This window comes from Sphaerodactylus townsendi, linkage group LG03 (genome assembly GCF_021028975.2).
Source record: "Sphaerodactylus townsendi isolate TG3544 linkage group LG03, MPM_Stown_v2.3, whole genome shotgun sequence".
NCBI classification, from domain to species: Eukaryota; Metazoa; Chordata; class Lepidosauria; order Squamata; family Sphaerodactylidae; genus Sphaerodactylus; species Sphaerodactylus townsendi.
The window spans coordinates 113973817-114262174 of NC_059427.1; the positions used below are offsets into that span (position 1 = coordinate 113973817).

At 41.8% G+C, this 288358-nt stretch overlaps 2 protein-coding genes across 2 annotated transcripts; both read right to left on the minus strand.

Annotated features, from left to right (window-relative positions):
• Window positions 1-1436: 1436 nt before the first annotated feature.
• Window positions 1437-38726, minus strand: LOC125429854 (heparan sulfate glucosamine 3-O-sulfotransferase 3B1-like). Its single transcript, XM_048491384.1, has 2 exons — window positions 37920-38726; window positions 1437-4649 (listed from the first exon to the last, which is right to left on the minus strand). Exons 1-2 carry the CDS (start codon window positions 38456-38458, stop codon window positions 4031-4033), a joined length of 1158 nt encoding a protein of 385 aa, XP_048347341.1. The 5' UTR covers window positions 38459-38726; the 3' UTR covers window positions 1437-4030.
• A 26636-nt stretch (window positions 38727-65362) lies between these two features.
• LOC125429178 (protoheme IX farnesyltransferase, mitochondrial) lies at window positions 65363-206720 on the minus strand. Its single transcript, XM_048490046.1, has 7 exons — window positions 206576-206720; window positions 198829-198955; window positions 196826-197144; window positions 186344-186468; window positions 110604-110674; window positions 81758-81990; window positions 65363-65953 (listed from the first exon to the last, which is right to left on the minus strand). The coding sequence occupies exons 2-7, from the start codon at window positions 198919-198921 to the stop codon at window positions 65547-65549; spliced, it is 1248 nt and encodes a 415-aa protein (XP_048346003.1). The 5' UTR covers window positions 198922-198955; window positions 206576-206720; the 3' UTR covers window positions 65363-65546.
• Window positions 206721-288358: the final 81638 nt, after the last annotated feature.

The window sequence follows — 288358 nt, forward strand, 5'->3', positions numbered from 1 at the left end:
AATCTCTTAAAAAATCTGCAGCATCCTGAATAGTCACCGAGGACTTCACTTCAACTTCCTGTAATGGACATTCAGCCATAGTATTCCAGTTCTACCTGAGGCTAGAAGGAAGATTCAGGTCCAGATATTTATTTATTGCCATCAGGGCTGTATCTTTGTCCTCTAGAAGGGAGAGAAAAGTAAGAAAGAGGAGAAAATAGGAAACTCTTTATGTAGAAACCTAACAATCCCTTGTCTTTGGAGGGCTGTTAAATAGGTGCTTGTGATAACCCTTTTTTTTTACTGAAGAGATGCACACAGCTTCCTAAGATCTTTGGGATCTAGGTTCATTTTGAACTATAAACCTTTCCCTCAGTTTCCAGATGTTCTACAGGTAGGAAGCGTATAGGCTTTGGGTTTGCTGCTGTGAGGTAAACTTTGTGGTGCACAAGATTATTGAGATCACTGAGGCTGAATTAACATATAAACAACTAAGAAGTTGTTTATTTACAGGTTGGTTTTAAAGGAACAAACCAGCAGCAAAGGTCTCCAGAGAGGCAAAGTAGAAATTTGACTGAGGTATAAAAAAATTAATCTTTAGACTTTCAAGAATAGACTTTTCTGCCATTCTTTCAGGCACAAGCAAACTTTTTAAAACTAGTCACTAGGTTGGATCCTGTCTAACACACAGGATTCTACCCATACCAGCCTGCCCTTTCCACCAGAGTCAGATTACATTGTACAAGGTGCACTCATGAACAGAGATATGCCCTCATAGTGTAGTTGTTAAGAGTAGATTCTAATATGGTGAACCAGGTTTGTTTCCTTGTTCCTTCACATGAAGCTATTGGGTGACCTTGGGCCAGTCACAGTTCCAGTTCTCTCAGCACCCTCTCAACCCCACCTACCTCAAGGTGTCTGCAGTAGGCAGGGGGAGGTGATTTTAAGCCACGTTGAGACTCCTTAAAGATTGAAAGAAGTGGGCTCGAACAACTCTTCTTCTTATAACAATTGAGCTAAATAGCTCTACCCTTCCTTCTGTCTGCTCTTTTTCCTGAGCCAGACTTGGGCTGTCACTGTTCTTTCCCTGAGGCAGAACTCAACTCCCCTTCTGTGTTCCTTCAAACAACTCATCCCCCTTCTCAAAGGTGACTGGATGCTGCTGTGGTGCTCTGATGGGTTCATCAGGCCAGATAGCCTCCTCCTGCCCATCAGTGCTCTTTCAGTTCATCCTTCCCACACCTTCTGTGGCATATCTTTTGAAAACACACAAGCATACAAATGTTCCCCTGCCAGCAAAACAGTCCAGTTCCACTGAGCCAGGTTCCATCTGTGGCTTTCTGGATCACTAATGGGACTGCTGGCACCTCTTGACATCCATAGCTCCATCAGCGTACAAAAAGATCTCATATATTTCCACACTCACCCTTGACTCAAGAGAAAAGTGGTAGCCATGATCTGGTAAAATATATTTTATTTCTTTATAAAAAGAAATAGTATGAATTATCTGAATTTTCGTTTTCCTAGAAACCTTTCTCTGTGTAAAATTAATTTGTGTTGTACATACCACAAAATACTCCATTTACAAGTTTTTGTTTGCCTTTTTTTCTTTACAAGTGTACTAGTCTAAGATGTACCATGTCACAGAGAACACAAAATATTGCTAATATCTGGACATACTGAACAGCTGAATACAGGACTGAATGAAACTCAACCATAAATTAATGTTACAATGTAAAAAAAAGTCTAACCACACCTCTGAGTTTGACTGAGTCCCCCTTGTGAACCAAACAAAGAAGCAACACCACCGAGGCCGCTGATGGCAGTTCAAAACCCATATAGTACACTGTCCCTTTGTGGTTGCCATATTGTATAGGTAAAACCATATCAATTAATTGATTTCTTAATCTCTCCTGGTATGGGCTGCTCAACCAGGATTAGCATTTCACTTAAAGCACTTAACAAAGAATTACCAGGATATTCATCACTGACATTCTTATTTTGCAAAACTGTTCAAAACATGTTCTGTTGACACAGTGACATTGTACAATTGAAGGTTTAGAATACAAAACAGATTCAAATATGTATTTGTGACCCAAGTTCTGTAGTTTCAAACTCCCAAGAACAGTTTTATAATTGAAGACAAAGAGCAGCAATAAATGGGAAGGTTTCACAAATCTTTCAGCATAGTATCAAATGGTTTTGAGAGGTCAGGAGACCAAAATTTACATGATGAACCCCTTTTGTCTTTGCCCAAAACTGAGATGCAAGATTTTCTTGTCTGCAAGTGTTGCTTTATTAGAAGATGTATGCATTTGTGAAGCTTACCACCACCATAACAGTAGTAGACTAACAGTGCAACTCCAAATTAAAGTCAAGACATTATAAACACTGCTGAAATTTGCACTGCAAATAATGATAGGCATTATTGATAATCTATATCCTTATGATGAAAGGGAATGGGATGTTCACATGCAACACACACACACACACTGTATTGTGTGGATGTTCCACAGACAGCCCCCTAAGTCACTCAATTATTGTAATGTGTCTCCAAATTTTTTAAAAAGTTAATCTGTTTGTGGTGCTCAATCTAATCCATACAAGCACCCAGGTTCAGGACACTTCAAAGACCTGTGGTTAATCTGTTGCACAAAGTGAAGAGAAGTGAAAAACAAGAGGTATACACAGGCCTACTGCAGAACGCCCAGTCTAATGTTAACCAGACACATAAGCCCTCAAGTTTGCCATTGTTACACCTTGACAGCTCAATTACTAGTACCATACTCGGCGAAGTGGCCACATGCTGTCCACCCCATGACTTTGCCATTGACAAATATGCTTTGCTAGGCACATGCACAACTTGTGGAATTCTTTGGTGAGGTTAAGGCAGAATATGTTACCTGCACCTCTCCATTGCTTCTGACAGTAGGCTTTATGCAATACATCCTCTTTCTATCATACAGGTCCCCCACCCCCCTCAATTCTGTACTATTATTTTTGCCTAAAGTTTATGTTCAAAAATCGTTGACAGAGTGGGAGAGAAAGAGAGTGCACTCACATGAGCCTGAATGATTGAACACAGGGATGAACTCTGCTTGCTATCCAGCTGTATACAGCCCCAATACATGCTGCACTCACACTTAGCTACACAGATGAATGGCTCACCAGAAGCAAGTTCAAATGGCCTTCCTCCATGAAACTGATTTAGAAACAAACCTTAAAAAAACTGCACCATGACTTGCCCTAAGCAAGCATTTCACATTTAACTTGTTCCTTCTGGAAAAAGTTCAACAAATATGCATAGTTGTCAGCTCAGGAAATCTGCTTAAATGAAAAGAAAGTCTGTTTGCACTACACAGTCTGCCAGAAAGAAATGGCGAAGGTTCAGGCAACAAGCTTACACCTTGTTGCAAAGCTTGTGTGAAAAAGCAGGACCAAGGGAAACACAGCTGGGGGGCAGGCAGCAGCTATATGGCTGGAGAGTGTATCTTTTTGCACATATGTGTCACACTCACCTGTAAGGGCAGCTGCTTAAGCTAGTCCTAATGCACAAGTTCCATGAGATAATTTGCAAAGGCTCTTATTTCAATGTCAACTAAAACCTCTGTTGCATATAAAGTGATTGGTGAAGAGGGAAGACAGAAGATGCTACCTGAAGGACTTTGCACAAAAAGTGTTTCAAAATGCCTAGTACCCGTATTGGAAAAAAATTGTGCTTTAAAAAAAATCAATTTCCCTTACCCACCTGCATTTTTAAGAAAATATTAAATTTCTGCTAGGAAAATACATGGAAGCACTTTCCCATTACAAACTGAACCAGGCAACCAAAAAGCAAGAGCACAGTAAAGATTCAACACTGTGGAATGTTAAAACATAGCTATGGGCTACAGTGTGGTTAGGCAGCTTAGTGAATTAATTGCTTAGGAATTAAAAATAAATTATTATAAAATAGATTTCTGTACATTTTACATATCGACCTATCTACATATATAGGGAGAAGCAAGCTGAATGAGTGGATTAACTCTGGCAAGTGCTTCCATATTAATCATTAATCCCAGCCAAAGTCCTGTCCAGTCATCTGGTAGAACTTCATGTTGAAAGGCCTGTAGAACTCCCGTAGCCTCTGGACCACCTTCTGGTCGATGTTTGGATGGGTCCGCCCTTTCGTTTTGCCCAGGCAATGCGGCTTGCTACTGCCTTCTGCCTTTTTCAGGCACGGAAAGCCCTTGGTCTTGTTGAAGTAGAAGTGTTTATCTGTGATGATCCTTTTGAGACCCAAGAAGTCCTGGACTCGGCCTAACTCGCCAGCAGGGTCACTGATTAGCCTTTCCCCACTGACAAAGAGAATCTGCCCAATAGGGAAATAGAGGAGCCAATTTTCCAGATGCTTGGCATAAATGCCAATCTGAATGGCACTCCAGGAGGTATCAATGAGGCCCGTAGTCCTGTTTTTGAAGGTCAGGCTCTCGAAGGTGGGGATGTCGGGCTTCTTGGACAAAGTTTGTGTGTAGTCAGAAATGGCTCGGGTAACCGGGTCTCTCACCACCACAATGAGCTTGGTGCCTTTCGACATGGCAGAGATGCGAGCAGGTGCTTCCTTGGTGACAAAGTAGCTGGGAGTTTTCTCCATGGTGATCTGCCCATCGAGGGTTCTTGGCATCAAATCTCTGCCAAAGAGAGGAGGGAGAGATGAATAGATTGGTTAGAAAACAGAGTGTCATTTATTTAAACAGTCTTAAATTCCTAACAAGATGACTTGATTTGCCTGGGAGGAACAGTGCATTATTTTGGTAGAGTGCTCTCTGAGTCTAAATGGCCACACACATCAATATACAACCAAACATTAACAGACCTGTACTTAAACTTAGCATTGTTCAATTAACAGTTTTGCACAAGCTGAAGTACTAAATAGTTTCTGAAAGCAGATCCTGTGATTCCTGAGCTTTCCATGATACAAAAAGTGTAGAAATTAGACAAACAAATCTGCACTTTCTCTACAGGAAATCACTACATGTGCATAATGCACTATGAAACCAACAAACAAGTGGATCTATACCCAACCAAGGAACCTAGAATATTTATCAAGTACAATAGTACTTTGAAAGAGTTAAAAACTTAAGCCTCAAAAGGTAAATACATATATAGATAAGGAATTACATAAGATAGCTCAATCGGTTGCACTATAAAAACCACCAAAACCATTCAGCCCATAGGGTCTTCTTTAGCGGTCATAATACATTGTGCACACACATCTACAATCAACCAATAAAATAATTTTTTTAAAGTCAGTACAGGGTTGCATGTGAAACTGTTCTTTATTGGGACTCCAAATACAGACAAGAGTAAAACCAGGCCTCAACTTATCCTGGAGTTCTGATCGATCGATCACATAAATAAATTGATGCAACCATGCTGTACTGGCTGAGCAACTTCCAGTGTGTGTTCATGTGTCAACCAGTTATGATCCATAAAACATGCCATAAACTGCTACAGTGGTGCTTGTGCCATGACTCTTGCAAGCAAAATAGAAGATTTCATTTATACAAGAAAACTTCCGCAGGCCAGTATGTTTAAAATATGGCTCAATTTAGAAACATTGGACAATCACTGTCTAACATTCAGATTTATAGGCACATTAGGGCTCCCACAAATACAGCCAATCCCCCGAGGTCAGCCCCCCTGGAAGAAAAGCAGCCTTGGAGGGCACACTATGACATCACATTTCTGGCAGATGAAGACACTCAGTAGGAATGTGATGCCATAGAACCCACCCTCTGAAGCTGGTATTTCCTCCAGAGGAACTGAGCTTCAGTGTCTTGGGATCAGTTATAATTCTGGGAGCTCTCCAGTCCCCACCTGGAAGTTTGTAAGCTTAGCATTTACAAGAATAAAAAGCCGCATCTCTGGTTTGGAAAGGAGTTACCACTGCTCAGTTGAAATGACAACTATGAGAAACCAAGAAGATGTAAGATTTTTGCTTTAAAACATTGATGATTTCTCTTGCACCCCACCCAGCATGTATGAAGGTTCATCCTGTCTGAGGCTGCTTGGCAACCCAACCCAAAGACAGAAAGTATAGTGTGCAGATAAGCAATGAGGAGGGCTACGGTTAAAAGTCCAAGAGCCCTGCTTGAAAACAAGATGGAAGCTAGGCATATATTTTAATTAGCTCATCTGAACATGGAAATGCAAGTTATCTTAGTTGACATTACAAGCACAGCCCATGCCCCTCAAGCAACAAAAGAGTGCAACTTGTCAAGTAATTCTCTGAAGAATATTTTCTCCACAAGATGTGCATAAGTAAAGTAATATACTTAGACTGCATATGGGATTGGCCTGCTTTGCTCATTAACCACTTACACTAATGTAATAAAGTCTTCTTACTCCAATAGCTCTAATCCCCCCCCCAAGTGTTTTCAGACCCTAAAACCTTAAAACCAGTTCACCTTCCTTTATTTACCACCATACATTCCTCAAGAAAGGACCCTCCAGACAGGACTCTCAAGACTAATGTAAAAAACAGTCCAAAGACAGATACTCTTACAAAGTCAATTGACAGGCATCCACGTGGTAATCCAATAGCTGAAGCCTAATGCCTTTTGTGGCAGCTTTTGTCTGCACAGAGGGACTCTAGACTAATCTGTTGACACTTTTCAATAAAGAAAATTGAGGGAAGGTCTGAGGTGGAGAAGGGAGATAAAGATGACAAGGGTTTTACATGCTGCTCCTATGTTTGATTTACAAACAAGCCAGCAGGCACAACAAACAAGTTCTCAAAGTAAGGCAACAGAAATGCTGCATTTTGGTACCACTGAGATGAACCAAGAAATGCTAGAAAGTTAGCAGTTTGGTAGCAGAGACATTTATGGTCTTTATAGAAGTTAAGGGAAAGATTTGCTTTAGTTTAAAAATGGAATTGTTCAGAGAATTTAGTCATTTCCTGATCAAATATTTCTCACTAAGGAATATCAGTGGTCTGAGGTGGAAAATGTGGAATGGTGCTTTTCTAATACCACCTTAAGACTAGTCTTTCTTGTTAGGCAGGCCTAATTTTATAGTTCACAAATAAAGTTTTGGCCGTTTCCGCACGGCCTCCTTCCGCCCCCACGCCACCAAGAGTGCGGGCGGGCGCATGTGGGGCGGCAAGTCTGCTAACGAGCGGCCGGAGGCCGGGCAGATCGGGCAGGCTGCTCCGCACGGAGCCGCCTCTGCGCCCTCCCCCGCCCCACTCACGGTGTCCTCCTCGTCGCCTGGAGGTCGGAGGACAGTGTGGCGGGGCTGTGACGCCGTGAGTGGGGCGGAGACGGGAGACAGCGTCTTCCCGGCGGCGCGGTTCGCACCGCGCCGCAGGGAAGACGCTCCCTCCCCAACAACAACCCTTTAAAGGGTTGTTGTTTAGGGCGGCTTGACGCCGCCCTGGGGGGAGGGAAGAAGAGTCAGGTCGCCGCTGCTGCAACGCCTGGGGGCGCCTTTTTTGGCGCCCCCAGGCCGTCATAAATGGGCCGTGCGGAAACGGCCTTTGCCTTTTCTACTGCATGCCATTCAATTTCAAGAGACTAGTAGGATCATTAAAGCCAAAAAGCACACGACTGTTTAATGTTTAATGCTTCAAAGCTAAAGATATGGACATAGGTTGTCATAACTGGGCTGAAAGAACAAATGATATGAATAGAATAGGTCATTTCTTTCCACTATTAGCTCCCAGGAACTTCACTTTTCTGTGCATCTGTTGGGGAGAAGGGAGTGATAACTCACTATATCCAAGACATGGGATGCAGAGTTGCTACTTATTGTCAGAAGCATGGCAGATTATGGACATGTCATGATACTTTTACAAATTGCACAAGGGAGTGAACAGAATAGAGCCAGTGCTGGAGTGTAAACCTGACCTCCTCCTCAAAAATAATGGGATACAATTTTGAGAAGGACAGTTATAAATTGGGCACAATTAAGTAGCCAACTCAAGAAGCCAGTAAAATTATTGTCTTTCCCTGTAAGATGGGACTGGGCAGTTTTCTCCACAGAAATTGTACTGAATTCCTCCAGATCCTGTCACAGAAGAGAAGCTACTTGTAACTAGCCAAGGAAGCATTCTGTGCTCCCCAACATTGTCATTATCTACACAGCACTGCCAGTTACAAACAGCTTTACAATTGTTCTGCTTGCCTTGGTGACCCCTTTGTGAGACACATCACTTTTATACCCATTTAAGGGGTGGCAAAACCAAGTCCTCATGACTGAGGGCAAAATTAGATGTGACAGAGTCCTTATGGCTGCCATGAGGATGCCGCTGCCATTTTAAAGTTACTTGGAAATGCAGCACAAAGCTCCTCCTGCACATACACATTTCCGAAAGAGCTGCAGAGGAAGCAGACATTTTGGTACATAATGCGTGAGGGGAAAGTAAGAGTGCCTCAATCTGCCATACTGCAGGCTTTATCAGGATTCAACCTTCATGGCATTTTTAAATTATTTTAAATATAGTATTATAAATATGGCATATTAAATTTATTTATGTGGCAGCTATGAGGATGTATTCATGTCTAGACTGGGCCACAGCTAAGGTTTAACAGAGTGGTCTCTCAACCAAGTTCTTCAGCCCTGGGTTGCAGTATCCTGTATTTTTCAGGACAATGTCAGTTCATCATTGTACATGCAACAAACTGAAAGACACACTGAAACAAAGTCTGCAATGAAAACGAAGGGCACAATCTGAAAATATGCCCTACTTTACAAGATTCTGCTCACCTAGGTTTTAAAATTAGGTTTTCTGGGTACAGTGTTCACAAATGCTTGGCTGTTCTCTGTTTCCTCTAATAAGAATTCTAGGGAAATCTCACTGGACTAGAAAGGCAAGATCCAATGTAATTCTAGTAAAGCCCGTCTTTCACAAAGAAAGGTAGTTCCAACTAGTAAGAATCTCAGGGGTCAAATGAAAGAAAGTGGAAAGAGAAGTGGCTGATAGGATGGTAAAACTTTGGGTAAGGGGGCAGAGATTTGTAGGGTGGAATTATTTCAACTACAATAAACATGTGAAATTGTATTCATTTTACCACAATGCTCAAGGGTATCAAAGTGATTTCCAGGATTTTATATCTACACAACTCTATCAGATGCAGAATCTTTTTTGCTGTTTCATATACCAATCAAATTCCTACATAAGCAAGACCAATCCATCTCATTTGTATTCCTGAAGTGTCAGCACCACCACCATTAAAGTCAACTGGCTTCAAATCAAAAGAGACAGAATAAGAATACCTTTGGAAGTTTACAGTCCTGTGCCTAAATCTAACCCTAACCCCAATCTGAGAACCCCAGTGATGGACGTGAGCCTTCCAAATATCTTTCTACCAAACGCACATCAGAAGTTGTTCACCTATAAAATAAGGATCAGCTGTTCAACTTGACAAAGCAATATACCCTAACAAGAACACAGGACCAGAGTCAAATTGTGCCTTTTTAAGGAATAGCTGGCTTCTTGCTATCACTACAAGACAGGGATACCCGGGAGAACAAGGCAGCCAACTTTCAGATTCATACTCCATACCAGCTATGCAGTGTAGAATCACCAGAATGCAAGAGGCTATCAGAGCAAATTGTTTGCTAGCTCTGTGTGAAACTTTCCCAGCCTTTAAAAAGACTAGTTTACTTTAGTATTTAAAATTTGAGGATGTATCATATGCCCACTAATGATTCAAGTCCTCCTTTCCACAGATTTTTCACTGGCTCATTCTCTTACTGCACTGAGAACCCCAAGACAACAAACCCTTTTTATGATCTCCCACTAAAAACAATTCTGAAGTAGCTGTTCTCATTACATTTTACTGCCCTGCAATTTAGCAGATGACTTCCTCGTGAAAAAGTATCACTCAACTATATTGACGGCTGGGTTTTTTTTAAAAGTCAAGCAAAACCTGAGGGAGTTGTAGTATCCCAAGACAGGCAGGGAACATGTCTTGCTATTAAGAAATAACTCAGCTTAAGAGTTCCATAATACTTTTCCAGACAGTAAAAGCCTAGTACCTTTTGCCATCCTAGGTTCCTAGTTTGCCCCCAACTTTAACTTTTCTCCATCATATATACTTAAACCTTACGTAGTAGAGCGAATAGAAAGATTTGCAGGCTGCCTTCACTGGACAGACTTGCCCTGCTGTGGGAAGCATGTAGTTTGGCACATTTTATTTGCAGGATGGGATGAATAACAAATTAAGCAGTACTATAAACACACTAGTGATGGCCATGCAATCAGGAGCAGTAGTGGGTAGTGGTTAAGAGCAGGGGTACTCTAATCTGGAGGAACCAGGTTTGATTCCCCACTCTACCTGAGCTGTGGAGGCTAATTGGGGAATTCAGATTAGCCTGTACACTCCAACATACGCCAGGTGGGTGACCTTGGGCTAGTCACAGTTCTTCGGAGCTCTCTCAGCCCCACCTACCTCACAGGGTGTTTGTTGTGAGGGGGGAATGGAAAGGAGTTTGTAAGCCCCTTTGAGTCTCCTTACAGGAGAGAAAGGGAGGATATAAATCCAACTCCTCCTTCTTCTTCAGATGGGAGCCTACCACTAGGTCTGGTCAGTTTGGCACTGAATTATTTGATAAACAGGTTTGCACCTTTTAACTCTGCTAACTGAAACAGACTGGCTGCCCTGAATAGTGTTAAGGATGGGACTGCCAACTCTATGGCCCCTTCCGCACACGCAAAATAATGCGTTTTCAAACCACTTTCACAACTGTTTGCAGGTGGATTTTGCCATTCCGCACAGCTTCAAAGAGCACTGAAAGCAGTTTGAAAGTGCATTATTCTGCATGTGCGGAATGAGTATGTGATTTGGGAAACTCCTAGAGATTTTGGCATGCATTCGCAGGAAGGAGCTGAGTAGGGATGTGTGTCTATAGAATCCCTCCTCCAAAGCTTTTGTTTCTTCCAGGGGTGTGTGGAGATCACTTGTACGTCAAGAACTCCAAGCTCCATCCAGTAGATGGCAACCCTAAGTAAGAAGAAATATTTACAGGAACTTCAATTGGTAGGGTTTTTTTAAAAAAAGAAAGGAAAAGCATTTCTTTATGACTGACTTAACTGAAAGTTCATATTGAAATCAATGTTGCTAGTCTTTAAGGTATCTCTGAGTAAAGCAGCAGCAGAACAAGGACAGGGAAAATGAACTCATCTGGGTTGTAACATACCATATACAATAAAAGCCAGTTGCTTTTAAGTGCACTGTTTGGAGGGAATATAGTGAAGCAACCCGCCACAAAGTCATGCATGGGTCAACAAATAGATGACCAGCCGTCAAAAAACTGTCCTGGCATACAGGATGGAAACAAGGCTCAAGCATCTCTAGTAGTCACAAGGCCTTAAGCCCCTTCAGACGTATGAACACAGTCCTTCTATATTCATATTTATTATCTATTTAATTATTAACCACTGTTTTATATGAAGTTTTAGGATGTTTTATTGATTATTAATTGGATGGAGCCTATGTGTTTGTTTATTATGTTATGATTTGCTCCTTGTTCAATACTGTTTGAATTTTATGTTGTTCACCACCCGGAGCCCTTCGGGGATCGGGTGGTATAGAAATATAAGAAATAAATAAAATAAATAAATAAATATATTTCTATTCTGCCTTTCTTCTATGGAATTTCAGATAGTCCAAAGTCCCCAAGATAATCTCTTACATCCAGGCTCTGACCAGGCCAAGGCTGCTTAGCTATAGCAAGACTGCAGCATCATGAGCCCTCAGATTATACCCAGGGACCAGAAAAGGAAGATTCATGATAGGCTAGCACTGTTACATGCATCCCTTTCATGTTTACAGATGAGCCTCTCCACTTTTACAGTTGCAGCGGCCGCAAGCATAAGATGTAATCACTATGGAATACAATTGGTTAGACAAATCTAACTTTGAGAATAAACATGAAATAGCTAGAAGGAAATTATGCCTGCCGTCTGCAGGTGCAACCTTCAGTAAAACTGGCTTGTAATTCCTCCACAAGGCAGTAAAGGATTTCTGTCTCAGTCTGGAGAAAGGACAGGTTTAGCAAAACTGCAGCACTGAAGGCATTTCAAGAAAAGCGGACAAACATTCTTATTGAATGGAATGGTAGCAATAGGCAATGTCAAGACAGTATTTCCTTTTTGGTACTTCTGAAAAAGAAGCCAGGAAGTGAAACTGCCACCTGCCTCACCCATCACTCCCACCGATAGATAGATTTGGTTCCTTAGAGTCTTCAATAAATGGCTTGACTCTACAAAGATCTCTTTTACATATAAGCAAGTCTATCTGGTTCTTCTTGCTCATTCTGGGTTCATCTCATCCTCTGCAGGACTCTTCCCCACTTAAAGATCACTACGTTTTGCCCCTGCAAGGAGAGGAAAGGGAAAATAAGCAGCAATGCCTAGATAGTGGTTAGATTCACTGATGTTTGTGCCACAGTTCTTTAGACAGTCATCACAATCAGGGATTCATTTTACACTCCTTGGTCAGTGGGGTAGCCAAGTAATCTAGAATTATTTCCTGTATATGTGAAAGGGAGAAAAGATCCGGCTGGCCTCAACAAGGGCCAGGGCTTTTACTGCCCTGGCCCCTACCTGGTGGAACAGGCTCCCTAAGGAGACCAGGGCCCTGCAGGACCTTCCACAGGGCCTGCAAAACGGACCTGTTCCGCCAGGCTTTTGGCTAGCCGGGATGACCATCTGAACCTCATACCACCCAGGTCTCCCGTGGGCGGGAATGGGGTTGGGATAAGTCACCATCTGCAAATTTTAAATTGTTTAAATTCTGTGAATTTAATATTGTTAGTAGATTGTTTTTATATTTGTATTTATATTTGATATTGATATACACTGCCCTGAGCCCTCCGGGGGAGGGCGGTTTAAAAACGTACGTAAATAAGTGAGTGAGTGAGTGAGTGAGTGAGTGAGTGAGTGAGTGAGTGAGTGAGTGAGTGAGTGAGTGAGTGAGTGAGTGAGTGAGTGAGTGAGTGAGTGAGGAGTGAGGAGGAGGAGGAGTGGAGTGAGTGAGTGGAGCAGGTGGAGGAGGAGTGAGGAGGAGGGAGGAGGAGTGAGGTGGTGGTGGAGTGAGTGAGTGAGTGAGTGAGTGGGAACAGGTTTCTTGGAAACACAGTGAGTCCAACACAAATGGAGTCAATGAGAGAAGGCAAAAATAAAGCAGCCAAGTCACATTAATCTTCTGATCTTCATTACTTAATTGTAATCCTATTAATATTCTATCACCTCCCAGAACTATTTTTTTAATATGGATGTACTAGTCAGTTTGTAAGGAGTGTCTATTTGGAAACAGCTGCCACCATTGTAGAAGGATGCTTGGAATCTCCTGACATTTTATGAAATTTATCATTATTTTGTGTTTGAACCTATCCCCAGGGCAGCTATTTCACGAACATACACAGCATACCTCAAACAGGGCCGGGAGTGTAGTTATGGGCAGAACACATGGAGTCCTCAAGAACTCCCCTACCTTTTCTCCCATTTGAGCAATGGGTTTTTTGTTGTTGTTGTTTAACTTGGCACAATGACAGGCACCAAAACAAGACCATGATGCTATCAGCCCAAATGGGTTCTGCATTGATCTCCTAACTTCCTGCAGTTGTATTATTCATAAGGGTTTCCCTACTCGTGGATTTAAGATCTAAAGAGAGTGCAAGGGGAGAGGTAGAGAGATGAGAAATATTTTCATTTAGTTTCCTGTCTGTTAATGGGCATTGCATCAGTCCACATAAAAGCAAGACTTCATTCATTTATTCTGTATTGATGTATTCTTTATCTCATACTATATTTTCACCATTTGAGTCCCTACTTGTTCTTCTTGGTAATGTATACCCACCTGTGGTTACCCCCCTGGCTCTGCACTGGAATAACATTTTAATTGTTTTTACTAAAAGTTGTCAGCAACCTGGTATTTACTTTACAAAGAAAATGCAGGGAATGTTTTCAATAAAATAAGCAAGTGTGACTTTTGACCCACCTGTGATTGAACCGATGTACCCAGAGCGGAGAGGGGGAGAGAGCATGAACATTACTAACACTATAGATTGTCAGCACAAGCACACCATTTGGCTATACTAATAGGTATCTGCATACGTTTAAATTCAATAAGAACCAATCCAGAGAAATTAAGAGCAACACAGAAGCTTTTCAAGTGGCAAGAAGGAATGTAGAATTAGGAAAAAGTTACAAAAAGCAGGCAAAGTTTGGACATTGTGATTAATTTCCATGTAGCTGTTGCTTGTGTTCAGGCCTGCTACAAATTTGACTCATGTTATTCAGGAATAAAAGGCTAAACAGGAAGGAAAATGTCCATGATCCAAATGCCTGCAACACCATAAAATGGTGAATGTGAGAGCTTTAAACTTAGGCGGGAAGAAGTGACAGGCAGGGGGAAAAGCTTCTTTCTCCTCTGACATATTTTTTTTATCTGGGCTGTCCAAACAAAAGGTGAGGCAGCTTTTTAAAAAAATGACATCTTCAGGACATCGTATTTGTGCTGTGCATAATGGACCAATGACAGTATAGAGTACACTGCTCTCAAATTGATCCTGTTGTCACTACTGAAATGGTGCTTCTATTTCCATGCAAGGAGTAGCGAAGTGATAATAGTGATAATAGCCAAACATAGGCCATTTCCGCACGGGCATTAAATGGCGGCCTGGAGACGGTAAAAACGCCATCTCCAGGCCGCCATTCGCATGGGGGGCGCAGCTGCAACGCAGCCGCGCCGCCCTCGCACCACCCGCCTGGCCTGAAGCCGGCGTTTCCCCAGAGCGCTTCCCAGCGCTCTTTTTGGGGAAATGCCACCGTGAAGCCGCTGCCGAGCGAACGGCAGCAGCTTCCCGGCGCCTCCCCCACCCGGCACTTACCTTGTCCCCTGGCCTCCGGCGCGTCGCCGAGGCCTGGGGACACGCCCCCCTGCCCTGCGCCGCTGGAGCAGGCGTGCAGGGCCAGGGGGCGTGTCCCCAGGCCTCGGCGATGCGGCGGAGGCCCGGGGACATGCCGGGTCGGCCGGGCACCGGCGCTCCGTGGTGCCGGCTGCCCAGCTGTTCCCAGGACCATCCGTGCGGACGGTCACAGCGTCGTCGGGTCGGCGTCAGAAACGGCCATAGATCCTTACAGATACCATTCATTTCATCAGACTTCCAAAACTTCCATTTCAGTGCTAATAGATCTGCCTGACTTTAATTTATTCATTCATTCATTCATTCATTCATTCATTCATTCATTCATTCATTATATTTATATACCGCCCTCCCGGAAGGCTCAGGGCGGTGTCCATCAATAAGAACAATTTAAAACATCATAAAACATCATAAAAATCAAATGCATAAAATACTAATTGGCAGAAGGTTTCTGAAATAACTGGTCATCATTTGATGCCACTGTTCATAGTTGTGGCTTTCAAATGAAATTCCCAGGAACTCTGGGTTTCCTCAGAAATGTGTAGAACAGGCAAATTGCTCAGAAAGAAGGTTTGTTCATGTGAAGGGCAGGGAGAGACTACTGAGAAAGAGATCATACTCTAGCCATGAATGGAAATCACTTCTATACAGAGAATTCCCAGTCCAGATTCTTGGAACTGAGCTAGTTTATTTTCTGGACAGAATGGGTAAAACTGAGGACACTGACTTAGAAAGAGTGTGTCAGAAAGGAACTATTCTCTTGTCAGAAGGGGAAATTATACTGCATGTGTGAGAAGATTTCCCATTCCTAGTTCTTTAGTAGGATTTACTTCAAATGCTGTGAGGTAATCCTAAGGCTTGAGAAGTCTGAAGGGAGGAGTAAGCTGTGTAATATACCTTTTCATATAGTTTATGGACTCCAGTGTTACCACATGAACCACTGGGTACTAGTGTGGATATAATCCATGAACATCTTCAAAGTCTATCATATTTTAAAAACATTAATAACTGTGATAAACTGAAATCTTCTCAAAAAGCCAACTACCATCTGTGATGAATTTTGAAAATATCTTAATATCTGTAAACAAAAACGGCTTCTATCCTTGTTGACTATATTCCCTTCTAACCTAATCCCCTGAAGTGTTAATAAAATTCTACTATTTATTTGTTAAACCTTCAAAAATGTCTTGTGTGGTATTATGAGGTAAACCAAAGAACATGAATAAAGATTACCCCAGTTCCCTAAACTGGCTCAGTTAAACCTTATTTTAGAGATAAACAGAGTAGAACAATTGAAGAACCAAGCCCCCCCCCCAAAAAAAAGATTATATATACACACTGAAAAGCTGACCAGCAGCAAAGAAAAGAAAATCTAAGGAGGTGGGAGATTTTACCACTCATGATCACAGTTCACAGCCACTAATTTTCCTCTTTACATGCATCTGCAAGAGGAAGCATTGGGCTGTTGAAATCAGCATGAACTGCGGGACCCAAGTTTCCCCAGAAAACTACACAAATTTAGAATAATCAGGAACATTTTCATTTCTACATTTTCCAAAATTCACTGGGTTCCCATGTCTAAAGGCCATGTCTAGAGGCCAAAGAGTAGAGTTAACCAATGTGGAATTAGTTTCCTAAAAGGCAAGAACTTGAAATCTACTGCTCCTCTTTTTGGTGCTTACACTAAATTAAGCACTATTTAAAGCAGACATGAATTGAATAATATTTCCATGGCAAACAGGCAAACGGAGTCTATGTCACAGCTAACATAGAGCAATATAGGAGATCCTGTATTTACAAGCCAGATATTCAAAGCCAGTTCATCCCAACATGCATATGCCAAGGCTGTTTGCTAAAGTTTGATCCAGTTTGTATCAATGGAAACAAAAAGGAGACACGGTAAAATACATGACTCTGTTGCTGTGCCATGAAATAGTTCTGTATATAGATCCTAACATTAGAAGTCATTTTGAGACTATGGTTTTAAACTGAAGAACACTTGCTGCAAAATGTGCTACAGATGTATTAGAATAAATGCAGATTCTGAGAAACACTGAAGAAACCAGCACATCCTCAGTTTTTGATGCACTTTATTTCTTTCAATAGCTGGTCTTCTAACTACTGGCAACCCAAAGTACACACTAAAGGAAGAGCTCAGCATTTGTAAGCCAGATAAACCCATGACCTGAATATGTTTGTACAGCACCAATTATACTTTCATCTGCAGCAGCAAAAGGACTTCAAGCCAGTCAATTGCCTTGGACTAAGTATAGTTCCTTTCAAAAATATGGGCAAAGTGTCTGTTATCATAATCAAAGAAAATGAGAACACATCTCCACATTTTTATTCAATCTTGCTTGTTTGAGGATGGCTTTCTTCACAGCACAAGAAGGACAAGTCCTCCATGAGAAGTCAGAATTAATTCTCAATCTATGAGAACTTCAGCACATGAGTTCTTGTTAAGACCTCCTTCTGTTCCCAGATTCAGCCTCTCCCCGGAAATATTTCACATAATATAAAGATGTTAGTAGATCATACATCACAGAACAAAGCATGCTGGACCTTCTTCGTGTCAGAATGCTCTGCCTGGGTACTAGTGTCTACCTAGCCCTGTTTCTCCCATCATACAGCTTCAACTCCTGTGGGCTGCATTCAGATTTGACTCTACAAAAGCCAGGCCGCCCCTTACCTCCCGTGACTACTCTACCCCTTAACAATCAGTCTGCGTCAGCACCTATTGACAATCACCCCACTACTTTCTCAGCTTCAGCATAAAAAGAGATGGTGCCTTAACTGCACAAAAAGCACCCTGTTGTGGGAAGTTCAAATTACAACATTGTGTGAGGTTAAAAGCCCTGAACATGACTGACTTGGGGGTGGCAGCCATGTGACCAGCCTGCTACCCATGTCTCTTTACACAGACCTGCATGGGAGGCACTAGCACCATCCGAAAGTACAACACACAAAAGAAAAGGGAGCGTTCAAGGCACAATATGAGGCTGTTCTATTTATCAAACACTGCTTTGGTCCATTGGACCAAGCAGTCAAGGAGCGGCAGTTGAAAAGCCTTTTCGATGATTTCTCCCTACACAAGCAGCTTCCTGCATGGGGGTCAAACTAGATAATTTTTAAAAAGAAAGAAAAGGGGGCTGTATTTTTTATGGTTTAAATTGTTATTATTCTACACAAGATGACCTTGTTTGAAGTCTGCATTCAGATCAAAATAGAACCAAAATTCTCATTCCTCAGTTTCCTGTATATTTATAAATAATAGCCTATCCAACCCAGCACACTGCCCTTAAATAGCACTCAGGTCCAACACAATGGCCAGTACCAAGCATCTATTTATTTTCAAGCATGGCTTCCAGCAGCTGATTCTCTTAGACCCACATATAAAATAATTCTCTTCTGACTTAGATAAATGAATGGTTTCAAGGAAAAGTCATATGAGACTCTGCAATAACTGCCTGAAATGCCTAAATTGCTTCACTGCATAGTCTTCTGTTCAGCTGCAGCACGTACAGGAATAGTGAGAGAGCAGACTTCCCAGAAATCTATGGTGTTTCACCTCACAGAGAACGAAGTTAGTGACTAAGACCAGCTCTGCTATGCTGATATATTTATGTAGGGAGTTAAAGGCCCCAGTTCTTCCAAGTGGCCTCCAGGCAACATCAAGCTCTGCTCCTTCCTGAGGAAGTTCAGTTCTTTGGCTTCTGCCTACTACCATTCATCTCCTGGTCCAAGGTGCCCATCCATTCCCTACTGTCTTTCACTTGGATATACAGATCTGTGGATGTAGGAAGAGCTGGAGAGTGATCCAATATTATTTGTCAATAGTTACAATGCAAAGAGGGGCAACAAGTAAAAGTAATTATTTAATTTTATAATCTATATTGTTTATTGTACCTTGTTAACCATGCCACAAAAACTACGTTTATACCATGACATTTTTAAGTGAGGAGAATTTTAAATTCAGGGTCATTTAGCTGTTATTTGGGGGGGGGGGGTTCTTCCTTCCTAATAAATATGTTACTTCATTGGCTTGTGCAACCAGCCATTGTGCAGCCAGTTACTTCATTGGCTTGTGCAACCAGCAACTCTCCTTCTGCCACATCTTTTATTTTGAAAGCCTGATTTAGTACCTTTCTGAAGATCTCATGTCTTAGTTTCCTTTGTGCTCATCTCTTTTTCTCCCCCACTCCCCTAGGTGAAATTCAAGGATTTAACACCTCAAATCCATCTGAAAAAGCTCTGGGGAGAAACTTTAGAAATTAACCAAAGAATGTTACTGAAATCCTGCTTTAGAGGTAAGAACTCTTGCTGGTTTATCAAGAACGTCTGAGGGGCTTATATTTACTAATTTCAACTGAGATCACAATATAAGCAAAAAAAAATTACCCACGTATCTGACAAAGGTGCAGCATCTGGAAATGTCACTAAAAGAGCCAGAAGGTGGCCCAGACATTTTACTGCTGTACTCCATTTTCCTCCCATTTAGCTTTTTTTAAAAAAAAAAAGTTTCCAACATACACACACAACGGTGTTTCTCGCTTGCACAGTGATCTTTAAATGCATTTTAATACAAATGAGATTGCCTTCTCCAATCTCCGGTTATTGGATTGCTGATTAGTCAAAGACGACAGCCATTGCATCTGAAATTAAATTAGCCTGGTCAAGAGTAGTCAGCATCAGCCACGAAGCATCCTGGACAAGAAAGCGGTTGCGCTACTTAAGGCTCGCGGACATAACTAGAGCTGCCAGGTTCGAAAACCAACTTGGAGGACCAACCATCCCTGGCACCATCAAGAAGAAGCCTAATCTGCTGCTGTTTCAGCTCAGCATAAGCAGCATGGAAGTGCTACTGATGCTGAAGGAGGAGAGTTCTGCAGAGAAGCGCAGCAGCCTATGAATGAGTCAAGGCAATCAAACAAAGAAGGGGGGTTACTAAAATCCTTCATGTAGACAGTCAGTCACAGAATAGCTACCATGAGATAACAACCTCTGGTTCCTGGCTGAGTAAACAAACCTGTATCAAGTATAGTTCCTTTCATTAAGAGGCAATTTATTTGGAAACAATTCAGGACATGTATATATGCTAGAACTTCAGGCTTGACAAAAGATGCATGGAGGAAGGAAGAAAAGATGATATTTTGGAAGCTTGGAAAGTGAAATTAGAATAGGAAGCAACACACTAGTTTCTCCTTTGGAAAACAACAGCTGCAACAGCTGTTAGAGTAGCAAGGTTCAAGCAGTATTTTTGGCTTAAGGAGTCAAATCAAGGTATCTTTAAAGGGGAACAACTGAGGCATGAAGGTCCCCTCTGCTGTAGGTATGTATGATTTCTAATTACACAGATACATTTTAATGAAAGACTATGCATTTCCAGCTCAGTAATTTGACAGGGACAGAGCAAGGTTGTAATTAAGAAAAGCTCCCTGCTCTCCACCATTAAGAAACTAGCTGCTCCCTCAGCCCAGACCAGTGGCGTTCCTGCCTAGGGACAGGGGGTACCCTATGTCCCCGGGCGCCCCCCATTTGGTCACATGGGGGGGCGCCAACATTTCAGGGTCGTTTGGGTGTTTTTTAATGTTTTAAGTGTTTTTTCACGTTCAGGCCTGCAGGGGGCGCATTTTTAAGGCTGGCGGCACCAAAATTTCAGGGTACCATTCAGAGACTGCCCTGATAATACCACCCAAATTTGGTGAAATTTGGTTCAGGGGTAGCAAAGTTATGGACCCCCAAAGGGGGTGCCCCCATCCCCATTGTTTTCAATGGGAGCTAACCTGAGATGGGAGCTACCCATTTGAGGGACCATAACTTTGGTCCCCCTGAACATAACGTCACCAAACTTGGCTGGCATCATAAGAATAATTAACAGATGATACCCTGAAAATTTGGTGTCACTAGCTTTAAAAATACACCCCTTCCAGGCACCCCAAGAAATTTGCCCAAGATTCGTTGTTTTGCAGTGACTTTGCTCCATTGTAGCCAATGGGGAATTTCTGAGTGTGTAGGCAGGCTGCACATTTTTGAAGATAGAGGCACCAGACTTTCAGGGTGGTTCCAGGAGGGCCTCCTGGTAATAGCATCCAGGTTTGGAAACCTTTGCTTCTGGGGGTTCAATTTTATGGGCCCCCAAAAGGCTTATTTTGTTTCCCCGCTCCTGCATATGAAAGCCTGTGGGCTGAGTTCTCTCAGAACTCTCTCAACTCCCCCCCCCCCCACTCCAGAAGAAAAGCTCACCAAGCTTGGATGCTATTACTGAAGGCCTCTTGGAGCCACCTTGAAAGTCTGGCTCCTCTATCTTCAAAACTGTGCAGCCTCAGAAATTCCTCAATAGCTACAATGGAGCAAAGTCACTGCAAAACAAAGAATCTTGGGCAAATTTCTTGAGGTGCCTGGAAGGGATGCATTTTTAAAGCTAGTGACTTTCAATTTTGTTTTAACCAGGGACCCCAGATTCTCCCTTTAAGGTAGATTTAAAAGAAGAATCTGAGCTCCCTAGTTTAAACACCATTGAAAGTGATGCTGTCTGGAGGTGGATTCCACTGGAGGTGTTTTGTGAGAGATGATGCTGACATTTGTTTGGTAAATGTTTTGCTGGGGGTGATTTGTGAGAGATTTACATGCTTAATACCCACTTGCACTGGCTTGGAGTTGTTTCTCAGGCTAACAACCTACCTCATAGGGTTGTTGTGATTAGGAAATTAGGAAAAGAGTTGGTGGGGAGAGAGCCATGTATGTTTTGATGGGAGGTGTTTTGTGAGCTGGTACAAAAAATCATTGTTTGGTCATGGTGGGGGAGGGTGGCCGTCCATACGCCGGGCAGGGGGGGGGCACCAAACTCAGGTTTTGTCCCCGGGCGCCAGTTTGCCTAGGTACGCCCCTGGCCCAGACACAGGCAATTCTGTCTCGGGGCTTACCAGAAGCTAGAGTAACAATTGCTCTTTGGAGCTTGAGAAGAGAATTCAAACCAAGTGAACCCTCTATCTAAATCAGTCAACTTCACGCTGCACCTCCAATGAAGAAACATTTTAAATCAACTTAGTGAGTCAGAACTCTTCATCGAAGGTAGATGCCTGGTGGCAAACATGAGCCTAAGATCATGGAGCACTTTCCATCTGAGGCCAAACCCAAGGCTTCCTGACTGCAACAAACAGCACTTTACCTGACATAGCACTACTTCAGCAACTGACTTCTTCAGGAAGGAAGGTTTCACTGACCCCTGCAACTTTAGAGGGCAGGCCTGCCTCTCTGAGAACTTCAGCCAACTACCTCTTTCTTCACGAAGGTACTACTGTATATGCTACTGGTCCATGGAAGGAGAAAGCAAAATGACATGCAACTGGCAAGGAAGTGTTTGTTTCTTTTTCTGTGTGCCGTCAGCTTTGGCAGAACGTGTTGTTTCATCTGGCAGTAGAGGGAGGACTTTTTTGAAATAAATATACTGGTGGACAGGCCGGGTGACAGAGAGGTGGGGTTACACATCAAGATACACCTCTGAACCAAGGGACACAATTGCACTACATCACATTATACAAAACTATTGTGCTATAGAAGCTCTGTAAGTCACACACGCCAGCATTTTAAAAAGAGGTGGAAGAAAAGCAGGAACAAACATTTGGGAAACATATCTAAATTTTTTGGATTAGAAGGCCAAGAAGATTACGTCAAGACTATATTTTGAAACAACACAAGTATTCTACAATAAGCCAATATCTGTGACCAAAAGGCCAAAGCAGATAAGAATGCAGAAAGATCCATTTTCAGATCTTCTTGAAAGAAAAACAGCCTAGCAGTGAAGCAAATTGGATCATAGTTTTATTTTGTCTCCCTTCCCTCATGTACACCCACCCATTGCAATTCCCCTTCACTAACCTGCCCTCTGCCCCACAAGAAGAGTTTTGGATGTATACTCCACCTTTCTCTCCTGTAAGGAGACAAGGTGACTTACAAGCTCCTTTCCCTTTCTCTCCCCACAACAGACACCTTGTGAGGTAGGTGGGGCTGAGAGAGTTCCGAAGAACTGTGACTAGACCAAGGTCACCCAGCAGGAATGTAGGAGTGAGGAAATACATCTGGTTCACCAGATAAGCCTCTGCCACTCAGGTGGAGGAGTAGGGAATCAAACCCAGTTCTCCAGATTAGAATCCGCCTGCTCTTAACCATTACACCATGCGGACTGCAGATTCCTCACCCAAAAGAGACAGAACTCCCTGCCTCCATCCGCTTGCACCACTTTTATCAAAGGCCAATCCTCCTCCTTGCTACAACACCCCCCACCCAGAGCAAAGAGATCAGCCATTCAGATGCCAGTTAAGCTTATTAGGTCATAAAGCAGCTATAAATGGATATATAATTACTTGGGAGACACCTGCGCTAAATTTAACAAGCCCGCTTCAGCACAGAGGATGACTGTCAGTTACTCTTCCCCTGCCCCAACCCTTTGCACCGTGTTCTTCAAAATTATCAGCTGCCCAACATTTCTAGTCCTCATGACTGAAGCAGAATCTTAAAACAGTGGCAGGTGCTTATGGCTGAATTCTAGCCTCTAGCCAGAAATGGCCATGCATATGTGGGCAAAACAGTTTCTACATTCCTTTGCTCATTACCCCCTGACTCCTTTCTAGGTGGCTCCATGGAGCATTCACTTCTGCTGTAAATGCCTTGGCACATGACAACTTTCCCCACACTTTTGCCTGGTTCCCCCCCCCCCCAAATCCTCCCCAAGAGAACTTTTAAAAATAATATATGGTTGACATACCACCATAAGGATATATGAAGTTACCATTTTTAAAAGCATTCCCATGACATTGGGAGGAGGGTTTGGAACCACAGTAGGGCTGGGGAAAAGGAAAATCGTGTGGGCATGACTTGCAACAAAATGTACCTTTTTGGCCACATAGCATCCAGGTTTTTACAGTCAGAAGAGCTGTTCAAATGTGTGTGCATTCATTTACCAACCCTGTGGAAATGTTTGAGTGATCACACCCTTGCCTTTTATTTAGGTATGAATTCTTATGTTCTGAAGACTATTTTAATGAATTTCTATGGGTCCTCTGGGAAGGATGGAGATCACCAAGAAAAATGGATGTTTTCCCTTCTCTCAAAAAGATAACTGGAGACTCTTAAGCTAGGCGAACTAGAAGAGAGAGGATTCAATAGAGGATTTTAGCAGAATTCAAAACAGCTTAGCAACTGATATAAGAAGCTCAAAATGGCAGCCCCACCCCCAACGGTAGGGATTATAAGCTAAAGGTTCGCATCCTGTCAATTATTTAATAATGGTGCTTTTTAAAAAAGAGAACAAGAACATAGCAGACCGCCCTCCCCCAAAATATCCTGGTATTCAGTACTAGTGAGTACCATCACAAAGAGGAACCTGTTTAATACCTCACAAAATGTGTCACCAAAGTAAAATGCCAGCCCTGCATTCTAGATGTATACATCTTTCCCAGTACTCACCAATTCATGAAATTTGGGCCGTCAGTAAAAACATCCCTTCTGGAGATATTTGGCCTGTTCCAAGCACATTTAGGAAAGGCGCTCAGGAGTCAATTCTCAGTTTACAAGGCCAGTGTTTAGGAGAGAAGAAAAACCTATAGCTCTTGCAAGCTATAGGATATCCCAATTCCGCTGTTGTCTGTGACAGTATTCCAACATCAGGATGAAGTTCTGATTTCATTAGTTACAACCTCTACTGACCAGGGGAATTCGGCAGTTTTCATTCATCACACATGGACCACAGGTTAGCTGAACTGTCAAGTCAACCCTTACTTTTAAAGGACCCAAATCTTTTTTATTTATCCTAATTTCTATGTATATTTTAGACTGCCACTTTTTCAAGGAACCAAGGTTATAGGTAGCTGCACTCCCCCACAGAAAAAGCTCAAATACATTAAAGTAATATATTTAATTAGCACCCAAAGGTCACATAATTAAAAGCAAAATTTCAAGTTCTCCAGAACTCTTCATCAGGGTAGATATTCAGTACAAAAAAATGGAAAAGATTTTAGGGCACAGTGAACAGCACCAGGGTCTGCAACATCATTCAATGGAATACAGAGGCATATAGCAGACCTTAAGTGAGCCCTTCTAAGTCTTACCTTCACTACCTTAGAAGAGTGTAACTCTGTTCAGAATTGCATCATTTACTGTATTAGATGGTGCTGAAAAACAGTTTTAACTTACAAAGACACCAAGGTCCCTTCTGCACATGCAGAATAATTCACTTTCAATACACTTTCACAATTGTTTGCAAGTGGATTTTACTATTCCACACAGTAAAATCCAACTGCAAAGTGCATTGAAAGTGGATTGAAAGCACATTATTCTGCATGCGTGGAAGGGGCCCAAGAGTAGTGCTCCCTCTGTGAGTGAAGTTAAAAGTTTGCTCACTGCTTTAATACTTCCGTTTGTCCTAATGAGAGCAATGACCTTACTTTTCAAAATGCCACCTCAAAACAATGGCTAGGGGTTATGACCAGAGCTTAAATACAGCAGCCCTATCCCACTATAAAGTTTGCATCTTTGAGAACAAGTAGATCTTCAGCTAACTTTTCACTTAGATGTCTTAAAAGAAGCAGAGTTGCATCATCTGGCAGTTCTGACCCATACCTTTGTACCGCTCTACAAATACAAAACAATGTATACTTGAATTTTAGGTAGAGAAACTTGCTAGGTCCCAATTTTGAAAGGATTAAAAACACAACAGGAAAAGCAAATGGGTGTTATCCTCCTGATCAGAAAAAGGAAACTTGAGGCTTTCCGTTCCAAGGAAGAATGGGGCATGGGGGGGGGGGATTAAACCGGACCATGGCCCAGAGCTCCAAGTGCACAGACATGCATGATTTGTTTCCTGCTCCCATTATCTCATTTTTTATTTTCACTTGGAAACTTATTGCTCCAAAAGAAATAGTGCATTAGGAGTCTTCACAGAGTAGGAAACAGCAACCATCCTTTGCCATTTTATCGAAAAGACACTGAACCTGTGGAGGGCTACAGGCCTGTTGCATCTAGCTACACTGTTCCACATAATATAAAGATGTTAGTAGATCATACACCACAGAACAAAGCATGCTGGACCTTCTTTGTTGTAGAATGCTCTGCCTGGGTACTAGTGCCTACCTAGCCCTGTTCCCCCCCATCTATTTGAAAGTAAAAATACATTTTTGCATAAATGCTCTTGTATCAAAGTAACGTGTTCACTAATGTACAAAATAATGGTTTTGACAAAAGCAATGTGAAAAAATGAATGATAATTCTCATATTCGTTCAGGACTATATTCTAATGAGGAAGCATACAATTTTCTCAAGTGCTGCACCTCAACTGACCAAACTAATATCTTTACGTGAAACGGGATTATAATAGAGGAGCCAATCTCTAGCCAATGTTTTTATTTGGTAAAGGAATCATATAACTATATGATGGTTTATATCACTTGCCACAAGTTACATGAGCTGCAGTATGGGGAAAGAAAGGATCCCTTAAACACCGAAGTCTAGAGAAAAAAGTCTGGTTTGCACATACAACATAATGACGTGGTAGGCTGTTGAAGTTGCCACCACAGCAGTCAGCAAAAGTCTGCTTCGAGCTTCAGCTGCTGAGATAGTCAGTTTCAGTCCCCTGTATGTGTAATTCAGGTCTGATAATACCAGTGGCAGGGGGTATGGGGAGAAGAAGTCATAGCAAAAGTCAACAAGCCCTCATGTTGTACCAATTTCAGGTAATATGAGAAAGTTAAACAGATTGGGGGCTGGCAGTACTGAAATTCCAATTTTCCCCTAAAGGATAGTAGCAGCCAGATTCCTCATCATTTTAAAGCACTCAGCAAGAAGAAATCTTTTGGATCTTTGGCATCTAGCTATATAGCAGTAAATTTGATTTTAACTGATGCACAGTAACTGGATTTAGATTTGAACTGCTTTTTTGTCCTAAAGCAAACTGGTGGCACTACAAGAGACATTACTCTAACAGCAAAATTTGCTTTCATAAATTGTTCTTACATATGTGCCAAATGGATGGCAATGACTGATTATTCAATCTAAGGAACCCAAATGTTTAGATCATGGCGCTACTGGTAAGAGGTAAGCCAACTGAACTTCTCCTGGAAGTCCTCCCAATTAGATAAATTCTGCACAAAACTCATCAGCTTTGAGGATGACGCACAGCTTCAATTTCTTAATGACATAGTAGAGGGCATAAAAACCCATGTCCCTTGGCACAAAACCAAGGGTAAGATATTGAACTTTAGGTCTAGCATTACATATATTAAGTCTTTGAGAACAATGGGACCAGGTCCGAACTTAGCAATTTAACACAGAAGCACTAATGCTGTCTTCAGACACCATGCACTGACAACAGGTGCTATCAACAGAACCTGTAATTAAGCTACAGGGATAAGTGGGACCTGGTATTGGTTGCCCTTTGGAAGCCAGATGGCAAACAATCCAGCAGAGCTCGGGTCTAGTTATTATCCTCTTAACTCATTGATTACCAGTCCCCTTGTCAAAAAAGGAAAGGACTTGGAAAGAAGGATGGATGTTTGTCTTCCAGCACTAACCAGGAACAGGAGTTCTATACTGAAGTCAGAACATTGAAATCTTCCATGTATCTCCACAGCTAAAAGGTTGCTCAGCAAGGAAACTTTCTCATGTATGTGCAGCGATACCATCAAACTATGTTCACAAGTCAAAGTAATGCCTATGTAAGGAACAGATCAGTGATGATGCAGAAATCATTGTGAGAATGTGCTAGAAACATTAGCAGCAAGCAATTCTAGACGATCTAGACCAGTGACGGCGAACCTATGGCACGGGTGCCAGAGGTGGCACTCTGATCCCTCTCTGTGGGCACGCGCAAACAGAGTCTACCCCCACACACACACACACACATCTAGGCTGGCCTGGGCTTGATTATTAGCATTAAACCTAAAACCTAGTTTTGGGGAAGCGGTGTAGGTAACCCTGTTAAGCACTGTTAAACCCCACTGAATTGCATGCGAAGAACTAAAGCGCAATCTTTTACCTGGGAGTAAGCTCGGTTGCTGGTAATGAGGCTTGCTTCTGAGTAAACCCTCCTAGGGTTGTTATTCACCTGTTGGAAGAGTTCGACGGTTGCTTTAAAGCAAACCCAACCGCCTTGGAGCCAACCATTTTTTCTAAACTAAAACCTCAGTATTCAGGTTAAATTGCCGTGTTGGCACTTTGCGATAAATAAGTGGGTTTGGGGTTGCAATTTGGGCACTCGGGTCTCGAAAAGGTTTGCCATCACTGATCTAGACTATCACATAATCTGACAACACAATGCATCCGATATTATGAATGGCGCACAAGCCTCTTCAGATGCCTTCTTAAGTCACCACTCCTTCCAGGACCTGTGGATGAAAAGCGTAGTGACTTGAGAAAATATCCACGTCCATTCAAATGTTGTTCAAACATAAGGAGTCCCCCAAAGAAATAATATTATTTTGCTTCATCAGGCATGTGTAATATGAACTAAGAATGACTAATTCATATTTTTAAGTATTGGCCTCCTAAGCCAAGCTCCAAAAGCCTTCCATTTCAGTACTAGAAGTGTTAAATGGCTTCCTGCCTCCACTAAAATAAATGCAGAAAGTTTTCACAACCACTTTTGTGCTACTCAGCAACGTTCCATTCCATTGACTACCATAAAATCCTACCACAACTCTGAACCAATGGGCGGATTCACCAGCCAAATATGTCCATTCCAATGCACGCTTGAGTCCAGAAAAAAATTCAAACAACTTAACAGGTGAGGCTGTGAAACTTGATCGGGGAAGACAAAGCAGTTCCCGTCAGCACGGTGCGGGGGGAGAACGCATCACTTGCGCCGTATCGGGAGAGACGCTTGATATCTCAGCAACACGAATAATCTTTGCCATCTGTTTGAACAACTCAATGCTCATGCAATCTGAAGTAACGCTCCCACAGAAACACAAGGGCCTTGCTGATGGATCACAAGAGCTCGGCCTTCCTTTGGGGGCCATTTCCTTCATAACTTCATGCTGTGATTAAGACATTGTGATTTCGGGACTGCTGGAATCGAACTGGAAGCCATTACATGCCTTGCTGGGTGGATGAAAAAGGAAAATGAGTGATCCCCATCTTGAATTGCGTTGGGCTCTTGTTTCCAAAGAGAGTTTTATTTGTTTAAGAGGCTGCAAATATATTCTGAAGTAGAAGTGAAGAGCTCTTGAAGATATAGCGTGACTTCAGATACAATCCCCCATCAGCTACAGTCAGTTGGACAAATTTTGGAAAATTAATCCAGTTAACTATTTTACATTTTAAAACCAATTCAGAAATTACTTGAAGAGAACCATTCACTTTCATAAAAAAGGAAGTCTCTCATTACTTGTTTCAGCTCCCTCACAATTTATTCTCCAAACAAAACTCAAGGGTTTGTCAAATCTCTGTTGCATATCAATTGAGCATGGCCTCTATTATAACCACACATTAATTGAATAGTAAGCTCAATTATTCATCCTGCCAGACTTAAAATACCTTTTCAAAAGGAAAATGAAATCTATAGTTTGCCTGGTTAGCACTCTACTAAATCCACCTCTGATTAATTCTAACCGATTACACTAAATTAGGGATTCAAGGTCACCAATGCCAGCTTCCCCAAGTCAGGAAACAGATACAGAGTACGATGTCAACTGTAATTGAGAACAAAGATCAGTCCACTGCCTGAGCTAACTAGCCCAACAAGAGTTTTAGTAGAGAAAACACACATGGCATTTAGCATTTTCGAGGAAACAAGCTTTTAATGGAGGAAGAAGAGGAAGAAGTTGATGAATGTGCCTTGACAGAGCTTCCTCCATATGGGGGGACTATTACTCCTCACTTACCCCAGAAAAACACTTGCCTTACCATGGAGCTCCTTGTTATCTGAGAGAGTGGGACTAGGAAATCAAGAGTTTACATGAATTCCAGTGGGGCAACCATGTAATTCTGAAAAATAAATACACAGAGCCTTGTGTCATTTTGAAGGCTAGTAAATGTATTGTATTGGGAGCCTCTTAACAGATGCATGAAGTAAATTCTCAATCAGAAAGATTTTTATATATGGATTTTTTAATACTTTGGGTATTTAAAAAAGTTGCTAACTGTGCATCTGATCAAGTGAGCTCAAGCTCACTAATGTTCATGCTACATAAACTCAGTAACATAAGTTTTATCCAAGTCACGATTTCAGTCACTTGAAACTAAAAACAATTAGCCCTTGCCACTATCCTGCATGGTTACTGTGCAACTTCGGAACACTTTTACTCTAAGTAATACCGGTAGCAGTAATGCCAGTGAGATTATTCCCAGTCAGTGCAAAACAGGATCCAGAATTCTGCCGACATTACAACTTTTGTCATGATTTTGATCATGAACATCAGCTTCTGAAAGTGTCATTTTTACATGCACAAATTTAGCATTCTGGACAATATTTCCACAATGACTGAAGTCACCTACTTCTATGAGAACAGAAGTACTCATTTGTGTGCGATAAAAGAAAGATGTGGGCCAAATACCCCATGAGTTATCCCTATTACTTAGGGACTGACACAGTTAACTTTAAGCAAATTGCCATTTTTGAACATTATAGCCATTACCACCATTCCCAGAAGATTACAATGGGAAAAGTCAGACTGAAAGTTCTATAATGTCCCAAGAAGATTTTTTTAAAACAATTTAAGCAGAAAGTTAGATAGTACAGCTACTGCACCTTTTAAGCCGGGTTTTCAAACAGGCTCGTCTCCTCTGCTTTGTTTAGTAAATTGCAATTCTGGAGGAGACTCCCAAACAGAAAAGATACCATGAATGCTACCGAATGCTTATAAGTACTTAGCATTAGTCCTTGCTTCTTTTCGTCTGGTGAAATGTTTCCATTTGACACTGCTCAAATGGAAAAAGTGTACTTTAGACTTGTTTTTCATTTATTTTTCAGCTTTAAAGGCTGCTGCTTTGGTGTAAACCTGTACTAATTTAGTTTGATGTCCCTTCCAACTGAGCATAGTTAAGCAGAAAAAGTTTCCACATGAATGAATAAGGTATCTTCAGACCAAAAGCAGGGAAACAGACAGGAAAAACTCCTGTATATATACTTCTGGCTTTTCTTTTTTTGGTCAAAATTCAAATCAGGAAACTTTGCTACACGGTGTAGACAGTGTAGAAACATTCGCCTCAATAGAATTCATTGAGACTTCAATATAGCCAATGAAATTATTATTTAATGAACTATATCAAAATCCCAGTTAGGTACACGTTTATCAATGTGTTCATTTGTATCCATTTTGTAGTATATATGTAAAAACTAAGATGCCGTCCTGCAGAAGGGTTGCTGTGTACAAATGTATACTTTAATAGTACAATTCTAAGCAGAATTGAACCTTCTAAATTGACTCAATTTAAAAAGGTACAATTCTGCCTGGGATTGAACTGCTAATCACAGGCACCCAGTTCTGAACTTTAATATATGGGAGAGGTGTCTAGGATGTTCATGGATTCCTGAATTTCTTATCCACTCTCCAGCCAGCATGGCCAATTAGCCATGCTGGCAGGGGTGGATGGGGATTACAGTCCATAAACATCTGGAGCACCATAGGTTGCCCACCCCTGCTTTAATACAACTGCTAGAATGCCATACTAGCAGGCTTTACATAGCAATAGACTACATTATTGTCTGCAGCTCTAATTCTAATATTTAAGGTTGCTGAAGAACCAGAACACCTTCCAATGTCACACCTGCATTAAGAGGGATACTCCGAAGACAGATTGCAGGAATACTTAGCCCCCTATATATGCCCATCAACTTTGACAGCATCAGCCTCACTAAACTTATTCTAGCTTCATTGAGCTGCTGAACAGGTCACTTGACTCAGCATATTAAGAGGTCTGTGGCAAGATTTCTTAATATTCTATGACCGCTTGTCTAACACTTAGCAGTCTGATACTCATGGAAAATATGGATGTGTGTGTCAGCAGGAATTTTTTAAATGTAGACTTTGTTTGGAGCCTAAAATCTGTAACTGTACAGCATTACACATTAGTAGTTTTGCAGACGTAATTCCTTCCAGGAGAAAAAACTGCTTGTATGTTTGCTGAAGAGGCCTCAGACTAGTAGATCCATTAATTAGAAAAGGGTATTTTATTCTAGTGAATCATCATTTAAGAACAGTAAGTGTGGCTGAGTTAGAAAAGACAATCCTGGCCCTCAAGCAAAATGTTCCCTTTAGTATCAACTTTTTCTGCTTACCAGATCTGAATCCCATTTGCAATTATTTTCCCCCTCCTTTTGCATGTAAAGGATTAATCAACCATTTTACAGTCTAATTTAGGCAGCTAATTTAATATAAAACTCGAGATGCTTTAACATCGTTTCAGTAATAAAAGCATGACAGCTCTTTAGGCTCACGACATACAGGCTTTCCTTTGCAAAAGGCCACATTTCAAGTGATGATTAGAAATCAGAACACACTTTTCAGTCAGGGCCCGGAGGCAATCTTTTTTAAAAAAACCGAGAAGGTAAGCAATTCAGCTTTTATCCTATACTCATCTAGAACTGCTTGTTTAAGTTAAAACGAAAGTACAGCTAACAAGAGACAGAAGGGAGGTGTACTTTAACGGAGTCTATCTTCAAGAAGACCACATTTTAGCTGAAAGAGTCAGCAGCAGGAAAGATCTTTTTTTAAAGATCAGTTTGGATCCTGTAGCACCAGAAGCACATGCTTCCTTAACACTGGACAGCTTGCCTTCTAAGAGGTTCTAGAGGTATTTAATAAACTGAGTGGCTGCTGTTTTTTTTGGGGGGGGGAGGTGCTAATTGAAGAAAAAAACGAGAAAGTAAATTCCCCTTGTTAACTTTCCCTAGAAGCCTGAGCTCTCAAATTATACTCTGAAAGCTTTTTCCATGGGATTTTTTAGGAGTTGTCTGAACAGATCAAATGCAATAAAATGAATTAAGAGTTTTAGAACCAATTACTCTTAGTCAACATTTGTTATTTTCAGCCAGACCTTCAGAACTTCTGCTGAAACAAGATGTTGCCTTAAAGCAATAAAAGGAATGAGAGTAATTATACATCACAGCGTTGTGTTCAGCTAGAGGGGAAAGAAAAAGAACACCAACGTCTGATCCTATATAAAATTCTAATTTCTTAAGCTACCTCATTATTCCTGTACATTTCTGTTCAGGATATATTATTGCTTGGTTAGGTGTAACAGTTCAGCAAATGCTTTCTGCGAGTTGGCAGGTTTTGAAGAAAATTTTACTTTTCCACTGCAACATCCACAAGAAATACAAAGCTTATCAGCTGCATTTCTGTTCACCTCAAATAATATGATAGCAATTGAACTTTTAAAAAAATCATCGCTGCTTTCCAGTCACAGAACACAGGCACATTAAGTCCAAAACATTGTTCTGAGTTCATTTGACAAAGTGTCCTAATGTCACAGACAATAAGTAACTATTTAAAAATCAAATCCAAAGTACACATAGCATAAGACAAACAGGGTGATTCCTTTGATCCTAACATCCTTCCCCATTAGATACAGCCATAGTTGATATTGCTCTGGCCATGGAGATAGCATTCAAATAACTATAAGGACTTGGTCTAATCACTCAGCAATGGAATCGATTTAGGAAGTTACAATTGATTTGAAGCTCTCTTATCTACTCCAGTGGGGAAAATGGGGGGTTAAAATGTGTTTGTATGAAATCATTACTCAGTGCTAATTAAGCAAGCAATCTTAACATATTTTCAGAGGGGGAGGTTGATTATAATTTAAATCAACATTTAATTCATTGTAGCATTCAAACGCTAATCTGCCAGTCAACCCTATGTCTGTTTTCCAAGCCTACTCTCCTCCTCCTCTGCCTACTTATACATCATGGCTGCCACCCACAAGTCCTTGTCCCCAGCTAAGCTAGTTCAAAACACTTATTTCTTATTCTGTTTCCTAGGCAGTCAAGTACTTGGGCTTCAAATGGTATGCAGCAGTTTATTTTTTAAGAGACACATTGCAGGCCCTTAAATGTTTAGAAGTCGCAGCCTGTTTTCAATTTTACCCATAATTTCTCTATAAAAGAGAGACTGCTACTGATTACACAAGTGCTTTGTGTAGCTAAATTAGGAGTTTTAAACTGCAATCCAGAGTAACTTTTTTACAGTGACCATTCCCTGAAAAACCGATCTCAAGAGGGTTTATTTTTAAAGTTTCATTTTTAAAGTTTCAAGTACCTACAGATAGAAAAAATAATAAATGATTAGCTGTAGTGCTAGATAAATCCAAAACAAGGCATTTTATCTAGAAAAGAAGTCTACCCTGAAAAAAGTGTTAAGTAGGTAGCTGTATCATTATCTTGTTAAACAAAAGTTTATCTTAAAAACCAGCACCTATAATAAAACACTGCTGTACTATGCCCACAATCTAGAGCAACGACATTGCAGCTGACATTAAACACCATCAAATAAATTTGGGAAGTAAGTATGATTTCCTTACTATGGCCATGGTTTATCTCCGCAGAGGGGTGTGGGTGGAGACATAATATTGTTTACTTTGAGAAAACAGATTTTTCAAGAGGGTTATCATCATAGCTGATATACCGTAGTCGGTAAACAGAAAGAACATGCTACACAGCCAGGATGGGGATGCCTTCACATCCCAATGCAACATTATTATGCCTGCCTGCTTCAATTCATCCTCCTTGCCATGTGACCACACCATTCTCCATTTTGAAAAAAGCCTCCCATTCCAGCCAGAAAGACACAAGACAAGCACATTAAAGATTAACAAGATTTATTCCAAGAGAAGCTTTTATGAGTCAGAGCTCAGATCTTCAATGCTTTAACTAGCCTCTTCCGCTTTGCTTCCTCGGATCTTTTCAGGGTCTATGGTAACTTACACAAACTTCCATCTGATCTACATAAATTTTATTTGCATAATCTGTCTCTTTTTTTTTTCCAGTTTGCGATTAAGCAAGTTACAACTTTAAAAAAATTCTTGAAAGTTGGGCTGGTACTATGGAAGTGTGACCGACCTCGTGCTGGAGTTTTTATATGGGAGCAAAATCCTGTGTTAGGTTATATGTTAAATCCCCAATTTATCACAGCTTGGCAAAGTACAACAGCCCAAGTTTAGAAAAATCCTGTGAAGCTGGATGGAAAGGGATGTAGCCCCATAGGGTTGACTCCTGTGTTGCTGGCCACAACAGGAACGGAATTAGACCACCACCTCCATCTTCCTCCGCGCACATTTTAATGCCTTTTGTTTCAAAAGGTGCCTAAAGAGTTCATGCCAAATGGAAGCCTCTCCTAACTGACCCCCATGTTTGCGTACTCAGTTGTCATCTCCTAAACTCTTTCACACTCCCAGAGTTCAGCCTTCAGCAACACTTAATGGCTCTTGTCAGCCTGACAGTCTTGCTCATTAACTCCAAGAGGCAGGTTGGGAGGATCTTTTAAAAACTGTCTCAGCTGCCTTAAATACACAGCCCACAAGGAGACTAACAGCAACCTCAGTTTCTCTCAGCATCACAAAATGAAATAAATTAGCACCAGCATTCATATATGGGTTATACAGAACAGATAAGAAATCCCAAGGGTGTGGGGGGGAGGGGGCAGAAAGGCCAGCACCTGAACATGTCCACAATAAATAGTAGGCCTAGTACTCCCTTTTGTTTCTCAGTTTCATTAGCTGTTTGGAATTCTACATATGAGTGATCAACAGTTATCAAGATGGAGCTCTATCTACACAAGATAGTGTCGCATACAAGTTAATATCACTTGGCGTCCCTTACAAAGCCCACTTTGCCCCTGGCACCTGTCAATCCAACCTTTCTTCTCTTTAAAGAAGTTTATCCTAGTCAAAACAAAGATCTGGAGCAGGCCATTATTTGTTAATGTAATGTGAAAAATGTTGAGCCAATTTCACTCTGCTGAAAAGTGAGCAGAAGGGGGCAGCGGGGGTCAGGGAAAGTGTAGCCACCTTATTTGAGAAACAGAGAGGCAACACCCGGTTTCTTTGGCAGCAGGTCTCCCGTGCAATGTAGTTGCTGTCTGCTGGCACATGTTGCGCCTATGTCTGCATCCCATTATAAATGCACGATCACTGCGTTTTCCAAAGGGCCTCTTCACAAATGTGGAGAAGGCCCCAACTCTTTGTTGGATTGGAGGCAAGCAGATTTTCACCAGCCTGGCTTTGAGAAGGTCCACTTTTTCCCAGGTACTGAAAAGCCTTTTAAAAAGTTTTAAAAACAAACCAACCACATTCTCCCTGGTATACCCCAGAGAGAGGAGAGTGTTCACCTGCCTATAGATAACAGTGACTTTTATCCTCCTTTTCATCCTTCTCTAAAGCAAAAGAAATTTGGGATCACACCGGCAGTTTGGTCTGGTGTGTATTTACTCAAAGGCGAATCCTATGGAGTTCAATGGGACTTGATCAAGAATTTCTGAATCTGCCATTTTTACACGTTTAAAGGCAAAAGGATGTGGTCGAGATGGGGGGGAGGGGTGAGAAAGAAAGCTCAGACGTGCCCGATTTCGTGTCTCAGCCTATTTCCCTGAATAGGTTGAGAGCGAAAACTCTGAACGGCGGCATGTTCTCTTCCCGCCGTCCACCAAATTTGTACAAAAGTTTCAGCCGGGGTTCCTGGAAAAGAAGCCACTTGAGAGGGGAGAGTCGTCGAGGGAAGCGATGGGAATCGACAAAGGCGCTCCGGCCCAAACGGACGAGGCCGGCGGCGAAAGCGGCGCTGCCCCAGATGTCGAGGGAGGGGATGGGGCTCGTTTTCCCCTCGGCCGTTCAGGAAACCGATCCGCCACAGACACGCTCTGGTCGGATGGAGCGGATTTGGTCGGAGCCGCTGAGCCAGCGCCAGCACCGGCGGGGACCCGCAGGAAGAGGAGAAAGCGAAAAGGGGGCCCTGTTAGGCATGCAGTTCTCGCTCTAGATCGAGGGGTCGGTGGGAAGAGGAGCTCCCACCTCCCCGGAAACATTGGCGTTCACCAGAACCGGGGGTGGGGGTGGGGGTCGTCTCTCCGTGACGGTCCGGAGAGAGACTTGCCGCCGAGTTTGCTCTCCGAAAGCCGGCCCGGGAGAGCTGCAATGCTGCCTTCCCCCCGACAGAGCTCACTGGCTCTCCGCGCACGACACAGGCGCCTCCTGGCGCTGCCTTCCAACCAGCCCACACTGAAACCCTCGACATCCACCGACCTACTCTTCGGGGCCAGGTGTACTACGACGCCTCCTCAGTGGCCTGTGGGGGTTTTTTGGGGGCGGGGGCGGGGGAGGGGGTTTGAATAAACTTGGCTAGTCCTAACGCCCTCCCGAGTCAATCTGAGCCTCACCGGTCGGCACAAGAACCGAAGAGCAACTCGGAGCCACCGGGTAGGAGAGAGACGCTCGGCCGTTCAGCCGCAGGACGCCCGGAGAAGCGCTCTCGGCACAAGACTGAACCTGCCGGTTGGGGAGACGGGCTGGGGGAGGGGGCCGCTCAACACGAGCAAAATGCAAAAGGGGAGACGTTTCCTTTGCGGTCGGGCGCCCCCCCCCCTTTCGCTTTCCCCTCTGACCAGACAAACCCGGGCCAGTCTCGAGTTTAGGGTAGTTTCGAAGCGCTTCCCAAAGCGGGGATCTTGAGATCAGCGGGGTTTGAGAGACATTCGCGCAACAAAAGCCCCCGGCCCTTTTGCAGGCATCTCCTCTACTAGACCCCCGACTACTCGCACTCGGCGACCCGCTAACATTCAACGGGGCTGGGAAAAGAAGCGACTTCGGGGACCGGAGGGACGGTTCTCTTACGAACTCGACCCCGGCAGCGGCGCTCAGACGGGGCTCCAGGCAGCCGGTTGCTCGAGCTGGGCTGGAAGCACCGCCAAGGGGGTCGCGGCTGGTCTCCCGGACGGGGCTCTGCTCGCGGGGAAGAGCAATCGCCCCCCGGGGGGAGGACCTCGGGGTTTGGGCAGGCGGGCAAAAGACGAAAGCCGGAGGGGCCCTTCCGTGCATACCTGTACCAGGTGAGCCCTCGCTGGTAGTTGCGGTCGAAGAAGTGCGGCTCGGCGCCCACCGCCCGCACGTCCGGGTGGACCCGCAGGAACTCGAGCAGGGCCCGGGTGCCGCCCTTCTTCACGCCGATGATGAGCGCCTGGGGCAGGCGCTTGGTGCCGGAGCCGTTGAAGAAGCTGGAGATGGCTCCGGGCGAGTCCGGCCCCGGCCCGTCGTCCTCCGCCTCGTCGTCGTCGTCGCTCCCCTCCTGCTCCGGGCTCAGCTGGCCCTTGGAGCCGGGCGCCCGCCACAGCAGCAGCGACGACAGCGCCGGGCCGTGCGCCCGCCGGCCGGGGGTCGAGGAGCCCGGACCCGGCAGCCCCGGCGAGGCGGCGGCAGCGGCGGCGCACGAGTAGACCATGCAGAGCCACACGGCCAGCATGATCAGCAGCAGCAGCAAGAGGAGCCTCCTTCGCCCCGGCGGGAGCAGCGGCGGCGGCGGCGCGGCAGGGGCGCCGGGGGCATCGGGGAGGCGGCAGCCGATCAGGCGCAGCTGGCCCATAGGCGGCGGCCCGCGGGTGGCAACCCCGGCACCATGGCGCACAGAGCCCGGCCGGCACAACAACCAGGCGGCGGCGGCGGCGGGGCGAGCTCAGCAGCAGCAGCAGCAGCACCAACGCGCCATGGCCCTTGCAGCGCCGGCGAGGGAGCGAATGAGCGAGTGGCCACCGCACGCGCGCGCCTTTCCCTGCTAGGCTGGAGCCCTCGAGGGCGGAGGACGGGCGCGCCTGACTGGCACCCCTCGGAGCCTATAAGAGCCGCCCGCCGCATGCTAATGAGCCCCCCTGGGTGGATCAAAGGCAGCCAATGGCCGGCCAGGCCGCCCCCGTTGGGCGGGGAGCCGAGAGCTACAGGAAGCGATTAGCCATTCTTATTGGCTAATGAGCCGTTAAAGAGCCAGGGGCGGCGGCGGCAAGGTTTGGGACCGAGAGAGGCTGCAGAGAGCCGCGGTGGGCGCCTTCGCTCTGTCTTGGCCCGGCGGGAGGTGCCAGCTGCAGCTGGTCCCCGGGGTGAAAAAGAGCGAGCGATGCAACTTTGGACCAAAGCTGCTCGCCGTTGTCCCCTCCTGGGAGGATCGAGGGCGGAGGGGCGCAGCCACGTGGAAGGAAGCGCCTGTCCGGCAAGCGCGACTTCCGACCTGCCCTTTTGAGTCGGAGGTCGAGCTCCGAATCATGAGGGCGCCGAGCTGCAGCAGCAGCAGCACTTCTAGGTCTGAAACAGGTGCAGGTTTTGGACGTTAAGAACTTTCCAGGCTGTCAGTCCTCCGAAGGCTAAAATGGGGTGCGGGGGAGGCCCGTTGTCCTCTCTGGACTCATTCCCGGACGGACGTGTAAAGGATATAGTACTGAGCATCAGTCCTACTAAGCAAAGTGTCCCCGGCGAGGTGGAGGCTCTGCTCATCCATAGTGATGGGAACTGGAGTTAGCCAAGGCTGGAATCCAAAGCACAGTAATTTGGGAGTGAGCATACTGCGATTTAGTCATCATAAGCAATCCGGGACGGGATTGTGTTGTAACGCAAGTCGCTAGGCTTTCTCAACACGGTGTAAATGATATGTCCGCGATATCACCTACTAGAGAGCTACCTGCTCCTGCTTCCGATTAGTAGAAAATTCTGCCACCCACCCTTCTAAGCATTGCCAGACCTCCGTATCCATATGTAGCTGTTTCAACAGGACACACAAACATAAGGCCCCGCTAAAACTTCGGCCCATCTCAGCAGCCTTTTCTGGTTGAGATCTTGGATCCTCTAATTACTTACAAATTTATATTTCAAGGGGTCTGTTCCATTGCGGCTAATAAAGAAAAAAAACATCGTTGAGGCTAATGAAAAGATATGATTGTTAATATTGAGATAAAAGTAATCATTAATCTGGGAGCAAGCCTTAGAAAGTACCGTAATGCGATTTTCCTAGGGTTTGTGGGTTCCAGTCTTGCAGTATCTTAGATACTAACAAGATTTTCGGGGTAAAGACATGCTTTGTCAGACAGGAAGGGAGGTTTGACTCTGGAAATCTCTTGTTGATCTTCTAGGTGCTACTGGATTCGGATCTAGCTGTTGTCTTGCAGGCTACTGCAATGTAGTCAGGGGTTTGTCGCCTTGGAAGACAGCTCTATGGATCTCAATGGGATATCCTTCCTTGCAAATGCCTTTCGGATCGAGTCATTGTGTCCCTCTTCGCCAAGACCCAAGTAGCCCCTTTGGTTCTCCATATAAAGCTTGGTCCCTTCTCGCGCAGACTGAATCCTTTCCACCCAGGGGTATTAGGCAATACTCAGCGCCTTTCCCCTCCTTCCTTCAATGCATGACCCCCCTTCCCTCTCCACCCAGTCCCGGTAAGAGCCGCGCGCTGGTCATGGCTCCTGTCCAGTTTTAGCCAAAGAGAGACCAGATCTGGTCCTTCCGTTTGCCCTCCGTATAGCTTCGCAGATCCTCTTGTGATCCGCAGGCTTTTGTTCCACCGGATAGAGCGGAGCCCCTCCAAGCTGGTCTACTCAAAATTAAAGCCCATTTTATTCAAAGGGGTTCACTCCAAGCAAAGCGTTCTTCAGACTGCTGCCTAAATCACTTGGAAAGTTGGGGGCGCTTTGACTTTTCAGGAGTTCTTTGGGGAGGGGAGGGGAGGGGAGGGGGCGGCATCTGGGAAAAACCGCTTCCACTTCCGGACACTTCCACCCACACCCCCAAGAAATGCAAGATCTCATTGTTGAGGAGCCTCCACGGGGGCGGTCCTCTCGCAGATGTTCCGAACAGAAGATGTCCCAAAGTTATTTTTTTTGGGGGGGGGAAGAGTTCGTGGGTGAAAGTTTGTGCAGTTCTATAGCAGCCCAAATCTATTGAGGGGGAGGGACCCTGATTTTATAATTCGCACTGCCCAAAGGACTTGCCAAAAAACCCACGCTGAGGCTGCCAGCCCGGCGGGCGAGATCCATCCTGACTCTCCTTGGGCCGCTTTATGCCATGTGTGGATGCTGCCCGCGAGAAAAGGGGGCAAAGTGCAGAGTCTCGGTTATGGAAAGATGATTTCATCTTTGAATAGGCAGAAGACGCTCTCAAAGTGTTTTCCCTTCCCTTCCCTCCCATTCTTTTCTGCCAATTGTAGACATGTGAGTGATAATATGGGACAGGCAGGCTGCTATCCCCACGACAACTAATGCACACCACCAGAAAATGCCAGGTAACTTGGGGGTCATGTGAAAGTACAAAACTGATTCGGTCGAAGATAATTTCCCCGTCTAGAGCCCTTGGAGCAGAAATCAGGGAGGCTTATCCTAGGGAAACTTTGTGTACTTCCACGTTAATCCAGATTCTTCAGTTTAGCGCGGAGTTGGTCCGGATGCGCTAAAGTTTCATCCGGAGTAATCAGACGACAGGCTGGCCCTGACTCCGAACTCGGATTCTACATGATTCTGAGCCTTTGGATTCGAGATCCCACCAGCCCGCCAGGAACCAGTGAACCGAAGAGTCTGGAAGGGCAAACGAGAATGGGATTTGCTCTGAAAAGCCTTTAAGAACCGAGCATCAAAATAACAGACGGTGGAGGGGGCAGGATTGTAGATGGAGATCAGCTCTCCTGGTGGTGGTGGTGGTGGTGGTGGTGGTAGTAGTAGTAGTAAATGACCGAAAGGGGAAGAATAGCAACTGTTTAAAAGTTTTATGGAGAGGGTACCAAAGTTTTGAGCTTAGCTCCTTCGCTGAACAGATAACTGTGCAGAGTTGTTCAGAGTCCACTGCTCCAGAAGTTTAAAAACCAGAAAAGAGACTGTTCCCCGCTGTGCAGAGGCCGCTCAAGAGAGGAAGGTGGTGGCAGAGATCATGTGCAAAGCCCAGTTCCGCTGAACAATCGGGAGCGGGTTTATATTTTCACCGGTACTTTCCAAGAGCGCGCTTTTACTTCTCATCCGGACGACGGCTACAGTTCGGAGCATACACGTTTAGGACAGAAATCTTAATTGCAGTAAACGTGGTTAAGGATGCTGTCGCCCGTGCACACGGGTCCCAAGCCACCCGAAGTGAAGCACGCTTACTCGGAAGTAAGCTGCGGTATGTTCCATAAGGCTACGTTACATTTCTCGGCAGTCTTAAGCAAGATCTGCTGGAATCGACGGGACGTTCACGGAAGAACCTGGCAAGCCGCCGGTCCGGTTCCTTCGTCTGGAGCGAAGAAAACTTGGAGGAGCCGGTCGGAAACTTCGGCGCGCGTCCCGGCGGGGCAGGGCGCAGTGCAGGCGCGGAAGAAGAAAGTTACGCAACGCCGGGTGTCAAAGCACGGGATCTTGGCATCTTGTGCGGATCCAAATCAAATCAGTGGCAGTTTCGCCAGTGGTGGTCAAAAGGAGCCGCGTCTTGGAAAATGGGATCTCCAAAGAGACAGGCTTAAAAATAAATCGGGGAAACACCTGAGCGTTGGTGAAAGGTATTCTACTCGGTCGCGTTACTTCCTCCGGAGTGGGAACGAAGTGGATGGAAACCGGATTCTTTTGACTAACCTTCTCAGCCAAAAAATTAGGCGGAAACAATAGAGCGGGGTATGCCTGTCCGATAGCGCAGAGAGCATCGAAGGAGTCGGGCGACTACATTTGGATCCGTCTGAGCCACATTTTTCTGTTTTTAAATAAGGTTTCGGAAAAGAACGCAGAGAAAAGAACCTCATTTTTCCCCCCTCGAAGTCACAGGCTTCCGTTCTAAGACGGTTTTCCTGGGTGCAAGCCCCACGGGGGGAGGGGGGATGAGACTTACTTCCAAGTAGACCTGTTTAGGATTGCTCCCACAATCAGTTTCCAAGAGGGAGGTGGGTTTTGAAGAGTCTCCAACTGGGGGGGGGGGAGGACCCTTCCCGAATGAATCGACCGAGTGGATAATTGTGACCAGATTATCTCGACTGAACTATCGGTGATTCCTGCCCAGACGTCTTTCGAATAAAGCGGCGATTTCAGTCCCGGGAAGACTTTGCGCTCCTTGAAGTTCAGGAAATCGCTCGCAGTTCCTCTCTCTCCTTCCCCCCCCCCCCCAATCTTTTGCTCAGTTCAACTCTGTTTTCGAGAATGCCCCAAAGGTGTGCCTCATTTTCACATTAGCCGTAACCCTAAACACATTTATCCGTCCCTAAATCCCACCGGTCGCAATGGGATTGACTCCCAAGCAATGGAGCTCAGCGTTGCAGCGATCTCTTTGGCAACCATCCCCCGCTCCCCGAATCAAAAGCCGGGTTTCTAATATATCCGTTGCTTCAATTCCCTTGCAAAGAGCGCGGGGTGGGGGGGGGGGAGGAGGGAGAGAGAGAAGCCAGCATTTTTCTTCTTTCTTTGACAGGAAGGAAGTCGACGCTTCTCTTTCCTCGTTTTGCCCTCAGGTTTTCCCTTTTGCAAAAAAGACCAAGAGGGGGAGAGATCCACCCGGGGGGTGGGGGGGTGGGGATTAGGATCCTCTCAAAGCGCCACGATCGAGCAGCGCCACGAAGGAATGCAAATCTGATCGTTCAGACCCGATGGACGCTCCTTTCGCCTTTGGGGTGAAACATCTGAGTTTAATTCCTGGGCGTTTTATGATTCGCGGGTCCCAACCCCCAGGCAAACCTAATTTTTTTAAAAAACTCTGACCTCTGTCTCGGTGCGCCTATGAGGAAAAGGACGAGAGAAAGGAATGCCTTTGGAAGTACCCCCAACAGTTGCTGTCCCTACACGCGCCCCAGCACTGTGTGATGCTGCTAAAGCCGGCGAAACCAGGGGCCCGGAGCGACGGTGTCCCGAGAACTGGAGCTTGCCATGGGGGTCCACGCGTGCTTGACAGACGTGTGTGGAGATGAGCAAGGGGCTGGCACGCCTCGTTCAATGGTACAGAGGACGACCAGGTTTTTTGGGGCGGGGGGAGATTCCACTGGCAGGCCATTCCAGAGAAAACTGTGCCGCTAAGGGGGTGACGCTTCAGGGCCACTCACTGGTACAAGCACTACTACAGATATATCGATTTCACTCCTCCTCCTCCTCCTCCTCCTCCTTCTTCGTCGTCTTCTTCGTCTTCTTCGCTGCTGCTGCTGCTGCTGCTGCTGTTGGAAGTGGCCTCCATTCAATTGCTTAAAGCACACGCAGAAAGAGTTTCCCCAGAAATGTGTGGGATGCCCTGGCAGTTCAGATGTGGAGGACTGACGAGTGAATCAAATTTATATGGGGCCCTGCGGACCCTTTTTGCAACTTGCCTTGACCCACCAAATTTGAACAGCAACATGTTATTGGAAAAAGGTAAATGAGGAGTCTCTATGGATCCCCCACTTTTTAAAGGATCTGCTGCTTCATAGTGCCAGATTCTTGTGGATGCTGGGGATTTTTGCTTCAGGTCACCCCAAATTCACCATCAAATCATATCACATGTCTGTAGCCCCAGATATGACCATGAAAATCACAGATCTACTATATCATGATTCCACAGTGGTGCAAAAACTTTGTTGGTCTTCAAGTTGCCTCTCTACATGGAGATTGGGAGCAGGGCAAGCTCTGCTGTTGAGCTGGAAGGGTGCAGTGCTCAGTTTATTTATTTATTTATTTATTTATTTATTTATTTATTTATTTATTTATTTATTTATTTATTTATTTATTTATTTATAAGCCCAGATAGAGCACAATAAAATCAATAGTATCAAACTATAAAATCATTAGGAACAGCTCTATATATTAAAACCCAACCCCATTAAAGTTAAGTCCTGCATGCTGTTTTATAAAGGTACACCCTTGGATTTCATGGTGCATTTTGAGTGACCAGATGCAAAAATCCTGAGCATCCATGAGGAACCATGATATGGAACCATGTTTTTGCAACATGGTGTCACCACAAAGTCATGGACCCATGGTTTTTGTAATGCAAGCTGTGGTCATGGCCATGATATGTGATTTGATGGCGATCTAGGGGTTCACCAGCAGAGGTAATCAACATTCTCCCACCATTCAGATCTGGGTGTACACCCCCCCCCTTGACCTGGCTCAACCAAGTCACATTTGTGTCAAATCCTGCCCTTATAGCAAAAGAGTTCAGCAACAGACACCTCTGGCCTACAGAATAGTGGTGGTCTTATTTCATTTCAATACAAAAATCATATGAATGAATGAGGATCCATTTGAAATCATCTGGATCTAACTTTTACCCAGATCCCATGTTACTTGCTTCTTTCAGTGAATGCATGTGCAATCTGGGTATCACCTACACATGATTGTTATTCTGTTATTCCTATGCTGTATTCAGCAATTGTGACTCAAACATGTAATTTGAACTCCACATTAACCCAAGTGCTGAGTACTGGTTTTTATTTTTTTAGTGTGATTGTGCTGTGCATTGACCCATTCCCCCCCCCATGTGTGATGACTAATGTGTTGTTGTTGCTGATGCTGTTATTAATTATTATGTGCCCAGACTCATGATGTCAGGTGGGACTCTGCTTTGAGGATGACACTTGATTCATCCATAGTCGCATCTGACCCAGAAGACAGGCTATGGAATTGTTAGGCAGAAACCATCTAAGAATAAATAATTTATTTCCCCCCACTTTAATTCAACATTGGCTGACTGGGGTGTGGGGGTAGTCCTACCCACTCATCCAGGTTTGCCGTTGAGATATGGGAAGAAAGGGAGGGAGCTTCATTCGGTGATGAGACTTTGTCAAGGGTGGAGGGGGAGATCCATTTCAACTTTTCAGGCCAGCAGCTGGTTGGTTGCACATTTTTTCCCTGCAGGGAGGTCGAATCAAGTCCAGTTCAGCATTTTGTAACCTTGCCTGGAACGGTGTGGGTTTTTTTTTACAGTTTGAACTAAAGTTACTTTTGCAGATGCGGTTTCTTCGTAAACATTGCAAGGGAGTATTTTTGTGCCTTTTTTATGTGTACTCAATAAAGGAGCCTGTGTACTACAAAGCTGCTTCCAAATCTCTGAACAGAGATATTTTCTATGGGATTTGCCTTGGGCTATGATGAGGATCCATTAAGTATTTTCGAGGACTGGGGCTGGAACAGAGTGATGGTAGGAAAGAGTCCCACTGGTATCCAAGAATGACCTGTGGCAAGACATCCTGACTATCTTTTGAGAGACATGGGGACGATATGAAAGATCTCTTGTTCCCTGAGATTGCCATTAAATCCCTCCCCCTCTTATTCCTGATTAGGCTCATTTTCCTGGCACTAAACTCTCATGCAAGCTCTCTCATGAGAAACTGCCCATTTACAGGTGCTTTAACAACAAGGGATTATAATTGTTTTTCCGCTGTTCTGTGGAGGAACTGGATTTTACTCACTGCTTTCATCATTGTCTTGGGTTTTAGAGGGAAAAAAATCATGTCTTTTCCCAAAGTTATCCTGTGTCACAGCCAGAGACTATAGAGTGCTTTCCTTGGATATTCCCCCTTCTACTTTTCTTTGATCTACTGCATCTCCATCATTTACTCTGAGGGAAAGTTTGAACAGTCACCAGACTCAAGTGATACAACCTGTCCCTGTCTATACCACATCAGGGTTCAGGTAGATGGGCTGTGTGCTGGCATGTCCATCTCCCCTTGCCCCACCATCACATTTTCTATGTGCATAAAAAAGTAGCATGTCCAGGAAATGGGCTCAGAGAAACACATACATTTTCTATAAGGAAGAGTATATAATATGAAGGATTATTTAAGCATGTTGCCACATTAACCCCAGGCAGTATAATCCAGAAAAAAAATGTGACCTCTTGATTTTGCTATTTGTACAAAACCAGCTTCTGTGAAATCCAGATAAGACTTACATTGGCTATTGAATGTCTGTACAACAGGAATGACTTCTTGGTAAGTCCATCTAGAGTACGATGAGCAGCCAGAGATTTCCATGACTTTGTATATGTTGCCAGCTTTTGCATCAGATAATCAAAGACTGCAAGAAAAGATCACATCACTTTTTATTTCTAGTCTTGCAGCAATGGGATGTCTGTGATTTAATCAGGGGTTTTCAAATTTAGTACCATCTAATCTCCAGTTATGCAACAAGAAAAATATGTGAGTGGGAAAGTCTCACACTGTGGTTGGATTGTGTTGCATTTGATCTGTGTATGGAGACCAAGGTCAGGTCTGATGCCAAAAGGCATCTTGAAATAGTTTAAGGCTACAGTCCTAGACACATTCACTAGGATCCCCAACCTTTTTGAGCCTGCAGGCACCTCGGGAGTTTGAATACAGTGTGGTAGACACAGTCACAAAATGGCTGCCACACAATGACTGTCACCGGAGGTGGAGCCAGCCACCAAAATGTTGTCATGGCTTACTTCCAGTCACACAGCGATCCTGGTGCTGTGGTGGCAGCTGGTGACAAAGCAACATTTTTCAAAATCTGCACAGCCGATCAAATCTTCAGAAACCCTGCTGGGCAAAAACCCCACCCAGCCCTGCCCACTTTCTAAGAGCATTTTGTGGGCACCAGAAAAGGGGCCGGCAGGTGCCATGGTGCCCATAGGCATCATATTGGGGATTCCTAGATCTCACTGGCTTTGGTGGTATTTACTGCTGAGTAAAAATACCTAAGGATGCTGCTGCAAAATGAAAGGTGGCAAAGGGAAGAGTGCAATGATGGGACAATGTATAGGACTGTTGTGCTTGCTGGAGCTTTGCTGATTGGACCAGGGTTCCTAGGTGCAATTTTACATATTGGTTGCAGGAATGTTAACATACCTTTGGTAAATACAACTGATGCTTAAGGATGGAGTTAACCTAACAGACATGCTCTGTTTTTCACATGCCTTAAACACAGACTTGCCTTCTATGGAGTCAGATGCCCCAAGGTGAGTATTGTCTACTCTAATTGACACCAGCTGTACAGGTCTCATGCGCAGGTCTTCAACCTCACCCACTATCTGATTCTCTTAAACTGCAGATGCTGTGGGACTTTCTGCAGGCAAACAGGTGCTCTACTGCTGAGCCACAGCTCCTCCAGAGAAGTGCTGCTTAGTAGTAGTAGAAGAAGAAGAGTTTGGATTTATATCCCCGCTTTCTCTCCTGTAGGAGACTCAAAGGGGCTTACAATCTCCTTGCCTTTTCCCTCTCACAACAAACACCCGGTAAGGTGGGCGGGGCTGAACTACATCATGTGGCTTCAGACTATTTTCTGAACCGATAAACATAAAAAATAGGGTTGACTGGTAAACCTGGTCTTTTTTTAAAAAAAAGTCCTCCCTGTAGGGTTTGACCCAACCTGGCTTCCTATTATGTTGTCAGGTGTATTTACTGTTCTTTTGCTCATCTGGCATTGGTTGCTTCTGGCCCCTAGAGCTCTGACTCAGTGCATTTCAGTGATCACAGGCTATAAGTCTGTGAATTACTCCCTAATGGCATTTAACCTTGACTTCTGATGTCATTTACATTTTACCTTTCATTGCTTCCTTTCACAATGTCATGTTCTCCAGTTTCTAAATTACAATCTTACTGAAGCATCTGTTTTGCTTAAGGTGAAACCCCAAACTCACTAAGACACTGTGCTTGTGAGGAAACACACACAGGCTCAAGAGGCATGGGTGACATATTTCAAAGCGACGATGCTCAGTAAACAACAACAGAAACAGACCTCTAACTAGAATGCAGAGGGGATGTTTTCTATTGAACGGAACGGGAATTTCGTCATCAGTGCTACAGATATGTCCAACCCAATTTTTTGTAATGTAATAGAGGGTAGAGTTGTGGTTTTAAAATGAATTTTAGATTCCATTAAAAGTGGTGTCTATCCTGATAGTTTTACAGATTTAATAATTCATATGTTGAGTGTAGAGAGCTTCACCTTTAAGAACAAATTGGGGCTCCCCAAGGAAATAGGAGTGGGAGGAGAAAGACTGGAACATTTTCCTATGACTTGGATCCCCCTGTTTAGGATGTTGTAAGTTAAGGGCTTGGATCTTTCCCTATCTCCCTTTTTTAAAAACAGACTCCCAACTGCTGTCAACCATTCCAAGAATGTTCCTCGATCATGCTCAGTCTTCATTATGTCATTTTTCTTTTCTAAAAATGTGCAAATTCACATTTTTGCATGTGGATGGAGCCCACCCCCACCCCCACAGATACAGAACTCTTACCTTGTCTGCAGGTGGCCCTGTGCACTGGCCCATCGCTTTTCGACCTATCGGCTAAGATCAAGTGTAGTACCTGTGCACTGGCCCATGATAAAGAGTAGATTTCATTCAGATATTTTTGGACATCTCCTGTGGAGAGCAGGACTTCAATGGTAACTTCTTGTGCTGGGCAAGAATATTGTCAATCTCCTTTAAAAGGGTACCAAATGAACCCAATGTATGTTTATCTGGGCTCAAGTTCTATGAAACACAGCAGCCTATATTCAATCACACAGCTAACAAAAAGTAAGTCTGCTTGAGTTTTTTCAAGAAAGGGAGGCAATTTCTGTAGATCCCTTCCTGCTGCAGCCCACTAAATGTTGATCTTGAAGGTCTGCAGGCTATCTGGGAATCTGTCCTGAGAGGGTGGAAATCAGCAGATATATCCCTCTTTTTAAAAAGTGTCTAAATGCACTTTTGCACATGCAAAATAATGCACTTCCAGTCCACTTTCACAATTGTTTGCAAGAGGATTTTGCTATTCCGCACAGTAAAATCCAACTGCAAAGTGCATTGAAAGTGGATTGAAAGCGCATTATTCTTCATGTGCGAAAGTGCCCTAAGTGAATACATTTGGATGCAGTGGGACTTGTACATGAGTAAATGAACTGGACAGAGAAGGCTCTTGAACATGAAAATGTATGCTGCAATAAATGTTGCTTTAATTTTGCTGCAGCAGACCAGCATCATTACCCCTCTGAATGGGACTGAACAATGATTCAGGCCTCGGCCACACACAGCACACAGCACAGTCCAAAAGCGGAGCAGCTTTTCTTGACACTTGCGACATCAAATTGAATGCAGCTGTTTTGGGTGGTTTATCAAAACCAGGCATAGTGGGTGAACATCTGACCTAGACATTCTAGGGATAGAGTCGAAGCCCCCCTCCCTCCATAGCTTTTCTGCACACAGAGTTTTCCCGCTTCACAGAGATTGAGGCAATGTTTCTCTTCATGGTTGTAACAGTCACCTTTTAGAACAATTTACAGCACCCTCCACCTGCTGGCTACACAAATCAACCCTCGCATTATTCTGAAATATTGTCACATTTACAAATGGGTGTCACAGGCTGTGGGTGTGTTCTCATTCTCTGTCATAACTCTCCCCCCCCCCCACCTCATCAGGATCAGTTTCCTGTCTTTCCTAAAGAAACCGGAAGCCGTTAGAATTCTTTCCCCTTGACCTCCCCTCCAATTTTAATACCTCTTTCTGCAAACACCATTCTTTGCTGGCTCCAAGCCATTTGGGGTGAATAGGGAGGAGTGTTTGGAGCCCTCAGAGGAGAGATGGGGAGGAGTGATGTGATAGAGCAGAGCAAAGGAAAAATGTGCCCTGGATGTCAGAGAGTTTTTTAGTGAGATGGATGGAGTGTGGCCGTTGCCCCAGGGAAAGGGGAGAAATGGTTGCAATATTTAAAACAGCTCTGGAGAACAGAAGGACAGAGAGAACAGTTGTGATTTGGGTCAAACAAAGAAGGCTTAACTTGACAGCAGCATATAAGATTGTCTGTTTCTTTTTTTTCTCGAGTCCAAAAGCACAGTTTTAAATCGGGAGAGATCAGTCCCTTTTAAATGAATTTTATGGCCATTCTCTTTAATCTGCCTGCTCCTCCAAGCTTTTTGGAAGCCTTTGATGAGATGCATCAATAAAGTTAACAGGACTTTTTCAAAGGGAATATTTGGCTAATAGCGCCCTTTGATTACTCGTGGTAAGCTGGAGAACAAAATTCCATTAACTAAGGGAGACCGTCCAGTGGGACATTTGCTTCCACATAAATGTAGGACCAGACTACTCCACTTTGCAGTGCATATTTCAGAGTAAATCAAATTCAATTGTCTGGAACTTACTTCTAAGTAAACGTGGCTAGGGCTATAAATGGGTTTGCAGGGGAAAAAAGTCCTTTCCCTTTAATAGAGGATTAGTATGCGGAAGTGGCAGCTGAAGCTTTTTATGGCATGGAGATAAATAATCCCATCTGATAAATAACATCCCATATAGCAGTGATGGTGAACCTTTTCGAGACCGAGTGCCCAAATTGCAACCCAAAACCCACTTATTTATCACAAAGTGCCTACATGGCAATTTAACCTGAGTACTGAGGTTTTAGTTTAGAAAAACCGGTTGGCTCCAAGGCATGCATTACTCAGGAGTAAGCTTGTGAAGCAATGCTTTGAATGGGTGAATCACGACACTAGGAGGTAAAGGATCACGCTTTATTTATTTATTTATTTATTCATTCATTCATTCATTCATTCATTCATTCATTCATTTATTTATCATATATATATACCGCCCTCCCCCAAAGGTTCTTCCCATGAAAATCAGTGGGGTTTAACAGCGCTTAACAGGGTTACCTATACTGCTTCCCCAAAACTAGGTCTTAGGTTTAATGCTAATAATATCCCTGAAATAAGTACACTATTATTACACTGGAGGCCTGGCGGGGGAAGGGGTGGGGGTGGGGGGAGAGGGAAGTAAAACTTTCACTTTCCAAAACCCAATACCCCCCCCGCCCCACAAAATAGAAGTAAAAAGGCAGTCAAGGAAGGCAATTCTAAGCAAGAATGCTGTGCATGGGGTGGGATAACTTCAGGAAAGCTAAATTGGCAGAGCAGCCATCTGATCTGCAGTTTTTCCTTCATATGTCATCACAGCACTTGACTTCCCACAAAAATGCAACAGGAACAGAAAAATAAAAGCAGTTCTAGCAAAGACCTTGGTGTGCTTTAAAAAAAATCCTAAATGCATCTCAGTTCCTCCACCCTAGGCTTGATCGGCCCAGGCGATCGGCAAAAAACTTGGGTCTGAGTGTTTCCCCGGTGTTTGGAAAGGTACACGTTTTGTTTGTTCAACCCCTTGAGCAGCAGCAGCTAGCCTGCTCCAGCCTCCAGCAGGTCCCGTGTGCACCCGCCACTCTGCTCTGCGCTGCTCCAGTGCCTCCACCCCACCCCTCTGCCAGCCTGCTTTGTGCACTGCTTTGTGCCTCACTGGCATCTCCGCCGCCTCTGCCCCCCTTCCCCCCGGGCAGCAGCCACCCTGAGCACAGGCACCAGGCCCGCCAGCCAAGTCCTCTCTGCTCACCGCAGTGCACGCACATCGTGCCCAGCAGCCCAGGCCAGCCTAGGGGTGTGTGTGGGGGTGTGTGTGTGTGATTTCTCTCCCACATAACAAACTCTGTGCACGTGTGCCCATGGAGAGGGCTCTGAGTGCCACCTCTGGCACGCATGCCATAGGTTCGCCACCACTGCCATATAGTCTCATTTAAAAGAACAGGCCTTTTTTTTTTTTTTGGCCAGGCCTTGGCAATCCTATTCAAGCATCAATTCAGTAGTGGTTGTTCTATAGACATCATCTGTGGGTATTTTCAAACAGGAGGTCTAAATCAGCATTTGCTTAAAACTTTGTGGAATAGAAATAAATACTGGCCCTTATGCACATCTGATGCTTTTCTTTGACTTTCTATACTACCTGAACAGCATCCAGATGTAGCACAAGAACAAGGCTTGCAGTTTATTCACATTAGCACAAAAGAATTAGATGTCAATGGATTTTCTTCTCAGGGAAATGGTAACACGATTGCAGCCTGAATATTATCTGAAGTTTTGAGCAACTGGACCTGATCTACAGAGACCCTGCTTTGGATCCTTCATTGTCAAAGGTGAGATGGGTGATCATTTGAGAGAATTCCTTTCCAGTTGTGGCACCCCATCTGTGGATTGCTTGTTCCACAGCTGTTTGCTTGATGTCCAATATTTTTAGGGTCAGGTGCCAGGCAAAGCATTTTCTGTTTACCCACGCCTTTAATTAATTGACTTCTGCAAGCCATAGCTGAATTCTGTATAGCGTGTTAATAGAAAAAAGTATTAGTAGGTATGTATGTTCCTCTGCCACAGACCTCAACATGCCAGACCTTCTTTGTTCTAGAATGCTCCACCTGGGTCCTAGTGCCTTCCTAGCATTGCTCCCCCCCACCCAACATCCATTTGAAAGTAAAAAAATATTTTGGCATTCAGTTATATGGTTTCAATGTAATAAAAATAATAGTTTTGACAAAGGCAATGCATTAAAAAAAAGATATTTCTCACATTCATTTGGGACTATATTCCTATATTCCATTTTCTTGACCACTGCATCTCAACGGACTGTACTAACATCTTTTTCTGAGACAGAGTTTTTATACCTGTTGATCTGGTCCTTCTTTCCCTCTTCTCCTGCCAGAAACAACTTTCCCCATTTCCCCTCTTGCTGTGCCTCCTTTTAAGGCCCCATCCTCTCTCCTTTCCCACCATTCCTGCTTCCCTCCTAACGGTGGCAGTCATTGTTGCTACTGAAACACTGGGCATTATTTTCAGTTATCACAGCAACTCCAATGGCTCCTGAATTCTGTTTTCCTTTCCCAGATACTTCATTTACTATTTTTGGGGGGCAGTAGTAGGGCATAACCCTTTTTGTTTTTCAAAACAGAAAGCAGAAGCCTATATTGTGTCCCTGTATAACCCGTTTTAATTTTTTTTTTAAAAAAAATCTCTATTGGTCACCCATAGCATAAGGGTGATTATATCGAATTATTTACTGAATTGTGATTTAATGCATTTCATCTGGAAGCTACCCAGTAAGCCTGCGGAGAGGGTATAAGTCTTTTAATAATAGCACAGTATTAATATTTCTGTACTCTAGCAGTACATTATGAACTCATTCACAACAGTCCAAGACCCAACTGCGCTCTGAATAGCAACATTTGCCAGTTACCGTCCTTTGTGGGTTTGGAAACAGGCACTGGCAGACAAATGAACAGTTTTGATCCTGTTGGTGTTACCAGGTTTCAGCAGCCAGCAGCCTCCTGCCTTGCACATTTCTCAGATAATTACAGATTAGAAGAGGCTAATTTTTATTTTTTCAAAGCTGCTGGAGATCTATGTTTGTTATTATTGTCTCCTAGGTTGCCACTTGCATAAATACATATGCAAAGCCCTTTGATCTGCAGACATAATGACATAGATTTATCAAATGTTTGCCTTTTTCTGTCTCTCTAAAACGCTTGATTTATGGAGTGCAATCCCTGCCGCCCTTCCTCTCTTGAAATATGAAGTGTTCATGAATAGCTAAGGTAATATTTAATATCCTCCCCAAGAAGCCTTTGCACTCCCTAACAAATGAACTACAACCTAACCAAATGGCTCACATCTGTTTAGCCTCCTCTCTTTTTAACTAAACAAATTACCATTAGAATACCTGGGAGACAACAGACAAAGTCCCCTTTCTAGATGACAGAACACAGACAATTATTAGCAAGGGGAAAATGGTACTGAAAGGCTCCCGCCTGACGTGAGCAGATGTTTTCACATCTCCTGTAGTGCCCCTGAATGATTCGGACCCCAACGGACACACGACCACACTCTTTTGAAGTAGACCACGGAATCCATTTGCATCTCTCCTCTGAATAAAACCTCCCTTTCTTCAGTGCTTCATTTAAAATCCCTTCCCACAGAGCTAGTACTTTCCCATTACAGTGCCTTTAAAAAAAATTGCCCAACTACCCTCAGCCTTGCCCTTCCCAATCTATTTCCTTCTGTCTATTTCAAATCAAAGTTACTTTGAGCCATATCTAGGTGGCATAATAAAACAGGGAACTGTTATGAGCACTTGACTGAAAAGACTACAAGTGTACCTTTTCTCCAGTGGGACCTGCATAGAACTTCAGAGGCCTTCCTCCAGCTTTTCTTGAAAGCTACCAGAAGAGGAGATTCCAAAACTTTCATGGGCACCTTTTCTCCAAAGATTTTCCAGATTGAATGTGCTGCAATTGAAATCCTTAACTTTTCGTTTTCTTGGTCCTCCATGGGCTTGTTTCTTTACCTATTTTATTGTGCTAACATCATTCTCCTCAGCCCCATTTTATCCTCACAGCAACTCTGTGAGGTAGGTTAGGTTGAGAATGTTGGACTGCCCAAGGTCATCCACAAACCTCTGTGGAAAAGTGTGGATCCAAACTTGAGGTCCACATCCTAGTTCAGCACTTTAATCATTATGCCACACTGGCACTTTTGAAAAGGTAGTGAATTGTGGCTATATCAAGTGGGGGCTCAGGGCAAGAAGTAGTTTTTAAACCCCATCCCCCCAAAATCCTTCCAATTAAAAAACAGCTTGTTAGTCTGGAAATGTATATCCCCCAAACCTCACTTTTTTTTAATATAGAGGGATTGTTGAGTGTAGAGAAACTAAATCGTGTGCATCCCACTTTGAGAGAATGTAGCTAACAGGTGCTTCCCAGGCATCTTTTGTAAAGTGGAAAATGGTTGTGATTTCTCTGCCAGTGGATGTAGTGATGGCCACTAGCTCAGATGGCTTTAAAAGGAGATTTGACATTTATAGAGGAGAGGTTTATTGATGGCTTCTAGCCATCATGAACCTGCCAGAAGGAGATATGGGCGCAGACAATTTAATCATGTGGGGGGCAGAAAATTGCCCCTACACCCCTCCTCCTTCCCCCTGCTCTGGGTCCATACTGACTGTGAATGTGAAAGGCAGCGTGGGAGAAGACACACAACTTGGAGGGCACAACTGGTAGAGGCAAGCTGGAAGGGCTGAGCCAAACGCCCCGCTCCCTAAACGGCCCCAAGTGAGCCAGCAGGCCTGAGGATGGCCCCCACAGCTAACAGGGAGGCCCTAAGTGGGGCTGGTTGAGGGGTGGGGCAGAAAAATCTGGTCTAGCTCTGGGTGTCATTTTCTGCCTGCACACCACTGCTCTATAGTCAGAGGCAGCAAATTTCTGAAATTCAGTAGCAAAAGGCAACACCAGTGCTTCTTCACTGAAAGCCTACATAGCATAGTGGTTAAGATCAGCAACTCTAATCCGGTGAACTGAATTTGGTTTCCCCCCTCAGCAGGCTTCCTGGGCCAATTGACAGTTCTCTCAGAACTCTCTCAGCCCCACCTACCTCACAACGTGTCTGTTGTGGGGTGGGGAAAGGAAAGTGATTGTAAGCCACTTCGAGGCTCCTAAAAGGTAGATAAAAGTGGGGTATAAAAAACCAAATCTTCTTTTTCTGTGACCCATTTGTTGGCCATCCTGGACAACTGGTTGTCTGCTGTGTGAAACAGGTTGCTGGACCAGATGGACCATTCGGGGGACACAGCAGGGCTCTTCTTATGTTCTTTCCATCCCCTCCTCTTTTCCTGCAGGAGAACCCTGCCTAGTTCCTTGATTTATTGTTTCTGTGTCATGTATTCCAAACCTTCAAGCTTTGTTGCTCTTCTCAGATTCCTTCTTTTTTTAAAAAAAGTGGTGACCACAAGTGAACACAGTACTGTACCCGAGTTCTAATCAATGCCAAATAAAACTGGACAATTACTCCCTCCTGCCTAGCAGTCAAATATCCTGTAGCCTCGACTTCCAGCATGTCATTGACTACTAATTCCTTCTAAGTAAGATTAGAGTCCAGAGAATGGTCTCATCCCGTAATTATGAATTTAGTATTTCTTTCTAGTGAGCTACTCTTACTATTTCTTTGTTGAATTGTGCTTATTATTTTCCACAAATTAATCCTTAACACTTCGCTTAGTTAGCATACAGTCTGCAGGGCAATTCAATGCAGAATTAACTGCAGTCTAAGTCCATTGGTATTACTAGGCTTAGACTGGGATAACTCTCCATCAGGTTGCTCTACTGGATGTGTAGTTGCACTGCCTTCTTCATAGCCCAATATTATATCCTTTCTATCTCTGCTGAAGGACAGATAAGCTCTCCAATCAAAAGCTCGACCAGATTTTCCATACCTCCCCCAAAACACAATATTTAAGCACTGAGCAGCTCTTGTTAAGTGCCCTTATCATGACCCCTTGAAACATTTTGAAAACAAAACACGCAACAGGCATCTCTTGAGCAAACTGACATGTCTGCTTGATTTGGCCTTCTAATCAGCTATGGGACTTAGTTCTTAACAATTGAATCCACACAGGTGTGTGTATAATGGTGCACACAAGGATTTAATGGCAGTCCATTTGTCATGCCCATTCACATTTTGGAATCTGCTGACCACTGGACAAGACAGATGTTAATTTGATACTAATTCTTAACTTATCCTTATTTAGAACGCCCTGCCCCCCAAAAAGACAGGTAAAAAACATTCAGCCTTCAGAATTATAGCTAGAAAATTAACCTTATGTTGTTGTCTGTTGGCTGGTCAGGATAATTTTCATGCTGCAGGTGGAAACAGTGTTAAAGTAGGAGCTTCCCTCTACTACACATGTTGAAAGGAGATGCCTCTCCCCTTATTGCTCAACTTATGTCCTTATAGGATTTAAAAAAATTACACATGCTTTTCTCTCCAGTGGAGGAACCCAAATTGGCTTGCAATTTTTTAAAAATACAGTAGAAGCAAATAAAGAAAAGAACTGGGGGTTCTAGAGAAAGAAACAGAAATGCTTCTGAATATAGAAAAGGTTCTTCCTCTTGCTCGCAGATATTCCCAGATCTAGGCTATAACCCTTAACCAGAGGTCTGCAACCTGCGGCTCTCCAGATGTTCAATTGGCCATGCTGGCAGGGGCTGATGGGAATTGTAGTCCATGAACATCTGGAGAGCCGCAGGTTGCAGACCCCTTAAGCTAACAGCAGAAGGTCAAGAACCCTTTGGTTCTTGCCCAAGGGCTCCTGTCTCTGTGCACAGACACACAGGGGCTTTAAGGATATGTGAGCAGAGGCAGAACAAAAACTGAGCCATATACTACTCAGCTGCCGCTAGCCAGACAGCAGATGCAACCCCCCCCCCCCTTACTAGAACTCAGAGCCTTCCCCTTCTGCCCTGGATTGCTGGGTATAAATATGTGCTCCCGTCTCATGTTGTGCTGCTGTTTAAAATATTTTTAGAATGTTGCCTATGCTATGATATATATTTTATTATTTTAGATTTTATTGTGTGCCATAAGTCAGACATTCATTGAAAACGATAACATTGTAGAACTTGTTTTTTTTTTAAAAAAAGCTTAAACATGGCAAGGAGGAGAGGAGTCACTTGGAGCACTAGAAGCTGATTTCCCCTCACATCATGGTGCATTGAATCAATGTTCTTTTGTTTTTTTAAATTGTGTGATCACAGGCCTTCCCTTATCCCCAAAGGAAAACATAACAATGGCCCCTGGTGCATTGCGGCACTTAATTCATATAGATTTATGCAAATCTAAAAGCAGCTCATTGACTGACATTGATTCAGAGTTAGAAAGAAACTGATCATGAGGCAGGAATATTGGCCAGGTGGCAAGCCTAAGTGGTTTGCTTAACTAAGGTTAAAATGGATAAAGTGGATAAAATGACCTTTCAGTCCACCTGCTCTTTCAAGGGCCAGAGGATTACCAGGGAAAATAGAGAAAGCCCACAAACAACATAGTTGATTACACTTAAAAGGATAAACAATGTTGTACTTACCAATAACTCCTGTCCATTGAGTGGTTTTCTGTGCAGGCACAGATTGGACTGCACAAGTGCAAACCAGCCACAGAGATCAGAACTTCCAAGTTTAATCTAGAATTTTACTACAGTGTTCCTCCCCCTCCCTTGGTATGACTCCTTCCCACCGAAATGATCATGTGGTGGGGAGGAGAACTCCATCCCTCAGTTCTCCTTCTGCTGTCAGTGTCACCTAGAAGACATACAAGTAGAAAAACCAGGCAGTCAGCAGTGGGGAAGGAGGAAGGGATGTGTGCCTGTACAGAAGACCACTAAATGAACTACAGTTACTGATAAGTGCAACATTGCTTTTTTATTTTCATGGTTTCAGGGCAGTCCCACTTGGGAGAAGAGCAAGTTCATTCACTATAAATGGCAGGCGCAGACTGCCTTCTTGAACAATGATAGAAGCATTGCTCTCATGACTGTTGTTTGATTTCTCATATCCATGTTGACTGCATAGTGCTTACTGAACATCACAGGCATGAACCAGTGGCTGCTCAAGAGATATCGCGATGATCCACCAACGAACTAAAGGCATCGGAAGCAGCAAGGGCTCTAATGGAGTGTGCCATGACCCTCAATGGACACTGCACTTGCACTTGGGAATATACTATACGAATAGCTTTTGTAATCCAGTGACAGTGTCTGAGTAGTTTATCGCTCTCTCTGTCCTCTGAAACAAATAAAGAAATTTGTATCTTGTTTAAACCCAACTGTACTACGTAAATAAATAAAAGCGCCCTTCTAAGATCTAGTGTGTGAAGAGCAGTTTCCCCATCGGATTGTTGATTGAGGAAGAATACAGGAAGGGTTATGTCTTGGGACATATGAAAGGCTGACACCACCGTGGGGGTATAATTCAAACTAGGCCTCATGACTACTTTATCATGATGGAGTTTCAAGAAGGGTGGATCATATCCTAGTGCTCTAGGTCTTCCACCCTGTGAGCTGAGGTAATCGTTACCAGGAAGGCTATCTTGTAAGACAGTAAATCCATCTTATCAGTGGCCATCAGCTCAAAAGGCCTTTTTATCAGTTGGGCAAGCACCAGTGACAAACTTCATTGTGGTAATGGTGGTTTGATTGGGGGGGGGGGCACATATTATTGAGACCCTTAAGGAATTCTTTGGAATGTGGATTCAAAAACAATGACCTGGATTCCACCCCGTTTGAAAAGCAGCCGCCAAATGCATCTTTGAAACAGCCACCAAATGCATCTTAGCTAAAGAGTGGGCCAAGTCATCAGTCTAGGCTCAGGAGACGTTTAAAGATCTCTGGTAATGGACCTGTTTCCACAGCTAGGTCCCTAGCTGTAGTCCAAGTAACAAATTGTTGCCATTTAGCTTCACACAGTTTCTGTGTGGTCAGCTTTTGTGATGCTAACGGTACTGAAGCCACGTTATCCAACCACTTATCAACTACCAAGAAGCCAGGTGGTGAGGTGCAGGGAATGGATGTTGGGATTCCATTGGACCCTGAAGATCAGCAGGTTCATGTTGGCAGGGAGGTGTATGAACCTGTGACAACATCAGGAGGGAGGGGAACCACATTCTCCTTCTCAAAAAATGTGCTATCAGGATACATCTGGCATTGTCCTGTTTTCACCTTTGCTATCACTTTGCCCAGCAGTGAGATTGGGGGAAACATGCAGAGGAACTACCTGCCCCAGTTCATCTGGAAAGCATCTCCAAGCGAGCCTATCCCTATGACTGGTCAGGAACAATAATGTGGGCATTTAGTGTTGCATTGAGAAGTGAACATGTCTATTCTGGGCCACCCACATTGACAAAAGATGGGGATCAGATATGACCGAGTCAGGGGCCTTTTTTTGTTCAGACCATACTCCCTGTGCAGTCATGCACAGTGAGCCCCCAGTGAGGCATCAGTAAAAATCTCCAACTGGTGTTGCCTCACTCCCAATGCAAATACTCTAGTTTGATTTTGGGGACAAAACCATCAGTTAAGAGAGGCCAGAATCTGACAGACTGTCGGTCTACCAGACCATTATAATGCCAGATAAACCAATTCTGCAAAGGTCTCATAGGGAGCCTGACACTTTCTACCAAAACAATAGACAAAGGCATTAGCCCTAGCAATTTTTTGAATGTTTCTTTGCTTGCTGAAACCTCTTCTTCCAGAATCTCACCACCCATGCTTGAATAGCCATCGCTATCACCAACGGCAGGCAGGCTCAGGTGGTGATAGAATCCAGTTTTGCACCAATAAACTCAACAGTCTGAGACAGCTGGAATTTGGATTTTCATAACTGATTGTGAAGCCTAGGTCCTCTAACATGTTGACCATGAACTTCACTTGGGACTCAAGACTGGTGGGTGACGAGGCTGCCAAGAGCCGTTTGTCTAGGTAAGAAAATACTGTACATCTGTGGAGATTCAAATGGGACACTACAGCAGACACTTAGTGAAGGCCCTTTGAGCTATGGCCAGACCAAAGGGTAGCACTGTATATTCATAAATGGAGTCACCACAGGAAAACCTAAAAAAATGCCTGGGCCTCTCATATATGACTATGTGAAAATACACATCCTTGAGATGACCACAAACCACATATCCTGCTGCAGCAGTGGGATAACTTCATTCAGGGTCATCATCCTGAATTTCTGAACCGTGAAGTGTTTGTTCTAGTTCCTAAGGTCCAAGATTGGTCAATCAAGAAGTATTTAGATTAGAAACCCAGTGAAGCCTCATGAAAGGGAACTTCTCTCATAGCACCCTTAGCTTTCAGCATATTGATTTCACCCAAGAGCAGTGGGAGACACCAGGGGTGTGTGTGAATGAATGCAAACAGGCTTAGTTTTGAATTCTAAAATATAATCAAACTTTATTATCTGTAATGATTACACATCAGAAGTAATCAAACACCAACTGGAAAAAAATTGAACTAGTTTGTGGCCAACCGGAAAACCCACAACAACCAAAAGCAAGAACTGATCGGTGCCACGGTCTCCCAGACTCCCCTGGGTGTCCATGGCAAGACCAGTGGGGAGGCCTTTTTATCAGTTGGGCAAGTACCAGTGACAAAAGCATTATCGTGCTTTTAGGAACAGTCTATGGAAACAATGGAAGTCTGTAGAGATACACCATAATACCAGAGAATTTAGTTTGGCATGCAATTTTCACATGGGAGTAATTTGGCCGGCGTAATCTAGTGGCTAATTATTGATTGATCCTGTAAACCTAGTGGATTCAGCGGAATGAATCACACTGATCCTGTAGTGGAATGGCACTATTCTTTACAGAAGAGGTGGTGATTTCCATCAGTTTCAACTCCACTATTCACGCATAGACTGTGCAAGAGGCTGCTAAATTCATGAACAGGATGGAGGCATGGCAACTGGGAAATCTATGGCTGGCTGGATTGTTTGGATTCGATGGGTTGGAGTCAACCTAAATGGATAGTTTCCACTGATTCCCTCTTCTCAATGCAGATCCTCATTACGTATTTCCTCAAGGTCCCCAGTCATTCATGAGCTGCATTTTGGGGAGATCAGTTAACTACAGTGGGAGTGTGGGAGGCAGGACTTTGCTGCTGGTGGAAAATTTGGTCTGGATCCAACCCCATGACTCCAACTGCTATAGTGGAATCCTGGAGTCTTTCAAAGATTTCTTCCTCCAGGACAAGACCACCTCTTCTAGCAGATAGGAGTCATAGGCTGCAATGAACTATCATCTTAGGCCCACCTGAAAATGAGACAATTTCCAAAGAAAAAGGCAAGATGATAAGGGTGCTTCCAAGCATGCACAGAAATGAAATTAATGAATGTACATTTGTCTGTTCCTAATGGGAATCATTAAGATGCCATCAGGTGATGCGGGAGACATTCACCATTGTGTCAGGAGGGATAATGACTGAACAGTTTGCAGAAGGGACAAAACTTATGGGCGCTTTTCCCACATTAAACAATTTTACAAAGTACGATGTTCACAGAAAAGTCATGTGTTGCAGTCTGAATATTTCTTTTTATATGTGAATAGTTGTGGAAAGTTGAAATTTGATCAGATAATGTTAACTGAGCATCTTGAAGCCATCAACAAAACTGGCATCTGAAACAAGCTAGCTTCTGTTTCTGTGGTTGCTCATTTGTAGCAGTTGAACTCTGAAGTTATTGCCTGATTTTAGATTAGTTCAAAATGTTTTCCCCACTGCTGTGCAGCTGATTCTCTGTGGTGTTTCATCACAACCCCTGAGGATGTGCAGAGGAAGAGAAGTAGAGACGTTCTATGGACAAGGATGCACTGAAAGCAGTCGCGGAGCTACAAGGGGGTGGTGTGTGTGCGCGCACCATGCACCGGGCGCACACCTGGGGGCATACGGAAAATCCCCCCAGGCCCCTCCCCCTTTCCCTGCCCCCCGTGGTGCCCCCACCCCCTTCCCACACTTACCTTAGTTCCTTTCCTTTTCCAGAACTTTTTCAGGCTGCAAAAGGCCTGTTTGCAGTAAAAACGGCCTGAGGAACTACAGTTCCCAGGAGACCTTGGGGCTCACAAGGTCTCCTGGGAAGTATAGTTCCCAGGAGACCTTGAAAATTAGAATGCGCACCAGGCGCAGTTTGGCCCAGCTACGCCTCTGACTGAGAGACAAGACCTCCCCCACACTATCGAAGGGGGACTCCCATCACAATTCAGAAGCAAAATGGCCATCGTAAAGCCAGGACTGCCTAACAACTAGGAAAAAATGGTTTAGTTGTGCTGCCCGTTTTGGGCTAGTTGCTTGAAAAACAAGAGTGCCATTGCCCCCATCTGTTTTCATTTTTAAAACTAATTTTATGGCAGGTTCTGTGGTTGAGCCTGAGGAGGGCAGCGTTTGTGGAAGGAAGAGGCTCACCTGGATTTGATGCTATAAACTCCTCCCTCCAGAAATGTTTTCCCCAGAGGAACAAATCTCTGTCATCTGGAGTGCAGTTTCTGGGAGATCGTCAGGTCTCACCTGGAGGTTGGCAAACTTAGGCCAAGTTACAAACTGGTACCATTATTGTTACTAAGATGTCCTCAGAAAAACAGTTCTCAAATAGGGTGTGCAACTGTTTCTCAGTGTGTAGAAAAGGATGATAGATTATACAGTGCCACTGGTGTACACCAAATTTAGTTGTCATTCTTTTGGCATTAAACTACTCTACACATTGTGGAGCTACACTTGGCTTGTAGATTGGGTCCAACAAAACATATGAATGCAAAAGGTCCTTTCAGGTATTCAGGAAATGAGACCACAGTTATCTTCTTATTGCAAATAATGGTAAGAGGTATACAAATCCTGGGTGTTCTGCTGATACATTCTACAGTAGAGCTAGTAAATTTTTAAAGTCTAGGATACAAGAACCATCAATGCTCAGCTGCCAGTTCATTCAGACTTCATCACGGAGACCTATGACAAAGTCAGGACGATTGGGGCCCCCTCTGAGAATGGTAGGCTCAGGGACATGACTCCTGTCCCAGGAAGCAAGTAGCTTCCCGATTTAGGGTCGGCATGGTGCTGCTTAGAACTGTAACAGAGAAGGACTGGCAAATAAGACAAGCTAAAGGGAAGATTCCTGTCCCGTGTGCCACAATTCTGGCAAATCTTGTTCTAAGGGACAGACCTGACTGACAAAACCCTATGTTGGGGACAGCCCTCTAACTCTACCAACCCAAGCCCTTGCCCTAGATTATTTTCACAGCATCCTCTCTTCCGAGGAAAGGATCGTATCCTGCAGCAGTCATTCCTTCGGTCTGTGCTCACATGACAGGCTTATTTTAGAACTAATGTATGAATGATTTTAATGCAACACAAATGAACTATGAGATGGTAACAAACCATTTTAGAGGCTAGTGTCTCATTTTGAGTTAGAGAAAGAGATGTACCCTTTTGTTACATTCCTAAGAAGCATAGCTGCTGCTGCTGCTGCTGCTGCTGCTGCTAATTAAAGGCTTGCTTTTATTTTGGTCCATTTTTGCTTCTCATTTGCACGAGAGATGATTAAGGCAGTCGGCTAACCTCTACGTGCACCATCACCTGGATAAACAGAATTCTACTAATTCATTGCACAATTATGCCCAAAGTATACTTGCTCGGGGAGAAAAAGTTGAGGGTTTTGTTTGCAATCAAAAAGAGCACAGTGTTATCGAAGACTAAAGGTGTAGTTCAGAAGTGCACAACCCTCTGAGCCCTTTGGAATTCTGACAAAGTGGAGCGGGCAAAGTCACAAAATGGCTCCTGAAGAGCACAGCCAGCCACAAAATAGCTGCCACATCTTATCTTCAGTAACACAGTGAAGATTCTTGTGCTGTGGCAGCAGTTGTAAAAAAGTTTTTTGTAAAAATTTGCACAACCAGTCCAGTCTCCAATGGGCAATCAGAAGCCTTCCTGGGCAAAACCCCTTCCCACTTTATAAAAGTATCTGGCCGGTGCTCACGGGCACCACATTGGGGAGCCCTGGTGTAGCTGAATGGCCTCATCTTTAATGTGAATGTCCTTTCATGACAGAAAAAGATCACTATTTTTTAGCTGCTGCCCTAACTTAAAATATGGCACATGAGACAAAGCATTTTAATGCACTCCTAAAATCATGAGTCAACCAACTCTGGCTATATTCTACCAGTGAAAGTTACTAGTTAACCAAATGCTCCTATGCTTGTCTGCATAGGGCAATTGGCCATGCTGGTAGGGGCTGATGGGAATTGTAGTTCCTGAACATCTGGAGAGCCGCAGGTTCCCTACCCCTGGCATAGGGGAAGGAAGTTATGATGAGGATATAAGACTACTTGCTTAGTGAAACAACCCACCCAGACGCAATGTGGCCCATTCAGTGTGCCGCAACTGACATGGCTCTCACACCACACTAATCAAGTCCAAGAGCCATATGTGTATCCCAAACAACACCCTTTAATTTGAAATCAATCACTGGGCACCAAAAGATTTTCTGTACAGTGGCAGCATAAACCTCCCCACCCTGCATGACCGCTGACATAACACCCGTTTGAATAATGGCTTCTGAAGCCAGTTATCACAAGAGGCCATGTTAGTTTTCCCAACAGAACATGGCGATCTCAGTTCACAGTCTCCTTTTTGTTGTCTTTCTCATAAAAAGATTTCTTGCACGTTAGCATCAGCAGGAGGAGCAACGGTAAGTGCCAGAGGCTGCAAAAAAATAACTTCCGGGAGCTGCTGCGGTCAGCATCCTTGTAGAAACGAAAGCCAAGGTAGGAAATGTACAGGTTTATGGGAAGAGAAATTATGGGGAAAGTCCACGTGGTGACATCAAGGACAGGAGCCAGTGATGAAAGTCCAATTAAGGCAAAGCAATGCCGCAGAGCTACCCGCCTGCACATTGCTGGATGAGTGACAGACATCATGCAGTAGCCACCTCGGGAGTAATCTTCACGAAGGCCCCAACTCAGTGCATTGAAGTGAGGGAACTGCCACGAGTAGAGGATCCCTCCCAGTAGCAATGCTCCTGTAGGAAAAGAAATGGACATTACAAAGCTGACCAGAACCACCAAATGAGACATAGCAGCTAAGGGTCCTTCTTGTTCTCTTTACATACACAGTACATCACTTACATGCATGGAAGTCTCATTTATACATTCAGTTTGCCACAAGGCCGCCATGAAGCTGGAATTAAGCTGATTTGATTCTTTGTACAAACTTCACACAGCTCCTTTAGACATAAGGCTTGTTAATTGTTGTCAGGCTGTTTGTACTACACAGGTTGAAATCTAAAAACACAAAGTCTGACAAAGGTTTGATTTCTCAAGCATGCTTGTGGGGTAAGAAAATCTGTAGGTAGAAGCTGCACTCAGCTTCCAGGTAGAAGCTGCACTCAGAAACCAGAAGGTACACATGGAGTTTCAAGTGGTTGAAGGAACTTTTCTGAACTGTTAGTTAACAATTTTCGCCTCTAGCCCTTTTCTATGCCACCCTTCATCTACAAATTTCCTTTGCATCTGGAGTTGTCATAATTCTGACTGCACGACCTTCAAGCTTCAGAAAGCCACTCCCCCTGGTCTCATAGCTGCCTGGGACCTAACCTACATACAACAGAAGTACCAAAATGACCACTTTGGGACAGCATCCAAAAAGGAGCTACCAACCTGAACTTCCTAAAGAATCATCCTCTCTCCTGCATCAGGTTTAGGACATAAATACAGCTATTAACTATTCACTGTGTTAAATAATAGAAGTACAGTGATCCGCTTAAATACTTTCTCCTTAAGAAATTATTACCTCCCTCACTGAAGGGCCTCCTTTATTCCACCCCTCCCGCAATGGAATTTACCTTATTAATTTATTATGCTGAACTCAAGGTCGCAGAACAGCAGCAGAGACCTCTCCAGGTGCCTGGGATGTAACCCCCCGATCCTCTGAAGACCCCCTCCTTGACGCTGATTGCCTTCAAACTTGGGGTGAAGAGCACTGGGCAGAGCACTTATCCAGCATCTGGGAAGGTCTGGGGAAGAGCGGCAGAAGCAGGGAAAGCAGCAGCGGTGGCAGCGAATCACCCCAAGCCTTGCAGCGTAGCAGGCTGCAGAGCCGGGGGGGGGGGGGCTCTGGCATCTGGCTGCACTGCCAGAGGGCCATTTGGGGGAGGGGGCAGGAAAAGGGCACAGGCACTTCCTATGGAGCACACAGGGCAGAGGAGCAACTTCACCTCACCAATCATCCCTCCCTAGGACCAGATGGCATGCAGGACTGGGCGTCTGAGAGGGGAGGGGCCAAAAGCAGGTCTATGGTCAGAAGGGGCTGGGACCGAATGGGCAGGTCATGCAGCCTCTCAGGGAATAAGAGGCAGGGCCGAGGGTTGGTTGACAGAGTGGCAGGGATGGAGCAACTGCTTTAACAAAGGAGGCAGCAACAGGGCTGATGAGGAGGCCGGTGGCTAGATTCCCATACCATTGGGGAATCAAACTGCCAGGAGTGACAAGAGAACACCCCCCCCCCCAAGACAAACCTGGGGGAGGCGCTCACACTCATCAACACACAAGGTGTCTCCTCATGGCCCTAACTGACTGTTGATCATGTCAATATAGCATCTGATCAACTCTGTACAAGACTTTCTTTAGGGTGTGTGTGGATGAATTTGTATTTTAATATGCTCTGTAAAATGTCTAATTAAAAATATTTTACTATTTTTTAAATTTTTATTTTGGTGGAGTTTTTACCTTATTCTGTATCATTGCTATGGCTTTTTTTTTTACTATTGCAATAAAGACAGACAAATTGATTGATAATACCAGTCCAGAAACCCAGGCAGCTAAGATAATTATGGAATGTTTCCTCACCACTATAGCTGATAAGGTGCTCTTTCAAAGATTTATGGGGAACTTTATTCTCTTTCACTAAATTTCCTGCAAGAATTCCACATTCATTCATAAATTCCACAAACCTAGAAAATGTTATAGGCAGAAAGAGTGTGCTACGCCCTGATGCTAGTTCATAAAAATCTCCCTGTGCAAAACAACCCATGCTGAAGGTGAGACAGTAATTCCCAATCACAGACCCTCTTAACTATTGACTTGATGTGCCATCAAGAGGCAAAGGATGTCGGCTCACCATGAGAATGTGACCTTTCCTACACATGACTGAACTGAAATCAAAACTTTTTCTAAAAGTCCCTGCAGTAGCTGGGATCTAATTGTTAGGACTCCATAAAATGCACAGCTCCGTTGCTTTTCCGTCAATACAGAAACTGGCTGTTTAGTGCAATGGGACACTAAGAACTCCAGCCTTCTGGTGTTCAAGACTTAAACTCAAGTGTTCAGCACGCTTGGAAGTGCAATCCTGCAGTGATGCTGAGCTACAATCTTAGTACTAGAAAGCTAGAGTCATAATATTCCTCTCTCAAGGGCTTCTTTTAGCCACTGGTGCCACGCAATCAGTTGACTCAGTACAGACAATTGGCAGTCCACCTTACAACCCTGCATAGGTATGTAGCTGTTATTTTTAAAAGGGCATTAAGGGAGATCCACTTCTCATGCTCTGGATACTGCTTTCCCAGCACTGGCATGAGTTCCTATTTGTCCTTTGGTGAGTGAAGTACTGTATATAGTCAACTGTAAGTCGACTCAAATATAAGTCGAGGCACCTAATTTTACCACAAAAAACTGGGAAAACTTATTGACTTGAGTATAAGTCTAGGGTGGAAAATGTAGCAGCTACTGGTAAATTTCAAAAATAAAATAGATACCAATAAAATTCATGAAGGTATCTCACTGGTTGTAAGAAAAGTTGACTAAATGCAATCTTCATGATCAGAGGATGAACAGGATGAAGGCAAGAAGGGAGACTGCATTTATCAAAGCTGGAGGATTTACAAGCCTGGCTTTACATGAAAACACAAAAGGGAATGGTGAATTTAATACTCAAAGTTGGATGCAGGCAAAATGCTTCTGCCACAGCTGGTGTGATCCATTACTAACCCTGCTTTGGTGAGTTATATTCACGTTTGCTTCATTTGCTGACTGTGATCTCCTTTCTCTGTGTGCCACAGCTCCGGCAGCCATCTTGGAATTACCATATATACTCGAGTATAAGCCGAGGAGGGCTTTTTCAGCATTAAAACTGTGCTGAAAAAGTCAACATACTTGAGTATATATGGTAATTCTTCAACTTGAGGATTTTAGGAAGGCAAAGGAAGAATACATTTAGAGGAAACTAGAGATTATATTTTGATGTGTGCCCTAAGAGTACCATGAGTACATTTTCCATTCACAATAGTCCAGGATATACACAAAATATTTTGGAATAGTAGCATCATTTGCCCAACTGCATTATCATTTCACAAACTCAGATTAAAGCCAAAGGCACTTTACATTAAAAACTAGGAACAGAAAGCAGGGCTTGAATTTGGCGCTCCAAACAGACTTACTACTTCTTTCATTGTCTTGGTTTTTGGCTTTATACATGTATGACTAAGAGATAGCCAAGCAGGCATGTAAAATAAACACAGAATATATCAGCTCTAAAACAGATGTTAAAATATCTTACTGCATTTCCTAAAGCCATTGTTTACTGCCTTGGCAACCCAAGAATGCCGTTTTGCTTAAAGCACAATTTTGGTAATTCTTCTGCTTTGAATAATATGAAGGAATTTTAAAATTATTTCCAGATTTTGGTCATTGACTGACACACTGGGGGGGGGGGGGCAGGAAGGAGAAACATCAGCTTCTTGTATCTCTAGGAAGCAAACTACAAATTTAGTTTACAAAAGAAGTTATAGGGATTTTGAAGTCTAAGTTTAGCCATTAATGGCCTGTACTTAGAACTGTTTGTGGTTGTTTTCTTCTATCTTTGTACAGTAAAGCTGTCTCCTCTTAGCTAAAAGATGCTAAAACAAATTACTCCTCTTTAGTCCAGATGAATGAGATTAGACCTGGAAAACGAGAGTAACTCCAGCTGTACCCATTTGCCTCTACATAAACACTACTAGAAGCTATATAACTGTAGTTCTAACTGGCCCATGTCCAACACAGAAAATAAAACAAAATAGAATTGAACCTAACGCTGTCTGAATAGCTCCGCAAATCTCTAAAATCTAAACGTATTTACCAACAGAAACTCGTCCCCCTAACAAGCAAATTAGCATCCTTCTCCTACCTGTCCAGTGTGAATTAAAGAAAATATATAAGCCATAGGTGTAGATCTCTATTAAAACTTTCAAATAAATGTTGCAGTGCTTTTGATATTGTACAGACCAATATCAGAATGTGCTCTGCATACCACAACATAATTACAAATACTGTGACAGAAGAAATGAAGGGATCCAAGAAATGTTGGGATTTAATTAAGATGCATGGAAACTTATTTTTAAATAAGCCCTATGGGGGAAAGGGCGGGATATAAATTTAACAAAATAAATAAATAAATTCAAACCACAGATTGTTAAAATTGGAACTGGGTTACAAAATCAGTTGTATCCTTTTAAGTAACCTGATTTAAAACATTAACTGACTGTAAAACAAACATATTCAAGTCTCTACTCATAAAATATAATTCACGACACTCTATAAAGCATGGTGGACACATATCTCAGTCAAATTTAAATACTTCTAAGTCCTATTAACTCAAATGGGAGAGATTTGGGGTCTCTGAAATCACTGGCACTTAAAAGCTTTCAAGTTTGGCTGTCCAGATGTTTGACAGAACATTATAGATTCAGTTTTAAGAGATTATTACATCGATTTTTTTCCATGTAAACCATGAATCTGGGGAAAAGTCTGATTTTTAAAATCAAGGACTACAACCAATTTGGCATATACTCAGTGGTGGGATGCAGCAGGTTCGCACCACTTTGACAGAACTGGCTGTTAAAATGGTGCTTGTAAGCAACTGGTTGTTAAATTATTTGAATCCCACCAGTGAATATACCATATTTTATTATCATTCAAATCATGACTATGAGAACAGAATGAGTTTTTCATGGAATTAAAATTACTACAGCCTTTGCTCCTGCTAACTTAGCTTTTCAAACAGAAGTTATCTTGCTTAGCTTCTTTTCATGCATCCAGGGAACCAAACAGAAATCCTTAAGTAACAGTGTTCCACTAACCAATCAGAATTTCTGCAGTGCAAAAAGCATGCCATTTGCATGGCTGAAAGTATAAGATCATGATCTTGAGTAGTGGAGATATATTTTATGTATCAGAGCAACCAATCTGTATACATGCTTGTTTCGGAAACATAAACATTAGAAAGTTGGACACTATTTAAATCACTCAATTCTAGCTGCAATAGGTATGAAATAGGGACTAGAAGCAGGAATCATAGTGAAGTGTAGAATACTGCTGCTTTGCTGTGCCCTTCATAGGTCCCCATAGCATTTTAAGGAAAGAGTCTCAGGTATCCTGACAGGAATTTCAGGCATGAGCAAGGAAGAAGGATGGAGTAATCTATGGATAAGTTTTTAAGTTGCTCCTCTTCCAAGGTGCTCAAGGTGGATTACATATTTCTCTTAGCTGCAACCTTGTGAGGTAGGTTCAGTGGCGTACCTAGGCAAACTGGAGCCCTGGGCAAAACCTGAGTTTGATGCCCCTCCTCCTCATGGGTGGCCACCTTTCCCCACCGTGACCAAACAATGATTTTTTCCACTAGGTGGTTTCAAAGTCACCATCACATTATAGAACATGCCCCAACTCACAAGTCTGAACACAGCAATTGGCCATGCCACACAGAAGAAATAAAATTTTTGAAAATATTTTCAAAATGCTTTCAAAATGTTTTATTACTGCTATGAAAACATTTTATGGTGTTGTATCCAGTCCCCCCAATTGGGGGAAAGAGCATCACTTTCAATGTTATTTAAACTGGGTACCGCAGATTCTCCCTTTAAGGTGGATTTAAAAGAAGAATCTGGGCTCCCTAGTTTAAACAAGTGATGCTGGAATCCACCCCCAAACAGCATCATTTTCAATGGTGTTTAAACCAGGGAGCCCAGATTCTCCTTTTAAATCCACCTTAAAGGTGGATCCCCAGTTTAAACAACACTGAAAGTGATGCTGTTTGGGGGTGGATTGTCCCCCACCAGAAACAGCATCACTTTCAATGTTTAAATGGGGGACCTCAGATTATCCCTTTAAATCCATGCCAAAGGGGGTGGATTTAACAACCACCACCACCACCACCACCACCACCACCACCACCACCACCACCACCGAATAAAAGAAAGAAAACAAGCATTGGCAGGAAGGGGGTGGGTTAAAAGGAGAATCCCTGGAAATTTAGGGGTTGCCTGCTGTCAGGGATGCAATTATTAAGATAGCAGCACCAAAATTTCAGAGTACCTTCGTGAGACCCTACTGATGATACCACCCAGGTTTGGTGAAGTTTGGTTCAGGGCGTCCAAAGTTATGGACCCTCAAAAGTGTAGCCCCAACTCCTATTAGATCCCATTGGAAACAATGGGGGATGGAGGCACTCCCTTTAGGAGTCCATAACTTTGGACTCCCTAAACCAAACCTCACCAAACCTGGGTGATATCATCAAGAGAGTCTCCCGAAAAATCCCTGAAATGTTGATGCTGCTAGCCTAAAAACTGCGCCCCCTGCAGGCCAAAAATGAAAAAAACCACTGAAAATACAACACCCCCACAAATGAACCTGCATTTTTGGCGCCTGCCACAAGGGGGCACCCTGGGCAACTGCCCACCTTGTCCATAGGCAGAAACGCCACTGGGTAGGTTAAGCTAAGATAGGGAGAGAGTGACTGTATGAAGGCCACCCACTGTATCTTATCAGTGGCAGAGCTGGAATTCAACAGACCTTTGGACAGTGAAGGTGGTACAAGCTGCAGTATTGGCTGTCACTGGCAGGGTGATGTCGGGGACAAAAAAACCCAGAGAGAACTGGGGAAGGGAGAACGCCTATAAAGATCTTTCATTTTATGCTACATCTGAAAAAGGCCAGGTATTTTTTAGAGAGGGCAAGGAGAAAAGTGAATGATTTTGGTGGTATAACTCTGAATTGAAATGGGGTGGGGAGGTGCTGAGATAATAGCCAAGGAAGGAGATGACTAAATTGTAAACCAGAGTTTTCACTGCAAAGGGGTGAAAAAGAATAACTGTAATTTTGTAAAGAATGCTAACAACTTGTTTGCACTACTGTCCTTTCAGGTTGCAGTACTTAGCAGGCTGTAGTTTTCAGTTTCTTTCACCTAACATGCTGACCTTTCTCAAGTCAGCTCACCTTTCCTGCAACTACTCTGGCGACCCCTACTGGCTAGATGGACACATAGATTCAGAAGGTGAGATGAACTGAACAGCTGTTCTGCAGGGGTAGTTGAATGTACTTTATTTGGAAGATTAAAGCAGCAGAAGCTTACCACAGCTGTGTACAGTGTGTAGATGCCAATGAATTTATTGACTAGGCTTTGATTTTGATTGCATCAGTCCCGCAGGTGTCCCAATGGCAAAATGACTGTTGCTTTTGTGAATGCAAGAGAAAGCAGGGGTGGGGATGAATAATCGATTGACTTTTGTCTTATTCTATCGAAGTCAGCTGCCTGCTAGCATGGCCCATCTGCCTCTATATATATTGCATGGGGAAAGGTGGTCCTCTGCCTTTGGTTAACTCAGACTAGCATGTCAGTGAGGATCTTTCTGTCTTCCCGTCAAACCACATGAACGGCTTCTTGGGTCAGCATTGTTTCTGAAGGAGAGAGAAATTTTCAGGGCTTTGTCAAAGTTCCTCCCAGGTCCCACCTCTCCATGGCCAGACCCTGTTCCAAACAAACAGAACCTACAGTTGGGGATCTTGCCAGTAACCTGTTAAAAACACAAACTTGTTAATTAAAAAATCATTTGAAGGAAATAGGAACAAAGATCAGTGCCGTTTATTCTGAATAAAGTGAGCTTTTCTCCTGGCTATGCTCCTTCTGGCAGACAAGGGCCATACACAACTGTCTTTTCCCCTTCCTCTTGCTGTTTTGTTACTAAAACCATCCATCTGCCAAATGTCACTTGCTGATAAGGACTGCCCAGTTTTAAATCCCCGTTTGTAAATAGATGTTGGCTGACATAATTAATGTCTACCCCACAGCCCAATTTGAATTACAAAGTCGAGGCAATTTGAAAATCAGCCTCTGCATGATTACCGTTGGTACACACAGAGGTAGTCTACAAATTCCATAGCCTCAGGAATTATTTAAATTTTCAGAGAATGAATGAAAATCAGGACAAGATGTTTTTCAGGAAAACAGAAGGCAGAAGTGGGGCATCTGAGATAAACTAAATAGTCTCTTGAGATAAACATTCTTGGGAGAGGTAATAGGGATGGCTCCAGGCCACTGTAGGTCTCTAATGTCTGCTAAATTTGTGGGGCTGTTATCTACTCTGCCACCACCATCTAGCCAGAGTAAATCCCTTTAACTGATAAAGCACATTATGGCAAATATGTCACTTCTAGCAAACTGGGTGGTTTGAATTGGATGTATTCTTAAGTCATGGCGTTGTCATGTTCTGTGGTCCCCAGAGTGTACTTTAGATGTTTGAAGCTAGCCACCATTTTGCAAGGATATCAGAATCTACTACCTTCATGTAGAAATGCAGAAACAGAACAATAGAGTCTTGGGTCTCTCTCTCTCTCTCTCTCTCTCTCTCTCACACACACACACACACACACATGCAGCATTCAAAGCATGTGATTTTTTTCTCCTTTACAATATGAACCCCAATATTTTGAATTGTTTACAGGAGGTAGCTGCTGGCTTTAAATACCGTATATACTCATGTATGAGTCGAATTTTTCAGCACATTTTCAATGCTGAAAAAGCTCCCCTCGACTTATATGCGGGTCATTAAAATTTTTTTGTGTTTTTACTTTGCCGGCCAGCAGGGGGCGCAATTTTTATGCTAGCGGCACCAAAATTTCAGGGTACCCTCAGAAGACTCTCCTGATGATACCAGCTAAGTTTGGTAAAGTTTGGTTCAGGGGGTCCAAAGTTATGGACCCCCAAATGAGGTGCCCCCATTCCCCATTGTTTTCAATGGGAGCTATTAGTAGATGGGGCTACCCTTTTGAGGGTCCATAACTTTGGACCCTCTGAACCAAACTTCACCAAACCTGGCTGGTCTCATCAGGAGAGTCTCTTTATGATGCCAGCCAGGTTTAGTGAAGTTTGGGTCAGGGGATCCAAAGTTATTGACCCCCAAAGGGGATGCCCCATCCCCCATTGTTTACAATGGAAGCTAATAGTAAATTTTCCATTTCTGATAATATCCCTCTTAAAATCTAAGTTGGGTTACATTTGGACATACAGATGATGATGAGGAATCCAGTTTTGGAGGATTTTAACTCTTGTGTTTTAGCTTGGTTGCTGGTTGAGCTAAGGTTTTTGTACTTTTAAAGTTATTGTTGATACCATATTGTTCTTGCTGACCCTCTTTTCCACTTACAGAGCCAGTTTACTGTTTTTCTTTGAAATAACTATTCAAAAACATTTAACCTACTGATGCCTCAATTGATGTAATTTTATTGGCATCTATTTTTATTTTTGAAATTTACCAGCAGCTGCTGCATTTCCCACCATCGACTTATACGCGAGTCAATAAGTTTTCCCAGTTTTTTGTGGTAAAATTAGGTGCCTCGACTTATATGCGGGTTGACTTATACGTGAGTATATACGGTAATTGAGAGTGCTGGCAGCAGAAAGTTATCAAAAAGATAAAATAAGCAGTCTGTGTGAATGAGTGAGAGAGATGGTATAGGTACTTTTAACCCCCACCCTATGTGAGTTCATGCAAATCACCACCATTTCCCCATCATCAAAACCCTGATCTTTCAAATTAGAGGGAGTTCAGCACTCAAGAAGCCTCCAAGCAAACACCAGTAATCCCAAGCTGGAAACTGTGGGCACCATGGTTTTTCAGGAAAACAGGGTGCCCACTTTCTTCCCTTCCTTCACAGCCTCTCTTCCACAAAGCAAAGAGCCCGTCTTTACTTTCTTCTACCTCACTGGAGCAGGGGTGCTTCAGAAGCAGGGGTGCTTCAGAAGAGAAGAATGAATCACATTGAGATCTTCATTTGGAAACAGCAGCTTCCATCTCAGACGACACGACTTGCAACTTCCAAACATTTTTGGATCTGGCCCCAGAATGGTAGCTACTCTGTAATGGCACTGACTGTCTGTTAGAATCCAAAAAGGTGCCAAAAAGATCAACAAAGTTGGGGAACTCAGCATCATATGACTTTAGGCAAGCCACTTTATTTTCTCCTTCTCCCATCCCCTGTGTTCAACAACAAGAAGAAGAGTTTGGATTTATATCCCCCCTTTCTCTCCTGTAGGAGACTCAAAGGGGCTTACAATCTCCTTGCCCTTCCCCCCTCACAACAAACACCCTGTGGGGCTGAAAGAGCTCCGATAAGCTGTGACTAGCTCAAGGTCACCCAGCTGGCGTGTGTGGGAGTGTACAGGCTAATCTGACTTCCCCAGATAAGCCTCCACAGCTCAGACGGCAGACCCGGTTCCTCCAGATTAGATACACGAGCTCTTAACCTCCTTAACAATAGCACTGACCTTTCCTTCCAAGGCTGTTGCAAAACTTACTGATGAACTTTTGAAACATTTAAATTACATGTCACAAATGGCCAATATTATCATTATTATTCTCCTTGTGGGTGAACGTTGTTTATGCAAATGCACACAAGGCATTTATGTTACCAGACGACCATATAATGCCAGCAAAAGAGGAGATTCTGACCAAGGTCTAAGAGTACCTGTAAAAGGAGAATCTGTACTTTTTTTTTTGGCCTTTTCAGCTGCTTCCCTTCCATCCTATTACGTACAACATGGTACTGGAAATGGGCTATAGATATACAACGATATATATTCTACAGACAGTTTCACATGGGTTGGTCTTCAGCCAAACAGCAACATTTAGGTCCAACAGCAGGTTGAAGGGCAACAAGATTTCAAGGGTACAAGGTTTCTGAGAGTCAAAGTTCCTTTTGTCAGATACAAGTGAAGCCTTGACGCTCAAAAGCTTGTACCCTGAAAATCTTATTGGCCTTTAAAGTGCGACTGGGCTTAAATCTCACTACCTCATAGAAAAACTGTTCTGGATGTTTCAACAGCAACGAGCCCTGAACAATATCCAAAAAGATGTTTTTATGGCAGGAATTTCTGAATTTGAATGTAATTTGCACCTGTGGACTCCACAGCTGCACTCCTTTCCAGCAATCACAATTCACTATGGCCTTCAAATCTCTCAAAAGCCTGGAACGGCTTTCATGTTGAAGTTACGTTTCTAGAGAACGGCTGTGATTTTTTGACAAGGAAAACTTATCCAGTTATGCTGCTCCTCATTTTGAACAGAAGGTATGTGCTAAAACACTGGCAAATTTAAAGAGGAGGAAACAGCCAAAGCCACAATCACATGAATGGTCAGGATTTATATAAACAAACTACAAACTCTTGGAAAGAGAAGCTCTCTGTGCTTCCACTGGAACACGCACGTCTTTTTAGGCCTGGAAGCTGCAGAGACAGCTGACTTCTGGACTCAGGTCACACAAACTTGATGCTATGCTTTGAATGAGTGCCTAAAATAAAACAGCAATGAACTAAAACATGCAGGAATATTGCGGCTGTGCCTCTTACGATCGCCACGGGAAATAAAAGGGATGCCTGTTGGGGAAACCTAACCAAGTTTCACCAACAAGAGCTTCACAAGTCAGAACTTCTTCCAGAACCGTTGATGCAGGAAAAAAAAAAGTAAGTGCTCAGGACGAATCAAGGGAACATATTCCAATTACACTGGTGACACTGGCAATATTCCACTTGCCCTCAGAAATCAAGCAGCAGTTTTAATGGTAAAACAATGAGAGAATAAAAAGATGATCAACCCTGAGTTACTAGCATTAATATAATAAACAGGGCAGTGGCAGGGGGGCTGATTGCTTATTTTAGAAGAAATTGCAAGAAATGTAAACATCGCAGACCAGTGAAATCTTGTACAGCCTTCTTAAGATTTCTGTCTCCCCTACTTCACATTCCTTGTTGCTGTTCTGTTGAGTAGTCTTGTTCTTTTTAACAAGGTGCAAATGCATTTCCACACTATATACCTAAAGCCAGGTTACATCTGTTCACTAATTAAGGAAGTGTGACATATTCCAGAAACATGGCTCATAGGACAAGAGAGTCAACTCTTGTTGCAGATGGCATGCTTCATTTCTGTACATTGAAAGTGTTCTTGTTATGTCTAAAAACTAATCAGCGTGTTGCAGAAAAGAAGGAATCTGTGCTATCAGCTGGGAGAGCAGAAAAGGGAGAAGATAAAACATTTACAGTTCTAAAAGCAGTCAGTGAAACGGTCTTGTAGTTAGCAACCATTTTGTACTAGTTTCTGGCACATGCAGAGATCCTGACTGGGCTTTTACGCCAAAACCAACATAAAATTCAAATTCTGCACTTAGGAAACCCAAACTCCATGGACCAGGGGTCTGCAACCTACGGCTCTCCAAATGTTCATGAACTACAATTCCCATCAGCCCCTGCTACCAGGGCCAATTCCCATCAGCCTCTGCCACCAGAGCCACAGATTGCAGACCCCTGCTGTGGACAGAATGATCTGTATGTATTTCAAAATTTCCATATTCTCACTTCAAAATGGTATCTATTTTATCCAACAAGGCACTTTCAAGGAACGTGGGCTGTGCCTTGCAGAAGTGCTCAGGTGGGGTTTGTTGACAGTGGAGGACAAAGGTAAAGAGAGAAGGCCAGGTACCACGAAGCAAGAAATAATGGCATGGGACAGCAAATTCAATTCTATACCTAGGCCTCCTCCCGGTTTTTGAATTCTCCCTAGAAATGCACAGAAAAAGCTAATAAAATGTGCAGAGAACATGAATCCTTTGAATGGAGCCAAACTACTTTGCATCAGTTCTTTCTGCCTCTTTCAACCGCATCCCAGCTTGTCATGACATCCTTGAAATTTTCCCTTAATCCACACACACAGACACAATGGCCATGTTTAAAGTCTATGGAACTTTCACTTCAGAACCAATTATCAATTCACAAAGCACATCCATCTGGATAACGCAGCCTTTTTTCCAGAACTCTGTTTTAGGAACTGAATATTTTAGTGGCATGCTACAAACAGGAAACCAAATTTCTGTTTGTCTTAGCACTAAATATTCACAAAAGCTCCGTTGACTCAATAATGCACCACTCCTCTAGGAAGCAACGAACAAGTATGAACCAGGATAAGACAGGTTCCAAGGTTTCAATTTAGCATTATATGGGAACTAGGTCATCATGGGTTAGTTAAAACTGCACATGGAAGCTCTTGGAAAAGTAATGTTCATAGCCACCGTGGAAGCAGGGCAGTGGTTCCCAACCTTTTTTCACTCAACATACCCCCAGCAACTTATTTCCCTTAAATTGTACCCCCATATTAGCCAAATGTTTGTAATTAATACAGTTGCTGTTATTTCAAATTTATATGTTGTAACTGCAAATACATGGCCCTGTAATGGGAGTAAAAGCAACAGAATAATAAGATGGACAGTGCATATTTACTTACATTCAAAACTCAAAAGATAAAATGAGATCAAGTTAATACTTAGTAAACATAAGAAAAATGGGGGGGGAGAGAAGGGAAGAGAGAGAAACGGGGGAAAGAGGGAGAAGGGGAAAAAGAGAGAAATGGGGAAAGAAAAGGGGGGAAAGACAGCAGAAGGAAGAAAGAGAGCGGAAGGAGGAAAGAGAGAGAATGGGGAGAGAGAATCAGGGAAGAGAAAGGGAAAAAGGGGGAAGGGCGAGAAAGGGGGAAAGAGAGAGAAAGGAGGAAAGAGAATGAGGAGAATCAGGGGAGGGAAAGGGAGAAAAGAGGGAAAGGTGGGAAAGAGAGAAAGGCAGATTTCATGATTCTCACAAGCACCACCAGCTCCCTGTGGGGCAAACCACAAACAAAGGAGACAGAGGGGGGTGGGACCAAGTCCAGCCTCCCACTACTGAAGGAAAGAGGCTTGACTGTGGGATGGCTCTTCCTCATCTCATCCCCCCCCCCCACTCACCGCAGGCAAAAGGTGCTAGGGAGAGAGGGGTGAACTTCTCAGGGTGATGGAGAACAGCTGACTGATTTCCAACCCTGCTGAATGAAAGGGTCATTCTGAGGACCGGTGCCTCCTAGTAAAGGCACACACCTCTGTCACTTTAGCAGCCAGCTCACTTAAACCCTAACATAAAAGCACAAGCCTCCTCAGTGTCTACAAAGGAAAGTATGCTGCACAACACCCCACCCCCTGCCCCACATCCCACAGCATGCTCCACGCGGTCGTTTCCTTTACAAGTTTCAAGCCAAGTCCAGAGGATGCCTTTTTGATTTCACAGAGAAGAAAAAGTTCACTTCCAACCTTGAGTGCTCTGCTCAGATTGCAAAAGGGGAGTTGAGAATGAATGAGCGCCAAAGAGAACTCGAGAGCATAAGATGTGGGCAAGAAGATCCAGGGAGAGGGAAAGGGCGACTAGGGGATCTCTCTTCTCACCTCTGCCCAGTTCCTATTTCCACTACTCTGAACGTGAAACACACAGACTTACACAAAAACCTCTTTTTATCACCACAGCCCAGCCAGATTGGAGCAGAAGCCACACTAGAGGCATAGGGATGACACTGAAGAACACTGTGCATGAAAATGCATGGAGAAAACTCACTCCAAATGCCATCTCCAGAGCAACTATGTAGAGAGAGAGAAAACTGGGGCTACTTTGCTCCCCAGGACAAGGCAACAAGAATGGAGCTCTACTTACTTCTGGGGGGAGGGTTGGCTGCTGCCGGACTGAGCAGGAGGGCACCTTGGAGAGGGGAAGAGGTGGCATCAGCGAGAGAGATCACCTGAACAGCCAAGCAGGCCACAGCCGGGGGCATAGCTGCTGTCCCATATTTTTGGGCACGCTGGCTGAAGCGCCCCACTGAGGCAGAAACAGCCAGATCTTGTCAAAGGGCTCAGGCAGATTTTTGTTTTGGTTGTTCCAGACTTCACAAGGTAGCCTGTCCAGAATCAGTAGGTCAGGTGGCTTGTTGTTTAGTTAGATACCAACCTTCCTTCCTGGCCTGTGTGTGTGTGTGGGGGCAGCCGTCCAAATGCACCACCCATGTGACACGTGTGAGTGGCACCCCACGACCCCTAGATTCCCATCTGGATGGCAGCCATTACAGAATTCTCCCTGCATATCCACAAGTGCACTGCTGTATACCCCCAAGGGTACGTGTATCCCAGGTTGGGAACCAATGATGTAGGAGGGGAAAAAACCTACAAGAAGACGTCAAGCAATATTTTCAGAATGCAACTACTGTAGTGGGTAGAGCTACCAGGGAACAAAAAAGAACTTTGTTCCAAGATCATGAAACATGAGGGGGGGAAAGCCTGAAGGCATACAAAGTAGGGCTGCTTGGAGTTGATGAAATGAGCACAATAATTAGGAACAGGGAAGAAAGAGCAGGTGGAAGTGGGAAGAATCAGAGAGCTGTGAGAGGCAGCAGAAAGTAGGAGTTAGAGGAGAAAGGAAAATAGACTGTGGATTCAGAAAATGAGTTACTGCAGCTGCCAAGATGATGACATTAGTCAATCCAGGAGAGCAGCATACAATACAATCTGGAAAGTGCACCCCCTAGATCATTTGAGCACTGATCTTTAAAAATATGTTTGCAAGGGGGGGGGGGGAAAGGTCTCCCTTTCCACCACACAGTAACTTTCAGCTGAACAAAAGGCAAAAAAGGACTCTTGTCCCTCTTCTCCCCTGCAGTACAATAGTCTTAGGCTGTTTTCCTCACCTGCATCCAGACTGCCCGTTGCTGCTGTCCAGCCCATGACGGGGGGAATGGCACCAACCACGGCTCCCACCCATGTGTTGACAATGCTGATTCTTTTCAGTGGTGTGTAACAGCACGTGTACAGGACAATGTTGAAGGCTCCCAGGGCCCCAGTCAGAGGATTCACTCCGAAAGTCAGCAGGGCAAGCCCAGGAACCGCACAGGAGACTGCAAAGGAGACCGCGAGCAGAGGGCTGTGGGAAGGAAGAGGAAATAAGAGGTTACCAAAAGCCCTCAAGAGAACTTCTTCTACAGTCACCACATTTATCTCCAAGCTTTTCTAAGAATGAAAGGGGAAAAGTTAATGAATGACAATGCAGTTACATTTCTTTTAGCCAGCATTTATAGAATCTCCAGCTGTGAGTAGAGAATAACCAGCTGACTGGGCCAGCAGATGAAAAAGTATCTATTAAAATGATTTTTATCCCGCTCTAAAAAAAGTTCCTGAGGCGGTGACCAAAGGCAAAAAAGAAACAGAATACAGACTAAAACTGCTGCAACGGTTCAAACATTCTAATAAAAGCAACACCACTCTGAACAGAGCAGTAAAACCACCATGGTTTCAGACAGAAGCATAAAGTCACTGTGACTGGTCTCCGTTTACCTCCTGCCTCCTTGCAAGCAAGGGAAGGAAGTGTTTGAATAGACAGAAAACTGGGGAAGGCAGGTGGAAGAATGTGCAACTTGCCATGAAAAGAAAGGGTTGGAGCCAATAGAGTTTTTCCATTCAAGGAAGAGTCCTCCATTCATGGATGAATTTCTCCTGTTCACAGAAGGAGTTATTTCATGAATGGAAGATTCCTCTGGGAACAGAAGACACTGCTGGGGTCTGAACTACTGGAACTGAAATTCACCCCAGAATGAGACACACAACAGAATGCATTACAAACAACACGGTTATTACTGGTGTAGGAAGCATGTGCCTTATATTTATTGGCTCTCCATTGTGTGAATTTTAATTATTCAATGTAATCCTTTCAAAGGAAATCTATTCAAAATGCATTGTTCTGATTTAACAGAATTAATTTACCCAACCTCTATAAGCTTAAGCGAGGGATTTCACTAACGTTCCAGGCTCTGCTACGTCAACCTTTGACAGTGGGGAAGAACTATTTTTAATAATGCATCTAAACCTTTGGTGTGGGTTTTTATAGCCCCACACAGACCAGTCACCTCATAGCATTTTATATGGAATGGCAAAATAAGCCTAACCGAGGACGTGTCCAGATCCCAAGTCAGAAAGCTGCGAAGGAATAACTGGTCTGCCTTCAATTTCTCTTTTAATTAAATGAACCAAGCCAACAATTTGATAAGCTGGAACATGATTTTACCAGCTCTGAAAAACCAGTTGTGGATTTAACTTATTTAATTTACTGAAATGCAATGTTTATCACATTTTTTTCCTCAAAAGCTCCTGAGCCAAGAAAGGTTGTCCTTGTGACTGTGTGGAGCTTGCAATGTTCGAAGCACTTATCTTACAACCCTGAAAGCTACAGTTCTCACTAAAACGGTCACTATCAAACGACAGAGATTTTTTTTATTAGGCAATTTAGCCTCCTCGTGTGTATCCAGGGTTTGGAAGAGAGGCAAGCTTATCACTTGATCACTTCCATCGCAACTGGGTGCAAAGATCTGCCCCGAGATCTGTGAAAATGGTGACATTTTTCTTTCAACTGAGAGGTCTGGGAGGGAATGGGGTGAAGGCAGCAGGGGAGAAGAAAAGCTGCAAGACGTGGTTATTAGTTCAGGTGATTTTATAGTTTTCTGTTAAGCAAGATAAAGACCAGAAACTAATGGGTAATTTCTACTAATACTCTGAACAGCCAGAAGCAGCAAAACAAAAATCTAGGAGGAGAGAGGTTTTTTTAAGCAATGTGTCTCAGCTGCTCAATCACTCGGCTGATAAATGACCATTTTTGAAGGGGAATAGCTACCATTTAACTCCGCCCTGTGTTAAGATCACTACTTGTTTTGCCTTGAAATCACTGAAAATGGAGGCATCTACTACCTTTGCTGGTTTATGCCATCATATCATATCAAAGATACAGCAGTCCACAAACAAGCAATAAATTAATGAAGTCACCATCCATGGCATGCAAATTTAAAAATACCTTTATTGTACAAAGTGGGAGACCACAAACAGTACTTGTCACATAGCCAACAGGAAAGATACCGTAATGCTCTTTCTGATGACCATTTGCCCTGGTTGCCCTTCACAAAGTCAAAGACTCCTCTCCTATGTCCTTCATATAATTGCAGTGGATCTGGAGAAGAGGAAGTCTTCTCACTTCATGTCCGGTGAGAAACTGAACCATTCTACCATTAATACACACAGAGGTCTCATGGAAGCTTCACTTCACATTAGGCTTCAGAAAGAGTAGAAAGAGATCCGTCACAGCTTCAAGCCCCCCAAAGCCTCATGTCAACACTAGCCCAGCCTCTGTTTTGAACATTTTATGTACGTTGTTGGAGGACTCTGGCCAGGATCATTGGCAATCCCAAACAATAATCATCAAAGGACTGGATCCCACAGAGCGTTTCTGCAGATGAAACTGGGGAGGGATGTTTTCTTCTGATTCTATCTTCTTCTCCTTCATGCTGTGCCCGAGGTCCCCTTCTCCCCAGGAGCAGCAACACTTCAAGAGGCATTTTGAGTTGCACTGAGATGAGTGAGGTGAGGACATGACACTCGGTGGAATCCCTTCTTGATGTGGGAATTACTGCTGGAGCCAAGTCAGTATTTGCAGTCCCCTTCTACAAGGTATGGAAAGTCGCCCGAACTCTGAACTCACCAACCACAACATACACAGGAACCGTACTCCAATGCTGCTTCCCACCTATTCCTAACAGATGATCTTCTTTTGTGACTGCTTCGCTGTAACTCACCTCTTGTGACTGCTTCGCTGTAACTCACACTCTCAGAAAGTGTGGTGCACTGATGTTAAGTCTTGCACATACTCATTCTTTGGTGCACTCCCCCCCCCTTTCAAACATTTTGAGAATACTGCCAGAACACAGATCCCAAAAAAGTAGTAGTGCCGGGGTGCCAGGACAAAGCGCTGACCATCCACTTTATCTTAAACAGCAGCTTGTGAACAGCTTTTCACCTGAACTACCAAGCCATCTTTAGCTGCAGTTTCCTGTTAAGCTTGCAGTTTCAGATAGCAGGGTGCCAAAAATGAAAAAATAAACAGTCTTAATTAAAACTGGACCGTTAAGATGTATGTATTACAGAATCTTCCCAGTATCACAAAATTTATTTCTGCCAGCGTGGTACTGTGGATTGTTTTGCGCAAACTACTGAAATATGAACTCAGATTTTGCTCAGCCATGAGGATGGCAATAGGCATCTCCCTGGTCAATCTATATTAAAAAGGGTTGAGAAGATAAAATGGCATAGTCGCATATATACTGTCCTGCACACCTAAAAGGAAGGATGTATATCTACCTATCATCTACCTGTCACATTTTATCCTGTCCTTCCTCCAAACATCTCAGGATCATATATATCATTTTATCCCCACAACAAATCTATAGCGCCTGTAAGGCTGGTTCAAAGTTGCTCAGCAAATTTCACAGCAGAATGGGGATTTGAACCCAGGACCCTCGGAACATAGTTGAACACTCAGAATTTTACACTAGTTCTCAAATGCCATTTAAATGTCATAAAATAAATTGTGAATCGATCTCAGCAGACTCAACATCTCTTCAGCTACATGCTTTTGACCTACAGTACATGATGCAGACCTTGTAAATAAAATGTTTAAGTCAATATCAGAAGGAAAAATGACCATATTAGTTATGCTTGGAGTTTTTTGCTATTATTTTTAAAAGGGAAAAACAATCTACAAAAGCACCAGAAGTAAACAGCAGACATCAACTTTTACCACTGTTTACATGGCGATCAGCCCCAAACAACCAACTTTATACAAAGCTTCCCTTTTTGTCTGTCTTCTGCTATTTGCACACGTTTGGCTCTTTTACGTGCAATTATGTCAAACTTCTAACATCCATTTTTAATAGGAGGAAAGTCTGCTTAGCCACTTGATTGATACCAAGATCTTTGCAGCAAATGTATGAAATTACTGGTTGACAGAGAAGGTGCAAGGCACCATTGTCCCAAAATCTTGAAATTGAGGACAAGACTACCAAATACGACTAAAATTACCTGGAGTTTAACATCATTCTTAAAACTTCTAGAACATGTCCTCTGTATTCTATTTACTTTAAATGGACTGAGGTACCATCAACACAGTCTCTAATATTTTCTTCAATATTAAGACAGTGACCTTAAGAACTGATGCATTGAAAATGGCCACATTATGAAACAAAACGTACTAAAAAGGATGGAACCTTTTCTTTTCAGTTGGTCAAACAATATGAACACCGTGCTGGCCAATATCAACATCACATGTAAAAGCAAATCTCTTTCCTGCAGAGTGGCATGAAGCTTAAGTCTTTAGCGTGTGTGTAATACGCCTAAATGTTGACACCCTCAGCTAAGAGGTGATTATCAATATTTCTCCAAGGATGCTGTAATGTATGGCTTCCAGAGACTACCTCCAGCTCTTGGTAACAATTGGCTAATGAACCATGCGGATTAGATTAGATACTCACACAGCTGGAAACTTAATGAGGCTCTAGAAGTCTGCTTGTCTAATGTGTTTTTTTTTAAGAAACACAAGCAATTAGTGTGTGGTTAAAAATCTGAGAGCCTTAATTCAAACTGAGAGCAATTTCCTTCAGGCTACTTGTAACACGACTAAGATATTGCTATCTGCTCAACCCTGTTGATGAAAACAAATAAGAACGTCCAATATGACTATGAAGGAAAGTCTACGTGTGCGTACAAGGCACTTCATGTGAACAGATTACCACATTCATTTAGCAGGACAGTTGTAAAAATTAAATACCCTCGAAGCATACATGGAACAATATTGTCAACAGATGCATGCAGAATTTTACCTCCTAAATTCAGGACTTCTTGCACAACAGCAAGAATGTCATTGTTTATATATGTTCTGAAGATTTTTAAAAACATGTCCATGGGCATTTTTGCCTATGATGGGGGGCGGGAGTTATGCTGGTATTAGTGGGCAAATGGAGTTGCTTGTATTGGTCATCTCTGTGCAGCTGATAATATATAGGACCAAACAGGTTTGCATCTCTGCATCTGGTATCAAAAGAAGTTAATTGTATTTTCACACCTCACCAGGTCAGCTCAACAAGGGGCTGATTGCATAAAATGTAAAAGCCAGATTATGAGGCCAAAGTTCAACTGAGATATCTTCTCAAATCACATGACTACTGTTGTGCTGCTGGCTGATATTTTCCAATTTTCCTTATTACTAATATGCCTGCAGAACCCACCAAGTGAAAATATATTAGTGCAGTGGGTGATTCATGGATGAAAGCCTATTATTAATATTAAAAGCAGTTTCCTTTGGGAAGCTGTAAAACTCTAACGGAAACAGACCTCTGTTTCTTGAATGAGGAGAGGCTACTTTCTTCAGGAAAATATTGCTATCATAGTATTTTTTTTCCTTTTAAAAAGTGTATCACTAGCCATTAAAACAGCAGGGACATAGAGTTTTTCTTTTAATGTAGTATCTATTAGTTTTTATTCCAATAAAACAAAAGATATTATAGTAATTCCAGAAGAATATACTCAAATGAGTTCAAAGTCCACTGCGCAAAACGGAATGATTCTTTTTCTTGGAAAATCCACGCAGTCATATTCTATGTGACAGTGCAAGATCCCACAGGGAACAATATGCTACATTTTCTTCAGTATAACATCTGCTTTGCTGACAACTCATGAGCAGCTTTCTCTGTCTGCAGACATAGCCTGGGACCTGATGATCCAGCTGGTGCATGTTGTCTGTTTCTAAAATCAACAGCTATAGCAAAGGTGCAACCTGGAATTAGGTGAGAAAGTTGACAAGGCATGAACAGGATATATCCAATCTATTTAGTATACTACCTTGTTAGCACAATAAAGCCAAAGCTTGCTCATATTCAAAAACAAAAAAATCTAACGGCTGCCTGTTCTTGGCACTCTTTTGAACTACCTCCACTCACCCAACAGGTTCCCAAGGGCACACAAATGGTTCCTGTCAAAAACAGAGAAATGTCTTTATTTTACAGAGCTTGCTATTTTAATGTGTTTTGTGGTAATGAAGTCAGGAAACCTCCCAATATGCAGATTAGCTGAAGTACAGCAAATGAAACCTTACGTTTTTCTGTATCTATCCTCGAAGAAAGTACACTGAGAAATAGCTGTACAACATTTTTTTAAAAAAAATTCAGGTATCCAATGGAGTCATATCAATTCTCAAAGTCTGTCTTTAGAACTGTTGCCCTGTAATGCCTGTACAATGGAAAGCAAAGAGACACTGTACCAAAAACCATCTCATGAATGTTCTCTCTCTCTGAATGTGAACTGTCAGATAATTTAGCATGGTACTGGCTAGACTGAGTAGCTGCCATAGCTCTCTAACACTCCAGGCCTCCTACCTGTCAGCCTTTTGATGTGGATTTATACGTATAACGTATGCCTTGGTTCATCAGCACCATCACACTACAGCAAAAAATTTAACCTTTGTCAGGGCAGACAAAGGCTGTCAGAGATTTGGCCCGTTGTCTAATCAGAAGCTAGGTTACGCTTCTTTTGGCTCTTCAAGGAATATCTCCCTCATGCATTGGAAGTCACTAAAAGCTTACCGGAGAAAAGACATGCTTGAATGGAGTGAATAATCAAAGAGCTTTTGCAGTCCAAAGCTCACTGACATTTGTCTCTCGTAGCATTTGACTAGGGCACAGACCCTCTAACCTCCTGCCATCAACAGGGTCCACAAGAAAGAGGGATAAAAGCACTGGTTTCCTGCTCATTTAGCTCAAGCTGCCACTGACACAGGAGGGTTTCCGAAAAATTGTCTGTCAGACTGGTAAATAACCATTCAATGATAGCTTTGGTGGGCAGGCAGTCTCCTGTGAGTAAAATCAAGCATACATGCCCTACGCACAATTGCAATGCGTTCATATGGAACTCCCCTCAGCACACAGTGCAGAGCAGTCCACTGCAGTTATGTGGTGCTTTTGAGCCATTCTACTGAAGGCTTTTGTTTGGACAAACTTGTTAAGCCATGTGTTTATATTTTGTTCTATTCTATAGAAAGGCTAGGACATTTTCCCATTATTAAATAGCAGCCCGATCTTGGATATCTTGGATATCTATCTGAATCTCTACATGTTCTATGGTAGGGGTCTGCAACCTGAGGATCTCCAGATGTTCATGGACTACAAATCCCATCAGCCCCTGCCAGCATGGCCAATTGGCCATGTTGGTAGGGGCTGATGGGATTTGTAGTCCATGAACATCTGGAGAGCCGCAGGTTGCAGACTCCTGTTCTATGCAGTATATTGTTAGATGGCTCTCTCATCGTGAGGACAAAATGTTTGCAAAGATCTACAGGAGACAGTGTACAACACACAGTACGTGATGCAGGGAGGCTTCCACTGTATTTACAAGCTTAATTAACAAATGAACAGGGGCGTGGGGGGAGCTATGCTTGGACATCAATAAATTAAAATGTAGAACCAGGCACTGAGTCACTTCTCAGCCCCATTATAATTTTTCTTCCTCTCAGACTGAGATGTAGGCATGAAAGCACACTCCCTATATGACCTCTGAGTGTATTCATATGAGCTGTTGTGTACAACCAAACCTGCAAATATTATGTGTGCATGCATGACTACATAGCTAACCATCCAATTAGAAATCTTCCTAATGGAAAAAAAAAACACGTGTACCCTAAACACCCACCTGCATGAGAAGAATAACAGTTAAAAGACCCCAACTGTGCAGGACAAAACACTAAAGCATTTTCCTGGAAAACAGTTTACTGTGTCCCACGTATAGCTTTGAGCCGACAACCAAACATATTCTGCAGCAAGCACCATACATTTATGCAGCACTTGTCTGCACCACCACTTGCCCCACAATGATAATCTCATCTCAGAATCAGTCTGTTTGCATGATCAAGGGGCATTATATAAATGAGACTAGGGGCCTGGGGAACTTAGCACAGATCCTCAGGGTCTGCAAGAGGGAAATGTTCCTCCAGGCTTAAGGCTGATGACAGTGATGGTTCCTTTAGCTGGCCTCCCCTCCCTGTGTTCTTCTCATCCCCTCTCCCTCCCTTTCCCGTTCCCCTCTTTCTGCCTCCTCTTTCCCTTCCTTCTATCCCCTTTTCCTATCCATTAACAACTGGTGGCTCCCCATGCTGGCAATGAGTCAGAAATTATTCTATCATCTGGGACCCATGATCAGGGCACCGTTGCTGTTTATTAATAATTTAATGTTTTAATTATTTGTATGTTTTAACTGCAATAATTTTATACTGATCGCCGCTCTGAGCCCAGCTCTAGTTGGAAGGGTGGGAAAACAATATAACAAACAAGTGAAACAGCATACCAAAGTAAGAACAAGCCCCTTCAGATAATCAGGGCTTCTCTCATATTAGGATAGCTGATAGGAAAAGCATTCCAGGTAGCACAACTGCTCATGGCTCACAATTGGTACAAGTATATTGTGGCACTACACAGAGGTCGTAAAAAAGCACCCAGGTTCTAAAATGTGACTGATTAGGAATAGCCATCTTGAATTAAGATCCTTGCAAATTCACCTGGTATCCTAGATGATATATCTTTTTTTTTTTAAAAAAAAAAATTAAAACACTGTGCTTGTTTCTCCCGGTCTGAAAGCAGCTTCCATAAAATATTTATTAAACTAATACAAGTATACCATAAGGATAAACAAGAGCAATAAAACTACCCTTACAGCACACATTTGAGAATTCACGCCCGCAAAAGAGCCATAAGGTATGAGAGAGATTCTCAGTTCGTGTTCATATCGCACAATAATCAAGCTAAAATGTTTCACAGAACAATTTTAAAGTGAATGAAGGCAAAGAACCTCGACTTCAGCAGCCTTGACAATGTATTCAAATGATCCTTGCCCACTGACCACATTCGTCTACGAAATAACTTTTAATCAGCCTCCTCTGCTTTATTCCTGTGATGTAGGTGCACAAGCCGTGTCACGCATTTCCACGAGCCATAATTTCTTCGCTGTTGTGGCCCACAAGAGTAATGTAAAATTATCATTGCCTTTATAATGTGAGGGGTAAATGATATCAAGACCATAAAGATGAGATTGATGTCCCAGATTAATCCCAATATTGCTCCTCTAGACAGAAACTTCGTCTGAATACAATACTGTCAAAAAAATCATTTCTTGAAATAAAAAGAGCCATGATTTTTAAAAGAATTTCCATCCCACACTGATCCAGAGTAGCAGAACCCTGGAGCAAACTGGTGGGAGGTGAAAGATGGGGCCCTTAATGACACTGGAAAGGTCCACAGTTTCCTACTGCATTTGAAAAAAAACATCCATACATTACTTCTGAAATTGAAAGGGTGACGACATAACCTTTCCTTAGTTTTACAATCAAACAAACATGCCATAAGCCCCTTTTCTTCTGCCACATTGAGTCAGAGAATGACATTTAACCTTGAAAGGCCGTCCTCCCACAGTTCTGGCCACATTCCTGTAAAGAAAACCAAACTATCTTAAGCACTTCCATAGGGGTTCTTTGGAACTAATTATTGCACAACTGTGCTGTTCACACTTATATATAAAATTACTCTGTGGCTGATTACCCACAGGGCAGCTGCCACATGCTGGCGGCTGGAGCATGTCAGAGCAAGAAATTTTGTCCTGATGTGCTTCCTCCCTGGTGCATACTGGGAGAGGAAGCACGTTGGGGCAAAAAGTCTTGTCCTGATGTGCTTCCTCCCTGTGGCGCGCCGCCAAGAGAGGAAGCGCATTGGGGCAAGATTTCTTGTTCCAATGCACTTTCTCTTGCTCCGCCTGTGCTTCTCGCTTTCCCTGCAGAAAATGAGAGCACTTCTGGCATAACTTTAGGGACAGAGTGGGGCCAGGGCAAGGTAGAACCGGCCATGGGTAATTGGCCTGTGAGTTCTTAAAGTCCTATATTTTTTAAACATCACCTCCTTCCCAAGCTCCCATGATGACCTTTACAGCAAAATCTGCATCGATATAATGCTTTCTATTATATGAACACTGAAGATACACTGAAAACTATGAACACTGAAGACACACAATTGGTTGAAACAGCCACCCATTAGCTCCAGCAATGCCTTCCGGTAGAAGTTCTTGGAAAGTGGAGCATAAGTACTGCTACAGATATTTAGTTGTAGGGCAATTTTACGTGTACGATTTGTATTTTGAAAATGGTATTCATTTTATAAATATTGGAACATGCCCATAATCTCTTCTGGATCAGATAAATGATCCCATCATGAGCAATACATGGCATGCAGATGCTATGAAGTCAAAGAAGTGTCCATTAAAGTGTCTTTTCTCTTCCAATTTTTCTTTTTGTTTAAAGCCTTGCTCTACTTTTCACAGCTGCAGAAAACTATACAGCGATCTGAAAGAAAAGATGTATGGTCAGAAAAAAACTAGAGTTTTAAATCTCATGATTTTTTCTCAGTTTGCATATTTAGGATTAGCAGTACAGGGAACTGTTGCTGGAAATAGTGGGACTTCTCAGCTATTGAGATACGTAGCATTTTCCAAAGTTCCAGAAACAGCTCAAAGAGCCCAGCAAAGTATTCTTCACTTGGAGAAGCAGAGAGAAAAATTTCTTCCTGAAGGGAAACGGAAAGCAAAGACCTGACCGCAGGGTTCAGGTAAAGTATTCCTACTCCAGAAATAATTCATCTCAAGCAAGGAATAATCTGGACACTAATAATTCTCGTACGATAGCTTTGTAACATTTTAAACCATCCAAGATTATTAGAAAGCATTGGCTTCTAGAAAAGCTCTACAGGGAAAAACAGGGCGTCCAGACTACACTTCCTGTTGACAAACAGGGTGCGGTCATTGCCACCAACTCCCTCTTCCTGGTGCAGATCCCAATTGCCTATCATGCTGAGGATTCTCTGTGTCTCCAAAGCAGCGTTCCAGGGAGCTCAGCGTGCTGCACCAGTAGTGGGGAGGCAGGAATGTTCTGTTCTACTAGCAGAAGTGCCTTGTGCGAGTGGAACATTCAGTCTGGATTCAACCCACTGCATTAACTGTGCGTGGAAATAGCAAGAATGTTATTGATCTCCTATGTGTGAAGTGGTAGGAAGAATTGTGCCACCCTGTTAAAAAAGAGATGAATGTTTCAAGAACACACTTGAAGGAGGGGTGAGCACCGCTTTAAGCTCAAGCTTTAGAATGTGGCTCAACGTGGGCAAAGATTGCAGTATTGTGATGTCACAGAAAGCAAATAAAAGAATCAGGAGCACCCACGGCCACCAAACCTCAGCAATCTGAAGAAGAACTTCCTAAGTAGCAGCAATTCTCACCCTTATGTAGTCATGGTTGATGGTTTCCATAGTGAGAAAAGAACGCAACGAGAAAGAAGAAGAGTTGGATTTATATCCCCCCTTTCTCTCCTGCAAGAGACTCAAAGGAGCTTACAAACTCCTTGTCCTTTCCCCCTCACAACAAACACCCTGTGAGGTAGGTGGGGCTGAGAGAGCTCAGAAGAACCGTGACTAGCCCAAGGTCACCCAGCTGGCATGTGTTGGAGTGCACAGGCTAATCTGAATTCCCCAGATAAGCCCCCACAGCTCAAGCGGCAGAGCGGGGAATCAAACCCGGTTCCTCCAGATTAGAATGCACCTGCTCTTAACCACTACACCACTGCTGCTCCTGAAAGGGGCAGGCATAGGAGCCAGTTCCGACTAACACTTTTGCCCCTGTTGTTGCTAGCCAGTTCTGACTAGCTCTGTGGCATTTCCTCATCTTGCAAGGACTTATTCGCCCTAACATTTCTTGGCCCCAACAATTGTCTCACTTGATGCTGCAGAGGTCAATCATTTAAAGTGATAAATCTTCATTCCTTTGACCTGAAGCTCTCAGCATTTCTAACAGAACGTGTCCAAATGTCAATTTGAGATCCAAAGTGAGCATCTCTCTGGAAAGTACAAACCAGGATATCTGATGATATGCCATGCCACAACAGGAACAGCAGCCACAGACACTAGAAAGCACCCCCCCCTTCAATTAACTAGGGACAAAGGAGCCTCCCAAACAGCACTTCACATAAGCTTTGACAGCCTTCTTGCAGGTGTTTTAGGAGACCTAAAATAAAAGTTCCACAAACTCTGCAATGGCGGTTTTACGCAAAATTGGAATGTAAGCAGCACTTGCTACAATTTGAACGCAGAGAGATTCCATGGTAGATGGGAAATAATCATCACAAGATGATTATTCCAATATTTCCAGAGGACATTTTGAGTGTTCATATATATACACTTTCACAATTGTCCTATAAGATAGGTGACCTGCAGTTGGGGTGGGGGGTGGGGCCCGAGGCAGGCTGCTTTATCTAAGGCCACCAAGGAAGCCCTTGGCAAAGGTGAAACTTGCGTCTCAGCCCACCTTGTTTTAAATTCACAAGCCTTTCTATTGCACTGTGGGTTAGAAGTTTGGGCAAGACATGGCTGCTGCCTAACAAAAGAAGATGTGGGTGCCGGATAGCCTCCTGCCGACTGTTCTCAAAGTAACCTGGTCAGCGACTGTGCAAGCACTCTTGTGGGAGGTGTTTGAAGGCTCGTTGGTGCCTGGCTTTCCTCTCCCCATTCAAAAGGCACTTCTCATGCGCTTCTAGTGTTGAGCTCATCTAGAAATTCAGGGGGGTCTTGAGTAACCTATGCACCACACAGACTCCTGTTTGTGTCCCAAATGAAGAGCTTTGGCAGTAGCTACAAGGCTGAGTGTCAACTACTAGCAGGGCCTTCAAGTCAGATGAGAAATGCCTTGCTTGAGGTGATAGCCCAGGACTTTCATGTCTGTCTCTTTTGGAGGGAGGCTGCTCTGATCAGAACAACCCCCCACCAGGGTTTGTGTGACAGGCTCTGCTTTTGCACCAGTTTAACTGTTCAGTGGGGGAAGTTAGGCTTCACTGGACTCAGAGAGCTCTCATGAAGCAGGGACTTTCACAGAAAGGGAGGGATGAAGGAGCCCCACTTGCCTGCTTGCTTTTGGGTGCTCTTTCAGAAGATTTTCACCCCAGAAAGAGGTTTGTGGCTCAGAGACGCAGGCAGCCCTATCTGTGAGGATGCCCAGCTGGGAGGAGCAAGCTTTTCTCTGTAATGCAAGGCTACCCACTCACAGCAACCCTCCAGGGAAAAAGCACCCATGGTTCTGCAACTGGGTCATCAACTGTACATATCACACTGCCAAGTCCACATTTAGCAAATAGATTTCTACCTGCAGAATATCACTTTTCTCCCTCTGCTTCAACCTACAATGTCCCCTGAAATGCAGCTCTTGCAGTTCTTCTGCTAGATTCAAGCCTCTGTCTGCAAATCCTGTATTAGTGCAAGATATGCATATTCATTGCTGCTGAACTGTTACACAGTTAGAACAATTTATTAAGGAATACCTGCACACAGCTTACTCATAACAGAAAATGTCAAGGCCTCAAATAAAAGAATCTCCTTTTAGGTAAGCCCGAATAAGCAAGGCTTGAGCTAATATAGTACTTCATGAAATGAAGGCTACCATTCATTAAAAAATGGGGTGGGGGGGATCCACACATTGAATTCTGGCACTTCCCCAGCTTTGAAAACACATACTAACTTTCTCTACGAGTCTGTTTAGGCAGTCATATTTATGCTTGAAATAATGCAAACCACATTTAGCAGAATTTTCAAATGAAAGGAATATTGCATTGACAATAATAAATGAGAAAATGGAATCTGGAACAAACATTTCCTACTCCAGTAGCTGTTCCATGGAACATTTTCTTTTTCTCAAAACAAAACCCCAAAACCATAAACTAATTCTCATTATAGGTTCATAATGTCAGCGTTGTAACAGATCCACGGTTTATCTGTGTGTGACAGCCATTTTAAAAGAATCCCGAGGCTTTAAATCAAAGCAGTTATAAAATTACACATTATGCCCTTTGTTTAATGAAGTTATATGTGGCATTTGTGACCTACAAAATGCTTAAACACAGAAAGGGGCAAATATGTTTTTACATTCAATTACCAGTTTTAATCAGAAATTTCCTTCATGTCTAATGAGATATATCTTCCAATTAAAAGGAAAACACGGCTTTAAGCAGGAGCATTACAGATTTATTACTGCAGCCACCTTTTCTTCCTTGATGGTGACACGCTGAGGCAATATCAATTACAGCCCTTAAAAGCGACAGTGCTGGTGTCGCACTTTTTGCTTCCCATCTTTTCATGGCTTTCATGCGCTTATGAATGATCAGGAAAGCCAATGATGGGATCTTGCTCTTGCAAAGATGCAGCATTACATTAACCAGAAGTGTAATGAAGTAAAAGGGCACTCATTTAAGCAAACAGAGTGGGCATTACTGGAGGAGAAAAATAAAACAGTAATATGCATATTCACTTATTCCCTCACTCGCTCATGCAAAAAGGTTCATGACTCATGAAAAGGACTAGAGGCTGTTTAGTTTTAAAATTGAAATGCAAAACTAAATTACAGTTTTAATTGAGAACTCTGCCTTCTTCCATCAATTCCTGGCATCAGGAGATGGGGTTTCTCACCACTACTCAAGCCTGAAGCCTGAAAGATAGTGCTGTCCTTTGAGGGAGGGGAAAAATGGGAAGCCCTGTCAAGCGCGTCCTGTGGATTATTTAACTTTCCTATCACATTAAAAAACAAACAAACAGTGGCATGTACACTTAGTTATGTCTATACAGGAGTTGGTGCTAGACAAGAGAGGGAAATATATTCAACAAGGTTCTTTGAGCATTTACTGGTAGAATTCTGAACTAGAATATATAACACCAGTTGACTTAAAACCACAGAAGCTTTATGTCAAACGATTAAACCCAATATATTATCAAGTGCCTAGATTTTGTCTGGCCCTTTAAAATGCAATGATACTAGGCTCCTTGGTGAGCCAACTTGTGTGTGTCATGGGACCTTCCACATATACTGCAGACCTGGTTTCCTAATTATGGTTACCAACTCCAGCCTTGGAAATTCCTAGATACCTGTGGTACATGGGAAGGGTGGAATTTGGGGAGGGATTTCACTAAAATATATGGTATAACATAGAGTTTGCTCTTGGAAGTTGCCATTTTGTCCAGAAGAACTCATATCGATAGTCTGGATGTCTAGATTTCAGAAAAAGTCCCTTCCAGAACCCCATTCCTCTGTAATAGCATGCTCCATCTGGAGGATGATAACCCTATTTCTAATGGAGGAACAAGTGCAATCTCTCACTAAGACATTATTGTATTTCTATCTCTAAAATTCTGAAGTTGGGAAAATAGTGGCCCAGGGAGCAAAAGATCATGAAGCATAAACAATTAACTAAAGTGGCTCCTGTATTACCAACTGCAAGGGCACATCTTCACCAAGTCAGGCAACTCACCCCAACCTTGCTACAGCAATTCATGCAATGGTCACCTCCAGATTGAATTACTGTTAACTTGCTTTGCACAGGGATGCCCTTGGGTCTAATCTGGAAACTCCAGCTGGTACAAAATGCAGGTGCATAGATCCTTACAGGAACATCATGGAGGGCCCATATTTGACCAGTGTTCTATCAACTGCATTGGTTCCAGGTGGAGTATCAGATCTGGTTGGAGGTTCTTGTTCTAAAATTTAAAGCCCTTAATGGTCTAGGACCAGCATAACCATGAGATTGCCTCTTCTAATATGTCCCCCAGGGAGAGTTGTGCTCTGCTAATAACAACTCACTAGTGAACCCTGGCCCAAACATTTGTCTGACTGCCCTCTACCAAGGTCACAGTTTTTTCAATCCTGCCCCCAGCCTTGTGGAACACTGTCAAATGAGATCAGGGTCTTGTGGGACCTATCTCAGTTCTTCGGGTCCAGCAAGATGGAGCTGTTCCACCAGGCCTATAGTTGAAGGTAGCAATGGAGTTGTGTCCATCCCTTCCCCTTCCCCCTATTCATCTCTCCCCAGATCTCTTCCTCATTGGTTAATGAGACTGGCCAATGCAGCGTATAGATTTTTGAGGTAAGTTGCTGCATGTTACTATTTATACAAACAGCTAATGGGTATTAAGAATAAACATGCTGGTATGCTAAAATGAACCACTGCTTTGCATTAAAAAAATAGGGTTCCCTGGTACTGATTAGTGAAATTATTCTTCAGTTCAGAATATAGCAAGATCCAATACTGCTACCCAATTCAGCCTTGGGGAAAAGTGGAACTAAAGCAGTGGAACTTCACTTAGTTTAATCAATTTAATGAATGAAAATTCAATTCAGATTTGTAGGGAATCTAGCTACATTTAATCACTAAACTGGAATTCTGTGGTCTTTACTATATACATACTTCGTGCTTTAAAAAAAATTATTTGTAAACACCCCAGATAGAACACAAATGTAATACTGATAATTACATGCATCCCTTACAGTTGAATAGAGACTGGATTTTAAATAGTAGGTACAATGTAGAGTTCCCAGAATCCAGTGGGGTGGCAATAAATGGCTGCATGCTTAAAAGCACTCAGGTAAGGAATTTTGATGGTCATTATAATATTTTATCTCCTGATAAAGGAGTTTAACAACTGTGATTGTCTAAAAAGCAGGGGTACCTTTGATGTGCAACAAAGACAGGCGAGACAGCTCTTGAGCTGCTAATTCCCCCTCTGTCTACATGCTAACCCCAACTCACTGTCATTAATTTGGAGGTGGTCCTGATTTATATATACTGATAGAGAGTGAACAGGGTGCCAAATATCCCAACGTATTGGTGTATTCTCTTGTTAACTTCATGACTCTTGTAGGGTAACTACTTTGAGCTTCTGCAGATGTTCAACACTAATGTGCAGCTTTTGGTGGCATAACACATGTGGCAAGTTAAATCCTGTTCATTGTATATACTGACCTTGAGATAGAGAAGGAAAAAAACAGAACGAATGTATGTTGGGATCTATTTGTCTAAACACCAGTTCAGCAAGAAGGTCATAAAAATGCTTTGCAAGGCCTCAATACATAGTACAATGTCACAAACAGCAGTCTGGGAAGACACAGAGTATCAAAGCAGATGTAACACAGAAGGCACATGGCCTGTCTTCAGTTTTTTGTTCCACATGTATGTATATTTAGGGCAGGTGGTGATTCATTGTTTCTAATCAACATCTTCCCTACCTAAGCTTCTCCAACATGTGAGGGGAAAAGACTCTGGGTTCACATATTATTTCCTCTTCAGGGAAAAAAAAGCAGCTTTCCTTAAAGAGAAGGGGATTAAACACATCCCCTGTCTACCAGTCCTATCAAATTCAGAGCCCCAAACAGCTGCACTGAATCAAAACCAAAGACCATCCTGCAGCACTCTGTGCATCTCCATCTTCAATGTCCCCTCAAACTCTTGCACCAGAGTATAATCACAGAAACCTTCACTTCAGTCTCTCTCTCTCTCTCTCTCTCTCTCTCTCTCTCTCTCTCTCTCTCTCTCTCATTCTACTACGTGGGATGGAAAAGATTTCTTTTCCACAGTATTATTGCTGAAGCCGATACTCACAATGCCATCTTAAGTGCTCTAAATCCATTAATGTCCCTGGGCTTAGAAGGGTTGTAACTCTATTTAGGATTGAACTGCCAATATCTTAAAACTAATCTATGATCTAGAGATGACATTCAGTTCAACAATGTTTATATGTGTGTGTGTGTGTGTTGGTGTGTGTGTGCATGTGTGTATAAAACAACAAATTATTCATTTAAGACAGTCAACCAAGCAACAATGGAATTTACTTTTCATGTTATAGAAAAATACTTTTAATTACTAATGTTTCCTGCCTGACAAGTAAGTGATCTTGCATAGCGTCCTTGGACAAGCATAGATCATCAAGAAGAAATCCCTAATGTCATAATCCTCATGTTCTCATAAGTAAAGTTTGTGACACAAATGAAGATTGGTTTTATAACCAATGACTCTGGATTATGCTCCTAGATATACAAAGGTACAGTTAGGCTGATCTTCCCCTAGTAACATTGAGAACAGACTACTCTGCATTGATCTCCCCTCAACATCAGTTTGGAGACTCCAGTTGGTACAAAAACTGTAGCTCAGCTATTCTCAGGAGCTAGGAGGACCATGCTTTTCAATTTTCCAGTCTCTTCACTGGCTGCCCATCAGTTACTGGAAAGTTTGCTAGAAAGTAGTGGCTATGATAAAATATCACAAAGTTGGGCAAATTCATTTATTTCTGAAGAAGAAAATAGCTTAGTCCATGACATCCCAGTTTTGCTTCTAGTAGAGTATAAGAATGTTGTCTGGAAATGTAATTGACATTGCACTCTATTCCAATTGAAGGTGATTAACTTTCCCAGATCCTAACCAATCTCGCCACAGATGTTCCATTTCGTCTGGCCAGAATATGTGACTTTAGCAACACTATAAACAAATCGGCAGGGTTAAAAGCAAGCACTTCATTCTCTGTAAACAGATAGTACTCTCTTTTTCACCAATAGATGTTCAGCACTAAAAGGACCCATTTTCATTAATACGTTAACACAAAGATCAGTACTGACAACAAGCAACATAGAGCAAAACAAGAGAGAGAGATAGTGTGGTTTAGTGGTTAAGGTCTGGACTAGGATCTGGGAAATCCAAGTTTGAATCCCCATGCCATAGAAACTTGCTGGGTGACTTTGGGCCAGTCACACGCTCATCCTTGACCCTGGCTAGTATTTGGATGGGAGACCTCCAAGGAATACCAGGGCATGACATGGAAGCAGGCAATGGCAAACCATTTCTGAATGCTTCTTGCCTTGAAAGCCCATCAGGATCACCAAAAGGTAGTTGTGACTTAACGGCAAGACACACTAAAAAGAACTTTAAAAGTAGTAACTTGTTCCTTTACTAACTTCACTGTTCGTTCTTGTTTATTAGAATAAAAAAGAACATACAGCTTTTGATGATTTTGTATTGTTTACACTGAAAAATATCCAAGATACCAAACCAGCTCCTCAAAACAGGGGGGAGTGGGAGGAGAATCACATGGACCCCACCTAAGTGGTTCATGAGGAGAGCTGGGCTCATGTTGCAGGCTAGCTGTGTGGTAGACGTGTTGTTTTAATCATTCCCCAATTACATTAAGTTAGTCCTATTCCCAACAATGTATGAACCAAGGTTAACAATGACAGCTAGGATAACACAGAACTGGCATTCTCACCCTCCACTTAGGCACTCAGGGCATTCACAGACAGCACATGCTCGCTGCAAACAAAGTGAGTGATGATGGTACAACATTATTTTTATATTCACTGAAAGAGTGTAGGTGATGCTGCACATCCTCAAACACTTGTGCAAAACACCTTGAGATAATCAGGTCTTTAGGTATACAAAATACAGGCCTTTAGGTATTCAAAATACAGTCAATTGGATAAATAAATATCTAAATCCCACAGCAAGGACAGGAAAAAGCCTGTCCATTTCCTGCAAGATTTACAGCACAATATTCACTGTGACTTTATCAAGCAGGTTCCAATAAAATGTGTGAGAGGGCTCTTTGTGTATCTTAGTCCCTGGAATGCAAACTGTGCCGCAATGACTATGCTAGCAAGGCCTAATTAAAGTGTAAGCCCCAGTATCTGACTTGCCAAGCTGATAATGTGTAAGCTGTCCCTTGTTTAAAGACCTCATAAACTCAGCCATTTATAGAAGAAATGTACTTTTTACATGACTTACAGTAAACAGAACTTAAGGTGCAAACCATTTACTATCCCAGGCAGTTCAGTAATGGACTTGCTGAGTGGTGTCATTTCTGAAACTACTTGGCACATGTTGAATAACGGGGGCTGCTGTGGTTAAGTAAGATAAGGTTCCAAGCTGTTAAAAACAGAACAGAGTGCTGGGGAGCTGATTGTCTTAAACAAAATTTACAAATGCAGATATGAATAATTTGACAGACTCCATAAGAAAAGCACACAAGAAAATGACAGGCTTATCTCAGAGAGAAAATGCACTGCTACTTCCGCATAAACAGCACAATTTTTTTTAAACAGCAAGTCTAGTAGTTATATCTGCTGGATACCTTCCTACTCTGAACTGCCACTGTTGCTTCGTCCTTTAATTAGACGATACACTCAATTTATGGCTGTGGTGTTGCTCTTATGTTAAAAGCTACATTCTCCTTTGAACCCCTCAAGTTCTATTTGTGCTCCTATTCTTTGGAACTGAGGTACAGTTGCCTGCACAACTGCTCTATGCTGCTGTTTCTTGTCTCTAGTCACCAATCTTTCCTGGAACTCCCAACAAGTCACTTCCAGCGTCTGCCCAGGCTACTTCCCCCCACCCACCCCCCATCAAGTCATGGCAGATTTTGGCGACCCCTGGAGGGGTTTTCAAGGCAAGAGACATTCAGAGGTGATTTGCCATTGCCTTCCTCCATGTCACACCCTGGTATCCCTTGGAGATCTCTCATCCAAATACTAGCCAGGGCCAATCCTGCTATAGGCATCTGTTTTTCTTGCAATTCAAAATTTTCATGAGCCTGAAATGTGGATTGTTCAATATACATATTATGTCACTGCACAAGGGAATACCTCCTCATAAGAACTCATGACTCACTACGTTGAGGGGAAAAATGGGTGCCTAAAGTTTTGTACTAGGATCTGGGAGAACCAGGTTCATGACCCCGGTGGGCCACTGGAGCTTCCTGGGAGACCCTGGCCCAGTCACCCTCCCAGCTCAACCTATTTCATAGGATTGATTTGAAGATAAAATGGAAGAGGTAAGATGAGGTAAACTTCTTTTGATCCCCATTGTGAAAAACATTAAGATTTGAATATAAGCAAAAATAATTATTCATGACATGCCGCATAGTCATGTTGTAGGGATTCTCTTTGCAATTAGGAATTTTAAAAAGTCATTTTAGTGAATGAGTAAAGGGAACTATGTGTTTTGATCAATCCTCCATAAACAAAACACATGAGAAACTTTTTTATTGTGATCAACCAAAACAACTCTACACAGTGTCTGAGCTTCTGAGTTCTCCAAAATTCTTCATCCGGCTGACATTTAAAAAGGTGAGGGGGAAAAAATTATTTTAAGATCATGTCCTAAGAAACCCTTCCCCCCCCCTTTTAAACATCCAGCCTGATGAAGAGTTCTGAAGAATTTAACAGCTCACAAACTGTTTTGAGGTATTCTTGTCCCAGTTCATAGAAGATATCAGATGACTTCTGTTTTTAGATTTTGTTATTGACCAACAAGGCTACCTATTTCTTTTGAATCACCATTCCATGCTATGGTACTGTAATCTTAGCAAAGCATGTGCATGAAATGGTCTACTAGTATTCTGTGTATTTTTCTGCCTGCAAACATTTGCCACTGGTTTTCATCCCCCGCCCAGATAAAACTTTCAATCAAAGCAGAATAGTTGCATGTCTGCCATGCTGGCTAATTATTTTAGTCTGTGCCATAATAGATGGGAATCCAGAAATCTACTTCCCCATGGCTAGTTCTGAAGAAAAGGGAGTTGTCTGCCATTATGTCTCCTAAAAAAATGGAATTGGCATAAACGGTGCATCCCCAAAGACCCGTTCATATTGGGGGTCATAATCACAAGGATTATAGGATACAATCGCTGTGTTCCTTCAAACAAACTAGGCCCTACCCCCTACTGTGCAGCTGACATGGGAGGCTAAGACAACTCCATTAGGAGTGCATATCACTACTCAGCAGTGGTCCGCAGAAGCAGATGGAGGGCTATTTACACAAATGCACCATGACTCCTGGCTTATACATGAGCATCTGGGATGTTTCCTAACGTGATGTGATGCACAATGCACTCAAATTTATCAACTGTCCCACACGCAATTAAAGACCCTGATAAATAATTCCATGGCAAAGGCCTCACAGCTGAATTGAAAAGCAGCAAGGCGTGAGGGGTCAAATGTTTCTGCAGGATTTCTATTTAACAAACAGGACTGTTTATAAAGGAATGTCTCTACCAAGTTGCTGCAGAGTTCTTTTTAGATAGCGCAGCCGCCTGAAACAGACAGCTGAATAGCCAGCGCCTTCCGCAGTCTTCATTTAAAGTGAGACAACTTGAAATGCACTACACAATTGGTAAATAAAAATTATGTGCGGAATTAATTTGAAAAACATAAAAACACCTTTTGACTATAAATCATACAGCCTACATTGTCTGCTGATATGTAACCACAGACATTCCTATTTCCTTTGCGAAAGCAAAATACAAAGTATTATATCATTCCATTTGCCCACCCTTTGATGTGGTTTCCCCTCCCCCCCATAAAGTGCCTTAAGGATTTTTTTTCATTGTCTAGAACTATCTGACAAAAGGGAGAGAGGGAGCAGCAGACTGCTTAAAAGGCAAGTGTAATATTTTCATGAGTAATTGGACATGTCAAAATATAAAGCTGCCTTATTAAAATTTCTTGTTTAGAATATACAAGCAATGCCAGCTTCCTTTTCCTGAGAGGGAAACTTGGAAGAAAGAGGAAATAACACACATACTTGCTGTTATACAATTATATTAAAAATCTATACCACTAGATTGAATGGCATTTTAAAAATAACACTGCTGTTCTCTCTTTCTCTTGAATTACACTGTTCTAAGGATACAATTAAAAAAAACCCTTCCGCAACATTTGTAGTTTTCAGCATTAAATCAGTTATCCAATAACACCTATTTGGAAGGCTGAATAGAGCCAGCAGTACTTCAGAACTCAAATGTCTTCAACTACACAACAAGATGAAGTACGATGGTTGTGTCTGCTCTCTCCGCTAAGATGCCGCTAAGATGATAGGAGAAGCAGTAACCAAGCAGGCACTGCACGGCAAGACATATGGCAACTGGTACAGAAAACAACTATTGCAAAAAGAGAGAGAAGACCATTCACATGTGGCAGAAAAATACAAGAATACAAGAACTTTTTCTTTTTCTTTTTGGCTTCAAAAGCTAGAAAGGAAACTTACAGCATTTGGGCTTTGGTGGCATCTACCTTCCTGCTTCCAGTCTTAAATACCTAACAAAAAATCAACCTGTACCAATCAGCGTTTTATCTCTGAGGCCCAAAGAACAGTATGACTAGTTTTACAAGGGGGAGGTGGCTTTATGCCAATCATAACAAATCACGTTTCAACTAGCTGATGCTTTCAAAAGCAGACAGTGCCATGGCATGGAACCCCATTATTTGAAAACCATATAAAAGTTCACTTAAGCCTTTATTCAGATCATGCCTTAAGAAGCTCTTTCGAGTTTAGCTCTTATTCTGATTGCTTAATGCCTGTTTTCCTAGCAGGAAAAAAGGAGGTTCTCTCATGTACAGTACAGCGAATCCCAGATGATTTTGGAGCTAATGGGTTAGGCATGAAGGGCCCCCATGAAGGAGATACTGTCCTGGACTTACAAAACTGGGACTGGGTTTAAGATAAGCCATTTGATTGAAAACTGTGTGCACCGTTTCACTGCACAAAATTCAAATGCCAACATATTGCAAAGTATGTATAACTTAAAGCATACAAAACAGTCAAAAGCCTGGAATTTCTCACCATTTTTTTAATCTGCAGGAACCTTTGGGATTTTTAAAGTGGACGGTGAGCACCATCCCAAAATGGCTGCATTCAGGAATATCTCCCTCGGCACTTTTTAAAATCTCCCTCGGCATTTTTCAAAAAGAATAATAGAAAGGGGACAAAAATAAATGGGATCCCCTAGGGAAGGGCAGGGGGGAAAGAGAAGGAAAGTTTGAAGAGGAAATGATATCACAAGACCAGTTGCAGCTGCTTTTGTAACCACGGGGAAGCCTTTGACAGCAAGCCCTGCCTTAAATGGCTCCACAGTTTTTGAAAAGCTTGATGAGTGCTGGGAAAGTCCTGACAGGGAACATGGTGCCCACAGGTGTCATGTTATAGAACATTGGCATAGCCTATTCCAACAACTCTTGAACAGAGCCATAGAGGCAATGGCTCAAAATTCAGATGTTAATCACTGGTGACTGAAGCCTATAAAACACTGACCTGAAATGGAGGGAGGACCTTTCCCCTTGGCCTCTCCATAGTTGTCAGTTTATTGGGGGGGCGGGGAGGAAGTGAACACAGTTGATACCTGAAGCCATAAATGTCAAACTGTAGACATGTCCTGGTTTTCAGGAATGCCATCAATTGTTAATAACAACTATGAGAAACAAAGATAGCACAGTGGGGAAAAATAACTCCAGGAATTTTGCAAAGCCCACAAAATACAAGTATAAGCTTTGTAGTAAAATATCCGATGCCGTTAAACAACTCAACATGTCCATCAACACAATCGATGTAGGAACAAATACTTTACTTTTAACAATTGTTTTGTATGTAATCATCAGAGGCTTTAGCATACTGGGTTGACTCCAGCAGAGAAATCAGTGGAAGGAGAATAGGTATTTGTGATGTTCCTCTCCTCCCAGAAATACTTTCTAGTGCCCAGAAAACTGACTCTCAGGGAAAAGGAATCCATGTGGAATAACAGCCACAAGGACTGATGGGAGGAGAAGGAAGGAATGCAGTCATGCCAGGAGTAATTTGGTCCCGTTCCCTTTCCTTGCCGGATCTTCTCTGGAATAGTTCCACACAGAGGAAAAATGTGCAGTAGCAGATGCCCATAAAACATCATACAAATCTAACCAAAACAGGTTTTGAAAGAGAAGAAGGGAAGTGAGTCAAGAGGTCCCTTTAAAATATCTACAGTATTTAAAAAAGAGACTTGACCCCTTTAAAATGGAATGAGGAAAGAACAAAAATGAGTATCTGGAGGAATGGAATTCCACTCTGAAGGTTTGCCACAGCAAGGGGCTGATTGCCCACTTGTTTCGCTGGAAGTAAACAACAAAAGATACATGAGAAGGCAGCCTCCGAAGATTCATTGGGTATCAAATGTGTTTCAGGTACCAGTTTTGCTAGCAATGGTTTTCCCAGCTCAGCACTCTGGGCAAAATTAGTAGATTGTCACAGAGCGTTTCCTTACTGAGTAGGTGTCCTTGGATTTACTGCACCAAGGGGTTAAACTGAAAGGATCAGAGCAGACTAGACCAAGATTAAATACAATGTGAGTCAAATGTAGCACAAAAAAGCAACAATGCTTTGAAGACACACAGAACTCTTTGTACACACCCCAAACTTTTTTGGAAGGATTCCCAGAATTTAAGACACCAGCCCTTTAAACACAATTTGCCCATCTCTGTGCTGTTTTGACAGGAATTCAGAATAACCAAAGACAAGATTTATTTAACCAGAAAAGAGAAAGGTTCAAACAGCATTGGGAAAATACACAGCACAAGGTTGACTCTCTTGCAGTGCGTCATTTTGGCAGCTGAAGAAATAACGTCCATTGATGTCTAGCTTGAAGTCTATAAGGACTTAGGCCAACATCATTCAAAGTTAAGTGACACTTAAAGAACATTAAATTAGCTGTTGACAGTCAGATAGACAGATGATTGATTGCCTGGGGGTCCACACAATGACCATTAGGTGGCAGAGCAGGGGCATATGTGTACAGAAATAATAGAGTTTTAAATTTGGTTAATACAAGTTTAACCAAATAAAATTCTTTAGAGAAGAATTTTTTTTAAAAAAAAATCAAGATTGGAAGCTTGTACAACTACTTATTTGCCCTAAATGAAGTTGTTTTTCTACTCAAAGCTAATTGCAAGTTACCAAAGGTGAAACTAAATGGCTAATGAGAACAGCCCCACATTTACGTGAGAAATCCAACGCTGCGTGCATACAGATACGCGAGTCTTAGTATATATGTACAGACTGAAAACAAGTTCGATCAGGATTCCCACGTGTGCACGTAAGAACCCTGTATCTTTTATGTAGGTCATGGGTTTGGGGTGTGTGTGTATGTGTGGGGTGAATGTTAATGTACACAGAAATCAGGTATCATTATAAACTGCAGAGTGACCTCAGGATGGCTCAGATAGGGGAAAAAAACCAATTTGTTTGGGTGATGAGAAAGAGGAGGAGTTTAAATTCTTGAATGGTATTTAGGAAGCACCTCCATTTCATTCAATTTTGGCTGTGCCTAGGTTTTGGCTCACTGTGCACTCAACAGATGTTCTGATTAGAATATTTCACATGGTGTTTTAAAAATAAAATTAACTGAACTTAGAAATCTGTAATTAGCACCATCTTACTGAACAAATCGGAACAAGTTTATCCAAGTACTCTATTTACAACGAGAGTGAGTTCACCCCCAGGGCTTGATTTACTATTTTGTTTCAATTTTCATGTAATTTCATCCATCACTTTTTTCCAATCCTCCAAAGATGATGGATAAAACACAGAAATAAATAGGACCAACTGTTCACAGATGCCTAAGGGAAAACATAATTTTGTTATAAATAATCCTTGGCACAAATCATGGAAATGCTATCTGAAAATTGTTTGTTGAATAGTTTATGAATAAGGGCTTTAGTTTAAAGTTTGCAAATAAGGTGTAGTGTGTGCCCCCCCCCCCCAAAAAAAACCTGGAATTCAATACTTGAAGAAACTGAACAGACATACAAATAAAAATCAAGGTTGTTTTAAGTTTATGTTCAAACAGGAGCCCCCTGGGACGCTGGCTTTTTATTTGTACGTATACATTGGGCAATGAGAGCACACAAACTATGACATGTGTTTTAGAATTCTGTTCTTCAAATCTTACCAGCAGAGGTTTGATAACTATTTTATGATTTATCGGGGGGGGGGGGGGACTTCCAGTGTTTTGCACAAATCAAAAGAATGTGTAGTCTTTAAGCAGTATCCACTCAAGATCCTTTAATAAAAATTAGCAGTCCAAATCCAATTACCCAATTATTTTCAGAAAACACAATTGTCAGAAATTGAATTCGCACTAAAAAATAAAAGCAAAACAGAGACACAAGTCCATTCCACAGTGCAGTGGCAATGGTTTGGATCCAAAGGTGTGTTTCCATGGATGTAAATGTTACCAAGGACCTCATTCCTAGGTGTACACTGGCTGGTCCATCTCCACCGTTTATAAATTTACCTTGGCGGCCATTTTAGGAGTCAGCAGTGCCTTGCTTTGGAGAAGGCGAGGTCAAGGCTCTTCCTTAGGTTATGTTAATGTGTGGCCAAAATGTGCGGCTGGAGACTAATTCACTGATGGGACATCCTCCTGCCTACCAGCTGTCATAAGGGCTTGCAAAGCCAGGCACTCTACTTTTGTCTATCAATCAGCAAATGTAGGTGGGCTTTAACTGACCTTGCCTGAAAGTCTCCTATCAGTCTGTCTCAAGCATTGGTAAGGCTTCCACTCACCAGCCCTTATGTACATACTGTCTGGATGCAATCACCTTTTGTTACCTTTTTGGGAAGCTTCCCTCAATTCTGTCAGTCAGTTAAGATGGGGCCCAGAGCAGACCGGTAGTTCAGAGGTCCGGCGATTAGCATTTTTTAGGACCTAGGAGGGGTTAGGAGTCTGCGTTTTTTCACTACTTTTAGATTTTTTTACTAGTATTTTGTTACTAGCACATTTTTTTCAACTAGACAGAATTTAAAAAATGGATCAGCTTACTCTGTGTCTGAGTTCTTTTGCAGTCGGCGTGTGCTTTTGTTCCAGCAAGCAGTGTCTTGGTAAACAACGTGGTTCATCTGAGCCGAGAGGTGCTGTTGAGATCCTTGGGCAAACTGGATGCAGGGAGTCGGTGGCAGAGGCCCCCAAGCAACACCCAACTGAAATCCCTGGACAACAACTGGGTGGGTGGGCCTGAGTAGTGATGTTGGTTTGCCCAACAAGACGGGACCTCCTGGGAGGCTCGGCAGGCATAGCGGATGCCCTGGCGGCTCTGGGGATATGGGGATGCCCAGCTGCCTGGAGCCGCCAGAGGAGCTCCAGTCACCGGCCGCAGCCTTGCCGGGGAAACAGTCAGTGGCACAGCCAGTCCAGCTGCGGTTGGAGGATCGCCTGAGTCTGGCACCAACACCTGGTACCAACACCTGGACAACCCCGACCCTAGCTGTGTTGTAGCAAAGGGAGAAGATGGAGGAGGGAGAAAGGAGAAAAGAGGGAGAAAGTTGGGAGGAAATAAAAAGGAGAGCTGGCAGGGAGGGAGAGGAAGGACAGAAGTGGTTGGAAACAAGGCCAGAGGGCAGTGCCATAGTCTACTCCCCAGTCCTGTCAGGAGGACCTACTCCTGGAGGAAGGCTCTTGCTAAGAGGGGAAGGAAGCATCCAACACCACCAGCACATCAAGCTCACAGGTTCCATCTTCTCCCTTTGCTACAAAAGATCTAGAAGACCAACAATAAACCTTTACAAATCTTAGATTTTTTGAAAAAATCTTTAGACTGTGGGTGATCCGTAATTACTTTCTTGGCAGTCAATACTACACAGCTAGGGTCAGCTGCTTGCTTGTAAAACTGCAGTACATAGCTTACTTTGTCTGAGAGATTACACAGGAACACCTGGAAAAATGTAACTCTTAATGTGTACAACTACAAAGGCCCTGGTACAATATCTGCTAAACAAGATGAGAGGGCAAGCCAATAGGTTTCCCATGCGGCATTATAAGCTTTCAGAGTCATCAAAGCACAAAAAATTGGTATCTTTTTCCAGGTCTTTTGTTCTTTAAGTTGACATATTTGCTTATCTAAACACAAGGAAAGTCAGAAGTCTGGGGAAATATATAAAAGGAACAATGAAATTCATTACTCATTCTGGGGAGCAGGTGTGCAAAGCCTTACCTGATCTGTCCTCGCACCAGGGGTCTGTTTTTTGTCCTGTTCATATTCGAGTCAAATGGAACCTCAAAGAACTACAGAAAAGAAAAGAAGATTACTTTAAGGGATGCCAGAGACCATCCGAACCGTAGAACAGATTGACTGTTTTTGCAGGTGCTTTCGTCTTCATTTCAGAAGATTCCAAAGGGCAACTGAAACAGCAAACTGTTTTACATTCACTTTGAAAGTCAACATTAAAACATTTGGCATTTCCTTAAAGGGGGGGGGACCCTACCCATAGTACAAAAAATATTCTGAACAAGTTCTCTAGTCAATCACTTGAAATAACTCCCTCCACGTTCTATCCTTAACATATTTGGCATGGCTTTAGAGATTCATGCATTATAAATCAGCAGTCTTCCTCCTTCTGCCCCTCATTCAAAGATTCCCTTCCAAATGTTTTCAGGAACACCCAGCTTTGGAAATCCAACACCCAACAAGAATCAAACAAATCAGTAGGGACAGCATTTACTAATGAAGAATTCATATGGAATTATGTAGCACATGCTGGGGGAACACAGGAGGAAAGGAGAGAAACAATCTGGAAATTCCCTTACCCATGAAATTCAGGTCAATTACCATCCTCCTTTTGGTTTTAACTATCACTCATCTGCTCTCAACACTCCATCTCTTATGGAGCATTTTCAGTCCCTACCAGGCTGCTTCCCACCTTTCTCTCTTAGTTCTTAATCTTATCTTAATCAATGGGATGGCTTCATTGGCTATACCTTTGGCCTAGCCCCTCTTTTAGTTAATTTACTATACTTTTCTTCATATTTAGAAAGCCCGCTGAGTAAGCAAAGGGCCCTGTCTTGCCTATGAGTGTGCAGTTTCCAGTATTAACAGAGAAGCCAGACTGTTTTGTACTGGCGATAGTGGTGGAAAATCATTGTAAACCATTGCCTATGTGTGAAGAGATATGCCATAATCTGAGCTGGCCCTTGTTACAGCCAGCTGGATATCCCTCAAGCCCAGGACCACCAGTAGTTTCCCCTCCGCCGAGCTGAAAGGTCTCTGAGGGCGATATTGGGAGATGCAGTCCTGTAAGTATGTGGGTCCAAGGCTGCTTATGGCCTTATAGGTTAACACCAGAACTTTAAAAATGATCTGGTACTCTATAGGCAGCCAGTGTAGATACTCCAGGATTGGTGTTATATGGTCTCAGCTGGCTGCTCCTGTAAGCAGTCTCTTGGCTGCATTTTGGACAAGTTGTGATTTCTAGATCAAGACAAAGATAGGCCAGTGAAGAGAGAGTTGAAGTAATCTAGCCTGGAGGTGACCGTTGAATGAATAACTGTGGTGAGGTCGGACTGGGAGAGGTAGGGGGCCAACTGCCTAGCCTGGTGAAAGTGGAAAACCGCAATCTGGGCTATTCTCGAGATTGGGTCCTCCAACGTAAGGCATCAAAGGTCACAGCTAACCTTCCATTGTAAGGATGAGTTGGGTGTCATCAGCGTACTGATGGCACTGTAAACCATAGCTCTGTACCAACTGGGTCAGGGGGTCGTATGAAGATGTTAAATAACACTGGGGACGTATGAAGATGGCTCCCTGTGGCACCCCATACTTGATGGGGTGTCACTTGGATACACCCCCCCCCCCCAGATATCACCTGGAATCCCCAGCCCTGGAGGAAAGAGGTCATCCAGAGCAAGGGTGTTCCTCTAACTCTGGTGTTGATGAGGCAGTGGACCAGAGGTTCATGGTCTACTACGTCAAATGCTGCAGTAAGATCCAATAATACCAGCAGTGCAGTCCAACTGGAGCTGGAGCTCATTCACAATGGCGAGTAGCATGGTCTCTATTCCATGACCAGCACGGAAACCAGACTGGTAGGGATCCAACATTTTTGCATCATCCAGGAAAATCTGTAGCTGTTCTGCAACTGCTCTCTCAATTACCTTACCCAGGAACAATAAATTTGGAACTGGGAAGTAACTGGCCAGATCCAAAGGATCTAAAGATGGTCTTTTTAAGAGCAGGCAGACTACTGCCTCTTTTAACTGCCCTGGAAATATTCCTTGTTCAAGGGAGAAGTTGATAATTTTCAACATGGGGTCCCAAAGCTCCTCCTCACTGGCCTTCGCCAGCCAGGATGGGCACAGGTCAAGGGAACAAGCAGTGGATCAAGTAGCAGCCAGAATCCTGTTGATATTAGTATGATCAAGCAGTCTGAATTGGTCTAGACAAGGACCAGAAGAGAGGCAAGGGGTCTCAAGTTCATTTTCTGTATTAAATGTGGCAGGAAGGTCGTGGTGGAGAAACAAGATTTTATCTGCAAAAAAACTTGCAAAAGCCTTACCGCTAGCCAATTCCTGAGATTTGGGACTAGTATTCAAGGTCATAAGTGTCTGAATTACCCTAAACAATTGTGCCAGGCGTGAGCTCAAAGCAGCAATGGTAGTAGCAAAAAATATTATTTTTGTCGCCTTCACTGCACTCTTGTAGGCTTTCATAAAAATCCTCAATGAGTGTCTCGATTCCTTGTTGCGAGTATGCCACCACACTCGCTCCAGTCATCTCAGTTCCTGTTTAGTCCTCCTCAGCTCCTCAGTATACCAAGGGGCCAATTTGGACCAGGGCTGGAGAGGACACCGCAATGCAACAATCTCCATCACTTCAGAAAGTTTAGTTTCCCAGCTCCCTATCAGCTCTTCGAGAGAGTCGCTGGCAGGTGGTGACTCCCGCAGCATGTTTTGGAACCCAATGGGACCCATAAGTCTCTGCGGGAAGACCCAAATATGCCCATCACCTAAGCTGGAACCCAATGGGGTCCATAAGTGTATGTGGGCTGGCCCAAATATGCCTGTTGCCTAAGTGGAGGAGGGGCATAGCGATCAATCTGGGCCTTAAGAGTGAAGTGGTCGGAACATGTGGTCTTGGCCATTATCAAATGTGACTCATCACCCTCCTCCCCCTTTTTTGGGGAGAATTTTAAAAAACGGGGTTAGTCGGACGCCTCTATTATTACTTTTACTGCTATTGTTATCGCTGTTTTAAAGATTTTATAATTTGTCTATTTATATTTTTTGTTGTACACCTTAGAGCCCATCCGGGGATGAAATTATAAATAACAATAAAATAAATAAATAAATAAATAACATGTGGTCTTGGCCATTATCAAATGTGACTCATCACCCTCCTCCCCTTTGGGAGAATTTTAAGCGAGGGGTTGGTCGGGCCTCTATTATTACTTTTACTGCTATTGTTATCGCTGTTTTAAAGATTTTATAATTTGTCTATTTATATTTTTTGTTGTACACCGCCCAGAGCCCTCCGGGGATGGGGCGGTATAGAAGCTGTAACAATAAATAAATAAATAAATAAATAAACATGGCACTCTTATTTAGAGAGGATACGACCATATCCACACCTGCCCCAAAGATCTAACACCAAAGATCTAACATCAAGGTCTCCTTGATGAGTGGGGCCCTCAATGTTCATAGGGGAGAGACCTAGCATAGCTGTGGATGACATATCTGTGGCCACTGAAGATGAGGTCGAGTTGACATGGACATTGAAGTCCCCCAACACAATAAGTTTGGGAAACCTCAATGCCTACTCTGACACGACTTTCATGAGTCGCAGCAGGCTGTCAGTCGGTGTGCTAGGTGACTGGTACACCAACAAGATAGCCAGTCTCTCCTTCGAGTTCCAAAGGAGGCCTAAACACTCTATACCCGTGATCGGCTGATGGGTAGCTCAAAAGGGGATGGAATCCTGGATGAGTATCGCCATGCCACCCCCCACCCCTGTACCCGGGGCTGGTGGATTGACACGAAGCCGGGTGTGTGTGTGAGTTCATTGAGGGCAACAGTTTCCCTTTCCCTCACCCATGTCTCCATGACACATGCTAGGTCCATCTGCTGTTCCGTGAGAAAATCCCAGAGGACAGAGGTTTTATTATTGATGGACCTGGCATTTATCAACACCGGCGATGGAGCAGGGTTATTATTTTAATATACAAATGACATAATAAATGTAAACAGAATAGAATACATTAATTGGCAACTTGCCAACAGCTAGCAAACTCCAACAAGTATCATCCTCTTTCCAGCAAATTAAATCTTCTCATGAGCTTCTAGTGTGACCATGTGGCCAACAAGAGTAACGAAGGACAGAAAAAAGGAACATTTTTTAAAGCAAAAGAAGGCGACACCAGCTTTCACAGTATGCAGCTGTCAACAGCTGCTGACAGCAGCAAATAGCCCAGCCATATCAGCATCTTCCTGCCTCGCTGCTAGGCAGTGCCACCAAGTTAAAACAAAACAAGCAAACAAAACTGTATAATGCACAGGATCCATTAAAATGCCGCACAGACAGTAGGGCTTGTGGGAGCAGCAGCTGCAGCAGGAACTTGCAGCAAGTAGATGTGGGACAGGTGTTCAATACAGTAGTATCCAAAGTACTGTGGAAGCAGGGTAGGGAACTGACATTTTATGGTGTTGCAGAAAAAAGGAACTCAACATGTGTGAATCTGTTCTTGGTTGAAGGTAGGAATTTTACAACAGGCAGAATAGTGTCTAGTGCTACTTAGGAACAAGACATAAATGCGCACTAAAGTTCAACAGTATCTTAGAAGAAGTTATCTGTATAATTGGACAATGCTGTAAAAAGCACAAGTAATATGTCTCCAGATTTTTTTAAAAAAATCTAATTCTGAAACTCTGTGCTGGAGATTCACTGGCAATTTACACTAATATATTACTACTGAACAAAAGTCAATGAAGTTTCATCAAATTACCTTCTTAATTAATGACACTTATCCTACCCCCCAGCCCCATCTTTTCATCACACTTATTCAAATACCAATGCATAATTTAGTATAGCGTAATTCAGTTGGTTGATATACATCTGATGAAAAAATATACCCACATAACTTGATTTTTCCTCTGAAACTCAGCTACTTTTTAAAAACAAGAAGCATATTTTACTTCTAGGAAAGAATGCTGTCATAAACTTGAAAGCTGGAGTAAACAGGATGATTTCCTGCTTGGCAAGCAAGGTGATTGATACAGATTTGTATACCAAAATCCACACCTATGGGTGACTCAAACAGATGGGTCTAACTTTTGTCAAATATCAAGAGCTTATATCAGATCAATGGTTACAGCTTGCATTCTTCAAACACAGCGAGGCATGTGTTCTCGGCTGCAAAAAGGAAATCCCTATCCACCAATCTGAACATTTGTTTGCATTTTATTGTTCAAGATTATTAACAGGTGTGTATGGGGGAGGACTACCACATCCCACCATTCTATTATGTGCGCAACCTGTCCAGTTTTCAGAAGTATGTCCTTGGTCACATATCCTTGCATGAACTTACGCCGAACCCAGACTGGTTCAAATGTTCAACAGGAAAACTCGAGCACACTTTGGTTTGCCATTTTACTGGAGAGAGGACTGATATTACGCTGCAGCCTTTGTGTGTGGCTACTGGGACAAAAAGTTCCTATGAAAGCCAATAATCTTTTCATGCACAATATTTTACTGAACTATAACTTGCAACCAGACTTGAGAAGAAAGGTGAACAAAATAATAATTTTAAAAATCTTGACTGTCCTCCTAGCTCAGGGATGGCTAACCTATGGCACCCCAGATGTTCATGAGCTACAATACCCATCAGCCCCTGCCAGCAAGGCCAACTGGCCATGCTGGCAGAGGCTGATGGGAATTGTAGTCCATGAACATCTGGAGTGCCATAGGTTGGCCACCCCTGTACCTAGCTAGACCCTGACAGATGGAACCACACCAACCAGAATCCAGCTGAACATCCAGAAAAGGTTGGTAGGAGAAGAAAGCAAGTGGTTGTGCTAAGCTCTTAGGGTACATGGAACAGTGGGGATATCTTAAGGGAGAACAATTTGCTAATACCAAGAGGAAACATGCCTTGTAATTTAGGCAATACATATGAAATTTGCCCTTTCACAATGCTGCAGCTGTGAGCAGAGAACAGAGACTGAAACGTATCCTTTGGGAATATCTGTTAATTTTACAGTTCTTAAATAGAATCCTTGTTAATTTAACATTTACTATACTTTAAATGTGTGGGCTTGTATAGATGTATAAATACACACAAACAAATAGATCAGTCTCAGAAAGGTAGTTAAACACAGCCACTTTAGATGCAAATGCTAGTCAGCAATAACCAATAAGCTTTCCAGCCGGCCTGATGTATCTCAAATATAATTCATCTGCAGATCCAAGCAGGGGGTAAGACTCAATTTTAGATTATCTCATTATAGCCTGCAGAGTTTTGCTTGTTTTAGCAAACAACAAATTCAGGAAGATGAATCCTGTATAAATAAATATTTTAGCAGCTCACAAGAGGCAGTTTCCTCAGGAAGTCTGAATGCATCACTTCATTTGGCTGAGACTGAATTCTGTCTTCCCCACAATTTTGGCAATCTAGATGTCAGGAGGACAGACACAGGGTTAAATCTACAGCAACAGAACACCATCGAGTGACACAACTTGGCAGCGACTTTGAGACCATACACAACTTTTTAAATCAGCAGAGATAAATATTTAAAACACGATGCTGAGAAAAACCACATAAAATAGGACTCTGTGGTTGACTGCTGTTACAGATCATTCCCCTTGTACAGCTTTCATCAAACAGACGAAGTAATTACATTCTGTGGTCCTAAGTGTGAGTTCAACCGTCCTATTACTGTTTAGTGTTACATTCAATCATATGTTTCTCATCAGTTTTCTTTGCACTGGCCTTCACTTGTTATGTTTACTAAAGTATTAAAGACTGTTTCAAAATGTCAACATTTCACAATGAAAACAGAAAAGTTATGTTTATGTATCAATCACATTTAGATCATAGGCTAAAAAATCCTCAAATGTTCAACTGGCAGGTCATGACCCACAATGGAGTTGTGGCATGACCCCCGTTTGGTCACATCAGCTTCACCACAATTTCCATCCTTCATTCTTTACGGCTCTTTAAAAGGCAGAAAAACAGAAGGAGAGAATGAAAGTAAAAATACAAATGGAAAGAGAGAGAAAGGAACAAGCATTATAAACGGGCAAAAAATTGGTTGCATATTGCCAGTTGGAGAAAAAGGCAGATCCCTTGTTTGATGAGGCTGAAACATCCTGCTCTAATAGAGAACTTTGCTGCTTTCTGCAGGTACATTGTTTTCACAACCAACCAACAACAGACTCACATGCATTGTCAACGTCTCCATTATAAAACTCTATGATTTTACATATCTAGGTCTAAAAATCCTCAAATCCACTGATTTGAAATTGTGGGGGTTTGGGCAAAACTGGTTTTAGTGGGAAAGATTCAGCATTCCCCCTCCCCACTCTCTTATCGGTCTCGAGCAGATACTCCATGACTGCAATAAGAGGCTAAAAACAGGAAATCTGTTGTAGTTCTTTGTCATAATGGGGCAAGGGGTGGGGGTGGGGATCACAAAGCAGCCAGACTTGGTTCACTGCTGTTGCCACCTTGGGCCCACTTTCCAGAAGGAAAAGGAAAAGTCATTTGTTGTAATTAAAAGCTTAGTATTAGCGTTGGAACTTTATTTTATTCTACTGTGCTCTGACTGTAGGAGTTGTCCATTGATATCTCCCAAGCAGAACTGTATGCTTAGCTGTAAAGATCCTTTTACTTTTATTGACTGGCTGTGGGACTCTCACCTACACACGGGCTGGATTTGCTCACACAACCTCAGTTCTGTGGGGTGGGGGTGGGGGGGAGAACCAAGTCACAAGCCAGGACCCTCCCCTATTTCTCTCTTTCTCTTGGTGTCTCTCTCTCACACACATCATCTGGTCATGGTTCGTCATCTGGTTGAGGCCCATATACCCTGGGAAGAGGGGGAGGAAGGGTTCTAGTCTCAACAAAGTTTTTCCCCTGCCTCCAGGGTGGGTGGGCCTCAACCAAATGACGGGTCTTTCTCCCCCTCCCCAGGTGGACCACAACCAAATAACGGGTCCGCCCCCCTCAGGGTGGGTGAGCCCTGAACAGATGGTGCCCCCTTCCCCTCTCCCTACACTTCTTAACACAGGGATGAGGTGAGCTATTGATCTGCCACAACATCTATGTTTAATTGGATCTGGCCCGTGGATTTACACAGCGTGTCCTAGGCCATGATTTTAGCAGCTGAGGACTGTTTGTGTTCCTCTTTAGACATGCCTGAAATTATAGGAAGGGAAGCTTTGTCCTGCTACTACTACTGAAGAACTACTGTGCTAGCAGCCTTCCTTCCAGTTTTTGCCAATAAATGATGCTACCATGAAATTAAAAAGTTGCCACTTACATCTGTGGTGGAATATATAACCAGGTTCAAAGGCAGTCAATTGACAAATGAAGACAAAGGTCTTCAGTTGAGGCATAAGGTTAAGTTTTGGGGCAATTAAGAGAAAGTTTTAAGTAGTTTCAAACAAATAGAATATGCATATTCAGTGTTGTATTTCACCATAATAGACATATAGTTTAATGGAAACATGCTAGGAATTTGCAGTCAGTCTTTGCTCCTCTTGAAAGTATAAATTAATGATAATGCAAATTCATGGGGAAGTTGATAACTTTACATAGACGGGCTCAAGGTCACTAAAGTTCTCCATTGTTCACACTCTTGCACATCACTGATTATTAGTATTTAGCTACAAATATCCAAAGAGCTAAAGATCTTTAATACTTAACACTGATTTTGGGTGAAGTTTAAAGAAGATGCTTGTTATTAAGAAGTGCAGCAATCATATGAATTGCAGACGTCATAAAGTGCAGCACTTTCTGTAAGTGAAAACGCACTCTCAAAAATCATAAGGGGAAAAGAATATCTGCCTAAGTAGTACCATTTCTAGTAATTAAAATCTTAGAAATGGACTTATGGTGATACACTTCCCTAACATGCCTCTTCAAAGCAGCCACTGAAGGCTATTCCTAAAATAAAACACAACATTGTCACTGTATATTTACACTTATGTACTCCCTTTTTATTTTCCAATGGAAACAACGTTATTTTCCAATGGAAACACGTTGAGGATTCAAAAATGTGACACCCTAATATATTGATCAGTTAAAACCTACCAAAAGAATCATTGAACAGGAATGGAGAAAAATTGCCCTACAGAGGCCACATTTTTAAATTAGGGCTGGCAATTCAGTTAGAACACAGGTAGAATGCAAAACAGATTTTATTCATGGCAAATCTGGTTCACTCCACAATTCACAATTGTATAAGAGTATGGAAAAATTTCTTCCAGTTTTGAGAGGCAAGATGGGAATTATTGCCTGAGGCTTCTGAAGCAGTTGATGATGAGAACATCAGTCTTGGTGGAATCTCATTTTTCAGGGGAACATTGGCTTGGAACCATTGGAAGATTTCATGAATGGAGGGGATATTTTTTCAATTTCCAATTCTGATGCAGATCCAGCCTCCCCCACACTGTTTCATAGGGATGGTCACCTGTTCTCCAGAATCAGTCTTTCAGGGGACATTTTGAGCTGCAGTAGGAAGGGAAGGCAAGGAAGTTGCCCTATAACAATGGAAATTTTCAAATACGGCAAATTATAATTCTTTTAGGGAATTATTTAATACTTCTGGGAAGGTTCACTTTCAATATTCTGTTTCAAAGCTACACAGGGTTATCAACGGCCATATTGATTTTTATTCTTAAGATGGCAAAATAATATTTCATATTTTGTAAACGAAAGAATTAATTTATTCATTACGCATAGCCACAGGAATAAATTGTCTTCAATGACACTAGGATTTGTTTCTTTTAATTACAACATAAAGGATTACTAAAATAATTTTAGTTCAATTTTTTAAAAAACCCCAATCAAACAAAAACCCAACAACTGTGAAACTGGAATGTTTTGCTTAACCTGAATTAGCATCAAATAAATCTATCTTTGCTATTTGGGTAGAAATTGGTATGATACAAACAGTAGAACACACCAATGGAGCTATATGGGGATAATCTACCATCATCAGTCAATCTTTTCACTATTACAGACAGCAGCGGAAGGTGCAGTTATTCAAGCATCAGAAAGAGGGTACATAACACCCGCCTGTCTTGAAGATGTGAACATAAAGCAGACGGAATAGGATTAGAAACTATTCTTTTGGAATACTGCAGGCAGATGAAAAATACTTTGCCTGAGGCTCTTTGCTAGCTGCAGTTCTCTTAATAATTTTCCACTCCAAATTAGTGTCAAATTAAAAACAAGATTAACTCAAGTCTAAAGCCATGCTAACTGTAACAAAATGGCACATTGGTAGCTTGAAGGCAATTATGGCCCCTTCTCTTGAACTAAATATTCCAAAGCACATCTTCAAGATAGTGTTAGCTACAAAAAGGATTTATATTGTCGGTTCAGAATGAAATATCCCCATGTAAGGAGCACTTCAATTGACACTTACATTAATTAACACTTTCTCTTTCCTGGTAATATAATAGTATTCACTGTGGTCTCAGCTTTCATAAAGTTCAAGGAATTGCACCTTGCTATTTTGTCAACAGTATTGAATAAAAAAAACAATGCAAGTCAAAAATTCCCAACACTTGAAATACTGTATACCGTGGCTTTGCTATTGGTCCATCTGTCCAAATATGAGATAATCCTGAAAAATATCTGACATCTGGCAGTTAAGGAGGATGATGGATGCTAACTATAGGGTGTGGAAAAAACTTGGTGTGCTCTACTCTGATGTGCTAAGTATTCTTCTCCTTGCCAGGTTCCAATAACAGAAGTCAGGGAGGCTGGAAGAAAAATTCTATAAACAGACAGCAAAATAAGGCAAGTTGGGGGTGGGTGGGTACTACTGAAGTGTTTGGCTTCCCTTGTTGAGGTACTTCATTTTTTAAAAAGCATGAAAGCCCCCACCCCCCGCTAGCTTGATGATCCAAGGAAAGGACTCACTCATATGACAATTCATGCATGAAAACATCAGTTGCCTCTAAAAACAATGATTCTTACTCATATGTGTTAAACTTTGGCGGGGGACAAATTCTCTTGGTGAGAAGGGTAGGCACAGCCCCTGAGAATTTTCCCTTAATAGGGTTGAGAAAAGTTAAAAATGGTAGTGTTGCCCCCACTGATAAGAGCATACAGTTCAAAATACAGTTTCAAACAAGGGAGATGGAATACAGCAAACAATGATAAACTGAAATGGGAAGTCACGTTAAAGTAAGGAGCCATACCTATTAGCACTGTGGAACTGTACTGTAAATTATTATCCTAGACAAGCATCTTCCTCAATGTCCTACTCTTTCCTTACCATAAGGAGTTGCTTCAGAGAATGAACCTGGTGGTTGCAAAGTTCTCCCTTTGCTCACATGCTCACAGTTTAGCACAAACTATTTTTACTGTTACATATGAACTCAAAAGGTACTGTTTGCATCCCCCCCCCCCCCGCCCCCAGTCCCAACAGGGATTTCATATTGTAGCTGGAACCTGGTTTGCTATCCTGATGCATAAGAAAAGTGAAACTCACAGCTTGCAGTTATGGATGCAAGAACAAACAATAGCTTCTGCTAACTAAACCCCACTGCATGCAATAGGAGAGTGAAGGGAAATCACAAACACACAGAGGTTCCTCACAATGCCAGTTTATGGTTTAGAAGTACACTGGATCCAACAAAATATGTCCATGTTTCACTGCCTCTTTTCCCCACGAAACACATAAAATGCAGAGGCATAGCAGGGAGGAAAAGCGCCTGGTGCACCGGTGCATCCTGCGCCCCACCACGCCCCCACAGGGCACACCCGGTGCGTCACACCCCCCCACCCCCTTGGAGCTACGCCTCTGATAAAATGTGAATGCCCCTCATAGAATTTCAACAAGATGCAAAACTAAGGAATCATAATCATGACACATTTGAATATATTTACAGCATTTACATAAACTGTAATGAAATAAGACATGGGCAGGAGTGTGTGTACTCAGATGGAACAGGATGCTAGAAACAAAACATCTTAGATTTTTCTAACTAAAAGGCTTTTGGGGGGTGGGAAATTAATAGAGAATAGTTAGTTGTCTCTTCCCACTACTGTTAAACCTTTGCCTGCCCTTGTGTATCTGGAGTAAGGAGAAGGGCTTGCAAATTGAGAGTTATGACACAAAACAGTATGCAGTCTTAGAACTCTTATTATGCTGGATCCCTACAGTTCTGTATGTTAGAAGTTCTCTTCAAGTTTTACTTTAGTTCTTCAAGGGGACGAGTCGTTAAAATCTCTCTGTGCCCAGTTTCCCACTTGCAAGGAGTTTTGTTTTGTGGGTTAGCATTCAATTGTAGCATGCCCCATTCAAACACCTCATTCACCTGCCCACGTTGACACAACCTCAAGTACAGAGCCCTTACACCTTTGCAACCTTCCCAATGATCATGGAGAAGCTGTGCTGAGTTTTAAAAATGACTCTGTTAGTTTCTCTTCTGCCTTAAAGAAATTGCCCACTTTCCTGGAACTCGGAATGGGATCCATGGGGAACAGTGCTCACATGCCATGTCAAAGAGCATGAGGCTCTCAAGCCGCAAAATGCCACCGTTCCAGGCAGAGGAGACAATGTTCGTGCCTGTCTGAAGAAGGCAGTTTTCCACTGCATAGTCTGAGCTCTGCAGAACACACAAAAGAAGATTATACACTACAACTATTTATAGTTATTAAAATTATATACAGTACATTGAATTTTTTAAACTTTTAAAAATGAAAAACAAAAGAAGTAAGCAGCTCTAAAAGAAACTATCTCATGCAAAAAAGTTCTCAAATGAAGCTATAGTTGCAATGGAAAAAAAAGAGAACTGAGAAAGAACCACTCTTCTCCCTTGGGCATGGGCTGTCTGAGCTGCAGTACTGAAGGAAGCAAAATGTTGTGCCTGCACGGTAGCTTTTGCAAGTTCCCAGATTGAGGCTCTGCACAGGCTTAACAACCACCACTGTGATACAGAGTCCAAGAATAGCTAAACATTAATTCATCAGGTTTTGGTGGGTTTTCCGGGCTGCGTGGCCATGGTCTGGTGGATCTTGTTCCTAATGTTTCGCCTGCATGTGTGGCTGGCATCTTCAGAGGTGTATCACGGAGGGAAGTCTGTTACACACTGTGTCCAGAGAGAAGGAAATACACCTGCAGTACAATACTATCAACCACATCTTTGCATAACAAGTTCCACCCAAACACTTACTGATTAGTTTCCCACCCTGGGGCATGGACAATAGATTTCCTTCTCTCTAGACACAGTGTGTAGCAGACTTCCCTCTGTGATACACCTCTGAAGATGCCAGCCACAGATGCAGGCGAAATGTTAGGAACAAGATCCACCAGACCACGGCCACACAGCCCGGAAAACCCACCATAACCAGTTGAATCCGGCCGTGAAAGCCTTCGACAATACATTAATTCATCAGTTTTGCTTCTGTCACTATCTTCAATACCAATAAACACACAGCAGTTAAATGTGCTATGGAAATGTATTGGTGGAAAAAAATAGTCACTGGATAAAACTGAGTATTATGCAAATGCATTCCCATTATATTTGCTCAGTACTGATACTTTACGTTAATATAATATTTGGAGTGATTTGTTTATTACTATGAAAACAAACTTGGATTTCAGACAGAATAGCCAAAAGGACACTAACCTGCTATTTAAAAAATATGTTAAATTCACATTCCTCAACATCTAGTAGTCAATTAATTTATTATATTTTGAAAAGATTTTGAAACTTTCTTTGAACTGCAATTAAAGGTCGTATGAAAATGGCTTGTCTCTATTAATTACTTTAGACAACAAATATTTTTGCTTATATAATTTTCTTAAATGGACTGATGTAACCAATTTATCAGCTGAGCAACATGTTAACTGCTGAAAAGCAGGTAATAAAAAACAACGTACTCCCTTAGAGATTATTGTAATTCAACCAATAAAAAGACTGAAATATAAACCAAGGTGTAAAGTGACACTGGCTTTTATTAATATTTAGTACACCTCAAAGAAAGCACAGGGCGGAAATGTGGTCCAACAGTTCCAAGGATGAACATAGTAGGGAAAATAAAGCTGATTTACAGCACTCCCTACCCGTTAAAAATAATAATAAAACCAGACTGCAAGGCCTCTCCATTTAAAATATTTAATAGCTGAAATCATTAGAAGAGTCTCAGATCACATTTTTAACATATGGGAACTTAACGGAAACTATCATTCGCAATACAAAGCTTAATGGGCATTTTGACAGTTTTTCTCCATTCTTCAGAGGCGTTTGGGACAATGTGATATGGCCTTTCGAATGAGGTATCCTAGTGTCTACCACAAAGCAACACTAAATGTTTTTACATTCACATACTCCAGTATTTTTAGAATCAAGATGTTTTGTTTCTTTTAATCCAAGAAGCTATAATGTTTGAAAAATTATCTCCAATGCCCCCTCAATTAGTGCATGTGTATTTTTTTTTATTTATTTTGTTGTCAAAGCACAGCAGACTTAGGGAGACCCAGTTGCATTTTCAAGGCAAGGGCTGACAGTCAAGGTTAGGGCTGAGAGTTTGTGACCAACCCAAGGTCATTTAGCAAGCTTCTGGATTCCCAGGTCCTAGACTGACACCGTAACCACTACACCACACTTAATTTCATGGGGGGGAAAAGTCCACAGATGAAATGCCCACAGGAAAAAAAGCCCACATGGAAAAATGCCCACACAGAAAAAAGCCCACAAGGAAAAATATAATTAAAATAATAGAAATTATTAAAAAGTATGATATAATTAAAAATAATAGAAATAACATAATATAAGCAAAAGGCTCAGTGACCATGACAAAGGACCACCTCACCCTAAAACAATAATTATCTAACCCTATTAATTAAAACAGCAGGTATTTACTACTGAAAAAATTACACATAATAAGAGAGGACAGAAGACAAATCCCCGCTGGTGTGAAATCCCTCATAACAGTTTGTAGTTTTTGGCAACTGTTTCAGGGCTACGTCACAATGATTCCATATTCTTATAGTAAACTGAGGATCTCTACCAGCTGCATCCTCAAAATGTGCAGAAAAGAACATTATAGCTGTCTTCATATGGAAATGTGGTGGCAAGTTTATCAGAAATAATTCTCACATCTTCCATTGAGACGAAAGCTAATGCAGCAAGAGAGTTCAGGATAATATGTTGATGTTAGTCTCATATTTAGTCTTCAAACCAACATTGAGACTGACACAGATGAAAATAACACCCTTTGACCACAGTGTGTAGAAAGGCAATCCCCATTGCAGTCAGACAAGCCTTCTCAAAATTGTGTGGGCAATTTTCCTGGGGGCTTTTTTTCTGGTCACCACCACACTTGTACTCTACAAAGGGATAATTTAAGAGCAATGTCTCGAAACAGAAAATTCGAATTCATTTTAAAGCATTGCAGACAATATATAATATTTTTCGATTGGAAACACATATTAAAAAGATAAGGAACACAAATTTGCAGATGATACCAAATTATTTAGGGTGGTTAAAACAAAAGGACCTCTCCCAACTGGAGGAATGGACATTGAAATGGAAAATGTACAAGTGGGAAAGTGATGAATATTGCGGCAAAAAATCCCAACTTTACATATACCCTGATGGGATCTGTGCTGGCAGTGGCAGACGACGAAAAGGATCTTAGGTGATAGTGGGTAGCTCGATGAAAATATCAACCTAGTGTACAGCTGCTGCGAAAAGGTAAATTCTATGTTGGCAATAATTAGACAAGGACTAGAGAATAAAACTGTTGCTATAATCCTGCTCTTATACAAATCTATTGAGAGACCACAGGCGGAACAGTTCTGGTCAGCACACCTAAAAAGAGATATTGCAGAGCTTTAGAAGGTGCAGAAATGAGAAACCAAAATGATCAGGGGCTATGAGGAGTGGTTAAAATACTATGGCTGTTTAGCTTAGAACAAAGGTGGGTAAGGGGAGACATGACAGAGATCTATAAAATTATGCCCGATGTGAAGGTAGAAGAAAGGGGAACGGTTTTCTCCCCCTGTCATCATATTAGAATGTGGGGTCATCTGCTGAAGCTGAAGGGTGAGAGATTCAAAACAGACAAAAGGAAGTACCGGTACTTCTTCATACAACACATAGTTTGCCCCAGGATGTGCTGATGGGTGCCGACGTGGAAGGCTTTAAGAGGGGAGTGGGCATGTTCATGGAGGATAGGGCTATCCATGGCTACTAGTCAAAATGGATACTAATCACAATGCCTAGTCTCTCCTATTATATTAGGTGCTATGGTACACAGGCAGGATAATGCTGCAGAGGTTGTCTTGTTTGCGGGCTTCCTAGAAAAATCTGGTTGGCCACTGTGGGAACGGACTGCTGGACTTGAAAAGCCTGGGTCTGATCCAGCATGGCTTTTCTTATGTTCTTAGTTTCACAAGCTATTGTATGTGTGCTACTATAGCAGCAATACTTATATACATACTTTTCCATGCTGTCACTTATTAAATTCTCTTTATAAATTACCTTCTACTTATTTATATTTTTAGGCAGATAAATGTGAAACGTACTAAAGCTATTTTAATAAAGAAATGTACAAAATTACAGCAAATGCATCAATATATGAAAATAAGTTGAGCAGCTTATTTTAAATTTGCCCTCAATCTAGCACTTAACGCCATATATTTAATCAAATCAGTACAGTTATTCCCTCTACTTTTTTGGGTTAACTAGAAGGTAAGTAAGTTGTAGGGTCAATAAGATGACACTTGATTCAAACAAAACAAGTTTCACCTTTCCATCTCCTTCATCAAGAGAAAAAAGCAAATTGGCAGCTCCATTGTGACTCATTAGATAACACAAGCACGCAAACCTGTTGTCAGGGCACTGTGTCATCAGTCTTCAGAAAACTGCCAAGATCTGTTTGTAATTCCAAGTCTATTCACATCTCTCAAACCCCAAGATAAGATGCTCGTCAGTCTCAGAGAAGAGTTAAAAGAGAAGTTGACAAATAAATACCATTGTCTACATCCCCCAACACAAGATTCCACAGACTATTCCTTTCAGCTTAGAAACCACTTAGGGAAATTAACGTAATGGAATTAATTCCTTTTATACAAATATATTGCAAGACGAATTCTTTCAGAAACTTCAAGATAATTCAATATTAGTTGCTGGAAGGCAGAAAAGCATTTACAGTCTTTTCATCAAACGTGAACTGAAATGCAAAAGAAATCTGAGACAGAAGTACCCGCACGAAACTGTATTTTTGCGGCTATCCTACAATCAAAAAAGTATGAAGAACTAATAATAATAAAAGTATGAAGGACTAATAAGTCATTCCTCTGAACTGTTAGGCCATGCTTTACTTTCAAGAACTACCAAGCCTCCTAAACCATCCCCTTCTTCATTTGGGGTTTATGAGTTGAATGTCTCTCTTCAGCTGGTGCTTATGCCACCAAGATCAGTCTGTATACATTGCTTCGAACAGCAAGCAACTTGTGAAAAGACACTTAAGAATGCTCAGCTAATTCACTGATTGATCTGACCTCAGTAGAAATTCTTAATCAGTCCAATCAAACTCAAAATGTTCTACTTTCATTAAATGGACCAAAAAATCCCTTCCCTCTTATTGCAAAATAAAAACAATTTAGCTTTAAGAGGGATTTTTCCTGCTCAGGTCTTTAAGAACAACCTTTTTCTTCCTCTAATTTCAAAAAAATGCAAAGCAACCTCTGGAAGTTGTTGATGGGGAGGTTGCTCATGACGAACTCTCGGAGGGCAGAATCCAGATGGATCTGACACGATGGACTGACCCTAACATCGATCTTGCTCCTTCATTGGATCCAAGCACAGGGAATGTAATGAACTTCATCAAAGGACCACCCATATCTTTGCAGTAGAGAATCAGCAAAAGTCTCAGACTATGACCAGTTCTATAACTGTCCAGACTGTGTTTCCATCAAAGAAAGCAGATCCCTCAGTTCCTTCTACCTTTGCTTAGTCTCAGTGTTCAACCCACAAGGATCAAAATCCCACCTCTTACATTTTTTGTAATTAGCAAACTTTTGAAATGCTGTGTGTGGTTAGGGTTCCTTCTCTTCCTGCACCAAATCTTCCATAATCAAATGGTTGCATATTCAAAGATCCTCATAAGACCAGTGATCAAATTACTGAGTCTGATTGACTACTATTTATGCCACCTACCCAGAAACTCTGCCTCACGCCCTGGAATGGTGTCAAATGGGAAAATAAGTCCAATGATCTCAATTATTTTAAAGTCATTTAACTGTGTTTTACTGCAAGAAACTTGGTCTCCAATGGATGTAAAGATGGAACGATATATTGTTTTGGGTTTACCTGCCTATAAGTTATCTCTGAAAGGCTGCTATAGTGCTGGGCTTGCAATTCTCAGTGATCTTGATTGATTCTTTGCCACCTCTAGTTCAGGCATTTTCTAACCAAATGTTAGCTGCTAACCTGATTTTAATTAATGTTTACTTCCTCCTATAACGGATTCAGCCTTGATGACACAATGGGATAAATTCTCTGAATTTTTGCTTTCTTTATTCCAAAACAGTTCAATCCCTAAGGGTGTGAGATGAGACTGCATCCTGGCCCATCATCTCTTCAATATATTTTTGAATGATTTAGATCAGTTTCTTAAGCCAATAAATGGTCATCCCCCTAAATTAGCCTACCATGATACTCCTATATTTCTTTACACCAACGATACTATCATCCTAACATACTCAAAAGGAGGTTTATTAAGATGTTGGTATGTCTTCCATAACTACTGTCTGAAAAAGTTGCTTTCCATTTATTCAAAATCTAAAATACTAGTGCAGGGGTAGGGAACCTGCGGCTCTCCAGATGTTCAGGAACTACAATTCCCATCAGCCCCTGCCAGCATGGCCAATTGGCCATGCTGACAGAGGCTGATGGGAATTGTAGTTCCTGAACATCTGGAGAGCCGCAGGTTCCCTACCCCTGTACTAGTGTTTGCCAAAAGTTGGAAGCCACAGAAATGGACTGTGGGAAATAAGGAATTTGCTCGTTAAACGTTTCAAATATTTGGTATAATCTCAATTGGTCCACACATAGATATAAAATTGTAAATTTGGTCAAATTCTCTTCTGCATCAATTAAACAATCCTTTTTTTTCTTAAAGGGAATCAATTCATCACAGCTGATATTAAAATCTTTGAGGCTAGAATTCTATCACAGTTGCTAAATGATGTTCCCGTTTGGATAAATAATGTAACAACAACACTGAGGGTATTCAGGCAAACTATTTTTGCCAACTTCTGGGAGTTCCTAAATGTGTGCCCTCATATGCTATTTCTGCAGACTTTTTCCAACATCTCATAGAAACTAAGGCTTGGCTAATTTCCTTTAAATACTGACTTAAAATCCACTTTATAGTAAATCTGAACTCCCTAATGTTTCATCAGAAAAATGATCCTCACAGAATTCTTCTGTTTTCCAATAATGAAAGCAAAATCCAAACCAAAATCCAATGCTTTGCACTTTCAAATGAGCCATGCATATTTAGAGTTTTATAACAGAGATTACTGAACCTAGAATATCAAAAATTGTTCCCTGCTCAATCACCTACTTGCTCTCCTGCTACATTAAAACTATCAACCTCTTATGGAAGAATGGCTCATTACTTCCACAATTTAGACAATCCCTCATATTGTAGCACCTTTATGTTGGCTTGATTTAATGTTCTGCCTTCAAAGGTACTGACTGGAAGATACCAGAGGATTCCACTGTAGGAGAGAACGTGTATATATTCCCCAAGCTCTCTGGACACAATCCATCATATCATTCTGGATTGCCACTTGCATGAAATATCACTTTCTCCTCTTATTTCGTTATAAAGATCTCATGAACAAGGATAGCATTATCCAATTTTTGTTAAATGAACATACTCCAGAGATTACTGTTATGGCTCCTAAGTTATTTGCAGAAGCTGTTAAAAACTAGAAAGTAGATTACTACTTTTGTTTTGATCTTGTTTACTGTACATTATTTAAATTCCAATCAAGGATGCTGAATGAATGGACTACCGCAATTTTAATGTGCACAGGGACTTTGTATACTTTAAATAGCTAAAAACAGGGAGTCAAAAGGACAAGGGCTATGGCTCAGTAGTAGAGCACCTACCTGGCATGCAGATGGTCCCAGGTTCAATAATGAGCACTATTGGTTAAGACAGTAGGTAATGCAAAAGACCTCAACCTGAGACTCTGAAAAGCAGTTACTAATCTGAATAGACAATATTGACCTTGATGGACTGATGGTCTGATTCAGTATAAGGCAGTTTCATGCATTGTCATAGGAGATACACTGTTCAAATCAGAGCTTAAACCAACAAAACAAAAGGAGCTATACCCAACCCATAAAACAGGCTAGGAACTTTGAAGGTTGAGCCACAATAATATTACTTTTACAAATATGTGTTTGCTATTAAGTAAAGTTGCAGTTTAAAAGAGTTAAAAACATGACTCTCAAATGGTGAACTTCATACACATGAGGAATCACAAGAAACAGCTAAATTGGTTGTGCAATAAAAAACACAGAGCCCATATGCATTTTGGCCCACTGGGCCTTCTTCAGTGCTCACAATACAGTGTATACACACGTCTGCAAACAATACATAACATAATCTTTGTAACAGTTAGTGCAGGTTGCATATGAAACAGTTCATTATTGGGCCTCCAGATATAGATAAAAGTAAAATCAAGCGTGAGCTTGTCCTGGAACTCGTATGGATCACATAAATAAACGTGATACAATTATGATGCTATTGGCTGCATAACTTCCAGTGTGTTTACTACGCACACCGGCTATTCAACAGAGATCAACAGTGGCAGTCCAGTTGCCCAAAAGTCAGTTCATCAACTTTCTCTGCTGCATGCAGAAGTAGAAGAATGCAAGATATACTCTATAGCAAATTCTCAGCTTGTGTTAGGTAACTGCAAAGTCCCCAACTTTGCCAGGGAGGAATTACCAGGGAGGAGAATATGCCAGGGAGGAATTACTCAGCATACAAGCAAATCTGGAAAATCTCCCTTAAGGCAGACTGTTCAAGAATCACTACCGCAGATGATTTTGCCTCGGTCACAGATGGCTAATACCAGTTGCGGGGGGAGGGGGGGCACTGTTACATGCCAGTCTTACTCTCCCTCTTCTGCTTGCTGCTGGAACTAGAGTTCTGGCTGCTATTAACAGTGAGATAAAAGTGACGGAGTTTTGAGACAACAACCTTCCTCTCGCAGAACCTTAAACATTTATTTTACCCAAAAGTAAGATGTGTGTGTTGCCAAATTTGCATTAAGATTGAAGGCGTGGGGTGACGCGACACGGGGCGTGATGTGGGGTATAATGAAGGCCGCATTGCTGGTTATGCTTAATTCTGGCAATAGAAGTTTAAATGCTAATTCCTGATGCTGTTTCACAACAAAGGAATCGACTGAATACAAAGCCTTGTTTAGTTCAGGGCATGACAATTAGAAATGTTCTACTGCTATTTTCTCTACACTGTCTTTTTACTTAGCACTGCTTGACCTTGTCCCTTTTAGTTGTGTTGCTCAATATATCTGCAATGATTTGATGAAGTTTTAAATTACTTTCTTCCTTCTAACAAGAGAATATAATTTGCATAGGAAAGTATATACACAGCAAATATGTTATGGGAAAAATACAGAGAAAGTCACAAGATAAAACTGAGTAATATTCTCACTCATAAAACATCAAACTATCTTCACGACAACAAGCACCAAAACCATTTTATTACTTAACGCAACTTTGCAACTTTCAAATATAACTTGTTCCTGATTTCGAATAACCCTGTAACACAGATTTTTACAAATATGTATACACGGAAACACACACTATAAAAAATGAATGGTAGAAGTACATTGCGCTTCAATTGGTAAAGTACCTTTTTTGCTGGGAAGCTGCCCAGATTTTTTATCATATGAATAAATTCAACTGCTTTAATTTTTTTTAAATTAGATTAATGTAAACTGGGAAGAAATCAATCTACTTAAAAAGCACAGTAAAGAACATAAATAGCTATTGCAAAAATCATTTGTATAGAGGCTTTTGGGGAAAAAATTACAAATGCAACTAGACCATCTGAAGTAAATACAAGGTGGGGTGCTGCATAGTCAGTCTCTAAAATCTTACCTCATTTTAAAGTATAGAACCCCTTCAGATGAAATAGAATATTTGTCATACTATATGCTCACTGTATAATGAGACTGTTCTACGATGTGGGAAGTCTTTTGTGCAAATCATCCGCTTGTTTGCAGCACTATCATTACTGTCCTCTCCTTTCCTTGAAGTCACATAGTGAAATTGCTAGAACTACAGGGGGAGCTACTTTACAGAATGAATTCATATCTACAAGTGTTCTAGGGCCAGCGTTCCACTCTAGGATTTTGGAAGGAGGGAGCTGTTTGAAAATTTCCTCTCAGAAGAATAAAGTATTTATACATGAAATGCATTAGTTTTTCAGGCTGGGGCCCTTTTGAATAAGCAACTTCCTTCTCACACAAAAACTAAGCCAGAACACTCATAAGAACATAAGAACTAGGCTTCCCGTCGATCCACCGAAGTCCGCTAGTCCGCACATTCTGCTACTCAAGCAGTGGGTTCACCAGGTGCTCTTTTGGGAGCTCACGTGCAGGATGTGAAAGCACGGCCTGTTGCCAAGCTGTTGTTGCTGCTCCTGAGCACCTGGTCTGCCCGCGAATTTGCAATCTGGAGATCAAGGAGGATCAAGATTAGTAGCCATAGATCGACTTCTCCTCCATAAATCTTTCCAAGCCCTTTTTTAAGCCTACCAGGTTAATGGCCATCACCACCTCCTGTGGCAGCATATTCCAAACACCAATCACACGTTGCGTGAATAAGTGTTTCCTTTTATTAGTCCTAATTCTTCCCCCCAGCATTTTCAATGAATGCCCCCTGGTTCTAGTATTGTGAGAAAGAGAGAAAAATTTCTCTCTATCAACATTTTCTACCCCATGCATAATTTTATAGACTTCAATCATATCCCCCCTCAACCGTCTCCTGTCCAAACTAAAGAGTCCCAAACGCTGCAGCCTCTTCCTCATAAGGAAGGTGCTCCAATCCTTCAATCATCCCGCGTTGCCCTTCTCTGCATCTCTTTTCTATCTCTTCGATATCCTTTTTTATACGTGGCGACCAGTAACCAAACGTCAGTACTCCGCGTGCGGTCGCATCTCACTGCTTTATATAAGGACATGACAATCCTTGTAGTTTTATTATCAACTCTTTTCCCACTTATCCCCAGCATAGAGTTTGCCTTTTTTCACAGCTGCCATGCATTGAGTTGACATTCCCATGGAACTATCAACCAAGACGCCCAAATCCCTTTCCTGGTCTGTGACTGATAGCACTGACCCCTGTAGCGTGTATGTGAAGTTTGGATTTTTTGCCCCTATGTGCATCACTTTACATTTTGCTACATAGAACTGCATTTGCCATTTCTTAGCCCACTCACCTAATTTATCAAGGTCCGCTTGGAGCTTCTTCGCAATCCTTTGTGGTTCTTACCACCCTACATAATTTGGTATCATCTGCAAACTTGGCCACCATACTACCCACCCCTACTTCCAGGTCATTTATGAATAAGTTAAAGAGCACTGGTCCCAAAACGGATCCTTGGGGGACACCACTCCCGACATCTCTCCATTGTGAGAACTTCCCATTTATACAGACCCTTTGTTTCCTGTTCCTCAACCAGTTTTTAATCCATAGGAGGACTTCCCCTCTTATTCCTTCATTGCTGAGTTTTCTCAACAGTCTCTGGTGAGGAACTTTGTCAAAAGCCTTTTGGAAATCCACTGGTTCCTCCTTATCCACATGTCTGTTTACACCCTCAAAGAACTCTAGTAAGTTTGTAAGACAGGACTTGCCTCTACAAAAGCCATGCTGACTCTTCCTCAGCAGGTCACATGAGGACCTCAGCAGGTCACATGAGGCAGGTCACACTCACATGAGGAAACTGTATCCTGTCAATTTCTGAATACTTGAATCAAACTAAAGACTTGTATCAAGATTAGAATGAAAAGGCAATGTTTCGAGGAGGTGAATGTTAACTCCGAGAAGTTAATCAGAAAAAAAAACTAATTTAAGAGTGAATATAAGACTAATAGATTGTTGCTAAATGTGTATTTATTATCTGTATTGCTGCATAGACCCAAGATCTCAGCTGCACTTTCCCTGATGGATTCCACCAGCTTCCCTTTTAAATTCCAGATGCTTTGTTGATACCTCTACAATATGTGAACAGTTGTGTTTATTATCAGACAAGTCGTTGAAAACTCATCCAAGCTTCTAAAGATTGCCAGAGACATATCTGGCACAAATATCTGATAACTTGAAGAGAAACACTGGGCAATAGCTCAATCTGAGAAAAGTCTTGAAAAACTCATCAATCAAGATTTAGTGTTCAGAGGTGTGCTTGCCCACCTCTCAATGTACTGCAGCAAATCATACTGAAATACAGAGAATTATTTCCATGGAAATACGACACTAACCATGCACTGGAGGGGCATAAAGTATGCACCCACAAAAAATAAGTCTTAGGAGGTGTGAAGATAAAAAAACAGTTTTAAAACAAACCTCTTTACAGAAAGCACGCTGATAGCAGTTTTAGCTTCTCTCCAAAAGCAGGAGTGAAAATGTCTTCTGAATTGTCAAAGGCTTTCATGGACGGAATCAATTGGCTGTCATGGGTTTTCTGGGCTGTGTGGCCAGGTCTGGTAGTTTTTACTCCTACTGTTTCACCTGTATCCATGGATGGCATCTTCAGAGGCATGTCATGGTAAGATGTGTTTAAGGTGCCACATCAGAGACATGAGAGAAATACATCAGACAGGCATCTGAAAATGCCAGTCACAGTTGTGGGCATAAGGTTAGGAGCGAAAACTACCAGACCACAGCCATACAGTCTGGAAAAACCACAACCATAAAATGTCCTCCTTTAAAATACATATATACATACATACGTACATATATACATATACATATACATGTGTGTGTGTATATATATATTTACATACACACACACACACATATATACGTATATACACACACAGGTGAGGATGGGGCCAATTCTTACTGATTTGTACTGAGGTAACTTGTCTGCTAACTGAAAAATAAGAATTATAACAATGTGGATCTGTATCATTAATGATATACTAAGTTTTACTGAAAATAACCAAGATCAAAAGAGTGGTTGAAGTAGTTCTGCACATGCAAAGGCTTTTGGGCTTTCATTTTTTGGAGGAATATTTATTACCGTATATACTCATGTATAAGTCGACCCACATATAAGTTGAGTCACCTAATTTTACCACAAAAAACTGGGAAAACTTATTGACTCGAGTATAAGTCTAGGGTGGGAAATGTAGCAGCTACTGGTAAATTTCAGAAATAAAAATAGATACCAATAAAATTACATTAATTGAGGCATCAGTAGGTTAAATGTTTTTGAATATTTATTTCAAAGAAAAACAGTAAATTAGCTCTGTAAGTGGAAAAGAGGGTCAACAAGAACAATATGGTATCAATAATAACTTTAAAAGTGCCAAAACCTTAGATCAATCAGCAACCAAGCTAAAACACAAGAGTTAAAATCCTTCAAAACTGGATTCCTCATCATCTGTATGTCCACATGTAACCCAACTTAGATTTTAAGAGGGATATTATCAGAAATGGAAAAGGAGTTCAAGTCTTTGTCAGTGTGATCCCACCTTGTGACCCTTAATATTCACCTTTAAATCTGTTTTCTGTTTCATAAACAATAGTGTGCAGTATAACAATGAAATATGGCAAACCAATACAGAAACAATAATCAACATATAATAGTTCTGGCCTGCTATGCAAAACAGACTAGCAGGGTCTCAGTCCTTCACAGTTCTCACTAGCTGTGTCCTGTGGCACTGTTGATGGACTTGCAGCTTTGCTGTTCTTTGCTGAGCCCTCTCTCCTTATTGTCAAGCCTTCAAGGGTAGCCCTGAACTATGCAAAAACAGTTCATAACAACTGAACTCCAGCTACAGGTCTCTTAACAATTCTGAGGAAAATAATATTTATATAGCACCCATTATAACATTTTATATGAGGAAACCAAAATACAAACGAATAGTCAATCAATACAAACACAATATCCCCTGCTCAACAATTAATACAAACATTCTCATACCTGAAATATGCAAATACAGCTTATAACAACTGAACTCCTCTTAACAATTCTGAGGAAATTGAGCCTTTTCTTCCTCATATGGAAAATCTGAGCTCTTTAGCTCCCCCTAATGGACCCTGGGTTACACAAACAGAGTTTCAGCTATAGCACATACAGTTGTACATAAATACTGTATATACTTGAGTATAAGACCGGAATATAAGCCGAGGGGGGCTTTTTCAGCATAAAAATGTGCTGAAAAAGTAAACTTATACACGAGTATATACGGTGTATGAACAGAATAATTGCTATGTCATATGGCCAATGACTTTTAAAATGAATTTAGTTCCAGAAGCAGTTTGTGAACCCAACAAAAATACTCAGTTCCTTGGGATTGTTGAAAGTATTTTGTGAATCTAAACATATAGAAGATTTCTGGGTTTTTATAACAAAATCACTAAATATACCCTTGCCACAGTTTTAAGGCATGAAAATATTATTTAAAGGTCATTAAGTTATCCATGCTCACAAGGAAGGCCGAAACCTTTTTTGAAATACGTTTATCTAACTAAAGGAACTGGTTCAGCACTGAAAAATATTTCAGAAACACATAAGGAGATGACAGACAACAATATTCAGTCTCTCTAAAATGACACAGGGTTTTGACAATCTCAAGTAATTTGATGTAGAGAACAAAAATAAAGGTAAAGGGTACAATTCTTAACATTTTACACACCTCTTAAGTTTCTAGGGAATATCAATCTCCTTAAGCTCCTGGTTAACAGATAAAATAAGATGAACAACAAAACCACATTTTTAACATGATTAAAGGCAGTCAGAAAACAGGTTTCAATTACAATGCCCAAATCAGGTTTCAATTACAATGCCCAAATCAGGAATGCAGTCTCTCAGAACTCCCTGGATAGTTTAATTGCGCCCTGTATAGAAAAAAAATAGGCCTACCATTATATAAACCTTTTCTGCTGCTTAACACTTCCAGGAGTCTAAAAGGCTGCAAGAGTTAGCAATTGTATTTGTATTTCTTCCCTTCAGCTCAGGCCTGTCTTGCAAAATAACCAATGCAATTATTTTGTAAAAAAATCAGTGAGAAAAAGACAATGGTCCTTTCTGCACAGCACAAATAAAACGTCTTGAGGACGTGAAAAGAAGCATTTTGGGGAGGAACTCCACACAGCTTTACCCCCTCAACGCAGATTTTTTTTGAAAATGCTAAATTAGTGACCCTTTTTCTGAAGTTGGCTTAAAGTTGTCTCCTGCTTGCTGTGTGGAGCTCAAAAGACAACTTATTTCTCCCACCCAATCATACAGCTCTCGTTTGTTGTTTCTTTCTTCTTCACGCCCACCATTTTCTGCCGGTTAACTCTTCTGTGCCACCAGCCATTTGCTAAGCTCTGGGATGTTTGTTCTGCAGGCATTTCTGCTGACCACCTTTTTAGCTTATAAAGTACATGATTCAACTCAGCATTTCCTGCCAATTCCAGCAATATATGGTTTTCTGTTTTTGTTTTAATTTTTGATGTGTCTTGAAGTCAATGAAGAGACAAAGAAGTAAGGCCTCTTTTTAATTTTAATCTATGTGGTCTTAATCTATGTGGACAAAGTCATCTCCTTAGTCAGTTTACCATGAGTTTAGTTCCAGAAGAAGCTCTCCACAAGTAGGATGGTTAAATTCTAGTATTGCAGGTAGTTGGGACCAGGAGGGTAATCAGCTTACGGTATTGTCCAGAAAATATGAGTTAACCATCACCAGATCCCCTGATGTGGCTCCAGAGGAGCCTTCTATGGCCATAGCTAAACCTAAGAATCTTTCTAAATGCCAGGCCAATTTGTTTACCATAGGGTAAACATTTGTTTACCTGTAGAAAGTCCCTAGTGACTGCCATAAGGACTAGCAAAGATGCAGGGTCTGCAAGGAAACTGCTGCAGGTTGCTATAAGGAAAAGAACCTAGCTTTAACAGACACATTCAACCTCAGGGAGAGAACAGAGAATCCAGACAGACATATAAATATAATTTTCATTTGGCAGACACGTATTCCTAAATGCCCTTTACTTTGGTTTATTTAGGCGTATACCCTGCCGTACCCCAGCCAAGGCTGGGCTCAGGGTGGCTTACACACAAACAATATACAATAACGATAGAAATTCAAGCCTAACATAATTAAAATCCACATCTTAACAATAATTTAAAAACTTTGGTGTCATTATGCTCTCCAGAGGGGATGAGAAAACTATAATAAGAACCAACTAAAACATAATTTGGATCCATTCAGTGAAAAAAGAGTGGGAGGGAGGGAGGCAAAGGGAAAAAGGAAAAAAGAAGGCAGTGAAGGGGGCCAGTCAAGCTGGTAGGACTGTAGCTATCTCAACTAGAGGCCCAGTGGCGCAACCCCACGTTGCAGGTCTTGTGGAACTGTACCACATTCTGCAGGGGCATCATCTCAGATAGCACAGAGTTTCACCAAGCTAGGATCGGGGCCAAAAATGCCCTGCTCCTGGCTGAGGCTAGCCAGACATCCCTTGGGCAGGGGACTACCAAGAGTGTGCTTCCAGCAGAGTGCAACATCCTCATGGGGTAGTATTGATAGATGAGGTCCCATAGATATAAAGGCCCCAGACCGTTTAGGGCTTTAAAGATTAATATAAAAACCTTGAACTTGATCTGGATGCAGTGCAGCTGAGAAGCACAGGAGAGATGCATGATCTTACAGGGGTCCCTGTAAGGATCAGTAGCAGTTTCCAGAGCAACCTCAAGGGAAACTCGGCATAGTGTGAATTACAGTAATCCAGTCTGGAGGTGACCAGATCATCCCACTAATCTCTACTAAAGACAAAGCACAATGCAGAAAAAGTTGTCTATGGGCATGACAGGTATACATTTTAAATACATGTTCCAGACTGATACAAAGACAAGATTTCAATCTTTCACCAACACTGGGTTCCAGTTTGCTTCTGGGCCCAATTCAAGGTGGTAGTGTTAGTCCTCAAAAGTCTATATGGTTTGGTGCAGGCATACCTGAATTATGGCCTACTCCCAGATGAACACACCCAACTACCAGGATCATCTTCAGATGCCTCTGCCATTAGAGACTAGAGAGGTTGCAACCTCAGAAAGGGTTTTCTTGGATGTGGAACTAAAATTATGGAATTCTCTGTTCAGGAGGATTCAGTGGTCCCCTTCTATCATTGTCTTCCGCCAGTGCAGGAAAATATTTCTGTTTTGTCTGATATTTCCTCACTGATTTTAATCGCCCCTCCTTCCCATTCGCATGCCTATGTGTTTTAATTTATTTGTATATATCTATGTGTTTCTCACTTGTTTTAATGCTTTGATTGTTCAACAACTGGGACACCCTAAGTGAGTGGAAAGGCATCTTAGAAATGTTTTAAATAAAGAAGGCTTCCTACCTTCAATTAGAAGTTGTTCCCAGTATGCAAATTATTCGGTTATATGACAAGTACTTACTGCTATTACAGAAGCAGATTCAGAGGACAGAAGTAAAAATAACCTACTGAAGAATGAACTCTACGCAGTTGCTCTAGTCCAAGTCCACTGAAATCAATTTGCCTACATTGGAGCAACTCTGTACAGTATCACATTGTTAGTTACGTATTGTGTTTAAGGTATATAACATCAAAAATGTGGGAGCATACAATGGCAAACCACCTCCAAATATCTCTTGCCTTGAAAACCTTATGGTGTCGCTATAAATCAGCTGTGATTTCATGACACCCCCCCCCCCCAAATAGAAGAGCTAGGAAGGGAAATTTTGCCTCTCTCTTTGCCCTTGTCATTGTGCCCCTCCCCTAACAATTTCTTACAGAATGATCAATTTTAACTTCCACCCAATAAAGTGTTCACCGTCTTGAATCACAAACAAAAAGATTAAAATTACAGACTTCGGAAAACCAATCATTAAAGCAAAAACCCCAGCATGTTGTATGGGGCCCCTAAAGCAAAGAAATGACAGAGACAAAAATAAAGGGATATACCATATGTTGAGTTGTAAAACTGGCAAACTCAGAAAGGTTCAAATACAGCTATTATCCACATCTGGGCAAAAAAAGGGGGGAGAAACAAATCATTAAGCAATTTGAGAACTCCCAAACAAAGAAACTGTAAGATTCTGAACTGTAAAGCAAAGGAAACACATCTAATCCCTCAGGAGTTTAAGTATGTATTTCAACTGGGTTATCCCATCTTTCAAAAGGATACAGAAATACACAAAAACCTACAGACATACAATATATCCACTGTGTGACTACAGGCAGTGAGCCAAATAGCTGCAGTACCCAACAGCCCTGGCACCTGTTGGTTTTGTCATCAACAAATATATTACCACTCTGTGGCACAGAAGGAAGCAAAACACCATATTAGAAATGATTGCCAACGTCCCATAAAGGCAAGAGAAGCAACTGGCATGTGCTTTATGGGAATTTAGTCTGCTGAGGGAATTGGTTAGGAGTATTGCAAGAGTTTGAACTTTTGTATATTTCAATTTCCTGTGCACCCTGAACATATGTGAATGGAACAATGCACATTACAGTTCTAGTAGTGCACTCCAGATTCTTCTCTTTCTCCTAGTCATATTTATAACCAAATTAAGATACATCCTCCAAACGGAAACCCAGGTTTGCAGAATTGTGGTGGGAGAAACCCTAAATATTCAGGACAGAGTTTATGGAAATTTCACATGTTGAATGAAATGTGTGAGGAAGGAAAGACTGCAAGAGTAAAACCTTAAACAAATCCAGCGCAATGTATATTTTCCTTTTTTGCGTTGTAAATATAATGTTTCAACTCCTCTATAACTATATATACTCTGAGATGAAGAGAAGCGACAATTAGAACCACAACCATTCTGTAGTTGAAGTAATGATGGCATCACACCATAGCAAAAACTAACATCACCAAATATAGCTGAATACTAGGGACCATAGCCTTTCCTTAATATAATCAAGTATAGCTTGAAAGGTTAAGTAGAGAACATCAAGTTCTTTATAGAGATGCGCTTGAAACAATAATCATGGTAAATTATAGACAGAACTAGAACAAATGTATTTAGATTTTTGTTAAATTAAAAGTATATTTGGAACAGCATATGAGAGTGTAATAAGAAACAACAACTAATCAATACCAAAGTTACAATTGGGTAGGGATCATAGAAAAGATTATATTGGGTGAAAGCTGAAAGAATGCCTGTGAATGGGTCTCTTTTGTTTTACTTCTTCTTTTATCGAGTTTCATCTTTATTACCAAGATTATTTTAGATTGTGAATTTCTAGGACAGGAAATAGCAACTCTGGTCTAAAGTTTCACAGGACTGCAAATACACGATGCACTGTTTGAGCAAGGAAGAACTACTTGGATTGACCAGCAAACCTTGACCAGATCCAATGAGACCCATGCTCTATAGAACCTGGTTAGCTCTGCAGAGCCTGTAAGACAGACCTATGGCTGAGGACAGTGATGGTATCCTACTAGCTGACCTCTCTTCCCCTCCCTCTCTTTTCCTTCCCTTCCTCTCTTCTTTCCCCTCTATCCCCTCCTTCCCCCTCTCATCTGCTTTTTCCTTTCTTCTCTCCTTTCCCCTCAACCTTCCCTTCCCTTTTCTCTTCTTTCTTCCCTTTGTTCTTTTTGCTTCTTTTTGCCCCTTTCTCTTAGGCTCATTCCGCACATGCAGAATAATGCACTTTCAAACTGCTTTCAGTGCTCTTTGAAGCTGTGCAGAATAGCAAAATCCACTTGCAAACAGTTGTGAAAATGGTTTGAAAACGCGTTATTTTGCGTGTGCGGAAGGGGCCTCAGTTTTCTGTCTCCTTCCATTCAAGTCTATGTGATCTGGCTAGCAAAGGACTGGTGTAACAGCACCCACTCCCTGAGGGAAGACAGAGGCCCCAAAAAGAGAGGGAAGCCTGTTGCTGAGGGTGGATATTTGGATAGCTGACTTTGTTTGCCTAAGGCACTCTCCTCAACTCACGCACACACACACACACACACACAGGCTTTTTAAACAGAAATCCTATCAGGGAAACTTAAACTATAGTTAGAAAACTGCCATTAGAAACAGAAGCAAAACAACTAGAATTTAAAGAGAGGCTTTTGAAAGCTTAAACACAAAATTGAATTTTTATTTAACAAACTTCTCTTCTCAGGATGATGGTTCAGAGAGGCACTCAAGTGTTAATGGTTTCTTAGGTAGATTTCTTTCTTAGCTGTTACAGTTACAAGCAGTTTCAGAAAGAACTGGCTTTTGGTAGACTTTCGGGTAAACCTTCCACACATGGTCCAGAACCCACTTCTTAAACACTCACCCTACAAAGGGATTTTACTGGCTTAGGAGGGTCTCTGTGTAATAAGTTTTCCTTTAGTCTCCCACTAGTCTTCCTTCTAGCCTCTGGTGTGCACTGATCCTTCCACCTCTTGGGGAAACAAGGTTGTCTCCCCGCAGTCCGAGATCTCTTTGAGAATACAGGCCTGTTTCCCTTTGTCTCTGGCTCTTTTTGCCCTTAAACACTATCTCCTTCAACTGACTCTGAGGAAAATGACAGGGTTTGTGTGTCACACAATCTCTCATGCTGCTTTCCAGATTCTGAGTTCTCCCTCTCCTTCATGACAGGCTTCTTCCTCCTTTTATAGCAGACAGCGTGCCCTAACTGTGGCTGCCAGCTATACCATTACAGCCTATACCATCAGGGTGCACTCTGGCTGTTTCTGTAGTGCTCTTGCTCTGGTAACTGAGCCTAATCCATCACAGCTGGATTCTTCATTCTAGCTGCCAGCTTATGGGAAATTTCTCTTAGATCTGGTAAGGAATAAAAGTTGATCCAATAGCACCATTGGCATATTACTAAATATTGATTTAGTTGTTTTTAGATTGGATTTCAGATTTCTATCTTGCTCTTTCCCAAAAAGGGCTCAGGGCAGATAACATGCATGAATGCCCTTTTTGGGAAAGAGCAAGATAGAAATCTGAATAACAACAACAATAACAACAACAACAACAAAAATAGTAATATTTGTCTTTAGTGCTTTGCAGTCCAGCACACACATCTCAACAACAGCAATACATACATAGGCCCCTTCCGCACACGCAAAATAATGCATTTTCAAACCACTTTCACAACTGTTTGCAAGTAGATCACAACTGTTTGCAAGTAGATTTTGCTATACCGCACAGCTTTAAAGAGCACTGAAACCAGTTTGAAAGTGTATTATTCTGCATGTGCGGAATGAGCCATATAGAAGCACTATGAAGAAGAAAAATAAGAGTTTGGATTCACACCCTGCCTTTCTCTCTTGTGAGGAATCCCAAAGCAGCTTACAAACTCCTTTCCCTTCCTCTACCTACAACAGACACCTTGTGTGGTAGGTGAGGCTGAGAGAGTTCTAAACAAACTGTGACTAGTTACTAGCAGGCTTCTTGTGTAAGAGCAGGGAAACAAAACCAGATAATAGCCAGCCACTTATGTGGAGGAGTGGGAATCAACCCCAGTTCTCCAGATTAGAGTCCACTGCCCCTAACCAGTACACCACACTGGGTCTTGCTGCATGTATGCGTTGAGACCCTTATAAGTGAAGTCACTGGGTTAGGATGATGCCTCTCCCCACCCAGTTAACCTGACATTGCTACCCACACTGAGCACATTGGACAAGTCAGTCTACAGAAAACAGACAATATTCTTTTTTTCTTCAATACACAGTCTAACTATTCAGTAATTTCTGGCAGAAGACTATTCCCTTTCATGAGAAAATATTGCCATGAAGGGTATGGTCTGTAGTACAACTAACCCCAATCTATTCATGTGTAATGACAGTATTTGCCTAAGAGTATGCAGTCTGAAAGAATAGCTCACACAGCCTGTAAAGAATTAACTGCTGGAATAACTTTTTTGAAAATTAAGCATATACATGAAAATAATATGATGGACAAAATGTATAAGAAGAAAATGAACAGAGACTATTTTACAAGCAAAAATATGCCATAGAAATCCTCAAGGGAAACAACTGGGAAACTGTACCATGAGAAGTTGAATAAGCATTAGGGATACTAAGTGAGCAAAGTTTCAGAGTGTTGAAGGAATGAAAGCACAGATGTTTGCCTGAGAAGTAGAAAAAGTTCAAAATCTTGGCCATGGTTCCAGGGAAAATGCTGATTCTGCTCAGGAACTTTAGGACAGCACATTCTGGGACTCGGAAAGATCTCTCGCTACGAAGGGAGACCATCAAGGAAGATAATCTAGAAAGGAAACCGGGCAAGATTCTGACAGCTGTCAGCAGCTGGACTTGTGGTCTTTTCCATTTGTTTCTGATCCAAACAACAGCTAAGATCACTTCCACTACCCTGTCTGTCACTTCTGTGCCTACTAGATGAAAGCAACATGGGGTAGGTTTGTTAGTTTACATGTTAGCTAGAGGTGTGTACAATTACAAAACATGCTGCTGAAAGACTAGTGAAGTTCTTGATATGCTTGTCTCCCTCCATATAAATAAAACACATGCTGCAATGTACAATGGCTGGATTACTTGATATTTTCATGTAATTGTATTTTTTACATACATATAGGGTATAATGGCTACAACAATTTGAAACATGATAACATGAATTATTATATCACTTGTATACTAACACAAAGATATGATGGTCCATGGGTAACAGCCAAAGGGCTGCACAGAAACAGAATTTACCAGCTTACCTCTTCAAATGTTTAAGTGTTAAAAGCTGAAGAAATCTCTCAGCAAAAAAAAAAAGTATGAACCAACATTTAGGAAAATGATACACAGCAATATACGATTTAGGAATATAATCATACAACACATAAACAAAAAAATAGAAAAATAGGTTATCAAGCATAACTCAAAGGTTATAGAGCAGTAAAGACCAATAAAACCATTAAATCCAGTTTAATATCTTCTCATATATTACAAAAATTTGCACTATTATCACCTCTGAGAGCAAGATTTCTCAGGTTAGAAAGTTTGATCATTTCACATAACCCAAATAATCCATTATTATCCTAATGACTTCTTTTCAATATTCTTCAAAACTGATACTTTTCATCTTCAACAATACATGAGCAAATTACATGAGAAACACTCAACCTGCCAAACTCCCTCTATGGGCAACGTGGGCACAAGTTAGCACCTTCCCTTCTAGCCCACAAGGAATATCTGACCTGGAAAGCACCTGGCAAACATCCATTCATGGGTATAACATTTATATAAGGCACAGCTACAAAAATCCAGATATCATGGCCCAAAACTGCAACTCCATCTTGAGTTCAAAGAAGATCTGGAAAAATGTAATATTGTGAATTTCACTGGTTGATCAATGTAAATGAGTTATCAGATTACTGGCAAAAGAATGCTGCAATTTCTTCATATAAAAATGATAGGTTGTGCATAGTGGCCATGCTGAGACCAGCATAATGCAGGGTGGGTGGGTAAAATAAGACAGAAGATTTTATGTGTGTGTGTGTGTGTGTGTGTGTGTGTGTGTGTGTGAGAGAGAGAGAGAGAGAGAGAGAGAGAGAGAGAGAGAGACAGACAGACAGACAGACAGACAGACAGACAAAAGAGGTAGTTATCATTTTCCTGTACAGGTCCACATACAATAGAAAATAGGTAATTAAAAAGCAATGGAACAGTTGAAAAACTGCTTACTTAAAAAGAGGACTTCTCTTTGCAGCAATTACAGTGGTGTAATTAAACCTGCCCAAATTTTGTGGGAAATCACTTTTCACAAACAGTGTCTCAGGTAGTACCATTCTCACAGTTGGGTTGAAGGGGGAAAATCCCACTAAAGTAACATGTGAAATGCATCAATAAGCAGACAAGTATTTATCTTGCTTCCTTTTCAGATTCACATCTTGCATTTTCATCTGTAGTCTTTGGAAAAATACTATCAAAAGCCAAATGAGAGTTCACTAGGATGTGGAATTTTAAACCTCCTTCTAAGTCAAGTATCTCTCTGGAACTCCCATATACTTTTGCAAGGTTTCCCAGCCTTCTGCAGGATACACATAAATTGAAAAGACTATATCACCAGAAACATAAAAAATTTTTTGGATAGATAACAGTATAAACTGCAGACCCGATCTCCCCGATATATCCCTCTTTACAGTGGAAAATGGGCTGGAGTATCTAAACAGCCAAAGAACCACAATAGGATCTTACTTTATGTTCAGTTAAATACCTGGTCCCAAAATTTAATTTTCAGAAATATGAAGAAAGCTCCTCAGTGATTCTATTTTAAGTGTTATGTGTGTTGCTTTTGTTTCTGTTATATTATTTAACAAAATGTAGCACTGAGGAAAAGAAATACTTATGTGACCAGTCCTCCTAAACTTCTGCTTACCTTTGTAAAAAAAAGTCATTTTGGTACAACTTGGCCATGGTTCCAGGGAAATCAGAAAAATCACAGTCTCTTTCAATTTTCATTTTGATATATTCATTTAAAAATCTGATCCTATTACCTAATGAAAATGAATAGGGACTGTATGCCTCTTTCAGAAGAAAGATGGGAATTTCCATAGAGGTTTTAGAACATTAATTACATTCTCAAGAACGAAGTTTATTTTTGTAGCCAGATCCTTAATAACAACTCTACCCTACAATTTCTGAAGGCAGAGAGAGACCCCCTCAAAACTGTGCAACAGAATGCAGAAAACTACTGACAAAATAATTACAATTTTGAAGATTGCTTCCTAAGCAACACCTCTTTGTTCACATTAGATTAAAACAACAGATTAACTTTTTTAAAAAACCAAGGAAACATTTTAACACATTTTTTTCTATATAAAATATGGTAAAGTGTTTTGAATTTATGTGTTCTTTAAAAGACAGAATCCACAACCACACTGTGTAAATGTCACTCCACGTGGCACAAGTGGACTCTTCCCCAATTGCTGGCAAAAGGGTAGGTTCAGCCCAATCAAGCTTGTAGCTTATAGCTTGTAGATTGATTGTAAGTTTTTCTGATGTTTTTGCTCCCAGTGTTTCCACAATCCTCTTTGGAGTAGCAGGACTGCCCAATCATTAAAATTACGGCAATTCACTTAAGTTCCTCCTGATTTTCAGCAACTGTCATCAGCCCTACTTATCAAACAAATATTGGTTAAGCAATTCAATGACCTGGCCATAAAATATTTTACAAACAATTGATCTTATTTAGATATTAGGAATATTCATTTTTTTTAATACCGGACACATTATTGGATATTTTGTTGGATAAGTATATGCATGTTCCTGAAGGTCATAAAAGTTCATTTGAACTTTTTTGCCTTAAACATGTCCTACTTGCAAAGTGGAAATTCAACTCTTTTTGGAGGGGAAGCCATAAAGAACTATAGGGATGTGACTTTTCACCTTTGTTCATCATGATGAAGAGTCCAAAAGGTCTATAAAATTTCTCTCTGTGGAGCTCTGAACCACAACTACTCACAATCCAAAGAAACAATCCAAAGAACCAATCCTGGAGTAAATAAGTTGCATGGTGTCAAAATGTATTATCAGGAAATGAGTGTGTATGTGGCGGGGGAGGAAGGGGGAGAGAGAAACATATGTGTCAGGAAAACAGTATATTTTAATAATTTAACAACAGATTTCTTTAATGTGAACCAAAATGGAGATATCTAAATAATTGAATACATTAAAAAGAATTCTACTTCTTCCACATGGCGATAAAAATGATTGCATCAGCAGAAGAGGGAGGGAAGAGAGGCTTTATTCCATTAAGGTGTATGATAACTCCCTCACTGAACTTTGTTTTCAGTTGCTGTCACTAATACTTGTACAGCATATGGATCAAATGTGGGAGAGAAATCCACCAACTACTGGGTGACTTTCTGCATTCCTAAAATTATATAATAAGAGATAGCAGATAGTTGATTATTGGCACAGATAATGAATTATTGGTGGTGGCATTGTATGCATTTGTCATGTCATTAATAAAAGTAGTATTCTGCATGTGAAAAAGCGACAGAACTAATACAGCTCCTGAAACAGTCAAGGTAATAGATGTGGATTGGAATTTTTTCTGAAAGCTCTGGAAATTTTTCATTTGTTCTTCAGTGGAAAATTTCTATTTCCAATGATTTACTGTTACATAAAATTAAGAATGAATAGATTCCATCGCTAAAACAATATTAGCAAGTCTGGCAGTTTCAATAATGTAGTGAATATTTTTCACATGGATTATCCTGGGAAATGTATGTGAGAGAGAATGTCCCTACATTTCATTTATATGTAAATGGGAGTGATACAATCATAAACACCTATAATAACCCAAATAAAATTCTAGCTCAGAATTCACCTGATTGGTTTCAATATCCCCTGCTCAACCAAAACTAAAGTTCTTATTTATAAGTCTCCTCTTACATGGTAGAAGGGATATCATAATTACTAGTCTGATATGGAACTAAGAATTAATGACAATGATACCACAGTGAAAGACTGTGAAATGGAGATGCCCCTGTAATCTCCATGGCAAAGAGTTGAATTATTACAAAATAGATGATACTTCTCTGGGTGCTGAAAAAAATGTGTTAGCAATTATCACAGCCTTTGGTTTTTCTTCTTAAATTTAAACAATATAAAGGAATTACAAGCAATATAGTATTTAAAATTTAACAAGTATTACTCCAGTAAAATAATTTGCACATACAGTTATGTATTTGTTATAACATTTTAGTTGTATAAAATTTATTTCTTTCCTAATCAAGTATTTCAGTTCAAGTATTTGTTGCTAACGGTTACATTAAATTAACATGCATTACATCTTATATTTTATTTGGCAAATAGAAGTCAAAATAAATAGGCTAAAGCAGATCATGCTCTGATTTGGAAAGTTTTCCAGTCCAGCTGCTGGGGCATCTATTATAAAAGATGTAGTATAAATATCTGCAGATTTCTTTAAAAGTTCAGCTCCTTCCCCAGTTCAATGCAATGAACTTTAGGTTCCATCCATCATATTGTGAATAGCACTGTGCAGGCATGGAGAGTAACAGAAAGGATATCTAGGACAGAGATACACCTACACTGTAGCCCGTACAAAGACTGACCGTACCTAAAAATCCTCCAGAAATAACCACTTTGTAGCATCCAGAATGATCCTGCAAAACAGCCATTTTTTTTACAGTGGTTGCACATTTTAAAAGTCAACCAAACAACCATGCAAATATTTCTCACATTGTACATGATCTTACATTAATGAATTCTTGATGCTGTAATATTGTTTCTTACCATCTCACAAATTATTTATCAAAACGGAGAGAACTCCATATGACATTAGCAGTTCATTTAATTTTCACCAGCACTAACAACCCAAGCTGTATTGCATTTCTTACCATTATAGTTCTGGAAAAATAAAACTCAAGCAATGGCAGAAAAGTCAATAAATTCTTAAAAGATAAATATTTGCCAGAATTAGATCTTTTTTATCTGAATGAAACAGCTGAACATTTTATTTTAACTGTGGACAACACTATTTCATTTGACTTCCAGGAGGCATTTTACATAAGTTCACTTTTTTGGCATCGCCTACTGCTAACACACAAACTATAAGCAACATGCAAATATATTACTATATGGAAGTAAGATTAACAAAGAGTAGTACAGAGGAAAATCATAGCAGTGAAACTTATGTATTTACATTATATGTAAGCAGAAAATACAGAACATAAATACACTCAGTCAGTTCACTCTGCCAACAAGCGAGCAAACTTTTTCTTTACTCTTATTTCTCACATGACGTTCACAGCAAATATTTTCAGCTTTGCCTAAGGCTGCAATTCGAACTAACTGAAGTCATAGGGAAAAAAACCCTGCTCAACTCAATGGGACTAGGATCACTCACTAAATCATTTTTTGGGAATGAGATCTACGTTAGTAACGGTCATATTCTCCCCTGACTTGAGCCCCAGGGTAGTAAAACAGGCTGGGTCTAAAGAGTGTTCATCAGGCTGATGTTTTCAAAAAGTTCATTCCACAGCACAAACTGCTATCTAGCATAGACAGACTTCTTAAAAAAGGCTTCTGCTTTATCATGGGGTTTTAGCCAGCGCAACACAGAAAAATTACAAAAATATGTTCTTGGATTTGCATTGTGTCAGGGGACAGAGAAAGCTAACATTCCAAAACACACTGGTTGTAGAAAAAAAGTGCCAGTTTTATGTTGGGTATTAACAAACGACAGAAGGAAATTTTCATTTTTTATGGCCAGACAATGTTTGTATAAGTGAAATCCTATGCAGTTTCGAATTAAACCCATGAAGATAACCAAATTACCAGCAGTGGACCTTGGGAAAGTGATGCTTTATTTTCTGTTTACTTGCAGTAAAGAGTAATTCTAGAAAAAAACAGTTCCTGCTAAAATATCAAGGATTTAAAGAAAGATGGACACAGACAAACAGACTTGACATTTGACAAATGATGGATACGGACATGTTAAAAAGGTGAAGTTAGTTGTACATAGAAAACCAATGTACTGGAAAAATAAGGTCCTTGACAGGTTTGATATATAGGATTTATCTGTAGTTGATGTGTGCAGCTTTCTGTAACTGAGAAAAGAAGTGACATGCTAACACTCACAAGAAGAAAAAAAATTATCCAAATACCATTGTGACAAGTGGCACCATTCTATGGGAGAAAGCCACACAATACTCTGGATCAAGTAAAATGTCAATTCATAGGACATGTCTAAAATCAATCACTTAGCTGCCAAAACAGAGCAGAACATAATAATAGGGCTGATTGTAAAAATGGGCAATTCAGCTACTGTTCGTTTAATTTAAAAAAATACTCAAATGTCTCCTTTTAAAGTTGCTCATATATTATTTCTAGACTAGCAATAACAAAGAATTTAGTCTACAGCAACAGGCAAGTCTCACAAGAGACAAATAATCAACAATGTATCATTTGGGTGTATATATTTCTTTTATTCAAAAGGTATATATGGTTTCAAGTGCTAAAATGAATTACTCTAAATATTTAAAATATTTTGGCCAGTTCAGCAGAAAACGTCAACCTTCACTTTGCAATTCAAACGTTTACCTTTTATACAACTATACTATGTAAAGCTTCCAGCATTTCTGGGGCTACACTTTAATAGATATATTTTGTTTTGCTTATCTGACAATAGACTAAATAAGGGAAGTCTTGCTTTGTGTAAAGAGATTAGAACGTAAGCATCACTTCAAAGCATACAGCTCAGAGCATAAAAGATCATGCAAAATTCACTCATTATCAGTTACAGAATGCCACTGAAGAAAATATACTTCCAGCGACTTACTGTTGCAGGCTCTGGCTTTCAGTGGTACTTTACAGGTCAACAACCCTGTAAATTTGAAAATGCTTCTTCAAAAATATGCAATACCACCTCAACTTTGACTGGCAACAGTGTCTATTTCAAGAGGGAAAAATATCTCTGTATCACAGACAAAATAAATTTGTCTTCTAGAAGAACAATATTCTGAAACTGCAGAGGACAAATTATACTTTTAACCTTCACTGTTCAAATGACTATGAGAAGAAACAATGGCTACTTTGAAAACTCAAATAATGGAAAAAATTCCAAAGAGAAACTGCTAGTTTTTTTGAACAGCGAACAATTAAACCAATTATCGTACAAGATTACACTAGTCAATTTGCACCTGATGTGCAAATAAAATACAAACAGAATCTACTCGCTGGCTACAGAGGCTATCAAATTGTAAGCAAGCAAATAAAAAGACAGTTAGGAAAGCATTCATGCAACCAAACCAAACTACCTGTTGTTTTTAAACAATGCTGTACTTGTATTAGTTTCCGAATCTAAATCCCAAATTCTGATAGCAGTGCTGTCAACACCTTTTCTGATCCAGAATTCTGATGCACAGGACCTCCTGAATGTGTGCTTCCCCATTCACTGTAGTGTAAGCAGGTAGCAGAAGGCTCTACAGCTGTTCCTTCCAGTGAAATTAACAAGGAAGCCCTTGAGCAGGTGTGGACTCTTTCCTCATGGCATACCCTGTTTATGCAAGCACCTGCAGAACTGATTTTAATAAACATTTCACATCATAATATTAAAGCACACCTATATAGCTGTGTATCATGCGATTAATACAAATTAAATTGTGAATGTACTTAAATGGTGAATGTATACCTTCACTGAATATTTTGGAGAATATATGCAAATGTGGGAAATTAAAAGGGCATTTTGCATATTGTGCTAAACAATGTTGAGGAATATGTATAACTCGATAATATAATTAGCAGATTTCATACGTTGCCCAATCATGGTGCACGTTCTCCACCTGCACATTCTGCAGTGTGAGAAGTCCTTTAATATCACTTGGAGGTTATGTATACTGACTAATGTACAGTTTCCTGTTCATGCCCTTCAAATGTGCCCAGTTCCTGGGGTTGATTCAGGAACTTTAGTGATGGGTAGGATAAAAGTACACACATAAATTAGTTCTCCACTAAGCTGACATGGCCGGTTCATGGAAGGCATATTACTGTGTAGTGTAACATCAAGGAATAAAATCAAGAGCAAGAATAGTGTTCAAATACATCACTTTACCTCCTTATATATAAATGAATGGTTGCTATTAACAGGTGCTACTGGGCTCCAATTTTATTCCACCTTAAAGTAATACACTGTTGTTTTTTACTCAACATGAACAACAGGATCATGGCTTGTATATACTGTGTGGACAACATATATAATTCCACATGAGAGTTCCCATGTTTCAGAAGATGGGAAACCAATAATCATTCTCTGCCAGAAAAAAAAGTGAAATCATTTGAGATCCACAACTTCAACAGCCATGATATTGTCCAGGTATCTCAGAAGTATGACATGGTTTTCAGAATTAAGAGAGGTGGAATATTGATCTAATAAATAGGTGCTCCCCTCGTCTTCTTCATATTGTCCACCATCAAACCAAAGCTGCCTCCATGCCACAGTCAAGTCTGAAACCAGGCTGAAAAGGGTAAACCTGTAGATGTTCTGCTACCACATGTTCAATTACTTTCCCCATAAAAGTCAAACTAAAAACTGGCATATGGTTGGCCATTTCAGATGTCTAACATCTTAACATATTTACCTAGTGCTTGCCATCCCAATTTAACACATAGAACAAAAGGAATAAGTAGTTTCTAATTATATCTTGCACAACTAGTTTATCAAACAGCACACTATGGGAGATTCTTTTCCCTGAGAATCCTACATGGTTATGATCTTCTAAGCCCACTGACCTCAATGGGTTTAGAATGATGTAATTCTGTTTAGGATCACACTGTTAATGTAATTACTGTCCATTCTACTTACATACCATTTAAATTCTAACCCTAAACTCTTCTGAAAAAGTATCACTAAAGTTTATACTCTGTTGTCTACTGTTAAAAAAGATGGCATCAATTAAACTTGTAGCTAGAAACTGCAGAGATTCAGGTAAAGGTAAAAAAAACCCCTGTAATCAGTGGTAGGATCCAAAAATTTTAATAAGAGGTTCCGATGGTGGTGGGATTCAAACAGTGGCGCCGCCGCACACACGAACCTCCAGTCCCCATTGGGCAGGGAGGTTGCTTTAGTAACCCCTTCTCGGCACTCAGAAAAAATTAGTAACCACTTCTAGAGAAGTGGTGAGAACTGGTTGGATCCCATCTCTGCCTGTAATGTGTTTTTTTGTAAACACAGTTTTAACACCACGGAAGACATGTGTTCTATATAATAATGCAGTAACAAATCCACTGTGTTACATTCTACTGAAATCATTCATGTACTACAATAGCAGCATGGATGGAGATACAAAGAGCTTGTTCCAATTCAGTCTGGTATTAGCACTGTGATTTTCACAAAGCCATATCCACACAGGCATAATTATTAACAGCTAACATAGCATACTGATTAAGAATACGTTGTGAGTTAGGAAGCCAAAATTTAAATCCCACCAGTCATACACTCACTAGGTAGCGTTAAGGCAAGGAACCATCAGTCTCAGGCTTGTCTCTGTAATATGGAATAACAACATTGGGTTACCTCATACTACTGCTATTAGGATTGTGATGAAAAAAATGGTTTCAGTATTCTGAAATGCTACATAAATTATAAGCAATCAAAGATGGATTAACATATACTGAAGTTACATTAATACGTTACAATAGAACTGCCTTTTTATTTTTGGTTCCATCAGAGCCTTTTTCATATGCAAGAACCCAGAAGTGTACATCGAGTTCCTGAGTACTGAAGCCCTCCCCCACTATATGCATCTCTACTACACATGCAGACCTGCTTACTGACAAATACAGAAACCTATTTGTGTTCCAGGGGAGAAAGCAAGTTCGTGCTCAACATATTTTTTTGTACAATTTTTGTTTGATTATACTTGATATGTAAATGTTCTTATGACTTTAAAAATTTGCAAAATACAGTTTTACTTTTCCAAGCCTTTTTACAAAATATAATGTTAGGCATTCAGTCATTTAAACTGATCTAGCTCTATTATCAGAATTAACATTTCTAAAGTAACATTTCAAGACACACACTGCAGACATAGAACAAGACATTAATTTGAACTGTCTTTCTGTGCTGATACAAAATGTTTATACATTTTACATTGAGGATAACCATTCATCGAAAGTTAAACACTGTTAAGTCCCACTGATTTCCGAGAGCAGTTATCTTTCCCAAAACAAGGTTAAAGGGATCCCAAAGTGCTTAACCTTTGCTGAACTAACTTACTAGTAAGCACTTAACTAACAGAGGGTTAAAAATCAAAATACAATATTTCTCATATGCCTATTCAGAAGTTATGCAGATGAAGTCAGACTAATCCACCTTTCATCCACAACTTGATCAGCCATATTAATGAAGGATACGTTTACATAAGCAGATATTATACGCATTACTTTAACTTTGGGGAAATGCTTAATGCAGAACCTAAAATGCAGAGGAAAAGGTAAACAGGATTAATTCAGATGACCACTGCTTTCCTGAATGCCAGTATTTTGTATATATTCATACCGAAACATTTTAGCCATTAAGACAAAAGGAATTTAATAATGTACTCATGAAGTTTGGGGGTAAAGGGAACTTAAAACTACAGAAGTAAACTTTGGGATTACGTTTAAAAATTTTAAAACAAGATCCAGGAAAGTGCTTCCAAATTAAACCTGCTTTAAAATAATAAACAGAACATGTTGAAAGGGGGCTTCAATGTTTAGGACTGAGAAATAAAGAAGAGAGAGAGAGAGAAAGAGACTCTAAGACCAAGTAATGAATCAAAAGAAGTGCCTCTCTTTAACTGAACCCCCTCCCCCCATTAGAGGCATTTTTCTAATTGACACTGAATTAGCATTTACTACCCTACAGCACTCTACGTGGCAAACACTTTAATGGAAACTGCTTGATGGTTTTGGCTCATAGTAGAGGTGTAACAAACAAGATTTAGTGGGCTGAGGGAATAGCAGTGTCATAGGCAACAGCACACTGGTTCTCTTCTCTGTACTAATATGGGGAGCTATGCACGGACTGCATGCCCTTGACCAGTAAATGAGCACCTCTAAAACAATGAATTAATTATGCATTCACTGGGAGCCTGGAGACTGTGCTTAATATGATTAGTGATGCTGTCTACCCAACTTAAGTGTTGACGTGTGTTTTAAAAGCTGAAAGTGGGGTGGGATGTCTTCTGATATCCAGAACATTAATTCTGAAGTCTTTTCGGAACCTGCATACTAAAAGTGGAGGCTTCTCACCGGTACTACAAGGGTATTTATATTATGTTCATATAAATGCACAGAGCTACTAGGACTGTCTAGCGGTTTCCCATCCCCTTCATTGTCACTTAAGACAAAAACAAATGCCTCCCTTCATTCCTGTTTAACTTTCCAGAAAAATATTACAATCAGATCTGAGATCTTAGAGTATTCTGCCCTGACAAATACATTTCTGCTTGCAAACATACATTTTTGTCTCAAAATATTCACATTTGTTAGACATTCACAGTAATATTTCAAAACTGCATATGTGCACACATCCTTTGACAAACTGCTCAACAGCACTTAGCAGCTCCGTAGTCTACTTATCACCAAACTAATTTTATATGCTAATCAGGATAATGAGCAACAAATGTGTATATGTTTGTCGTAAGCCCAACTAAAATGTCACTTAATTTGCTGAAACATTTAGTTAAGTTGCTATGGCTCTTACGACAAAATCAATTGTGTCTCAGAAACACATATGTTGCCCAGTTTATTCCCCCCCCCCCCTTCAAAAGTAAAGTGTAAAAAAATTAGACCAATTCCACAACAAACTGGCAAACTTGGCATAAAACGAAGAAAATTCTTCACAGCTGCTTTGCCACAAAGGAACCCAAGTCTAAATGCAATTCATTCTGTTCCCTTTTGAAAAACCATTTGCAGAGGGTTTCTCACAATTCTTACAGTAAAGCCTTGCTGTTACCACACGATAAGATAAATTTGTAGTGCTGAGCTGTGCACTGATGAGACAGACTGTGTGTGTTGATTACAGTCCCTGAAAGACCACCCAGCTAGACGGCCATATGCAATAACAATTTTTCCTCATCATCAACTAATAAGAGCAGTGGTAGGATAAATCGACTGTTTTCTATTGAATATCATTGGCCATTTAAGGTTGGAACTTGTGCCCTTTGCAAACTGAAAGAAAAATATATGTACAGCTACTGCATAGCACAGTACAACGGGAATTAGCTTAGAAGAATCACAAACCCAGCCACTGTGAAATGATTTGGCAACAACAGGTCATGTAACCTGTAAAACTCTACTCTGCGAGAAAGTTCTTAACCAGAAAGCAAAATGCAACTTACCTGCTGTTACGAATTAGTGTGATGATTTCCATGCTAGCAACTATAACACATTGCAGGTATTTCCACATTCCACTGCCATATGCTCCACTTTGACTACAGCTATACAGATTTTAATTCATCAAAGGACTAGATACATTTATGAAAGACAAAAAAAGGAACAGATACTCACAGAGATGGTCAGGATGATGCCTCCTGGTTAAAAAGAGGCTGCTGGAGGCTGGCAGGGAATGGCACAGGATTGGCCTAATACTCTTTATTTCTGCAGTGGGTTTTCCCCTCTTTGATTCCCCTATGCATTCAAGGCTTTCAGACATCACATCTGCATGCTATTTGCTTTCACAATACCTTATTTTGCTAATGTGGGCAGTCACTGAGCTCAGGACATGGAGTATGGCATGATTTAGGAATGTAAGAAGTCCAGTGAAAAACTCAAGGTCAGTAATAAAAAAGTTTCTTGACTTCTGTATCATAAAATAAAATAACATCTATTTCACGGAGCCCCCGGATTGGAAGAGCAAGGCAGTTCAAGCAATAAACTGGGCAAACTGCTCCCTTAACAAAAGACTCAGGCAAAGATAAATTATGATAGTGAAGTTTGTTCTTCATGTCCCTTAACGGGATACTTGCAAGAATAGAATCTGGAAACACAGAGAGTCCTTAACTAAACATTCTAGTCGTGGGCCCACATGGTTCAGCTTAATATGGACTGATTAAAGATATTTTGACTAGCGCTGCAGTTAAATTACATGCACCTGTTGCACCAGTATTAGTAGCACCTAGACCTCACTGCAAATACGAGCATGCTGGCCTACTGACATTAAACCCATACGGATTGCATTTCAAATGTGTAATGCTGGAACACAGATTTATTCTGCAATTTCACAGTTTCCTTGTGGTAAATCATTTACATTGAAATAATTCTACCCAATATACTATAAAAACAACATTTCTTAATTTAGACCCTGAGCTACAAATTTGTACAATTAACTTTATGATCAGCGTAAAAGTGTTTTATCAGCATCTTGTTTGCTTTATGTGCGTGCAGCCTTTCCAGAGCCAGAGCTATACGAGTTAGAGGAGAAAATTCCTGTTATTAGGCTTAATTTCAGTCATTAATAAATCCAATGTTAGTAGCCCACACAGCTTTCCAAGAGGTCAAATTATAGAATTAACATTGCAAAGACTAGCATCACAGTATTCCAACTCAGATTTCCGATTCTATCTGCTTCTCAGCTGGCATGTGCAGAAAGCTCACTTGCTTTCATGGAATTGTAGCTGCTTACCAAGAAGGAAGCAGTTATTATTGGTGACAGCCTAAAAACAAATAATACACATACCACAACATTATAACCCAAAGCAACTAATTTTGATCAAACCACAGTCAGGTCTAGAGATACTACAAATTACACTGCAGCATGTTCAAGTCTCCCCCACCTATTTTTTTAAACTAGGTTTAATCTATACAAACTATTGTCCTTAATTCTTTATAATACAAAACCTGACTGAGGCGGTTTCCACATGGACCCAAAACAGCGGTGTGAAAACAGTGTAAACCCTTTTACATCGTTTAAAACCATTTAACACTGTTTTCACAGTTTTCACACCACTGTTTTTGGCCCATGCAGAATCTGCCAGACAGAATCAATATTCAGTCTAGAAGCCCCCAAAAGGTTAGGAATTTCAGTTCAGTAATACAAATTCTTTGGAGTTTATTGAGGACCATCTTTTCCAAAGTTAGAAATCGCTTTTGTTACACACCAAGAATCCTGATTTTTTCCAAGTTAATGTAAATTTTATAATAGTATCCATGTACCTCAGTACTTTGTTTATTTTTACATTTTTATTTATTGATAACTTTCACCAACATGCACATTAAAAAAAAACAGTGTGAGTGTCATTATAGCTCTCATCTATATGACGCCTGTATCTGCAATACCATATTGAGCTATCAGGAAAAGAAGGATATAAATATTTTAATAAATAAAACTTAATGGGATCCTTCACTGGCATCCTTGTTAGACAAGTTTCATAGATTGTTGGAGGAATGACTGAAAATAATCCATCAGCATCAAAGTGCTTTCACCTACGTCTATTTAATCAGCCATGGAAAACCATGTGCAATTCTGGTTCCTCCTCCTTAAAAGTATAGTAGAGCTGGAAGAAGATGAAGGAAAGGTCATTTCAAACAACCAGGTAGTTTGAATGCCTTGCTGGTGAGAGAAAAGTGTTTGCACTTTTTATTTGTGGGGGGAGGAAAGAAATAAGGGACATGATTAAGGTTATAAAATAATATATGATGTGGAGAAGGAAAAGAGAGATAACTTTTTTCTCCTGTTCCCACAATAGTAGAACTCAGGATCATCGACTCAAATTGTTGGGAAGTATTCAGAACAGACAAAAATATGTAATTTTACCTTGTGTACAGGTGTACAGCAATTTACTATAAAAATGAGGTTATACAATCTAAATGAGGTTTAGATTGCTTTGAAAGGGATTAGCCAAACTGATGGAGAGTGTTTCTACCAACAGCTACCAGCACGATCTTCCATGTCAGAGGCAGGATGTCCTGAATGTATTGTTTACGGCCTGTTTGAGAGCTCTCCAGTCTGACATATTCCAATTACTCAAACCTCTAAGAAGCCTAATTTTTACATCATGCAAGTCAAGTAAATTAATCTGAGCATTTTTCTCTAATTATTTACGTTTGCCTCTAGCATATACCATAAAAGCTGGGAAAAGAACAGTAGAAAGATACGTACACATTTGCTCATGCCAGGACAAACTGGTCTCTCATCTGATCTTCTTACATTGAAAATCTAGTAAAGAATGTCAGGGACAGATATAGCAGGCTATTGTGTCCTCTTAACCCTGATTCTGCAGCTGCCATAGTATATGGTTTTAAACCTGCTCTTTGATTATTTCGATATTGGACCACCTTGTTTTCTCCTAACTCTTGAACACCAAGCAGTTGTATACTAAACACAGAAGTAGCATTCCAACAGAGTTTAAAACTTAGTCTTGGTTAAGAGGAAATGGAAGTCATCATTTCTGCTGATTAGGCTGCAGTCCTATGTACATCTGTTGTGATCCTCACATTGGGCAATGGGGTGTCCAGGATGGCAAATAAAACACTCACATTTCTGTCACTCTGTTATATATGTAAAATTAATTATTCAGGAGGGCATTTTTATAAATATATGGCGACAGAATTCAGGAGGGCACTTTTATGAAGAGAATTGGCTACAGTACATATTATTATCTATTTGTTGTATTACTCTGCTATTACTGCATTGTTTTCTTCTTTTGTAATTCAATTTTCTGCATCACTTGACATATCATGTCTGATATATTTTCTGTACTATTTCTAATTTTTGTAACTCTAGTCCTATTGCAATGTTTATTAGAACCCTCAGGCTATTTGATTACACTGTTTTATACCATGTAATCCACCTTGAGCCTCAGCAAGAAATGGTCAGTAAATATATATTTATATAATATAAAACACACCTCACTGCAATATTCCATTAGCTATTCCAAGTGAAATGAACTTCATGCAGAGAAGAAACGGTGTATCTTAAGCATACTGCTACGCATTAAAAAATATATGATACATTGTTATCCTGTAATTTAAAGGATCAACACATAATCTGGACCAGAATAATATGCGTCTACATCAGTAGTTCTCAACCTTCCTTATGCCACGACCCTTTAATACAGTTCCTCATGTTGTGGTGACCCCCAAGCATAAAATTATTTGTGTCTCGGTTCCTAAGACCATCGGAAATATGTGTTTTCTGATGGTCTTATGCGACCACTGTGAAAGGGTTGTTCAATCCCCAAAGGGGTTGCGACCCACAGGTTGAGAACCGCTGGTCTATATGCATGTAAAGGATTGAAATACTAGTAAGTATCTCTGGAAGGGGCAAGTAGAAACCTCAAACTCTGGATTGTTTCCCCACCCATGGAAAATAATGGCTCACAACAACCTTGCCAACTTTTTCAAGTCACTTTAATCGTCTTGACTCACTTCCTGAGCCAGACATAGATGCTGCCAACTACACAAAGTTAGAATCTGAAATTCCCAGCATCTTTCTGTAGGGATCCTGTGACTTTATTGGTTATCTCTTGAAAAAAATCCTGTCATAAATATGAGAGGAAAAGCTGCTACTGAATGTCTACATGTCAGGCTGATCCCCCACATTAGGGCCCTCTTGAGAACATTTCCATCAGATATAGAGAAAAATATGAACACAGAAAGATGTTTGTCTTGTGCTTCAAGCGTAAGAAATCAGAAACCTGATCTTAAATGGCAGAGAAACTCGAAAGCATTCCTCACCACAGTGGGTTGCAGAACCATGACAAACTCATCCCTTTATCTAGAAGCAGTAAAAGGTAGTTCAGAGTAAGGGTGGTGGTGGGGAATCAGCAGACAAAGCAAGCAAGGAAAGAGAAAAGCAAAGATGAGATTAGCGGTCCAGATCAGAGACATAGCAACAAATTCCAGAAATGTATCAGGTCCAAAGGCAGTGTCAACAACCTTTCTTTCCTTTGGCAAAAGTCTGGAAAATTGAAAAAGCCTATGAGTGGTGATAAAGTGGGCAGCCAGTGCTGCAAAGACCTCAGCAATATGATTTCATTTCAGACAGAGAGGGCCTGGTTATAACACAAGTGACACACATTGAACCAACCGGTTAAGAACCATTCGAGATGATAGCATGAACTGAACCCCTCCATCCTGTGATACCTCAGCAAGTGGTTTTCCCACACAAAAATGACAGACACAGGAAAGGGGTGCAGCAGCTATTTTGATGCTAAGAACAGAAACAAGACTAATGTGACATTTAGCAGCAAAGTTGACCAGGCTTTTATCACACATGAATTTGTTAACAGCTTGACTATATGTCCAAAGATACCTGCAAAGCTATGTGCGATCAGGTGGGAAAAGCTATCCTGCTTCTTTAAAAAATAAAAATCTGCAAGGTTCAGATTGTTCCAGAATATCCAGTAAACGTTAAGACTAATTGAGGATTTGAATTTGGGACTTCCAAATCCTAGTCTGATACTGGTTCTGGTGGGTTTTCTGGGCTGTGTGGCCATGGTCTGGTAGATCCCGGAAAACCCACCAAAATCAGTTGATTCCGACCATGAAAGCCTTCGACAACACCTAGTCTGATACATTAACTGTTAAATCATATTGGCTTTTGGATGCCCTTACTTCCAAGCCAGCTGGCCAAACTTCACCTGGCCTACAAAGGATGTCGCTTTCTGTTCTTTGTGATGTTGCCCAATGGCAAAGAAATGACCACGCAGCCCATGCAGAAGAATGCTTAAGAAGGTGCTGGACGACTGCAAGCCGGAAATTTCAAGCTAGGCAAGATGTAAAATGCATCTCTCTCTTTTGCTCTGAACAAGAGCTTGAACTCCACAATTATTGCTTGGTCTAGATTGAGAGAGAGAAGAAAAGCACTTTCTCTAAACATCAAACTGATACCTCGCTTTAGTGGACACCCTATTTCAACCACTAGTGATTTATAAAACGTGACTTAAAGTCTAACAGATAATTTACTCAGAGGACTCTGTATGGCATCTGTATGGTTTACTAAAAGACTGGTAAAAGAGGACTGTGTTATTAGTGATAACTTTTACATCTGCCATTAATTTTCACTTGGTTTTATCTGCTCCCACAGCCTGCATCCAATTTCAACAACTTGCATTTTATCGCAATCCCAATGCCAAATCTGTCAGCCAGAAACACCAGTTATTGCCTATGAAAGTGTAGTGACTAGTAAGGATATTGTTTTCCTTTACTTCATTCAAATGCAATATGTTTAAATGATTTGCACACAATAACATCAACCAACTTTTAAAACACTTCTCTTAAAAAGACTTCTTTATGCTTTTAGAAGCAGCTTTTATTAATCACAGCTTGTCTATGTGGGAAGGGTTAATCAAGTTACATTCCTTGACCTGGTTAGTGAACAAATGTTACAAAAGCATTTCTGGCATGATATTCAGTAGACAAACTTTCCCTAGTGACCACAATTTAGGGCAATTTTTTAAAAGGTAGCCTTAAAGATGCAACACTACCTTGAATTGCAGCGCTGATAAATGCATCCTCCTTGCTTCTCTGAACAGATTAAAAAAATATTGAACTCCAAAGTATCCATTTAAAACCCAAGGGTCCTACCTGTCTTTAAGGAATTTTTATGAAGTAAATGGTAACCTCAGGCTATTTGAGTACTTTGTAGTAAGACATCAATAACATGTAGAGAGAGATTCCTTTGATCATTTCACTACTTTTAAAAAATCCTGATGATTTCACCCACACATGTAAAATTACACTAAATAAGAAAAAAGCTACAAAACCACATATAAGATCTGCTTTGTTGTAAATTCCTTAATAAAATGGAATCCTTTGATATTTTAATAACAAAAAGAGTGCCTTGATTTGCACAAATACCTCACAGAGTTTCTTGCAGCTTATACTTTTCAGAAGAAAAAAAGGACCCGATGATAAAAAGCAAAAGACTAAATAATGTGAATAATTAGTGTGATCAATCAGTAAACAAATAGGAACAGTGGGTGTTTCCACAGATGTTAATTTCTTTCTCCCTTCCCTCTGATGTTTCAAAAAATAAAAAAAAGTTTTACTTAAAAAAAAGACTAAGGGCAGTGACTAGTCATTTCTTTTTTTGTCTTTGTTAAGGAAATAGTTCTCTATTCTAAAATATCTAAACCTTTTTTAAAAATCTAAAGAAAGCTGCTAAGCTGCTTTCTAAGTACTTCAAGGAGAAGAGGGTGAAACCTTTGCAGGAAACAAACGGAGGATGACTGATGTGCAGCTAAATCATTAGTTATATTAAGATATGAAGCAGACACCCTAAGACTGGCATAAAATGTAAATTAACTTTGGGGTATAGCTGCCTAATTTGGCAGCTGTTTGACAATGGAAAAATAGAAAATTGACCTCAGACAACTGTGTATAAATTAAACTATTAAGCAAAAGAATTTCCCATGGAATGAAATACTATATGCTACTGTAACTCTTCACATGGGAATAGATAAACGCAGTCTGGAATTTTTATTATCTTTGAAGGTGCCGGTTTAAAACAGACTTAAGTTTCACAAAGGAACGCTATGTGTTACACTGTCACAGATTATAGTACTTCAGGGAATAGAATACTCATTGTGCAAACATACCAAATAATTGTAAACAAGCACTTTCAACATAGGTGCATCTAGAGGAATTTTTAGTGAAATTAAATCAGGTTTATAACTGAACAAGCTGACTACATACAAGAACTTGTGGAGACATATTTGTTTTCCTTTTCCCCAATATTTCCTCTTTTCCCTTCCTGAAAATTCCCATAGCCTCTCCCCTTTTTCCTGCTTCTCTCCTTCCCAGCCATCCCTCAACCTACCCTTATCTGTCCCTTAATCTGTCTTCAGATTACCCTCCTTTTCTCCCCCTTGCAGTCTCTATCCAGCAAAACTATTACCCAATTGTGCAATGCTGGCCACCAGGCCCAGTTGCACAGTGGGGAACCCTCAAGGACTTGCAGGGGACACCTCACCTTCCCCCTTTTCCTTCTCCCCAGGCTATTTGCTCTTTCCCTCCTCCTAGCAACCCTCTTAATATCTGGCTCCATATTCAGCTATATTCTTATTTATTAACTTCATTTACACCTGGCTGTTGTGGGTTTTCTGGTCTGTGTGACCACTGTTTGAGCAAATGGTAATTCTGAGCAAAAACTACTAGACCATGACCACACAGCCCAGAAAACCCACAACAGCCAGTTTATTCCAGCTGTGAAAGCCTTCAACAACTCATTTACACCCCTGTTTTCTACACAATAAGGACCCAAAGCATCTTTGATTTTCATCCACTCTGCTAAATTGACTCCCAGTCTTTCTCCAAAGTGTGGATCAAATCAGCTTATATTATTATCCTATTATTCTTGCCTCATTTTTATCTGCAGAACAACCCTCTGAGGAGGGTTAGGCTGACTGGCCGAAATCATGCAGTGAGCTTCCTTTAGCAACATGGAAATTTGAACCTGGGTCTCCCAGATCCTACTCTGAAACTCAAACTGCTATAGCACACTGGCTTTCAACAAGGGGCTGCTGTCAAACAGTAGCAAGCAGCTAGGTCTAGTTGGGTCATGCAAGTCAGGTGGTATCAAGTCATTCAGAGGTTGCTGCCAGGCCTAGGTTTGCCAACCTCCAGGTGGTATAATATTGGCTGAGGTCTCTCTATTCCCCAAATCCTGCCCTTTACCACAAAATGTCCAGGAATTTCCCAACCTGGAGTTGGCAACTGTAATCAGGCCTAGCTCCAATGAGTCCTCCCTCAAGGGCCAAAATAGGCCTGGAAAGATTTCTGCTACTACCGGTAGTATATATATGCTGGTGATACATTGAAAATATTTAGATTACACTTGAAAAGTTTGAAGTCAGCATTGGCTAGCCAATGGAGTCTAGGGCCCCTTTCACACAGCACAGGGAGAGCGGGTTGCAGACAGGATAAAGTAACCCACGCCCCTATTTTCGTGTTCACTTGCAGGCAGCAAGAAGGAAGGCTGTGGGTGGGGACTGTTAAAACCTGGGAAGTGTGGCTGAGTAAAGCACTTCCTGGGGTAGCTGTCCACTCGTGAGCAGCTGCAAAATGCATTAAAACAAGAGAATCGTGGATAGTGCTATTTTGCAATAACCTGTTTTGGGGGGGAAGCGGGGAAGCCTTGCCTTAGGGGCGGGAGCCATGTGGTTCCCCCCAAAAAACAGGTTGTTCCCTGTCCCCAGCATGGGTTTATTGGCCCATGTGGAACGGGCCTAGGTGATGACTAGTTTTCCCCTGAGGTTGTCTTTGCCACACCACAACTAACTCAGTCACTACCAAAAGTACCTAAGAAGGAAGTCAGCCTCAACCCATACTGGGGATGGGAACAGGACAGCACAAATCACTGTTTGTAATACACTCAAACTCAGGACATATTTGATCATCTCACTTTATTTAAAAAATCCATTCTAAAAAGAAACATATGCAACCATTACAAGAGACATTCACAAAAAATGGTCATGTCACAATTTATACTTATTTGGAACATCCCGCTAAAAATGTAATCAAAGTATTCCTATAGGAAGGAAAAGCTAAGAATTATCACCAACCGGCAACTTTTATTTACCATATATACTCGTGTACATTTTTGTGCTGAAAAAGCCCCCCTCGACTTATACACGAGTCAGCTGTATTTTAAAAAATATTTTAGGGTTTTTACTTTGTCGGCCTCCAGGGGTGCCGTTTTTAGGCTAGCGGCACCTAAATTTCAGGATATCGTCAGGTGACACTCCTGATGATACCTGCCAAGTTTGGTAAAGTTTGGTTCAGGGGGTCCAAAGTTATGGACCTGCAAAGGGGGTGCTCCATTCCCCATTGTTTCCAATGGGAGCTAATAGTAGATGGGGCTACATTTTGAGGGTCCATAACTTTGGACCCCTTGAACCAAACTTCACTAAACCTGGGTGGTATCATCAGGATAACCTCTTGCTGATAGGCCGAGTTGTAGTGATGTTTGGTTCAAATATCCAGAGTTATGGATCCCCAAAATGAGTGCTCCCATCCCCCACTGTTTCCAGTGGAAGCTAATAGTAGATGGGGCTACCCTTTTGAGGGTCCATAACTTTGGACCCCCTGAACCAAACTTCACCAAACCTGGGTGGTATCATCAGGAGGGTCTCCTAAAGATACCCTGAAATTTTGGTACTGCTAACATAAACATTCCTCCCCTGACAGGTTGTGTGACTGTCCCTTCTAAAATGACACCTGCCATGTGCACTAAATATGTACACTAAAAATAATGAACTATTCTTTTAAAAAGCAGGGTAGTTTTGAGTCACAGTGAACAGGCATGTTCATTCCAGTTTTTATTGTAAGATCCATTGTTTAAAACCCTTCCTTACAAAAAACCCTTCCTTACAACACCCCCTTCCTTACATTGTTTAAAACCTTTCCTTACAAAAACCCTTCCTTACAAAAAAGGTTTTTGTATTTTTTAAGTTATTGTTGATACCATATTGTTCTTGTTGACCCTCTTTTCCACTTACAGAGCTAGTTTACTGTTTTTCTTTGAAATAAATATTTAAAAACATTTAACCTACTGATGCCTCAATTAATGTAATTTTATTGGTATCTATACCAGTAGCTGCTACATTTCCCACCCTCGATTTATACGTGAGTCAATAAGCTTTCCCAGTTTTTTGTGGTAAAATTAGGTGCCTTGACTTATATGCGGGTCGATTTATACACGAGTATACACGGTATAAGATTAAGTAAGCTTCACAAGTTCAACAAACCCAATTTTTTACATTAAGAACACCAAATTCCACAAACAAAATGGCTACATTGTATGCCACACATTTTGAAAATCAACCAAATGTGTACATTTTATTTAGTTAGCATACTACTTACATTCATTTAAAAGAGTCAGAATTTTAAATAATGAGTATCAAAGAAACATAAGAGGCATAGAAAAAGAAAACAGACTGAGAAAATGTAGGAACTGCCAAAGTATTACATTTGGAAACCGTAATCAGAAATGACCATCTTTAGAAAAGGATGCCATCTTAAAAAGCACTTTCTGAGGAGTAAGCCTGACTGAATAAAATGGGACATACTTCTCACCAGACCTACATCAGATTGCTCCAAAGTTCCTGTATGTCTTTATGGCTCTCCAATATATTCTGAGAACTAAAATAAAACTTGTTACTTTCATTTCAAAAACTAAGCCTGAAATGTGATATTTTCACACAGCATGTAATTCCACTTACACTCTCATTACAATGCAAAGTGGGAGGTGCATATCCAGAGCTAACCTAAGTGACTGGGGAAATCCTTGTAATAGAACAAGACCTTTGAGTATGCTTAAAATAATCTCTGGATCAAAGGATATGGGTACAATGTGATTTAAGCCCCGAAAATTCCGAGCCCCCATACTGCATGCATCAGCTTACAAACAGAGGTACAGACAGCAAAACAAGCATACATGCAATCCTAAGCAATTTTCAGTCAATCGGCTTAGAAGTAACTCTTCTGAGGATTGCTCTGATAAAGTGCACAGGTTAATAGGGCACACACATCATTAATGTTTTCTTTTTTACAACTATTTGCTCAGTATCGTTGGGTAAAAAACACTGATTTTAACATATTTTTGAAAAAGAAATCGTTTCCAATAAATTGTTTTCATTCCCACATTATGTAATTAACGGTGGACTTACTTTCTCTAGCAGCTAAAGTCTCTCGTAAAATACCACTTTAGGGGAAATGTATGCAAATGTAAAAACAAAGTGGTACTCGAAATCAAGTTAATTCAGTAATCACTGAAATATTTTGAAGCTGAAATGGACTGTGACAGGTCTGTTAGTAACATCAACAAAAATTTGGACAGTAAAAAGAAACAAAACTGTGCAGGGAAATTAATCGGAAGGCAGATATTTTGCCTGTAATAGTAAAACAGAGCATTTCTAGGCCAATGTAAAAGAGAACAAGTTAGTTTAAAATAATATTTATAAAGTGTGTGGACATATAGAAAATTGACAGCATAAATGCTGTTTTGTCCAAATTAAGTTTTACTCTGAACCTCTCTTTTTTCTATGGAATCTGCGTTAGTGTTTTTTAAAAACTGTCTTAACACTGCTGGCATAAGTTATTTTCTATTCAGTTAGAATAGTGAACACAATAGTGTTTTATCTATAAGTAGTTGTGCTGTTAACCCTGACCTGGATAGTCCAGACAAGCTTGATCTCGACAAATCTCAGAAGTAAAGCAGGACTGAGAGGTGTTCCTCCAAGCAACACCACGGTCATAATGCAGAGTGGCAGGCAGTGGCAAACCACCTTTGAAAGTCTCTTGCCTTGAAAACTCTAGAGGGTTGCCAGATGTGGACTTGTGGCTTAACGGCACTTTTTATCCTTATCATTACTACCCATGACATGGGGGTGCCGGGGACATAAGTCAGTTGGGACTTGATGGCAAAAAAAGTTGTGTTGTTATTTTTGTTTTGTATCAGAAATCTGCAAATATAATGGTTTAACTGTGACAATGTACTGACAGTGCAGAACTGCACATGCTGTTTTGCATTTAAAAAGCCACATTTCATGATCAAATACATTTAAGGCTCAGAAAAGCACAGAGGTTCCACTCTAGAGGCCTTCAAAGCTCAGACTGGTTATTGCATCAGAAATAACAACTTTGAACCCCATCATTAATGCTGTACCTATTTCAATATTAAATATGAACATTAAATATGAACACCGAACTGAACCTTATACAGTTACAGATGCCATTTCAATTCTACATCTTTAAAAACAACATCTTGTGTTTTAACAGGTAAGTGTATTTTGGAAAGTAGGTGTAGTGGAGATCACACAGACAGATAAATCTTACTAACGACTACATTTTCTCTCTGTCTGATGCTATCTTTGCCTTTCTTCACTGCAGCCTTTAATATGTCTTTGTTCTTCCAACCATCAATGCTTTTGGGAGTGGGGGGTGGGAGAGATCTGGCACTACATTTAAAGGAAGTACCCACAACTGAAGTTTTCCTGGAGATCAATCAAAAAGGTAAATTGTTTCTTCTGTTCCAAACTTTTCAAAAATATTGTTAGAAGTTCAGCAAATTGACAACACGCTTCACTTTCCCACAGCCTGAAAATACATCCAGGGAGAGCACATTTAAACATGACCATAAACCAAATTAAGCATATATCCACAATAAAACCAACAGGATATTATTTGAGAATGGCCTGCAACAAAGATCTGGTTCACAATTTACCTTTTCTAGCTCATAAGTCACTAAGAAGTAATATGAGTCAGTAGCTTATAAATTCACCTGCAGTAGTGTTACAGAGCTTCAGAGATTATTAAGTTATTGCAGCGAGGTCTAATAGTTACTGACCCTTACATTCCTTACAAGTAAGCAACATCCCCATAAGTGAAGAAAAGGCCACCCCAAGAAGCCCTGGCATAATATAACCTTTGATAGCTTTTCAAGTCAGTTGCTATTCAATGCATATCATACCATAATCAATATACCTAATTCTCAATATGACCAAATCTGTGGATGCTTAAATCCAGAGACTGGAGTCATAGAAAGACAATCAAAAATGGTTTGCAGAAAAATCTGAAATGTGGGGAAAATGGGATGGGGAATGTGACAGATTTAAGCAACATGCAAAGGCAGAAAAGCTTAACACCAAATTAGGAGGGGTAGCTAATACCTCAGAACACAGCGTCAGAATTCAAAATGACCTGGACAGATTAGAGAGCTGGGCCAAAACTACCAGAATGAATTTCAACAGAGATAAATGTAAGATACTACACTTAAGCAGAAAAAATGAAATGCACAGATATAGGATGGGTGACACCGGGCTTGACAACAGTACATGTGAAAAGGATCTGGGAATCTCAGGAGACCACAAACTGAACATGAGTCAGCAGTGTGATGCAGCAGCCAAGAAAGCCAATACAATTCTGGACTGTATCAATAGGAATATAGTGTCTAGATCAAGGGACGTAATGGCACCTCTCCATTCTGAATTGGTCAGACCTCACCTGGAATATTGTGTTCAGTTCTGGGCACTACAATTCAAGAAGAATATTGACAAGCTGGAATGGGTAAAAGATCTGGAATCCATGCCCTTTGAAGAGAGGCTTAGGGCATGTTAAGTTTGGAGAAGTTTGGAAGGTTAAAAGGTGACATGATAGCCATATTTAAATATTTAATGGAATGTCATGCTGAAGATGGAGCAAGCTTGTTTTCTGCTGCTACAGAGACTAGGAAAAAGAGTAATGGATTCAAGGTACAGGAAAAGAGATTCCACGTAAATATTAGGAAGAACTTGCTGACAATAAGAGCTGTTCGACAGTGGAATACACTGCCTCAGAGTGTGGTGGAGTCTCCTTTGAAGCCTTTTAAACAGAGGCTGGATGGCCATCTATCAGGAGTGCTTTGCTTGTGTGTTCCTGCATGGCAGGGGCTTGGACTTGATGGCCCTTGTGGTCTCTTCCAACTCTATGGCTCATTCTGCACATGCAGAATAATGCACTTTCAAACTGCTTTCAGTGCTCTTTGAAGCTGTGCGGAATAGCAAAATCCACTTGCAAACAGTTGTGAAAGTGGTTTGAAAACGCATTATTTTGCTTGTGCGGAAGGGGCCTATGATTCTAAAGTGTTAATTCCTCACAGAGCCTGAGTATGTGATTAATAGGCTGGGGCTGGGTGAAATCACATAGGTAGGAAGTCAGAGTTTCTGACAGGAATGTAAGGAATTAAACTGTGAGATCCAGAGTGATCAGACTTGTATAAGGTCTGTGAACAGATCAGTGGTGTTGACAGAGAAAGAGTATTGGAAGTAAAGGATCAAACTCTAGCCAAACAGGAGAATTATCCTCCTAGGGAGAGAAGAATTCCAAGTCTAGGCTCTAATAACAGAGCCAGTCTGTCTTCTGGACAGAGTGGGTAGAACAGAGGAAACTGAGTAAGTGACAGTTTGTGTCAGAAAGAGGCCATTCTCAAGTCAGGAGGGAAATTTAACACTGCATGTGGGAGAAGAATTCCCATTCCTAGGGAAGAATTGCTTCAAATGTTGTGAAGTGATCCTAAAGGTTGGGAAAGTTTGAAGGGGAGTTGGGTGGGTACACTTTTCTTTATAGTTTACAGGCATCAAAGTTAAGAAGCTGTGTAGCATCTAGAAAATCTGCCTTACTTCAAAGTATTAAGAATTCTGTGACAAACTGAAATCATATCTATCAAGCAGCAAAACACCTGAGCTATATTTCAAGAACATGTCCTTACCTATATATAAAACTGATTTTTCTTATTGACAATATTCCCTCCCATCTCCTATTCCTGAGGTGTTTTATAAAAAATTACTATTAATTTGTTGAACCTAAAATAAAGAAAAATGTACCTAGAATGGTTATCTGAGGTAAAATGGAGTAAGTGAAAGGGAGGAGGACCACCTCAGTTCCCTAAGCTGATGCAGAGATACATTTATTTTAAAAAGGTACAGGATGAAACAATCTGGAGGGACCCCCCCTCCCCCAGTTTTGTTATCCTTGGGTGGAAGGGGGGTATGGGAGATTTTACTCTATGTGAGGAAAAAGAAAGAAGTAATTCTGTGATGAGGGGGATTCTGGAGAAAGCAATTTATCCCCTGCGTGTGTTTGTGGGTTTTCTACCACACAACTGGTCCCATCTAGAATTCTGCCACTCTACCACAATTTTTCTGGGGAAAGGCTGCCAGAAGGAGGGAAGGAGGGTAAGCAAAAGACACAGGGGCAGATAAAAGTAGACTGAATGGTAGGTGTGAAGAAGAGAAGGAAACAGGAAAGGGGGAAAGGCTACAGGGGTTTTCAGGGAAGGGAAAGAGGAAATAGTAGGGAAGGAAAAATTAGATGCCCTCCCAGGTCCTTAAGATCCCTTGCTTCAGTTGTATCTTTATTGATGCAAAATGAACTGGGAAAATGATCCCAGAACAAGAATAATGGAAGAACTGTGGCCCATCGCATCCTACAAATGCCATAAAAATACAGGTTCACCTTACAGTAAAACTTGTTTTTAGACTCATAGGTATAGTATTAAACTACCTAGAAATAGTAATTGCTACAAACTTAAAAAATAAAAATGACATAAGTAACTGGAGAAAAACTGAGGTATAGTGAAGAAAGATGGTTCAGCCCATAGTTAAGATATGAAACCTTGAACTAAAAAGGGCATTTGAAGAATGGTAAGAAGAGAACATAAAATCAGGCAATTTCCACTGGAACCTTTTCTTAGCTACTAGGCATGTGTATTTATTAGCTACTAGGTATATGCATTTTTTTCTAATTGATTAAGGCTGGCATTGTGATGTTATTGTGACAAGCCTTTATTACTTCTTTTCTCACAAAAAAGTTAAATTTGATAAGAGAGGTTCTCTTATAAGTAACAGCATGTGCACAGAGTCATAAGCATACACTTTGCAAGCATAATATCCTGGGGTGCTGTGTGGTTTCCAGGCTGTATGGAAACTCACAGCACCCCAGTGATTCCAGTTGTGAAAGCCCTCGACAATACATAATATCCTGGTTTCCAGCCTAATGCATAAGTTTGCTCTGGGCTACAATCTCTTAAAAAATCTCTGCAGCAAGTTCACAGAGCTAATTTTTTGTACCAATCTAGAAATATATTTTTGCCTGCAGATATATGCTACATTGAACAATATTGAACAACATTGCTAATGTAAACAATTTAAACTATAACATGGTCCCATTTTATGCTTCAGTTGATAAGTAATGTACTAGGTGCCACATCGGTTTTAGCGATAGTTTCATTGGTCAACATTCTTTATTTAAAAAATTATCAGCGGGAAACTGGGGCCTATACATGTGGAACACTGTATACAAGTGTTCTCAATTAATTAATTAAACATTTTTACATTTGAAAAGTAGGGCCATTTTTGACAAAAAACAACAACAGCCCCAACCTCTTCTTAGAACTGTTTGTCACCACATACCCAAAACTGGCTAAAACTATAAAGGCTCAAATACTGCCTTTAAAATGAAGAGAAATTAAACCAGGAGCCACGTGATTCTATCAGAATCTGTAGGACCTACATGAAGCTCAAATGTTATTCCAATGTGGTACATAAATAGGGAATGAATGAAGGTTTCTCAAAAGAAGAGTAGTTTACAATCTATACTGGATATTTCTGCAGTTGTCATTATCCTTATTGGTCCATTTATTTACTTTCTAGAAAACATTTTTAACAACCTTGTTTTTTTTAGAAAATTGATCTCTTAGTATTAGCATTATAAATAAGCAACCTGACTTACTTCATCAAAATAAAAAAATTAAGCATTAAAAACAAACCCTTTAAAGTTATGCTTTTAAAGTTATGAACAAAAAAGTTTTACGTAGTATCCTAAAGTTTTGCAAATTGCAATTAAAATTAAACAGCAGAAACACAGCAGATAGCACAAATCAAAACACTACCGGAAATAAAAAAAGCTCAAAGATGAAGGTCATCATCATCATCATCCCTTGACCAGTTTCAAAACGATCAAGAACGAACAAGTTCCAAAAGCCTCAAGGGGCATGGAATTCCAGTTTGGGAGCCACAGCTGAAAAAGCCCCCCCCCTTTTTTTTTTACATGCCTACCAATTTTACTTTAGCAATACAGATATACAGGAGAACATCAAATGATGATCTCAAAACACAGGTAAGAGCATGTTGATGGAGGAAGGCCTTCACGTACTATGGTCCTAAGCAGTGTAGAGTTCTAAAGGCCTAAACACAAGCACTGGGAACTGAATCCAGAAAGTTGTCCCTAGTTGGAACAACTAAAGCCACTTCAAAACAGTCTCTCCCAATTCAATCCAAGAAAGAGAATTCAGAGAATTATAGAAATTATAGTATTAATAATTAATGATAATTGATAATCCTGAAACCCACTGAGAAATCCACTTAGAGGTTTACCTGCTAGCTGCCAGCAAAGGGCAGCCTCAGTAAGGTATCCCACCCAGTTTCTGTTCCATAAGCAGGTCACAAACCAGCAAGTCAGATCCAGAAACACCTAATATTTCTTCTTTTTTTTTAAGGAAAAGATCCTATTCCCTCTTTGATTTCCATATGCTACATGTTTACCATTGGATATTAACACAACCTGAGGTGTTCTCCTAACAATGGTCAACACTAATTTATAACATTCTTTCAGGGATCCTGTATCAAGTTTCAGCCACAGGTCAAATAATTTACATTTCAGAGAGATGATCTTTGCATTTAAACTTTAATTGTTCTTTTGGATGTTAGATTTCTGAAATGCTCATCATTTTTACTGCTCATGAAACATACCATCAATGACTGAGCAATTCCGCCTCAATATTGAGGATTTGTTCAGGCTCACTTGATTGAACGGAGTTGCAATTATGAATCACCTGACTAGCCATAACTTATGATCTGCACCATAACAACTAATGAAGGTTGCCAAGCTGTTAAAATATCAAAGCAACATATATCAGAACATTTGGAGCACAAAGATAGACTTCCAGTGTCGCACTTCCCAGATATTTATTATATACTGTAAATTACATCATTGGCTGTCTCCTGCACTGACAGAGAGCCTTATACTCCTGAGTTTAAACACCAGGTTTTAATAACAACCACTTGACAATCTTTTGATCATCAGAGGAAGATGAAAGGAAGTGCTGCATACTGCAGGCCCTCTGCTCAGTCAAAACAAAGGAAACTTCAGAGAGAGACAGACAGAGATGCATCAGGTGTTAATCTCAAATGAGCTACACAGAAGTCGAGCATACTGGCTCTCCAGTCTCTGTTCTATTCAAAAGTTCCAGGCACGAAAGTGGTTCTCATATGCCGCAAACACAAAAAAGCATGTGCACCCATGCACGCACACCCATACAAAGAGGTCAGGTAAATTACGGAGAATAAGCAACTGCCAGCTAAACTGATCCATTATTCAGTTGCTAGTGATCACTCAACCTTGCCTGACTGGCTGATTCACACTTCTCAGGAGTAGAAGGAGGACGAACTGCACTATTTCAGAAGGGGAAGTGAGCTGATCAACTTCCACCTAATTAATGCAATGTGGCTAACTTCATGGACTAAGTTTTGATCATTAAGGCTGATAGAAAAGATACCTCACCAGTTTCCTGCTTGGTCGGCACCCATCCCACAGGAAACCAAAATTGCATTTTGAACCTGCATGACTTTCACTGAGCTTGTTCTTCAGTTTGACAGACCGTTAAGAATAAATCTGAAATTAAACCTATTAGCAAAAAAAGTCTGCAAGACCAGTGGAGTTTTACCTCAACTCACATACCAAACTGAAAGAACTGTTATATGGTTAAGAGCAATGGACTCTAATCTAGAGAGATGGGTTTGATTCTCCACTCCTCCACATGAGCGGTGTACTCTTATCTGGTGAACAAGATTTGTTTCCTCACTCTTACACATGAAGCCTGCTGGGTGACTTTGGGCTAGTCACTGTTCAGAACTTTAGCAGCCCCACCTATCTCATAAGGTGCCTGTTGGGGTGGGGTGGGGGTGATTGTAAGCTGCTTGAAGACTCCTTACGGTAAAGAAAAAGTGGATATAAAATACCATGTTTCAGTAATACTAACATAGTTTGCTATATTTTCTTCATCTGAACTTTGTTCCTTCAATCAAATTGTGTATCTCCAATTGCTTATTTCTAAATGGCTGTTTTACCACTATCTGAAAATAAGTATGTCCAAGACAAACTTCTCATTTTTCCTTTCAAGTCACCCTTCTCTTTGTACATTAATACAAAGAGCATCTTAAACTATTCATTCTCTTCCGCCCCTCAAATGGACTATCACCAATAATTTCTTTGCAAAATGGTCTTTCTGACCTCTGAGTAAAAACTCTGGTTCTTCCTGCAGTCATTTTTTCACTAATTACTGCAATATTCTAATTACTGCAACATACTCCTCTGTAATCCTCAGCTGTCACACTTCAGCCTTCTCACTTATATCCAGCACCCAGCTGCCAAAATCATTCATTTCCCATCATTCAGACCCTTTCTTTAATTCCTGCACTGGCCTCCTGGCCAGCACAAAATCCTCATCCTTACTTTCAAAGCTCTGCAAAGCCTTGTTCCCCCTTTTTCTTTCTGTGCTCAGTTCATGGCACACTTCTTCCTGTGACCTTACTTTGTTTAGTTCCATCACTGCCAGTAGCCCAAAGGTCATTATCTCCTAAAATGACTCTGCCCCTGCCTTTGCTGCTTCTTATGCCTTGAACTGCATCCAAAAGCAATTGTGTGAGATTGTTGTGAGTGAAGCCACACACATGCGCATGTGAAGGGGGAGGTTTTGCACACCCCAAAAGATCCTCTGATCTAGCTGTCACAAGTCTGGACAGAATGATCAGTTTGATGGTAGAATAGGGGCTTCTGATCTAGCAGAAATTCCTCTGAACATTCCCACATAGGAGTAGCTCACCTACTGAAATTCTTCAAAGAGCCCACTGATTTAAAATCTACTGTCCTCAATCCGAGAAGCACACTCACATCAGAGGCTGATTGATTCAAGTTTGCGGGCTAATAACCTGTCCCCAAATCTGCTTCTGCAACCTTTGCTCTCTAACTGAATCAGGGAATCCCTTACCTAGGATTCCCAGTTTCTTAACTGATTTCAGTTAGCATTCTTTGCTCATCCTGCAGCAGCTTGTCTTCTCTTCCTTTCTTGGATCACAGACCCATGCAAAGCATGTGCTCTACCACTAGGTGACCTGATCTGAGATTACAGTGCTGGGGCAGCCCCCCAGGGAAGCATAATTCATCTGCTTGCACCTTTTCCCACAAAGAAACCGACTTTTACCCTGTGCCACAAAATAACACAGGCAGACTTATAATTGCTACCTAATTTAAATAGGGATGCAGTTCTGTAATCTTTTTAGAGGACAAAAATACAAAGAAAGAGTGGAGAGCTTTCTAACTTTTTCTTCCATTACTGCATCGTCTAGTGCTGGGGAAAGCTTTCTTACAGGAAAATTCAGTGATGTAGATGCTATATTTTTCAATGGAAGATCTTCTGCTCCACATATGTAAATATAGTGTGTTTATCTATAGTTGTCAGGACTGTTGTGTTACAGATTAAGAACATAAGAACAAGCCAGCTGGATCAGACCAAAGTCCATCTAGTCCAGCTCTCTGCTACTCGCAGTGGCCCACCAGGTGCCTTTGGGAGCTCACATGTAGGATGTGAGAGCAATGGCCTTCTGCGGCTGTTGCTCCTGATCACCTGGTCTGCTAAGGCATTTGCAATCTCAGATCAAGGAGGATCAAGATTGGTAGCCATAAATCGACTTCTCCTCCATAAATCTGTCCAAGCCCCTTTTAAAGCTATCCAGGTTAGTGGCCATCACCACCTCCTGTGGCAGCATATTCCAAACACCAATCACAACGCTAATTGCATGCGAAGTTAGCAAGTGTTTCCTTTATTAGTCCCAATTCTTCCCCCCCCCAGCATTTTCACAATGAATGCCCCTGGTTCTAGTATTGTTCAGGAGAAAGAGAGAAAATTCTCCTCTGTCAACATTTTCTACCCCATGCATAATCTTTGTAGAGACTTCAATCAGCTATCCCCTCAGCCTCCTCTCCAAACTAAAGAGTCCCAAACGCTGCAGCCTCTCTCCTCATAGGGAAGGTGCTCCAGTCCCTCAATCATCCTTGTTGCCCGTCTCTGCACTTTTTCTATCTCCTCAATATCCTTTTTGAGATGCGGCGACCAGAACTGGACACAGTACTCCAAGTGCGGTCGCGACTCACTTGCTTTTATATAAGGGCATGACAATCTTTGCAGTTTTATTCTCAATTCCTTTTCTAATGATCCCCAGCATAGAATTTGCCTTTTTTTACAGCTGCCATGCATTGGAGTTGACATTCCCATGGAACTATCAACTAAGACGCTTAACCTAAAATCCTTTCTTTTCCCTGGTCTGTGACTGATAGCACTGACCCCTCTGTAGCGTGTATGTGAAGTTTGGATTTTTTTGCCCCCTATGTGCATCACTCACTTACATTTTGCTACATTGAACTGCATTTGCCATTTCTGGAGCCCACTCACCTAATTTTATCAAGGTCCGCTTTCTTGAGCTCTTTCAAGCAATCCTTTGTGGTTCTCACTCAATTCTGCCATAATTTGGTATCATCTGCAAACTTGGCCACCACGCTTACCTGCACCCCTACTTCCAGGCCATTTACGGTGAATAGGTTAAAGAGCACTGGGTCCCAAAACGGATCCTTGGGGGACAATTCATACTCCCTGACATCTCTCCATTGTGAGAACTCTCCCATTTACAATTCCACTCTTGTTTCCTGTTTCTCAACCAGTTTTTAATCCATAGGAGGACTTCCCCTCTTATTCCTTCCATTGCTGAGTTTTCTCAACAGTCTTTGGTGAGGAACTTTGTCAAAAGCCTTTTGGAAATCCAAGTAGACAATGTCCACCGGGTTCACCTCTCAGTCCACACATGCCTGTTTACACACCCTCAAAGAACTCTAGCAAGTTTGTAAGACAGGATTTGTTCTCTGGCAAAAAGCCATGCTGACTCTTTCTCAGCAGGTCTTGCTTTTCTACCATGTTTTATAATTTTATCTTTAATGATAGATTCTACTAATTTACCAGGAACAGATGTCAAACTGATCGGGCCTGTAATTTCCTCGGTCCCCCCCTAGATCCTTTCTAAAGATTGGTGTGACATTGGCCATCTTCCAATCTTCAGGGATGGAGCCTGGATTTCAGGATAAGTTGCATATTAAAGTGAGAAGACTCAGCAATTTCATGCTTGGAGCTCTTTAAGAACTCTTGGGTGAATGCAATCTGGGGCCAGGGATTTTGGTAGCATTTAGTTTTATCAATGGCTGCCAGAACTTCTTCCTTGTCTACCAAATTATCTTCACAAGTAGTTCCTCGGATTCGGCCTCCTAAGAAGCTTGGTTCAGGTCCAGGAATTATCCCCACCTCCTCTCGGGTGCCGACAGATGCAAGCAATTCATTCAGCTTCTCTGCAATCTCCTGCCATCTTTTTAGCACTGACCCTTTGTTCCTTTTGTCATCTAACGGGCCTTTACCGCTTTCCTTGCTGGCTTTCCCTGCTTTTGATGTACTTGAAGAACTGTTTGTTGCTGGTCTTGATGTAAAACTAGAAAGCCATGCTCCTCATAATCCTTTTTTTTTTGCCTCCCCCCCTTTTACAGCTAACTTCAGCTTCTTTTTTGCCACCATTTGTGTTCCTCTCATATTCTTTCTATCAGTCAAACTGGACTTCCATTTTCTAAAAAGACATTTTCTTTTTTCTGATAATTTCCTCAACCTCTTGTTAACCACGGGTGGCTTTCTTTTGGACTGGTGCTGCCTTTTCTAACCTTGTGGAACACATTCCAGTTGAGCTTTTATTACTGTGTTTTTAAATAACCTCCAAGCATCCTGGACAGTTTTGACTCCTCTTTGATTTTCCCTTTCAGCTTCCCAAGAGACTATCCCCCTCATCTTTGAGAAATTTCCCTTTCTGAAGGCTTAATGTAACTACATTAGTAGTTACCACTTGTTCAAGCATGCTGAGATACTGAATCTGGACAGCATTGTGGTTTCGCTGTTCCCTATTGGCTCAACAACACTGGACTTCCTGCACTCAGGTCCTGGGTCCCACATATAGAATTAGGATCTAGGATCACCTCTCCCCTTGGTTGGTTCCACAACCATCTGCTCTAAGCACACAGGTCATTTAGGCATATCCAGGAATGCTCTTTCCTCCTTACTATGACCTTGAACATGCATTTTTCCAGTTTATATGGGGATAGTTAAAATCAAATCCATATCACTCACCTCACATTTTTGTTTTGTTGGCCTCTCTAATTTCTTTTTTCCATCTCAGAAATCCTCTTGTGCACTTTGGTCTGGGGGACGAATAATATATTCCTTAATATTAAACTGTCCTTCACACCTGGTATTGATATCCACAGTGATTCTGTAGGGGAACCAGCTCCCCTTGCATTGTCTATGTTTTATGTGATACTATGCTCTCTTTTGATGTAAAGGGCAACTCCACCTCCAATGCTTCCTGTCCTATCCTTCCTATAGAGCCTGTAGCCTGGTATAACAGCATCCCCACTGGTTCTCCCCTCATTCCACCATGTCTCTGTAATGCCCACTATATCAAGGTCCTCCTTCAAAACTCTTGTAATTTCTAGCTCCCCCATTTTAGGTCGAATGCTTCTACTATTAGCATAGAGACACCTGTATACCCTGTCTCTGTCCTTAACCTGGGATTTATGTGCTTTACCCTCAAGTCTTTTGCAGACACTATCCCTTGTCACATGCACATTGCTATGTTCCTCGCTTGTATGTGGTTGATTTAGAAAAACCTCCCTCTCTGTCTGCATCCCCATAGATACTGTATTCCGAACCGAAGTCACCTCAGCTCCTGTCGGCTGTCGGCTCCTGTCGGCTGTCGGCCCCCTACTTCTTCCTTCCATAAACTCTCAGCCAGATTAATCATGTCAGATGAGCTAAATGTGACATATGAAGCACAGACAAACCTCAATGCTTTAATATGGTCCAGACCTGTATGTATATTTGTTTGCGAACATTATTTAAATTATTCATTTACATTTGAATTGGAAAAGTTTCCAATTCATTTTTTCCCAGAACACCCATGTCCCTAGACACACTGTGAGATACATTCCTGTGTTAACAACTGAAGGGAAGACACATTATTGAGAAAATATTGCCTGATACAGGTACGTGGGGAGAATACAATTGCCTTTTATTCCTCTAGGAGGCTCAAGTATCTTTCTTCTTTCTCTCAAGTCTGTAGCATTGCCTGTGATGCGGAAGGTGCAAGAGAAATATTTACCTCTCCCTCACCACAGCAAAGTACACTAGAAAACATAATAGTTCCAACAAACAGGAGTCCCAATCAAAGCCCTGCCTAAGCCAGTAAGCTGGCAACCTGATGGTTTAGATACATTTTGTAAGAAAGATCTGGCAGCAAAGTAGCAAAATTGGTATTACTCTCATGACCAGAACACACAGCTGTCAACTAGATTATCTCTCACTGTTATACAGAAACCCAAAAACGTGCAGTATACATTTACATCATAAAACCCCAAGAGATTTGTAGGCTTCCCCTTCGCCCCCTACTTCTTCCTTCCATAAACTCTCAGCCAGTCACTAGAAAGAGAAATCCAGAGGTTTTGAATTATTGCCATATATTTCCAATATTCATCTTTTTATAGTAGCATTAACAAAAACGTCCTTTATTTGATTAATATCTGAATGCACATCTTTAAGAAATTCAGTTTCTTCACAACAATTCTACCTCTTCGTCCTACCCCACATGCACTCTGAAGCATTCAAAGCAAATTCTTTTGAGTTGTTCTTTTCCTGTGTGAACAAGTTTTCTTTAATTTTCCATGAAGGTTTTATATGTTCGATATAAGATACACAACTCCATCTGCTTCCTTTTCAAGGTGCTATCAGTCAAAGCCAACCGTGGCCCTTTATCTTCCTGCTACTAAATTCAAACCATTTAAAACATCCTGCTTTCATCTTTACAACTTTCTCCCACTTTTGAACCATCCCACAGTTTCAGAAGGACTTCTAAGAGGTGTATAACATTTAACATTTCAGTGTTGAGCATTTTGTTGTAAACATCTCCACATGCTTTATCTGCAGTGCCATAAATCAAAGGTTAACATCTGTGAACTCTAATAAGTTATATTCTCTCCATATAAACTTTTGACACTCTGCTACAAAAACCTTGATTTTCAGATTTCACAAGGAGATCAAAGAATGGGCTAATGAGTCTACAATGGGTGTTTAGCTAAATTAAGAATGTCCTGATTAACACTGAGGAAAAGAGAAATTTTAGCCTCTGGGAAACAACTCATCAGGCAAAATTTTCATTCATTCATTCATTCATTCGTTCATTTATTTCAATTTAGGAAGGGTGTCTCTAAACCAGAAATGGGATTCCTCTTTTACTTTATCATAAGAGCTTAAGAGAAAACGGCAATATTCGTAATATTACATACATATGTGCACAAATACGTATACCTCTTGCAGTTCTATGAGCCTTTGATTCTTGCTCCGGGCAAACTATCTCCACTTCTATCTGGCAAAACCACCACCACTTCATATGGAGCCTTGCAAATGCTAGTGCTTCTCTATGAGTAGTGAGGCACTGGCAGGAGTCTCCCTGTGGTTATCCATGGCCACCACACAAAAACAATCACCACTCAGCACCAGTAATAACTGAATTATTCCATATGGATATTCCAAGGTCAAATACAATGACTGTAGAGGCTCTGGCTGTGTAGCACTTTTACCAGAGTCACCATGACCTTCTTTGATTCTTATAGTACAATCCCACACAAAGGGAAATCGATGGGCTTAGAACTGAGTTGTGCAGAATGTAAATGAACTGACTCTCAACAAACTACACCAAGAACTATGGGTTTAAGTGAAAAACTGTAATCAGTTGTATATTTCAGTCTTTAAATTAAGTGTTGCATACCTAACCATAATCTTCATACCTCAGACCTCCCCCCACGCTACACATGTGAGAACTATTTATAATTATAGGTCAATTGCATTCACTACCATTGGTTTTTAAATTATAAGTTTAAAATTTATTTTAATTTCTAGGTCTGTTTCTGAAATGTTTTAAACTATTTATCATGTTTTAATATTGTTTTATTAAATGTTGGAATATTTTAACTGTAGTGGTAAAGTGGTTAAGAGTGGTGGACTGTAATCTGGAGAACGAGGTTTGATTCCCCACTCCTCCACATGAGTGGTGGACTCTTATCTGGTTACCGGATTTGTTTCCTTTCTCCCACACATGAAGCCTGCTGGGTGACCTTGGGCTAGTCACAATTCTCTGAGAAGACTCTCAGCCCCACCTAGTTCACAAGGTGTCTGTTGTAGGGAGAGGAAGGGAAAGGAGTTTGTAAGCCACTTTGAGACACCTTACAGGAAAGAAAGGTGGGGGTATCAATCCAAACTCTTCTTTTTCCTTTAGTATTCAATAGTGTTGGCAAATGCCTTCAGCCTGTATGGGGAAGGGTGGCATACAAGTCTAATTAAATAAATAAATAACATTACAACATGGTCACCAGTGGAACACAATAGTGCAGTTCTCAGCAGAGTAACACCCTTACAGGCTTACTGTTGTCAGTGTCTTAAAAAGGGTGCTTAGAATTGCACTGTAAGACAAACAGTATGTAGAACACCAAGTCCCATTTGTTCTAGTTCCATAAATGAAAGACCTCAAAAAGTACAATGTAAAAAATAGGTCATTTGTGAAGTATTCAGAGAAAACATGTGGCAGTCCATCATTTGCTATACTTTGTTTATCTTGCCTGAAAATGTGAATGGACATTGCAACCAGAAATTCCATCATATTTTCTGAACTATTCACATGTGGATATAGCCTTCTTTCCATCCAATAGAAATTTAGAGATTCTCAGCAAAAAAAACTTGCAAAAAATAATCACGGTCCTGAATCTAACCATGAATCATTGGACTCAACAGAATCCACACTAGCTGTAGCAACCAACTTGCATACATCATTCCAGCAGTTCCCTAGGAATTATTTCAGCTTGAAGTTCAAATAACAGTGTGACATTTTGCACAATACCATTTAAAACAAGAAAGGTGGGGAGAAATGCTGTACATGCACTGGTGGTATTTTCTCATTTCAACTTTTGTGCCAAATGTCCAGTGTTTTTTGAACTCAGATAAAAAAAAGTTTGGGTTCCATGAGAGGCACTTCTGACAGACCAATGAAGAAACACCTGCTTTGTTCCTTTGTTAAGGACCTTTGCTTTATTTTACAAACAGTTCTATTTTGCCAATCCCCTAAAGAACATAAGGCAGGTTACAATAAAACAAAAAAACCCTCATAAAAATAATAGGTTTAAAACATACAAACCAGAAGTCAAAACAGACTGAATAGCACAAATAAGTGCTTCATTAAAAGATCTGTTAAATACTGCAGTGGTAATGAAAAGCCATCAAACTGGCATCCACAGGGAGGCCATTCTGCCATACTGGCACCACCATAGAAAAAACCCTAGTCTGGACAGTCAAAATCTGTACCACTGGGAAGCATTCAGGAAGAGGTTGTCTTCTAAGCATGAGCTCCCTAGCCTAGGACATCCAGAGCCTATGCTTGCAAATAAATAAGCAGCCAATAAGTGGGCTTGTTCATTTGTGATTTTATGCCATTTTTACAAAAGAAGCAGCGGCTCATCCTGTATGACCTTTTAGCTCTCTGACTACTTAAATCAATAGAAGATGGCAAATATTAAGTTCACATGGTATAGTGGAAAACATATACAAGATCACAGCAGATTTGAAACCTGACTGGGAGAGCAAATCAGTCTTAACCAACACACAGTCCAATCCTTATCAAAAGCATGCACTTTGAGTAATCAATAGCACTGTTACGATTATATCTTAACCCTGTATTAACTTATTATTGCAAACACAATATGCTAGATATTCATATTTCATTTTCAGAAGTATAGATTGACCCAAAGGTCAACTTCTATAACTTCTAAGAATTTTGTTTGTTTGTTTAAAATATTTATAAAGCTCAACGCTCTCCACAAAAGATGGGAATGAACTTTGAAAACAACAACACCCCAAAATTATAAGAAAGCCACTATGACAATTTGTCACTAAAATACCATTATACTGCCCTTACCCGTCACCCCCCAAGAGCTTCTCAAAAGCATTTATGAAAAGTTCCACCTTACAACCTCTCCTGAAAGACATCAACAGAGAACTTTCAGACACAATCAGAACATTCTTCCTGAATGTTCCATAAAGCGGGTGTCTGGGTCCTGGTGCAAGAGATAATTAAGAGGTTACTATCATGACCTAAATTAATAGATAATTTCCTATAAGGAGAGATGGTCTTTCAGGAATGAAGGCTCTAGATGAGGAACATCTTTAAAAGTAAGCACTAGCACCCTGAACTGAACCAGGAAATCAGCAGCCAATGGAAAGATCGTAAAAATCCTGACAGGAGACTAGTAGCAGCATTTGTTCATGGCACTGAGCTGTCAGACAGCAAGCTAAAGCACCCACCTGATTGATGGAATTAGCAGCGCATGATGAGAGACCCGTTCCAAGGGAGGCAAGCAGGAAACACTGCAGGTCAAACGGCACTGGTGCCATTGCAAATCCAGCTGAGGCAGTACTAACAACCAAGGCTGAAACACAAACATGACACTTTAGCATTAATATGCTGACCAAACAAATCATGTCTATTTTTGAAGTTGTAAGCACCAAACATTAGGTCATGCTAGTAAAGGGCAAGCTTTTATTATTTATTTATTTAATTAATTCTATTTGTACGCCGCCTTCCCCGCAAGGGTTCAGAGCAGCTTACAGCAGTAAATAACATATACATTTGATAAAATAAACACTTAAACAACAGAAAGAATAAAAACCATTAAAACAGTTATAATCATTATAATCCAATTAGTCTACTTAAAATACATTTGAATTAAATTAAAATCAACACACAAATCTGGTTATTTGGCTCTATGGTAACTATTCTGGACAAGTAGGAAATATTTCACCGCTGCACATTACAGAGATTCTTTTACCTCTTCCGTCTTCCACTTAAAAGAGAGTCCTATTAGATCACTGAGGGGAAGGGGTAGAACAGTGTTCTAAGATTAGAGGTATGGGGAGAGAAGGATGTAGTCCGGCCCTCCCTCAGACACACCTTCACTACCCTAAGACCAAAACCACTACTGAGGGCCTTGTTTACAAAGGGCTGCTGCACAATGAAAATTGTATGTACAACTCTCTCATTCCCCCTAGCAGTCTTAGAAGTTCTTACCTAGAATGGGAAGTGAGCTATACATTTATTTGTGCCCTAAAATCTAGAAAAGAGAAGAAATCCCAACATTCAACATGTGTTTCAGGGCCAAACAGATTTCTACTCTGTGGAAAAGACTGCCCTGAGATATGAAGAATCACCGCTCCACTGGTGTCATCCATATCTGTTTTCTGTTTCATCAAAGTCTGCCCTGAAAAAAACTCTGGATGCAATAATGGGCTGCAGGAGGGTTATTAAACTGAAGGTTATTTAAGACATGGGTGGATTTGGACCCCCCCTCCCAAAAAATTAGGTTCACAATTTGGGATTGCAACTACATCAATGCCTTCAGACAAAGCCCAAAGTTTTGTCCATGGTGCACAGCAGCACCTTCAGCAAGCATCTGAGTGAGATTACTGCAATGCATTCTGCATGGAGCCACCTTTGAAGAATGCCTGGACATTTTAATTTCAGCTAAAACACTAGCAAAACTATCAACTGGTATAGATGATAAGGAAGACATCTTGCTACTACTGAAATACCTGTGTTAGCTAACTGTTTGCTCTAGGCCAGGGATCTGCAACCTGCAGCTCTCCAGATGTTCAGGGACTACAATTCCCATCAGCCCCTGCCAGCATGGCCAATTGGCCATGCTGGCAGGGCTGATGGGATTTGTAGTCCATGAACATCTGGAGAGCCGTAGGTTGCAGACCCCTGCTTCTAGGCACACTTCAAAAAACCCATTAGTACCTTACTCCATTGGGAAAGAAATGTCTTTAAATTATTTAACAATCTAAATCAAGTGAGCAATATAGTTGAATTGCCTGTGGAAATTTCATTACATCTTTTCACCCATTGGCCACCTGTCACCATTGGCCAAATATTTTCACAATTAGAAATAATAAGGCACTGGGTAAAAAAATCCCCCTCCTCTTATGAGTTGAAAGGATTGCTGAGGTGCAGTCTTAGCTACGCTCATTACTTACATAGATTGATCTGCTAGTATTTCCCAAGAGGGAACTTCTTCTAACAACGTTCCCTCTTAAGTTAGAGGCATGGGTGGATGGAAATGACATGTTAGCATCAGAACAAATCAGTTTTAGGTCAGTTAACTTTGGATCATTGTTTTTTTGCTACAGTACCTTATCAGATATTTCAATGGTATGTTTTGGCAACTGCAGGTAACATCTATTGACTCTTACACTGCTTTTGATCCTACACCGAGATATTATCTGTGGAATAAATTAATGAAACTGAACACAGATAGATGATTGTTAGGTTCCATTATGGACCTTTACACTAACACCACGCTAAAGGTCAGATTAGGGGGCCACGGCCAGCTGTCTAACTCAGAATTTCAAATCCACTTCATTGCAATTTACAGTTGATGTTACACACAGAAAATTGATAATCCAAAACCAGATTTAAATTAAGTTTGACGATTCCAGTTGTCTGTGCAGCTATTAAAGGAAAAGGCCTTAGGCCCACTTCTTATTTTTTTATCCATTGTACAACAGACAAGAAAGCAACTCCTGGTTTGGATTTTCACACCAACGGTTGAATGTTATGTTACTGACCAATGAGAAAAGCCACATGGGCCAACATGTGTACAGTTTTGCTGGCCATTTGGTATTTTCATCAATTGTATATATAACAACATCTAATTTGTATACTCGGTGTTTTATGTGCAATACATGTTCAGATCTTATTTCCAGAACCCTTGTTTTCATCTTCGTTTTGTATGTGTACACTTATTAAATACTTATTTTGATTATAAGGCATTGGATGCCTATATTGCCAATATTGCCAGCATGCAATTTTGATTATAAGGCATTTTGATTATATTGCCAGCATGCAATTTTGATTATAAGGCATTGGATGCCAATAAGTGCCAATATTGCCAGCATGCACTTTGTGAATATCAGTTGAGCTGTGGCCATGTCAAATGGTAAAAGCCAGCCTGGTGTAGTGGCTAAGAGCAGGGGGATTCTAACCTGGAGAACCAGGTTTGATTCCCCACTCCTCCACCTGAGTGGCAGAGGCTTATCTGGTGAACCAGATGTGTTTCTTCACTTCTACATTCCTGCTGGGTGACCTTGGGATAGTCACCGGTTTTTGGAACTCTCTGAGCCCCACCTACCTCGCAAAGACAGATTCCGTATGGGCCAAAAACAGTGGTGTGAAAACAGTGTAAAAGCATTAATAATGGTGTAAAAGGATTTTACACCAGTTTGCACCAGTTTGCAAAGGGCACAAGTGCATGTGCATGGCACTCTCTAATGGATCATCAGCCTTCTGACAGCTAGTGCTACCAGTGGACATCATTCTCAGATGCTTTGTTCCCTATCACTCAACCTGCTGGGAGCCAGCTCTGCTGGAGGGCCCCACTTGTTTACCTGCTGAACAGGAAGGTTCTGTGGCTTCAGGGTTCTGCTGGCTTCAGCAGAGAACTGTCATCATGGCATGCCCAATGGGGTGAGGTTTAGTTGCTAAAGATTAAGCTGGGTAAGAGGCAGAGCAATGATTAACTTCCTATTTCGTTAACTGGCAACCCTCTTCCTGATGAGTGTATTTTACTCTGTACTTTGATTATTAGTAGCCATCCCAAAAGCATCAACAAAAAGGATATGTAAAATTGGACCAATCAAATATATCAAATAAAATTCCAGATGAAATGAGAAGTCAACCAGAGTACAAAAAGGAACACACACATTTATATAGCTACCTGTTTTGCTACTTTTCAACCTGATTTTGTTACCCTGGTACTAAATTTGTCCAAACTTTTACATGTTGGCATCAATCCTATATCCTTCCTCTACACGTTTTTTCCAGGTGCTACAAAAGCAGTCCTCCTTTGTCAGATGTGTTCCTCTCACTAGGCACTTTGCAACTCATTACAAGACAATAATCTGCAGAAGGGTCTACAGAGGAAGTGATCTCCTAGGCAAAGGACAGACTCCACAGAGCCTGAAGTGAAGTGTTCACAGATGAACCCTATGGGATCTAAGCCATTGTATTCTTGGCTACAATACAGGCCAAATTTTAATGTATCTGAGGAAGAAAAGTTCCTCTAAAATACAAATCAATTTGTAGAGGCAGAAGTCACTGGCCTGGATTTCACCTCTACTTCTGTGGGAGCTTAACATAAGCCCCTCAAATCCTGTTCCTGCCCATGTCCCACAGAAACAGAATTGGGGGTGACGTATTTCAGCTAAGTAGGAAAATCACATCAGGAATTCCTTGTACCTCAAAGTGCTAGTCAGGGTCCAACAAACTGTGTAACACCCAAAGTCTGAAAACGCTTGTTCATGTGAGAGGGGATGTTTCTTCTAAGCAGACTCACTTATCTGTTTCTTTATACTGACCTCATACCAGCCCCACTCCTTTCCCCCAATTCGCAGCAACAACAACTCAACTTTGAATATGAAATACTGGAAAATAATTTTTTATTAGTTTGAAAAGGAATTCCCTGAAATGAATAATTTCTAATACTTGGGGGGGTTAGTTTTTCTACCTCATGAACATATCTCTCTCTCTCTCTCTCTCTCTCTGTGGTGAAGTAAATGTTCTCCAGTTGTCCGTAAGGGTGGTATTTATTTATTTACTTCATATGCCAGCTTTCTCCCCAGTGAAGAGCCAAAGTAACTTACATCCTTCTCCGTTATGCTCACAACAATCCTATGAGATAGGTTAGGCTGAAAGGATGTGACTGTCCCAAGGGTGCACAGAGACTTTCCACGGTTCAAGCAGGGATTTAACCTGGATCTCCCATAAACTAGTCCAATACTATACAGAGCATGCTTGTATTATATATTGTATTATATAGGCCAGTGATGGCGAACCTATGGAACGGGTGCCAGAGGTGGCACTCGGAGCCCTCTCTGTGGGCACACGCACACAGCATTCGTCATGTGGGGGCAGAAAATCACACACACCACACACACACATCTAGGCTGGCCTGGGCCACTAAGCATGATATGAACGGATTTGTCTGGCGGGCCTGGTGTCGATGCTCCGGGTGGCTGCTGCCTGAGGTGGGGGGGCCGCAGAGGAGGCAGAGATGCTAGAGAGGCACAGAGCAGTGCGCATGGGACTTGCTGGAGGCTAGAGCACGCTGCCCCCTGCTTGAGGGGGTGGGGCGGAGGAAGAGGGAGCCAACCGGTTTTTTCTAAACTAAAACCTCAGCAGTCAGGTTAAATTGCCAGGTTGGCACTTTGTGATAAATAAGTAGGGTTTGGGTTGCAATTTGGGCACTCGGTCTCGAAAAGGTTCTCCACCACTGATACAGGCAGTATTATATAAGGGTTGTATTATATGGGCAGCAGTTAAGCACCCAAGTAGTTAAAAACAGCATATTTCTAGCACTCATTTGTACCACAGGTGCTTGTTTTACAGGAGAAAATGTAAGTGGTATGACTCGGATAACATGGTTTTGTAATGTGAAGATGAAATAGCCTAAATATCCTAAAAGGACAAAGTAGGGAGCTTCTTCTCTATGCACAGTGCTAGAAAGGGAAAAAGGGAAAAAAGAGAGAAAGAGAAAGGAAAAAAAAGAAAGCAATGAAATTTACCCCGAGGAGATCTTCAGGATTGCTGGACTTCCATTACCAATAGCAAATGACTTCTTACACATTCTTCAAGAAGTTTTAATTAAACTTATCACAGAGAAAACTGAACATTCATTTATTACAACAGAACACCAGCTCATTTACAGAAGGGAGAGGAGGAGCAGTGTTTATATCATTATCAGTACAAGGACCCTCAAGGAACTTCTAACGCACAGCGACTACTGTTCCAATTAAAGCCTCCATTGATTTCTCCAGATTAATTCCATCAAATCACTTCTTTGTGATTGATCAAGGTGTCATCAAAAGTAGTTGTAAGCCATTCTCATTTACGCAACAGGACTAGATATGTTCTCTATATATGCCCAGTGTTTCACGTTCCAAGGTTTATATAAGTTCATCACTGTGTTCAAAAAATGACATGGTCCTTCCTAATGAACTTCACAAATATTTATGTAACGTTCTAATCTCAAACTAATGTATAACTTTTCAATGCCCTTAATATAACGTAAAGCCCAGTTTTCAAATACCATTTTTTAAACAGTTACAACAATTTTTATATAAACTTCTTTCACAGCTGCCATTCTAAAACTACGGAAGAAGCAAAAAAAAGCATATTTTACTCAAAGCTGGTTAGAAATGTGATCACATTACTGCAAGTTTTATGATATCCCCAAGGAAAGTCAGCATTCTTCTACAGCACTTCCACCAATGCTTCTCTCATTACATTCTCACACTTGGTTCATTGAAATACTAAATATAAGCATAATGTTAGTGGTAGAAGACTCACCAACCTGTTTACTTAGTAAACCTAGATTTGTTTGGAGTAGTTTATATGTACATTTCATTAGAGGTTACAGTGTGAACATTAAAAGAAGGCCACGCTCTGAAAGCATTCTTGCATTTAACAGTAATTTGAAACAAATGTCAGTTGACAATTCCTCCAGAAACTAAAAGAAATCCTCAAAATAAGGCAGATGGTGATTCTATGTGTCCCATCCACAGGCCAAGGTGCCAGGATGCAGCACCCCTACTGCACTGCCCCGCTGCGTTCATAGGATTTTTGGGCACAGGGAAGCTGGAAAAACAAAAAAACCTCCCTGGCCAGATGAAAGCCCTTCATGGGGCCGACTGGACTTTCACGAACCTTTAGGATGGCCATGACATCTGCAGTGTGAAAGTCCAGGTGGGAGCCGACCACAGCCGGCTGCACCGCCAGGAATGCCCTGACCTGCCCTCCCCTGTACTGGCATTCGATTGGATGCCAATACAACCTGGAATGGCCAACCTCCCTTCCATGTCAAGTGCCACCAAAGTCTGTGGTGCTTGTCCACCTTCCAGTTTGCCAAATGCACTTGCAGGGTGGGCAAAAGTGCCAGTACAAGCTCATGCCAGTTCCACTGAACTGTCCCCCCCCCCTTTTGATGGGACTGTATGTTAATCACTGAAGACTGTGAACTGGTTATTATTTGGTTCTCTTTCTAACAAGAAAAAAAATTAATCACAACATCGAGTACATTACCTAACCAGAATTTGCAAAGTCAATGCCATGTGCACTAGAATGCCTGCTGCATTCAATAACTACCTTAATATGGAATTAGGTGAAGTGACCCAATTGAGCAAGGATCATAATGCTTCCTTATTCCCTTTCCTGATCAAAGAAAGTTGATTCCTGGGATTAAAAGAAACGTGAGTCAGGGTGATCACCCTGAAGAAGGAAAGAAGTTCCTTCTTCCTCTGTCATTGGAGGAGCAGTGATGACAAAAGGGGGAGGACAGGGCATGCAATCCCTTTCCCCCTTTTTAGTGCAGCCTTTCAAACCTGCATAGTTAGCCCTCAAGAGTCTGGCAACTTGGGGGATCAAGTTTCCTGGATCAGAAAGGACTGTGGATCAGGGGAACAAGTGAAATATGCTCATTGATCAGACCCTTGGTGATAGATCACTGGTTCCCTACACTCTCAATAAGGGAACCAGTTATTTAAAAAGAGACTAACGCTAGCAGGGCTAGAAAATTTAATAACTTGTAGTATCAGTGATTATAGTACATTAAGTAAATATTTCAGCAATGAAGAAAACAAAATTCTACTTAGTAGGGCTCAGAATACTATATTCCAAAAAGACATGACAATTTCAGAATAGCTACATTTTCACTGTTCACTTGTTACATAAGCTCAGTTTGCCCTTGAATGGCAAATGGTTACCATATGCAATTCCTACCATTTTAAAAGTATTTTTTCATGAGCATTTTTCCTTCTATTATTCAAAACCCCTGGGTCCCATGGGGGGTAGGCGGTGCACAGCCATGCCGGTGGATTCACCCTCATCGGAGCACCTACTCCAGTGGAGGGGTGATTCTGTCAGTGTGCGGTGGCCATTAGTCCCCCAGCACTGTGATGCAGCACCATATGCAGTGCCACCATCCCAGCACTCTTGCCATCCATGGTGTAGTCGGGGCGGGTCAGGGGCATGGTTGGGAAGGAGCCAACTTTAGCCAGCTCTTTCCCAGCCATTCATAGTGTTACAACTGCAGACTGGACCTCTGTCTTAATCTGTCCTTTTGGTCAGCATAAGTCTACTGAGCCCCACAGGGAGTTCTTGGAGATGAGGAAGATTTTTCACTTTTCAAACCTACCCACTCCAACAGGAGGCCTCTTTGGATGTGGAGATCGAGAACAGCTGCACCTGGCTCTTGGATGGGGCTGTCCACTATTATCCTGACATGTATTTACAAAATCACTTAATACCAGCCAGCATCACTACTTTGGATTTGTTTTTAAAATCAAGGTTAAAGCACCCTGATCCAGACCAGCATGTGTTATTTGCTGGATCCCATTGTGTCCTTTGAGTTAGCTTTTCTGGAAAGTGTTCCATGTACTTGATGCTTGCTAAAGAAACTGCCTAAATCAGGAGGAAAAGTAACTTTCCTTGCTTCACAGTCACTTTATCATGATAGGTCTATTAAATGAAAGCAACAGTTTTAAAAGGGTGATGAGGCAGAAGTATTAATTATTAAGCTATAAACGTTTGACGAATGAAAGGAGGCCTTTGGAGTAACAATGAGACCAAATTCTGCAAAGTTGCTGGTTCACTGTGAATACCTCAATTTTGAAAATGTTTCTCAATTATAAGGTATGAACCTAGGAGTCTACATTTTCCTCACATCAGATCTTTTTCTCTTAAAATATATCTGTTGATATCTGTGAAAAGAAGAGCAACCAATATTGACGACATTAACATTGTACGGAGCCAAAAGGAGAAAAAAATGTATCAGCTTATTTGTAACTCAGAGCAAAATGTTATTGCTACAGTTAAATGCTAGTTTTTGTAAAAGTCACATACAACCACAGCATTCTCATCAAAAATCGCCATATATGTCTGAAAATAAAATTGGAAAAACTTCATATCAGTTGCATACCAAATGATAAACTTTATTTGCAATGTTGCAGCAGCTAGTGTGGTATTGCTGTTTAGACTGATGAATTAAAAACAAGAGACCCACAATTGAATACCCACTCACTATAAAACACACTGGCAATTCAATCCTAAGCGAAATTACACACTGTAAGTCCACAGGGTTGTTGGGAAGACAGGACAGAATAGAGAAGATGATAATACCAGGTATGTTGCCTTGGGCTACTTGGAAGAAAGGTGACAATAAATAAAAATGTAAGCTGAAAACCAAATGCATAGTTCGAGCTCAGACACAGTTTAGTTAGTATCACAACCCCCAACAGACCTATTTATTTAGAAGTAGTGCACTATATACAATGAAAAATAGAGAGAAATCTGATACAAATGTTAGGCTGTGGGTGAATGAACTACTTGACTTCTTAAAAAGTGGCCAGATTACGTACAGTAACATTTGTTAGGCTGCTTAAACACAACAAAAAAGTGGGGCATAAACTAGGCAAGATGCCAAGATCCAGCTGTTCACAATACTGTGGAAGAAGAGGAAACAAGAGAATCTTCCATACCTCAGTACTGGATAACTCTCCAGTTAAACTCTCTCGCTAATAATTTTTCAGAAGCTATCCAAACATGATTCTCTCTTACATATGAAGGATGGTATTCTAAGCAACAGTAATAGTCTGCCTTGCCAAGATTTAGTAGGCACATATTTTATACAAACTTTAAATTAAAGGGCACCAGTAGAAACCAAAAATAAGAACATAAGAAAGAGCCTGCTGGATCAGACCACAGTCCATCTAGTCCAGCACTCTGCTACTCGCAGTGGCCCACCAGATGCCTTTGGGAGCTCACATGTAGACTGTGAAAGCAATGGCCTTCTGCAGCTGCTGTTGCTCCTGAGCACCTGGCAAGGCAAAAATGTTGGGGCTGTCTCTTTAAAAGTCCTTCTTGGCCTTGGCCCCTCTGATTTGCAAGGCTGTCTTTCTCCGCCATGACAACTTCATTCATATCAGCAGGTGCCAGTCTGCAAATGGGCAAAATCAAAAACTACCCACCCACGTTCTTGCTCCACTGTAACTCTCACCTTGTGGAATGGCTTGCCAAAGGAGGTCAGGAAAGCTCCCTCTCTCCTGGCTTTCTGCAAACGATGCAAAACTGAACAGTTCAAAAAGGCTTTTCTGCATAGGCAGGGTTGCACTGCACAAAATAGTTCACCACCTTAGAGATTGTGGACAATACTGCCTCAAAGGGCTTATGCAGAACCCTATTATGTAATTTCTGTGTCAATTAATGTGTCATGCTAACACTTACGCTACACTTCAGTTCTTTCTGTTGGTTCCATACTTTTAAAATCCTAATGCATGGTTACTAAATAATCCATTTTGTTGATTCTACTGACTCACTATGTGTAATTCACCTTGGGGCCCCAAGATGAAGGCAGACTATGGCTAACATTGAAAAAATAAATAAAAAATAAATAAATTTGGATTTTTAAAAAGCTACAACACAATGATTTTTCTAATAGAACATCCAAGCCTGAAACTGTGAGAGTCAGTAACGATTCTAAAGCTGTGATCCCGTGGACATTTACATTAGTCAGCCTCACTGGACTAAGTGGCCCTTATTTCTGAGTAAGCATGCACAGCTTGGGGACGCACAAATAAGGCCAGAAAGTAAAGTAAAGCGCTTGACATCACAAATAGAACAGACCTGTCAAAGAGCAAAATATGCTCCATAGAAGATTTTTTTAAACTCAACAATAATACCTGTGAGTTTGATTTTGGATAGACGTGCCAAAATTCCTGGTAATTCATCCAGGTTTAGTTTCATCTCTTTCCATTGTTTCTCTTTCTTTGATGAAGTTCCTACTACAGTTTCTAAGTCACCAGCGACTGCAGTCGACTCAAGGCCTTCATTTATCTCCAGTTTCTCAGAAGGAGGCGGCACAAGAGGTGACACAGGCCTCACTTCGCGGACAACCGATTTTTCCAGGGCCAAGTGCTCTCCTTCAGGGAAAGGTGATGCAGACGATTTTGGCTTCAATTTTGATTGCTGACAGAGTGTTCTATTATTCTGTGCTACATACTGAAAGCAAGAAACATATTATTTAAAAACAAGTAGTACCATTTAAAGACATTTAAGTTACTTCTATGCACCAGAATGATTTCCTGTGACAGTCCAAATGAACTGAACAGAAGCTAGACTACAGTTTTATTTCCACAGATGAATTTTCCCCAATCTATTTCCCTACTGACTCCTCTGCCAAAAAGACATTGTTATCTCTTGAAAGGATAGTTGCCTACTAATATTAAGCAAGAATATTAAGAAAGGTTCATTTTTGAAAAATACTATTCCATAAGGTTCTATTGTAGGTAATTAATGTTTGAAACATAATGAAGCATTAAAACACAAGTGCAAATATTTAATCAACTCAGAAAGCCTTCTTGGTCAATCTGAGGCCAAAGTCAGACATTCAATTAGCCATATAGGTAGTATGAAGATAATACTATGCTGTAAGCCACTGATGCGAGCAGTTTCTTGTAAGCCTCAGTGATTTTAACCGTCTGCTTGAAATGGATCTATCTCATAGGCTGAGTGATTAAAGCAAACAAATTGATTAGACTAAGGTCCATTCAATCCAACCATTTGTTTCCAATAGGGACACTGAGATGCCTCTGCGAACATTACAAAAGAAAAGCTGTTCCCTATATTTACTTCCAGTATCAGTATGATACTTGCTCTAAACTTGAAGGTTCATATCTGGCCCATGAATAGGGCCCTCACATCTATGTGGATGGTTCTAAACAGCCAGCAATGGGATTGCGTGAATATACAAAGATGAGACTGTGACATTACAAGAAAATCTTGGGAGTTGTACACACCTGCTGCCTGCTAGCCATGGATAAGCAGTTTACTTGGCTAGGGGAGAGTGATTTTTGATGATTTCACCCTTCCTATTACAAACCTCATTTTGTCCTAGCTATACTGCCTGTGAGGGTCCCTATGTCCTCGATAAGGGGCACACAGGAACAGAACTTAGGGACAACTCATAAGACTGTGGGGGGGGGGGGAGTTCCACAAATTATCTGAGGCCACAATTTGTTGAATGCAACTATGGTTTGGAAAGTATAGTCGTCCAGTAACAATAGTATTGAGATTAGTAATCATTTATGACTTTATGTCCTAAACTGCTTCTTAAAGATTTGTCACCATAAAAAGATTCCACCACAATAAATCTTTTAAGGTTCCACAAGGCTGTTACCTTGTTGTACATTCAACCTCAACGTAACATTGCTCCATGCTTCTATAACATGTCCATGTTTTTGCAACTTTAGCATCCCTTTCACATTAAATATTATCAGGTGATACTTCATGTAAATAGCTCAACCCCATTCATTCAAATATCTCCAGCACAAGGTACAAGAAATAATACGGTTTATCATCTTGTGATCTTTGTAGTTGGAAACACTCCTATTCTCTGACCTGTAATAACTTCTATTGAGAATAAAGTACTAAATACATAAAGCTAAATAAATACATATGGTCTGCTCCTACTAGCCTAAATGGAAAAGCTGTGAGCACAGGATCTTCATGCGCATACCAGAACAGATAAAGAACTTTATCTGGGGAGACAAATTAAAACAGTGCAAGGCACCAGAAGAAGAATACTTCCCCGGTGCTTATTCAAACAACTTTACAGTAAAGGTAACTGTGAGGGAAACAAATGTTTCATCTCTTGGTGAAAGGTAATAGCATTTCATTAGCTTACTGTTCGCTTGAGGGAGTTTAACTGTTGAAATGTGACTCCTCTTGTTTTGGTGATCTTAAATAAACATGCAAATTTGCATGGCATTTGCTGCATGACTTTTTCTTCTGAACTTGCTGGATAAAATATCCTACAAAAGAGAAAAAAATAAGGGCTAAATTTATATTCAGTGAGGAAGAAAAGTAAACCTAGTATTGACAAGTATTAGATGCACAGCAAGCAAAAGCATAGAAAAATAAGGGAGAAATGATGTTTGCAAAATTTTACAGGATGTTGTTCAAGGTTTTCTTCCAAACAACCCATCAGGCTAATCTCTTCCACTGTTGCTACTGCCATTGGCTATAAAACTGTTTATAACTAGATGAACAGCAACAAGATGGCATATTTACTTAAAAGTAGGTATTGCCCATAAAAATAGCATGAGAGTTTAACATTCAGATCAGAAGGGGCTTTTTAACACCAGCTGCAGCGTGTGTGTTTATTACTGATCTTAAAAACTACTAGCTATGATAAAAGACAACCATAAAACTTCATTTTTAATTGTCACAGTAAAACTCTCATGACAATAAAGGAAAACGCTGAAGCAATATTTATGAGTCTGGTGTACGTGCTTCAGTTCCTCAAGTCAATATACCACATGTATAGAGCACTCACTAAAAAGTGGTTTTTGTGTCTGGAACATAGTGTTTCATTTAACAGGCACTTTTCATATCACAGACTAACAGTGCAATCCTAAACACAGTTATATCTGTGTAAGAGACCACTGGACTTCAAAAAGTTGATGCAACGATGCTTAGGACTGCATACTAAATTACTCAGAAAAAAACATATTTAGTGCTATGCTTTACTAATTTTTATACAAGACATGTATTTCACTGAGAGAACACAAGTATTTATCTAAAGTATTAATATATTTATTTATTTATTTTTATTTATTTATTAAACTTTTATGCCGCCCCATCCTCTAGGGGCTCTGGGCGGTGTACAGCATAAAACATGGTAAAACAAGTCACTAAAATCTTTAAAACAGCGGTAACAAACATTAATAGTAATCCATAAATTAGCTTAAAACTCCTTGAAACAGCAAACCTGTAATACATAATAAAAGGCGTCCGACCCCAATTTAAAACCTACCCCCATGAGGGGGGATGGCAGGACCCCTCAATATGAGGGGACCCTGATGTAACTGCCCTAGGGGCAGGGCAGTAAGGACCATATCAGCAGCTGGACACTCAAAGGCCGATTGGAACAACACAGTCTTACAGGCCCTGGAGTTGGAACATATGGGGTGATGCGGTCCGAAGGGTCCCAGGCAGCATAAAGCCTTAAAGGTCAAAACCCACACCTTGAAGATGATTGAATTCAACGGGGAGCCAATGCAGCTGTCGCAACACAGGCTGGATGTGTTCTCTGAAGAAGCGCCTCCTGTGAGCAGGCGTGCTGCGCATGTTGGACCAGTTTTAACTTCGGTCCAGCCTGGCGGTTACAATGATCCAGCCTGGGTGACCGTTGCATGGATCACAGTGGCGAATCCGGCCTGGGAGAGGAGGAGCCAACGCCCGGGCCTGCAAGCGAAGATGGAAAAATGCAGTCCGGGTTGTATGGGCCACCTGGGTCTCCATTGAGAGAGACGAATCCAGGTGGACCCCCAGACTGCGAACAGAGGAAATCCCTAACCTCACCCCTGCGGTCTAGCCAGAGGATCTCCGTCTTCGATGGATTCAGTTGCAACCTGCTCTGCTGCAACCAACCAGCTACAGCTCCCCTCCATCAACAGAATGAGCTGAGTGTCATCAGCATATTGATGACAGATCAGCCCAAAGCTCCGCACCAACTGAGCAAGTGGTTGCATATAGATGTTAAATAATAGCGGGGATACTCCCTGCGGTACTCCGCACTGAAGCGGGCACCTCCGGGAGGCAATCCACTGTCGACCATATCAAGCCTGCGGTAAGATCTAACAAAACCAGCAGCGCCGATCCGCCCAGGTCCGAGGTGCATACGGAGGCGTGTCTGTGATGGCGACAAGAGCGGTCTCCGTCCATGCCGGAAGGCGGACTGGAAGGGTCGAAAGCCAATCGTCATCCAGGAAACCCTGAAGCTGCTCCAGCACCACTCTCTCAATTACCTTCCCAGAAGCGAAGAATTCAGGGCGGGAAACATTGGTGGCCAGATCCTGGATCTAGCGATGGGTCTTTTCTGGTGGTAGGACTGCCTCCTTCAACCCATCCGGAAAGACCCCTTGCTCAAGGGAGCCATTGATGATGTTCAACAGATGGGGTCGTAGCTCCGTGACTTTATAAGCCAGGAGGGGCACGGATCCAGAGGACAGGTAGTAGGTCTAACAGCAGCCAAGGCCCTGTCAGCAGCGGCGAAGCGGCAAGGGGCCTCCAGTTCACTAATTGTAGATAGCGTGGCGGGAAGGTCCGGTAGAAACGATGACTTTATCTGCAAAAAAGCTCATGAATGCCTCACAGCTACTAGCCAATCGATGATTTGTAGACCCTTCCGATAAGGAGGTCAAAGACCGAATTATACGAAATAATTGCGCCGGGCAGGAGCTAGCAGGTATAAGAGGAGGAGAAAGCCCTCTTGGCCTCCTTAGATTTGCCATCTCGCAAACCTTCATAAGCGTCCCTATAAGATGTTGGCGCAAGCGTCGCGAATTTCCGCCCTCGCTCTAGTCGTCTAAGCATCCGTTTCATATGGCGCAGCTCCTCGGTATACCAAGGAGCCTGCCGAACACGGGGGCGAAGAGGACACCGGGGAGCAACAATCTCGATGGCATCGGAGAGCCGGGAGTTCCAGTCCTCCACCTGCTCATAGAGTGTGCCGGCGGATCCATAAGTCTCCGCGGGCGGGCATAAATCAGCCCCTCGCCTAGACGGGTTTGGCGAGATATTAATTAATATCTATACTGGAATTGGGGGGGGGGAGTTGATTCTGGTTACAGACTAACTTTAAACACAATACTTTTTAAAAGATAAGAGGCATCCAAAGAAAAACTGCCTTATAATACTTTTCCAGCATCTCCTACTTATTTCAATTGCCCCTTTCCTAATCCTGTTTTAACCACTGCAACTACAAAATAATTTATAGATTTCAAGTCAACTCTCTCCACTCATCTGCTCATTCACTCATTGATCATAGCCCTCCTACAGGCAGTTTAACTGACTTTTAAACAAAATTAGCCCCCCAGTATAAAGAATGGCCCTGAACTCTGGGAGGAAGCAGAAAAGGAGCAGGCAGAAAGCAAAAGGTAAACTGTGCAAGGGGGGGGGCATTCTTAAGATCAAATTTAATTGTGAGCCTTTTTGGAGGGTTTGTGTGTTTGCTTTTTGAGGGCTTGGGAAGGCTTGTGTGTGTGAGAGGATTTTTCTTTGTCCTGGCTGTGTGCTTGCCTCAGGCTTCTCAGAGGTGGGGTTTCTGGGGAGACAGCACTTCTATTTAACTGCCATTCAGCTGTCTTCAGCACTCTCATCGAGGTAGTGGTGTACACCAGATGGCACGTGCCAAGTGGTACGTGCAGGGATTTTTTTCATCAGTAAACAGCAATCTTGGAGGAGAGGAGGCGAGTTAAGAGTCTGGACACGGGGCAGAGGCTCCAGACACTAGGTCTCATTCCCTAGAGCTCAGTGGACAAGTTCTTGGTTAAATAGGCAAGACTTTTTGAAGGACATATGATTGAAGACTACCAAATATGGATAATCAGGGATTTGCTGCAATCACCTGCAATAGCTGTGGAATGTTTTTCGTTTGTGGAGTGTTTGCTGGGTCATGTGGGTATTTACACCTGCAGCAAGTGTAAGCTGGCTGCTCTTTTGGAAGAGAAGGATCAGCAGCCAGAGACGCAAGTATCTACACTTCAGAACGCTAAGAAAAATGAAGATTTTCTGGACAGAATGGAGCAGACAGTAATTGGCATGGAACCCACAGGAGGATCACTCTGAGGAGGTCAGCAGCTGTCCAACACTGAAGGTGGGCAATTGGAGGAATGTGACTCAAAGAAATAGAGGGACCAGGGAGCATTCTGTGAGTTTGAATCTACAAAACAGATTAGACGTTCTCTCCCTTGTCTGTGAGATTAAGGAACAGCTCCAGGATCAACCGTGTCAGAAAATGTTAAGGTGTCAGAAGTCTCAGCCCATGAAATGGTACTTGCAAAACCCCAGAAAAGATTTGTGGTGGTGGTAGGAGATTTCTTGTTGAGGGGAACAGAAACAGTCATTTGCAGACCTGGCAAGATGTCTCGAGAGGTGTGCTGTCTCCCTGGGACAAAAATCCAAGATGTCACAGAGAGACTGAGAAGAATTGTCAAGTCCACTGATTGTTACCCCTTCCTTTTGATCCATGTGGCAACAAATAACACTGTAAGATGTAGCTTTTGGGACACCAGAAGGGATTTTGAGGCTCTGGGAAGGGAATTGAAAGATCTGGATGCACAGGGTGGTCATTTCATCTCTACTCCCTGTTGAAGGACATGGCCCAGGCAGGGAAAGAAGAATAGTAGAGGTGAACAACTGGCTTTGCAAGTGATGCAGGAACATTTTGGTTTCTTGGACCATGGTCTGCAGTTTCATGAAGAGGGACTACAGGCAAGAGATGGGTTGCACCTCACACCTGTAGGAAGGAACAAACCTTATAAGAAGGGCTTTAAACTGAGTTACGTGGGAAAGGGAGACAGTAATGGGCAGGAGTTCATCAAGAGCTGGAGATTATAGTCCAAAGGTTATGGAGAGAACTGAATAAATAGTTCATGAACCCACCAGCGTGAAGGATAAAATCTTAAATAAGCAGCCGGAGGGCATGAACCATGGCCTTCGATGACTCTACACTAATGTACAGAGCTATGAAAAATAAGATTCACTTGAACTCTTAACACGGCTTAGTGAACATGATATAATAGGCATAACTGAAACCTGGTGGGACGAGTCTCATGACTGGAATGTAATAACTGCATGGTATAACCTATTTCAAAGAAAAGAGGAGTAGCAGCATTATACATCAGGGATGATTACAGCTGTGAGCAGGTCCATGCCTTAAATCCTGTTGACAGTATCTGGGTAAAAATTAACAGAGAGAATAACAGCAGTGACATCCTTGTGGGGGTCTATTACAGACCCCTAAGCAAGACTGAAGTGTTGGATGATGCCTTCTCGGAACAGATGACCAAACTTTCAGAAAGGAAAGAACTAGTTGTAATGGGAGATTTCAAACATCCTGATATTTCTTGGGAGTCAAGCTCTGCCAAGACTATCAGGTTCAACGAATTTCTCACTTGCCTTGCAGGCAATTTCATGGTTCATAAGGTGGAAGAAGCAACAAGGTGAATGGCTATTATGAATCTGCTTCTAACCAATAATGATGACCTGATTAGTGGAGTGGAAGTGGTAGGATCCTTAGGTGGAGTGATCATGTTCTCCTGGAGTTTGTTATACAATGGAAAGGGGGATACTAAGTGTAGTCAGACACACATCCTAGACTTTAAGAAAGCAGAATTCAGTAAGCTTAGGAATCTACCGGGTGTGATCCCATGGTTAAAAATACTAAAAGAGAAGGGAGTGCAGGATGGATGGGAATTTCTTAAAAATGAGATCTTGAAGAAACAATTTGAAACAGTTCTAATGAGGAGGAAAAATGGGAGGTGTCAAAGGAAACCAGGATGGCTGTCTGAAAGAACTTTCAATCGAGCTAAGATTTAAAAATGACATGTCTGAGAAATGGAAAAGAGGGGAAATCACGAAAGAGGAATTCAAACAAATAGTGAGAATGTGTAGGGAGAAAGTCAAAAAACCTAAAGTTCACAATGAGCATAGGCTTGCCAGAAAGATTAACAACAACAAAAAAGGCTTTTTTGGTTATGTCCGCAGCAGAAGGAAGAAAAAAGATACGACAGAGTCACTGAATGGAGAAGATACGAGGAAAGATTATGGAGCAGATCATTAGACTGTGTTCAGTTCTGGGCATGGCAATTTAAGAAGGATACTGACAAGGAGGGCAGCCAAAATGGTAAAAGGTCTGGAATCCATTCCCTATGAAGAGAGACTTGGGGAGCTGGGGATGTTTAGTCTGGAGAAGCGAAGGTTAAGGGGAGAACATGATAGCTATGTGTAAATATTTGAAGGGATGTCATGGACATGCCAGATGGCCATCTGTCAAGGGTGGTTTGATTGTCTGTTCCTGCATGGCAGGGGGTTGAACTTGATGGCCCTTGTGGTCTCTTCCAACTCTATGATTCTACATGATAGAATAATAGCTTTAACAAAGAAATGAAAGGTCATTTGCTGTGTACTGTGGTTTGGACGAATGCTATTCTCTTGCAAGGCAGAAAACTAGTGTCGAACAGCCTGATTATATTGATTTAAATGGGCCTTGTTCATCTAGTTCTGCACAGGGTCGGGTTATAAATGCTTTCTGAATTGTCCTTCAAAACATACACATATTATTCTTGCTTCTCAAAGGAAAACAGGAAAAACTGATTTCTGCAAATGGAAGGATTCCCACTTACCACATCTTTCCCCTCTCAATGTAGCAGCAATGCACCACTCAATCAACGGCTAAGTCACTTCAGTTAACCCTTTGCCATACTGCAAGGGCAGAGCTTTTTTTTCTTGGCAGTCTCAGCAAAAGCTCAGGTTTACATACTCGTCGCTTCCCATTACTGGAAACAACTTATATTACTCCCAGGACCCATCATTCCACTCTGGGGGTTATCATTCCCATCCCAGAGCACTAGTTCCAGTCTCAGGAGCTGCCATTCTTGTTCCAGTTCAATTCATCTGGGCCAAGGAACACTCATTTCACTCTTGGAGTTGTCCCATTCCCAGAACACTTCTGCTACCCCCAGGGACCATCATTCCACTTTAAGGACACTCATTCCAGGCCTAAATTAGTCCATCTGGGCCTAGGGACCATAATTTCACTATGGAGACTATCGCTTTACCCTTAAGGGAGATTTGTCATAGGTCTACATTTTTCTTACAACTTTTGTGTTCTGAAATGCATTTCAATGGAGCCTATGCAAGGTCAATTGGCATTCCAGGTTCCCATGATATCCAATGGACCTTCAAGCATCTCCCATTGTTCCCAAAGGGCATTCATTTTAAAACATCCCTTGTGCAAACTTTTCCTGTTAAATAATGCCACCGATTTTATATTACCACTTCATACTACTGTTACTCCCCAACCCAGAACATCTGTATTCTTTTCTAAGTGCTTCCTCAAACCCCACTTCTGCAAACATCCCCTAATGAAAATCAAGCTTAAGCATGTAAAACGAAACACATATTTCTCCCAGTTTACTGCTGTCCTCTCCTAGATGTACGTTAGATTGATCATTTCTCACAGGGCTGGGACCTAAAGCTTCCCACTCCGTGTAAAGCATTATGCAGATTAATGTTTACCTATCAACAATAGCACCGTTATTAAACAGCAGCATGGAAAAATTCACCAATTAAGCATAAATAATAACGGTAAGCGAAGGAAGCGCTCTTCTCTCACCACGCCTCGTTTACAAGTTTCCAGAAGTCTCAAAATTAAAAACAAAACAAAACACGGCGAACAAGGAGCGCGCGTGCGAAGAAGACTTTCCAATCAGCGATCATTTAAACCACCAACTTTCCCCGGGGCGTGACCCTCAACGACAGCAACTCATCAGCAAGGAGAGCTGCAGCGCTACAAGCTCCCCATTTGCCGCTCAGCAGCTCAGGCCACCCTCCGAGAGAACAAGGCCAGCGATTTATGCCGGTACCTGCGAAAGTCCAAGACGGCCGGACAGCATGAGGACCCGCTATCCGGAGCAAGCCCTGTCCTTCATTTCACTCAGCCTGGATGCTTGGGCGCCGCCATCTTGCCCGGCTTGACCTCCGTGCCGCACTCCACTTTGCTTCCGGAGCGCAAGGCGGGACTTCCTGAACAAGCGAAAGAAACCGCTGTAAGGGCTCGTCGTGCAGAGAGGCAGTTAGTGGAGGTGTTTGTCGGATAAGTGTGATTGTGTTCAGGGGTGGGTGAGCTAACATGAAGTATACTAAATTTTTTTGCAGAAACGCTGTTGCATCTATGGCGGACTCATTTCGAGGAAGAGAATACGTGTATTATTACTCCACGTGTCTTTTGAGGTTCCACCTCTGTTGCAGCTCTCAAAGGCACTAAACTAAAGCCTGATGGAGGGGAAGAGTGCAGAGCAATCTTGTGCTCGGTTGATGGTCGAAGTGCAAGAGCGGATAGTCGCATAGGATTAGCTTTGTCATTTTTACACAGTAGCCAATTCTGTGACTTGCTTGGCAGAAGCTGATGACAGAACAGCAATAATACAGTGTTTGTCTTTTGGGGCAGCTGAGCTGCGGGGTTGGCATCTGCTGGTCTCGAATATGGAGAAGGGGAAATCGTTGTGGTTCTGAGAAATACGGACACTAATTGCTCTACCACACCCTTTGCAGTCCCATGGAATTGGTTCTTCTGCCTGCCCGAGCTGATTCTGGGAAAGATTCCAGGCAAAGGGTGTGGTAGAACAATTAGTATGAATGCCAGGAGTCCTATGCAGCAACGCCCATGTAAACCAAACGAAGAAAAATCTAGCCTCCAGTATTGTTGATTAAAAAACAAACTAGTTCTGAACAGAGTAATCCCTCCCCCCCAAAAAAAGTTTTAAAATACTGCTATAGCACATATGAATTGTTAGTGAACTAAGGCTATTTAAAACTAGAGTCCAGTGTTAAGAAAAAATACAAATGTAGATACAGTATTATACATACCTGTGGCACATATGCTTATCCTGCTACTTATAGTAGTTAATAGGAATTATACGCATTCATGCATAATCCAAGTTTCTCCTGCCAAAAGTCAAATAAACTTTCCAAATGACATAAGTAAGACAAGAAATGTGGTTAATTAATACTCTCCTGATTTAGGATGGGCGGAACAAACTGCACATTTTAGATGACAAAGTTCATTTTCCTGTATGATCTGTAGTTAGGTACTGTGCAGGGCAAAAAATACTCATTCCCACCCTGTGCAAAGGAATTTAGTGGAAAGGTGAATCCACCATATACTGACTCGATAGAGCAGTTATATAGAGGAAGTAAAAAAAATCATATTTACATTTTGGTTCTCAGTTGTCTCCTATAGCAGTTCACATCCATCAAAATAGCCTGATCTTGGGGCTCACAGACGAAAAAGCTGTACCAAAGTAGGGAGGTGGAAGGAAAAGACAGAGGGAGGAGACCGAGGCTGAAAATGTCAGAAAGAGAATGTTTATGTCTAGTTGGGACTGAAGCCAGCCTTTCTTTGATTATACTCTTCCGTGGAGAAAGAGGTTGCGGCCTTTTGGTGTTAATAGAAAAAACATTAAATATTTGGGTGAGTCACGCAGCGCATTTGTGGTGGATTGGGAATGAATAAAAATTGTTCTTCATTACTATGTAATATCTAACATTATGTATTCACATAAAAATACTTAAAGCCATGCCCCTGCAAGCTTTACATCTGAGTCTTCTTGCCATGTTTGTTAGGCAGACAACTGTACATCTGGGTCTTCTTGCCATGTTTGTTAGGCAGACAACTGTACAAGCATCCCTGTCCAGAGACACCATGGCCTCTAGACAAGAAACCCTCTACCTCACATCTCATTAACCAGGCTTAGCCAAGGCACATATGAGCAGAAATTATATGACTTGATAAGCTTGCAGGGTGACCACAGTTGCCAGAATTTTATCCCTCTATCCCCTCCCCATAATTAGATATTTTTATCCTACTTTCCTCCACAGACCCAACATGATTTGCAACATCATTGTCCCCTGATCTGTGTTTACAACAGCCCTGCCAAGTACGTTTGCATGACTCACCCAAAATAAACAGGTGAGCTTCCAGGGCACCGTTGGGATTGGAACCTCAGTCCCCCATATCTTATCCCAGCACTCTAACCACTACACAGTGCTGGCATCCTTGGGGGCTGGGGTTATGTCCTTTACAGCCATTGTAGAACCAGTTTGTCTTATGACAGCTGTCATGAGGATTTATTGCCAAACATTTTAAGTCATCTTCATGTTTTTATGGGAGTATAATGTTATCACTGTAAGCAACTGAGTTCTGGATTCAGATCTCCACTCTGCCTTTAAACTTGCTGAGAGTCAGTCATAATTTCACAGCCTTGAACAAATCTCTCCAATCTTGCAGGGTTGAAGGAAGGATCAGTTAGGGAAGGGAGAACCAAGTGCCCAGAAATTCCTTGTGAAAAATGTCCTTTCTATCTTAAAATAAACGTTTAAAAATATGCAAATGCTTGTCTGTCATGACTGTGTCTTTTCACTCACTGGCCAAAACATTGGAGGCCAAGATGAGCAGGCTACATTCAACTCTTGGGTAGGATACTTCTTATCTATTAAAGTAAAAGGGCTGGAAGCTTACTTGTTAATGCTAAAAACTGAAAAGTCAGAAACAGGTCTAGGATTCCACAGCCCCCATCCCATGCCAGTCAATATGGTTCTCCTTTATGTGCTTGCTTCATTTGACTCATTTATTTTGACTTTTACACTTGCTTTCTAGAGGATGAGATTCTACGGTTTTCCTAAATTTATATCTGCCACTTAATCCATGTTCAGCCCAACTCATGCTATTAATATCCACATGAAAACAGACGTTTTTAATGCACTTGTGGATTTTTTATAATGCATATTTAAAAAATAAATAAAACACCACATTGGGGACCCTACTTAAGTGGTAATGTGGCACAGAAATGTTTTAAATAAATATATAAATGAATGTAGGTTTGATTTATTTTGACTTTCCTCCTTTTTTAAGATGCAAACGGGATTTCAACCTAAGCAACTCTTTGCCTTTCCCTGTTTGTAGAGTCAGGATGCATTTCCATGATTTTACCTAACCTTGCACTGCTGCATCCCACAGTGAAGGTATCTCTTATTGGAAAAAGGCTACTCTTTTTGAAGGCTATGATCCGCACCATATATTTCCATTTCTAGCTTGGTTTGGATGTTTGAATACTATAGTGCTGCTAGAGTCCATTATTAGAAATCATTTTGTAAACAAACTCTTGTAATTAGTAGTATACATTTTACCTAGCTAAGGGCACTCACATTTTCCAGGCTACAAATGTATCCTGCAGACATTGTTTTATAGTGAAGTGGAACGACTAACAATGGGAGTCCCATTAATGTTAATTACAACCATGTTGTAGCCACATTACACCATCCTCTTTCTATTAGCTCAATCATAAATATGACTAGAGAGGCTTAATTAGATTTCTGTCATCAAAGGCAATGGCTTCAAATACTTGCATGCCACAGATGATTCTTATACTTGCATCTTAAAACATCCACTATTCTTTATAAGAATAAAAGGCTCCTTGCTAGATTGATGTTGTCAGAAAAGACCTATTGTAAAAATTCTATAGTTTTGCTTGCTTCATAGAACACGTCATTGATATTATGTCCCCACAGAGACTTGATGTGCTTTCCAGTGTAGGGTGTAAAAAGATTGAGTGCAAAATAAATGGAGGAGAGAGAGAGAGACCTGCATTACTGTAGTAATCTATAAAAAGGCAAGAGCAGGGTTAGTAGTGCTCTATGGGGTGGAGGAGTGGGAACAAGTGCCTGAAACCACTGAATGATTCACATCCTATTTTTCCTTCCACTCTGATCTTTATAATTAAGTGGTAACTTTCAGTTTGAGTGTGCTTGAACATTAGCAAAGTCACATTTCTTTTGATATTAACATGCTCAATTGCTTTAACTTGGGTAACATTTTTCACAAGTTAATTCCATGCAGGTGCTTCAAATCTGGATGCCTCTAAGGATGATTTGAAAAAGACCCTTCCCCCTGCCTATCCATCTAGGGCTACACAATAATTCATCTATAGTCCACCAACGCATGCTGTCTATCTCAATCAATACATAAGTATCTATGTTTTATCCACCCATTTTTCTACTTTATTGGCATATAGTTCATCTGTTCACCCACAGGCCCTCTGTATCTATCCATCCCTGTATGCATACATTCCATCTGTGCCTTAATGCATGCAGCACATACTCAGTTTGCCCCTCTCTGTTCTTTATCAATTCATCCAACATCATCCATCTGTTCTATCCATCCATATTTTAGGATGAATTCCAATGACTGTTGAATGGCTGCTAACCCATGATAAGCTTATCATGTTCCAGTGTGCCTCCTGTTACCATCATTCAAGTGATGGACAAGCTCTGTCGGTAAGCTGATCTGCAATCGAGATTTCAAACAACTGAGGTATCACATGATAATTATAACAAGGGAAAAATGCCAAGTAAATCTTTGCTTATTAATCTAACTTCATCATGCATCCAACCTAATCACTTTCATTCTACAACATCTTGACACCGAGAGGGTTTCTGAATTTTCAGCTGACTATATTCCATGTCTCCACTACAATCTCTGACATTTTCATATTTCAATCCTATCTGTGTTTAAACAGACCTAAATCTAATTGTATTTAGTGTGACTTGCTCCCAGGAAACAGTTATGTTTAAGACTTTTCCAGAGGATAATTTCAGAGCACAGTCTATGCACAATTGTTACTTTTGGCTATGGGAGGCACAAATATTTTCCCCAGTTTGTGCAATTATTGCTGCAAGATCATATTTGCCCCCTGTCACTAAAAAGAAGTTTTTTTCTCTATAATTCTATCATGTAGTGATCAACTTCTTCATTCTAATGTATGAGCCACAGAATTCCAATTGAATGCGTATGACTGACTTACAAGGATTCCATAAATAAGCCATTGCTTTCACATCCTGCATGTAAGCTCCCAAAGGCACCTGGTGGGCCACTGCAAGTAGCAGAGAGCTGGACTAGATGGACTTTGGTCTGATCCAGCTGGCTTGTTCTTATGTTCTTAATCCTTTTTACAGTTCTGAGGTCACCCAGGGTCAGATTAAGGAGAGCTTTATGTTTGCTTTGCCTATTTTGCTGAAGGGGCACCATTTCGTATTGGTGGAATTAGGTGACATGAGGTTGTTACAAAACAAAGCTTTCAACATTGCTTTAAAATTCATTTTTTAGTTTACTAAAAAATTACATTTTTCAGTTTACTCTGAAGTTCATTTGATATCTAGAAGGTAACTTCTGCTTTCCTCCCCCACAACACATCTTGAGGGCTAAGAAATGTTGCTTTTGGATAAAGTTTGAAAGTCTCCAGAGCTTACGATTTTGCTCCAACTGTGGATTGAGTAGGGTTCTCCACCCTCCTTTTGTGCTCAGCATGATTGAATGTTTGGTTTGGTGACGAAGTCATGATGTAATAGGAACATTTCAAAAGGGCCCAGAAGGCAATTAAACAAGAATATGTTAATACAGAAGAAGTGCTTGTATAAAGCACTTGGCAAAGAATATGAGCAAATGGCATCAAGCCAAATACGACCTTGAGGTCACCAATCACACTTTCTTCCTTATACCTCTCTCATTTATTGTAACCGTGACAGGAAAGGAATGGCAGTAATGAATGTTGTGCCAAAAACTTGAGGCATCTGTTGTGGTTCAAGTTGCATATAGTTCTCTTCATCTATTATCTTGACTCATGGCATTGTTGTGTGAATTAAATACATATCAGTCTAAATGCAGGTTCTGGAAGTATTCCGAAGACTATCTAGTCCAGGGGTGGGCAATTATTTTTTCCATGGGGCCGCATAAGAAACAGAAAATATTGTGGAGGGCCGGGCCAAAAGGCAGGGGGGCGAGGCGCTTTTGAAAGCCCCGCAGAAGCCGGTAGCCAAGGCAACCGGCTTCTTCGGGGCTTTCAAAGGCACCTCGCTCCCCAGCAAGGCAGGGGGGCGAGGTGCTTTTGAAAGCCCCACAGCCAAGGCAACCGGCTTCTGTGGGGCTTTCAAAGGCGCCTCGCTCCCCAGCATGGCAGGGGGGCCAGTCAGGTTCATCGGCCGTATAATGCCCAGGTCTGATCTAGTCTAACACAACCCCTCAGTGAAATGCTCCATAGTGTAGAGCCTCATAGACAAACACATAGAATTTCTGCAGGGTACTTTACTGTTCCATGTTCAAGACAGTTGTGTAGAATATTAAAGGTGCATAGTAAGGCAGCAATGTTAAAGCCACTTCAGTCCACAAATACTAGGAATAGTAAGAAGACAGAGCACCAGTTGATCACTGCTCCCTTAGAGAGCACATGGCCCCCTCACTAGTGAGTGAAATAAACAGACACTGCTAGCTTGATGCCATCTTCGGAGTCTGCTGTCCTTTTTATCCCTCGCTAGTGGGTATGAAAAGCCAGGGAGATGAGAAAAGCTGAGCTGTTTCTTTTAATGGCCAGCAGAAGAGGATGCCTCAGGCTGTATAACCCCTAATAATTGGCTTGATTGTGGCCGTGATGGACAGAGAGAAAGGAAACCCTCACTGGACAGGAGACTCAGTATGGTAGCTAAGTACTCTCTCTGCAATGTGGGCAGAAGCAAGTGCTTGCAAGCCCATTTCCTCACATAAAGTAAGAATTCTCTGGGTAGAAATGCAGCATATAAGTGGGAGAAAGCATAATGAACACTGCCCTCGTGAAAAAGTATCTTTTAACAAAACGGCACAAGAAAAACGTGGTATAAATCACAGTATTTATATTGTTTGCACTCTTGCAACCTATTTTGAACAGACCCATTGAAGGTTCCATTTTTCAAAGTTGTCCCCTTAGGGCAGTTTTCCTCAGCCATCAGGCACTTGTTAACACACTAGTCCATTCATTTTTGGTGATGAATTCGTAGTGTTCTGGATGAGCGCCAGAAGCTGAGCTGGGGGGAAATATTTATTTATATCTACACACAATAATTCAAGTTTGCCCAGATTTTGGACTCCCCTCCCTCAATCCACATGGCATTTCATAACATTTGCAGTTCTCCTGACCAATTAGCTTTGGCTTTCCTTGGCTCAACCTTTCCGAAAGAAATGTAAGATGGTGAAAAATAACTGAATGCTTTAATTCAGTGACAGGGAAAGAAGTTCCTTTGCTGACTGTTCTGCCAGTTCATAATTCAAAGATCTTTCTGTGATGCACAGAGCCATGCCTTGCCCTCTCCTTCCAATGCTGTATGAGTACTGCTTGTTTTTTGAAATTGGCAAAGGGATTTTTGTGATCCTTTTTGAATTCCCATGCTGTAAAGGTATGACCCAACAAGAAAATTAATAAGCTATGAATTCCCCCTGTTTTGATGCCCAGTAATTGCCATTTCAAGGACAGCAATGAGAGAACTGTCTCCTCCCGTACTATCCAGTATATGCCCATAAAAAATAACCTTTGGGCTCCCAAGTGCAGCCTGGAAAGCTTTTCTAGCATTGATGTGCTTTATTGTCAGGTCCCCCTGTATGCACACGCACACACACACCACTAAACCTCTGGGCTGGATCCAGCTGAGCTTTTCTGTGGACAGAATTTCTGCTTGTGGATCATGCCTTTCTCTGCTGCCAAAAGCCCTCAGAAATGTTGTTCCTGGGACCCACAGATTGCCGTGTTAGATCCAAGCTTCTAATTGGTTTGAAAATGTGATTTGATTTCCCAAGAAACAGCTACTGTGTATACACATTACAAATTGATTTGTTTATATATTTATTATGTTTCTGTGCTATCTCTTCAGAGTCCTGATGAAGGCATCTTCCCATTAAAACCTTGCAATATTTTTTTTTAAAAGCCATTAAACCAAGCTCTTGGGTATAAACAACATAAAAACTATCTATAAAACAGAAGCAGGCCATTTGAGAAGGGGGTAAGATACACCCCCTAATTAAAGCCCTTAGTAAAATTAGGTGTTTTTTGACCTGCCACCTAAAAGAAAGTAAAATAGGTGCCAGGGGAGCCTCACGGCAGAGGTTGTTCTAGAAGTGAGGCGCCATCACAGAAAATGCCCAGTTTCTAGCTGTTACCTGCCTCACCTCTGAGAGCGGGGCACAGAAAGCAGTGTTTCAGAGGCAGATGTTTACTGGCAGGCTGGATAGCATGGGAGAAGACAGTACTTCAGGTGCCCCAAGCCCAAGGATCTTAATGGTAAGAATCAGAACTTTGGACTATGCCTCGAAACAGATGGGTAACTAGTGCAGATCTTTCAGCACAGGTGTGATGCAGTACCTGTAATCAACTCCTGGCAATAATCTGGCTGCTGTATTTTGAACCAACTGAAGTCTCCAGACTGTTTTCAAAAGCAACTCCAAGTTTAGTGCATTACAGTAACGTAACTTGAATGTGATCACAGAATGGCGTGCTGTACCCAGATCATCCTTTTCAAGGATGGGTCTTGCAATTCTGCCAGATTTGGTAAAAGGTGACATGTGCTATGGAGGAGAACTGAACCTCCAATCATCGGCCAGGATCCAGAAGCACTCCCAAGCTTCAAACTTGCAACCCTCTCCAGGACAAGCCCAAGCTCTGATCCATCCCACTACCTTTTCCAGGCACTTAATCAGGACTTCCACAAACCTACTTGTGCAGAACCATTAAAGCATGGTGCCCCCATTCAACCTAGCCAACCCCTCCAGAAGGATACCATGGTCAAAAGCCACTGAGAGGTCCAGGAGAATCAACAGGGACACATTCCCTGACCATCTCCCAGTGGAAGTCAACAGTCGGGTCAACCAAGCCAATTTCTATCCTAATGCCATGCCTGAATCCAGATTGAAATGGGTCTCCAAGAGCATCTAAAGCTGCACAGCTACCACTCCATTTGAGCTCCTTGCCCAAGAATGGAATATTAAGTACTGGAAGGTAGTTCTTGAGGACATTTGGGTTCAGGAGTACTTTCTCTTTGAGAAATCTTCCTGGACCCAAATTACAAAAATAAAACAGTGGATCACTACCTGGATAAAAGCATGTTCAGCTGCAGGGCCAGAGCAAGGAGAAACAATGCCTGGGGCACGTGTGCATCCTGTGCCCCTGCCACGCCCCCGCCACGCCCCAGAACGCCCTGCCACACCCCGCACCGGTGCGTGCCTAGTATGTCCCCCCCAGTCCCCTTGGCGCTATGCCACTGTTCAGCTGTTTCTGTGCTGAATATCATATAAGAATATGTTCAAAGAAAAATCAAGCACATGCTGTATACAGGCTGTACATGTGTTCAGTATGTTCACTATAACATGTAAAGGATTCTTGTTGAAGAACTATGCCAATGTATTCCTCTGAAGATTCCTATTCCTCTGAAGATGCCAGCCACAGATGCAGGTGAAACGTCAGGAGAGAATGCTGCTAGAACACGGCCATACAGCCCGGAAACCACACAGCACCCAAAATATGCCAATGTATACTGCCCCAAGGAACATATGAAAGAACTTCTTGACGTGCTTCTCCAATTATCTTGTAGAATGCTAACCAACATCCCAATGGCAATGCTCCATTGCTTATCTGTTTCCAGATAGGAGCAGAAAGGTTTTGTGGCAATTATATTAGACTCACAAACAAATCTCATGCTCAATCAAATGTGTGTTGGGGGGGGGGGTGCACATGTGTCTGTTCTGTAGTTGTAAATTGGGAATAATTGTGATCTATGTCCACTAGTGGCATGGCCTCCAACAAGATGTTCTGGGTAAGGTACCACTCCCTCAATCCTACTCCAACCTTATATGTACGACTCTGAGTTTCTGAAGGAAGAATGGGGAAAATGCAAATACTTGTTGAAAGAGTATGTGGAAAAGGCTGTGGGGTTCCCACTAATGTACACACTACTTTGCCAGCCTCCACAGTTGTCTTGAAGATAACTGTCAGACAATTTAAACTGTACAGAGAGTGTTCAAAACTTTGTGGGTGCAAAAATTCAGTGTTAGCAATCCCTGTCAATTGCTATAACTGCAGTAATTTTAAAGTGTGATTATCTATCTGCTGCTATCAGTGTTATTACACTCCTATTCGTGAGAATCCATATAACCTGAACTGAGTACATCATAAACATTGAGGTAGCCCAGTTTCTTAGTAGAAAGGGAATCCTTACAGAAAGAACCTTTTTTACCTCTTATTTTCCTTAGTTACAAATTTTTGTAAGAGAACTTCAGCAGTTCAATCATTTTAGACACACCACTCATTTAATCTGCCCTTCATTTACCGCAGTATTTCTAAAAGCCCTTCTTAATCCCTAGTTGTATTTAACCTAATATGGTTTCTACAGTCCCTCAGCATCGCACACCAAAGGCCTGTCTTTTTTCAACTCTTCACAACTTTGGAGATCAAAGCTTGGCATTTAATTTTTTTGGCCTCCACTATTCCTAGAGTAAAGCTAAACTACACATTGCCTCATATCTAACAGAAATCCACCATAAGGGTAGGAAGAGCACGATTAGTAACCTTCTGCTTCTGTAGGCAGTATGATCCAGTTCTGTTCCCATCACAATCACTGATCAGCAGCTACAAAAGCTACAGAAGCCAAAACATATACCTGTAGTCAATACATGGTCTGCAAAATGTAGACCTAGGATTATTCTAGGGGGTAGGGAGAAGCTGAAGATAAGGTCTTTTCACATAACATTCCAAGCAGGCTGAAAATGTGCATGTATGGGATATGGAGGGAGACAACACTAAAAATCAAAGTCTACCCTTAACTAATACAAGTTCACTTTATGGAATTTAACACTGTAGTTTCATACAGAGTCACACCAGTTTAAGACCATCTAAGAGCAGCAGTGGCGTAGGAGGTTAAGAGCTCGTGTATCTAATCTGGAGGAACCGGGTTTGATTCCCAGCTCTGCCACCTGAGCTGTCGAGGCTTATCTGGGGAATTCAGATTAGCCTGGGCACTCCCACACACGCCAGCTGGGTGACCTTGGGCTAGTCACAGTTCTGCTGACCTCTCTCAGCCCCACCCACCTCACAGTGTGTTTGTTGTGAGGGGGGAAGGGCAAGGAGATTGTAAGCCCCTTTGAGTCTCCTGCAGGAGAGAAAGGGGGGATATAAATCCAAACTCTTCTTCTTCTTCTTCTTCTTCTTCTTCTTCTTCTTCTTCTTCTTCTTCTTCTTCTTCTTCTTCTTCTTCTTCTTCTTCTTCTTCTTCTTCTTCTTCTTCTTCAGTCAATGGCCTTATAGTGCTGCAGCTCAGCATGGGATTGCATTAGGGTTGCCAACTCTCTACTGGTAACCCCTGGGAGCATAAAGACTGCAGAAAACCAGAATTCTGTGACACCATGATGTCACCAGTTGTACACCAGGAGTAATGTCACAGCCTCACAGGGCACCACATTTTTTTCGTCATTTGGGCTCTCACTGCTCCCCTGAAGGGCAGCTGGTGCACAGAGCATGCAATGGCAGACATGCCCATGGTGGGCAACCTGGCAGCCCTACATTCCATCGTAAAGTTCAATCCAATATATAGGCATTTTTCTGTGCAGTTAGAAATCCTAAAAAAGCAGAGTTCCTGATCACCAGGAGATCCTTATTCATATGTACATGTATATGCTAAGGTCTTTCCAGACAATGAAGTGGATGCATGCATGTAAGTCAAGGGTGGAGCTGGCTGCCACCACCCCCACCCACCCCCCACCCACCCCCGCAGTTCATTCAGTCTCCCTGAAATTTTGTGTGAAAACTGCTTTCTACCTGCACAGTTTTAAATTGTTGGTTGAAGTGCAACAGTAGAAAAGTAAAACCATCAGCCAAGTGCAACGAATTGGTTTAAAATAACCTGGGTGACAGCATCTAAAACATTTTGTGGCTCAGGGGTTGCATTTCTGAAGAGATTGTTCTGTTTTCCCTTTTACTCCCACGGTGCTTCTACTTTGGAGTGACAAGGAAAGATGAGAGGGAACCTAACACATCAACAAATCAGAGTGCAACATAGATACAAGACAATATACACTGCTTTGTATCTCTGTTTTTACCAGTTAGAAGAGACAATTCAAAACAGTGCTGCCCCACAATCATAATACCTTCTGTGCAGAAACTGCTCCCGGTCTTTAGGGGAAATGACCTGAAAATGATTACTAACAGCTAGTTCCAATTCTCAAAGCATATAAATTCTAATAACAGACTTCACTGTAATTTGACCAGAAGAAAATGCAATATAGAGATAATACTAATAACACTGAGCTGCCTTATAGAGCTATTGAAAATACTTCAATAAAATGTCTGCAATGAATTTGGAAACTCAAAGCAGTACATAAATGTGAAATGTTGTGAACAAAGGAGCTGTGATTTCTGCTTGATGTACTTCCAGTGGAAAAACCAAAAATAAACAGCCTCTTGTTTATTTCTTGTATTGCCCCATACTTATTTGTATCCTTCTGTGACACCCAGATCTGTGTTTCTGCTGCCTTAAAATCATCTGGCCATTAACTTCTGGGAAGTTTTCCTGTGCAAACCCTATTCAAACGGAGGACTGTGCCCACTGATCTGTTTTAGTGGAATTTGCAAAGATAGCTGTCTAAGAATGTGTCATATCCCCTTTTGTCCTTTGCTCAGAGATAAGAGAGAGTTGCCTCTTTGAAAGAAAAGTTCATGAGCAAGTTGCTCTTCTATCCTCATCTTTTCATACTGCATGCCCAACCCCTCAGTGCTATCAGAAAGGAATCCGTCCCACTGTTTTAATTAAAAATTTCCGTGTGCTTGTTCTTGGTGGCCTCTAAATGAGAAATTAAATCCGCAGGAACAGTGAAGGGCTTTCATACAGTTTAACGGAAGGCATTTGCTGCCATTTATAACACACAGGATGTACTATAACCTGCCTGAAGGCCATCCCAGATGCATAAAGCAGCTTTCTATAAGCCCATCGGCAAGCTTCCCTCTCTCAAAAGGTTGGTTACAAAACATAACACCAAGACTTGCATTATACAAGATCTGTGATTCATGCAGAAGCAATCATTTATTCTTGGAGATCAGGAGACTGAAAGTATGTTTATTCAAGCCAGGGACAACATGTTGATGAAATCACATCACAGTTTGGGAAAGGAGAATTATGTCCATGTGATTCCAGAGCTTTCAAGAATGAGCGTCTACTCAGGCCAAACATTAAAGCCATGTTTGGATTGCAAGCTTTGCTACTCACTTTGGTAGCCCGTGTTTTTAGAACCATGGTTAACCTGAACCATGAATTGCTTGGATCTGTGCATCAACCTTCTCTTGATGGAGATGAAACGCTATCATTCGTTCAATTTGATATCCTCAAGCTGGGAGGATACAGCATGAGCTAGTATGGGATAGTGGTTAGAACATCGCACTTAGGGAGAATCACATTCAGATCCTTACTGTGCCACCTTGTGCCAATCATTTTTCCTCAGCCTATTGTAACTCACAAGGTTGTAAGTGGGGAGCGGAAACTCCTGAACTCTTGGGATGAAGAGCAGGATGAAAATGGAATGTGTGTTTATCTTCTGCATACAAGGCTACCTTCCAGCCACAATGGTTTACAAAATAAATTACATTTAAAACAATCCACAATGGATATAAATCAGTTGTGGGGGAAGGAAGAGGCACGGGGGGGGGGGGGGGATCACTCAGTCCTCCCCAACTTTGTAGATGTTTTGGTTGCTATTTCCTTCTCAATTGGACCAGTGGCAGAGAGGGGTTAAGACACCCTTTTCTCCTGCAAAGATGCTGCAGAGTAATATCTTATAGCACCAGATGATGATCTTTTGGAGGCAGAATTTCTCCTAAGTAATGACAATATGGCCCAGATTTTGTTTGGCAGTGCAGAGGCACTGTTGTGGTGGTCATTCTTTTCTCCAGTCTTTCAAATCCTCAGGCTACTGCTGTTTACATTTTCTCAGGGAAATGGCAGAATCCTAAAACATCAGATGTTGCCCTTCCTTAAGGACTTATTTAATTAATTTACACCCCACCTTTCTCCTCAATGGGGACCCAAGGGGGCTTATACTGTTCTCCTCTCCTCCATTTTATCCTCACCTCCTGTGGGGTAGGTTAGGCTGACTGGCCCAAGGTCACCAAGTGAGTTTCAATAGCACAAGTAAAGATTAGAACCTGGGTCTTCCAGTTGCTAGTCCAACACTCTTAACCACTACACCACTCTGGCTGTCAGGATACGGCTGCTGCCCTGCTCAGTTACCTGTCACTGCAAAGAATATAACAAGAGATTACTAATAGTACTAATGCTATTTATTAATTTAAAACATATTTAAAATATTTCGATGCTAGTAGGGGGAGAGAGGACTAGGAGGAGGAGCTGAAGGGAAAAGAAAAAGGCAGGCATGTTTAAAAGTTGATTGCTATTCCACTCCTTGTCCTTTGTACCAAGATCCAGAAAAACAGTCTGCTCGCAAGGACACCTCAGCTTGAGCAAAGTCATATTCTAAAATATGTATAATAAATCATTGTGGGGAGGGGATTGACTTGCCAAAAAACCTCACCCTCGAGAGTAGGCAATTTGGAATACAGAAATGGAATGGGACTGGAGGAAATACTCCATTCATTCCTCATCGGCCACTGTTCTGCTCCAAATAGCCCTCCCGCATGCTTGTACCCCACACATTATCCTTGACCAATGCACAAATGTGTAGGGAGGAGGGCCACTTGGCAGAGAGCGGGGTTGACTGTCCATGACTCCACCCTTCTAAGGGAGAGGGGAGAAAAAAGAGGGGACTCCCACTATTCCTATTCAGACCTGTCCTGTCTGGGGCTCAGGGTACCCTCCTGTAGCAACACCTGCTTGCTTCCACTCTGAGGCTCAGGGTGTCAGCTTCTGGTGATGGTTCACACCCATCTTACACAAGACTTGAGCTTCCCACACAAAATTACTAAGACCCCCTTTGAGGAGGGAAATGTTCAGAGGATAAAGGAGAAGGTGATCTTTAGGGAGGTGGTGGTTTGTTTGTTTTTTACTAGAATGATTGCAGACAGCAGTAACATGCCCAGAGCAAGAGAAAGGTTCCAAAAAGAAAATGCCATATTACTTATGGTATCCCAATCCTGCATTTGGGGATTCATGGGCCATTCAGTTTTAACTCCAAGTTTATGAGTTCTTTAGGAGATTATGTGAGGCTCTTGAACACGTCAGGGGTCAGAGCTGGGGTAGGTTGGACAAGCAGGACAGACAAAGCTAAAGTATTTCTGCTGAGCATGTTGGTCAGATGAAATTTAAGCATGGGCAGAATTAGAAAAAAATCTTTGGGCAAAGATTTGATTAAAAAGTGTCATTCATGCAGAACAACCCTTAGAGGATTAAAATGCTTCAGGATTAAAATAATGAATCGTGTTTTATGCAAGGTGGGCAAGGCAACTGGCAGGCAATGTTGCCAAAGAAAACAGAAGAATGGCATGTAAGCATTATATAGGGAGAGCCAGCGTGCTGCAGCTGTTAGTGTGTTGAATATGGACTAGGAAGACCTGGGTTCAAATATCTGCCTAGCACAGTGGTGGTGAACCTATGGCACTCCAATTGGCCATGCTGGCAGGGGCTGATGGGAATTGTAGTCCATGAACATCTGGAGTGCCATAGGTTCGCCACCACAGGCCTAGCATAATGTTTGCTATTGCCTGACTTTCATCCAGTCTCTCTCTCCCAGCCTAATCTACCACACAAGGTCGTGGTAAGGAGAAAACGGGGAAAAGGAGCACCAACCTGCAGGAATGACAGGAGGAAAATGTAATAGGCAGTGCATCAAAAGTGAGCTGCAGGGAAAGAGCAATGGTGTTGCTTTAGAGTGTGGACTAGTGTGTCGTCTACACAAGGTTTCAATTTAACACAGTCTCCTCCATACGTACTGTAGGACGTCAAAGCTATCAAAAATGGTTCCTTTTGGAATGAAACCAAATCCCCAAATGGCACAGCACCCTAAGAGTGAATCATGAGACACACAGCAACACATGCCATGCACCAGCATGACAGGATGAAGACGAGGAAGAAATAGTGTTGGCTTTTCTACCCCGTTTTTCTGTATCTATAAGGAGTCTCAAAGTGGCTTAAAATCATCTTCCCTTTCCCCTCCCCACAACAGACCCTGTGAGGCAGGTAGGGTTGAAAGTGTTCTGACAGAGCTGACTTCTTGTGGAGGAGTGGGCGGGGGGGAGGGGAGTTTTCCAGATTAGAGTTCACTGTTCATGTTGAGGAGTGGGGAATCAAACCAGGGTCTCCAGATTAGAATCTGCCACTCTTACCTAGGGGGAGTGGTTCAGTAAAACCAAATCATATTTGAAATCTTAAATTTACCAGTAAAAAACCCAAGGCTATTCGGCAAAGCTAAATGGTGTAAAAAAAAGCCGAACATGATTCGGCTTTTTCAGCTGGGGGACGAGGTTAGAGCATCCACAGTGGAAGCTATCTCCACTGTCACTTTCTAGATCCACGTACAGTTGGGAAACTGCAGCAGGAAGCACAGAGCTTCAACTGAATGTTGGGCTGGAGTCCAGCGTTCGGTTGAAGCTCTGAACACCAGTTTCCAAGGTCTATGTAGTCTTGGGAAATGTTGGTGGGGTGCACAGTGTTCCCCCTGCCGCAGTTTCTCAAGTCCACATGGACTTGGAAAATGGGGGGGGGGGGGGGGGGGCAATCTTTTTTATTTAGTAATATTCGGATTTGGGTTTCAGAAACCTGAAATTTTTCAATTAAAAGCCAAATAAAGTCAATGATTATCAGCTTTATTCAGCTGTACTGCAAATGTTCAGGTTTTTAAATTCTGAACCCAAAATTTACTTCATAAAAAAGACTGTCCTCATTCTTGCTCTTAGCCACTATACCATACTGAAGATGAGGATCTGGGCAATGCTCTAGGTCATAGATGTCAAACTTGCGGCCCTCCAGATGTTATGGTCTAAAGTTCCCATCATCCCCTGCCAGCATCTAGGTTGACTAAGGTGTTGGCTTTGGCAATCAGATGCAGGCGGCCCAGATTCTTATTGTTACACAGCTGTGTCACTCATGGATGCTCTTGAGAAAATCTCTGTATTTCAGCCTAACCTCTCGCTTGGTAGGGGCATGTGTCATTTTAAAAGATTTCATCATGATTATTTCAACCATTTCCTTTGGCATTTGCAGCCAAACAGCATTTTTCTTTTGATTGTTTTTACTGATTTATTGATGATAAATAATGTCTAGTTAGATTTCTGGAAGGTAGACCTTCGATTTTATTTTTGAAAGTTATTTCTTGCACTTTTATTTTTTCAAATGCAGTAGCTTTAGCAAAAGCATCCACTTCCTCCATTTAGTTCTTTGATTTGCAGCTTTGATATTAGCATGATATTGATTTGAATACAACGTTGACTTTTATCAAAAAGCTTCTTTTGGGACTGGAGTGTTTTCATCTGCAGTAAAATAAATTGTCTGCTGAATGACTGCATAACTGTATGCTTTCCCTATGGGAAACCACAGGGTTACCTTTGAACCTCTTTAGGGTCTTTGAATGGCTTAAGGCACTTTTATTGTAAATGAGACTTGCACTCTGATTCCTGGATGTCAGCTAAAAGAATGATTTGATGCTGAGATCAGTTGTGAAACCAGCCCATAAAGGAACCGAGGTGCCACCATGTCTGCAGAAGGACAGGAGGCAGTCTGGACTATTTTGTTATTTTTTTTAAACGAGCAAGTAGTGCTGTGTCCCTCTATCTCTGTTCTGTTATGATTCACTTATGTGCTATATCTCCTTTGAATGGTTACCCCAGGCCTCATATGCCATCCATTTATGCCATGAGACTCCCTGTGACCCTTTATAGGATATTCAATGTATGGATTAAATGCTTGATTGAGGACGAAAGGCAGAAACCAACTGCTCCTGAGAGAAGCTACAAAACTCCAGTGGAGAACTCTGTGGGAGAAAACAAACAGCAGACTAGTGCAAACAAAGCTCATTCAATCCCAGAGATAAAAGTGCAGAACCCGGAAAACCTACCACAACCAGTGCAGAGCTGAATTCAGATACAGGCTGCTCAGAAAGCAAGAGACAGATACAAAGCAAGAGCATATATTAGGATGCCAATTTGCAGGTGGGGCCTGGAAATCTCCCAGAATTACAACTGATCTCCAGACTACAGAGTTTAGTTCCCCTGGAGCAAATGGCTGCTTTGGAGGGTAAACTCCCATGGGCCCCTTCCGCTCACGCAAAATAATGCGTTTTCAAACCACTTTCACAACTGTTTGCAAGTGGATTTTGCCATTCCGCACAGCTTCAAAGAGCCCTGAAAGCAGTTTGAAAGTGCATTATTTTGCATGTGCGGAATGAGCCATGGTTTGCTACCTTATTGAGGTCTTTTCCCTAAACCCCACCATCTACAAGCACCACCCCAAATCTGTAGGCCTCTTGGTAGGCCAAATCTGCCTCTCTGTTTGCTTTCTGTCTCTGGCCTATGCCTACAGGAATAAAAGGTAGGTATCAGTCACCCACAGATGTGTCTGTAAATTAAAACAAAATGTTCCTGAAATAAATTGTGTTATAGATATAGCAAAGGATACACAATCTGGTTGATCCTGTGGGCTCTTTCAGAATTTTAAGAACAGCTAGTGGGCTGGGATAGCACGGTCAATCACAAAAAGGTCACCATTGGCGGTGTGGAGTGGCTTTGGCCAGTCACAAAATAGTGAGAGGTTCCAGACCAGCTGGTATCCTCTGATGGAAGCAGCTGCTTCCAAAGGAGTGTTCTCTAAAGACATAAAGGTGATGTCTTCTAGACTCTTCTGAAGTACCCTATGCTTGAGTAAGGCAAAGAAATGCCAGGATTTGCTTTTTGCTTGGGGAAGTGTCAGGAATTATTACAATAAATTTATTATATTTATGCCCCACTTTTCAATTACATTGGCTCCCCTCAAAAAAGCAGAGTATAATTCAAGTCAATAATACAATAAAAAAAGGATGCTGTTGAGCGGCTCTCTCTTTGCTGGTCCCTTCCTGACAACTGCACAGAGCATTTGGGAAGAGGTTACCAAACTCCTCTCACCAGCCTTTCTGCTGCCCCAGCTGCTGTTGGTCTTTTTACTCTGTAGTGGATGTTGACAGAGATTCCTCATGCAGGCCAAATTATTGACTGGTGGCTCTGATCTCACATCTTCACTCCCTTTCCTTTCTGACAGCAGCAAGGGGGATTTGGGGTGACAATGATGATTAAAGTCTGCTCCTCAAGCCTCCTGTTGATTTTGCTTTGGTCACTGTTGCAAAATTATATGGTGGCTCCATGGCACTAAAGTAAATCAGCGCTGCAGCTGCATACAACCCCTGATTTACCAACTCCTGGTTTTATTGACAATTTGTAGGACGTGTTTTTCATGGAGGAACACTGAGACATGTAAGCACTCACTTGTAGCCTGAAGTGGTACAATCCAAAAAATGCTGAAGCATATGATTCTGCTGCTTATATAAATACACTGGGCCTAGACTTCTGACTTGTCTTTGAAGCCATTAAACCAGATAGGAGCTTTAAGTCTGTGACAATGATTCCCAATACTCTAACAAATATGTCATGCCATCATTGTGATAAAATGACCTTCTATGCTCCAATTGCAACAAAAAATATCTCTTGCTTTTTTTTGGGGGGGGGGAGGTCAATTGATATCTATGCTTACAGTTAAGCTTTCTGTCCTGATTCATTTGTTGCTATTATAGTGTCTCACATTGCAATATAATTTTAAATGAAGAATTGATGTCACATGGAATAGGGGCCTTTGGGATCACTTCCAGCTAGGTAGGTAGGCAAGCAGAATTTGTGTTATGGACTGCAATAATCTGCCACTTTTCCAGTCACCGTCTGCCATTTTCCCAGTCACAGAAACCATGCTCCAACTTGGTAGACAAGTTGACTTATTTTTGGCACAGTTATTTCAACTGCCCTTCTGAGATAGCAGCTTAATGTAGAATGTAGTCATGGCATCTGGATTAGACCCATCTTACTACGCCTTTACTATCATGGCCTCTCTGGGCTTAACATATTTGCTCTTTTAGCACTTTAGTGTCTGGAATCTATTGCTACCAAATATCTTAAGACCTTTACAGTCTTAATGAATGGAAACAATTGGTTTTTCAATTGGCAGTTATAAATAGCTTGAGACATGCATAAGACAATGAAAGTATCATTCATCATCTTGACTGACATGTTGGAAGTTTAAGGATCAGATGCATTTGCACTATGCATGAAAGCTACACATAGCACATGCTGCTGAAAACTGAACTAATCCCATTTCACCCTTGATAATAAAAGGGCAGTGCAGTGAAACAAACTGCAGCATGGTTTGCAATGCCAGGGTAGCATACTCCTGTGACCCGACCAAGAACGTAGGTAAGGGGGGGTTTCTCGGGTTCAAACTCCCCATAACATGACCAAAGCTCCGCCCACCTGTTTGTGGTTTTTTTGTATTTTTTAAATGGGGGGGGGTTGGCCTGCAGATGGTGCAGTTTTTTAGGCTAGCCATCCCTGGCCTTGGAGAGCTACTTTTATAAGCACTGAGGCCGGGGGCAGGGCTTGGGGATGCATGACCACACCCCCAGTGGTGGGTGGGGGTGTGGCCCCACCCACCGAACCCCCCCATAAAAATCTATACCTACATCACTGGAGCCAACATTTTTTATTGGTGAGGTGTAGGGAAGGGTCTTCTGATCTGATGATAAAGTATCTAAGGGTATGAGAAGTTCCTTTTCAAATGTGCTCTTAGAGGAGATGGTGGGAGCATTGGGTCCAAGGACATAGGTAAGGAGGGGGGTTCTCGGGTTCAACCCCCCATTACATGTCCGAAGCTCCGCCCCATGTTTGTGTTTTTTGTATTTGTTAGTTTTTTCAGTTTTTGACCTGCAGGGGGTGCAGTTTTTAGGCTAGCAGCACCACAATTTCAGAGATTTGTTCGGAGACTCTCCTGACGATACCACCCAGGTTTGGTGAGGTTTGGTTCAGGGGGTCCAAAGTTATGGACTCCCAAAGGGGGTGCCCCCATCCCACATTGTTTCCAATGGGAGCTAATAGAAGATGGGGGCTCCACCTTTGAGGTTCCATAACTTTGGACCTCCTGAACTAAACTTCACCAACCCTGGGTGGTATCATCAGGAGAGTCTCCTAAAGATACTCTGAAAGTTTGGTGCTGCTAGCTTAACAATTGCACCCTTGACAGCAGGCACCCCCCAAATTTCCCCAGATTCTCCTTTGAAATCCACTCCCTTTGACATGGATTTAAAGGGAGAATCTGAGGTCCCCAGTTTAAACATTGAAAGTGATGCTGTTTCAGGGTGGGGGATAATCCACCCCAAAACATCATCACTTTCAATGTTTTTTTCACTGGGGACCCCAGATTCTCCCTTTAAGGTGGATTTGAAAGGAGAATCTGGGCTCCCTAGTTTAAATACCATTGAAAGTGATGCTGTTTGGGGGTGGATTCCAGCATCACAGCAGCCACCCACTGGGGGGGTGTGCAAAACTTAGATTTTGCACCAGGCTCCATTTTCCCTAGCTACGCCTCTGCCCGGAGGGGAGGGCAGAAAGGACTGCCAACTGCTGGCTGGGAGCCCAGCTGGTGGGGCGGGCGGGGCAGGGGAGTCTGCTGTCGCCGTCCTCAGGGGAGTCTGCTGTCCCCGGCCTTATAAGCACTGAGGCCGGCGGCAGGGCTTGGGGAGGTGTGGCCACAACACCAGGGGTGGGTGGGGGCATGGCCCCTCTCCCTGAACCCACCCAATAAGAAATCTATAGCTACGTCACTGATTGGGTCTCCTACCTTTTGGCTGACTTCAGAGTGATAGGATTTCTAACTAAATTCCTGGATATTTGGAGGTGGAACCTAAGAAAGATGGGGTTTGGGGTGGGGAGATGCCTCAGCAGGCAATCACACAATAAAGGCCAAGAGGTTTTTAGGCCCCAACTGAAGTTTGGCAACCCTAAGTGAGACACCTGCACCAGCCAAGGAAATCTCCCCAGCCAACTCATTGGTAACAGCATACTGTTTAATGGTCTACTGAAAAGCAGTCAGCTGTTGAATATCTGTGGACATGAGATGGGGGAAGGCACAAGTGTGCCAAACCAGCTGGAAAGCTGCCCTCAGCCTGTTCTGAGGCTGATTTTTTCTCCAGTGAGTTTCCCAGTACAGACGTGACTAGAGGGGCTGTACAGCAAACCTAGTGAGATTCTATAAAAGGATACAGGCTAAGGAGGAGAAACCAGCTCTGACTCCCATATGAGATAAGAGTGAAACTAGGGAATGGAAGAGGGTTTCCCATCCATTTCTGAGACCTGAGGAAGGACTAGGGTTGTCAGCTCTAGGTTGGGAAGTGCCTGGAGATTTTGGGGGTTGACGGCACCCCTAAAATCAGGAGGGCAGGCTTTGGTAAAAGGAAGGATTTAAATGGGATATATCTGCCTTCCAAAGAGATTATTTTCTGTAGATGAACCAATTTCTATTGCCTGGAGATCAGTTAAAATCCTATGAGATTTCTGGCTACCACCTGGCAGTGGCAACCCTAAGAAGGAAATAGAGAGGTACCCAAGGCTCGGCCTGTGTGGCTAGGGTAGGAATCCTGAGATAGCTCTGACAGATGGTCAAGATGATTCACAATACACTAATCCAGTACACTCCCAGCGCAAATGAACCTTGAATTCACAAGTTGTCTTGTTGTGTCAGTGCTGGCCTCATCCCTACAATGTTGTTGTCATGTAGCTGTTAAAAGACATAACTAACAATATAAATATAGAGGGCAAAAACATGGATGGAGGGCATGAAAAAGAATGCCTCAGATATTTTGTGGTGCCATATTTTTATTTAAATTGAGAATGGGAGAAAAACTAAGTACAACAGTAACTGGAAAACCAGACTAATGCACTTGTAGAGATCCTTAAAGTCTCACTGATAAAAAAAGTCATAAGTTTATGCCTTCATGAACATTATAGTTTTCAGAGACTGAAAGGCAATGCTTGTTTTTATCTTTAAATCTCTCGTGTTGAGCACATAGTGCTCACAGAGGGCTTTATCGTTACCTATGGGCATACACATTATGCTTTTCTGTGATCTCTGATCAAACTGTTTTTTGCAAGCTTTGAAGTGATACAAATCCTGTTGGTATAATGGGATAGGAAAACAAACAACACACCTATGAAGAAGCAAGGGAAAACTGTATCTCAACTCATTCTGTCTCACCATCACTGAGGCCGTTTCTGCACAGCCAATTACAGCATTGTGCCGTCAGTGTTATTGGCAATGTTGCAGCAACAGAGCGTTCGCATAGATGGGCGCTATGTAGACAGGTAGCGCATGAGCTGAACCTCAGCGCTTTGCACTGCTGCACTTTGCAAATGGTATTCTTTTCCCCCCAGGGTAGATCACAGATGTTCAGCGCCAGGATTGGCCAGTGTGAGCCGCCATTGTGGGGGGCGGGCTCTGTGGTATCGATTCTTGGCGAGCACTTCGCACAACACCAACTGTGGAGTGCCATTGTTGAAAAGACACGCTCAGTGAACGATTTTCGAATAAACCGTTGTGGGCCTGCTGGAGCCTTGTAGCATCACTGCAGCATTGTTGCTGCAGCGACAGCCGTTCGAACTCCCCGCCTATAATGCTGTTTTTACTGTCCTTTTACCGGTATCCTGAAGTTTGTTGCGTGTGCATGTTTTTTTCAAACACTGGATCAGAAATATTTTGACCTTATAAGCAATTTCTTCACAGTGCTTGGCTTATGACAGTCCATTTGTTGTTTGTGAGCAGCAGTGCCCATCAGTTACTGAGGGGGCTGTTATGCTATTGTACGTACACCTTAATAACCAGAGCTTGCAGGCAGAGGAAGGGGAGAAAGAAGCAGCCAGCATGTTAGTTGTGCTGAAAAGGGAAATATGCTAAACTGAAAGGTTCATAAATAACAGACTGAAAGTTTGACAGACTGCAAATGAATAAGCATGTGCAGATACAGTGGGTGTGAAGATACCAGCCTCAGTCCCTGTCAGCACTTGTGAAGTATAAAGACTAGCTTGTAGCAGTATTTAAAATGTAAAATCTGGTGGGAAGAATATTAACACAGAAACAGAGGCTGGATTTCAGAAGTAAGTTCAGACATAGTTTGGGAACAATCTCTATAACAGGAGAAAAAAACCTTCAGTTTTCACATAACTAGTGTTCTGTCCTTGGGTAACTATGGATGAATGTACCCAGGTGCCCACACTGCTGGGCTGAGCTTAGCTTGCTCCAAGCCACCTGGATCTGTCCCAACAAGTTACAGATCCAATCCACTTCTGAATTTTCCAGCTTTCAACATGGGGAGGCAGATACTGTAGACTCTTTCTATACAGCAAGGAAATGTTAACTGCATGCTACGCTTCCCTGAGTTACTAATCAGTAGTAAAAGTAGGGTAAAATTTTCTCCATCACACGAGCAGATGTTGCAGGTGATTGGCTTCCAGTATGGTCATATGTACCCGGTGATAGATTATCTTTTGATAAATAGTCATAAGAACATAAGAACAAGCCTACCGGATCAGACCAGAGTCCATCTAGTCCAGCACTCTGCTACTCACAGTGGCCCACCAGGTGCCTTTGGGAGCTCACATGCAGGAGGTGAAAGCAATGGCCTTCTGCTGCTGTTGCTCCTGAGCACCTGGTCTACTAAGGCATTTCCAATCTCAGATCAAGGAGGATCAAGATTGGTAGCCATAGATCGACTTCTCCTCCATACATCTGTCCAAGCCCTTTTTAAAGCTATCCAGGTTAGTGGCCATCACCACCTCCTGTGGCAGCATCTGTACTCATATATTGATTGAATGCTAATTGGCTTCCTCCCCTCCCTTACAATTGTGCCCCGAACTCAAATTTCACAGTCTCAAAAAACCGAGAATTATATGTACAAAATCCATCTGTTACCACTTAAACGTAGATTTCATGCGATTCCTCACCATTCACCCTTTGGTAAATGCCTTTTTGTAAATGAAAGGCATTGCTCACATACTGAATCTTTACAATGATTTGTTTCAACATCTCTGTAAACAGTGATGTCAACATGTGTTCTCTCATGTATGCAACCAAGGTCACATGCACATGGGTACATTTTTTTGCATGTATAGTTTTTGTACATTCTTTTTGCATGTATAGACCAACATCCCCATTCCCACACCTGTGCCAGCAGAGTGGGTGCCTATGAAGATGAACTCCCGGAAGGAAGCTGAAAGGCAGATATCTGTGTTTCCGTGCAAATCTAGATTTTTGAGAATGCAAATGTTTTCTCTCTTCTACTTTAGGTTATATCCAGTCCTGTCCTGCCTACAGCTTATCTCCAATGGCTTGTCCTCCCTAGCTACTGCTAAACATTACTGTGACCCTATGAATTAGTCTAAATACTCTAATTCTGGAACTCAATTATACTCTTTACTACTTTGGGGTTGGGGGGAGTTTCAATATGCAACGACAAAAGAAATTGTTTTGTACCTGCTATGAGCTAACATTATTTAGCACCCCCTGAGTGTAGCATTACATGAAAGGATAAACAGCTTTCCCTAAATTGCTTTTTCCCCCAGTCCTATCTATAACTTTATTTAACTTGATTGCACCCCCTGCTGTTTTTGTTTTTATTTTACAGAAGACAGATCATTTCTCTGATCATTATTCTTGTTGTATGCTATATTTTCACTGTAGTACTCTAGTCTTTCTTAGATGAGATGGCCAAATTTGTAAACAATTTGCTAACTCTGAATGCACCAAATTTATACATATTTATCTCTAAAAAAACTGATGCAGCAAATTGGGCCATTGTTTTCAGGCAGCTATTGACAGTACCAAGGACTCTCTTGAATGGTTGCTAATCTGGAGCCATCTCATGTATTTTTCTCTAGTATGCTTCACTCCAGCAGGCCCAATTTAGATACCGTATATACTCGAGTATAAGCAGACCCAAATATAAGCCGAGGCACCTAATTTTACCACAAAAAACTGGGAAACTTATTGACTCGAGTATAAGTCTTTGAACTTGACTCAGTAGCAGCTAAAAACAGAAGATTTAGGAGCAAGATGAGATAGAATTGCTTATCAGAGTTTGCATTAGGGATGAGCAGCTTTTCAACACTCTAGAAACACAAATGAACCACTGTTTTCCTCCAAATGTAGAATAATTCTGGGATTCAAAGGCATGCCAGCCTAAACTTTGCTCCAAATAAAGTCTTAGTCTTTAGCAACATCAGTATTTGGCAGTAAACTACTGTATGAAGAATTGTATTCATCTAGAATGCAACACACCAATAACCCTTAGGAGAGAAATGCCTCGATTTCTTTTAACACACACACACACATAAGCCGAGGGGGGCTTTTTCAGCATTAAAAATGGGCTGAAAAAGTCGGCTTATACTCGAGTATATACAGAATTCACTAGGCCCCATATGGTTGACTCCAGCAGGGACTATTGACCCGCCAAGATCACAATTGGAACGAACCATTGCATCTACTTAGGTTGCAACCAGATGTAGACACAGCTGCTGATATCCCTAAATGTTTCATATGACAAATTAGATTGGTTAGATTGCAGGCCTGGTTGTTAGATTGCAGGCCTGGTTGTTGCTCTATGCAATCTTGCAATCAATTGTGAGGGTCCTAGTGAGTGCAATGTATTCCTGTACAGCTACTGTAGCTAAGTTCACAGAATTCAGTGGCTTGAATCAAACCAGGTTTTTTTTTGGTGGGGGAGCTACCAGGCTGAAGCCTGGAAGCCCTTGGAGCATCTGGGAGAAAGAGACAAGCACTGGTTAAGCCAGAGAGTCTGGGACAAATCCTAGCATGCCTCCCCATCATGATGTCACTTCAGTTTTTGCTGGAAAGGACATCATGATTGATATCATGCTAGTGCATTCCCTCAGTTTCACGTCCATGGCAGGCAATGATAAGACTGCTGTGAGGCCTGGCAAGCCTAGTTTCTGTGGAATGATTTCTGCCTGTGGAGCATGACTTTCTTGCCTCCCCCCTCTCCCTACAGCCCAGAATATCCCCTGTAATGCTCTTTTGGGGGATTCTCTGGTCCTAGTAGTGGGGAGAGGGATTTGGGGGCTTCAGGGGAAGGCAAGAAAGATGTGCTCCACAGGCAAAAATTGTTCTATCCTCCTTCTTCCTTCCTCCTCTTTTTTTCTCCATTACGACATCATGGAGATCCTGCCACCCCTTTTGTTTGGGGTTATGGGAATTAGTAGAGGCCGCCATCCTGAGTTAATTAATGCTGCATTTTAAATGGGGAAGGGTTTATTTTTATTCTTATTAGAGCTGTTTTAACTTATATTTATCGTATTTAAAATGTTATTGTGCTCTATCCATGTTGTACACCGCCCTGAGCCCTTTGGGGGAGGGCGGTTTATAAACCCAAATAATAAATAAATAAAATAAAATAAACCCTCCACTGGATCTAAGCCAGTAAGCAGAGTAATGGCCCACTGGCTGGCACAGTGAATCTGGTCTCTGAGTTAAACTTGTTAAGTATGGTTGATCCATGATTGAATCTTCTGACACGGGGTACAGTGCCCTAGAGTCTACCCTCCAAAGCATCCATTTCCTCCAGGGGAACTAATCTCTGTGGTCTGGAGTTGGCCACCGCATTAATTAATCTATCTCCATCTTTTAATCTAGACATGAATAATCCTGAATAAAAACAATATGTATTATCATGAAACACGTTTCTACACATTTACTTAATTCTGGCTGCATTTTTAAATTTTTATACAACTTTAATACATGTTCAAAGACTGGACAAACGAAATAAAAGAATACTTAAATGGACATATAGGCTGTTTGGAATGTCTGGAATGGAAAAGCACCAAAGAAAGGATTAAAGAACTGTTCAGAGAATTAGAACCCTGTACCTTATAAGCACTCAAAGACTTGATCTAGTTACTTTAGCATGAAAGAGAAAATGGCCACAGATTTCCATATATATTTGCTTTCAAAAAAAGAGTGGACATTTAAGTTTTGATTGGAACATTATAGGTTACACGAATGATAGGAACATGGGGAGCTTGTATAAAGAGTGATCTAATTACATTGTGCCCTGGCTAAATGAGTCCAAATTGATAAGAATTTTGTATGCAGAAAGTGGCCTCAATTATTGTAACGTGGAATAGTTTAAAGGACACGTGTCTGCATTCTGGAAGATTGCTGCAATTGACTTCTTCAGCAGTCGTTGCAACGAAAGAGGTGTACCACCTTATTTGACAAGATTTGTTGGGTCAAGCTAACAAATGAATCATTTTATGCTGCCCTTGGGTAACTGGTTTTGGCACTTGGCCACCAATTCACTAAGCAAGCTTGACCTCTACTTTCCATCTCATTTCGGGTGAAACAGATTTATTCTCAGCTCACCCATGGAGCCACAACTTTATTTATTTGTGAGATTCCTGGCTGGTTGGCCAGAAACCCTGGAGGGGGAGTGTGTCTAAGGTTTGTTTTGGATCAGCGTACGTTGCAAGGGAGGGGTTGGTCGTGTCAGATTCTTTTTCTAAAACAAATTTGCTATGCGAGACATACAAGAGCCATCTCTGTTTCAAGTAAATGAAAATCTTAGTGAATGGGCTGCAGAAGCATATCTAATAGCTGTGTTAATAAACTTTATGTACTTAATAAAAATAATAAAACAGAAGGAACTATTTGAACTAATATACGTTGGTGCCAGAACCAGATTGAAAGCTAGGTGAAAATGAATTTTATTAATTAAATAAAAGTCCCTGATGAACAGAGCCTTTTATAACCCACATTGAAGTGATTCTTGATACCTTGTCACTTATTAGAAACTCTGTATAGTTTCAGTATCATAATGAATTTCCATTAAGATTGCATGGTTTTCTTATTTTAAGCATCTTTCTTTGGTTCACTTTGAACTTTTGGACAAAATGCATATTACTAGAATATCAGAGGTCCCACTTGAGACTAGCAGGATAAGCTACAAGTAGGACAATTTAAGTCACAATTAACATTAGTTGATGTGGCAGGTTACGCTATACCCTATTCTGAAAACTGTATTAAGCCCATTTAGAGTCACCAGTTGTCAGGTTTGGACCTAAGACTCAAGGTTCTGGGGCATAATCAGGAAAGTAGGCTGAAAACTCAGGCCATCAGTTAGTCTCCATACTTGGTGACTTCTTTTAAGTGTATGATGGACCTAAGGAGCAGGCAGAGGCAGAAAAGCCTGAATGTAAAGTGTTAATGCCTCACAAAGTCTGAGCAACAGACTAGGAAAGACTGAAGTTTTAGGAGTTAGAATTTCAGACAAGATTTCTCTCCAAAGAGAGCAGACATGTTTAGTGTCAGTGAAAGACCTGTGGTGTTGGCAGGAAGAGAGTATTGGGGAAAGAGAAATCACACTTTAGCCATGAAGGGAATTTACTTCTAGGAAGAGAGGAATGTTTAGAGTAGAGCCAGTTCATCTTCTGGACAGAGTAGTTAGAACCAAAGAGAGTAGCTTAGAAAAAGAGGGAGTTGAAAACTGACATGATGTCAGGTGGGAGATCAGGGGGGCGGGCAGTGGGGCAGAGAGATCAGGCGGCTGGGTGGGAAAAATAAACTGGTTCTGCTCCTGTGGCATTTGCATGGTAGCAAGTTCACCACTGGATTTTTTAAAAGAATCATCAAATTGGCGATTTAAAAAAATCCCCGGATGAGGAAAATATTGTGGGACAAACCCACTTTAGGACCGGGAACTGTGCAAACTTCTTGGCCAAACCTTGATATTTCCCTTGCTCAACCCAGGATATTTGGACCCAGCGACAAAGGGAGGGGAAACTGCGCCCGGGACATGAACTACCCGTGCGCCCCCTCCCGCCCCACCCCACCCCAACACACCTCACCCCCGCCCCACCCAGATGTCCCCAATGCAGCTCTGCCTCTGTTTGGAACATGTAGAAACGACTTTAGAAAACTATACTCAAGTTTTGCCTGCTACTGCCTGACCTAGGCCTATAATCTTACTTTTTAAAAAAGGAGCAAAGATTGGAATCCAGGTCAGCAATGGGTCAAATAGGCACCTAGTGATATGCCTAAACTTGAAGTAAAATGCAGCCAACTGGGCAATATGTTGGTCTTAGAAAAGAATCTCATACAACACTATCAGAAAGAATGGGGAATAGCTGTCTAGACCAATCACATTCATCTCCAGAGCCTTCTGGCCATCATTTTTATTAAAAGCTTATCAGAGATATAAAAGGTTGCATAAATCCAGGTGTAACAGCGTAGCCAATTATTGGATGGCTATCATGTCAAATGGGCCCTATATTATAATAAAATGAATACTATACAATTGCAAGAGCCACTAGAATGATGAAGTGTAAACCACAGAAGCTTCGTATCTTTAAGTATCTCCACTTCAGATAAAAAATTGATGATGTTCTTTTTGAAATAAATAAATATACTACTCTTTGGTATTAGCAGCAAATCTGCTTGTAACAATTCACTATTAACAAAGAACTTGCTTACATAAGTCAATCATTACTTGTCAACTGCAGCAGTGTTTTATGGTTGCCAAACTCCAGGTGGAGTGAGTCTAGAGATTTCCCATAATTACAACTGATCTCTAGACTACAGAGTTCTCTGGGAGAGAATGACTGCTTTGGAGGATGAACTCTATGGCATACTCCACTGATAACTCTGCCCTCTCCAAGCTCTGTCCCCCAAATTCAATGACTCAGATCTCCTGAAATTACCAACCTAGAAATGGCAACCCTACAGTTTGTCTTGAAGATTGTTCTTTCTATGCTGATGCAGGTCACATAATTTAAATACAAGAGAGGGTTATACTGCATGCTTTGGTGAAAATTTTCATTTGTGATCCACTGCAACAGCAGCCAAAATAGCAGCTCCAACAAATAATACAATCATATAACTCCTCACCCAATCAAGTGATTACAGATTTCACATGTTTCATTCTCATTGCTGTCATTTGCAATAGGGAGAGGACTGAACTACAAAAGAGGACTGACTTCAAAACCTAATTGTGAATAATGGAAGCTTTGGTGGAGTTTTACAAATAATGTTTTAAAATGTTTACTACTTTACTGGGCCTTATTGTGCTTTTTTTTAAAAAGTCATATTTAAAACCAGCAACAGAAATAGATCAGAGCTCTAGCAACTAAACATTGTTTCCATGGAGGAGGAGGAATAACATGTTGCATACATATATGTATAGTAAAAACTGACCATAAAGAAGTTTCTGGGAGGGAGGAAACAGAGTCACTGGTGCATGGATTTGTGTACTGACCTGCTTGGATATATTCCATTACAATTGCACCCTTCCCCCGTTCCCGGCCCTCAATACACTATTGCACAGATGTCAAACTCACGGCCCTCCAGATGTTATGGACTACAGTTCCCATCAACTCCTGCCAGCATGGCAGGGGATGATGGGAACTGTAGTCCATAACATCTGGAGGGCCACGAGTTTGATACCTATGCACTATTTGATTCTAGATTTGCTTTTACAAAAGTCTACAAAATGGCCTCCTATCTTTCATTCTGAGAATCACAATTCTAACAATATGGTAGAATGGCTGGCTTCAGAGACCTCTTGGCACAGGCCCTACCATGTGCTTTATAACCACAGTGACACAGTTATTTCCATGTTCTCGCTTTGTCATCTGCACAGCATGCCAATGCCAAGCATTGGCTTCTGAAAGTCTGCATATTAAATCTAATTGGCACCTCTCTTTTTCTTTCTTCTTCAGAGATAATTCTGATGGGGTTGACTGTAATTTAGTGTGTGAATGCTCTGGCAGCTCTTCCTCCCAGGCTGGCCTAGCTCAGTGCTTTCTGTGGGCTAAGCATTACGAGTGAAATATGGAGGCAGAGAGGGAGGAAGTATAGTTAGTATTCATTCATTGCTTATGTTGTACAGACTGTCAGGACTAATGAAATTTTATGACAGACGGGCAGCGATCAGCTTCCTGGCATTATTTATCTTTCTCGCTCCTGGCTCCATGCTCCTGATGATTTTTCATCTGTCTTTAAAAAAATGCCTATATGAAGAAGCACAAACTTCACTTATCCACACCAGACTAGCAAATTTTATCAGAGCATAAATATAATTAGCAGTCACCTGATGTCAGTAAGGCAAGAAAGGTATGAGGAACATTTTATCTTGTCAAATTTTCTGAGAGAATCCTGAGGGGAGCAAGCCCTCCCTTCATCCTTCTGTTCCTTAGTGACCTTCCAAAAACTTTGAGAATTGTTCCAATGCAATGTTTCTTCCCCTTACCCTCCTTTCTCCTCCCTGCCTAACAGATGTTGGCAAACACGTTATTCAGATAAAGGAATCTACTGCCTCGCATTTCAGCCATTAATTATGAAAAGTGTCACTAAAAGATGGCACATTCATTTGTAATCGCTTCAAATGATCCAAATTGATACAAAACATACGAGTAAAACTAACTCTAATTTTTGCCTATTAATAAAAAGAGCCCCTGGGGTATGTTGTGTTTGGAGAATAGAAGAAATTCATCTGGTCAGAACTCAGAACTGAAGGTTGCTGTTCCTATGGAGAAGATGACCTTTAGGCTTGAACAAGTAATTTCATTTGACATCCTTCTGATATGCTGAAATGAAAAGCAAGCAAATTCAAATGTACCCAGACCTATTGAAATTGATGAAATTTATTGTCTTATCTCCGAAACAGATGGCGACCACGTTATCTGATAAAAATTGTGGTTATGGGCTGTAGCATGACAGGCTGGGGACGTCTGTGCATTCCTCTGCATTCATCAAAGAACCCAGTCTGTTTGCCACCGAGTCTTATTTTACTCATATTTTTGAGTGTGATACATAGTTCTATACCCAAGAATAGAGATTAGTTGTGCCACTCTTTCCCCTCCCTGCCTCTTTCTCTTCTCTCTCCTGATCAAGCTACACATTTTGTCAAGGCACCTCCTTCAAAGTCTGCCATGTTGTCTGTTTATTTATTTATTTATTTATTTGATACTCCTCTTTTCTCCCCAATGTGGACACAAAATGGCTTACAACATTCTCCCCCTCTTTATTTTATCCTGACTACAAAAGTGACAGGTGGGTTAGACTGAAAATGTGTGGCTGGCCCAGCAAGCTTCCATTGCAGATTGGGGATTCAGACACGAGTCTCCCGGGTTCTAGTCTGACAATCTAGTTACTATACCATACTGGTTCTGGGGTGGGCCATGGGGCTGAGCCTTCTTTTACCACATTTCCTATGAACTACTGACCATGACCTTTTAAACACACACCAGTGGCGGAGCTCACAAGGTCTCCTGGGAAGTATGGTTCATCTGGCAGTTTTTTCCCTGAACTGTGAAGAGGCCACTTTTTTCAGCCTCAAAAAGTACTAGAAATAGAAAAGGAATATAGGTAAGTGTGGGAAGGGGGGGCGGGGTGTGTGTGCCGCGGGGAGGTGCCATGGGGGGGGGGGGAAACCAGGCGCAGTTTGGCCCAGCTACGCCTCTGACACACACACACACACACACACACACACACACACACACACACACACACACACACACACACACACAGATGCTGCTACACAAAGACCTTTTAATTTCAGTGCAGCCTGTGAATGCGGATGTCTAGATATCAAAAGGACATTAATGTCCCTTGGTCTCCCTTCTGAGCAAATACAAAAAAGAATGTCAATAGAGACCAAACTTCAAAAAAAAAATGGATCAAGAAACCATAAGCAACATTCATGCAAAAGATCCACATTTAGCCCTTGGCATCTTTCCAGTTAATTGATCACAGCTGTAGATATTGAAAAAGGTTTTCTGAGCCTAAGCCCCTAGAGAGGTGCTACCAGTCAGAATAGACAAAACAGAGCAGGAGTGTACTGGCCTGGGAACATGGGGACACCCATGTCCCCAGGCACAAGCCTTTCAGTCATGTGGGGGGCACTGGGAGCCCCCCACATGATGAAACAGCATGCGCCCATCCGCTGCAGCACAGCACCCCACTCCCTGAAGGCCGGCTTCAGCCATCCCCAGATCCTGGCAAAAGCAGGAGCCAGCTTCCAGGGATGTGCGAGGAGGGGCACTGCAGCAGGCAGCAGCGCTCCCCCCATTCCCACTGGGCTCCATGCAGCCCAGCTTCTGCCCTCCCCAGAGCCTGGGTAGAGCAGGAGCTGGCCTCCAGAATGTGCTTTTAAAAGCATGGAGGCCGGGGTTGGGTATGGGGGGCATGGCCCCACCCCTGGGAGGGTGAGGTGAGCTCAGGGGCATAACCCCACCCACGATTCCTGCCCCCTGGCCTCCGTGCTTTTAAAAGCATGCCCCTGGAGGCTAGCTCCTGCTCTCCCCAGGCTCTGGGGAGGGCAGAAGCTGGGCTTCAGGGAGCCCAGCAGGAGTCGGGGTGGGGCCATATCCCGAGCCCCACCCCAAGCATGGATTGATTGGGGGAGGGGTGCCCGGAGAAAGAGTTGTCTCCGGGCACCATCCCCCCCCCCCATATACCTCTGATACAGAGGTATACTGACCATTGGAGTAAGGTTCTCTACTAAAGCCTGTGAATGTCCCATTCGATTCATTTCTTGCTGTATGAGAATAAAATTTATAATTTCCTACTGAACAGTAAAAACAGACCTGAACCACTCTCAGACTGAGTATTTGAATACTGATAGAAATTCATATTTCCTTCTAATAGCTTCAGAAAATAGATTGACTCCATCAGATGTCACGTGGGCCTCCCAAAGTTCTATTACTTCCTTACATCCTCTGAGTCCTGACTGTCATACTTCCTTGGCCCATTTTTAACTTTCATGCTAGAATCAGGAATTATTACTACTTATAGACATTACTGGAATTTACCAGAAAAAAATTTAAGCTTGAATGTCACCCTTTATTTATTGAAAATACGAGTAAGATTTTCATAAAGCAGTAGAGATAGATTTTTAAGGGCACTCCCTGTGCCAAATAGAAAATATATTTCTTAAATATTATTTAAGAACACAGAATTATATATACTGGATCAAATTCTATGAACCTATTTCATTAATGGACCATACCTCTTCCTCTTACAGTAGAGGAAGCCTTCTTGCAATAGAGAGGCTATTCTGCACGGTAAAATCCAGCTGCAAAGTGCATTGAAAGTGAATTGAAAGTGCGTTATTCTGCATATGCGGAAGGGACCAGAAAGCCTCTTCTGTGAGATACATAGGATGCAATCCAAAGCCTGGAATAAAATGCAGAATAATTTTTAAAAGTCATTTTTTCAATATATCTTCAATGATTCCATAACCAGTGGTTGGCACTAGGGCCTAGTTAGGCATTGTAGAAGTTGTGCAGATGTCACTGGCCCACATCTTATTATCATGTTTCCCAGTAATGTCTAGTACAAGCAACAGCATGATATGATCACATTTAATCTTCCCCACCTCTGCACAGAGTACCCCCAGCAAGTGACAGTCACTAAATTAGGGCAAGCATGGGAAATAGCACATAATTAATTTCTTAGATGTACCAGACACATTGGTAGTTATAACATCTAGTTAGGGCCATAGTGGTACATCATACTAATTATTATTGTTATTGTTTTCAATAACTGAAAATGTCAACAACATGCAGACAAAGGCAGACTAAATATGAAGTTTGCTCTCTACACTGATAAGTTCCCAGAAATTGTTCTGCCTTTGTGGGTCACAATTCTTGACAAAGTCACAAAAACTTATTGTAAACTGTTTAAGAAAACACATGCAAAGGACTCACAATACTTCCTTTGGTTAAACTACTTATCTGCTATGCCACCATATCATCCTTCAGATATGATCTTGGCCATAGCATCCAAAAGTACTGCACTGGATCTAAGTAGGACATTTTCATGGTCTCTGATTTTGTAGTATATCTCAGTCTGAAGAGAAGGCTGCCAAACCTAGTCAAACAACAACTTGACACATCCTCTGGTATCAGCTTTGGTCACAGGCTTATACTGACTCACATTTTCCAATGCTAATAATTTCACAAAATCCATAAGCCCCAAGGATTGTCCCTCCTAGAATGTATTTCTGCCCTGTATTAAACATGGGCTCAGTGCTGATCTCTAAGTAACATCATTAGGAAGTGAGAAAAGTTATAGGAAATTGTCCTTTCCAATGTTAATAGATTTCAAGGACAGTTCCGAGCTCAACCTCTCCCCGCCCAACAATTATTCCCCATATCCTGTTGCACTCTATTCAACGGGAGTATTTTCCATACACCTCTCAATAGGGTATAAAATAATGTCCCCATTAATCTTAGAGAAAAGGGACAAGGTTTGGATTATCATTTTTGGAAGGCACAGAAAAGGTTCAGATAAAGAACAGTGGCATTCCTGCCTAGGGACAGGGGGTACCCTATGTCCCCGGGCACCCCCCATTTGGTCACGTGGGGGGGCGCCAACATTTCAGGGTCGTTTGTGTGTTTTTAATTTTTAAAGTGTTTTTTCACGTTCCGGCCTGCAGGGGGCGCATTTTTAAGGCTAGTGGCACCAAAATTTCGGGGTACCATCCAGAGACTGTCCTAATGATACCACCCAAATTTGGTGATGTTTGGTTTAGGGGCAGCAAAGTTATGGACCCCCAAAGGGGGTGCCCCCATCCCCATTGTTTTCAATGGGAGCTTACCTGAGATGGGGGCTACCCATTTGAGGGGCCATAACTTTGGTCCCCCTGAACATAACTTCACCAAACTTGGGTGGCATCATAAGAATAGTTAACAGATGATACCCTGAAATTTTGGTGTCACTAGCTTTAAAAATACATCCCTTCCAAGCACCCCAAGAAATTTGCCCAAGATTCTTTGTTTTGCAGTGACTTTGCTCCAAGATTCTTTGTTTTTGCAGTGACTTTGGGGAATTTCTGAGTGTGTAGGCAGGCTGCACATTTTTTAAGATAGAGGCACCAGATTTTCAGGGTGGCTCCAGGAGGGCCTCCTGGTAATAGCATCCAGGTTTGGAGGCCTTTGCTTCTGGGGGGGTTCAATTCTTATGGGCCCCCAAAAGGCTTGGTATTAGGGAGCAGCAGTAGCATGAGGAGGTTAAGAGCCCATGGTATCTAATCTGGAGTAACCTGGGGTTTGATTCCCAGCTCTGTCAGCCTGAGCTGTGGAGGCTTCTCTGGGGAATTCAGATTAGCCTGTACACTCCCACACACGCCAGCTGGGTGACCTTGGGCTAGTCACAGCTCTTCTGAGCTCTCTCAGCCCCACCCACCTCACAGGGTGTTTGTTGTGAGGGGGGAAGGGCAAGGAGATTGTAAGCCCCTTTGAGTCTCCTGCAGAAGAGAAAGAGGGGATATAAATCCAAACTCTTCTTCTTCTTCTTTATTATTATTATTATTATTATTATTATTATTATTATTATTATTATTATTATTATTATTATTATTATTATTATTATTATTATTATTATTATTTTGTTTCCCCACTCCTGCACGCCTGTGGGCTGAGTTCTCTCAGAACTCTCTCAACTCCCCCCCCCCCCACTCCAGAAGCAAAGCTCACCAAGCTTGGATGCTATTACTCAAGGCCTCTTGGAGCCACCTTGAAAGTCTGGTGCCTCTATCTTCAAAAATGTGCAGCCTGCCTCAGAAATTCCTCATTAGCTACAATGGAGCAAAGTCACTGCAAAACAAAGAATCTTGGGCAAATTTCTTGGGGTGCCTGGAAGGGATGTATTTTTAAAGCTAATGACACCAAATTTTCAGGGTATCATCTGTTAACTATTCTTAAAGCTAATGACACCAAATTTTCAGGGTATCATCTGTTAACTATTCTTATGATACGCCGGGCGGGGGGGGGGGGGGGCGCCAAACTCAGGTTTTGTCCCCGGGCGCCAGTTTGCCTAGGTACGCCCCTGATAAAGAATGTTTCTATTTCCTGGGGTGGCAGTAAGCAGAGGATATATTTTTAAATAACAGGCTCAAATTGCATCAATTGCTCCTAAAGTCTGCATTGCAGCTCTTGGTTTCCAACATGTACAAGGTTTAATTCTCTAATTGACTTTTCATGGAAAGGCTTCACCTTTCCTACTAGTCGGCCTCAGAGCAAATGTTCTCTCATAACATAGACATCTGCCCTCTGGACTAACCTTTCTTGAAGCTGCATCAACAGAGTAATGCTAATAAAAATATCCATCTGTGCTTCAAGATAAACAAAGCATTAATACACCAAACTGTGGCTTAGATTATATTAGAGCTAGCTTTAATGATATTACACATCTGTTATAGTTCTCATCCAAGCATGCTTGTTCTGTCTGTCTCTCTATTGTGATATCTTTATATGAAACAAGGTAAGTGCATTTGGGGGGCAATTTCACTCCCACCACAGAAGTAACAAGCCTTGTTCATAAAGACTTTATCCAAACAGCATCCCACATTGCGATAGGTTATAACCAAAACATAAATGAATTTAAAATAAACATTCATTTTCCTCTCTCCTCAGATTTCAGAGTTTATGCAAAGCCTCCCCTTTAGTATTGGTTGTGGCTGAAAAATATTCCAGAACTAGAAATGAAACATTTGTCAGAGACGGCATGTCACATGTACACAAGGAGAAGGAAAACTAGATTGAAAGTTAAAAAAAAACAGATATTGCAGGTCCTTCACAAAAACAGCAGATTATGAGGTAAAATATTTTTCTAGTGATGACTCTAAAGGTAGGGAAATAAAGAATGAATATTCTTCATAATTAAATGAAACCCTCTAAATGTCACAGAGAAAGACTCTAGCCCAGGATAGTCCCAGCCTAGATGTTAATTATCAGTTCCTTCCCTGCATGGCCACCACATGCAGGAAGGGGCTGATGGGAATTGTAGTTCCTGAACATCTGGAGAGCCGCAGGTTCCCTACCCCTGCTCTAGCCAAACCTTTTCCACACCATGTTATTTTTCAATATTTATTTACTTCATTTACAGCCACTTTCACTCCTCATTGGAGATGGGGGGGGGGGTATTTAGACCATCCTCATTCCAAATGGCACCTTCACATAGCATAGTCTAGGGACAGTTTTTACCACGTGATCTGACAATTCTGGTTTAAGGAACTTTGAAACAGTTCGTAATAAAACTACAATGAGGGTAACATCATTCATTTGAAAGCTCCTCTGTAAAGAAATTCCTTTCACAACATATGGAGAAGGCATTTAGAATTCTATTTACAGATTCTAAAAAAAAAAGTTAGGGGACAATTCTGCCAAGTGATTTCCCACTTACCCTCTGAAGTGATACAGTCCAGCAACAGCTTTAGCCTGTGATCTGCACAGACTGACCAGGCCTAACATTGCACAGTAACTTGCAGGCATGTCATAATAGTGGTTTAAGTACAGCTAATCTGTTAAACTTGGAGAACTGGGTTCAAATCCCACATAGCTCTCCCCTTCCCTCCCCTCCCTTGCATGCCACCTCTCACTCACTCCCCTTCCCTTGCATGCTACCCCACCCCTCCCTCCCCTCCCCCTCCCTCCATTAGGGTGGGTGGGCCAGGTCCAGATGCCGGGCCCTCTCCCCTTCCCTCCCCTCCCTTGCATGCCGCCCCTCACTCCCTCCCCTTCCCTTGCATGCCACCCCTCCCCTCCCCCTCCCTCCGCTAGGGTGGGTGGGCCAGTTCCAGATGCTAGGCCCCTCCCTCGCCTCCTTTGCACGCCACCCCTCCCCTGTGGCAGGCATCCTAAACAATTAATGACTAAGGGTATGGAATGTTGCAATGACGAATCCATGTGAAGATAGGAGAATGATATAAGATGCTTCAGGCCCCCACTGGGTAGAAAAGCATGGTATAAATACAATGAAGTGACTACTCAATATTTCCTCACAGCACTAGAAAAACACTGTTACATGTTTTTGCTGACTGAAAGTTATTCACAATCATACCAGACAGTTTAGAAACCTCCCACTTCTGCTTTTCTTCCTTTCCTGTCAAACCGTAATTAACCCAGACCAATGCTACGCACTCATTTCGAGTGCCGATAAGGAGGCTATTGCAGATAAGTTACACTACTTGAATGTGCTTGGAACACAAAAGGAAGTTCGTTATGGTGAGAACTCCATCATAGATTTGCCATGTAGCATCATTGTATCAACTGTGGAACATGATTAATTAAAGCTCTTGCACTGAGGTAAAATGGGGAGATTCTACATTTAATTAGAAAGCCATCTAGTGTGGTCTCGAAAGGTTGCCAAAGATTGCTGAGCACCAAAGGCATTTCGGAGTATAGGAGGCTTGCAAAAAAGGGTAGGGACAATGCTAGGTTACACATCCTTCTCATGCTTTTGTACTGGAGATAAAGTAATAATGCTGAGCACGTTCCTCCACAGTGTTTTCTAGACTCATTCATATATGTTCATTTTGAGAAATGTACTGCGAGGGTGGCTTCGTCTTCCTAGCAATTAGAATTTGGTCAAGGTCAACACAAACTTCCCAATGCAAACTAGCTATCGTAGCCAAATCAGTCATAGAGAGTTTTGGATGTGGTCTAAATAAGAACCTCATGCCAAACAGAAGGTACCTCTTTTTCCCCTTGCAAGTTAAAGAAAGATCTATACCAGAAAGAGAAGATCCCAGATTTGGTAATCTTGTGACTACTGCTACAGGTCCCGCCTTCATGTTATAAAGGACAATATCTACACCTGAAAACCATTCACACAATCCTTGGTTCCAGATTAGATTTCAGGAATGTTATAATTTGATCATGGATGTAACAGCTACTTATAACCTAAAGCCACAAGATACAGAGGGAACTTTACATACGTAATGGCTATTTAGAACACCCACAAGCTACCTGACAAACCATTCCTGAAATTTAGGGGAACTCTGGCCTTTGATCAAGAAGCTGTGGTGGAGGAAAAAGTAGAGACCTCCCAGATAACATGTGGAAGCATTTGAATGTGCTTCCCTAAAATTCTTTTTGGATTCTGATCAAAGCATGTGCATTATTTCAAATATTGCTGACCTTTATGACTTTAGCCTAAATACTGTGTGTCTGTGGTCTGCTTTTTTTACCAAGTCAATATATCTGCCCTGACTTGTGGAATTCCTTTATTTGTACTCTTGGACAGAAGACCCCAGCTAAACTAACTTCATACTGGCAGTATATGCGGAGGTTTCTGCTGCGGAAACAGGAGTATGATAAAAGCTCTAATTTTGTCCCATGAGACAAAATGTATAGAATGAGTACAGAATCTACCTCCCCAGAGAAGGAAGCAACCCCACATCTGAAGCGTCCCCTCATCCCTCCTGGGAAACACCATGAAAGCCAAAGTAGCTCTTCAGATGCAAGTGAAAACATGGGGTTGGTTACATGAGACAATGTGGCCTCTTGGGATCAAAACAGCCATTTCAAGAATAAGGAAGCTGAGGAATTCTTTTTTAGAACTGAACACCCACTTCATTTTAGTAGCTCATCATGCCAATAACCTTATTGGAAATCCTCTTCTTCATAGTACTTCAGTCCTGGCTAGGCAGAGTGACAGCTGTCCGTCTGGGAGGCAGGAAGGTTATGTTTCCAACCCACTCTTCTTAAGGCAAGTGCAATGAAATGAAGCCATGGGGATCAAAGGCTTAAGAGGATTGACTGCCTGCAGGCTATAAACAGCAGTGGCATTGATCCAGCTGAGATCACTGATAATTCTTCACTGTTCCCTTCTGATAGCATCTAATCTGCTCTCCAGAAAACAATGTGATGGCATCTGGACCACTAAGTCCCTGAGGTTTGTTCACTGCAATCCATTGGGGACAAAGAATGGAGTGAAGAAAGGGTATATGCAGTGTTTATGAGGCCACTTTGCTATCATTCTGATGATATGTGAGGTCAGAGAAATACAGGGTTGCCATATGTCAGTTTTCCAAAGCTGGGCAGGCTAGATTAATTGCTAATTCAGTACTGTAAGCATACTAAAATTACTCCATTTTCAGCTAGTTGTTTTGTGTCTGCCCTTAGCAACTGCCCCCAAAAGAAGTATCATGTTACCTGATGATGCCAGGTTTTGTTCAGCTTCTATCTCAGACAACAGCAAAGCTTGCTTGGGAGAGCACTGGCAAACACGTCGATCCTGCTCTCATTAGCTACAGAAATAAAGGACAGGATTGGGTTTTTTCCCCTTACTAAATAATTGGGCAGAATATAGTCTATCCGTAAATCTACACAGGCCCAAACTATATTTTAAAATGAAATCTGGAAATCTGGTCCACCTAATGGCCCGAGTAAAGACTGGTAGCAGATGCAAAATCTGAAAAGCACTATTTGGAGCCCTACAGTAGAAAAGAGGATTTGTGAGTAACATACTGTACAGGTACCAGCTGTTAATCTAAGCCTATTAGCTGAAAATATGTTGAGAAATAGCATGCTTTAAAATAACAGTAAAATACAGTAATTTCAAAGGGTGTCCATTTTATGGCCTTTGAGACTTGCTGAAAATTCCTTTATGGATCTCTCCACCAAAGCCATAGAGCTGAGTTCACCATATGCTCTTCAGGACTATAATTTGTTTGTTCAATTTATATACCACCCCCCCCCCCCCAAGGGGGTCAGGGCAGTTCACAACAATTAAATACATTAAAACTTCACAAATATTAAAGTCATTTTTTATTTTTTTTGGTAGATTTTTAATTGTACATTGTTTTTTATAATCATTGTAACTTGTGTGGAGTTCGGTTTTAGAAAAAGGAGGATTTACATATTCTAAATAAATAAATACACGGTGCAAGCACAAGCAAAATGACAATACTTGAATGCTAGTGGTAAGGAAAGAACTTGGCTATGTATGAAATTAACAACAGATACTAGAGTCAAAAGAGTAGGAAATGTGAGAGACCCACAGGCCTCTCTAGTACAATTATTGTATCTGTTGGGCACCTGTGGAATGCCCCTTGGAGCTCACAGATATCACTTCTGTGGTGCAGACATAGGGATGGTAAATGTGACTGACATGAGTAATGTGGGTGTGTAGAAAACTTGTGATGAGAGGATGGCAGCATCATTTGAAAGGTGATACCATATTTAAATATTGGTATTTCCAGTTCCAATATGTAATATAGCAGTACCATTTAGTATTTTCCAGAAGGTATATTTGCTTGCAATGCTGAGCTTTCAAGTCAGAATGAGTAATATTACCTCATAATCAGATATGGCATTTTGCCTCCATTGACAGTTTATTGGATACCCCATAAAATTTTTTAATAATTACAATATGTTATATCCCACTTTTATTTCCCAGTGGGTATCCAAAGTAACTTACAAGGTTATTATCCATTCCTCCATTTTATCCTCACATCAGCGACCTTCCTTCAAGACAAACTGACTCACCTAAACTGGGCTCTACTAATGGTTACTCCACTACAGACATCAGAAGAGCTGCAAAACCAAGAACAAACCACAGGAAAGAAGATAAACAGCCACCCAGAGGGAAAGTGTTCTTACATCAAGGGAATCACTGATCGTATAGGGAAAGAAACATAACCTTGAAACAATCTAAAGACCCACTAAGAGCATTCAACAAATGCTACATTCAGCAAAAGATAATGGGGATCCTCTAACTCACAGGTGTCCAACTCGTGGCCCTCCAGATGTTCATGAACTACAATTCCCATCAACCCTTGCCAGTATAGCCAATGCTCATGTTGGGAGGGACTGATGGGAATTGTAGTTCATGAACATCTGGAGGGTGATGTTTCTCTGGATCTGCGAGTTTGACACCCCTAACTTCAGCAGGAGTCTACCGCATACTGTCCAGATGTGGACAAGTCTACGTAGGGACCACCAAATGCAGCACCCAGACATGAATCAAAGAACATGAAAGGCACTGCAGACTAATTCAGCTGGAAAAATCAGCAATAGCAGAACACAGATAAACCAAGCTGGGCACAGAATATTATTTGAAAACACAGAAATTTTGGACCACTCTGACAACCACTACGTCAGACTACACAGAGAAGCCATTGAAATCCACAAGCACATGGACAATTTCAACAGAAAGGAAGAAACCATTAAAATGAACAAAATTTGGCTACCAGTACTGAAAAACACTAGAATCAAGAAGACAGTGACCAATGAACACCACTCAGACAAAGGATGTCTCCAGGCAGTCTCCAGGCAGTAAGCAGTTAAAGGGCTAGTGAACACCACCCACCATTCTAGTCAGTAAGCAATCAAAGGGATCAAAAGGTCAGGCAACTACAATGCAGATGCCCTCACTAATTTACCATGCTATCTTCATGGTTACTCACATGCTAAATGGGTGGATTCGACCCAACACATGCAAATCAAGCTTGCTAATTGCACCCTTTACACTTGTTAACAGGCAAATGGTTCTTTCTCCCACCCTGGACATTCCACAGGTATATATACTCCACTTGCTTTACTACCATCAGATCCTCTGGAGATGCAGGTGAAACGTCAGGAGAAAATTCTACTAGAACACAGCCATACAGCCTGGAAACCACACAATACTCCATCAGCCACCCTGTTTGAGAGAGTAACTATCTCAAGGTCACCTAGAGTGCTTCCACAGCGTGGATTTGAATCCGAGTCTCAGACCCAGCAGCTGAACCTCTGAACTATTTTGGCTGTCTTAAGGTTTGCTAATATAAGGATCATCATGTTTTCTTCAAGTTTGTTTTCAATCTCAGAAGTCTTCATATATTGCAATTAATAACTGATGGTTTTTACATGTTCAAAAAAAACCCCCTCTGACTTCTTTCTTTCAGCAGCCCTTTGGGCAACATGAAAACTATTTTGTATATGCCATAATCTAACCAACACATTACATTCAGTTCCATGATTGTTTTCCCTCAATATTTTTTAAAAACAAGATGCACTCACAGGGACTGTAATTTAAAGGGGAAGGTTTGTGTGGAAGAGAGGGCTAGTTAATTCTCTCTCATTTCTCATGTATGGTTTTTATCTCACAGACTGATTGCTAAATTATGTTTATCTATTTTCAACTTGTTGTTCCTTCATTGGCTTCTTTGACTGAAAGGTGGGATATAAATATTTTTTTTAAATAAATATAAGGACAAATTCTCTTTGTGCCTTTTTTAATACCAAAATTTTATTCCAGCCAGGGGGGAAATATGTGTATTTCTAAATTTTCCCCAATAGGACAAATCTCTACTTGGGTGGCGTGATTTTAGTAAGGAAAAGCTATGAGGAAAACAGTTCTGCCCTAGGCCAGTCTGACACTTTAAATTGTACCTCCTGTAGCTGCAATCTTCATTTTTTTAGTCTTCAAGGGACATAATCATGGATCTATATAAAATGTGTAATTCTGCCAGGAATTGTCACAAAATCTTCTGCCCTCAGTTTAAAATCTTTAAAAAGCTTTTTAAAAAAATCATGCCTAGAGAAATATTTTCACTTCCTCCATCCCTTTTTGATGGTTGTGTTTTTCTTGAATGCTTAGCCTGATGAAGTCTGGGGAATTCAAAAACTTGCTGATAAGTTTGGGATACTTTGATCAATTCTAATAAAAATGACCACATTATGGTGGTGGTTGTTGTATTTTTATCCTGATGGACCACCACAGCTAGCTGTAATTTTGTATACTTTATAAACAGTCCCACATCCAGAAATTTGGGAGCAATCATGCTTGGACCAGCGGAGCTTGTTTTGTGATTTATTCTACCTTAATACAATCCTCCTTTTTTTTGTAGCAAGTGCAACCAGATGTAGTCATTTCTGCTATCTGTAAGAAGTGTGCTTACTTCCCAAGACAGGAATGGCAGATCAACTTTCTGGGTCTGGAACCAGAAACAGATCAACTTTCAGGGTGATGAAAGGGATTAAGCAGCATTTCCGTGGCTCTGCCTATAGCTTGCTAGAATGTTTAGAGTTTCAAATTTAAAATGCTAGGTTTCTTCAAAGGATAAATTCATCTTTTGATCCAATGAGCACTCTGACGAATGCTTCTTTCCCTATCACATTCAAACACATGGTCCCCTTTAGAAGTTAATAAACCCATTTGCTGCCAAATAGCAGGTTTTTCCAATATTGCTCTATCAGGAGGATGATAAGAGGTTTAATGTCTTCTGTATTTTTCTTCTTCTCTGAAAAGCTAAATCAGGTGTATCTGGCACCACAAGGAGTAACACTTTCCCTTGTTATATAACTATTCTTGTCAAATCTTCCACAGCAACTCAAGCTGATTCTAACGCTCCATTATGGCATTATTAATATAGGTTGTTTATGTTCCTTTGTCATTTCTTCAGCAATGAAAGAAGAAACCAAATTATTAGTGCTAAAAATGTACATAAGTGCCCAAGGAACATTTTAATACATATAAATTTAATAAATTTAAATCATTTCACCCCTGCATGCAGACATTGTGGCATCCTCTGCAAAACAGCCTACTCATTTCAGATCTTGTTATAAATCATTTTATTTGAATTTGTTACCATCCTGATGTTAACAAATGGGACATATGATGATCAGATCATGATTAGTTGCATTCCTACCCCTACTATCTATAACTGTATCAGTCAGATTATATATGCGTGTTTCTAACAGACATTTTTCTTATTATTCGAGTATTTATTTGCCAGGACATACAAAATCCCCAACCAAAACCCCAGAATCTTCACTGGGAATTGCACCTGCCCAATTAAGAGCTACAGTGTGCATAGTATGTATAGTGTACAGTGGTTAGAGTGTCAGACTAGGATGTGGGAGACCCAGGGTAAAATCCTCACTCTGTCATGACATTTGCTGGGTGACTTGGGCCATCAGACACCTACTCTCAGTTTAACGCAACTCTCAGGATTGTTGTGAAGATAAAATCGAGGCAAGGGAAACAATGTGAGCTGTTTGAGTACCCACTAGGGGGAAAGGAAGTAAATGAATTATTATTGTTGTTATTATTACTGCACGCACATGCCATCAAACCACAGTTAAATTACAGCAACACTGGAGGGTTTTCAAAGCAAAAAATGTGCAGAGGTGGCTTGCCATTGCCTGCCTCTGCGTGGGCTGAGAGAATTCTGAGAGAACTATGACTAGCCAAAGGTCACCCCGCAGGCATCATGATGAAGTATGGGGAACTGAACCCAGTTCTCCAGATTAGAGTCCACCACTTTTAATCACTACACCACACAGGTTCTCAATGGTCTTAAATAGCCTAGTGAGGTGTATCTATATCGCTTCTAAGTGTTATATGGAGCCTTGTGGTACAAAGTGATAAGCTGCAACACAGCAGTGAAACCTCTGCTCACAATTTGAGTTGATCATGACGGAAGTTGGTTTCAAGTAGCCAGCTCAAGGTTGACTCAGCCTTCCATGTTCAGTAAAATAAGGATGCAGCTTCCTTGGGCTAAACTGTAAATGACTGGAGAAGACAATGACCAACCACCCTGTTAAGCAATCTGCCTAGTAAATGCTGTGGTGTGACATAATCCCATGGGTCAGTAATGGCCTGGTCCTTACACAGGGGACTACCTTTACGTTTTTAAGTGTTAGGTACAAACACAGCCCTGTCTCTTTAGGACAGGTCTCTTACAGCTATTAAGACTGGAAGCACAATTCATTGTCAAGAGTAAACTGTATTGATATCAGAGTAGAGATTTGAGTAAGTGATTGACTTAGGAGATCTTTACACAAGTACAAAAATGAAACTTGTGAGATCAACACAGAGAAAATGATATGGTCAAAGGCATGGAAAAGAGTGTGACTAAGGGCTATTAAACCCGAGAGCCTTCTCACTGTGCATGTTTGGTAACTTTACCCAGAATCCTGGACTGGCATCTGGATATGGCATCTTCTCCCTCCAGCAAAACTACAGCTTCCCAAGTCTACATTCCCCAGTTGCCCCCTACTTATTTAATTCCAGCATGCACAGTCGTCTCATTTTTCATCCATCGCATGTGATGAATCCTGAAACAGTAATCTCTTTTTGCATGGTTCGTTTCCAGATTCATAGCTATGAAAGTGTTTCAGTCATCTGCAGAAAGATCATAGCCAACCACTTGGAAAAGGATTTCTGAACGGCATTGAAATCACGCACCATTTCCATCATTTGAACACATCAGCAGTTACATAAGGAAATTTTAACTGTAAAATAGATTTTTCTCTCTCTTTAACACACACACATCATTTTTCTTTTTTCATCTTTAGCTTAATCTTTCTTCCTCGTTTGCAGCTTTGTTGCTTTCAAAACTGAGATTTTCTAGTGCATTTGAGCAGAAAATATTCCAAGCAATATACTGAGACCTAACAACCCTGTTTACCATAAAGTATCTAACTAAACAGCTTTTCCATGCTGTAAATATAATTACATGTTGCTTTGAAAACACTTTGACCTACAGATCTTGTTCAAAGTCTACTTCGCTGAAATTAGTTATATATTTATGTTAAAATAAATTATCCTCTCCTGCCCAATACCATCTTTCCTTATCTTACCACATTTTTGTAATAGGAAAATTTACAACTTAATGGTGGCATCTGAAAAGGTAATAATCAAACTTACATTTGAGAAGGCAGAATTCTGCAGCACTGCACCGCCTACCAGTGTCAGACTGTGGGCTCCTGTGGCTGGAAATTTTTCATCAGGTACTTTGGACCCAAGCCCTTTATGGCTTTAAAGGTCAAGACAACAGTTTTGAATTGGACCTGGAAACAAACTGAAAGTCAGTACAGCTGATTAATGGTCTTAAATGTTCAATGTAATGGATTCTTGTCAAAATCTTCATTGCTGAGTTTTGCACTAGTTAAAGATTCTGGACAATCTGCAAAGGCAAGGAAAAATGTGCAGTCCAAATAATACAGCTACATAGGTGGGGCCATTGATGTTAATCTCTGCCATACATCCCTACCTTGAGTCAGCTGATATGGCCATGTGGATTCATGCCACTCTAACCTCAAGACTACTTGAGATTAGACTACTGTAATACACTTTGTGTGGGTCTACCTTTGAGAACAACTCAGAAACTCCAGTTGGTACAGAATGTTTCCCTCATTTACTATCAAGAGTTTGTCAGAGGGTGCATAATTACACTCATTCTGCAGTCACTCATTGGTTACCAATCAATTACCAAATTCAGTTCAAATAGACATCAACAGCAAAGTCCTTCATTGCCTTTGACCCACAAACCTGCAGGACTGTCCCTCCTTCTATGCTCCAAGTCTGCCATGTGAGTTTCACTCATTTAAGCAAGAGCCTTCTAAAGGTGGTACCCTACACACAGGTTCAGTCGGCAATAGGTCATAAACTCCATGTGGTACCCTCCTTGTGGAATGACCTGTGGGAACAGATCAGGAGGACCACTCCAACCCTTTAACATTGCAGAATGTTCAAAGAAATACAGTATAATGTAATGTACAGTATAACCAGAAATACAGTATAATGGAACAACTCAAGAGAATGCTTGGTATACAATTGTAGTCCATTGCAGTGTGATCAAAGAGAAAGGAGACAAACTTACCAAACACAAGAGATGAAATTCTGTACTTTTTACAGTCCCCAATCATTACACTTCCTTTTTGGATGACTGCTTGTTCACAAATCTGTTTAGAACAAATGAGTCAAATTTTGTTCAAGGACAGGTTTTATTTCTATAGCAAGTAAAACTGCAGCTAAAATTCTAACTCTTGGCTCTTCAACAAAAAAAAGAAAATCTATTTAGTAGTTAAAGCTCAACTTTAAAAGAGCAAAGAGATATTATTCCCAGTTCTGCAGTGTGAAAGGAAAACCTGATGCAGCAGTATCCACCATTAAAAATAAATGATAAATATTCTCTTCAAGGTGTAAAAGTATACAGAGCAGACAGCTGTGGCAGCATAGAACTGTGAGAATATTTAAGAAGGTTTCATTTTAGTAAAGACCAAGCCAACTTGACACTGATACATTTTGAGCAGGGGATCTTGACACATGAATTTCCCTTGCTTGAAACATAGGCCCTGCACATTTGAAGCCAGTTTGACATGGTTACCATTCTTAGGTAACTTGTTTATTGTGCTGTAAATTCTATAGAGCTAATGTTAGGCATAGTTAGATTTGTTTTAAGTTTAGTGATATGATGCTGTATTTTTTAGATTAGTCACTAGACTAATGTTGTACTAGTCTAATGTTGTCACTAGGTTAATGTTGTACTAATGTGGCTGTAGATTAGTTGGGGTTTAGTGTTAAGTCATTGTGTTTTCTGTAAGGCTACAGAAGGGGAAAGTCGGCATCTATGTTTATTATGTCTATCTCTGTTGATTATATATGCTGCTATTATTGTTGCCTTATAGCTTATGATGTTCTTGTTTATAATGCTATGTTTATAATGTTATATTTATTGATCCTATGTTTATTGATGCTATATTTATTGATGTTTTGTTGCTTGATGTTATGATTACTGATGTCTGCTATTATGCTGTTGTTGTTCACTGCCCTGAGTCCTTCGGGGGAGGGCGGTATACAAATCTAATAATACAATACAATACAATGCAATGCAATAATGCTGGGTGTCATTACTCAGCCCTGCCTTTAAACCTTACCTGTTGAAGGGGGTAGGACTAACTGATCACGAGGGTGGTTCTTAAAATGGAAGCCGATTCCCCAACTAAAACCTATCTTTCTTGAAATTTGCTCTTCCCAAACTGCCCCTGCATGCCAAAGTTCATAGGAATTTAAGTTTTCTTGGCCCAGCAGTTAATTTCAGGATGCCAAGAAAACAACACTACCACAAGACAACTTAATGGTGAAGAGTGATTTGTGAGAAACAAAGGCTATCGTACTCCATTTGGTGAGCCTTCTCCTCCAGCTGGTTAATCTTCTAGGGAAAGATATTGATTATGGTTTGAAATACATTTTTGAAGGTGTTTATAATTTTTGAGAAATAAAGTGTTCATCAGTTTTCAGAACATAAAGTGTTTTTCAGTTGTCTTAGAAACATTGATGTAGACTCTGCCCATAGAGAGAGAGGAGAGCATCATGAAAATTGCCCTTTCTGCTGATTTGCTCTAAATAACTGTTTATTTGATATATATCAGTGGGTGTTATCTGAATAGTAGAATAGGTGAAATAAACAAGATGGAAGGTTCTCTCTCAAATCTGTATCATGTTTTTACTGAATATTAAGACTCATCATAGTTAACGTGTTTTTTTGTTTAAAGTGGTCCTCAACCACCTTGAGCCTATGGATAAAATGGCTGCCATGGGTTGCCAGTTACAAAATGTTGGGTGGTTCCAAGCCAGACGTTCTCATGCTGTCTCTAGATGGGTGTTCCCTACAGACCCAGAGATGATGCTTCCTTGGGTCCTCTGAAGAACTTCCTGCCCAATGAGGTGAAAGATAGCCAGTATTGGCTCCTTTGCTTCAGAGAAAAGGTGTTTTGGTGAAGACAAAAGTGGACTCAAGAAATACATCTGTTGTCACCAAAATGACCATGGGCACACAATAAGGATCACTGTCGTAAGTTTTCTGGCAAAAGTTGATGAGGAGGCTATTCTAAAGATGATTGAGGATGGTATTCTTAGATCATTTTAGGCCTAAATAAGATGTGATGTTTATTAACAAGATGGATCGGGATTTCTCCAAACCAACTCTCATTTCCTTCAGTCAAGCAACAAAAGTTGGGAACTAATTTCAAAAGCGCCACAGGGGCTTTAGCCTCCTTTCCCACACTACTTTCCTCACCCAAAAATTTCCCAAGGTATGTTATTTGGCCACTTGAGGGCTGCAGAAATTTTCAAACTCTGGCCCTTTCCGCACAGTGGAAAGGGTGCTTCTCCACCGGCAGGAATTATGCTGGTGGAGGGGAGGGGGCCGTTCGCATGGGAGCGTGCGAGCGGCCTCCGCAGAGGCCAGCGGAGAAGAGGTGGCTCCGCATGGAGCCGCCTCTTCTGCGTCCCCCGTGCACTCACCTCGTCCTCCAGCGTCGGTCTGGAGGGCTGCAGGGACCCACCCATGCTGCCCTCTGACCTCCAGGGGTCGGAGGGCAGCGTAGGCAGGTCTCAGCAGCCATCCAGACTGACGCTGGAGGACGAGGTGAGTGGGGGGATGGGAAAGCGGCGCCTTCGGCATGGTGTGGTTCACAACGCGCCGATGGGAAGGCGCCGCTTTCCAAAAACTTCCCTTGGGAAGGGAGGTGGAAAGTGCGCCTTCACGCTGTGCGAACGGCTGCCCAGGGACCGGTGTTTTTCTGCCCCTGGGCTGCTGTTTTTGGCCCTGTGCGGAAAGGGCCTCTGTTCCAGGGAACTCTTGAATTACTTAGAAGCCTATCAGGGTTTCTCAATGGGAAGATAAGTAATGGAGGGGAAAGTTCCTTGAAAGACAGTTTGCTGGCCTTCCTCTGTAATCAGCAGTATTGAGTGTTTTCTAGGCTCACCTGTGATGCCAGTAGGCTTGGACATTGCCCCCACCTGAACTGACAGTATGTACCCTAGAACATGCTGCAGACTCAAGTGCAACGTGTAGGATGGCATACTCCTTGTGGCAGATTCTCTAGGGTTTTGAGTCAGTTTGGAAAAAGTGTTTCTTGAAGGTGACTAGTCTCAATACCACTGACTGACATGAGCGTTCTGTCAAAGTAGGAAAGGTCACTCTGAAATAATAACATGTGATCTGTCAGTCAGATCACCAATTGACTTGCTTTGTTTTTCTCATTCTCAGGGATTAACACAAGAACCCACAGGAACACAGAAATATGACCACACAATTACATGCACTGCAGCAAGCCAACTATTCACACATGCCTTTGAGTCAGTGATTGTTTCCATTGCTTAGATGCTGCATGTATCAAGAAATGTGTTATTTAATTGAGGATGGCATAGCTTTCCAAAGCAAACCATCTCACAATTGTTTTCAATTACATGTCCTTGCCAAGTTGTGCTTGCTTATTTAAGGCAAGCAGATTGGAACAATTTGCAGTTGGCCTTTATTGCTGAGCCACCTCTCTTACTGCTGGCATTCCATTTTGTTTTAATAAAATGAATCCCAATCAACGCAGCGATGCAGCGAAGAAGTCAGCAGGCCAAGTTCTATGATGTCTCAGACTTCATGCTCACTTATGTGATAAACTGATATGGGCTGGGCTGTAGGTGGGAGATCGCATCAAGGAACGTGTCTCCATTTCAAAAACACCTATCACACAGAAAACGTTTATGTCAGTGGGAAGGCAAAGCTACAATTATTTTTCCTGACATCCAGTTTTCTATGCAAAGGGATTTTCTTTTCTTTTTTTTTACTAAAGAGCGTTCAATTTTATTAGGGCTCAACAACGAGAAGTAGAATAGCCCAGACATGGCTTTACAACCGCAGGAGCCAGTTCAGATGATGAGGAAGTGGGAGGGGAGGAAGAGTGTATCTTGCATCCCCACCCACCAAGCATGCCTCTGGTGCCACTAGGTGACCATGGTGATGGTGGTGGAAAGTGCCATCAAGCAGAGGCGTAGCTGGCCAGAGTGCGCTCGGTGCACCCCCCCTCCCATTCCCACTCCCACTTACTTTAGAAAACTGAGCAGGCTGGAGAACAGGCCTTCTTGTTCTGGTGGGAACTACATTTCCCAGGGTCTCCTGGGAAATGTAGTTCCCACCAGAACAGGAAGGCCTGTTCTCCAGCCTGCTCGGTTTCCTAAAGTAAGTGTGGGGGGGCACCGCAGGGGGGTTGCTGTGGGGGTAATCACACCAGCCCCCCCGCAGCGGCACCCCCCCACTCCCACTCCCACTCACTTTAGAACGAGGGGTGCCGCGAGGGTGGGCAGGGAAAGGGGGAGGGGCCAGGGGATTTTGTGTCCCCCCTCGTGACCCAAATTCGTGTGCCCAGTGCGTCGCGCACCCCCCTGCCCCCTGGGAGCTTCGCCGCTGCCATCAAGTCACAGCTGATTTATGGTAGCCTCATAGGGTTTTCAAGGCAAGACAGGAACATAGATATGTTTGCCATTGTCTGTCTCCACATACCAACCCTGGGTGTCCTCAGTGGTCTCCCATCCAAATACTAGTCAGTGTCAACCATGCTTAGCTTGTAAAATTGGATGGAACCTGGGTAGCCCAGACTATCCACATCAGGATCCACATCAGGACACCAGGTGACCGTGCAATGGTGCAATTCAAGAATGAGGCCAAATTTCTCAATCAAATCTGGGAATACATCGTATGAATCATGCATGAAACCAACTTGATTTGCATGGGCATCTGAACTCATCGGAAGGGAATCAGGCACATTCTCTCAACTTTTCTCACTGCTCATAGGGCCATGGATTATCAGAACAGGCCTAAAGTCTTGGTCACCTTTGCTTTCATGCATTAATTTGAATTATGGGACTATTTGACCATACAATTGACTGTCTGTTAACAATATAAACCCTCCATTGCATATGACCAAAGCTTCCTTTTGCTGGTGCTGCAGCTACTATTGTTTATTAAATCTTCCAGCACAAGGAGACTACAAGAATGTCCATTATCATGTCCCTTTAAGAACAGAGTCAGTCCTCTCTTTTTTTGTATAAGGGCATACAGTGCTGAAGGTGAACTTCCCAGCTCCTCCAGCCTCATAAATCAATTTTATCGTCCCACTCTCCCAACATGGCATCACACCTTAATATGGCCAAGAAAATCGGGCTTAAGTTAACATGGGGTGATTCTGCACAGGGCAAATATAATGGGTTCAGGCCAGAGGTGGGATCCAACCAGTTCTCACCACTTCTCTAGAAGTGGTTACTAATTTTTTCTGAGTGCCGAGAAGGGGTTACTAAAGCAACCTCCCTGCCAAATTGGGACTGGAGGCGCGTGTGTGCGGCGCCGCCACTGTTTGAATCCCACCACCATCGGAACCTGTTATTAAAATTTTTGGATCCCACCACTGGTTCAGGCCCTTTAAAAAAGTGTTTTGGGGGGGGGGGGGAGTTCCTACATAACTTACTGCCAAACACTTCTGACCCATTATATTTGCCTGACCCTGAGTTAAATGAAAGTTGTTAAATTAGTGACTTTCCCCTGGGTTAACCTGGGTTTCAAACGCTTCCTGCTTGCCCGTGGGTAGTCAGCAGAAACCATAGAGACATTATGTTTGCAACATAATAATTCTGATTGGTAGAAGACTAAGGATAACTTCTTCTCCACTGGTTGTAACACATCTTTTAAACGTAGTTAATTACCATTTGAGCTGAAGTTGTATTGTTTCTTATCTGAAAAAGTGAGCTGTGACTCATGAAACCTCATACTGTGCCAGAATTTTTGTTATTCTTTCAGGTGCTATTGGATTCTTGCTCTGTCTTAGTGTTTCTTCTTGATACCGTGTTTCCCCGAAAATAAGCCCTACCCTGAAAATAAGTTCTAGCGCGATTTTTCGGTATCTTTAGAGGGGGCTTGAAATATAAGCCCTACTCCAAAAACAAGCCCTACTTCCAGATTCCCCGGCACAGCCCCCACCCTACACCCCTGCCATGCCCCCAGAATGCCCTGCCCACCCCCGCTCACTCCAGGAATACACCTGCAATGCCCCCACTCACCTCTGGAACACAACCACCCACCCCAGAGCACGTTCGCCATGTGCCCGCCATGCCCCCGAAATGCTCTCACTCACCTCCAGGACGTGCCCCACCATGGCCCTGGAACACTCCCCCACCCCCGGAACGCCCTGGAACACCCTCACCCCCTGGTGTGCAAAAAAGGGACCTGCGCCGAAAATAAGCCCTAACGCTATATTTAAGTTTCACAAAGATGTTTTCTCTTGACATTATTTTCTCATTGTTTCTCCACGGAAATCTTTAGTAAAAAAGTGTCCCCTCTGTTTTAATTTTGCCATTTTTGCCTGGCCAGCTCAAAGGTCATCAGGTTCAGATTGCACATCCTTTGCCATGGCTGTATTGAACTGCTCTTCCAATCAATTTGCCCAGCACACCTGACAGAAAAACTGCCATCTAACGAAAGAGACTTCATCCTTAGGTTGTCTCAATCCTGCTGAGATAGGTGGTTAGTTAGTAAAAGCTGCATAGGTTATCTCTCTTGCTTCCCAAACCGGCCTTTGTTGCCTTCCTAACTCCCAAAGTCAAGGGCATTCTTGTTCATCGGTATGAACTGAGTCTACATATTCTTGCACTGCCACTGGGGAAATGCCTTTGGATCCAGTCAGTTCTAAGCATACACCAGAATGAGCATCACTGATGGATAAAAGCCACCGAATGCACAGGCACAAAAGCAGCATATACATACTAACATTCATTATTCACTCCTCAAGTTATTAAGAGATCACATTCTGACTGAAATGGCTGTATTTGTGCATGTCATTTCCTGTGAGGAACTACAGAACCTTTCCATGTGATTTACCCCCTTCACCAGCTCTGAATTTCATTATCAAAGCTGTTAAGAACATAAGAACATAAGAACAAGCCAGCTGGATCAGACCAAAGTCCATCTAGTCCAGCTCTCTGCTACTCGCAGTGGCCCACCAGGTGCCTTTGGGAGCTCACATGTAGGATGTGAACGCAATGGCCTTCTGCGGCTGTTGCTCCCGATCACCTGGTCTGTTAAGGCATTTGCAATCTCAGATCAAGGAGGATCAAGATTGGTAGCCATAAATCGACTTCTCCTCCATAAATCTGTCCAAGCCCCTTTTAAAGCTATCCAGGTTAGTGGCCATCACCACCTCCTGTGGCAGCATATTCCAAACACCAATCACACGTTGCGTGAAGAAGTGTTTTCTTTTATTAGTCCTAATTCTTCCCCCCAGCATTTTCAATGAATGCCCCCTGGTTCTAGTATTGTGAGAAAGAGAGAAAAATTTCTCTGTCAACATTTTCTACCCCATGCATAATTTTGTAGACTTCAATCATATCCCCCCTCAGCCGCCTCCTCTCCAAACTAAAGAGTCCCAAACGCTGCAGCTTCTCCTCATAGGGAAGGTGCTCCAGTCCCTCAATCATCCTTGTTGCCCTTCTCTGCACTTTTTCTATCTCCTCAATATCCTTTTTTGAGATGCGGCAACCAGAACTGGACACAGTACTCCAAGTGCGGTCGCACCACTGCTTTATATAAGGGCATGACAATCTTTGCAGTTTTATTATCAATTCCTTTTCTAATGATCCCCAGCATAGAGTTTGCCTTTTTTACAGCTGCCATGCATTGAGTTGACATTCCCATGGAACTATCAACTAAGACGCCTTAAATCCCTTTCCTGGTCTCAGACTGATAGCACTGGACCCCTGTAGCGTGCATGTGAAGTTTGGATTTTTTTGCCCCTATGTGCACTTCACTTTACATTTTGCTACATAGAACTGCATTTTAAGGCCATTTCTGAGCCCACTCACCTAATTCTCCTATTCAAGGTCCACTTGGTTCTCTTTGTTTAAGGGTTCTCCTCACCACCCTACATAATTTGGTATCATCTGCAAACTTGGCCACCACGCCACTCCACCCCTACTTCCAGGTCATTTATGAATAGGTGTTAAAGAGCACTGGTCCCAAAACGGATCCTTGGGGGACAATTCCACTCCTCACTATCTCTCCATTGTGAGAACTTCCCCATTTACACCCACTCTTTTTTTTTGTTTCCTTGTTTCTCAAACCAGTTTTTAATCCATAGGAGTGACTTCCCCTCTTATTCCTCTCATTGCTGAGTTTTCTCAACAGTCTCTGGTGAGGAACTTCTTGTCAAAAGCCTTTTGGAAATCCAAGTAGACAATGTCCACCTTGTTCACCCCTCGTCCACATTGTATGCCTGTTTACACCCCTCAAAGAACTCTAGTAAGTTTGTAAGACAGGATTTGCTCTTTCCTGCAAAAGCTTTCATGCTGACTCTTTCTCAGCAGGTCTTGCTTTTCTACATGTTTTATAATTTTATCTTTTAATGATAGATTCTACTAATTCTACCAGGAACAGATGTCAGAAACTGACTGGCTCTGTAATTTCCTCGGGTCCCCCCTAGATCCTTTTCTTAAAGATTGGTGTGACATTGGGCCATCTTCCAGTCTTCAGGGATGGAGCCTGATTTCAGGGATAAGTTGCATATTAAAAGTGAGAAGATCAGCAATTTCATGCTTGAGCTCTTTAAGAACTCTTTGGGTGAATGCAATCTGGGCCAGGGATTTGGTAACATTTAGTTTATCAATGGCTATTGCCAGGAACTTCTTCCCTTGTCTACCACTTATCTCTCTTTCACCTTTAGTTTCTCGGATTCGGGCCTCCCTAAGAAGCTTCTGGTTCAGGTGTGCAGGAATGTTCCTCACCTCCTCTTGGGTAGAAGCATTACAGGATGCAAAGAATTCTATTCAGCTTCTCTGCAATCTCCCTGCCATCTTTTAGCACACCCCTTTGTTCCTTTGTCATCTATACAGGCCTACCGGGGCTTTCCCTTTGCTGGCTTCCCTGTTTCTTTTGATGTACTTGAAGAACTGCTTGTTGCTGGTCTTGATGTTCGCAGCCATGCTCCTCATAATCCTTTTTTTTGCCTCCCCTTACAGCTAACTCTTGCTTCTCTTTTGCCACCATTTGTGTTCCCTCTCATATTCTCTCTTATCGTAGCCAAACTGGACTTCCATTTTCTAAAAAGACATTTTCTTTTTTTTCTGATCATTTCCTCAACCCTCCTCTTTGTTAACTATGGTGGCTTTCTTTTAAACTGGGTGCTGCCTTTTCTAACCTGTGGGAACACATTCCAGCTGAGCTTTTTATTACTGTGTTTTTTAAATAACCTCCAAGCCATCCTGGACAGTTTTGACTTCCCTTCTTTGATTTCTCTCCCTTTCAGCTTCCTAAGCGACTATCCCTCCCATCTTTGAGAAATTTCCCTTTCTTGAAGGCTTAATGTAACTACACTTAGTAGTTGTCACTTGTTCGCATGCTGAGATACTGAATCTGACAGCATTGTGGTCGCTGTTCCCTATTGGCTCAACAACAACACTGGACTTCCTTGCACCAGGTCCTGGGTCCCACATAGAATTAGATCTAGGATCACTCCTCTCCCCTGGTTGGTTCCACAATAAATCCATCTGCTCTAAGCCACAGTCATTTAGCATATATCCAGGAATGCTCTCTCTCCTTACTTCACAGTGACCTGAACATGCATTTTTCCCCAGTTTATATGGGGGATAGTTAAAAATCACCCATTACCACCACATTTTTGTTTTTGTTGGCTCCTCTCTAATTTCTTTTTTTTCCATCTCAGTGAATCCTCTTTTGTGCACTTTCTTTGGTCAGGGACGAGTAATATAGAGCATTCTTCTAATATTAAAACTCATTGTCCTTCACACCTGGTATTGATATCCACAGTGATTCTGTAGGGGAACCAGCTCCCCTTGCATTGTCTATTTTATGTGATACTATGCTCTCTTTGATGTAAAGGGCAACTCCACCCCCAATGCGCCCTGTCCTATCCTTCCTATAGAGCCTGTAGCCTGGTATAACAGCATCCCACTGGTTCTCCTCATTCCACCATGTCTCTGTAATGCCCACTATATCAAAGTTCTCCTTCAAAACTCTGTACTCTAGCTCCCCCATTTTAGGTCGAATGCTTCTACTATTAGCATAGAGACACCTGTATACCCTGTCTCTGTCCTTAACCTGGGATTTATGTGCTTTACCCTCAAGTCTTTTGTAGACACTATCCCTTGTCACATGCACATTGCTATGTTCCTCGCTTGTATGTGGTTGATTTAGAAAAACCTCCCTCTCTGTCTGCATCCCCATAGATACTGTATTCCGAACCAAAGTCACCTCAGCTCCTGTTGGCTTTCCCCCAGTTGTTCAACATCAACATTTATTATGATCAAAAGATCAGTCTAGCTGTTGTTACCTGGATGTTCAGAGCATTCTTATGATGCCTATTTATGAAACCTGCCCAAAGTGGCTTATAAAATAAAATATAATAAAAACATTGGTAATTATTAATTAAAACCCAGCATAAAACAACCAAGCACAGCAAAGCAAACATAGATATCTAAGCAGTTTATGATGAATAACAGTTTCCAGACTAACTGTGCAATCTGGGGGTGGGGGTGGGGGGTGGGGCTGAAACTGCATTGGAAGTGGTGGAAGGGTTGTGTCAGTGCCTGTGCCACCAGAGCCATGCAAACTGGCATGGATACTGGTGCCAAGGGACTTACATCAGCAGTGAGCCACACAGCACCCATACCCAGAAGCTGGTCTCTGTGGCAGCTAACCATCACAGCAAATGCCTGTGCCAGGCTGGAGAGGAGCATTCCGGGACATTCCTAGGGGCGGAGTCAACTAACATAACTGATTTTCAGTGGTACGATGTGCTTGTGATCATGATCCTGGAGGACAAGTAATTGTGTGTGTCAATAGTATCTATTTAGCTAGCTGAACACCACCAATCACAGCTACTCTAAATATTGATTGTCTTTAACAGTAATCAAATTAGACATTTCACTCAACACAAAATGTGCACTGCATAAAAGTTTTCTTTTTTCTCCTCTCTTTTCTTTTCTTTTTTTTTGCAAAATATTGCAGAATCTCAAGTATTATTCAAGTTGCCATAGATCATAAGAAGCAGGAAGTGAGCAAACTGCACCATGCCCAAGACATTCAGCCATCAAGAAGTGTTTAGTAAAACAATTCAGAAGGTTTCAGAAGGGAAAACCACTGGGGAATATAGTGCATTTATACCACAACTGAGAGTACTGTGTGGTTCAAATGTTAAGCTAGTTAAATGTTAGTTAAATGGCAGCGCAGCCTTTGTTGGCTTGCTCCTAGATCACAGCCAGATACCAAAATCCTCCCCTTCCTCCTCCCCCTAAGCTTCGTCCCATTTTAGACTTCAATTCATTTTAAAAGCCAGAGCATGGACACTAAGGAGGTTGCAGTGTGCTTCATGATTGTGTTTCATGATTAGTGCAAACACTCTCAGTTCTATGTTATGATAATGGGCATTCCTTCAGCTGTTAGTCAACCTGATAGTATCATCTGAGCCGCATCCAAGAAGATATCTGGGCCAGTGAGAATCTGGGAACTTCACCACCTCATCTGCATTTTTGATGTGGTCTATAACTTCAAACATACTTCCAGGCTTGCTGGGAGTTCTACCTTGGGATGTCCCCAATTTGTCTTCTGGCAGGACATTAAAGGTGACCCATCCTGCAATTAGGGTAAATGTAGTCTGTAATTTGAGGCAACTTTGTATGACAGGATGACTTCTGCTGGAACAACAAAGCCAGGGATTCTTTCCTCCAACCCGACGCCTTTGGGAAAATGCACTGGTTGCTGAGCACGACAAAATGCTGCAGTATCATTTTTACGAGGGATTGTAAAAGTCATCGCAGCCAGCACGTTACAATATTTTGTAACTACATTTTTACGAAGCTAAAATAGCAGCTTGCTGTTATTGTTGGGCATAAATTGCTGCCACATTTGCTAGCGATTTTGATGCCAGCCATCTAAACAGCTGCTTCTAAAAATGATGCAATTATACTTTGCCCTGCTTTGAGCGCAGATAAGAAGAACCTGTTTATCACCTCAAGCCCTGATCCTATGCCATTGACCTGGTAGAAAATCCACATTATGTCTATGGATGTTTAAGTGAGCACAAATAGAACTGTGGGGCAACTTGTGGGGAGTTTATTACTTTAAAGCATTATCATTCATAGATGTTGGAAACAACAAGATGGGAGGAACAGGTCACTGCATGGAGAAGATGGAAAAATGCTAACAGGGGTCGGAGAAAAGGCAGATCTACTCAACACCTTCTTTGCTTTGGTCTTTTCCCAAAAGGAAAACAGTACTCAATCAGGGGGAAATGTAGAAGATAACATAGGTTAAAATGCAGCACAGAATAAATAAAGAGGTAGTACAGGACTACCTGGCTAATTTAAATGAATTCAAATATCCAGGGCCTGATGAACTACCTCCCAGGGCATTAAAAGAACTGGCAGGAGTAATCTCAGAACCATTCATGATAATCTTTGAGAACTCCTGGAGAACAGAAGTCCCAGCAGATTGGAGGAGGGCCACTGTTGTCCCTATTTTCAAAAAGTAGGAAAAAGAGAACCCGAACAGTTGTGCCCAGTCAGCCTGACATCAATAGCAGGAAAGATTCTAGAGTGGATCATTAAACAGACTGTCTATAAGCATTTAGAAGGGAATTCTGTAATCACCAAAAGTTTTTGGATTTCTCAAAAACAAGTCGTGCCAGACAAATCTTATCTCTTTTTTTTTCTGACAGAGTGATGAGCTTGGCAGATGAAGGAAATGCTGTGGACATAGCATACCTTGGATGACCATCTGTTAAGGATGCTGTGACTGTCTTTCTGACATGTACATATAAGCTGCGCCCCATGAAGCCTGGCTTCAGAAGTCTTTGGTGTCAGGCAAATCCAGTGATCAGACAAGGATGCTGAGATGGTAAATTCGTCTCACTCCTGTGATCAGGGAGTCTCCCCAGAAAGACAGCCCCAAAGATTTTGGAAGTAAATCCACTGTGTTTGGATCTGTGGCACAGATTTCCTCTATGTTATGTAGTGTCTTTTATCAGCTTTGTTTGATATGCCAACGACAGTACAGATGTTCCTTGAAAAGCATGATCAGGCCACAGTGATTCAAGCTCTGATTATACCCAAGTTAGATTATTACAGTGTGTTTGACATGAGGCTGCTATTGAAAATGATCCAGAAACATCAGCTCATCTAAAAATGCAGCAGCCAGACTATTGTCAGGGGCAGGATACATGGATCGTATCAACCCAGAACTGTAAGATCTGAGCTGGCTGCCCATGTGTTTCTGGGCACAATTCAAAGCCCTGGTTCTTACCTGTAAAGCTAGAACACACATGGAGAGCCACCTTCAATGACCAGCTCTGTAGTAGCCAGAGCAATTCTGCTCACTTTAGCCAACCCACCCAAGAAGGATGGTTCCTCCTGCTGCAGCTGCATGCAACTCTTGCTGGAGTCTGAGCTCAGCCCCAGCTATCCTCAGCAGTGGCCTGCCTGCCTGCCTGCCTGCCTGCCTGCCTGCCTGCCTGCCTGCCTGCCTGCCTGCCTGCCTGCCTGCCTGCCTGCCTGCCTGCCTGCCTGTGGTATCAGGGCAAGGCAATGCACCTTGAGTCCCTGCACCTTCATCAGCTTCTGAGTCCCTGCACCTTCATCAGGAGCAGCAGTGGCATAGGAGGTTAACAGCTCGCGTATCTAATCTGGAGGAACCGGGTTTGATTCCCAGCTCTGCCACCTGAGCTGTGGAGGCTTATCTGGGGAATTCTCCTGTACACTCCCACACATGCCAGCTGGGTGACCTTGGGCTAGTCACAGCTTTTCGGAGCTCTCTCAGCCCCACCTACCTCACAGGGTGTTTGTTGTGAGGGGGAAAGGGCAGGAGATTGTCAGCCCCTTTGAGTCTCCTGCAGGAGAGAAAGGGGGGATATAAATCCAAACTCTCCTTCTTCTTCTTCTTCTTCTTCTCTGAGTGGGGTCCATGCTGCCACAGGAGACACTGCCTGCTGCCTTAAATGCCACAGTGGAAGAAAGTCAGAATATAAAAGTAATACATAAGAAATATAAGTAATAAAATAAGGCTGATTCCAAATGGGCCAAAAACAGCAGTGTGAAAACAGTGTGAAAGTGGCATAAACCCTTTTACACGGTTTTAAACCCTTTTACACCATTTTCACACCATTTTCACACCACTATTTTTGGCCCATGTGGAATCCGCCTAACATAAAAGTAACACATACATTCTGTGATCCAGCAGTCCCCACTCCCCTGACAAAGGTGCTCCAGACTTGTAATTATCCCGTGGCTGACACATTCCACTAAAGCTATGGGGGGGGGGGGGTTTGCATAAAACTTCTCACTTCAATAGATAGGTTGGTCCTGCCAATTCCAGATGGCCCCACTACAGTAGCAGGCTTGAAGGGAAGCTTGTAAACAGTCATTCTAGACTTCTCGTTTTAATCTCAATAGAATGAGAAAGAGATGCAATCAAAGTCATAATTCATCTAGGGCTCCAAAAAATCCTGGCCGTCCTGGAAATCTGCCCAAGCTTGTGCCTTATGGATCTTCTGGAAGAGGTGTAAAACTTTAATTCAAACTACCTTTTGATTGTTGGTGACAGGGAGGAATAATGAAGGATGGTTCACACATTCCAAGCCTTAGGGTTGGTTGAGCTATAATTGCAATCAGCAAATAACAAATAACATACATGAACCTTGCCTTGGTTTATAGTTTGCAAATTACCTGTTTCTTTGCCCTGGTGGCAAAACTCCTTAGACTGCTGTGACAGTTTATCCCTATTATCTACTTTATGATCTAAAAAAATCATAATATCTCTAATAATGTGTTTCCAGCTGCCTCCCACCGTTGGTAGCTAGTTATTAAAAATAAACTTATGTAAACAGGCCATTTCTCTTACATAGATCAGCCACCCCACATACTCACTTTAAGAGATCACCGAACGCTGTTCCCTACATTGCAACCATTCCTAGGGGAGCAATAGCTGGGTTACTCATGCTGGATTATGACCTATTAGTGTGGCGGATGGGTGGTGACAAGAGAAAGGAAAGTAATAAAGTATTAAGGACCTTTTGTGCCCAGATACCTCCTCTGTATCAGTCTCCCACCCACCTGCAATCAAGTGTATTGATCTGCATTTTGATGGTGCAGTTTTACACTTAGGTTCCCACCTCAGGATCTTAAAAAAAGTTCATTGTTACAACATGGGGAGATTAATTAAAGAACAATCAAAATGATTAGTCTTTCTAGTGTATACAAGTGTCCGTGGCACTATCTATCCATAGATCATTTGTCAGGAAAGGTCAGGTGTGAAAAAAATATTGATTTCAGATGTTCAGTTTCATTACACAGCAAGGGAAATAAAATGTGGCATTAAAATCCAAGTCATTTGTGATTGCAGATCGATAATTGTGTGTGTGTGATAAAATCAAAAAACATATATTTTAAAAGGCTCAGAAGAATAGCAACCATCAATAATAAATCTATCGTTCTAGACTTGTGATAATCCCTATTGAGCAACTCTGTCAATCAATTTCCATCATAACATCAAGATTTGTAGCAGTTAGATTGTTCAGGAGGCTTTGGTTCCAGGGCTTTATGGGATTTATTTTCAGTCAAAGATACTTGAGATTGAGATTATGTGGTAGTTTGGGCCTGGAATGCCCCCATTACTTCTGATCTTCTCTGCCATCCAGTTAGATCCTAGATAGGGATGCCACTAATTTCTTGGTGAACTTGTTTGGCAGATAAACTTACCTTGCTCAACACTCACAATCAGACTGAGTCAGTCAGGGATATCTCCTGGTTGCACTTAGCAACTAGAACAGCTGCTCAACAGGTTTGCAGCTGCCTGGTAGTCAGAAGCCCACCCACAACTGATCAGGGGATCAGCTGAACTAGGGCTCTTATCCAGCTATTCCCCCAGCAAAACAGCTACACTATGAAGTTGCAACAGGGAGTTCTTCCCTATCCTCCAGGTTGCCTGGGGACAGTGCTTTTGAGCTCTGCCTTGTAAAAGGGAAATAAAAAGTTGGTTTCTTTTCCTTCTGTTTCAGACTGGGAGGGGGAAGAAGCAATGTTTTCCATGTCTTCATTGCAAAAGGCAGGGTGAAAAGGACTCCTCCCATAGGTTGGGAGGAGACCCAGGCATTGCTTTTAATGTTTACATTGCAAAGGGAGGGGAGAAAAATTGAGTTTCTTTTTTCTACTGCCCAAACTAACAGCTTGGTGTGGGGAGAAGAGATGGAAAAGGAGCTGGGCTTCTGATCACCTTCCAAATCTGCTGCATTTCAGCTGTCATGATCCCTGACTACCAGCTCAGTGACTCAGATTCAGAGTCGTCAGAGCAGTAGCGTAGTGTCAAGGGGAAGAGATGCGCAACACACCGGGCGCATGCCCCTGCGGGGGGCGTGGCAAGGGAATTCCAGGGGTGGACGGGGGCATGGTGGGGGCAGGAGAGGAGTGGGGATGGATGGGAGGCGCTTCAGTGAGGCTCCTTCCAGACATGCAGAATAATGCACTTTCAATCTACTTTCAATGCACTTTGCAGCTGGATTTTACTGTATGGAATAGCAAAACCCACTCGCAAACAATTGTGAAAGTGGATTGAAAGTGCATTATTCTGCACGTGCGGAAGGGGCAGCCATTTTCTTCAGGTGAACTGATCTCTGCTTCTTGGACATCAGTTGCAGTCCCAGGAGGTCTCTAGCCACCATCTGAAGGTTGGTAAGTCCAAGCACAACCTCTGCCAGCAGGGCACCTGAGCCTGATTAATTCCCAGCCTATTTAAGCCAAGGCATGGAAAAGCTGCCTTGCCAGATCAACCCGTTCACTAGATGCAAACCTGTTTCCTAGGTTCAGTTCCAGCCCCTGGCTGCCAACAGGGAGTGATGCTCCCAAACGTCACTCTTCAGACTTGATACATTGCTGCAGAAGGGACCCAGCCTGCAGAGTGCAAGAGGACACCAGCAAGTCTAGGAGGGAGTCAAAGGTTCAAAATGGGCTCAAGGAGGCTCCTGTCAGTTTCAGCAAGCAGCCTGTTCCTGTGAATATACAATAGGTTGTAAACAGTCCATGGCATAGAGTAACTGCCTGGTCACATGCTAGAGAAAGGGAAGTGAGCTGAATTGCCAGGTTTCAAGCAACCCAAATGTTAGCTTAGGTGGTTTCTTAACAGTAATTTAAAAGACAGGATACACAGAGGCTGTGTGGGACAATGGTTTGAAATGTGCTACATATTTCAAAATTTCTCTTAACAGTTGTTTCAACAGGAAGAAAAGCTACGACAGTTCATTCCACTATCTAAAAATGTGTCCAAAGTCATAGCATTTGGATGATGAGTAGTACAATCCTAAACAGAGTTACCTCCTTCTAAGCCCATTGGCTCCAAGTAATTTAGAAAGGTGTAATTTTAATTAGGATTGCATTGGAAAGCATGGATAATCAGGCAGCCCATGTGGATGGTGAGACAGTCAGAATCTGGAAAGTGGTTTAAATTTGCAAAGCAGGACAAATGGAATAAAGGAGAACCAGTTGGCATCAAACAGTCAAACACAGGTCTGTGCAGACTGAATTGAAACAACTACAGGGCCTGGCAATGAGCTCACTTAAAACAGAGTAAATGATGGAGTTGGCCAATGGCTGTTTCTTGATTCAGTCCATGGCCTGAAATTTTGCCAGAAAGACAGATGACTCTTTAGGGAGCTCACCCACAGAGATGCAGTCTGTGCGAACTTGGACCTGCTCTTACATGGTTCTTGAAGCATCTGTGCAAAAACATGGTATAAATACAACAGAAACACTTGGGACAATATAATCAACAATATCACATATGCAAAGTGATAACTCATGAAATATTAGTCCTCTCCTCCATAATGATATAGAACAGGCATTCCAACAATGATCTCAAATGTAGTGACACCAAATGTCTCTTTGCAAAAAGCTCTGCTCATCCTATCTGAAGCCAATAAAAGAGGACATGGCACCCATTTTTACTTTGGAGTATGTTGCAAATATGCCAGCATTATTCACTTCTATCATGGTCATTTGGATGGTTAATACATAAGAGGCCGTGCTCTGGGGAAATACTTGGGGTAAAATCCACTAAAAGTTATTGCATATAAGCCCAATTTAAATGTGCTTAGCAGTTCTTCTATATAGCTGCCTGAGCTCAAATCCATAAGATAGTTGGATAGAAGAAGAGTTTAGATTTATATCTCACCTTTCTCTCCTGTAAGGAGACTCAAGACACCTTACAAACTCCTACCTCTCCCCAAAGCAGACACCTTGTGAGGTAGGTGGATCGGATCTGAGAGAGTTTTGAAGAACTGGCAAGCACAAGGTCACCCAATTGGCTTCATGTGTAGCAGTAGGGAAACAAATCCAGTTCACCAGATAAGAGTTTGCTGCTCACATGTAATACTGGGAAATCAAAACTGATTCTCCAAATTAGAGTTCCCTGCTCATATCCACTATACCATGCTGGCTCTCCAGTAAAGTATGACATGGAGAACAGTCAAAGTAATGGGCTCATTCCTGGCAGAGGCAGCATTAATAAATAAGGTACTACAAAACATGGGATAGCTCCCAAGGGTAGTAGGACGACGACTACTACTTCAAGCTTCCTTTTAATATCTGTTAATTTTATTTGTTGCATGCCTTCGCCTAAAAAGTGTCCCAGCATGAAAAACAGCAGCCAAGGAACCCAGCATTTAATGCCCACAAAGCATGATATCCTAATTTTCACTTTAACATTACCTACTACTGTTAGAACTTTGCTGTTCTCCAAATGGCAACATTCAAAAACTACTGGAAGTTTATTTTTAGATTTTAGTATTATCTCTATGCCTGAATTACCCAGCCTTGTATTTGTCAAGTAAAGGTGTTTTTGTCTATCTGGGTGTGTCTGTGTTGCCTAAGGTTTCTAACCACAGTGCTATTTACTGACATTAAAATCAAATATATCTAAAGCAAATATATCTAAAGATCACTGAATGAACCCGAAACACTTTCAAAGTACGCATGTGTGAGGCAAAGAGAAGGGCAACCCCCAGTTTCCCCTTGAGGCACCTGCTAAGAAAGACACTAATTACCCCAAGTCAACACCCTGATTTCCAGCACTTTGATCACAATTTTATGCATTGTAAATATTGCCACAAGGAAAGAAAAAGAGTCATCTATCTGTTTCAGTGAAAGTATCTTTGCCCAAAAAAAGTGGCATGTTGAGAAGGAGACGCCTGGAGTCAAATCCTGAACTACCTCAAGGGACTCCAGTAATTTCTTCAAAGCATGTATAAGAATCATTGCCAATGGAAATGAGAAGAGGCATGCTGTGTGTGGGGGGGGGGAGGGGGATTCCCTTCCCTCCAGAACAGAGGTCTGCATTTTAACTTTTAACTCCACCGGTTGTGATAGGAAAGTTAAATTCCCCCTGCCATGTCTTTTTTCAATTTACTCTTAAAAATCAGCCCAAATGTATTAGTAGAACAAGTTAATGCATTAGCAAGCCTTCCATGATACCATATGATTCGAAATTAATTAGTTCCAATCAAACAGCACTATCACAGAGTTTGTACAGATCCAGGATTTTCCTGGCTGGGTGGGCTGGGTGGGCCAATATTCATGTTGTCTTCCTCATTCATATCTGAAAAAGAGGAAGCACATGGTGCACACGCAGATTCTTTCCCAAACTCTCTGCATGTCTATCATGGGACCTGGCAGTTTGCAGAGGATTCTTGGAAACAGGGGCAGTCTTAGGGATTCGGGGGCCCTAGTCAAAAGTCTAGGAGCCAGAATTGAGTAGTGGTTAAGAGTAGCAGACTCTAATCTGGTTTGATTCCCCATGCTAAAACAGCCTCTTTCATATCAACCCTACAAGTTAATGACAGACATCAATTTGTTACCAGTCTTTGGGGAATGTGATAGTTATTTCCATAGCATATTTTTAACAGAGAATACAGAGGATTTTTCAGCCTACAAAATTATAGCCTGGGAGAAGAAACTTGGGAAAGAGATTTAAGAAATCCCCAATTAAAAACCAACATATAGCTGGTACAATGTTGAAATTAAGGGTTCCAAAAGTGGCAATTGAAGCAGGTGAAATACTACATTCTGGCCAGTCACACACAAGGCATTTGCTGTGTGGTGGAGGCAAATGTCCACTGTAGCAAGATTTTTTGCATGGATGTATTTCCTCTAGCCCCACTTTCACTTTCCACTCTCTCCACAGCAAGCAAATATAGCCCAATTTTAATTTTGCTTTGCTGCCAGGGCAGGATAGATTTGCCAGTGGGCACAATTTTACCCTTGACGTCTTCCCTCTGGCCACAGGCAGCCCACCTAGTCTCCCCTCACTCCCTCATGCTGCTTTGCACACTTCCCCCTTGCCCTCCTCTCTGTTGCAGACTAGTTCCCGCTTCTTGTCCTGCCTTATCATTTCTATTGCCCATGGCCTCCCCACTCCTGCAGATCTTTAGATTTTTAAAAAAATTACATAACCGTATTGATAGATCAACAAATTGATACTAATACTAAAAAAGTAAAAAATAATAAGTCTAGTCAATCAGTCCAGACACCCAATCTGCCCCTGCATTTGATCAACAAACTGGGACATCTCCAGTGTCATAGTGATTCCAGACCACACCGAGGAAAGCCCATCGGTCTTGTGCTTGGGCTTACAGGACATTGGTAGACAGACGATTATGAACCTGGGGAGTTTAGCAAATGGCAATTCTTGTCTTTTTGTAGTTCTGCAGTTTGCATGCTGCCAATTACTCCCCCCTCACTTTCCACCATAAAAAACAATCAGTGTGTGGTCAAAGCGTACAGATGCCATAATCAATACTTTTCTTTATTAGTTTGCCTTTTTATGTAAATATATCGATCTATCGATAGATAAATTAAGAGCTATCTATTGATAAGTTTAAAGATAAAAATTAAAGATTATATTAAAACTGACAGCGTTGCTCCACGGAGGAAAGCTGGATGGAGGGTGGGCTTGCCCTGGGTTCTGACAGTGTGCTCCAAGAGAGGGCAGGATCACCAGGTGGCCAGTAAGATGATCCTGGCATGGAGTGTCATCACTAGGGGCTGCTTCAAGGTCAAGATGGTACACCTGCATGGCTGACTGATCTTCCATAGGCGGATCTAGGAGGCCTGATGCTGCTCTACTGACAGCTGTCCCCTCCTCCTCCTTTTCATCTGAGCTGCTGTAACTGTCAGTTGGCTCTGCTTCTGTGCCACTTTCAAACCCAAGAAATGTCTCCCCGCTATCGGTGGAGAGGTTGAGAGCAGGATGCAGGGGGCTGCTTTCACTCTCAAAGATGGAGCATCAAGGGCAGGGAGTGGAGGACTCGCCACAACAAGTATGGTGCTTATGACCCATTCCAGTCACAATTCTGGATGCAGCATTCAGTAACGAATGTATCTTTTGGACACTCCTTAACTGGACACATAGTGCACAGAAGGTCACTTCCCTTCCAAATATTAAAGGTTAGGTAGCAAACTCCTTGGGGCAGGGACACATCATCTTATATCCTATCAAATGCCATGCATATTGATGGCTCTGTAGAAATACATAAATACTTTTTCCCCTCAGGAAGTATAGCATGGCAATTCCATTGATTTATTTAGAGTCCTAGGTTATGTACAAAACTATAGTAATCCATAAAAACACACAAACTCACATAAAAACCCAGGTGAGGAAAAAAAATGTGATATTCCTGATAAAAAATCAAATGTATTCAAAAAGAGGAATGTTTTCACCATGCAAATGTACTTCACTTTCAACTAAATTTAAATGACTGATCTCAAGTTCAAGTGTTCTGAGCAGAGAAAAGTCTGATTGGTTGGATTTTAAAGTCTGACCATCTAATCAGATCAACTCCATGTTTCTAAGGCTCAGAGCTCCAATTTTCAAATTGCTTGATTATATGACTATTAAATTACCTTTGCACACTTAGTCACTCCAAAGACCCACAAAACATCCCCATTATAATATATTGCAGCCCTGGAATGTTGTAATATCCAGTGGATTGAGGACCTTACAGCCTTATCAACATAGATTAATATTTCACATGGACAATTTTCGATCTTTGGAAACCTTTCATAGAAGACTTATCTGTAGACATTCCTGATTATATTATTTTGTGAATATTGCATATATGCACTTTAGTCATTGTTGGTATTAACACTTCCTTGTGCAATTCCTGTTGTGTGGCAAGTTTTTTGGGGTTTGGCCAACCTTGTTCCTTGTTTCTTATCTGTAGACTTGCCACTGCCATTGTTATATTTTGCATTTCCCCCCTTTCTGTTTGGGGGTTGTAATTAATTTTTTTTACTCTTTCCAGATCCATGGTATTTATTTGGGGTAAGTAGAATGGCATAGTATGTTCCACATCTGAGTGTCCCCATGCTTCCATAAACATACTATGACACTGAAAAATAAATCTAATGGATTTCTAACATTAAAACTGTCTTTTGACTGCTGTACAATGAGCTGACTGCAGAATCAGCCAATTACCTCATGCTCTTAATCTCTTTAAAGGAAGTTTCAGCTGATGAACAACTGATGTTCATGCATCAGATGTTGGTGAAACAGCCACACATTGTACCACCAAACTCAGAAAAATAATGAATACATTTCTTCTCTTTATGAGATGGTGTCTTCACAAGATTTTTTTTCTTTTCAGGAAAGAGAATTTGAAATGAGCATTGTGCTCGGAGGATCTTTTCAAGATATCTAACACCCTCAACATATGCAGCACTATGTTTCATTGTTTAGGGCAAAACTCTGTCAGGGACATTATTACAAGGTAAGGAAAATGTTGTACAGAACATAGAAACCATCAGCTTATTACCAGCTATGGCAATTAAAACTTAGAAGGGGGTGGAAAGACAAGAGGGTTATCTCACTGTGCTGTTCAGGCATCAGTGGATTATAAATACCATCAGCAAAGGTTCAGAACAGTTAGGATTCACAGCTCATTGCTCCTTCTTGATGGGTGTCAGTTTTGACATTAGCTGAGAATGCCTTTATACACCTGATGTCACCATGATTTTCTGCAAAGACATGCAGGAAGAGAACAGAAAAGCAGGTCAAGGAAGAAAAATTTTAGGGAACAGTGACAGAAGAGGTGCTGCTGCTATATGAACCTATTCAACATGATGATAACCAATGATGAACTTGGGGCAGACCTGCTCTTTAGTTTGAAGTGGACATCATCAGCCATAGAATAGCAGCCCAGGGGTGATATATTCCAAGAGAATGGGACTCCTGTTCTTGAAAGAATAACTGACATTTTACAAGAGGCCCTGTTCCATCATACTATTGCAGTTTGATCCCAAATTTTGAGAGGCATGGGGATATTTTTGCTTCTGCCCACTCAGTTTGGACTTTGAGGAGGCCAAGCTGGGTGCCTTATGCAGCTCAAACAGGGAGATGGAAGCAGAGAACAGCTATTTAATCCAACTGTGCCTTTTGGTGGCTGGTCTTTTACTGTGCAGTTATCTTTCCTTATACCCAAACAGAGGCAACATATGAATATCTTGTTGTTATTAGGGCCAAGCAGGAATTTCTTGGACTCTTTTCATGGTCACAAAAATAGGATATTTTCCTGCCTACTCCACATTGTTTATTAGGGTTGGTAATATGGAGTATGGCACAGTCCTCAGGGATCGGTTAGGCGCTAACTAGGGATGCCGGCAGTGGTGGGATCCACAAATTTTAATAACAGGTTCTGATGGTGGTGGGATTCAAACAGTGGCACCACCGCACACACGCACCTCCAGTCCCTATTGGGCAGGGAGGTTGCTTTAGTAACCCCTTCTCGTCGCTCAGAAACAATTAGTAACCACTTCTAGAGAAGTGGTGAGAACTGGTTGGATCCCACCCCTGGATGCCAGAATAGTTCTGGTTGCTGTGGCATAAGTAGGAAAAACTGCTGAGCACCTGAAACATGGATGGATTAAATTTTATCCCATGGAAGTGCTCACCTGCTGTACAGCTGGGTTAGTTGGGGAGGGGACTCTCTTGATGGTGAGCAATGTCAGTTGAACATGGATTGCAAAATGGCACTGGGGAGGAGAATGTGATTTGGCACAACTTTGCATGCAGGTGAGAATAAATAGGAAATTGCAGTGACGCTGATTGAGGAGACTGCTCAAATGTTCATCAGAGGTAACCTGCCTCAAAAGTGCAGGCAAGTCTTTCATAAGGTTGCACAAATGTTGGCGTCTTCTGCCTTCATTGCTGAGCAAAAGGAAGAAGGGTTTTTTTTAAAGAAGGATCATTATCCACTTCATCCCCAAACTTTTGGGAACTAAAATTCACTAAAGAAAGTTTCTAGGCTTTCAGACGGTTGCCAGGGGACTAAAACAAACAAACACAAATTTTAGAACCAGATGTATCTCAGCACCTATATATTCTATATATATTTTTCAAGCAATACCACACTGTTTGTGGAGGTTACAGTGAAGCTTTCATTCAAGGGAATGTAGGCTTCCACTTCATGGCTGAATTTCAATAGGCTAAAGATTGGTGTTCACACATGCACATAAAATGAACATTTCTAAATATTCAAAAGCCAATTTCTTTTACAATTCTATCATTCCAAGTCTGAGTGAGACTTTTAATCAAACCACTAGCGAAATCTGAAATCTTTAGACTTGTTGGTATCTTGATTGTTTTGATTTTGGCAGGGTTCATGCATGGAATTTTAAAAGTCATCAACTGAAACACTAATTAGCATTGCATGTTTCTCTATCAAAATCTGTCAGATGTTAATTACCATTGATTGTGATCCATTCAATAAATAATATCATTACATGACTTCTGTATCTTGTATACCCCTTGGGGGCTGCATAGAAGTGACACAGACCTTCTTTTGCATTTCATGGTATTTTGGTCAGACTGTTTAATGTTTTCTTCTGTACTAACACATAGGTCACCATTCAGACAGGGGGCGCAGCTGCTGTGCAGCCGCGCCACTCTCGCGCCGCTTGACCGGCGCGAAGCCGGCATTTCCCAACAACCTCGCTCGGGGACACTGAAGCAGGTGCGCAGGGCAGGGGAGGCGTGTCCCCAGGCCCCAGCGACGCGCCGGAGGGCTGGAGACCAGGTAAGTCCACCGGGCAACAGCGCCCAGCGGTGCTGTTTTCCCGGTTCTTTCTGGGACCGTTCATGCGAACAGTCCCAGCGGCGTCGGAAGCGGCCATAGATACAAATAAGAATCGGCCAACTGAGGATAGTGCTTCTTGTCTGGGGAATTCAGATTAGCCTGTACACTCCCACACACGCCAGCTGGGTGACCTTGGGCTAGTCACAGCTTTTCGGAGCTCTCTCAGCCCCACCCACCTCACAGGGTGTTTGTTGTGAGGGGGGAAGGGCAAGGAGATTGTAAGCCCCTTTGAGTCTCCAATAGGAGAGAAAGGGGGGATATAAATCCAAACTCTTCTTCTTCTTGTATCAGATGGAGCTGCCTATAGTCCACAAAAGTTCATGCTACTATAAATGTTTGTTTTTAAGGTGTCATACTACTGTGACTTTATACTGAATTTATCAAATACTGTGGTAAATTAAATAGTATATTGTATTACAGCCATCGAATACAGTCAAAGACGTTATGCTGAGTACTTTTCAAATTATTTTCAGTGGAACCATGGGGTTTTTGGAAGTATATTAGGTGTTCTTGAATCAAAAAGTCTGGGAGAATCAAAAAAAATCCTCACTGCGATTCTCCCTTTCAGCCAATCACAGATAAGTGTTTTGGCCATGCACAGAATGGGAGACTCATGGCGGGGAAAAGCACGTCTTTTTTAAAAAAATCCTTCTTGTATATGAAGTGACGGCCAAGCTGCTGGTAGCAACAAAGTTTCAACATTTTTTCCACCTAGCGACGTAATGGCCAATCAATTACACTCCCTCCCTCCCTCCTTTCATCTGGCATGTTAAAAACGTTTGTCATTCTGAGGGATAGATGCCATTTTGATCTGATAGCTGAGTAGAGCAGACAACAGCCAATCGGGAACAGAGAAGAGGCACCGAGATGATCCCGCCCTCTGAGCTCCAGCATGACGACCTCAGCTGCTGTGGGGAGTGACTGTGGAATCGACCAGCCAGAGTTTTAAACTGGGTCTGAACACATTATGTGTACATGTGCTTGCACACAAATGTGCAACCTGAATTCATTGTTGGGTGAGGTGCTGATATCGATGCCCTACTACAGAGCTTGGCAACCTTCCCTTTCTGTTAACATGGCCATTCTAAAACATTCAATGGTAAAAGTGATCATGTGTTTCCTGTAGGTTACAGTTCTTTGCCATAACACTGGATGATCTCAAAGCACTGGACACATTTCTTTTCACAACAATCGGCCAGTAAAAAATCATTTTAAAAGACTTTTGCTCCCAACTGTGCACATGGAGGCCACAGGAAAAGAAGCAAATTGATACGCAGTGTTTCAGTTCTTAGCCATATCGCTGATTCAGTCGCCATACCATTCTGCAAGCTATGTAGACTTCATGCAGAGAGGGAGAATCCAGGCCCTGAATGCCCTCATTGTTTGGCTGTGTCTAATACAGTGTAATTATTGCTGCTCTAAGGCACGAATTCCCATTTGTCGACAAGTGGTAAAGTGCTTATGGTGATGATATTGTTCTGCTTGGGTGGCCTGCGCCTGAAGGTAATCCTTCAAAAGCAGCTGCTTTAAGTGTTAGTTAAATGGTACCTAGGGATTCACTTGACACAGGTGTCATGGTTAATTTTATTCATATATAAATAAAACGGGTACCATGTGTGCAAGGGGGCCGGCTGCACTGAACCTCTGAGACAATCAATATTTCCATTAACAGACTCATCTTCCCTGGTAAGCTCCCCTTGCAATGCCCACACCCCAGCCCTTTGTTTTCCAATAGATTCCTCAAATGGTTGCTCTCCAGAGAATCCAACACAGACACTGATATCAATTTTTCAGAGCGCTTGCCCGAGCATGGGCTACACTGCAGCCCTGTAGCACAGGCAGTAGGAGCTGGGCAAGCTACATCATGGAGATGAGGGGGCTGGAAGTTACAGGACTTTTTATAGCATCAAGTCAGCCCTACAGTACCTGCCTCCATCTTCATTGCTGTACTGACAGCACTGTACTCCCACACTCATCAGGCCAGAGGCAACACTATGGCACAAGGAGATCAAATAGACACTCAGCATCGTAGTGGAGCACTTTGGACTGGCATGGCACAACTTGCCAGCATCAGCCTACATGATTTTGAGAGCTTTCCCTCTGTTCATGTAATGCCACATAAATCTTGACTAGGAATTAATTATAAGCCTTTGCCATTGCAACAATGCGAAAAGAGATAACTATCATCCATCCGAGCCGATAACTTTTTCTCGAACCAGTTGAATTCAATGTATAATTGAGATTTATGTGGCATTACATGAACCACTTATTTTGTCTCTAGTTAATGGGAAGGCTTAAAACAAACTGAAGATTACCGTTTATTAAAACCAGTGCTACCCCGGAGATCATCTTACGCAACGTATGTAACCTCCAGCTACCTCAAAATGTGTATATCACATACTACATATGGCATGGTTATTATATCGTTGATTACATTTTTGAAGTGTGCTTTTTGATTTTTGATATGCTTTTTGATTTTTGTGTTTGTCACATAATATATGTATACATATTATATTTTTGTGCGGTTATTTCATTTACATTTTGTAAAGGTCTTAACTTCCTGGTTTCTTTCTTTCTTACTTTGCATTAGTACTACTTTCCCCTTTTCCTGTTTTTGACTTTAAATGTGGGTGAGTCACATTGGAACAAAAATCCTGTTTTTAAATATATGCTGATGTAGTCTGAACTGGCTGAGTCTGAGTCTGAAAGCAATCTTGGGGTTGTGGAAAACGCAATGAAAATGCCAAGCCAGTATATGGCAGCAGTGAAAAAAGTAATCTCCATGCTAGGAAGGTACTGAAAATAAAAATTCCAATATTGTAATATTGTTGTATGAAGCTATGGCGTGGTCTCATTTGGAACTGTATACAGTTCTGGTCACAATATCTGAAACAATATATTGCAAAACTTGACAAAGTAGAAAGGAGAGCAACCAAGGTTATCAGAGTGTCAGATGACCTTTACTATGAGGAAAGGCTAGAGATGAACCACTAAGAAAAGACAAGATAGAATTTTTTTAAATTACATATGGGGTGGGGAAAGTGGTTAGAGGGAGGTTTTTCTGTCTCTCCTACAATATATACATTGTGGGAACCCAATGGAATTGTTGGGAAATAGATTCAGAACCAACAAAATTAATTCTTTATTCAGCAAGTAATTGAACTGTGGAATTCATTACTGGGGAGGCAATGATGGCCATGAGCACAGATGGCCATGAACACAGGCAGCTTTAAAAGATATTCATTTATTTATTTTATTACATTTCTTTACTGCCCCTCCCTTTCCAGGTACCTCCCTCTCAGCTTGGTACCATAGCTGAGAGAGAGCAGCTGGAGAAAGCTTTGGTCTATATGCCTTATTTGTTTGGCTCTCCAGGGCAACTGTTGGCTGCTGTGTTCAAACATAGGGTTGCCAAATTCCAGGTGATAGCTGGAAGTCTCCTGGGAATACAACTGATCTTGAGGTGACAGAGGTTACCTCACCTGGAGAAAAATGGCTGTTTTGGAAAGTGGACTCTGTGGCATTATACTTGATTGAAGTCCCTCCTTTCCTCAGCTCATCCTCCTGAGACTCCACCCTCAAAATCTCCCAACCCAGAGCTGGTAATCCCATACAGCATCCTCCCTAGTTTATCCCTCAAGTCTGTCTCACTGGAGATCTTTTAAATGTACAAAACCCAAACCATGACATAGATTCCTGAATTGAGCTGAATTGGTGCTGCTCCTGAGAACAAACCTTGAAGGTCTGTGGATTGTGCCATGAGAACAGTTTGGCAATCTCTAACCCACATTTTAAACAAAAATTCTGAATTCATTAGCAGTAGGGCTAGATCATTCTAACCAGACAATGGAAGAAATCCTAAAAAGAAGTCAGTGCAATATTATTCAGTGATCTATAGAGATGGAAAATGCTGATAAGTCACAGCTAACTTATGGCAACTCCACAAGGTTTTCAAAGCAAGTGATGTTCAGAGGTGGCTTGTCATTGCCTGCTTCTGTGTAACAAACCTGAATTTCCTTGGAGGTCTCCCATCCAAGTACTAACCAGGGCCAACTCTGCTTACCTTCTGAGATCTGATGAAATCAGGCTAGCCTGGACCATCCAGGTCAGAATTCAGTGAAGAATACTCTGGGAAAAAATGTTCTTAGGATTGCTACCAATGTATCGGCCTTTCCTGTAGCATACTCTGCACCCTCCAGAGATGGCTCAGGAATCACCTGTGGTGAAACACAAATGTTACATTGACAGGAAGGTCAGGACTTCATGGTTTAAATACATTGCTGCTTCAGATCTACAGTGTTATAGATTTAATATCCAACAATCACATGCCTCTCCATGGACGCTTCAGATTTTTGCTTGAATTTCTAAAAGGTGTTCGAGGTTATTCTGGGTAGAAGAATATTTACTCAGGAATGAGCTTCTGGGATGCGAGCCATCTTGGGACAAGTTATCTGACAACTTAAATCACTAATTCACTGCGATGAACAGATTTACCACTCCCAAATGAAACGTTAATGCAAGAACAATCCCTTGTAACATCTACAGTGTAAATAATTTTCTTTGCTCTCCAGTGTGAAGAAAGATTAATGGATGGCTGCACACACATGCATGCAAAGTTTTAAAATCTGTGGGGCTAGGCATTATCGCAATAATAGGTAGAACATGTAAACACTGGCAGGCACTGGATCCATTTAGGAGGGTGTCTAAGACCACACAGCTCAGAAGCCTGACAAACTAGCAGTCCAGTGGTCCTTTCAAGGGCCATTTTCTCCTTCCATCTGGAGTGGGAAAGGGAGATTTGCTGGCCGAGGTTAAGCCACCCAGTTATTTGTTATGATGAACTCTCCAAAAGGAAGAGATTAAACCAAGCCTTAAATGTTACTCTGACAAATGTTGACTGTCAGCCTGCAAGATTGATAGCACTTCTGTTTGCCTTCCGAAAGCTTTTAGTTCTGTGGCAGAGGTTAGCAGGAGCTTGCCCATTGGCTGCCGATTTTACAGTTTTAGCAGTGGCCAGAGAGCAATGCAAAGTTTCAATAATGAGTAATAGCACTTTCAGCTCCCCATCATCATTTGTCCAACATCCATTATTGTCCTGGGAGAGCAATCTCAAAGATACAAATGGCCCTGGCAGCTGTTGTGTCAGCATTTCACACCTCCACAGCTGCTAGGCCAAAGGGATGGAGGGCAGGCACATAAGCATGTTTCTTTTCTCCAACACAACCCCTGGAGCCATCTTGGCAGGGAGGGCTACAGGTGCTATATGCAAGGATGGATAGCCTATGGATAGCCTTAGTGGTTGTATAAAAAGAGCCAAGAGGTATGTGGAGTTCCCCATCATGAACACACATCTAACTCAGTGCATCTTATTAAACTTTCCTCCCACAAAATAAATAAATAATTCCCCTGTGTTTTCAAAGTGAGATTATCGGTTATTCCCCTAAAAGACTATCAACTGGACAGTGAAAAAAATGTGTCATTTGCAGCATTTAATGGTTAAATGCAAGATACCTAATTGACTAAAGATTTGTAATCAGTTAACGGCTGGATACAAGGAGAAATTGTCAGACAGTTTATTCAAATTTTAAAATCACAGCTGTGATTATAGATTTATGATATTCAGGGTGTGGGACAGGCAGGGATGGAGCGAGGGGGAAGTGCGCCCGGTGTGCACACGCCCTGCACCCCTCCAAGCCCCTGGAACACCCCGCCCTCGGAATGCCTCCACAGGGGTGCAAGCCTGGTGCGTCGCACTCTATCCCCACCCCCTTGGCGCTAAGCCTCTGGGGACAGGGGAACTATTTAACAAGAAAAACCGGACTGAAAGACAGAAAGCATGACATAGAACTTTTTGAAAGTTTTTAAAAATAGGATGGACAGCCCAATCCAAAGGGAGGTGGTGGTAGAGACACAGCAGGGGTCACCAACACAACACTATCTCCAAAGAGCCAATCAGCAGCACTGGGGGAGAAGGAGAAACTCCTTTCTCACCTGGAAAAGCCCGCAGAGGGATATGACTTATGTTACCCTTTTTGGCGGCATAATTCTGCACCACTAAAGAAGAGTGTTTCTGGTCCCAAACTCCTTTGGAATCCGACTAAAGTCAGCTGTACCCCTGGGAACTCCCCCCAAAATGCCCTTCTCCATGCTGGCACAGCCTCTGAGATGCAGAAGCAATAGCATGGAAGGAAAACTTCCAGGTTCCAGCACTATGGTGCCCTGCCACTGAATAAGTTCCTCTGTGCTAGCGCCTATTCCACTTTGCATTGCGCTGGTGGCACTGGTGCCAGTCAATCCTTCCGCCACTCCCAATTCAGTTTCATCCCCCCCCCCTTTTGGATTGCACAGTTAGACTCCCTTAGGGGCAAAACTACACATCATGTTGGGAATACATAATTGGATCCCCTAGCAGGTTGTTCAAATTTAAAAACCAATTGTGGATATTGATCTAAATTGGCCAGTGATTTTAGGTATGGGGAGAATACTTGATGTTCTCTCTTCCAGTCATTTTATTTTTATTTATTTATTATTTATTCAATTTATTAGACTGCCCTACCCCCTGAAGGGCTCAGGGCGGTTTACAGGCAACCAAACACAATACATTGCAACTAAAACAATCGAATAATCCAAATTAAAACAATAAATACAATAAAAACAGTAGCAGCAATAACCTTTCCATCTATATATATAAAAAGCTAACAGGGTGTTCCACCAGGCAGGGGCCAGGGCTGTAAAAGCCCTGGCCCGGGTGGAGGCTAGCTGCATCATAGAGGGACAAGGAACCACCAGTAAATTCGCCTCTGCCGAATGGAGAGAGCGACTCGGGACATGTGTGATAAGGCGGTCTCGCAGGTATGAGGGTCCCAGGCCATTAAGGGCCTTAAAGGTCAATAGCAACACCTTGAAGATAATCCGGAACTCCACTGGGAGCCAGTGCAGGTGGCACAACACGGGGGTAATATGATCTCTAACTGAACCACCCATAAGAAGACGGGCTGCTGCATTCTGGACCAGCTTCAATTTCCGGATCAGCTGCAAGGGAAGGCCCATGTAGAGCGAGTTACAATAGTCCAGCCTGGAGGTGACCGTTGCATGGATCACTGTGGCCAGGTCAACCTGGGAGAGATAGGGGGCCAGCCGCTGGGCCTTAATTCAATTTCCTTAATTGAAACCACTTCTTGCCACAATTTATCAACAGTTTAAATTATGTAGTGGGTAAATAACAGCCCA

Coding starts and splice junctions, on each gene's coding strand:
- LOC125429178 (XM_048490046.1), bottom strand. CDS start 198,921: ATGCAGCAAATGCCATGCAAATTTGCATGTTTATTTAAGATCACCAAA. Junction 186,469..196,825: donor ATCCAAAATCAAACTCACAG/GTATTATTGTTG, acceptor TTTGTGTTTCAG/CCTTGGTTGTTAGTACTGCC. Junction 65,954..81,757: donor AACGGGCAGTCTGGATGCAG/GTGAGGAAAACA, acceptor CTTTTCCTACAG/GAGCATTGCTACTGGGAGGG.
- LOC125429854 (XM_048491384.1), bottom strand. CDS start 38,458: ATGGGCCAGCTGCGCCTGATCGGCTGCCGCCTCCCCGATGCCCCCGGC. Junction 4,650..37,919: donor CGAGGGCTCACCTGGTACAG/GTATGCACGGAA, acceptor TCTCTTTGGCAG/AGATTTGATGCCAAGAACCC.